The sequence below is a fragment of the Pseudorasbora parva genome, chromosome 5 (genome assembly GCF_024679245.1).
Source record: "Pseudorasbora parva isolate DD20220531a chromosome 5, ASM2467924v1, whole genome shotgun sequence".
Lineage (NCBI taxonomy): Eukaryota > Metazoa > Chordata > Actinopteri > Cypriniformes > Gobionidae > Pseudorasbora > Pseudorasbora parva.
In genome coordinates, this window is record NC_090176.1 from 26,878,626 (window position 1) to 27,166,983 (window position 288,358).

The window sequence follows — 288,358 nt, forward strand, 5'->3', positions numbered from 1 at the left end:
TGGGTCATTGTCTTGTTGAAACAACCGTTTCAAGGGCATGTCCTCTTCAGCATAGGGCAACATGACCTCTTCAAGTATTTTAACATATGCAAACTGATCCATGATCCCTGGTATGCGATAAATAGGCCCAACACCATAGTAGGAGAAACATGCCCATATCATGATGCTTGCACCTCCATGCTTCACTGTCTTCACTGTGTACTGTGGCTTGAATTCAGAGTTTGAGGGTAGTCTCACAAACTGCCTGTGGCCCTTGGACCCAAAAAGAACAATTTTACTCTCATCAGTCCACAAAATGTTCCTCCATTTCTCTTTAGGCCAGTTGATGTGTTCTTTGGCAAATTGTAACCTCTTCTGCACATGCCTTTTTTTTTAACAGAGGGACTTTGCGGGGGATTCTTGAAAATAGATTAGCTTCGCACAGACGTCTTCTAACTGTCACAGTACTTACAGGTAACTCCAGACTGTCTTTGATCATCCTGGAGGTGATCATTGGCTGAGCCTTTGCCATTCTGGTTATTCTTCTATCCATTTTGATGGTTGTCTTCCGTTTTCTTCCACGTCTCTCTGGTTTTGCTCTCCATTTTAAGGCATTGGAGATCATTTTAGCTGAACAGCCTATCATTTTTTGCACCTCTTTATAGGTTTTCCCCTCTCTAATCAACTTTTTAATCAAAGTACGCTGTTCTTCTGAACAATGTCTTGAACGACCCATTTTCCTCAGCTTTCAAATGCATGTTCAACAAGTGTTGGCTTCATCCTTAAATAGGGGCCACCTGATTCACACCTGTTTCTTCACAAAATTGATGACCTCAGTGATTGAATGCCACACTGCTATTTTTTTTAACACACCCCTTTCAACTAATTCAACTAATTGCCCAATTGCACAGCCTTAAGAGCGTGCATATCATGAATGCTGGGTCTCATTTGTTTTCTGAGAATCTACTGAACCTACTGGTAACTTGTTTGCCACGTAGCAATAAAAAATATACTAAAAACCTTGATTATTCTGGTTAGTCACATTGTACTGCTATTATTTTGAACAAGACTGTATGTATGTATGTATGTATGTATGTGTATATATATATATATATATATATATATATATATATATATATATATATATATATATATATATATATATAATATAGTTTTTCCCCCATCATATTGTGAACCTATAACACTTAAACTGTGAACTGTTCATGTTTAGCATGATAATGTGTCTTGCACACGTATTAGCTGTGCATGAACAGACCTGCAGTGCTCAACTCAGGAGTTTAAGCTTTAAGTTTCTATGCTCTGTCAAAGGGAAGGGTATGACAAGGATGACTTTATGCCCTTGTCTTTCGTCTGCATACAACAGTTCTGGTGAAGGTTGTGCATGCCCCAGGCTCTATTACAGTGACAAGGCAATCTAGTCCTTTTGTGGGCGATGATTCTACTTCATTGATTTACAATGGAAAGGATATAATTTTGCTGGTGTTGGCAAAAAGCTCAAATGTCAGGCTTTTCAGAATGCCAGCATTGCCTTGTTCGCAGATGAATAAGGAGAAAGTCACCTTTTGTCTCCTGTTAAATATTCCTGCATAAATACAAAGGAGCATAATGCCCTCCTGATAAAAGGAAGCCCTGATTTATCCTGATTTATCCTTTAGTGTATAGATAAAACCCGTAGATAAATACCAGGTTGGCCTTTTCATTTTTGTTCTCTGCGGTTCGCTTCTCTTTTTACAGCATATTGAGTTTGGAAGACGGGTGTCGCTTTCAGGGACGCTTTGGTTTAGTGGAAGACACAATTTGCGCTGCCTTGCCATTATCAGTAAAATATATCAGTTTGTCACAGAGGATGCTTCAAACATGCGTTTGCGTTAGTCTTGAGTTTAGGACATAAGGGTGTGCAGTTCAACAATCTGTTATTGTTGACAAAAAGTTTGACTCCCAGATATGAACAGCCTCTAACAGTTAAAGCACACTACCCGTCGTTGAAATGCAAAAGGGATGGCAGGACTTGGTGGACATGGAATCAATTAGCTTTTGACCAGACTATAGGCTACACACGCGCGCACACACTCGCTTGTCTAAGACCCTGTCTTTCCCTTTCTTTCTCTCCTTTTTTCTATTCAGTAGCCTGTGATCATTTAGATTTGACATGCATTGTGGCTGAGCTGGTCTCTCTCTTTTGCTCTCTCTCCCTCTCCCTCTTTTGCTACTGTCTGTCATTAATTTCCAGGCTTTACAATTTGCCAAAAAAGAAAGAGAAAAGAGTGAGTGAGTGGTGGAAGGATAAGAGCTCAGTGTCCTTTTGAAGGGGTTTGTTATTGCACAAAAACAGCCGCCCAATAATTTTTCGTCAATGTTTAACTCTAAAAGCTTTTCCCCGTCAGCTTTTGAAAAGAAGAGCAATAAAGCCCTATTCATACGGACTGAATAAAAACAGTCCTCTGGGGGCTATGACCGAAGGGCTTCTTTTCTTCTGCCTCTAATCAAATAGGAACTGAAATGAATTAGAGTTTTCTTATGAAAATAGCCTTTGTTGTCAGGCAGGCCAGTAATTCATAAACAATAAGCAACGTCATTGTGTGGCTAGTAATATATTCATGCTGTGGAAAGGCTAGAAGGCAGTGCAGGACTATGGCTCTGAATAAGGGGAGGGAAGGATTGGTCCTGGACTCTTCATTTGCAGTCTGCACAGTGGGTGGTTCTGGTAACCACCAGTTTTGCTCCGTCTCACTCTATTTACACTCCTGCTCCTGACATGGGCTCCTCATTTTTCTCATGCTCTTCCTTCAATGATTCTTTCTTTTACATCTGGCTTTCTACAATTCCTGGCTGAGTTCGACCTTTCTCAAAGGCCTCCGCTCTTCCCTGGTGTTTTGACCTGTCAGGTTTTTTGTTTCCTCTCTCATTCCCCTCCCCTCTTCTTTCCACCGAGCAAAGCTATATATTCTTGAGAACTTCAGGATGCCATTGGATTCTGCTCCCAAACTCGTCTGTCTTTGAAAAAGTAGTGGATTATCTGAAGCAGGATGGTATGCGCATGAAGAGTTGCAGTCTGAGGGCAACTGGACAAGTCGAATCTTGAACCTCAGGACTGGATTGTCACAACACAAGTGTCTACTAGTTTAAGGATTATCCCTACTCTTAATGGACCTGGAGATCTGTCATGTTCGTTTTCAACTTAATTTGTGAACATTTGCTGTCATCGTTGTTTTGAGTCCATCACTTCTTTCTTGCTCTTCTACTTTGGAACTAACAATAGAGAGAAATGTGTATGACAGACTTGTCAAACTTGTGTCCACCTTCTGCAACTTGGAGCTAAGTAACCAAGGACTTAGTACTAAGATGTCCTTGTGGCATGAAGTTTTCAACTGGCATGATCAAAATTTAGAGGAGCTCATGCAACTGGTGCTATGAAGACTCCTATCATTTTTTTCATTCATTCATCAGTGGATTTTTGATATATGAACCTCTGGTGATGCTGCTTGATGACACTCAAATAAATCGCCAGCTATCAACAGTACGTGAGTCTTTCTGCCTGTCGTGGTAGTATTGAGTTTTGTCGCGTGTGTAGGCTATACTTGAAAAGCTTTTTTTTTTTTTTTTTTTTTTAAGAGTTCGACAACTTCTTGAGAGATTATAGAACCTAATGACGGGATAAAATCTGAAAAGTTCTCTTAATTTCTAATCAAAAGCACCATTATGGCGCTGCATTGAAATACGCGCCAGCTAAACTAAAGTTATTTCTTTGATAACAGCTGTTCAAGCAAATGATAATTTCTCCGCCCACTCCTCTCGTTTTATATAGGCTACATTATACATTTTTTAAAAACACTTTTAGATAGAAACAAATTCAACCGCTTGAAAACATTCACATTGATATTTCAAATTCAATATAGACCCGAGTGCTCGTAACCGTTAACAACTAGGCTATAATTTTTCACTAAAAAGTCTCGAACGTCTTTTTTCTGTCATATCTGCCTTAACCCATCTCAGACGACCACAAATGTATATCTCATGAACCTCCCGCTCCATAATATCTTAGCTGCTGTTGATCAATCTATCAGTCTGTCGTTTTCGCGATAATCGTTAAATTGGAGTGAATGTATACGATCAAATCATTTATTCCACAGAGCAAGTCACAAACTGAGTGAGTCAGTACTGGAGCTAAACAGCAGGTGGCAGAGTTGCTCCATGAGAATTTCGAGGTTGTAAAGCGCAGCAGGTTGGAAATTGACAGTGTCGTGAGCGAGTGACCGAGTCAAACACCAACAACGAGGTGTTTTTTTGTCTTTGTTTTGTTTTACACAGGCAGTTAATGCTGTTAAGCAGGCTACCCTCTCCAAGTTCGGTGTACAGGTGCGATTTCACTAATCATTTAATATTTTATAATAATTTATTTCTGTGTGTAACTGTACAGTGGCTAGGCCCACATTTCCACATGGTCATTAAACCGCGTCCCATATTTTGAACCAATTTATAATTTGAAACAATTATTTCTTAAAAATGGTACACACACACACACACACACACACACACACACACACACACACACACACACACACACACACACACACACACACACACACACACTTATCATAAACAAAAAATTTGTATACTTTAAATCACCACTAATGAAAACTTAAAATGCTATTCAATTGCAGTCCTAAACTATTTTTTTCATAATAAAGTAACGTTAAAGTTAGTAAGCAGTTATTAGCATTATCCACCACCTTCAAATGCTATCGGAAGTTTCCTACTTCCCACTTCAGAAGTCGTGATTTCGAGCTTGTGTTCAGGCGCTTTGTTGTCGGAAAGAATGGAGGACGCCAAGTTATATGAACTTTTGTGCGTCTTTGGAAAATGTTATTTGAACACTATTACCATTTCAGTCATTTCCCGGTCCCAGAAATTTATAGAATCACTGGCAAACATAGCAGCACAACACGAAAGCATATTGTTTATAATCACATTCACAATAAAGGCATAATGTAGACAATAAAGGCTGCTTAAAGACAAAAATGGCAATAGATTTCAGCTATACATGATCCTATTGTATAGCTACTTTTGCCACACTATCTAGATAGATAGTCAGCTTGCTCACTATTCTGGAATGATGGTCAACTAGATGCGATTTTCGATGTGTTTAAAATACACAATATGCTTCAAATGATTAATTTATGTAAATGTACTACTTTAACGACAATACAATTAAACTGTTGTGAAAAAACAACAACTAATAAAACACCTGCCACAGCAGAAATTAATCTCCCATCTGCCATTTTAACGGTTATGCCACGCCCATCTCGGGAACTTGGGTATCAAAATTATTTCCGAACTCCCCAGTGGTAAATACGACATCAGTTCATGTGCAATTTTTACATCGAAAACGAAAACTCTATTTACGTTTACGATAATTCCGATAGCACGTGAAGGCAGCATAAGTATCATATCTAGAGTTAAACGGCTAACAGTTACCATGGTAACATTAAATACAAACATAGTTAACTGTTAATAAAGCAAATGGGATCCTGATTAATAAACATACCTGCATGCTAACTTGATCATTCCCAGCAACACACAAAGTAAAATTACCAGTTAAGTCATTAATTGGTACTTTTTTGGTAATTTCATCATGGCTTACTAATTGACAACATAACTATAATGAAGTGATATTCAGCATGCGGCTCAGCATTTGCGCGTGCAAGTGAAGACAGCCTACCAGCACAGTCAGTAGCCTACTTCTGACAGTGCACAGTTTGTTTTTCTGAGGTGAGACTCTTTTTTTCTTCCTTAATGTTAAAATATTGACACTGGCATATAGCCTGACAACAAGTTATCTGACAGCAGATACCGAATCAGAATAAAACGTTTTTTTTTCTCAGAACTGCCTAACAGGAGTGTCAACAGCCACCACAAAAACAGCTTGACGCACGCGTTTCAAAATAAAAGTCTTGCATCAGCGAGAGAAAGAAAAAACACCCCACAACATTTGGCATCATGTTTGTTTGTTCCTTTGACTACACTCAAAAACGGTACTGGAGCCCAATTCTGGTTGTGGGGTTAATTCAATTTACAGGTAAATAGTGTCTTTTAAATGACTATTGTAATTTTTTAATGAACGTACAGTATACACTGTGTTAACGTTACTGGGATACTGGGATGGTTCACACAGAAATTATAATTTTGTCACAATTTGCTCATTTCAAAACCTGTGAAGACACGCAAGCAATCTTATGCACCGACAGCCTCAGTCAGCGTTGGAAGATAATTTTTTGAAACAACATGATAGTGAGTAAATTGCTAGAAATCTCATTTTTGTGTGAACTATCCCTTTAACAGGTAATGTGCAGTAGCTGGCTGGATCCCGTAGAGGGCGCGCAAGACTGTTACAAAAGAGACTGTTTACATATGATCAACTGTGCTGATGAGATTGAACAGTAGCCTATTTATTTGGGCAAATGCCGATTTTGAATTGGACTACATGCAGAATACACTTCAAAGACTTTAAAGACACTTTAAAACTCAGAAAGAAAACAAGTTTCCCTATAATCAATACACAGCGTCAGGTATGAACACAGTGCTTAATTTATTTCTCTTTGTTTATACAGCAAAAATAACACAACATACATTGCAAAAAGTGAAAATGTCATTATTGTGGTTAATTAAGATTAGATTTATTTTACCATTAAACATCAAAAGCTAAATCAATAATCCCCCAAAAAATGAAATTGGAAGAGTAAACACTGTGCCTTAAAACAAATGAACAGACTATCAGGAGAAAACAGATTTAATTAAAGCACTTTGAATTCCAAACCTTCCCAAGACTCAACCATGCTTGAGCAGAGCAATAATCTTAATACATGTTTGACTCTAGATAATATTCATTCTAAAGTAAGTGTAGCGACAAGACATTCTCTCACCATTATATGTGAAATTTTCAGCTGAGGAATAGTTTCTCATCACACATTATTTAGATAAATGAATAATAAAATAAAAAAACAGAACAGGATGTGACATATAGAAATGAGTGAAAGGAAAGAATCATGTGGTTTCTTACTACCTGTTTTACATTCACAAATAGATGGGCGTAGGCATGGGAACATGCTCCTGGCCGATACCTGAACGAGGACGCAGGGCCTCTGCGAACGGCGCAGTCAAAGGAATGACCCAGCAGGCTGAACATTTTTACCTGCAGCTGTATCCATGACAACAATGTCCCATATCGGGCTCTACTATTGAATATTTGATTGACAGATGTCCAAATGTCAACTACTCCCGCTCAGGTAAACAGTCCAGGCGTTTAGCATTTTCATATATATATATATATATATATATATATATATATATATATATATATATATATATATATATATATATATATATATATATATATATATATATACACACATTTTTGTTGCAGATATCCTTTCCTTTGCTTGCACACACTATAGATGCAGCTTGACAGGGTCACAGGTCATGCACACTTTTTTGCCATGAGTGTTTGTATGTGCTTTTACTTCTTTTTAAATTGACATCAGCTCTGACTGCCTGCTCGCTGCTTTACTTAGCGAGTGTATTTTTATATGTGATGCGCATTAGCGGAGACAGATCCGTTATACAGAGCTGGGCCATCTTTCATAGCAAAGGGACTGTATTAATCCATCTCCTCGGCCTAAAAGAGGCACTGTACTTAAAGTACCACAGTCTCCTCCATATTAGAGCGTCAAAGAGGAGATTCAATCATAGTAATGGTCAGCGTCTCACGGCGCATCTCCATCGATCCAGGGGACAGTGTATTGGCTGCATTAGTGAAAAGGAAATTGAGTGCTATTTTCTAGTCGTCACAATCTATTTGTCATTCAAAATTGAGACATGTGGGTCTATGGTTTGAATATGAATGTCAAAGCTGGTCTGAGCTCTCTCTCTCTCTCTCTCTCTCTCTCTCTCTCTCTCTCTCTCTCTCTCTCTCTCTCTCTCTCTCTCTCTCTCTCGCTCTCTCTCTTGCTCTCTCGCTCTGAAATAATTCCCTGTAAAGTATCCAGTTTGTTTTATAGTATTATACTATATACTGTTATACTAATGTATATGATTATGCTCGTCTATTAAATAAAGCCTGTTAATCTTTATTAATATATTTAAATAGCAATTTAAATATAAAATAATATTAAAGTATTTTATAAACTACAGCCTATATAAATATATAATACTTTATAGCCTATTTGTGTACTAAATAATATACACACACACACAAGACTTCTATGCGTTTCAAATCAATACGGTCAAAATTGTATCTAACTGTTGCGTAATGTTGCTTCACTGTGTTTCAAAGTGTATGCATGATTTAATTTTGGACAGGTTATTTGTTTTCTTAATAAAGGCGCAGGCAGCACACTGTGCGCAAACCCTTTTGTTGTGAATCATTACGAGCTCTGTAAATTCTCTTATCTCCAGCTCTGATAACCCATTCACAATCTGGTCATAAAGAATTTGATAGGCTAATTGAATAGGGCTTCGATGCACACTTTTGTAATAGAGCATTATAAATCTGGAACGAAGGTGACAGGGGTACAAAAGGGAGCGCTTTAGGGCGAGACTCTCTCCCTTTCAGCCGCTGACTTTACAATAAGTTTTGCAGCTTTGAATGTTGGGCTGTAAAAGAGTGCTCTCTGCTTCAATCGATTGCCCCCACCTAACAAGTCCTCTGCCCTCCAACATTGAGAGAGCGAGCGATGGATTTGTTGAGGGCAATGATACAGAGACCTGGCTGCTATCTTGATCCTTCATGTGTTGCATGGCCATATGGACCATTAACCCTCACAGTTTTATCTAACACCAGTGATTAGCGTCAAGACCTTCTAGTCTTATTGACGGCATGTGGATGTAAGGGAGTTGATGTATGACTATTACTTCTCTAACATTTATCTCCTTTTGTCTGTCTTTTCACATTTAGGGAGAGAATTAGTGCAGCTCTGCTGACTTACTGATGTGATGTTGATAGCATTATTTGCCAGTTTGTGGGAATTGCTTCCCTAATTTGTCTATTCTCTTTTGGTTGAGTCAGTATTGGATGAGGTGTTCTAGTACTTTTTCTTCTTGCTAGTAGCACAATGGGTTACAGGTTTATCTGTTTTAAGCACACATTCCGTATTCCTTTTTTCCACTTCTTAGTGTTTTAAGAATTGTTCCATTGTGCTGTGTAATGTCTCCATGCAGTCAGTGATCAGTGTGCCTATATAATATATTAATTATCATGGCGTAATCTTAGACATAATATTAACTTTTTGATTTCTATCTGTCAAACAATGCTTAGTTCATTCAAATTCATTTAATTTCCTCTCTAATGAAAGTAGATATCTTTCATAAAATTGGAAAAGATATGTTTTTAATATAAATGTGGTTTATAAATATCAAAATTATTTAATTTTTACTCAGCTCTAAGAAAAAAAGAGAGAAAGCCTGGATTAGGTGCAAGTGGCAGAAGTGTGAAAAGCCAATATCAAATAACTGAAAAGAGGCAATCAATGGAAAATTGTTTATATACTAAATATATTAAAATGTGTTAAGTACATTTTATAATTATATTTAAAGTCTAACAAGTAGATATTTCTCTGGATATATTTGTGTTTGTCTTGCTTATATTTTGGTTACAAAAAAGAAGCTATCAAATATTTACACTCTTATTGAAAGCAGATTTGTCGGATACAGGATACAGGACTCTGATCTCACACACACACACACACACACACACACACACACACACACACACACACATATATATATATATATATATATATATATATATATAGAGAGAGAGAGAGAGAGAGAGAGAGAGAGAGAGAGAGAGAGAGAGAGAGAGAGATCAGAGAGTCCATTCATATGTGTTTGACATGTCAGAGTGAGAACGAGAGTGGTATGTTTCATTTTTAGTTTTAAATGGCTCTTGCCATTGCAAGAGTTTTTATTTATTTATTTATTTTTTTATTTTTCAAGGACAGTCATTTTAATAAGAGCTCACACAAAGGTGTTAATATTAATCATGTTTTCCCCACTGTCATTCATGCTATTTCTGTTTAATACCTGTTCTGCTTTGTTATTCATGTTAGAAAAATTACAGCAGTCTGACACGGTCTTCTGTTCAGCCAGTCTTCTGTTGAATCCAGTATTCAAAGTACAGTCAATTAAACATTTTGAAATCAGCCTGGAGTTCACAATCTGATCATTAGGCAAGTTTTACAGAATGCCAGCCTAGATGTCCTTTGCTTTATTTTTCTGAATTTTCCCTCTCATTAAATTAGATATATTTCAGTAAATTTGAAAAGATATGTTTTAGTACAAATGTGGTTTTATAAACAAAGTTATAAAGATTTTTTTTCTCATGTTGCCCTTTGGGTATGTGAGAAAAAAAAGAGAGCCTGGATTAGGAAACATATTTCACTGATATGCCCATATCAGATCGCTGAAAAGAGAAATTGGACTAAAATGACCTAAAATTGTTCATAAAATGTTTAGCTAAATCTCTCTTATTATTTGAAATAATATCACTATACATATCAAATACTGCCTGCTTTGTTGGCTATTGGTGCGCTGAACCCACGAAGCTCTGCTATAGAGATTGACCCCGACCTGCTTAAGGAAACTAAGCTCAGTACGACATTTAAGTGAGGCGTTTTCACTCGTGTGGACCTTCCAGTCTGCCTGTGTTTTGTTTCAGGGCGCTCATGGGCACACCACATATATTCACACTTACTGCACTAATATTTATGTGTGTTTTATCTGTAATGGTGTTTAGTGTGCTCTTGAATGCTGAGGGCTGTTGACAATGAGAGGGGAGGTGTGCGCTGCCATCACTTTACCTGTCAGAGCCAATACACACACACACACACAAACCTGTCAGAGAGGACGCTTTGAGTCAATGGTGCTACATGGAAAGGACTGTAATGGCGTCTATTTCGACACAAGTACTGTTCTCTTAAATTGAGTGACACTTACATTTCTGTCACTGCAGCACAGCCAGGGCTCTTTACAGGATTTGGTGACTTTCGCTTCATTTATTTGTTTATCTCCACTGGTTAAACAACATGGAGTTTAATTGATGTAGCGATCATTTCGCTCATATGAAGATAAATGGCTTTATGTGGTTGAAGAGGTTGGAGAACTTGTGAGTCTTTTTGGTCAAAGGGTCAATGACAAACTGTAAGAGTGTCCACGATAAAGAAAAATATCTCATTTAAATACTTCTTCGAAATTTACTTTTCATGTTGGTTTCCTATGGTTTCGCATTCTATTTTCAAGAGAAGTTATAATTTAATGACTCCACTTGCATATGGTGGTGTAACCATCAAGTGATGGTTGAAAATTTATTTTTTTATACCATGAGACACATGAACATAACTCATCTTAATCATTATTTTCAAAAGCTATATGTTTAAGCTAAGATATTTAATATAAAGTATTTTAAATTATAATTATTATGATGATAATGATATTTTACAACTGTAGGAACCCTGCCTATATAATTTCCTGTTTTATATATATATATATATATATATATATATATATATATATATATATATATATATATATATATATATATATATATATAATATATATTTTTCTTTTTTTTTTCTTGTTGTTCTTGACTTTGGTTTGGCAGACATAAGATATTATATTTATTAAGAAATTATGATAAAACAAGATTATGCCAAACTTCTTAAGAGAATAGAATATTTGTCAAATTTGCGTCTCCCTGACAATTTTTTAGTTTATGCCCTACAAAATATAAAAATATTTGTTAATACAGAAATTAGAAGTAAGTGTATTCAGGTCATTTTGTGTGAATAATAATAATAAAAAAGATTAGATCAGGATCAGGTCTAAGTGATTGGAAGAAACTTCAAGTGCAATAGTTGGAACATTCAGAGTGGTTAAAGTAGCAAGAGAAAGATGTGAAGATGATAACTCGAGGGCAATTGTGCAGTTCTCGTTTCTGTTTGTAGGTGGTGCTTTAGCTGTGCATTTGGCCTGGAAGAGAATTTGACTCCATAATGAAATATAATCTAAGCCTTAGCAAACTGAAATCAAATTTCAAGGAGGCCTTAATTTCAATTAATTTTGTCCTTACCTCAGATCACATTTTCTTCCTATTGTTTGTGCAGTCTTTGCCATATCCAGGGGTCTTCAGTTTTTGAACGTTAATCAAATTCAGTTCGACCTCCAAAGAAAATATCTTGCACTCTATTTTACCTCTCCATCCCCCTGTATCTCTCACTTTCTCCCTCTTTCCCTCCAGCCCGCTTTCTCTCTGTTTCTCTCTTTGAAGGTGTATCTCCTGGACCATGCAGATCCAGTCGACCCTTGTTTGTATGTATCGATGTGAGCGCGTGGGGTGTTGTGTGTATGTGAGACAGGGATGTGAGTGATTTTGGCAATTGCTGAAGTGGGATGCGAACTCATCTTATTTACCAGAGAATAGGCCAATTAAGGCCGAGTCGGGAATGAGCTGTGGTGCAGGAAACCAAGTGAATGTTTCATTGATTAGCAGTGTTCGCTTAATCACAGTCTCTCATAAGCTCATGTGCCGCTGTCAGCTGGGGCTTGCTCTTCACTCCTTTTCGAGGAGCAAAGGTTCGGGTGTCAGCGTGGAGGTGACACAGGCCAGTGATTACGTTTCCGTCTCCTCAAAGACATCAGGATGTCATCCAGAAAAATGAGGCGCGATTAAGCTCCAGCAACTTTTCCTGCCGCATGAAAAACAAGAATTCCCAATTTGCAGGAAATGGGAAGTTTTCATTGAGGGAAGGCTATGAATGAGCGCTAATACTGGCGTTATGTGTGTGTTTGTGGAGCGTAATGGATGGTGTAAAACATCAGTGTGTATTGATGCTCTTTCTCCTAAAGCCCTGCTTCCCCTTTTTTCTAGCCTTGCCTAAATTTGCGCAAATTGAAAAGCGATAAAGAAGCAGACTCGTCTAATAAGCATTACTTATCATATTAATTAAAAGAGGATGACACAATATGGCTGACAGCTGTGGGTTTTGATTTGTTGTGTTGCTAATGTGACACTCATTATACAGGTCATGGTGAGACAAAGCCGCAGGGGTAGCCGTGGTAACATGCAGATGCAGAGACTAAGGCCTGCTACACAAACACTGGGGTCTCGCCTAAACAGCCCATAATTACCTCAACGTGCAGACAAACAGTAACCATGGAGAGGTGAGCGGCAGTTATGACCTCAGAGCGGGACATGGATTCAATTCTGTAATTGTTTTTTTAATGGAATTAGTTTTCGCCAGATTTTTCGAGAGGATCCGTCTTTCTGCGCAAAAGCTCGCATTCAAAGGCGCCGGCCTTAATGATGGGATGAATGCTGAACTGGCTGTGCTCGGCTCTTTATCTTCCATCTCTCTTTCATTTTATGAGGTTTGTTGAATATGTAGAGTAGCGCAGAAAACATATTAGCGCTCTGACCCGTGAGGTGACTATCTTCCCGTATTGCACCTATCCTGTTTTATTACCAGCCTACCATTCATTTGGATTATTAAAGGCAAGTGTGTGAGTACAGAGGAAGCTTTTAGTCGTGTGGAGAGCTGCGAGTTGCTCTGAAGGGGTCCACGGTGGGACTCAGATGTGACAGATGCTTTTTAGGACTTCTCTTCTGAAGTTTTGAAAATGGACCTCTTAAAGGAACGTTTCAGGTTATACTTATTGATTACCACATTGATGTTTATTACCACCAAAAATAAATTTAATTTAATTTCTCCTTTTCTTTAAGAAAAAATCTGGGTTACAGTGAGGCAGGGAAGTGAGTTGGTTTTAATGTTGTTAAAAGAGAAGTGAATATTAAAATACTCATGAACAATATGCCGGATTTTAGTGCAAAAAAACAGATACTGCCCTATACTGTTAAGTTATATTCAGTTTTACAATTTCAATGACAACTTAACATCTAAAACGTTAAAAAACGAGCTTGCATCTCAAATAATAGGCCTACACACTTTTTAACAGGAAAATGAATGTACAGAAAATTGTCGCATTGTAAAAAATGCCCCCGTTCACTTCAATTTTAAATGCCTCACCTAAAAAATTTTGCGGTAATCAACATAATGCTATCAATCGAGCTTAGTAAAGAATATTAATTATTGTTCAACATATGTAAATAGTCTGAAGCAGATTGTTTTTAAAGTAAATGATAAAGAATCCTTTTCTTTGCCCTTGGAAATGTTGATATGAAACCGCATTATGCAAATCTAATCATACTATATGCTATACAAGTTAAACCTCTCTTAAAGCATTTAGAATATTTATAGCTCCAAATGTGTGTGTGGTCTGATATGTTTGAAACTGTATCTGAAATGACTGACATTTCTTCTTAATACAGTGGAGGACGACAGGACTCGGCGTGCTGATCATAAAGTCCTCTCATGCACATTGACTGTTGCGTTGGCATGCAGATGAAAATTATGTTGTTGGCTGCATACTAAGAGGAGGTGTGTGTGTGTGTGTGTGAGAGAGAGTGAGCGAGCGAGCATGTGTTTAGATGAAAGACAATATAACCACTCGTAATGACTTTTCTGTGTGTGGCCCTAGAGACGGGACGTTTTCTGCCTATTTGAGCATTTAGGAAACCGTTAGAGATGGTTCATCAGCACTGTGGTGTATTAGATGTAATCTGACAGGATCTTATGGAGATTCGAGCACAGACCAGACAGGGGAGAGAGCAAGGTGACGACGAGGGGTCAGGATTGGATGCCCTGAAACGCCAGAGGGCACACAGAGCTGGAGGTCACCATGGTTGGGTCAGCTCAGAGGTGATCCAATTCCCCTCTAGTTTCAGCATTTCTAGATTGTGCGAGATTGTGTGCGGGTCCTTTTGAACTCACTCCGCTCAGAGGTCAGCAGAAAGAGATGAAGAACCATAATGTATCATAACAACACTGTGTGTTTGTATGCCAGTGTGTGTTTGTGTAGCTGTGTTCGTCTTTAAATTGATTTCCTGCGAGTTGAGTGACAAGGGTCTGATTTCAGTGCACAGATTGAGTATATATACGTTTATATGTTTTAATGTATGTGTGTATGGCACATTAGTGTTGGCACTTGTGAATCTAAGTGACATTGACTGGGCCAGACTGTAATTAGGGATTGGATTGGATGGTCTGTGAAAGCAGTGCATAATGGGATGTTTCCTCTGACACTGAGCATTTCCCAACAGCTGCCTGTCAGTCTGATCTCGGCCCCTTTAAAAGAGGACACTTTAATTAGTCACAATCCCGAGAGGAGCCTCTCATTTACAGTCATGCCCATCTTGATGTAAATCAGCTTTCTACCCATCACTCTTTTTTTCCTTTCACTCCATTTTCTTTTCTTTTTTTTTCTCTAGAGTTTCTCGCCACCACTTCGTGGCTCCATCATTATGTCATTTTATTCTCCGCAGCACACCTGTCTCTCTTTCACTCCATATTCGAAGTTCATTTTATCGGCCCTCACCGTCCCACCTTTTCATCAACACCATTTCTCATTTCCTTCATCTCCATTTCCTTCAGTTCTCTGAGACTTCAGCTCTGCCAAAACGACTTACCACCCAGATTTACTTTGGTGAACCATACATTTTTTTAGTCCAGGGTCAGAGACATCACACTAATTGTTTTTCCCTCCATCTATTAATACATTTGTTTATTTTTAAAAAGTTTTTTAGTTTTTTTTTTGTAACTATGCATCTATGATGAGTATTGAGGTTTTTTTTAATGTTTGAATTTAAAGGGCCCCAAAATCAGTAATGTCAGGGTGAGCCGACTGTCTTATAATTATGAAGTTAAAAAAGTAGGCAAAGTAGAATTATTTTCTAATAAATAATAATACAAATTATGTAATTAATTGTAAAAAAACAAAACAAAAAAAAAACTTATTGATATTATTGACATGGCAAGGTTAGTTCAGGTTGAAATATGACATGTCTCCACAAAATTGTAATAATGAATAAAACTTTGTAATCTGAATGTAATACATTTTTACACACACACACACACACACACACACACACACACACACACACACACACACACACACACAGACACAGTTTTAAATCATATATTAATGTATATATTTTTAAATCATATTAGTCATTTAAAAATGCAATAAAAAACCCGATGCAAATACAAAGAGTAACTTTTTCCTCATTAGAGTAATGTTTTGAGCTTGCTTTTCAAAACATTTTCCTTATCTTTATCGTGGACACTTTTTCTTGTTGATCCATAAACCAACATGGAAATTCATCTTGGTGTAATCTGTTGCTTTCATACTCTACATAGTTCTTTGCTCATCTCTGTACATGTATGTTCCAATTTTCTCCCACGTGCTCAACTTTGACTGACTTTATCCCACCCTTCTCTTGTATTTTCAGTCAGACAACATGTTGGCCAGCCTGGTGTATTTTCTGCTGACCCCAAGAGTGTTTTTGTGTGGGAGGTGACATTGTTTCCTGACCCTGGGGAGATCCTGTCACGGTGCACACTCATCTGGTCTCTGATTGCTTTTTCTTTCTCCTTGTTTTTCAATAGCACGCTATATCTCCCCCTTCATCTCAACACACTTTGCCTCATGAGGAACAGTTTCACCTTGGTCGGCTCAGAGTTTGAACCGAGCGCCGCTTTGCCCTATCGTTTGAAATACAGGTTGTTCATGGGTCAGTGGACTACTAATGACTGTTATTTAAGGTTCTGCTTTTCCACGCATCTACACCTGAAAGTGTCTTCTTTATGTATAATAAACATCAGCGGTAACCTTGTTGCAACATTTAGTCACTGTCTTGTCTTTTACCTTGGTTTATATAGTACATTAGAGTTGTTTTCTGGCAATTTTGTTCTCTTTCTTTTCTGTTGGTTTCATTCCATTGTTCACACTCTATTGTGAGCTCAGTGAATGGAACAACATTGCTGCATGTTTCCTGTCAGTCATGTTGGTTTTAAAGGAGAGGGTGAACTCATCGACTGTTGACTGTTGTGGTGCCGTCAGAGCTGTCCATCTCTCAGTGTCAGCCAGTGAAGTTGTCATTTCCAATGTCATTCTGACATGGAAATAATCAAGCAGAGTCAAAAATGTTTCACCCTCCTCCTCCAGCACCCTCTTTGAAAAATGTTTGCGCTCCTACTCACGCACCTCATGTGGCTTTCAGCTTGTTGATCCTCTTTATAAGGCTTTGCGACTTTGACATTGGATCTTTTTTAAAGCTTCCTCTACTATTTCGAAGTTATGCCATATGATTACACAGTTTAGCATGTAAGCAAAAAAGTCAATTTGCTCATCCCGTGGCTTTTGACTCCAGTATGCCGAAGGTTATGTTCAAGGCTGGAAAATACTACAAAACTTTAAAATCTGAACAGGTTTTAGGCATCATACACTTGTTGACTTTGTAAATGGTTACAGAGAATAACTGAGCATCATACACTAAAGGACTGGGGATCACAGTCATTCCCAACACAATAAACTCACAGAGAAATGTGTGCCTCGTTGCTAGGAGACACATGACAAATAAAAACAATGTGCTCTAATCATCTCAAAATGTTTAAAATATCCTCCAGCTAGATGAAATTTCAGTCGAAGGCCCCGTCCACACAAAGCCAGAGCTTTCCCAATCCAATCTTTTTTTTCTCCTCATTTCAAGAAATATCTGCGTACACACGAGAGCAATGAAAACGGCACAAACGATGTAGTATACATGCCAGGCCAGTGTGTGGCGCTGTAATTCTGCCACAGAAATACACTAAAAACGGAGAAGAGTTGTGGTTGGGGGTCCAGCAGTGGTAGGAGGTGAGGCAAAATCTCACGATAAAATAACAATAAATACATTTGCTGCTTAACAGATGTTTTATTAACGCCTACACCCCAACCCTAAGCATACCCTACCTATACAGTACAAAATGTATACCTATACAGCTAAACGTGTCTCCATGTGGATTGGGCCTAAAGCTAAAAAAATCTCTGCCCATCATACACTACATAATTTTCTGTTAAATCTGTATCCTCCGGCAGCTAGCATAGACTCTTCCAGTCTGTAAGCGGATGCAAAAATCTGTGAAAAAGTTGTGGATTTTAAGCCTTAAAATTAATATTTCTATTATATTTCTAATATTTCTCCACTCTTCCCACACGAATATAGATTGAGCAGATTTGTATAATATAAAGATGAAATCTTTCCCCAAAAAATTGTGAACCAATTGTGGCCCGGTTCCTTTAATTAGGACATTTAAGTAGATTTTATAAATGAGCCTTAGAAAAAAACTAATGTTTTTGTGCATCTTGAGACAAAACATTGGCACGATCTTAGGAGATGCTCTAGCGATTGACACTAGAGGTTGCACCCTTTAGCTTCTTTGTTAGAGCGTCCAACTTTCATGCCTAGCGGACCCAGGTTCGAGTCCTGCTTAGAACGGGCAGTTCGAACAGGAGGGGTTACACTGAACTATTTAAAGATTTGCCATTGCAAGCTCAAACATCCATTTTGGTCTGGGACTAGGCTTTAACCTGGTCTGTGAAACCAGCCACCAGAATGCTAAGCATTTCTAACAGGTTTGTATAATATACTCACAAGGAAATCAGCCTCTTTAGTGTGCTGCCAGAGCTCGCAGCCTCTGGTTTGACAGTGTGTGTCCATTAGACTGGGGTCAGTTTCACTTAGAGAAGGCTGAGACGGAGCCCTTGAGGCTTTGGAGTCAGAGGTTGAAGGTAACATAGAGAGGCTTTTTAGATCTAATCCTTCTGAGGTACTGTAGACTCTTCATCTTCAGACAGATTAGGGTTGATCCAATATAGCTGCCAGAGGGATTACTGGCGGCTCTGTTTTTGTCATGCCCCCTTGATCTCTTTTTTGTTGGGAAGTGTCCCCCTGAGTCTCACGTCAGATGTCTGGGCGCACTGCGGCTATGTTCACATTACAGATCTTAATGCTGAGTTCCAGTTTTTTGCTCAGATCTGATCCTTGTGCTGCTGTTCGCACATTTGATCTGTGTAAGATAACCACTTTTGTCACCTGCCCAGCTCTCAGCATCTCTTCACTGACTACCCACACTCAGGTTCTCTCTGAATTGTTCACTGTCAGAGTGTCACAGTGGTTAGCCTATGTGCATATGACACATTAAATTGTGGCGCTCGTATGAGTGTCTTTGGATATTATTAAGGGGGAGAAACACTCAGTTTCAGTCAATCTCATGTCAATCTTGAGTACCTATAGAGCAGTATTGCATACTTCATATCTCCGAAAAGTCTTGTTTTATTATATTTGAGTATTTCTGGAAAAAAAACGAGTGCCTGGAGGCGTATCGTGTGGGCGGAGCTAAAGAATGACAAGCGCACACAAAGAGGTGACGTCCTCCAGCGTGGAGAAGAAAACGCTACCCTAAATAAACCATGGCTGTCAATCAGATTCAACTAATACAGATATGATCCAGAATCAAATCCGGAGGATGAAATAAATTGAACAGGAGAAGCAACAACAGCAGGACGTCCGTCTCTGTGGTATGTACTGTATTTAGTGGACTGTCAACATTTGTGTTTATGAGCAGTTTATGAGGACATGATTCGGTTTATGGACTATTGTATGCGACTAAACCTTAGCAGTAGCAAGCAAAACGGTTTTACACGTCAGACTAGTGTAACGTTATACATAGAAACAACAATGGAGTAACCGTTAGCACATTTGAATGACGACGCACGGTTTGTGAGAACACTAGGTTTATGTTTGGGATGGTTTTACAATAAACAAACTGACACCTATAGTGGTCAGCTAAACAAACGTATTTAAACACAACATAGATCACATGCTCCATTGATAAATTAACTAACGTTATACACGATCGTGTTGTTTACTGATGTTTACTTACGCGACGATAGCCAACAACACAGACATTTGAAGCAGTTTTACTCACCGCCTGTTTCCAAAGCAGGACCGTAAACTTTTATCGTTGGGACGGCTCCATCAAAAACACACTTCTTTGGTAACTGTTGATTTCATGATGTCCTGTGACAGCAGTGACAGTGGAGATCCACTTTTGCGACACGACCAAAGCGTATGTTGTGACGCTTTCCGTCATTTCTGCGTTCAAATCGGTTCAAATGCAGTGCTACCTTCCCGTAATGCTGTGCTGAAGCGTTGAAGTCGATTGACGTCACCCATAGGAATAAAGTGGAGCGTGTCGCGACAGACGTGTTGCACGGACGAGTGGATCTGCTGCACCTGAGAGCAGTGTTTATGGGCGGCGTGCATGCACCCTTCCGGGAGTAGAGCCCATACGGCCCATACAAGGGCCTTCCGCTCATATTAACGTCAAGCCGACCCATACTCGAAAAAAACTCTCCGAAACTTGTGAGATACCGGAAAGGAGTATTTTTGACACAGAAATACTCCATCAAACGTCCAACTTAGTTTTTGAAACTTTGTTTAGGATGGGAATCCAAGTCTTTAACAGTGTAAAAAGCTCAGTATGCATGAAACAGCATTACACCAAGTATTGAAGTATTGAAGGGTTAGTTCACTTAAAAATTAAAATTCTGTCAATAATTACTTGCCATAATGTCGTTCAACACCTGTAAGACCTCCGTTTATCTTCGGATTACAAATGAAGATATTTTTGTTGAAATCCGATGGCTCAGACAGGCCTTCATTGACACCAATGTCATTTCCTCTCTCAAGACCCATAAAAGGCACTAAAGACGTGGTTACAACGTCCATCTCACTACACGCTGGAAAAAAAAGCACATTTTGTACTGCAGTACAATCAACTTGGATGTTTAAGTTATTTCAAATTATGTTAAACTAACTTTAAAAAATGAGTTACATCTTGTATAACTAATAAAAACAAGTTTAACATTTCTTAACTTATTTTGATGAGTTAAAACAATGTAAAAACATAAGTTGTCATAACTTAATAAACATATCATTTTTTACAGTATTGGCTCTACAATAATTTTATGAAGCAACAAGAATAGTTTTTGTGCCCAAAAATAAAAACTAAATAACGACTTATATAGTGATGAGCCGATTTAAAAAAAGGGTTTCGAATGGTTATGAATCAGTGTATCTATTCACTGATACACTGATACATCAGTCCCCAATGTCATGTGATTTTCATCAGTTTGACACGCGATCCGAATCATGAATCAATACACTGATTCATAACCATTAGAAACTTTTTTTTGGGGGGGTAAACTAACCCTTTAAAATTATAATTTTTGCAACAACATCAGCAGCAATAAATTATTACTACTAACATTATCACACTTTAGTTTAAGGTCCAATACTATGAACTATGATGTTTGCCTCAAATTCTTAATTAATTAATTAATACTTAGTAAGGTAGTTACATTTTGGTATTGGGTAGGATTAAGATGTAGAATAAGGTCATGCAGAATAAGGCAATAATATGTTCTTTATAAGTACTAATAAACAGCCGATGGTCTATAGATGAATGTTAATATGCAACTAGTTAATAGTAAGAAATTATTATTATTGGGTCTTTCATATGGGTCTCTGTGTGTATTATTAATTAAATACCCCACTAAAATACCTAGAAAAAAAGTCATTATTATTATACAGTATATTACTTTTTTTTTAAATGTTTATAAAATATTAAAATTACAATATTAATAATTTATGTTTATTGCTGTTGTTGTAATATTTTTTTATTAAGATGCTTTTTTTGTTCTAAGGATGAGCTAAAGTGTCTGTTTTTAATGGGGTGTCTTGGCTCTTTTGTTGAGTGTTGATGAATGTTAGAGGAGCTCCGCCATCTGTTAGTGATGGACTGAAGGACTGAGTGACATCATGTTTGTCCTGTCATCTCCAGCTGCATGGCTCCACCTCCACCTGTTTACGCCATTGCAGGCTGACACACTTGTCACAAAAAGCCAGAAAATTTTATGTCCTTGAGTCCAAAATGTCCAATATATTTATGGGACGTCAGTTAGCACTTTTTTAATCCGTCGTCAGGGGTGTCAGTTGATTAAGAATGGAAAAAACCCACATATATATATAACTTTCTTTCTTCTGTAGGACATACAAGAAGATTTTCAGAACAGAGAAAGGAAGAGCAAGTGTAACCACTGAGCACTGAAAGGAACATGTCCATCTAATCATCTCTTATGAGCCATATGTGCTGGATTCTAATATAGCTCTGTGCTATTCAGGGCTGATGTCCCATGAGTCTCTGCGGAACCGTCAAGCTGATGAGACAGCTTTATTTTTTCTCTTCTATTAAGTGATTTTTAATCAACCCAATGTTTTCATGGTGATGGCCCATGGGACCTGACCAGAGGGGATGGGTTTTAGAAGGATGGGCCCTGGGGAGATCGGCTTTACTGGAGGTCTGGAGATGCTCAAGATGAGGATGTCCTATTGGAGACACCATAATTAAAAGGTTAAATCTCTTGCATTAAACCTCAATGGTGAGAATTATGTCAAATCTAGATGAAATTTCCTCAGTTTTCTTAATGCTGATCAGCTCGTGTGTCCTGAAGGTCTTTTGGGATGGATGTTGCCATCACACGCCAGTGGACATCAGCTCTTTTTCAGAAACAAGGTTGCTGTATTTCATTTAGGTTTATTTAATCTGCGCTTTGCAAACAGACTAGCGGCCCAGTGCTCTCCATCTCGCTTTATTGTGTTACAGCCTCAATACACTCAGCCAATTTCTGGTGTCCCCGCTTTGAGAAAAACACACACAGGCTACCATAACCCCTGTGGCTGGTTCAACAGAGAAGTTATGCTGTGCTGATGATTTCTGAGGGACATTTAGTGAGCATGAGGACACTTATTTTTCCTTCCATTCTGTAAACCAATTATTGTGTCAGCCCTGAAGAGCATAGCAAGGTAAATATCAATATGTTTTGTGATACATACCTGAATATCTCCATTTATTCACGTCAGCTGAAGTTGCACGCACACATCCTTTCACAGCACACAGAAGAGCGTGCAAGCACGCGGGCGCGTGCACACGGTCCAACAGACAGCAGTGGGGAGATAACTCCTAACTTTGTTTTGACACTTTTGATTAAGGACCATTGAAGGGACACCTGTACTGCCGAGATGAACAATAGCCGGGCCCCAGGAGAGATTGATTTTCTGCATGAGAAGAGGAGTCTTTGTCTAAAGCCACACGCTCCTTTCTTATGCTAACGAGCCATGGAAGATTTCCAATTCAATTTCACCTGAGCGCTGGTCAGCTCTCCGCTCTTTTGTGCAGCGTCCCTCGAGCCCCCGACACGCACGCACACGCCCGCCCAGCTGCAATTTGGCTTTGGTGGGTGGGGAGTCCGCAGGGAGGTGGATGGAAGATTGACAGGTGGCTTGGAGCTGTGATATCTCGGTCCTGTTGCATCACAGGAGAAGCAGTGTCAGCGTCCCAGGCCTTTACCTTAAAAGGCGGATCAGGGGCATGCTGGGATTGATCTGAAATACTCTGATGCTTAGTGTGTGCATGTTTTTACAAAGCTATTAGTGTCAATTCTAATTTATCCGCTCTGGCATGATATATACCACTGCACCGACTTATCCCGGACTGCACAGAGATATTAAGACGAAATGATGACAATAAGCTTGACTTATTTTCATTTTTATTCATAGTATTACTGTAACTGGCAAGCATTGTTGGTGATGCAACAATTATACCCAAACAATAAGAATGTTGTAATCCTCCATGATGACTCTGCCTTCATATTTACAATCACAGGACTCTTGACGATTGGCTCACTCTCTTCCAGCAGTTGTGCATTCTGCCTTTAACTCCTTAATGTTTATTTAATGTTTACTTTATAAATCTGGTTTGTTTTATTGTGCAGTAGTCTTATCTTATAAAACAAATGAGATCCCTTTAATATTTCGCTAGTTTCTCTTGGATTTTTCTACCCTCTAATTTATCTACCCTTGTGTTATTCAGTAGCCTGACGTCGTCATACTCTAGTCAGAATTATGAATCTGACACTGCTCCATTGGGTTGTGATTATGAGGTGAAAATGAATCTGCACTCAGTTGGATAGACTTACAACCAATCAGAGCAAAGGAGAAAGTGATGTTTGTTGACCGACGCATAGTTGTCAACAGAACTCAACTGCCCGCACGTTGGAAGAAGTAGATGACGATGTGTAAATGTTCTTTGCCGGTGTTGTAAAAAGATTTTAAGGATAAACGGTACTTATCAGTTTTGAGACATATATAGTTTTCCGTTTAGTAAACAAATTCAATCCAAGAGCCCTTTGGTGACGTGGATGAAGCCTGCCTGACAATATGATTGGTTTGAACAGCTCTGGTTCAAGCATAGTTGCTCCACAATGGATCGGACCGAACTTCCAGGCGCTGTGTGTGGGGCCAAGTTTGGCTGGCATTCAGACCTGTATGACATTCTTTCTACTGTGGTAAAAGAAAGATATTTTGAAGAATGTTTTTGCCCATACAATCAAAGAAAATATAGTCCTAAACAACACTCGACACTTTCATTGTATTGACAATGTTTGCATTTCCAGGAAAGAAAATATTTTCAAATCTGGTATGTCTCTTCTAAAATAAAACAAAATGTATCTCAACTATGTCGCAAACTTGAAAAGAGTTTTCCATATGAAATCAAGAATTTCTCATTACATTTATCAAGTTTTTTATAGCTATGAATGCCAAAACTTGACCCATTTTTCGGTCTCCTAAAAAAGGGTTAACATCAGAAACAACAGATTTTTTAAAAAACAAACCTGAGATGCTAAACATCAAATATTTCCATTTTCTAATACCAAATTTATCAGATAAGAAAAAAAAGATCTGCAAACTTAATTGAAAATGTCCCCTCTTAAAGATGACCTTAATTAAAGCATACATTATGGGGTAAATGGCACAACGGCTGATTAAGATTTTGTAGTGACTGAATGCATGCAAATGATAGAACGAAATGCTTATATTAACACAATGCTCACCCTAAAGCTGAAAATTAAAATGTGAAATCTAATATTCAAATAGACTTTTTCAGCTCTTGTTCTGTTTTAATGCTGCTATGGAAATTCATTAGAGATTTGCAGTGAGTTAGTCAGAAAAGCAAGTGCTCTTTAATTAATTTCCCTCAGTTGATAGAAAAGCACATACGGATGAGACGGATCCAAATAGTGCTTTGTTTTGGGTTAATGAGCACAGAGCTCTGCAAAACATGATGACCAAGTCACTCAGATAATAAATGATCTATCTTGTTCCAGATGTTGAGTTTGTGTAGGTGAATTATTAAGGTTTCACACATTGTTTTTCTTCCAGATTTTGCTTACACGATTTAGTGAAAACTATTTAAACATGTTACTGATGTGTATTTTTACTGAAGTGTTGCCAAAACTTCATGGTGGCACCTCAAATGGCTTATATAAAACAAAACATTTATGATGCAATAATCTGCAATTATGTTGTGCTATCATGCAAGAGTGACTCAGCCATTAGCGATCCCCCCCCCCCCCCACGCATAGCGAACTCTTAATTAATTTGTTGCTTATTTGAGCATATGAGTAGCTGGTTTTCGCTCTGTATCGCACGTCTTTATTAGGTAATTCGATACCTCAGCTAAACCAACATGTAATCTTTGCCTAAGGAAATGATATATTTAGTGGCAGGGGTATTGTTGGGCCTGTTACTGTGAATATGAAAAATAATTAAGGCTGTTTGATCCTGAATAGACGCATGACTGTTCTTTGAGATGTGCTTTCTTTGGACTCAGACTGTAAAATCGTTTGAGTGCTGTTTCCTGTGGCTCTTTGCACCATCCTCTGAGCGCAGTCTGAAACATGCTCACCTCCGTAGCACATGGGGCCCTACAGGCCCCTCTCAGAGCAAAAGGAAAATGACTAAAAAGAATAAAGGAAAAATTGAACAAACACCGTTCCTCCTGGGTTTAGTGTCTTGGTAAAATCCCAAATCCCCTAATTTTTAATTTTTTTTAGACTCCAATGCCGATTCTACGCTTGCCAATCTTAAGAACAGGATTTCCTTGGTCTGCTTCCCATATTCCTGTCTTTCAGTCTCCCTCCTCCTCTCTGCAGTGCTGGAGGCATGATTAGGGGTGTTCAGCTCCTGCCCCCGCATGTTGGTTACAAGATGCCCCCTTCTCCTCTTCAACTCCCTTGAACGCACAACCTACATTTCTTACCTTAAGAAGCAGTGCATGGCGCTCACACGAGCACTTGTTTTATTAATTTTGCCTGATTCACGTCTTCATCACCTTCAGTCATTGATTACTAAATTCAGATCTCAGGCTACTTTGGCATTTTTTGGATGAGAGTTGATTCAAGTCTGCCGAATCACAGGACTGTCATCATTAGAGCCGAGAGAAGAAACATGAACTGAATAATCAATCAGCTCATCCAAACATCCTTTATACTGTACACATTTGTTTCACATTTTTCTTGCCGTGCGGAAAGACATAATGTAAAATAAGTTTTAATGATAATAATTAATGTATACTTCAGTATAAAAATCAGACATTGCTACATGTGAAAAGGAGACTTATGATCCCATATTTTTATCTGATTTGTGTTTGTTGGTTTTTCATTATTATAGAATGTTATTATGAAATCTAAGAATGTCATTGTTATGAAATCTTTTTTTTCAAACAAATATTTGTTTTGATAAGATAGTAAAAGTTTATTTTTATACAACATTTAATAGAATGTGAAGTGCTTTACAATTTAAAAAAAGAAGATAAAGTAAAAACCCCAAACACAAAGGAGAAACGAAAGTAAAACGTCAAATGATCTGCGTGATTGCATTTTGCTGTTTAATATGATGCAATTAACATTTTTCATAAGTAAACATTGACCGTTTTTTTTTTGACTGAAGATTAACAGTTGTTAAAAGGGTCAAATGTTGCTTGTTTTGCCCTCGTCTTGTCCACTATGAACTGTAAATAATGCCGTAGATAAGACACATGACCTGTCCTTTGCTTTTCTTGAGTTTGAGTCCCCTAATGACCATTGGAACTGTCATTCAGTCACTCCGGCTCATACATCAAAGTCAGACACCCTTACCAGCCACTGTCCTTTCATCTATAGAAGATGAATGTAAAGCTGTTACGTGATGCCTCTCAAGTTCACGTGTAAGGTCAACAGTCACCCAAGGGTCCATTTGAGACAGGTAGAGAAGATGAGGTAAAGTTACACCTGTTAGAGGAGACAGGTGCTGTGTTAATGAGGTTTAATGACTCCTCCTCCCCTCCACCCACATTGTGGGTGAACCTACATCCTCCTTCTAGGACATAGATCCTCCTTTTCAATTCCCTTTTCTGTAACAGTACTGTAAATGATTAGATTTGTATGATTAATGGCAAGCATACTATTTCATATTATTTGTGTGAGGGTTTGTAGTAACTCACTCCGAATAGGGGCATGTCTGTGTGATGGTTAAATGGTTTATTTCAGAAGCGTCATGCACATGATATTTGAGCCAAGTGGATTTTGATTGGAACGTTCAAATAACAATAATAAAAATAATAAGATCAAAATTAATTTGCATGATTGTAGTTTGAAAATTGTTTGTCTAAAAGCCTGTGGCAGAAATATCCCGTATTCACATACATTTGCTCTGTGTAATCAGCCTCTGACATTATGTGAATAGGGTAAAAAAACAAACATGTAATGAATAGATATCACTATACTTTCCCCAGTTGATTAATCACAGTAAATTAAAACAATTGTTTTGTATTATAAGTTTTCTGAAATGTATAAATGTGCAAATGAGGTATTATCTTTGCACTAATTTGCATGCATTTCCAGAACAGAATTCTGACAATTGGATAAAACCTGATTTAAAATGTATTTTGTTGGCATATTAATAGTAAACTAAATAAATAAATAAAGTATTATTGAAAATTATTTTAAAAAAACGTAACTTTTTACGTTTTATCTCGAATTGGCCGAAGTGACCCAAAAATGCCACTGTTACATGACATTTCTGGTTTATATTAAGTGGCTCTATTTCAATGTAATGCTAGCGATGAAAAATAAAAATGTAAAATATTTAATAAAGCTATCTAACAAGTGCATGATATGCTTTCTTTGAGTGCTGTTGCGTGAACTCTGCTGTAATGGTGTGTCCTAGTGACTAGGAAGACCTCTCGTACTGTATGGGTATTACTTGACCTTTGGTGTATACTTCATAAGCATGCTGTAATTGTTGACCGGAGGGGTTGTTTATTGGATAATGGGTTAGTCCAGCAGTATTTATTGGCATAGAGTGGCGGGGGTATTGGCGTGTAGTGTGCTGTAATTGTGTAATGTGGTTGCTGTGGTTGTGTATTGGTCGGACTGTTCATTGGCGTGTAATGGGATCATCCCTCTGTGCTGCTGGATATCATAAAACACCATCAGTGGAGGGAGTGGATGATGCACCGGGAGATGAGAGGCCTAATCCTCTCCCTTTGCTTTCTGCTGGAGGGGGAACTCTCTCCCTCTCTCCCTCTCTCTCTCTCTCTCTCTCTCTCTCTCTCTCTCTCTCTCTCTCTCTCTCTCTCTCTCTCTCTCTCTCTCTCTCTCTCTCTCTCTCTCTCTCTCTCTCTCTCTCCCTGTATTATTATCCCATGCTTGGCGTCCTTCCCCTGCTTCTCCCAGTGCCAGCCAGTGGGTAGAAGAGGCAGCAGGGGAATTTAGAGTCTAAATATACTCACCATGGGTAAATATGTCCGCTCACACTGAGAGAGAGCAGAATAATCCTACAGGCCTGAGAGAGATTAGAGATTTCCATGTTTAATCCACTCTCCCCCTCCCGCAGGTTGGCTGTTAGCAAGTGGGTCCTCTCCGCTTGTCATGTTGTTCATTTTCCTGGCACATAATCAGGTCTTTTTTAAAGTTGGCCTCAACATTCAATATTTTCCAAATACAGCAAAAGCGAAAGGACAGGAGACAAAATGAAAACTGTTGTTGTCATGACTCGCTCTATTTCAGCCAACACATTGTGTACCTCGGATGAGATTTTAATCATGAACAAAGGTTGTGAATGTGTAATGTCAAATCAGTAAAGTGATTATATTATATTAAGAGTTTATATTTAAATATAAACTAAAATATAAAAAGTGGTAACACTTTACAGTTGGGTTCCATTTGTAGTTACCTACACACTGTAAGCCCTAATGTTCAAAATAATGAATTTGTTTGAGTAGAGCCAACTAAAATTAAACAAATTAGTTCAAACAAACAGTTATTTAGTATTTAGAACTTTTTCTTTTGAGGTCTCAAAACTGACACATTTGAAGTAATCTAAAATTAATTTAATTGTTTTCAGTTTTATGAACTTGTTTCTTTTAGTTTAGACTAACTTAAATGTAACCGAAACTGGGGTAGGATTTCCCAGCATGCTTTGCCATGACACTCAAAAGGGACAATAAACGCCAAAATGAAGTGTTATATTATGTTTTTTTGTGCATGCTTAAATTAAGTGGGAGTTTTAGTAGTGTTTAATGTTTTATGCTATTTTAGAAGTTTCTGTTTTTTTTTTCAGTAGGGTTACCATCATGGTGATAAGTGAAGCATGAGCTTAGTTTGAGAACAGATATACAGTATGTTAAATGTATTAGAATGATGTATTATATTGATCTTTCAGCAAGTGCTGTGCTAAGCTGATGCTACCAAAGCATTGTGTAACCTATTAGTAAGTTGGCAATTGAATTAGCTAGTTAAAGCTAGTCATTTCCTTTACACATTTTTTTACATTATATTTTTAAATTAAATGTATGAAATGGCTTACTGGAATGTTTCAAGTTCAGAGCAATTAAAATGTATGATTAGAAAATAAATTATTAAATTTTCAATTTAATAATTAAAATTTCTTATCTTAATTTTTTAGGTAACTTGTTTTTTTTAGATTTGCCAACTTTTTGTAAATTATAATTTCTACATTCACTAATACATTATTAAAATCAAAAGTTGTTTACTATTCACTGCTAACATGAACAAACAATGAACAAATTTTAACATTAGCAAAGATAAATAAATACTGTAACAGTCATTGTTAGTTAATGCATTAGGACCTTATTATAAAGATTAATAATAAGCTAATAATAAAAAAGAAAGAATAAAACTAATTAGGTAAAAGAAAAATGGAAAAGTAAAACAGAGATATACAATTCCTGGAATTTTACAACATTTATACAACATGGATATGACAGTATAAGATGCATTATAGTGAAAATTGTGCATCAGCCTGTGAAAAAAAACAAATGTGCAATGGCAGTTTAGCTTACTTTTTAAAATCATATTTTTTAATTATTTAATTAGATGTAAGAGTTTGATCACAAAAAATACTTAATATTTATTCAATTTGTCTATTTTTATTTAATTTGTATAAAGTATATTGTTTTTGTTTAGATTTTAATTATTTAGCATTATTTCATATTTCAGGTTTTGTATATTTCACATTGTTGCTAAATTTCAGATTTTTGCATTTACACTTTTGGCAGATTTAATTACTAATCTGGATTTTGAGATCCCGCAGCACCCATTAAATCCTCAGTCCTGGAGTCGTGAATGTGTCTCGTATGATACGGCTGCAGTGCTCAGTATGCTGTCAGAGTCAAGACTCTGCGGTGGCTCCTCAGTCAAAAACAGCCGCCCCTGTTTTTATGCAGACCTTGATTAGTTTACTGTCGCCTGATTAGAAATTAATTAAAATGATGAAACAGACTCCAAAGGGGAGGTGGAGGGACACTTTAAGGGGGAGGGGGTTGATGACTTTCATACAGCCATTGTGCCTCAGTCCGAAGGGATGCTGTGTGTGTGTGTGTGTGTGTGTGTGTGTGTGTGTGTGTGTGTGTGTGTGTGTGTGTGTGTGTGTGTGTGTGTGTGTGTGTGTGTGTGTGTGTGTGTGTGTGTGTGTGTGTGTGTGTGTGTGTGTGTGTGTGTGAGCACAATAATCAGAATACCACTTATGGTTGTCGAGTAAGGAAGAAGGCCGGTTATGCCGTGTGCGGTCCCTTCCCCCATAGCTTTGTGTTCTGTCTTGCTTTTCCCCACTCCTTTTCGACATTTTCTCACAGATACTTGGCTTTCGTCTCCCTATTTCTTCTCATTTTTCTATAAAGCCTCTTTCAGTTTTTTCAACTCTAATCAGTAATAGTTACATTTTAAATACCATTTCAGTAGCTGTGGCTGTGTGCAACATGCTTGCAGGCTGAACTCCTGAAGCACCAAAAAAAATGAGCAGAGATACAGCTAGACCTAGAGTTAATTATCAAAATTGCTGTAGACAAGCCCTCTAACATTATGTAATAATAAATACTGTGCCATATTAGGGCCTGATAACATCAATGTTGTGGATAGCAAGCAAATTGCCGCTCCATAAGCGGTTTATACAGCTGTTGCATTTCTGCATTTCACAGATGAATGAACCTGTAATTGGAGACTAATGAAGCCCGGAGGGGCTGTGTGGCACGGAGCGCTCACTTCGCTATTTATTTAACTGTGGACTCTTCAGATCAAAAGGCTCCTGTGTTTACCCCATGGCTCTGTGGATCATCTTTTCAATTTAGCCTGACAACCGCTGAACAGCAATCCCTCAGAGACAGACTCAATCTCAAATAGGTGAAGAGAGAGAGAGAGTGGTTAGACGGGAGTGTGTGTATGTGCGTGTGTGTAGGAGAGAGAAAGGGAAAGGTGGAGGAGACAGCCGTAGTGGGTGGAGGGAGACATGGAGAGTATTGTTTTATGACAGGAATTTATTTGATAGAAACACACAGGATTTGTCTTGAATTGTCTTGAATATTGACATGCCTGTCATGATGTCAGATTCTTTATTGGTTCACTCGAGTGCTTCTGGGATTGACAATTCTCTCATCTGTTGCATAAAGTGACACTGACGTAGAAACCACTGGTCGCAAACATAACTCTCTGTTATTGTTTATATGAGCATCATCTTAATGTGTATGGCTGTTTAAAGGGATTGCTCAATTAATTATTTAAGTTCTATCATCATTTACTCTCATGTCATTCCAAATCAGTTTGATTTCTTTCTTCTCCAGAGCAATGTTTTAGCTCAATGTGGTTGCCAGAAATCCACCATAATTTCTTTAAAAAAAAGTTTTTCTTCTTCTTCTTTACAATGTTAATATCCACCTGAAATACCAAAGTATGCTTTTTACCTTACTGATAAACGCCATATAACAGGTGGTATGACAAACAGCAAAAAGATTAATGAGTTTATAAGAGTTTATTGTCAAGACAAAATACCATCAAGGTAATACACATGAGAATAAAATAATGCAATAAATATTGAAGGTGTCATGAACTGGCTTTTTATTTTTTTAAACTGTTGTCTGAGGTCAACTAATGATGTTTGTGTGGTTTTTACATTCAAAAACATCATAACCAATAAGTAATAGGCTATTTTCTACACTGGTTTTGAGGATCTCTGCAAAACGCTGGGTTTTGATGGGTGTGCGCACTGGAGACTTTTTTGGCGCCCACGGATAGGATTGAATAAGGATAAGGATTTGCATATTTAATGAGCTTCAGCTCCCTTGTTATACCTATGCCCCTGTCAGTTCAGTTCACATGAGGGATTGTTTTGAAAGTGGCAACCGGAATTCTTTCGATCACAGGGCTCGTAAACGTCTTTATCAAACAAACACAATGATTTATTTCTCATCCACCGGTGATTGATTGGACTATTATTTTTGTATTATAGCCCGGACGATCGGTCGATATAAGCGCGAACTGCCAAGTGAGTGAATAGCGAAGATCAAGAAAGCAATATTATGAGATTCATAGGCCTGCCGACGGGCTTCCGTTTTGGTAGCCCCTCTGGAAAACACACAGCCCCGGGACAATGCGCATTGCAGGCCCAGCTGGCCCATACATGTCTGAAGCCAGCATGCTGAAGATATGTTCTACACGTATACATAAGCAAAACGATCTATAACAATGCAATACTATTTCATATAAAAACATGTTTTACTCGTTTAAGGTGCACTATGCAACTTTCTGTCCACTGGAGAGCACCTATTCTAAACAAAGGCGTAGTTTAATGACGCCAAGTGTGAGCCAAGCGGCAACCTCCCGCGATCTCTCTTGAAGCCTATAGACCCTTTTACTGTTTGTATACAATGATGACGTAGCAACGTATGCGCGCGCATTTTGGCAACAAACTGTGGCGAGAATCAGCATCATGTCAAGCTACGTGAGCGGGTTTAAGCAACACAAACCGAGAGTTATTTTAAAAAGTTGACTTTATCAAATGGTATTCGGCTACCAGATCCGTGTACTATAGTGGAGTGGATAGAAGACGTTAGCAGATGGCCAGGTGGTCGGATATATACGTATTTAGTTGAGAAACCGAGCATGTACACCCGAGACAAGCATATCCGGATGCTTATGAATACGTTGTCTGTGGGCATGTACAAAATGTCCAATACAATTTTCTACATTTATTCTTATTCTTCACACAATAGCGATTAGTGCAACCGAAAACGCAACAGCCAGACATTTTTGATGCTGGGAAACCGTTTTGATAAACTTTCGGAGTTGCTAACACGTTAGAACCACTAGGGCACAACACCACTTCAGGCTCCAGAAGGGAGCAGAATCTCATTGAGCCCCATGTTATAATTCTCAACTTTACAGCAGAAAAAAACATGTTTACAGCGTGGTACAAATTGTGGTTTTGGCTTATAAGGCTAATTTTGATCTTCATGACAACTGTGAGGGGGGTGAATTTTTTTTATAACTCATTCGTTTACGTTATATAAAGCCTTAAAGTTCTGCATAATTAAGGGCGTGGTTACAAGTGGATAGCCATTTATCTGCCGTCTATAGTTATTGCGTCACCTCAGCTCCGCGGACATCCCGCCTTTTTGCCCATTTTCTGTTATCCGGGAGTGACACGCGATGACTCGCTCACAAGATGGCAACGCCCAGCTTGCCCCTACTTTTAAGCTTCAGAACGGCTTATCGGAATCCTATGGGTGACGTCACGGACACTACGTCCATATTTTTTTACAATCTATGGTGTGAGCGCAGTATCTTGGGACATGTGGTCTTCACCTCACAGCCGGTGGAAAATAGGACTCGGGCAGAAATCATGTTCATGGATACGGTTATTAACGTTACTATAGTGTAAAGCAGAGCAGGACCGAATGTTGTGGGGCTGAGCACGGCCGCTGGAGCGATTGTTATACAAACACACGGCTCACGAGTACCAGGACTTTTATTATGACGGACGGGACACAGTTGCCGGGCGCTCGCACTTCCGCTTTTTCCGGTCAGGTAAAGCAGCTCTGTTTATCATATCAGATATATTTAAGTGTGTTTAAAATTATGTCATGACGTTCCTCCGTGACATGTTCACACTTCTAAGAGAAAAGCGCTTCTGCAGAATAAAAACGAGGGTACCGCAGATATGACGCGATTGACAGGCGACTTGCTCAAAATCTATGCTGAAACGTCTCTGTCCTTTAGTTAAAATAGCAATTTTCTCACAATTTACAAATAGTTTGAAACATTTGTAAGATTTGTATACATTACATTTGTATTGTAAGATTTTTGGGCCTGGTGTCTATAAAAGCTTTTCTTTGACTAACAATGACATTTTCAGCTCTGAAACTTTCAGCTCTGAAACCATGATGACCTTTTATATATCAAAAGCTCAAGGCAAAGTTGATTTCTCATTTCATCACCCCATAACATACAGTCAAACCAAAATTTATTCAGACACCTTCATTATTTTATCACATCATTACATTTTGTTTGCTATAATTTAGAAAATGGTAATTAAATATGAAGAGTTAAACTGTGTCAGAACAAATTCATCTGGATAATGTCAGATAACTTTCATAGAAAGGTTTGTAATGGATTACAAATCATCCAGTCAGCTGTTAAATTTAAGTAATGTAATCAATGTAATCAATGACCAAGCAATGTTCAGTATGTGATGTAAAAGGTTGCATTAGCAATAAAAAAATACACTTCAGGTCAAGTGTCTAAATAATTTTGGTCCCACATTTTGATTTTACACTAGTTCACTGTGACATATTATACCAAAATAATTCTTCCTACAGTTTACATTGTTTTGCTATCCTCACTTATAACACACATAACTATAGTGTCCTGCACGCACTAGTAAATATATATATATATATATATATATATATATATATATATATATATATATATATATATATATATATATATATATATATATATATATATATATATATATATATATATATATATATATATATGAACACAGCGAAATGTAAGTTTATGTAAAGTTATTCACTAATGTATACAGAGCCCAAATTATGGTTCTTGATTGTCATGTGACTTGATGTCATGACACAAGCATCAGTATCTTCAAGTTTGATGTTATTGACATGTCGTCATATTTGATTTAGGTTCCGTATACATGATTGATCAGTAATTTGATTTGATGTGAGAGTGAATTACAGTTAAATGTTGGATTATTATTCCAAATTTGTCCTTTTGGAAGCTTAACATTTTTGTACACCATTAACTTTCATTAAACTGACAACAACAGATGAAACGTTGTTCAAACTATGTTATTTTATCCTCCACAGAAGAAAGTAAATGATTATGTTTATTTTTGTCTCTCTCTGATTTATCTCTTTAATGATGTCACATGGTATGACATAAATTAAGGTGTTTTCCCCTTTTTTGGGCAGATTTGGGGATGAGGAAGGGTGAAAGTGTTTGGGACGTGGCCAGTGGAAGTGTATACATTCACAGCTACACACACTTGTGTAAACTCTTCCCTCTATGAGCTGTTTCTGATGCATGGTGGTCTTTTTTAATGAGTGTGTAAAGCCTAATTGGAAAATGCTTTAAATAATTTCTAATTAGATGGAGTATGGCTGTAATTGGTTTGGTAATCTCTGGATTAATTAGCAGTGATGTGTATATGTGTGTCTGTGCATGTATTTGTGAGTGTGTGTGTGTGTGTGTGTGTGTGTGTGTGTGTGTGTGTGTGTGTGTGTGTGTGTGTGTGTGTGTGTGTGTGTGTGTTTGTGTTTGTGTGAATGGACAAATGAAGGGGTCTTGAAGGTTTCTTGCAGACCTCCAGCCACTCAAGGGCTTCTGTGGGAGCAGGGGGCCCCAACAGAGGCATCTTTGTTTGGGTTGTTGTTCTGTGGGTGGCCCTGCTGCACAGAGAGAGAGAGACACATTTATTTCCCAGCATTAAACTATGCCTATCAAAATGCCCTAAACCCAATCCTCTTGTCTCTACTTCCTCCAAGCCACACTTTTGCTTTACAAAGGTCCATCTGAAATCCGCTTCAATCTGAGATGGGAAATGGAGCATTTTAAGACCAATCCTCTCATCCTCTTCGATTTCTCTTCCTGTCTTTTTTCACCACTTCCTAGCACTTACTCTCATCCCTGATTTTCTCTCTCTCTCTCTCTCTCTCTCTCTCTCTCTCTCTCTCTCTCTCTCTCTCTCTCTCTCTCTCTCTCGTTTTCCATTCCTTCTGCTCCTCCAAACTTGGTACTCTTGTACACAGTGCTAAGTGGCCACTCGTGCTATGGATGGAGGAAATGAGGTGAGCTCTAGATCTCTAGACCTCCCCCCTTCTCTCATTACTCCATTCTTACCTCACTAAGAAATTCAGGAGGAGAAGAAAAGGAACGAGAGGCCTCTGGACTCTTGTTGCCACAAGGCTCTTATTTGAAATATTGCTTCAAGAATTGATTCAAGGTTATGCTAGAGCAGAGCATCCAGAATATTTCAGGAATTAATCTCAGCTTTTTTTCGCCTGATTTTCATTTAAATTCACGTGGGCTACACTTCTATATACCTCTACATTCTTAGAAAAATAAGCTCTCACTAGGGTGGAACCCTATTTGTACTTTTTGAAAGGGTACCACCCCAGCATATACACTCACCTAAAGGATTATTAGGAACACCATACTAATACTGTGTTTGACTCCCTTTCGCCTTAATTCTACGTGGTATTGATTCAACAAGGTGCTGAAAGCATTCTTTAGAAATATTGGCCCATATTGATAGGATAGCATCTTGCAAACCACATTGGGCTGAGATCTGGTGACTGTGGTGGCCATTTAGGTACAGTAAACTCATTGTCAGTTTAAAAATGATTCAAGCTTTGTGACATGGTGCATTATCCTGCTGGAAGTAGCCATCAGAGGATGGATACATGGTGGTCATAAAGGGATGGACATGGTCCGAATCAATGCTCAGGTAGGCCGTGGCATTTAAACGATGGCCAATTGGTACTAAGGGGCCTAAAGTGTGCCAAGAAAACAACCCACACACCATTACTCCACCACCACCAGCCTCCACAGTGGTAACAAATCATAATGGATCCATGTTCTCATTCTGTTTACACCAAATTCTGACCATCTGAATGTCTTAACAGAAATCGAGACTCATCAGACCATGCAGGCAACATTTTTCCAGTCTTCAACTGTCCACTTTTTGGTAAGATTGTAAAAAAAAGATTGCAAATTGTAGCCTCTTCTTCTTATTTGTAGTGGAGATGAGTGGTACCCATCCGCCTCAAGGTTGTGCGTTATTTCAGTCAAAGTTGCTCTTCTATCAGCTTGAATCAGTCGGCCCATTCTCCTCTGACCTCTACATCAACAAGGCATTTTTGCCCACAGGACTGCTGCATGTTTTTCCCTTTTCACACCATTCTTTGTAAACCCTAGAAATCGGTTGTGTGGGAAAAACCAAGTAACTGAGCAGACTGTGAAATACTCAGGCCGGCCCATCTGGCACCAACAACCATGCCATGCTCAAAATTGCTTAAAAAAAACTTTCAAATCGACACTCAGTTTGGAGTTCAGGAGATTGTCTTGACCAGGACCACACCCCTAAATGCATTGAAGCAACTGCCATGTGATTGGTTGATTAGATAATTGCATTAATGAGAAATTGAACAGGTGTTCCTAATAATCCTTTAGGTGAGTTTTTTGTTGTTGCATTAATTCTATTTAAAGGGGATGTTTTCATACTGTTTTCTGTTTCTGTAATGTAATTCTCCCAATCATAATTTTGAACTTTACAAACACATGCACTGCCACACTGACAACGATCCTGTAATTTATCCATTTATACTTATGTAACCATAAATTAATTATAGAGTACTTAATTACACCTCTTCTGAAGTGACATAGAGATTATGTATAAATATCATGAAGTCTCATTTTTTAAGATCTTTAGCTATGAATGTGACATACAAATGCATATATTCTGCTTAATTGTATAGAATAATATACTAGAATAAAATGAAAGAAGCATTCCTTTTGCTAAGGTCTTGGGTTCGATTCTGAGGGAATTCATGTAACGTGAAAGTAAGCTATTTTCGGGGAATGTGCTTCCAATTGTAAATAACTAGAAGAGCAGTAAACTGTACAATTACATGTACTACAAGCCAGTGTGTTTGATCATGAAAATAAATGCAAATAATATGATAACATATACAAACATAACAAACTGTTTTTATACAGCTATAATAAAGCGGATGGCACCACGTCTTGTGTCTTTCACATTCATGTTAAAAAAATGGCACCTGCTCTTACGTTAAAAAAAACATTTAATGCAAAGTATGTTGCTTTAGTCTGCCAAATGCATTAATGTAATAAGAAGTTGTCCTAGAATAACTGGCATGTTCTCAACCTCTCTTCTTTGAAGCTGAAGTATGTCTTAAGGCATGTTTTTTCTCTTGCTCAACCCACCTTAATCCTGACCTGTGCTTTATTCTAGATCCTAATGCATATAGGGTACGGCTGCTCCCCTGGCCTTTTCCCTGACATTTATTGGGCCTGTGCAAGGACATGCCCTTTTCTCCATCTCCCCGGTTCCTCCCTGTTAATCGGGAGGGTGGAGGGGGGGGGGGGGGGGTATTGGGGAGGGGGGGTTGGTGGCGAAAAGCAGGCAGATAAGCCCATTGTTTGGCCTGACAATGTCCCGATGATACGGCCAGAGAGGATCGCTAGCCTGCGCCTCCCCTTTCAGAGCCCGCCTGCCACCAGAGAGAACTCATTACTACAGAGCAACCAGGTTAATTAGCTCACAGAGGAAGAAAAAACGACAGAGAATGAGAGAAGACAGACAGAAAGAAGGGGAGAGAGAGAGAGACCTCAGGGTATCTTAAAGAAAAATACACTGACATCTGTATTTATAAGTTAAGTTTTTATAAACGGATTTCCTTCCAGCTGAAGGCTACTGACCAGAATGGTTACTTGCTCCATTACAGGAAGCTGTGAATTATGGGTAATATCTAAACCTAAATGTCTGCCATAGGCTGTTAACTTCCTCATGGCTATGCATATAAAAATGTTTCAGTTCCAAAGTTATGCATGTCAGCATATTTAATGAAACTAGTGCAGTTTAAAAACTGATCAACAGGGGGAGCTCTGCAACCCCACAACTCACAGCCATGAGCAATAAATAACCCACAATCAGAGGTCATCCACATGCACTTTATTTTATATACACTGTTATATACCAATAGGCCCTGTCTTTTTGTGTCTGTACGCTTACAGCTTTCTGTGTGTTCATCAGGTGTATTTTGGGAACACCTGAACTAAAGCTCCTGTGATTCAATGACACTAAACACACCAAGGTCCAATTCAGGCAACTTAAAGAATAAGTGCCTTAAATGCACTGTAAGCCGCTTTGAATAATATGTCATTTGGTCAGTGTCTGGCAGTTGAATAACTGTAGAGGTTCAGTCAAAACATCTATGACTTTTTTTCTTCTGTGGGGCACAAAGAGAGATTTTTGAAGAATATCCTGGCCACTCTTTTCAATATAATGAAGTGAATGAGTACTGGGGCTGTCAAGGACCGAAAAAGACAAAAAAAAAAGTATTTAAAAAAGGAGCTTAAATGACTTGTGCTCTATATTCCAAGTCTACTGAAGCTGAACAGACTAAAATGTAGTTGTTACAAAGTCAGGGTTATGAATGATTTGTATTTTCATACTCTGAAACGCCAGGCTCTCATTAAAGCACGTACGACAGTTAGCGGAATACATCTCAGGATTTTTTTCCAACACAGTGTATTTCAATGGCAACCAAAATTAACAAATCAATGCAGTTTTAAAGCGCTTTTAATGGCGGCTTCAAAGGACTCTGCACGATCCTGAGGAATCGTGTCTTATCTATAGCAATACCGTCGTCATTTTTTAAAAAATATATACTTTTTAACCAAAAAATTTCTTGCGCTGCTCTGCGACACATTACGGACTGCGCAATCACGTCGAAAAGATTACGCTATAGAGGAAGGCAGAAGTAGGCCTACCGGCCCGTGTTTACAAAGCGTTCGTGCGAAGACTAATACAAACATCCTTTAGCAAAAAAAGGTTAAACAACGATGTTGGACGATTTTGAAGTTGGAGATGGATGGGTTTTTTTTCTGTAAAGGCCGTTTGTTCCGTCTACGTCTAGAGTGAGCTTTCAGACGTGATTGCGCAATCCGTGGCACGTCGCAGAGCCGCGCGATTTTCTTTTCAAATTATTGTTGTTATTGAAGTCAGCACGATGCAATTAAGTGCTAATGGAAGAGGTGTTTTCTTGAATTTTGTCACTGATTCAGCTGTCCATAAAGGTTTAGGAAATATCTGTCAGATTTAAATGTATTTCTTTCTTTAAATTTAAATGTATTTTGTGTTAATTGAAAGTAAGACATGCACTGACATGAGCGTGAGTAAATGACGACAGATTATCTCTGGTGGGCAACCTGTCTTCAACAAATGTTCAGCTGCATAGGTAAAGTGGCTTGGATGAAATTATACAAGTAGGCTAATTATACTTGTGGCTTGTCTTGCAGGTATGCAGGAGGCACATCGGTTATAAAAACCGAAAACTGCATCTGTGTCCACTTTTTGACATTTCTAATAGTCAGCTCGGCTAAATGTCTGTGTTTCTACAGCACAGTGGGCTTCGTTAGACTCTTGCCTTCATCAGTGTGCTCCGTAATTTGGATCACAGGGGGTGAGACACCTTTCAGCCCAAACACTTTGGAGCCTACATTACAGTACATTACTGAAATAGGGCACAACAACAGGCACCTGTTCAAGTCCTCTATAATCTTCGTCAGATTGACTCTTACCTCCCTCTCTCCTATACAATGCCATGAAGATGAGAGAGATCTAGAGGCGTTTTTCCCCCTTTCTATATCATTATCCAATCATTTCCCATGTGTCTGTGATCCTCCTGATGCAAACACATGCACTCTGCAGATGGAGAAATGATAGAGTTGGAGTTGCCGCTAAACTGCGCTCAGATGAGAGCTGTTCTGTCCATTTGCTAGAAGTGCTTGGTCAAAATGCTTTTAATGGGATTTTAAAAGTCAAATTTGAGGTGCTGTGAGAAATTAGACCTGACAGTTAGAGGTTCTGCCTGAAGCACAAACCAAACTAGAAATCCATGTATTTTTTTAATGTACACTTTTATGTACACTCTTAAAAAATAAAGTTTCTTAACTGGGATATTGGCTGTTTATTAGTACTTATAAAGCACATATTAATGCCTTATTGCATGAGCTTTTTCTACATCCCTTAATCCTACTCAGTACCTAAACATACCTAACAATAAGAATCTATTAATAATAGATTCTATCTATTAATAAGAAGAAAATGAAGGGCTTATGGCAAAAGTCAGTTAATGTGTGTTCCCCATACTAAAGTGTTACCTTAAATTCCATTGGATTTTACCACTGGACAAAAGGTTCTTTATAGTGAAAAATTTAAAATGGTCTATAAGGTTATTTTAAGAACTGTTCTTTGGGAAATACAAAATTGTTCTTCTATGGAATCACTCCAAAACTTTTTAAAGAATGCACAGAACCATTACATTGCTCAAAATGTTCTTTAGTATAAAAAAAGTTTTTTTTCAGATTATTTCAATATGAAAGAAAAATGGTTATTTTATGAACCTTTCACCAAAAGGCTCTTTGAGTTTTTCAATGGGATTGCTATGAAAACCACCCTTTTGGAACCTTTGTTTTTAAGAGTGTACATCGGGGTCATTTAATCTCAAAGCAATTCAGAGAATGTTTGAGAATGTCCTGCTAAATTTAGAAAGGTTTCACTGTTTTTTCAGCCGTATTTTTGTTCTGTTACAGTCTGAGACAAGCAGCATGTGTGTCAAACTGAACATTATCTGCCTAGCACAGTATCAGTGCACAATCCCACACTGTTAGCAATTTCTGTAAATTTCACAGTAATTAACTGTAAAATGAACTGTATTTTACTGTAAGACAGTTATACAGTATGTTACTGTATTTTAAAGTTGCATTGTGGGAAATTTCCCACTGGCACCACTAAAATACAGTATTTTTAATTTACTGTAAATCAAAATACAGTATAAAAAATGAGCGCGAAACCTGACCAATCACAGAACGGCTTGCTTGGCGAGAGAAAAATGAGCGCGAAACCTGACCAATCACAGAAAGGCTTTTATTTCCGCTTGGAGAAGGAAAAAAGAAGACAGGCACAGATGCAAGAACATGTCAGCTGCAAAGGTTTGTGCAAATATTCTTACTTATTCTTTGTTTATTTTATATTTGTAGTTTAACAAAAAAAGAAGAAAAAAACAACGCCACCTCACATACAACGTTACTGTGTGGAGAGACTGTGAGAGCTCAGAGAGATTTGTGGCGCCACTCATTCCAAATATTAATATTTCTTTTTTTATTTCCTTTTTATGGACGTTTCACCATCAAAATATGGACATAAGCTGGTCTCTGTCTTAGGTTTGACGAACACATTATATGAGCAGGTGAGTGTTCACGTGAAAAAACGAGCTTTTGTGGGTTTAACGTTAGTTTAAAAGTCAGTCATTTACCCCCGCTAAGTTACACAATCGTCTGCCGATAACCTATTACGTACCCCATATAAATGTTCAGCATGCATTTGTTGTTAGAATAAAACACGCAATGTTCGTATGCAAGCACTGTGGCGTCTTATTTGCCTTTATTAATTATGCCAAAGGGCACAAAAACATGGCGAACTTCAGGTTTGCGTGTGGGAGTTCGTTCCTGAATCCCCGTGCACGTGCCAAAGCCTCTCCGCACTTCAGTCACACATGCAAGTTACCGCAAACACAGAAAGGCCACGGATCACATAACGAACAGATCGGAACAGCACGATCTGATTTCTAGATTCAGCGAAGGCTGTAATGGACCAAATGGGCTAGTCTTTGTCCACACGAAGCCAGAGCTTTTCGTATCTGATCTTTTTTTCCACCCTCGTTTCTTCATATCTAAGATTGTACATTCGAGATGTATGTATATATATATATATATATATATATATATATATATATATATATATATATATATATATATATATATATATATATATATATATATAAATTAATGTCAATGTCAGATTTCTGGCTCTAAAAAGTATTTATAGTAGTTATAATTTATCATTTTCATTAAAAGAGATTAATATACTGATGTATGTATTAACTAGTAATAATAATTAAAATTAATTAAACATTTAAATGGATAGCAGCAATAATATATTTTGTCAGCACCTCTAGTAAATTTCATATTATTTATAATTGTTGTTTATAATTGTTATAATTGCATAACCATGGGAGAAATGTGAACTCTATTTGTAACAAAAAAAGTTGATTGTCAATTTATCCAGAATCATGTAGTTCTAGGATAGTTTTTTAAAAGCAAACATGTTGGTTTATTCGTAGCATGTTCATTATTCATCCATGTTTAATATTCTGCTTAACATCTCCTTAATAAGTTTTGAATAACAAGGGTAACTAAATGATGATAATCATTTTTGAATAACAAAGGTAGGCCTAAGTAAATTATGATTGTCAGTTTTGGGTAAACTATCCTTTTAAACTAATAACAAAAGCTCCATCTACATACTGTCACTGACACCAAAATAAAATGTGAAATGTTTTTCAAAAGTTAAACACTACATTTATCAATGTATTATTATTATTTTAGGGGATTCAGTTCTACACAGAAAAATGCATTGATGCTGGCAATTGAAACATCGAGTACCAAGTGGAAGCAACCAATACTTTGGAGTTTTCAGAGGTAAGTACATCTTGCATTATGCTATAATATTAAACATCAAAGGGATAGTCCAACCAAATGCAATCCAAATGAAAATGAAAGTTCTGTCATCACTTACTACTTCAGTGAAACACAAAAGAAGATATTTTGAAGATGTTTACATATAATATTTTGAAGTGATGAAAACTTTCATATTTGGGTGGGCTATCCCTTTTAAAGTCACAATATCTATGATGTATAGAATATTCAAAAACCAGTAGAACAATGTTATGCATTTTGTAGATTTGTGTACTTACTAGTGTAGTCAAAAGTACCATCTACAAAATTAAGTTGGTATTGAAATTAAAAAAATGTGACTACTAGCATTCACTCCAATCACAGATATACTACGAGCATGTGAACACTATGGTGAATCAGAGGTGTTTAAGAATCCGTTCAGAAATGCAAATATTATCACATTTTTTGAATTTCAGTACCGACTTGGTACCTCAGTTGGTACTTTTGACAACAGTAGTAATTGCATTCATTTTTTATTAAATAAAATGTATATGAACAAACTTTTACATCTTTAATAAGTTTAAGGCTTCTTTTGTGCTGTTATAAGCTGTTTGAATAGTTATCAAGGAGCTCTAAAGACCGGTTACACTCACTACGTGAATGAATCACGTTTGTGCCGAAGACTCATGGTATATGAATGTGAATCAATGCAATGTAGGAACTCAAAAAACGAAAACAAACATTCACCTTTAATCCATGAACACATCCATAACTTATTCTGCAATCTCAGTGTTTCAGTCTGTGTTTCTTATCTTAATAGAGTTAAATGAATAGTTCATCCAAAAATGAAACTTCTGTTATTAACTCACCCTCATGTTGTTCCAAACTTTAACAAATTAAGATGTTTTTAATCTCATAATTTTTGTCCATCCACTGATGTCCACTTAACCAAAATATCCCGTTTCAAAAAGTGCATATGGATTCAAATCATATGGATTACTTTAACATTGTCTTTATGCACTTGATGCTAAAAAACTTTGGTTGACTGGATAGACAAAAATAAAGAGAGAGTGAGACATTAATTTATTTTTATTCTGAAAATGAACCAGTCTAATGGGTTTGAAACAACATAAGTGTGAGTAAATGACACCAATGTTTAAAATGTTTTTACACATCAAATGATCTTACAAATTCTTTCTTTTATGTAAAGGTCCACTGTGAGGATTAACCCCGACCACAGCAAGTGCTCCTCAAAGTTCCAGGTCAGCAAAAGAAGTGGAAAGATAGTAGCCTGACAAGCCAGAGCCACATCAAGATGTTTGGTCTGGAAACTCACCATTGACGGCTCAATCCGAGGGGCGGATAAACGGTTGTCTTTCAAACTCCCTCTGCACGCAATTGTATAGCGCTACACCAACCAGAGCAACGTGAAGTGGAGCTAGTTGATATATTAAACTTTCGCCGTATCCGGACGGCTAAACTCCGAACACATCTTCCCTTTTTAAGAATGACTTCAATGCCGTTCTGTTCTTTTCTCAGAGAAAAGCTTAACTCCAAGTCTTCCAGAGTCGCGGTCAAAGCTGATTCGAAAGACCGCCGTTCTCCAGCTTCTGTGTTTACTAGTGGCACGCAAGCGCAACTCTGCCGTCATTATGTTAAGCCCGCCCACTGACTCTATACACGATGTGATTGGTATCTTTTAGGGCTGGACAATAATTCAATATCAATGTATATCGCGATATAATTTTTTTCAATAACGGTGATATGATTTTTAAACACATTTCCGATATTTCGATATACACATACATTACAGCATTCCTCACTGACTGATGTTCAGGGCGCAGCCGTCAGAAAGAGCAGAACACGATTGGCTACTTGCGCGATGACGTACACCACGGACACGCAGCCAGTGCTCAGCAGTAGTAAGGCTGATAGATCCAACGCGGCAAGTTTTAGCTACAAAAAGAGTTTCCCTGACTAATACAAATGTGACTGGACGAGCTTCCACAAGTAAGGAGAAAGACTAACTTTCTTTAGTGGCGTGGAAGTGGTTCGGCTATCTACAGCACTATTCACACGGGATTAGTAGCCTGTTATAGAGACCTCTGTGATTTAGAAATGACTCCCCCACATCTGAGTTTTGCGTGGCGCATTCGCACGGGATAAGCAAGCCTGTGATTTTACTTGAATTTACTGACTTCTCCCGGATATGATAGACTTCGTTATAGATATCTGTATGAAATCATAAACAAGCATCGATATCGTTTTGATTATTTTACAGTAGCCTAATAAATAAACATAATTTCGTTTAGTTAGCGAACAGACGCCATGAACCGAGCTCAGACCAGCGGCAGGAGTCAGATTTATTTTATCACGAGTGAGAAGCTCACAATATAGGCTACGACGGATGATTCAGTTTCAAATGCAAAAGTGGCTATTTAAACAAGCTTGTCATTGTACTGTACTGTTCTGTTCTGTTTTTCATTAAGAACAGTAGGCTATTGGTGTTAATATTAAACACCATTCAATCAGATTACTCTCAAATTGAAAATCATTCTAAAGTGAAAGTATAATCCGTGCGGGCGCGGCTGCACGGGAATTCAAAACAGTGCGCATTATGAATGCAGACTTTATTCTTCGTGAAAGATAAAGATAGAAATGCTCACAGGAAGAAAAAAAGCTTGCAAAAATTATATACAATCCGCCTAATCCTGGCCAAATCACAGAGATGCCGATTCGCACGGGACTAATGTTATCACAGGACCTCGGTGTTCGGCGAAATATGGCAGGTAATTTGCGGGGGAATTTTTACTTTACAAATTACAGACATGGCCGATTCGCACTGGATTAAGATCACAGACATTCTCTGCAATTATTAAAAATCACCAGAGGTCCCCAGATAATACTTGTCCCGTGCGAATGGGGCTTAAGATCTGATATTAAACTTCAGGTTTCAGTGTGCTGCAAAATGTGCCGGAGAGGTGCCGACTAGGGGTGTAACAATACATCGACATAGATGCATCAATCTAATGTCTAATAATACGATGCCAAGCGTTAAAAATAATCCATGTAGACTATTTGTGTAAGAGGCAAGTGGCACATTTGTTTTAATGCTTTCCACATTTGCACACAATGACATGTATTAACACCAATGCGTTCATTCTCGTTTAAATTACCTTTCAAAGCTTGTGAAAGACGGTCAGACATGGCTTCACGAAAATGTATCATTTGCTCGTGTTTAAAGCCTTGCAAAAAGCAGCGTGCAATCATCTCAAACAGAGCACAAGGCCACTGAATTGAGTCTTCTTTTATTTATTTTTTGTGCATCAGTAGATAAAGGTCTATAGTTTTGCATTAAAGGAGAATATAGCGCTATGAATCGTTCTTCAATTCTGAAATTTAAAACTTAAAAGAAAATGCTCAATAAACTGCGTCTGCGAAGTGAGTCTTGTTTATTTGACGGTGATATCGCATTTCTTGTTTGTATAAAGGCTAAATGCAAATAAAAGGTGAACATTAATTTATTTGTACCGTTTTTATTTCTAAAATATTATATAGTTTTATAGGAGGAGGTTTCATAGACTTGGCAAATTAATTTTTCAGAAGTTTGTAGGTACAGAAATCCCTTGTGGCAGTTCTTGATAGTTTTTCTAAAGCTTTTATATAGTTCATATCGATATCGAAATTATATCGTATTGACCGAAATTAAGAAATATATCGTGATATAAATTTTGGCCATATCGTCCAGCCCTAGTATCTTTTGTATTTTTTGCAATTACCTTTTTTATTTTTCACTCTGTGGCGGAAACAAGCTTCCATAACTAAGCAAAAACTTTTTTCTTAAATGTTGTTTCCTGTTTTTTTCTTCTTCTGTTATTATTAATCTTTGTCTTCTTGTTCTGGTTTATTATTATTTGTAGACTTTTTTTACTTTCTTTTTTTTACTGTACAGCCCTTCTTTGGAATTTGTAAGTTTTTATGACTGAATCTGTTCATGAATAGTCTTAAAAATGTTATGTTTAAAAGTTGCTGCAGGCTTTCAGAAAACAAAGTTTTACAACTGAATGATTAAAAACAAAATTTAAAAAAAATTAAGCATTTGTCATTGCTTCTTTTTATTGTTATTTATGAGGACCTGTTGAAATATAGTAATTGGCAATTTGTACAGTTTTACAGTAAAGGAAAAGTGGGAAATGATTTACAGTAAATTAATAAAATTACTGTAAGTTTCACAGTAAAAATATATATTACTGTAAAACAAATTACAGTAAGAAAAACTGTACTGTAAATAGTAATACAGTATTTTTACTGTAAGTTAGTTTACAGTAAGTTACTGGCAACCAGCTGCCAGTAAGTTACTGTAATTTCTACAGGAAATTTTTTACAGTGCATCAGTAGGCTGGTGTAAGGGCTTGTTTAAACAGCTGATGGGAAATAATCCTCTCAAATCCTGCCCTTTGCAGTGTTTACGAACATGCGTGCAAGTGTTTGTTGGTGCATGTGCCTGTAAATGAGGCTGCGTTTACCGGCTGCATCGCTTCTTTACCCCGGTTAAGTTACAGGTTTGATGGACTGATTTCACTTCTCCTTCCCCTCCCTACAGCCCTCCATCCATCCCACTCCCCCTCCTCCTCCCCCTCCTCTTTCTCCCCACCTCCCCTCCTGTCTCTTCATTCTCTCTTTTCTTTAGAAAGAGCGAGAGGAGATGAGTGGAGCAGAGCGAGAGAATCCACGGCCATTGTGTGTCAATCACAGTGTGTGTCATGGTCTCTCCCCTTTCTGGTGATTAGCTCTCTTAGAGCAGCTCCTCCGTATCTTCCTCAACAAATGCATCCAGTCTGCAGCCAGCCAGCGAGGCCTTGAGCATGAGCAGTACACACACACACACAATCCAATTACTCACCCTTTTTGTCACACCCAGCTAACACCACACAACACACTAACCGTACTATAAATTACTATGTTACTGTGCAGTTCTCCCACCGTGACCACAGAATGGGCGAGATGTTACGGCAAGGAATATCATGCAGTGTTACAGCTGATAATGTGCGCTTTAACACTCACGGGGTCATACAGAACTTGGTTCACAAAATGTCCATAGTAGCGCAATCCACCGAGTAGCCTAATATGTGAGAATATTTAGGCTGATGTTTGAGTAGACAACTGTTTTAATATGAGGTAAGTCTACCGCTTGATGATCAAGGGCGGTCTGACTCTAGCAGATACTCACTAAAACAGCGGGATAAAACGCTGGGGAGGTGATGGAGATGGTGAAATTGGTCTGTGGCTTCCGCCTTTGTGCGGTCTGTCAGAGAAACTTTATGGTTGTGAGCAGCTGGAACATATCCTGGTCCACAGCAGGAAATCTGGAAACGGGAGTTATCAAAAGTGTTCTGTTGTTTTGGTGTCATTCCTGTGGATGTGGCGAGTACTTTGCAAGTACTCATCTTGTCACTTTTTGTTTCAGAGTTGTGATGCAATGAGATGAAGAATGGGAGTGTGAAAAATGGGAGTGATTCTTCCAAAAGTACAAGGCTTAAAAGTGATATTGTCCTACAATCAGATCCACAGACTGGCAAATCACCTACTCAAATCATAATACTTGTGTAGACACAATAAGATTTGATGCAGTTCTGTTCAGAGTCCTCTAAACAGTACTTTGCTAATAAAAGTAAAGAAAGGTTTATTTTAACATTTGATAATACAGCTCATATTTCCTCCAGCGCCGAGGGCTGTTTGAATGAGACAACTGAAACAGAGTTCAGCTCAAGAAAGAGGTCAAGAAGAGCTATTTTCTGTCAGTTCATAACATTTCTTTGTTCTTGAACATCTACACTGCATTAATCATGGAGGGATATACAATACATAGAAAAAGGATTTTTTAAAAAGTGATTAGTGGTTTATAATATTTTTGGAGCACCACCTTTTAAATTAATTTTATTTAGAAATAAAGAAAAACTGATGTTTTCTTAGAAATATGATCCTACCCCTCCTGCCCAATAACAATAGTTTCAGGCTGTTGCAGAACTTTTTTCATTGTTTAACGCAATTAACCACCGTTGATCAATCCCTGTTTTCAGCTTTAGTGAGCATCAGCTTTGACTGCTTTTTTTTTTTTTTTTTAAGTTGGAGCTGAAATCTATACTGTAATCATGACCTGGGGCTAGAATTCCAATGCCAGCTGTGGTGCCATCTTACCAATAAGAGAACAGCAGAAAATCTTCTTTTGTTCCCAGATGATCTATATCATGCAGCAATGGGAGAAGATTATAAGTAGAACACAACATGGCATTAAAAAAATAAAAGAATTCCCATGAATATTAGCATTTTTACTGCAGTTAAACATTTTTTTTTGCCTTTGATTAAGTTGAAGTTGCCATTACATTAATTGTTGACCGCAAAAATAAAAAAAAGGTTTAGCCTATCTATTAAAAAAAATCTATAATTAAAAAAGATTAGTCTAATAGTTTGTGATATTTGCTTATTAATATGTATTCAAATTAACAACCATTTTTTGTTTAAATCAATTTATCTGTTAAAACAAATGTCATCTTGATGACTGTTGCTGATTTAATTTTTTTATGGTACTATTTTAGTGCCAAATGCATGTAAAGAAATTAGTGATTAAAAATGTGACCTTATTTTAAGCCCCCATTCGTGTTTAAAATTGTTTTGCTCTCCGATAATTATTTCTAAATCAGATCAAAATGAGCAAGTGTTAAAATATTAAATACTGAGTTTGAGCACTTCATAATTTTTTCCCCCCATTTATTATTAATGTCTGATTCATTTCTGACTCTGGTGTATATTAAACTGAACCCCATAATTTGTATTAAATGGGTTTATGATTTAAATATTTTAGAGAAATTGAACGCGAAAACCTCAAAATACTCTCATGGGTGGGCACCTGGTAGAAGTGATCGCGCGCTCGAGGTAATGACAGGCACGCGGATAAGCGGGATCACGGGGCTCGCGCTTGCAGCGGGACGCTCGTGAGGGAGCGGCGGCTGCTGCTGACATGGGAAGATTAGCGGTGAGCAGCACTTTCAGTACACGCCGGTAATTTGGGTAATTTTATTGCAGGGTTTGTCTATCCTGAAATTACGGCGCCAGTGTCTTTGTGTGCGCTGTAATTTCCCTGTTTCCCTCGCCGTGATTGAAGTGAAATGGAGGCTACCGGCGCCCGTGTTTTCTTTCAGAGAATAGCTCCTGCCTCTCACAGTTTCCCCCTTTCCTCTTCTGCCTCTCCACCTCAATTCATTCACCTCTCATCTCTTCTCAAGTGAGAAAGAGAGAGTGAGTGCAAGCGTGTTACTTCGGAGGAAACTGAGACAGAAAAGTGAACGCGAGAAAACTTAAAGCGTTTCTTTTAAATTAGCAGGCTATTAAAAACATAGTTTATTGGTGACTATTCATATTCATTTATTACCTAATTGGTTATTTCTAAAATAGTTGTCATTGTCGATAGTTTTAAGCTGAATCAATGAAACAACCTATATTTTTGATTTAGCTGTCAACAAAATGGCAGTTTCAAGGCCCTTGGCTTTTACTTTAATTTAACGTTAGTGCTTTTTGGAGAACAGAGAGCAGCCTTTAATGAAATATGGCTATTACATTAAAATCACAACCAATTAGCAATGCTGATTGCAGCAGACCGTTTTTTGTTTTAAACTAACAGGTGTCTTGTGGGGAGTGGCTAAAAATGCCACATGTCAAACTTTCCATGGAGGTAGGCCTACATTTAAAAAAAATATATATATTTCTAGACTACAGAAAATAGCATAGAATTTGAAAAAACAAATTATCGAATCTAAATCTATCTGTGCCTTAGGCTTAGATCATACAACTTGTTCTAAAACAAAAAATAAATTTCAAGCAAATTACATAGATTTAGTTACTTATGCCTTATCCAAAATGCTTCTATTTGCTACTTTTTCCCTCTACTGTTGGAACGTACTAGTATTGTGTATTCTGATCACATTTAAGATCACATTGATCATCATGTTTATAATGAAGCAGACTGAATAGCTATTTTTTATTAAGATGGTGAGGTGGGGTATGTTAGTTTTTTTTTTTTTTTTTACATTTGTGCTAATTGATTTAGTGTCATTGTCTAATCTAGTTAAATATCACATGCCCGGTGGCTGAATACTGTCGATTTGGCCATGATGTGAAGTCTGGGCCCATGAATAGTGAAAGCATATGGCAGGTTCTCCTACAACAAATAATGGTATAGGCCTACATTTTGTCCTGATTGTGGCCAAACTGTTAAAGCCTGTTCAGGGTTTGAAAAGAGGTCTGTGACAAAATGCTCTGTTCTTTACCATGGAGACCCGGGTAGCACACGCTCCGTTTCTCTGGTAACCGAGGCCTTTCTCCGTGGTGACGGCAGTTGAGCTCCCAGGGAGAGACAAAGGAGCGACCAGCACTGGTAATTTCTTATCTGGAAAAAACCCCATTAGTGCCTGAGTTTAACTGGAGCCCACTCAAATGTAAGGAGAAATTATTGGCATGCAGCCCTGCTGATGGGTAGGCGGAGGGATGGAGGGGCTTGTTAGGCCTCTCTCTCTCTCTCTGTGTGTGTGTGTGTGTGTGTGTGTGTGTGTGCATGCACGGGTGGGTGTCCTTGTCTTTTCCTTAGTTAAATCAAAAACACACATACATCCAAGATGCTGCTCTATAACAAACATACAGAAAGTTAAAAATAATAATAATAATAATTTTAATTTATTCATTCAAATTTTATTTTGTAAATATAGTTATAAATATAGTTTTTGGTACCATCTGTTTTTAGACGGATACCAATTTGATAAACGGAAACTATATTTTTCAGATGTGGATATTTTGGATGTAGCAAATGGCTTTAAGTATTTGAGGTTTTCACATTTAAAACCATAAGAAATTATTTTCTTAATTTCTAGATTTAAAAGATCATCTAAATCTGTTTTCCCCCACAAATAATCTAGATTATATAGGAATAAAGTTTCATTTATTTGTGAACATTTCCAATAGGCTTCCCATAAAGCTGTGATTAAGTTATTAGAGAGTATCAGAAAGAGGGATGAAGAGAAGTCAAGTGACCTTAGAAAAGAGTGATATTAACTTCTCTCCATATCCCCCCAGAAATCCAGTGACTCCTCTTGTTGAAATGGCACAGCCCCACCCCTCTCCCATAGCTGTGCACTGATGTGACATTTGACAGAATCGTTTGGAGAATATCTCTTTCTTGTTCCGGCTGCCATTCTCTCGTCTTTTTCTCTCCCTCTCTCTTCATCCATCTTGCAAAATACACACTTTCAGAGGCAGAGTTGTACAAACCGAGCATTTGGGATCAAGTAGCCATCATTTCTCTTAAAAGGATAGAAGGGAGGCCAGCCTGGGTGGCCAAAAAACATTTTCACTCTCTTATTGTTATTTTACTCTCACATATTAATAGAGCTTTATGAAGAGCACACGATCCTGTCTGAATGCTCAGTTGATTTCATCACTGTTTTGAAATACAGTATAACACAGTGTATAAGCGTGTGTGGTTACAGAGTAGTAAATGTAATGCATTTAGTTGAGATAAAATAGGCTTAGGATAAGGCACACAGCATGAGACTACGGGAAAGTATTTTACATGCTGTAATTGGATACTTTTTTCTTTATTATTATTATTATTATTATTATATTTTAATTGATTATTTTGCAACACTATTATTTGTCCAGTGTGAGAGCATTTGGGGCCAGTTGACAGAATCATCTGAATATAAAATGTAACATTCATTGGTTTAAATCCATTTTTTTATGCCTTGCAGACTTAAAACACTTGTTTTCAATGTTAAAAATGCTTGCTAACATAGATTAAGTTTTATTGGATCTGTAAAATAGTGTGATAGTTTTGAAAGTATCAGTTTTGCATTGTATGGCATAGTTTTCCAGCAGAAATGTTTATGAATATCATTATAGCTATATTATATAATTAAGCTATGATTTCCAGCTTGTTGCAAATTGTAACAAAAAACATATAAAAAGGATTATTCTTTTGTGGTGGAGCCAGTGAAAATGAGACAGAGCGTAGCATTTGACATTGTATTAAATGTCAATTACTCCTTTTCAGATGAGAAAGATGGTATGCACTGCAAAACAATAATTTGTTTATTTTTATGGAGTGTATATATATATATATATATATATATATATATATATATATATATATATATATATATATATATATATATATATATAGCAGGTATTGCTGGGGGTAATGGCTAAATGGTGCTGAAAACCACTCATCACCTCCCTACCCATTTCCTCCACCTCCTTGCTGCCACCCCCAAATTTCCCAAAGTGTATCATTGCCCAGTCTTATCAAAGTCTCACAACCCCTCTCATTAATATGTAGTCCAGACTGCTGACTCCAATGCATCATTGTCTAGCTGTAGAAGGCGGGCTAATCACTCAGCTCCTATCAGCAGGCGGACAGAAGGCAAGCAATCATGTCTGTCAGCCAGCAGGGAATCATGGGAGATCAGGAGAGGTTAAACAAGGCTGACAGACGTGATAATGACGACTCGGTTATAAATTAAGATGTGACGATGATAAAGAAAAGAACTGGCCAGAAAAGAAAAAGAACAACCTTGCACCATCTCAAAGCCTAAGAGCTCTGTTTTGCTTTGTGTATGAGTTTGTTGCACCATCATCATTTTTTGGTGGGGAACTGAATGAGGCCTGAATCAGGACAGGCATCTGATGATATGTCCAGCAAGTTTGCGCTATCTGACAGGAGTCTCCTCTCTGACAAGAGACGGAATTGGAATTAGCGAAGGAAGGCAGAGAAATAGACAGAGGGGTTAAGGAAAGAAAGGGTGCAGTAATATGCTGTAATGAGTCGGGGACCATTTCGATTGCCAGCAGTCCAGTCAAGCCGCTATCTTCCTCTTCGATATAGAGGCAGGCAGCTGCGACTTCTTCTTCTTCCATATGGAGGAGATGGACTCTTATCTGATGGGAAGTTTTTCCAGTATATCTGTGTAATTCCAGATAAAGCGGATACAGAACTGACATTTTCCTTCTGTAGCGTGAGAGATTAGCATTGCAGGACCTTTAGTGAAAGCTGACAGGGAATTAGGAAAAGCCGGGGAAAAGTAATCCATCCTTTATTTTCTTTTGTTGCGTGATAGTCTGTTTGATCATAGCTGTGAGTACATGTGAGCTATATGAGATGCCTCTCTGTAATTGATAAGCTTCCTGAGGTGCAGCGGATTTTGCTCTGAGGATGATTACATCACTCAAAGCGCTATAGCTCTCTATTCTCTCTCTCTCTCTCTCTGTCTCTCTGTCTCTCTCTGTCTCTCTCTCTCTTTATTTATGGAATCTCCATTGTGTTTGTGTCTCCGTTTGTCTTAGTGTGTCCGTTTATTTGTGCGTGTCAGGGGTTATTCCCATTTCCTGTACTTCAAATTCTGTCCCAACTGGGGTCAAAGGTTAAAGGGACAGCGCTGTGTTTCACGCCCCTCTCATCCTCCATTTGACAGTAAGTACTCTCAGCTCGCTCTTCCGCACCACCACACCTCTCTCTCATACACACTACTACTGACATGAGCGCTCGGGCACTCAAATGCACACACAAACAAACACACATTGTTTGACCTATCGAAGAGGCCTTCTCAGGCTCAAATCCTAATCATTTGGCAGTTTCCAGTCGTTCCCCCCTCTGCGTAGATCTGTTTCACTTCAATATTATAGCTTAAAAAGAAAGTCTTGAAGTTATGCTGTTTGAGCAGATTACAAGAAAAGTGATCTCTTGAATGTAATTTTTTTTTCACCAGAGAGACGAAAGGGCCTTCTTCTAGTTATGGGATTAATGATTTTTTTATTCTATTATGGCAATTGTGGGTGAGAGAGAAAAAGGATGGGGAGGAAGAGAGAGAGAGAGACAGAGAGACAGAGAGACAGAGAGACAGAGACAGACAGAGAGAGAGAGAGAGAGAGAGAGAGAGAGAGAGAGAGAGAGAGAGAGAGAGAGCGAGTGAGTGCTTATAGAGGCAGAGATATGCCGGTGTCGTTCATTTTTAAATCCTTGGTTAAGGCAGTAAATGTGGTCAAGATATTTAATTGCATTATTATGCAGGCCAAAAACTGCATAATGTTAAAAACATAGATAGATTCAGCAGGAAATTACAAATGGAAAGAGTCCAGAAGTCTCCCACAATAAAAGCTTTCCTTCCTGCGAGAGCTCTGAATAAAAATCATATATACACAAATGTAATTTATTGCGCACCAACTCCTCCGTCGAGCTTATTCTTGCTGTAGTTTATATATTTTGTAATAACATCACGTTTTTTTTTAATCTCCATTGATGCAACAGACTAAGAAATAGGAAATGCTTTTGGCTTGTAATGTGGGACAAGTGCCTCCCATCTATTCACAACCACTAACTGAAGGGTAAGGACAGTACAAGGCTTTGCCAACTTCGAATCAACAAATTCCACAAATTCTCTGTCTTTAATCTGTAATGTCAAAGAGTTTAGAAATGTTGTTTATTTATATTTATTTGAGCAGGAATGCATATACCCTTAGCTTTGTGCTTACCCAGAAAACGTATAGACTTTTTTTGGTGTGCCTGCTGATTATGTATTTATATAATAACTATGAATGCAACACCGAAACACTGGCTTTTTTTTTAAATTATACTTGATAAAGACCATGAAAATGAAATTTAAAATGCTCTGCTTCACATGTCAGTAATTTTATTTGAATGCAGTTTATTTTAAATAAAATTTAATGTAATTTAAATTCTTTGAAAATTTGATCATGAAGTAAATTCTTTAATTAAAACCATATTTAGTCAATCAATGGAGTAACAGTTTACTCTCATAGCCGCTGCAACCTTTTTGTTCATACAGAGAAATTAATTAGCAGTTTTAGAAACTCAAAATGTCTTTTGTGGTTCACTGCGTCGATCACCCCAGGCCTTGCTTAATGGAAGAGTTATCTAAATTGGAATGTCAACTAAGCATCTTTATTGTAGTAATGATTTTAGCACAATAGAGATTATTAATTGAATATATTTCAGCGCATAGCTTAAGTATTAACTAAGAAGTGTATATTGGTATATAAAGCAATGTGAAGTTGATTTCTCCTGCCAAGCAAATCTGTCCCGTTTTAGGTAAGGATTATTGATACCGAGTTGGCCAATGGTACTTGTGTTCTTTTTGCAAGCACTGGCTTTGCAAGCATTTAAAACCAATTTGAGCTACATCCATAGGGTCCATAGCTATTGTAGATTCAGATATAAATTGAAATGAAAGTCACATTTTAGAAGCTAATTAGTAACTTAAGTGAATAATATTTTTTATTTAACGTGGCTTTTCAGATTTTGTTTGCAGTTTCTCAACACAACAAAGCAGGGAATACGGATGTGATTGTGATTGAGGTCAAACCTAGATCTGTAGGCTTCTGCTGAGGTGAAGCCCACTAGGCATATTGGAATACTAAATGAATGAATACTAAATGAGCACATTTTGTTATTATACATCTCAGAAGTTACTTCAGAAAAGGATTATAATTTCATAAATGTCTCAGGCAGATTAATAACCCAATGTCACATCTCTGGTTTGAAATGTAAATTGTTTTGGAGACAGGTAAATGATCTCCTTGGAATATAGTGGAGGTTTTTGCTAATGCAGCAGCCTTGGCAGCGACATGCTGTTTTTTTTTAATGTTGGAGATTGGGAAGGGTCATTGAAAGGTGGATTTTGTCATTGTCAGCAATGGTTGAGGATCTCATTGATCTGAGTGTAGCATTGGGAGTTTTGATTACGCTACATTCTCTGCTCTATTTTTAAAGCCTCTTCCACATATCCAAGTGCAATATAAATGTACAGTTGGCATGTCAAGTTATTTTTACAAAGCTTAGCTGATACTAACTTCCCACCTGCTCCTCATTATATTTTATGTCCTCAATACCTGTTTAATTGAATATCAATAAACCCTGAACCTGTTAGTAACTGTTACCAGAATCATATCTGACATTGAAACGTTAGAGAGAAAAACTTGTTTACACCGTACAAATTGTGCTGGAATTTTGGTTTGACAACGGTATTAACACCCTCAACAGATGACATTTTCCAATACTTTTCCAGAGCGGAGCTTTAGACAGTCAATCTGATATGTCCTTAAAGGATGAAAGCAGTGAGAGTACAGATGAATCGGGTTAATTAAGCCTTGTGCTATCTCTGAGCGCAGTACAGTTAACCCTTGTGGCGCTATTGATGAGCAAGGTCTATTATTGACTATTGACTGGATGTTATTCCAATCAGGGGGTAATTACGACCCTAAATCCTGCACGGGGGATCAATGATCTGGGTTTCAATGCATCAAACATCACTGTCTGTGCTGGTTTAAGTCGCCGCAGTAGGAGTGACAGATGTCCTGTCCGCTCTAAGACTCCCGTAATCAAATTGATTGTTTCGGTTACATACAGTGAAACAACAAGAGGCAAAGGTGAATGTATCCAGACTCAGTGAGCAGATAGAATAAGCTGTCAGACCTAATCCTATAAACCTGGTCTCTAGACACAGTGTATCAGAGCCAGCACCTGGGGGACCGGCAGTCAATAAGTACGCTTGAGGTTAATCACTATTTGGATCCATGAGAATCTCTTGAAAATCCAAGGAATAAAAAGGATACCGTATATAACATTTATATTTCATCTTCAAATACTGTCCCTGAAACGCTAGAAAAATAAGAACTTAACACAGTAAATGCTGTATATCTGGAACACTTTCCTGTGACCTTACTGTTATGCACTTTATTTTATGCTCATATATTGGCCTACTTGTCATGTGGTTTGTGCAGAAAGAGGTAGATGTTAAACAGCTGCTAGAAAAAATGCAAACGATGAAGGGCAAAGAAAGATAAAGATAGAGGGCTGAAAATGGTGTAATGGATTGAATATGGTACATACAGTATGTTCATGTGAGAGAGGGAGGGGTGAAAGAGGGAATGAGGAGGGGTGCAAATTTGAAAGAGGTCTGACAGAGACGCCCCATCAGCAGCCCCAGGTGTCAGTTGGTGAAAAGGCGAAGATTCAAATTAGAAAAATTAATAACAGTGTGCTAGATGGGGAAAGGAAAAAAAACACATATTTTGGAATACAGCTGTGACAAGACCAGAGGAATTAGTCCAATTTAAAGTGGTAATTGCTCTGCTAATTCCTCTGCTAATTTCTTCTTCAATTTAACTAAGGATGATAGCATAAAAGCTGGAGACTCGAGTTTAACCCTTTCAGAGGACCTCTCTTTCTCTCCTTCACACAAGCTCTTTGACAAATTCCTGGTCTGTGTAAATCCTTAAAATCTATTTTCTGATCCTTAATCTTCCTTATTATTCTTCCTTGTCTATCCCAATTTGCTTGTTAAATCTGAAGTAAATTTATATGAAAAAAAAAACAGTGTGCAATATTGTGAAGATAAAACCCAGAACACAGACAGAACAATCGTACAAAGCAAAAACTGTTTGTGTCCATGAGGGACAACAACCTTTTGTTATCCTTCAACTCTCAATGTTACTCTTCTGAATATCTCAAAAAAAAAAAAGAATTCTAAATTGAATATCCTAATAACTGCTTGAACGGTATAATCTTGAATTTGTGTTAAATATTTAAAGACACGTAGGGTTTAAATGCATTTTCTCCATGACCTTTTGGCATACAGAAGTTTCCATTTTTGGTGGTAATTGATTTTTTTCTTTTTCACTGGCAAATCTTAGCATTTGAATTATGGCTATTTGTTAGTATTTTTAATCTGTTTTCTTTGGTGGAAAAACCTTACATTTGCTTTTATTCAGAACTCTAAACCTAGATTCAGTGATTTTGTTTGACCTTGTTGGGAAGTTTTCATCCTGTGACTGATGTCTTTCTGATCGGTCTTACAAAACTAATTGGTCTGAAAGGCTGATATGTATTGAATTTGTTTCTCATCAAGTGCTCATGCTGCTGGGATTTGACAAGGAAACAATCAGTAATACTACAATGGGATTCAATGGCTTGTCTTTGAGGAAACTCTAAATTTGATTAAGGGTAAGCATCGTTGGTTTATTTTCACATTCATCTCATTATATAGTCTTTAAAATTGAATCTTTAAATGATTATTAAATGCTAAAATGCATTAATGTGTTGCACACAAAATAATCTCAAGGCGATTGTACTGAACTAAGATCACTTTCTTCTATATGTCAGTCCCATTTATTCTATTGCTGTCAGAGATTGAGATAAGTGTTTGCAAGACCAGAGGAAACGACTCTTGACATGGTTCTGTGTGAGTTCAGTCAGTCACTTTAATTCCCATCTGTCATGGTTAGTTTCACAGTTGTCATCTGTTTTGCTGCTGCCCGGCAGTCTCACTGTAACCTTTAACCTGAATGCATTCTAGCTAAATCACATTAGCAGCCCCAGTTTTCTATAGCTTCCCTTTGAACCAGCTGAGTAAGACATCTGTCCTGTTGTGTTCTAGCTCGACGCCCTCACTTGTTTCCTCATGCTCCCTGTCTTATCTGATTTTATGCTTATTAGGTGTCAGTGCGAGAGGCCGGGAGCTAACGGCCAAAGTTCAGCTCTGTCTGAAAAAACGGCGAGCGAAGTAAGATTTCGGTTGTCGCATTTCAAATGAGAGCGATTTGTTCATCCCCATCAGCGTGACACGGCCTTTCTCTTCGACTTTATCAGTTACAAATGTCAGCGAGGAAACAACGGACCTGATTCCTGCATGGCTAATTGTTGGGCCTTAATTAGCCTTGCAGAACAAGGTGTGCAGCTGAAGAGCTTCCATTCAGGGAGCTTTCAGAGCCTGTGATGCAGCGAGTGCCTAACAGCAGATGCAAATCTAAAGAACATGCGATTCCTATTCAGGTGCGTCTCTCAGAGGAGTGAAGGGTGGGTTGTGGGTAATGGGACAAAAGTGTGCATAAGTGTTATAGGGGAAAAAATAATAATGTCCTCAAATGTTTTTGTCACATTGTATTCCTGTCTTAAATGAAGGTTGTTGAGGACCTATTTAAAGCCCGCTGTGCTCATAGCACTATAAATAATGTTGCATTTATAGTATATATATATATATATATATATATATATATATATATATATATATATATATATATATATATATATATATATATATATATATATATATATATATATATATATATATATAATGTTTTTTTTTGTTTTTTTGGGGGGGATATGTCTGTCATTTGCTACATAGGATCAAGTGTGTTCGTCTCCGCAGTGGGGTGATTTACAAGCACTGTCTTCAGTGCAATAAACTCTTTTCACATTTCCCTTTTCACGGTGCAGAAGTAGTCATAGTTGGGTTAACTTTAATAGCAGTGAATGAGAGTATTAAATTTATTTTTGTGTCCTCATTTGCTCAAATAGCAAAAGAAAAATTCCTCAATAGTGATTTTGAAACTTTCAAAAAGAGGGAAAAAGTGAGATTGATAATGGCAGTAAAAAGAGAGAAAGATGTTAATTTTTACTATCACTCCCATAGACGCCATATTAGAAACACCCTCACAGAACCGGTAACTTGTTTTTTTTTTATTTGATGCAAAAGTAATATAGTTTAACATAACCAGAAATGACCACTTTTATTAATTTAACTCTGTGCTATATTATGCCAGACCTTTCTGTAAAATTCATGTGGTTTGAGAGAGAAAGCCTCATCTTTTGCTCTCCAAAATCATATATGAATAGACCCCATTGAGAAAGCATTCAATTTAAGTTCTGCCTGGTTTACATTTGGAAGTGTATATACTAATATACTGTAAAATGTAAATACCTTTTCATGTGTCACCACAGATCTGTTGTCATCCAGAAAAATAACACAGGCAGCACACACATAATGTACATACACACACACACACAATGGTGCGTGAATGCACGGTTTCTGCTCTTCTGCATAGCTGGATGGCAGCTCTATTTGGTGTGGCCTGTGGTGCATGGCAATTTTGTACTGTGTTACAGTCAATACTGATGTCTCCATCTGAAATAAACATTGTCATTATCGGTATTCACAATGGATTAAATTACCTCAAGCTTCTCTATAGCAGAGCTCAGCACAGCATCTTATTGTGTAGGTAACAATGGCTGAGAGATGTGCGCGCCCAGCGTTTATCACGCCACGGCTGACCTGTAGAATAAGGCCGGGTCTCCATTCTAACGTATGGCAGAGTTTGTGCTGCTAAGCGATTATGTGCTTGCCGTAAGCAAGTTTGCTTCTCGGGCCTTGAAGACAAAGGAGCTGCTCGTGTATTCTCATTTAGATCAATAATAAGCAAAGGTACGCCATACATTGGCGTGTGCAAGCAGACTCAGGCCTCACCTGTTCGAGGACATGTCTTTGCATTACAGTAGAGCATGAGAACATAATTCTTCATTTTGGACTCTGGAGGGACCTGTGGAAGCGGACTGAAGCTGTGGCATTCTCAGCCCATCCGAGACTATATTCCCTTGCACAATGGTGCAGTGGTGCATATTCCACTCAAGGCCGGGGCACCGAACTCATTATGGGGTCACAGCGCCGTATAATGGAAGTTTAGTCAAGGCCACATGACTGAGAGAGTGTGTGGGTTGAAACCGTCAACCTGAGGACACGCACAGACGCAGCCCTTCGTTCACTCTTCATGAGACTGAACCCAAGGACAGGCGGCATTCAAACTCCGCTCTCAGAATTCACATTCAAACTGCCAGAGCTCTCAATTAGTGTTTAGCTCATGAGAGCCACCTTGAGCTAGCATGAGAAGAGAGGTGGGTTTCAATATGGCCCGGGCTGCACAATAAACGGGTGAAAGTAGGGGGTGATGGTGTTGAGGCAAAGCAGAGGTAGGCTCATTCATATCCCGCTCGTGTTTTCTTTTTCTTTGTTTACTTCTTGGTTCACTCTTTTTTTCATTCTCGGCATCAAGTCCCAACAAAGCTCTTAAAACAAAATAATTATTTGATGGCGTTTTCATATTTCAGTTGTTGTTCGTCAAAGCATTTTACAAATACGCTTAATCTGACGCTTAGTTTACTACTACTTAGTCAGTGTAGCCCAGCCATTTTTGTTACAGACCAATCAGGCAGGTTTATTAGGGGCATTTCCAAACACAATCTCTCCATATATTGGTACTCTTATTTATACTATTATGGTTCTATATAAAGTATCCTTCACTGCAGTAAAGAGTCGATCATAAGCTGCACACAATAAAGAGTGATTTCATTGCTGACAAGTTATAAAAGGCATTTGCAGGTTTTCAATGGATTGTAGGAAATATTCACATGATCTTTCACTTTTTTTCCTGACTATATTTCCCATTACTATTTTAGTGTGAGAAACTACTGCAAATGCTCCTGCCTTCAGTGCATAAATGAACAGTTTGAATCAAACTGAATCTCGAACAATTGCAGACATTTTTAAAAGGCCGATCAAGAGTGATTCATTTGATCCGGCATCACTTGTTCTTAAATGGTTGATAGAAAACACACGACATGATGAAATATTATAGAAACTCCATTTACATACTAAGTTAGAAATGGGATGAACTTCATGCAAATTCATATTATTCTGGATATTATACAGCATTAACATTAATTTCTATTAAATTAGGCATTATTACAGCTATTATAATTAATAATTTACAACTAAAAATGATTGTGCGTTACCAAGAATCATAAATTGTGGGAAAATCAAAGGAATTAACCTTAACAGATCAAACAATGAATGTTATTTATTAATAATTAATAATGTTATTTATTTATTACAAACAAAATCCATTTATTTCATAATTTCTTTCTTACAGGTACCTCTGGTTGAGGATGCTTCGTTCAGTACAGTCTTTATCTGTTTGCGCAAATATACATAGCATAATGCATAATCGAATATTTGATACATTAAATAAACAACACTTTTTTCAGAGTAAGTGCAAAATGCCAAGCCCAGTTTTAGCGCCATTTTTTAACTACTGGCAAAGCCAAGTTACAAATCACGTTATCTTGCTCTGTTAGTCTAAAAAAACAGACTGCTATGATTTCAGTCATTCAGTCATATGAAAGCGTTTACATGACATTTTAAGATATTGTTTTAGTTCAAATGAAACCAAACTGTGCATGTCAATTTACTGGATGGTGTAGTCAACTTTTTTTTGTTGTTGTTGTCAGAAACTAGTAGTGCTGCTAATAATAATGAAGAGAGATACAATTGCAAAATGTAAAATATCTTTAAAGAGTAATGCAACCGTGTAAGTGTGTAGAGATCCTTCATGTGGCTTCTTCCATTTTTATACATGTACTGTAAACTCACCAGCTACCTGCACCCTCCCTTTTTAAACTCTAAATTAAAGGTATAGGGAAAAGCCAGGCCTTTCATCTTTCATCTTGCTTGTGTGTGTACCTGTGAGCATGTTTGTGTGATTGTGTAATAGAGTGTGCGTGCATTCATTTGTGTGTGTTAAGGAACCGATAAACGGCAACTAATAAGCAGGCCTCTTGCTCCCTCCACCTCAAGCAAAAGGACCTTAGACAGCTCTTCCCTTGCTCTCTCTATAGCTCTCTCTCTCTGTCTCTCTCTCACTCGCTCTCTCTAACACCTGGCAAATATTATTCATGGCTACAAGGGCAGCATTTTTGAAAGGAGCAGTTCAAAGGCTTTGCCGCTGAGAGCAAAGTGAAGGTGTTTTTGAAAGACTGGAGTGCACTTTTACGCGTGCTGCAGAGCACAGGGCCATTTCCGCAGATGAAATGGTGGAGGGGGAAGGGCGGGCGGGCGATTGCGTCCACACGTTTGAGTGTCGCGGTATGGACTATGGCCATGTAATAATAATATGGAGCTGAGGAGACAAAAGGACGTTATAATTTGTTTTCAGGAGCTTGAGCAGTTTAACTGTAACTGCTTGGATACGCTGCAGGCAGCCCAGCTCAGCGAGAAAAGAAAAAAAGTGCATTGTTCCCCTCACCGTTCGGGATTGTGACCAGGACGGCTTGGAAGTGAAACCAATCCTGTTCAGGGTTAACGAGCCAACAGCCCGCTGCTCATCAGGCCAGCTAATGAGTTCTCTCATGCAGCCCTATCACATGACCTTTAGGGTCACATGACCCATCAAGCCCTGTCTGCCTTTCCCTGAATCAACTGAATATTTCATTTAGCTGCAGATTAACACCAATCAATTAGTCATCGGAGCATGGGCCAGAATCAGTCACCTAGAATACCACACTCATAAAGAAGTTCAGGGGTGAAACCTGCAGTCTGTTCTACAACGTGACTGTCACTGCTCTCCATGTGTGATATTAGCTACGATGATGAACCAGCAGTCTGTAAGGTCTTACATTAAGATAAGTTTGCAAAAGGGGCTTAGTAGCTACACTGTAAAACAATGCAGGTCTACAAATGAACATTTTCAAGTGACTAATCACTTCTGAATTTTTCATTTGGCCGAATTGAATTTCTGTGAATTAAATTGCATTAATTCACAGAATTTCAATTCAGACAACTGAAAAATTTTGATGTGATCAGTCACTAGAAAATGTTTAATTGGACACCTTTTTTTTTTTTTAAGTGTAGTTAGTTGGTAACTCTGTACTATGTTTAGATATCACCATTAGATTGTAAGGTAAGTTTTCCAGAAGCAAATGTGTAGTGTCACAATGAAATCTATCATATATATCTAATAAGCAGCCTTAAAACTTTTAACCTTTTTCTGAATAGCAATGGGTTTAAGTTTCTTATGGTTGTAGTCTTGCCACTTTTTGAACCGTCAATGGTAATAATTTCCATTTAAAATATAATGCATGGCTATTGATGAAATATAGTATAGCTAAATATATATACACTGTAAAAAAAATACCCGTAAAAAAACGGAAATATTCCGGCAGCTGGGGCGCCAGAAATAAACTGTAAAATAACAGAAAATAACCAACACGTAAAAAAACGGAAATATTCCGGCAGCTGGGGCGCCAGAAAAAAACTGTAAAATAACAGAAAATAACCAACACGTAAAAAAACGGAAATATTCCGGCAGCTGGGGCGCCAGAAATAAACTGTAAAATAACAGAAAATAACCAACACGTAAAAAAACGGAAATATTCCGGCAGCTGGGGCGCCAGAAATAAACTGTAAAATAACAGAAAATAACCAACACGTAAAAAAACGGAAATATTCCGGCAGCTGGGGCGCCAGAAAAAAACTGTAAAATAACAGAAAATAACCAACACGTAAAAAAACGGAAATATTCCGGCAGCTGGGGCGCCAGAAAAAAAACTGTAAAATAACAGAAAATAACCAACACGTAAAAAAACGGAAATATTCTGGCAGCTGGGGCGCCAGAAAAAAACTGTAAAATAACAGAAAATAACCAACACGTAAAAAAACGGAAATATTCCGGCAGCTGGGGCGCCAGAAAAAAACTGTAAAATAACAGAAAATAACCAACACGTAAAAAAACGGAAATATTCCGGCAGCTGGGGCGCCAGAAAAAAAACTGTAAAATAACAGAAAATAACCAACACGTAAAAAAACGGAAATATTCTGGCAGCTGGGGCGCCAGAAAAAAACTGTAAAATAACAGAAAATAACCAACACGTAAAAAAACGGAAATATTCCGGCAGCTGGGGCGCCAGAAAAAAACTGTAAAATAACCAACACGTAAAATTACAGTAATTTTCCATAGTTCAAAATACAGGTTTTATCTGTCATTTATATGAGTTTCTATATTTAAACAAGAAAATTATGTAAAAAAATAAGGATTACAAATTGTGGAAAATTATGTAAAAACCATGAAATTACCAATTAGATTGGACATTACTACAACTCAAATAACCACCCTAGAGTGCAAAAGATTGTTTTTGTAGTTTTTATTTTAAAAATTGAACTTTAAAGTTGTTTTAAAATAGTAATGTGATCACAATATAGTTTGTTCATAATGACCACATTATATACACAAAGTTATATCATAACTGCAAAAATATAAAAAAAACAAAGCAGCATACCAATAATAAAATTAGTTCATGACTTCAACACTTTAACAATATAACAATTAGTTCATAACTACAACAATACAATTTTTTTTTTATAATAACTGCAACAATGTAAGATATTGTACAATAGCAATTTGTTATACACATATATGACGAAAAAGTGGATTTGTCTCATCAACAGATGAGTTATGAAAATAAAATAATTAAATCACGAAAAAGTCTGTAACACTCAAGAATTTCTCTATGGTAATAAAGAGAGATTTGACACGCTTACGAAAGTTTTTACTCCATCCATCCATAATCCACAATTCTGCTCATCAACGAAAGAACCTTTAGACTGACTGCCAGTTCCTTTCTTGACGTGTTCTTCTATCTCGACTTTTGATCCCGTCTCAGGGTTTATCTTGAAAAGGCATCTGTGAGAGAAAAGAAACCTCAGTAATAAATCATTGAGTGTATGTGAGGATGCGCGAGTCTAAGTGAGGATGCGCATGTGAGTGTATGTGAGGATGCGTGTGAGTGTAAGTGAGGATGCGTGTGAGTGTGAGGATGCGCGTGAGTAAGTGAGGATGCGTATGAGTGTAAGTGAGGATGCGCGAGTCTAAGTGAGGATGCGCATGTGAGTGTATGTGAGGATGCGCGTGAGTGTAAGTGAGGATGCGCGTGAGTGTGTATGTGAGGATGCGCGTGAGTGTGTATGTGAGGATGCGCGTGAGTGTGTATGTGAGGATGCGCGTGAGTGTGTATGTGAGGATGCGCGTGAGTGTGTATGTGAGGATGCGCGTTTGAGTGTATGTGAGGATGCGCGTTTGAGTGTATGTGAGGATGCGCGTGAGAGTGTATGTGAGGATGCGCGTGAGAGTGTATGTGAGGATGCGCGTTTGAGTGTATGTGAGGATGCGCGTTTGAGTGTATGTGAGGATGCGCGTTTGAGTGTATGTGAGGATGCGCGTGAGAGTGTATGTGAGGATGCGCGTGAGAGTGTATGTGAGGATGCGCGTGAGTGTAAGTGAAGATGCGCGTGAGTGTAAGTGAGGATGCGCGCGTGAGTGTAAGTGAGGATGCGCGCGTGAGTGTAAGTGAGGATGCGCGCGTGAGTGTAAGTGAGGATGCGCGTGTGAGTGTATGTGAGGATGCGTATGAGAGTAAGTGAGGATGCGCGTGAGAGTGTATGTGAGGATGCGCGTGAGTGTAAGTGAGGATCCGCGCGTCAGTGTAAGTGAGGATGCATGTGAGTCTAAGTGAGGATGTGCGAGTCTAAGTGAGGATGCGCGTGAGAGTGTATGCGAGGATGCAAGAGTCTAAGTGTGGATGCGCGCGTGAGTCTAAGTGAGGATGTGCGAGTCTAAGTGAGGATGCGCGTGAGAGTGTATGCGAGGATGCAAGAGTCTAAGTGTGGATGCGCGCGTGAGTGTAAGTGAGGATGCGCGTGAGTGTAAGTGAGGATGCGCGTGAGTGTAAGTGAGGATGCGCGTGAGTGTAAGTGAGGATGCGCGTGAGTGTGTATGTGAGGATGCGCGTGAGTGTGTATGTGAGGATGCGCGTGAGTGTGTATGTGAGGATGCGCGTGAGTGTGTATGTGAGGATGCGCGTGAGTGTGTATGTGAGGATGCGCGTGAGTGTGTATGTGAGGATGCGCGTGAGTGTGTATGTGAGGATGCGCGTGAGTGTGTATGTGAGGATGCGCGTGAGTGTGTATGTGAGGATGCGCGTGAGTGTGTATGTGAGGATGCGCGTGAGTGTGTATGTGAGGATGCGCGTTTGAGTGTGTGAGGATGCGCGTTTGAGTGTATGTGAGGATGCGCGTTTGAGTGTATGTGAGGATGCGCGTGAGTGTGTATGTGAGGTCGGCGTGAGTGTGTATGTGAGGATGCGCGTTTGAGTGTATGTGAGGATGCGCGTGTGAGTGTGTATGTGAGGATGCGCGTGTGAGTGTGTATGTGAGGATGCGCGTGAGTGTGTATGTGAGGATGCGCGTGAGAGTGTATGCGAGGATGCAAGAGTCTAAGTGTGGATGCGCGCGTGAGTCTAAGTGAGGATGCGCGTGAGTGTAAGTGAGGATGCGCGTGAGTGTAAGTGAGGATGCGCGTGAGAGTGTATGCGAGGATGCAAGTGTCTAAGTGTGGATGCGCGCGTGAGTCTAAGTGAGGATGCGCGTGAGTGTAAGTGAGGATGCGCGTGAGTGTGTATGTGAGGATGCGCGTGAGAGTGTATGCGAGGATGCAAGAGTCTAAGTGTGGATGCGCGCGTGAGTCTAAGTGAGGATGCGCGTGAGTGTAAGTGAGGATGCGCGTGAGTGTGTATGTGAGGATGCGCGTGAGAGTGTATGCGAGGATGCAAGAGTCTAAGTGTGGATGCGCGCGTGAGTCTAAGTGAGGATGCGCGTGAGTGTAAGTGAGGATGCGCGTGAGTGTGTATGTGAGGATGCGCGTGAGAGTGTATGCGAGGATGCAAGAGTCTAAGTGTGGATGCGCGCGTGAGTGTAAGTGAGGATGCGCGTGAGTGTAAGTGAGGATGCGCGTGAGAGTGTATGCGAGGATGCAAGTGTCTAAGTGTGGATGCGCGCGTGAGTCTAAGTGAGGATGCGCGTGAGTGTAAGTGAGGATGCGCGTGAGTGTGTATGTGAGGATGCGCGTGAGTGTGTATGTGAGGATGCGCGTGAGTGTGTATGTGAGGATGCGCGTGAGTGTGTATGTGAGGATGCGCGTGAGTGTGTATGTGAGGATGCGCGTTTGAGTGTATGTGAGGATGCGCGTGTGAGTGTGTTTGTGCGTGTATGTGAGGATGCGCGTGTGAGTGTGTGTGAGGATGCGCGTGAGTGTGTATGTGAGGATGCGCGTGAGTGTGTATGTGAGGATGCGCGTGAGTGTGTATGTGAGGATGCGCGTTTGAGTGTATGTGAGGATGCGCTAGAGTGTGTATGTGAGGATGCGCGTGTGAGTGTAAGTGAGGATGCGCGTGTGAGTGTAAGTGAGGATGCGCGTGAGTGTGTATGTGAGGATGCGCGTGAGTGTGTATGTGAGGATGCGCGTGTGAGTGTGTATGTGAGGATGCGCGTGTGAGTGTGTATGTGAGGATGCGCGTGTGAGTGTGTATGTGAGGATGCGCGTGTGAGTGTGTATGTGAGGATGCGCGTGAGAGAGTGTATGTGAGGATGCGCGTGTGAGTGTGTATGTGAGGATGCGCGTGTGAGTGTGTATGTGAGGATGCGCGTGTGAGTGTGTATGTGAGGATGCGCGTGTGAGTGTGTATGTGAGGATGCGCGTGTGAGTGTGTATGTGAGGATGCGCGTGAGAGAGTGTATGTGAGGATGCGCGTGAGAGAGTGTATGTGAGGATGCGCGTGAGAGTGTATGTGAGGATGCGCGTGAGAGTGTATGTGAGGATGCGCGTGAGAGTGTATGTGAGGATGCGCGTGAGAGTGTAAGTGAGGATGCGCGTGAGAGTGTATGTGAGGATGCGCGTGAGAGTGTATGTGAGGATGCGCGTGTGAGTGTATGTGAGGATGCGCGTGAGAGTGTATGTGAGGATGCGCGTGAGAGTGTATGTGAGGATGCGCGTGAGAGTGTATGTGAGGATGCGAGTGTGAGGATGCGCGTGTGAGTGTATGTGAGGATGCGCGTGTGAGTGTATGTGAGGATGCGCGTGTGAGTGTATGTGAGGATGCGCGTGTGAGTGTATGTGAGGATGCGCGTGTGAGTGTATGTGAGGATGCGCGTGTGAGTGTATGTGAGGATGCGCGTGTGAGTGTATGTGAGGATACGCGTGTGAGTGTTTGTCAGGATGCACGTGTTTGTGAGGATGCGCGTGTGAGTGTGAGGATGCGGACCCTACAAATTCTTTACATATAAATGCAATGAATGTATATTGTATAAATTAATACAATAAATGTATTATGACATCATAATTTCCCAAAAATTACTATATAGTACACCATGTACTCACCAGAAAGGGACATTCTATCAAGAATGCCACAGGCTGCATTTGAGTTGCTTGAAGGGCTATCAGACATCACTTTGACCTTAATAAAGCACACAATACAAGACTCATGTTGAGTAATATATTTTTGCAAGAGTAATACACATCCGGTAAAATCATATAAACAAAGAATTGATTGCTTATTTTCTTATTAAGGGTTAGTTAATACAAAAATTCAGTCATTAATTATTCCTGAACACAAAGGAAGATATTTTAAGAATATTTGTAACCAAGCAGATCCATGCAGCCATAGTATTTTTTCAGAGACTTATTGATGAAGATGACTGCCTACGCGCTGTAATTTCTGAAGCATGACATGCAACATGCATATAAGTTAGGTAATGTGCCTCATTTCTGTGTAGTGCTTGATGTTAACGTTACATAACCTTTTAGAGTTTTCACTGAAACACTACAACTATTTACATGCTGCAACAACGATCACCTTTCTTCCTGATCTTGACTCTGGCAGCTCTCAACTTATCTGCAGGGAGAGACAAAAACAAGCGTGTAACGTTAAGTGTATGGGACATGTCGACGAAACAGCGAGATTTTTTCCGTTGACGGCTTTTTGTCAAATAATTTTTCCCTTAGGTGAAAAACTGCATTTTTGAGCTTAGACGACGTCTACAACTGACTACTTGTAAGTTATATAGTCGGATGTATGCGTCGTCTAAGCTTAAAAAATGCCGTTTTTCACCTGAGGTAAACTTATTGCCAAACAGCCGTCGACGGGGAAAAAAAATAAAAAAAATCGCCCTATTTCGTCGACGGCATTTTTGAGCTTTTAGACGACGGAAAAATAGCATTTGGTAACAAAATGCAACAGAAAGCTAAAACTAAAACTATAAAGTAAGTTAAGATACAAAAATAACGTTACACGGTACCATCACCTGAAGCCTTAACATTATTAAGTTTAAACATTATAAAGAATTTAAATCATTACGTTAACGGGCTGAGCCCAAGTTTAATATAAACACAGTCAACACGATTCAAAGCGGTAAAACATTTTTTTTTTAAAATTAAAATACATGCACTTTACCTGTTTATTTGCGCCTCACATCATCCAAGATTGACGGGCCACGGCAAAGCTGAAGGTCAAGTGAAGTGAATCCTGTCGCACGCGCAGTTGCCCCACTGTGTGCTTAGTGCTTAGAAGGGAATGTATCCTTGCGCCAAGGCGGGAATTCCTTCGGTTCGAATATTTAAAATCTTTATGACTGTCATTTAAATATCATCGTACTTAAAGTAAGAAAGTGTTATTATATTATTTTATTTTACGATATTATGAAAATAAATGTGTAATAAAACACCAAACGCAGCAGACATAGGCTTACTTTTGACAAGCGGAACAAGATGTGATCAGTTGCAGTAGTGATGGAAGTCTGTTAACTTCAAAGACTGATTTACCCGATTTACCAGCTCTTTTACGCAAACACGAAATGACGTGCATACACACATTATTATATTATTAAATAATCTTATAATTATTTAAAAAGCAAATAATTAAACTAAAAGACAAATTCCATAAACCTTTTTTTTTCATTTCTATAAAAGGTAGGCTACATATATACTCATCTATTAATTAATGCTATGTAAATATACATTATTTTTGAATGTATTAAAATGTGTTTTATTAATTATAAAATATTATACAAATATTAAACTATATAATATAAAAATATTATTTCTGAAGTGTTGATACATTTGCATATGTAGGCCAATTCCAGTGTTTATGTGAAAAACTAAATATATAATTATATATATATATATATATATATATATATATATATATATATATATATATATATATATATATATATATATACATTATAATTTCCTTTTTTCTATTTTTACAGAAAAAAATCTGTAAAATATAAATCAAACTTATGTAAAAATACAGAAATTTCCTCTTAAAAAACGGAAATTTGATGTAATACCAAAATACAAGCAATTTCCGTAAATTTAATAGTCAAAATATAAATTACAGCAAATATCTGTAAAACAACAGGCATTTCACTGTATGAAAAAACAGGAAAATTCTGTAAAAAAACAGACTATTACTGTAAAATTATGTTTTTTTACAGTATACATTAATTTCCTTTTTTCTATTTTTACAGAAAAAATCTGTAAAATATTAATCAAACTTATGTAAAAATACAGAAATTTCCTCTTAAAAAACGGAAATTTTATGTAATACCAAAATACAAGGGATTCCCGTAAATTTAATAGTCAGAATATAAATTACAGCAAATATCTGTAAAACAACAGGCATTTCACTATAAAGAAAAAACAAGAAAATTCTGTAAAAAAAATACAGACTATTACTGTAAAATTACGTTTTTTTTACAGTATACATTAATTTCCTGTTTTCTATTTTTACAGAAAAAATCTGTAAAATATTAATCAAACTTATGTAAAAATACAGAAATTTCCTCTTAAAAAACGGAAATTTGATGTAATACCAAAATACAAGGAATTCCCGTAAATTTAATAGTCAAAATATAAATTACAGCAAATATCTGTAAAACAACAGGCATTTCACTGTATAATGAAAAAACAGGAAAATTCTGTAAAAAAATACAGACTATTACCGTAAAATTACGTGTTTTTTTTACAGTGTACACTTACCTAAAGGATTATTAGGAACTGTTCAATTTCTCATTAATGCAATTATCTAATCAACCAAACACATGGCAGTTGCTTCAATGCATTTAGGTGTGTGGTTCTGGTCAAGACAATCTCCTGAACTCTAAACTGAATGTCAGAATGGGAAAGAAAGGTGATTTAAGCAACTTTGAGCTAGAATGTTTGTTGGTGCCAGACGGGCCGGTCTGAGTATTTTACAATCTGCTCAGTTACTGGGATTTTCACGCGCAAACATTTCTAGGGTTTACAAAGAATGGTGTGAAAAGGGAAAAACATCCAGTATGCGGCAGTCCTGTGGGTGAAAATGCCTTGTTGATGCTAGAGGTCAGAGGAGAATGAGCCGACTGATTCAAGCTGATAGAAGAGCAACTTTGACTGAAATAAACACTCGTTATAACCGAGGTATGCAGCAAAGCATTTGTGAAGCCAAAACACACACAACCTTGAGGCGGATGGGCTACAACAGCAGAAGACCCCACTGGGTACCACTCATCTCCACTACAAATAGGAAAAATAAGCTACAATTTGTACAAGCTCGCCAAAATTGGACAGCTGAAGAATGAAAAAATGTTGCCTGGTCTGATGAGTCTTGTTTTCTGTTAAGGCATTCAGATGGTAGAGTCAGAATTTGGTGTAAACAGAATGAGAACATGGATCCATCATGTCTTTTTACCACTGTGGAGGCTGGTGGTGGTGGTGTAATGGTGTGGGGAATGTTTTCTTGGCACACTTTAGGCCCTTTAGTGCCTGTTGGGAATCGTTTGTCACGGCCTACCTGAGCATTGTTTCTGACCATGTCCATCCCTTCATGACCACCATGTACCCATCCTCTGACGGCTACTACACTGTTAAAAAAAAAAAAGAGGCAAATTTTGAACTTTTGCAGTACAATCGACTTGGATGTTTGTTATTTTATCTTAAATTATGTGAAACTTACTTAAAAAAATTACTTACATCTTGTATAACTAATAAAAAAAGTTAAACATTTCATAACAGAGTTAAAACTATATAAAAACATATGTTGTCATAACTTATTAAACATATAATTTTTTTAAGTGTAGGATAATGCACCATGTCACAAAGCTTGAATCATTTCAAATTGGTTTCTTGAACATTACAATAAGTTAACTGTACTAAAATGGCCCCCACAGTCACCAGATCTCAACCCAATAGAGCATCTTTGGGATGTGGTGGAACGGGAGCGTTGTGCCCTGGATGTTCATCCCACAAATCTCCATCAACTGCAAGATGCTATCCTATCAATATGGGCCAACATTTCTAAAGAATGCTTTCAGCACCTTGTTAAATCAATGCCACGTAGAATTAAGGCAGTTCTGAAGTCAAAAGGGGGTCAAACACAGTAGTAGTATGGTGTTCCTAATAATCCTTTAGGTGAGTGTATATAATTTGGTAACACTTTACAGTAAGGTTTAGTTTGTATATTTAACTGCATTAACATGAACTAACAGTGATCATTACTTATATTGAATCATCTTTTTAAAGTTGTATCTTTTAACATTACTTGATGCACTATAAACAAACATGAACAATGAACCATTGTATTTTACTAACATTAACAAAGATTAATAAATGCATACATAAATACATTCATAATTGTTAGTTAATGTTAGCTAATGCATTAACTGTTAACAAATGAGACCTTATTGTAAAGTGTTACCATACATTTTATATGTCTAAATAGTGTAGAGTAATAGTGTTTTTTTTTTTTATTATTTGTTGTTATAACCCTGGTGTGAACAAATGTCACCAGTGTTGTTTCACATGGGTCACTACAAAATTATTCAAATAACATTCTTTTGAAATAGTGTAAATGTGTAAAGTATCTAACAGTAAAAAGTAGCTCATTGATGCAATCCAATTGTCTGCTATTCCAGTTGTTATTCTTTATGTAAGACTTTGTAAAGATTTATAGTTCATTCATAGATTTGAAGTATATATAATATTATGTTTCAAGTAAGTTGTCTGCAACTAAATATTTAAACGTTGCAAGTTGGTAACTTAGGCAAGCTGGTGAATTAGTAAAACAGTCCAACAAGTTGATTACTAGTGGTATCAGTGGTTAAAACGGCCCAGAAGTGGAGCTTTGGGCGAATGCATGGACAAACACAAGAGCGACGGTGGAAAAAATTGCCTCTCATTTCCAGTACTTTGCTCTTGAGTGGTTCTCTCCACTTATTTGTCAAGTTTGGTTACATAAGATGTGTGTATGCAGGCCATCATTAACTATTTATGTTGAATTAGTGAGGTGACTGCTAAGGGTCAACAGCCTGACGTCAGGATTAAGTGTCACCTTTTTGCTGCTGCACCGATCAGGTATCAGGGCTGTTTTTTTTTCTCTCCGTTGCCCACGCATTCTCAAATCTGCTGCGTCTACTGCACGTCTGTGGATAAATAAGAGAATGAAAGGACAAAGGCAGAATTAGGAGGAAAACAAATGTTTCTTCACCTCTCAGAGTGTAGTGGGGGTGTGAATATGTGATTTGATGGGATTATGTGGATTTTTAAGATGAGAGGGGGTGGACTCAAACATTCCTACAATCTTTGTGTGTGTATGTGTGCATGTTTTTTAACCTTGTCTTGTGGCATATATATCCTATGTTTTAACAAAGAATATGACATGTCTTAAACCCAGAAATAAGAGAATGTCGGCATTACAGAAATCCCCAGAGACGGGTTCTCCTTAGTAGGATCCAGAGAAATGCCTTTTCAAATGAAAGACCCTGCCAGCTATATTGATTTGTAAGTCTGTTTTCCCAAAAGCACTTTTGTAAGATGTTTGCACACTGCTAGAAATAATTTTGGCCACAAGAATATCACAGATACATGGCCAGTTGATCTTCAAACAGTTTAAATAGAGTTCACCCAACAATGAAAATGTTGTCATTATTTACTTCACCCTCATGTTGTTCCAAACCTGAATAAGTTTCTTTCTTCTGCTGATCATTTAATGAATGTTGGGTAACTTCCATAGTACAGTATTTTTTTCTTTCTTTAAGTCAGTGGCTACTGCCTGGCTACCGACATTCTTTAAATTATCTTCTTTGCACATCCAGTCTATTTAATCGGTTGAACTTTAGTAATGTTGTAACACTTTTAATGAACCCAGAACTACTGTGTATACTCTATTGCTCCTGATTTAATAGAATAGCTTATGTATACAGCCAAATGGACATTGATGCATTGTGGCTTATATCAATAAGATAATAATTGATAAATGGCAGATTATATTCTATCTATATTGAAATTTTGTCCAAAAAAATAGATAAATAGAATACTCAAATCTATAGTTTTAAATGCTACAGGTGAATTTAGACATCACAATATACTATAAAATATGGAAGAAAAAAAATTATATATATATATATATATATAAAACATTTAACAGTGGTAATAATATTTAAAGATCAACTTTAAATAAGTGTTAAAAATAGTCTAAATGAAATTAACTGCACAATCCAAAATACAATATTGTATGAAACGATACATTTGAAATATCAGCTGATAATTAAAATTATACTAATACATTGTGCATCCCTAAATATATATGTACATAATAATGACCAGTGGTACAGATACAGACAGAAATGGTCTCGCGTGCGCTTTTCTCAGTGAAAGACTGTTTGTATCTGTGATTCAGGTTGATTTATTGTGCCGAGTTTCTCAACATTTTCTCATGGATGATAGAAGTGGTGTTGAGTATCCCATTCCCAGGCTGTTCTAGGGTGGTTACTGTCTATCTGAACAATAACGTGGGAACTGACTCTGAAATCTATCAGATAATGACCCATCTCTGTCAGAGGAGAAATTGCCAAGGAGTTTGCCTGCTTTTTGTGTGCGGTTTTCTAATTTCGTGCCCTCTTCTTCTCCCTATATCCTCTCAATTTCTTTCCTATCACTACTGGAATGTTTAACAAAACTTATATACAAATAAATCATCAAATTACCCTGCACCATCACCAACATGAATTTTACCTATGCAGGTGTGCCACAACATACCTCTAAATAGTCCCTCTTCTCCGCTGAGCCCAAAGCTCCCAGGGGAGGTGATCAGGTTATTAAATATGAATGGGAGAAGGGAAGGGGCGGTATATATTCCCTTTAATTTTTGTGTATTATTAAGCAGGTGGCTGAATATGATAGTGCTGGCTGTCATGTCTTTAATTAGGGGCTATTTTCCGTCAGCTCGACTTACAGTGGAGCTCTGCTGTTCATCTGGAGTTCACACGGCCGCTGGCCACCACTTACTCATTTCATCCAGTCACTCAACCTCCCACCTGTAAAAAACAATGCATGTTTAAGTCAACTTGCATTATTTTATAGGTTGGTGTTTTAAGAAACCAGGCAAATATTGTAATTTATTTTTAAGATTGTTTTATTTGTCTCTTTTAAAATGTATTATTCATTTACTTACTTAAATGGAAGGGTAATCATTTGCCTGGTCCACCCCATCTTTCTTAGGACTGCTGGTGGTTTTAACTGTCGTAATTAATTAAATGATTATTATCGTTATGTCTCATTAAGGTCATTCTGATATTTTAGATACCCACCTGTTTTCTTTTAATCTTAGAAATAGTAGATATCACAGGACTGATTTTCCCACAGTGCCCTGGAGTGTCTCTGTTCAACACTTGCTCACAAGTTGTCACAACAGTTGAGAGTGATGGTGTTATTTTGTGGGTCTTGCTGTTGTTTATTGCTCAGTTTGGGGTATTTCTAATCATTGTTGTTATTCAGCTAAATGAGGCAGCAATAATTAGCGTGTGGCTGATAATTAGGCTCCACAGGCTGTAAAAGAGAAAAGGATGTGTAAGGATGGAGAAATACAGGTAGACTATCTGACAAAACCAATATTATTTTGTCTATTTATGTTTATTAAGCAAATCAATGATAGTGATAATGTTAAGGGGTGCATAGTATATCTATTATCATAAGTCAACTTTATTGTCATTTAGCGCAATGCATGGCAATAGTTAGGGGGTTAGTTCACCTAAAAATGAAAATTCTGTCAATAATTACTTACCCTAATGTGTTTCAACACCCATAGAGACTGCGTTCATCTTCGGAACACAAATGAAGATATTTTTGTTAAAATCCGATGGGTCAGAAAGGCTTTCATTGACACCAATGTCTTTTCCTCTCTCATGACCCATAAAGGTACTAAAGACGTTAAGAATCATAAACTGATACGCTGATTCATAACCGTGCGAAACTTTGTTTTAATTTTGTACTGATTATCTCTTCATCACAGCACCTGTTAGTAGGTGTAATATAATAGGCAGCAAGCAAACAATTTATCCTCAGAGTTGATGTTTTGGAAGCTAGAAAAATGGGCAAGGGTAAGGAGTTGAGCGAGTTTGACAAGGGCCACACTGTGATGACTAGATGTCAGGGTCAGAGAATCTCTAAAACTGCAGCTCTTGTGGGGTGTTCCCGGTCTGCAGTGGTTAGTGAGAGAATGCAGTGGTGAACCAGCAACAGGGTCATGGGCTGCCAAGGCTCATTGATGCACGTGTGGAGCGAGGGCTGACCCATGTGGTCTGAACAAACAGACGAGCTACTGCAGCTCAAATTGCTCAAGAAGTTAATGGTGGTTCTGACAGCAAGGTGTCAGAAAACACAGTGTGTCGTAGTTTGTTGCGTATGGGGCTGCATAGCCGCAGACCAGTCAGAGTGCCCATGCTGGCCCACCGTCGAAAGCCCACGTGAGCATCAAAACTGGACCACAGAACAAAGGAAAAGGGTGGCCTGGTTTGATGAATCATGTTTTCTGTTACATCAAGTGGTTAGCCGGGTGTCTGTGTGTCACTTACCTGGGGAACACATGTCACCACCATGTGGATGTTACCAGGATGCACTATGGGAAGAAGGCAAGCTGGGGGAGGCAGTGTGATGCTTTGGGCAATGTTCTCCTGGGAAACCTGGGGTCCTGCCATCCATGTGGATGTTACTTTGACACATAACATCTACCTAGGCATTGTTGCAGACCATGTACATTTATTTTACCTATGCTGTTAAAAAATTCTTAATCTTTAAATGCACTAGCGATTTAATAACTTATTCATTCATTTATGAGCACCCATTGAATGTACTTATCTCCACTTAGAGAATTTAAAACAACTCATTTTATTTATATTTTTAACACAAAATATTTTGAATCTTAGCATTGACTATTTATTGTTACTCAGTTATTGGCCATAACATGAAAATAATTACTGGTCTATTGTATCAGACAGAATTTTGATATCTATATACATTCCTTATAATAAAGTATTGGTCAATCTGTACTTGATGTCAATTTTATAATAAAACCGGATAGCCATCCGTTATATTACATCCATTACTGGTGAGTTAACAGTAAACTGTCGCTAGCAAGAAGCAGCAAAGTACAGATATTGTTGTAATGTAACATTAATGATGGCATTGATTAAGTGTTTGTCACAGCAGGAAAAATACTGTGCTAAAGTCCAAATCATAGTTTAAAGTGTAACAATCCCTGACACTTAAAGCACTGCAGGTGAGTCTTTAGCGCTCTCAGAGTCAAACAGGGTTGCTTTTGGCTTCAGTATCACATTAGAAGGGTTCAACACAGTAAAACACACAGGCTCACTTTTGATAAAATGATTTGAATCTCCTCTCCTCTCCTCTCCTCTCCTCTCCTCTCCTCTCCTCTCCTCTCCTCTCCTCTCCTCTCCTCTCCTCTCCTCTCCTCTCCTCTCCTCTCCTCTCCTCTCCTCTCCTCTCCTCTCCTCTCCTCTCCTCTCCTCTCCTCTCCTCTCCTCATTGTGTTGGTCTATCTGATCCTAGGCTCTTTTGTTGCTCTTTGAAAAGCCCGACCCGACACTCATTATTTTCTCCTTTATCTTCCTCTCTGACGCTCTGATTAGGGTGGTCGGGTTTGACAGTCGCCTCCACAGAGATCCTATCCATTACGCTGTCACCAGGGGCAGCGTGTGTGTGTGTGTGTGTGTGTGTGTGTGTGTGGATGTGTACATGCATGGGTTTGTGAGTGATAGTATCTGTTTGTGTGTGTGTTTATGTGCAAAGTCAATGAAAGCACATGCACAGAATTAAAGAGAAGGGATAGTATGTATTTATGTTCCTCTACAGTTTTTTTTTCTGCTAGCAAAGCATCTGTGAAGACAAAATAAACTAAACTAAAGGATTGAAATTTTATATTAAGCTGTGCCATGAATATGGCATTTACCAGTAAATAAATCTATGAAGGTAGAAAGGGAGGGTAGGTAGATAGAGAGGGAATTATAGCGTGTGTAAATACAAGTCTAATGCATATGTGTGTACATGAGAGGGAGTGTTTTGGAGGCTAAGTGTTCGATGTCAACAAAAAGTGTTGTGCAAGCATCAGGAGCCCATCTCCAGCTAATTATGCCAACCTCCTTGTTAATTAAATCCTTGTTAGAGGTGGAGGCAGAGAAGCTAATTAAACTGCTCTCTCCTTTCATAATTGCAGGATGATATAGAATCTGTGTGCAGGATGGGGGGGAGCACCGTGATTCTTCAGTGTTGTTGTGGATGCAGTGAACGTGTTTGCTCTGCTAATATTCTGGAGTGCAGGAGAGCAGACTGTGTGTTTTTGTTCAGGCTCTCTCACTCACTCTGCATCTCTCTATTGCTCTGTCTCTCTCTGGAGGGTTCTGCCCGCTCCATTGTGTCAGGAGGTGGAAGGGGAACAGGCAATATGAGTGCACGGCGGTTTGCTGATGCAGCTAAACTATTTTGGGCTATCCTCTTGGCTGTCATTTGTTGTCAAACGACCTAGTCCTGGATCTTTTGTGTGGCTGTAATAATAGTATGTGTGTGTGTGTGTGTGTCGGAGAGAGGCAGAGGTGGGAGTGAGAGAAGGAATAGAAGTTGAGATATTTATTAATTAGTTATACATAACAGGCAATTTACAGTTGAATTCAGTATCATTTTGTGAATTGTGAATGTGAATGTCATAAATCAAATATATATATATTAATCTCATGCCAATTTGATTTGATAGGATAGCACCTTGCAGTTGATGGAGATTTGTGGGATGCACATTCAGGGCACCAAGCTCCCGTTCCACCACATCCCAAAGATGCTCTATTGAGTTAAGATCTGGTGACTAGGGGGGCATTTTAGTACAGTGAACTCATTGTCATCTTCAAGAAACTAATTTGCAATTATTCGAGTTTTGTGACAGTGCATTATCCTACTGGAAGTAGCCATCAGAGGATGGGTACATGGTGGTCATAAAGGGACGGGTACATGGTCAGAAACAATGCTCAGGTAGGCTGTGGGATTTAAACAATGCCCAATTGGCACTAAGGATCTAAAGTGTGCCAAGAAAACATCCCCCACACCATTACACCACCACCAGCAGCCTCCACAGTGGTAACAAGACATGATGGATCCATGCTCTCATTCAGTTTACACCAAATTCTGACTCTACCATCTGAATATCTCAACAGAAATCGAGACTCATCAGACCAGGCAAGATTTTTCCAGTCTACAACTGTCCAATTTTGGTGAGCTTGCGCAAATTGTAGCTTATTTTTCCTATTTGTAGTATAGATGAGTGGTACCATAGACCGTAAAAAAATATGGACGACTGGACATCATCCGTTTCCGCTTGCCAGATTTGAAGCTTTCAGGCGGCCTGCACGCTGACATCTTGGGACCGAGTCTGCGCAGTAGCGATTTCGGGACTGGAGTTGTGCAGTAGAGAGCAGGAAGTAGAGCAGGAAGTACAGTCCTGATATCAAAATCCCGCTAAAATCCCGCAAAATCTAAACTAATTTTAAAAACGAACACTTGAAATGAAATCATTGTGATGATAACTGCCTTCAATGATATAAACTAACTTTGGGGGGAAAAATATTTGAAGTGTAATTTTATTGTTTAGTCTGCCTTGTGTCTATTAGAAAACACAGAGGGGCGACTAAACTGGGAATGGTCACTGGGGGGGCAATCGAGGCGTGAAAGCTTCAGTATCTGAGAGGGATACTGCAGGCTTGAGTGGTACCCGGTGGGGTCTTCTGCTGTTATAGTCCATCCGCCTCAAGTTTGTGCGTGTTGTGGCTTCACAAATGCTTTGCTGCATACCTTGAGTGTAAACAAGTTTATTTCAGTCAAAGTTGCTCTTCTATCAGCTTGAATCAGTCGGACAGTTTTTCACCAGGTTTGCACATAGCACAGTAGGGATTTTGGCCAACTCCTCCACACAGATCTTCTCTAGATCAGGGTTTTTGTCCTGTCGCTGAGAAACAAAGAGTTTGAGCTCCCTCCAAAAATTCTCTATTGTCCAGTTGGTAAGAGCGTCGTGTGTAAAGCAAGATTATTTTAAATTACTGCACATCTTTCCTCAAGCCGGGTGTGCCCAAATGGAAGGATAAATAAAGTTTGCATTACCTCCACAGTGGTTGCACCCGTCTTTAACCACGGAATGGCATTTTTCTTCAACCGGCCTGGCTGTGTTGTCTTTGTAAGTTAGTCAAGTGTTTGCTGCCAATTTTTACAATTCGGAAAGGCACAAACGCGAACAATTTCTTCTTCACTCGTGAGCCCGATCGGATCATCACTCTAGTACGGAAGCCCATTTCCGCCACTAAATAAAAAAAGTAATTGCTACTTATGTCCGAATTATGACTTTTTTTGTCACAATTGCGAGTTATAAAGTGAGAATTCTGAAATATAAAGTCGCAATTGCGTGATATAAAGTCAGAATTCTGAGACATAAAGTCACAATTGCGAGTTATAAAGTCATAATTCTGAGATATAAAGTCATTGATCTGCCGCGTCCCGACACGAGTTGTGTCGTGAACACATTATAATAAGTATTTTAACTGTAGTTTTAGCTGATAATGATGGAATGATTGTCTTAAGATATTAATGCCACTCAGGTAATATATATCACCTGAGTGGCATTAATATCTCTGAGCAAACGCGCTCTTGAGGGGATTTTAAATGCAAGCTTTGGCACTGAAACAGAACGGATGTGAGGTGATAACGTCACACATTCTGATGTGTTATTATGGAAATATAATCCCCAGAACATCACCACCCTCAGAATGTGCTGTAATTCACGATTTCCTTAGAGAACGAGTGTGTTGACACGTCCAGTTGGGCCTATGACATGTCGCTATAGCCTACATACAGTCACCTGAGCGTGGCGCTGCTGGGATCATATTTCATAAATAACGAATCATTAATAGCATATTTCATTAATAACGCATCAGAATGTGCTGTAAGGCAGGATTTCGTTTGAGAATGAATTGTATTGACCTCCATATGTGCTCGGTTTTGATCATATTTGAAATAATAAATTAATCGATCTTAGGCTAATCTGTTACAAATTCTAATAAAGTAATATAATCGCATATCATTAAATCTCAGCTGCAAACATTATATAATGTCATATTTCTATGTGCTTTAAAGCAGCACTAGGTAACTTTTCAACCTTCATAATATATTTTTTAAGACTCTTGTGATGATAAATCGACTTACAATAGGTTGAATGACACGTCTGCCATAGCCTGATGGGGTCTGTATCGTTTTTAATCGTACTTTTAAACTTTGGGTTTCGGGTAGTAACCCGAGAACAAAAAGAACTACAAAATTCGACTGCTTTACGGCATATACGTCACTTCCACCAACACACACACTTCCTTACATCCAGACGTGCGAGCACAACTTTGTTCGTCGGATAATATAGTCATGTCCGAAGCAGCACAGACACATAAGAAAGAAAATGTTTTGTTGGAGGAAAGCAATAAGAGGAAACGAAAAAGTGATGGGATTAAAGGCAGGACGAGGATCAAAATGTGACCAGGGTTTGCTCGTCGGCGTGAGCTGGAGGAGGCGTGCCCGACCGATGCTGTCCTGCTTGTTACGGTGAGCTACCACTCAAACATTGAACTGAAGTATCATATAGATTCTGTAAAACGGTAACCAATAGACTACTATAATGACGCTGGCTTGTAAACGTGAGCATCGTGATTATTTGGCGTTTGAAAAAAATAAAAGCCATGAAATTATATTCATATGACATGCTGAAGCATATGCCACTGACTGTAACGTTACCTGGGATGAAGACATTTCACACGCGCCGCCAGAAGAACTCGAAATCCTCTTGCAGTGTTCAGGGGAACTGTTAGTGCTGCACCATGTGCTGCACCGATCCGCAGCGCCACTTTTATGAAGTTATTTGGCCGGCACCGCACCACTGTATATATTTTTACAACCCGCCGCGCACCCGCGACCATTAAATAGACATACGGGGTCCGCGGGTTATGAGACGAGCCACGCATCACTAGTTCAGGGCTATCAGGGTTGTCATGTCAACAAATGCACGCGCGATGGCATCCCCTGTTGTAGGATTACAGCGCTTACGACAGTAGTTGAGGACATTATTTTTGTCGTAACTGTAGGGGGACCCCGAGAGCAAAAGTAGCCAAGTGGGGCTTTAAATATGTAAGACATGTTAAATGCCTCAAATGATAAATATGTATACACTGGCACTTATAGCTTACTATATTTATTTGACAAGAACCTCTTACTCCATTCCCTGACTGTTAATTCTATATTATAGCCTATTCTGTTCCATAACACACATGTACATACAAATTTGTCTATTTGTGTGTATTATGCATACGTGTATCTCACTCATAATGCAGGATTTTGAGAATAGAAAATAAATGCAGAGGGGTAGCCTACTCTGGTTGAATTTGTCACGTGGGCCTTTTATTAAAACACATAAGATTATTATTTACAGGAGTAGGCTTTTAATGAAAACTGCTCGCGTGTGTGTGTGTGTGTGTGTGCGTGTGCGAGCACATGCACCAATAACCTTGACATTGAGGTTTGAACTGAAGTGGTAACAGAGCCTTTTACAATTAATTTATTATTTCAAATATGATCAAAACCGAGCATATGGAGGTCAATAAAATTCATTCTCAAACGAAATCCTGCATTACAGCATATTCTGATGCGTTATTAATGAAATATGTTATTAATGATTCGTTATTTATAAAAATATGATCCCAGCAGCGCCACGCTCAGGTGACTGTATGTATAGCGACATGTCATAGGCCCAACTGGATGTGTCATTAATGAATGCACTCATTCTCTAAAGCCCCTTTCACACTGCACGTCGGACCCGCAATATTCCCGGAACATTGCCGGGTCGCCTTCTGTGTGAAAGCAACCACGTCCCGGGATTGATTACCGAATTCGACCCGGGTCGGGGACCTAGTAATATTGCGGGATTCGACCCGGGACGAGCGCTGTGAACAAAAGCCAAAACTAATGCCGCAACGTGTACGTAGTTATCGTGCGACTCCTAGAGCTTGTTTTTTCAATAATACAACCCTGCAGTGCCAGAAGAGCTAGTTGGTGTTTTAAACACAGAGAGTGTTCGTATACAAAAGAAACTAAAATTAAACAAGCAGAAATGTGCGCAAACTGGACACAAGTCGAGACCACGGAGCTTCTTACTATCCGTGCTGAAGCTGAGATCGCTCACCGTTATACGTCACATCTGGATGTCACGTGTTAACTCGACCCGGGACCGTTAAGCGTTGTGTGTGAAAGCGCACATATTACGGTATTACGCTGGCAGTGTGAATGGACCAAATCTAGCGGCCCGGGAACAAATGCCGGGTCGCATTATCCGTGTATTTGCCAGAATCGCAGTGTGAAAGGGGCTTAAGGAAATCGTGAATTACAGCACATTCTGAGGGTGGTGATGTTCTGGGGATTATATTTCCATAATAACACATCAGAATATGAACGTTATCACCTCACATCCGTTCTGTTTCAGTGCCAAAGCTTGCATTTAAAATCCCCTCAAGAGCGCGTTTGCTCAGAGATATTAATGCCACTCAGGTAATAAGACAATCATTCCATCATTATCAGCTAAAACTACAGTTAAAATACTTATTATAATGTGTTCACGACACAACTCATGTCGGGACGCGGCAGATCACATGAAGACACAAGATGACTTTATATCACGCAATTGTGACTTTATATCTCAGAATTCTGACTTTATATCACGCAATCGCGACTTTATATCTCAGAATTCTGACTTTATATCACGCAATTGCGACTTTATATCTCAGAATTCTGACTTTATAACTCATAACAGCAATTGTGAGAAAAAAAGTCAGAATTGTGACTTTACAACTCGCAATTGTGAGAAAAAAAGTCAGAATTGTGACTTTACAACTCGCAATTGTGAGAAAAAAAAGTCAGAATTGTGAGATAAAAAGTCGCAATTATTATTATTTATTTTTTTATTTAGTGGCGGAAACGGGCTTCCATACACAGACTGTCCGGAAACGCCACGCCCCATACCATACGGGCAGAAGTCACATCTGCGGTGACTATAGAAAGGGTTTATGATGTCACCAACCCAGAAAAGAAGCTTGTTGTAGTCCAAACCGGCCGTTTTTGTAGGCAATAAACTGCCATAGCTTTAAAAGAAAATATCTCCATTTGCATTGAACTTTCAGTGCTGTAACTTTGCAGATACTGTTTATGCTCACGCAGCAACATTACACACTAACTAAAGTTAAAAAAGTGAAATCACATGCAACCACCCCTTTAATTATGCATGAGAGTCCAGTTACCATAGGTATTAGTTTTGCCATTAGGACTTAACCTATGCTTTGGAAAAAAAACCTCTTTACTGGCAACACTAACTGTGCGTTCACACCATCGGCGACGAGAAGTCCGGAAGTCATTAATTTTCAAATGGGAGCCGGCTGCGAGCTCCGGCAATATCCCACACTCCTGTGCTTTTGATTCAGTGACAGTTGAGCTGAGGGAAAAAGACGGCGTCCAAAACTTGTGTTTGTGTGTAAATGTAAGGTTGATTTTTTTACCAATATTTTCCAATTCTAGTGTCATTTCTAGTGAGAAATTACTAATGTAGTAGTTAAATATTTGTTTAATTCTCACCAAAGCGCTCTCTATTTTGCTGTAGAACATTGAACTGTTACACTGCCTTAGAAGTCTCTCCGAAATTAGTTTTGTGAGGTACCTTTAATGCACAAGACAACGCCTTACAAGCCATTGTCTCATAAGGTCAACTTTATGGTAATGAGCTATGACTCGGTTTGGTGGCAACCAACTGGAATGTAGTTCTCCGTTTAAGAGAAATCCAGAGAACGCAGGCCTGTAAATTTAGGTTCTGACCACATTAGTTCCCAAGCAAAATGTAGAAGTTGAACATTGCTGTGCAGGTTTCCCTATATCATTTATGACGTGATCATACATAGTGATGTGTCATTTGTTAAGAAGGCGTGCAACACTATTTTATAGGCGCTAGAATGCTTGTTTTTCAGCCAGAATGCAAGTAATTCTTATTTTCACATTTAAATGATTTCATGAGGTTAACTTATTCCCTACTTGTGGTCAGTCTGCCAGTCAACATGCTTGTTTGCTTTGCGGCCCCTTTAAATACAGTTTAATAAAAGACCAAGGATTCGATCTATGTCAGAGCACCAACGCGTACACAAATCTTTAAACAACGTTGTTGGCAGGGTGGGCTATAGCAAATTTTGACGCTCTTGCGAGTGTGTCAAAAAATGTAATTATGAATGAATGTGCCATTTTTTTCCCCGTTCTCACAGGCTATTCATATAGTTGAAAAAAAGTGAAAAATGTATAAATTGTCATTTGCCGTGTCATGTTTTAAAATCCCCATTTAGTCAATTTGAACCCCTAAAACTCATCTTTGATCACCAAAACGGTATATTTTTTTCCTGTTATAAAAAAAAAAACCCTGAAAGGTGCAGTTATAAGGATCTATATTAACAGAAATGCAATTTTAATATACATAAATGTTTTCATTGGTATATAAAGACCTATAATGAACCATTTTGTTTTTATTACCGTAGAATAAGGTATTTCAACATACACCGCAGGTCCCCTTACAGTGAAATCGTCATTTTGCGCTGTGATGTCTACAGTAGACCTGAACAATCAAACTGCTCAATAGAGCACTAGCGCTATCCGGTTGTTAAGGCTGACGTCACGTGGCAGTGCTTCCGGGTCCAAACGGTCTATCTTATACCACAAGAAAAACTACAAACGGTGCTAATATACACACACAATGTGGTGTGATACTACAAAAAAAAGTTATAATCATAACCTTTTTCTCCATACACAAAAATTCTAGATGGCCAGACAGTGATTCATCTTTTTTAAATCGTTAAAATATTAATGTATGTGTTACGCTGTGAGCACAGAGACTGTTGTGTAGACTGTAAGTATTTAAAATGTTAAACTTTTTTAAACGTTTGATGTTAAAATGAATAAATCGCGCTCATAAACGGGCGTCAATGGCATTCTCAAGTGAAACGAGTTGAGGCTTGGACCCGGAAACGGCGTTCCGACTTAACAAGCGGATTGTTTCCGACAACATTTTTTGTCCTGTGTCGGCCACCGTTGCTTCTCTATTTGCTTCGAGAGAGAGAGGTGAGCAGTTGCAGTTCACAACCTTCTCGCTAGATGCCACTAAAATTTACACCTTTAAAATAGCTTGAATGTAACATTACACCCTTGCTTCATTAAATATATGCAGATTACTTTACTGTAGTAAACACTGCACCATAACAATTGGAAATGCTGGTTTAATTCATTTATATAAGTTTGAACTAGAAACTGATTCAGAAGTGGAAGAGTGGCTTATACAGATTCATCTACAAAGTTGATGTGTCAAATGGTAATGCATCTTATGTATCACTCTCTATAATGTCATAACGTAGCCTTTGGCTTGAATATGCTATCAAACAGCTAATAATGTGTTGCTAATGTAACACAAACCATGCTCTATTCATAATTTCAGAGTCAGACAGCTGCCTTCTAAAAATAAGCATACTTAAACGCTTTGAGCAACTCATCATAACATCGTAATATACACCACATATATAATTCATCCGCTATATTGCTAAATGTACACGATTTTTATTATGATCAGAAAAATGTTCCGTGATGACATGGCTTCTTTTAAGAATCCCCTGCTTCAGAGTGGTCATAGAAATGGTATGCCTACGTGCTGACGTGATTGGTTATAAGGTAGTTTGTGATCAGCGATTGTAAACCACGTTTTTGAGACTTTTTTTTTTGTCTTACTGATGACAAAACAGAAGATGTCACTCACTGAAACTTTTATTGAGATTACAGCGAATGGCTTGGATCAGAACAACAAAAGCGGCACTCTCTACATGCTTTCTTCAGTATCTGATAATCCAACACAGAAACCCCATAAATGCCGAAGCAACAGCAAATCAGCTAAATACTCAGTACATATTAAAGGATATGTTACAGACAAAGCAAAATTAGCTTATGAGAAAAAAGACTTACTTACATTTGCAGCATAACTGTCAAGTCCGATGTAGTTGGCACTGCCTCATCTTTAATTTTCAGTCTCCCAGAAAAGCCTTCAGTCTTGTTTAAAAACTAATCTGCAGTAAAATAAATGAACAAACAAACAGTGTCTTACTGATGCAATCTGTCTGGATCTACTGAGGAATCTATATTGTTGCTGGAGTAATCCTGCGTTTGCGTCGGCCTCGTATTTACTACTACATGGCATGCATAAATTGTTGGGTGGAGCTAAAGTGGCAATAATGTAGAAGTAGGTGTTGATCTTCTATAGAGGCGGACTTTTGTCGCACTGACGTAATAATGTGACACAATCTGAAATGAATCATTTTCTGAGTTTGGCTTCAATAAAAGGTGTTTTTGGACTAAGGAGAAAGTTTTGAGTTCTGTAACTTATAGGATATTTTTATAGTACAATGACCTCTTGTATGTCAAAAGATCAAGAAAGATTTTATTTCTTAATCATGACCCCTTTATCGTTTGTTATTTTCCAGTGAAGTCTTAAAAATGGGGATGGCGAGTTACTTGTCGGGGGTAGAGGACTTTTAGGGGTGCTATATCTAAAATTTCACCTGGGTTAGACAGAGCCTGGGCCGGCCTTGCTGCAGCATCCCTAAAAGCAAACCTATGCCCTTGGTCAAGATGCGGTGTGTTTTATCTTTGGTTGACAGTGAACATATTCAGTTTCACTACTGATGAATGATTGCACAGAGAGAGATGTCACTTCACACAACTGCCCCTTTGTAATAGCATATGAACTAATATAAATAAATAAAAGCTGTTCTTTCTTAACCGTTTCTTTAAAACAAATCTCTGCAGGTTAGAACCATTTTTGTGTGGGTTGTTTTCAACAGTAAGTCGATTAGAAGACTCTTCCTCATGTAATACTGTCCTAATAGATGTATTAGCCATATAAAGGGTTGGCTGCTTTGTGCTAGCATGCTTTGCTACAATATAGGATTTTTATAGTGGACACTGTAATGGGAGCATAATTTCATCCAGAGCGTCAAGTTAAAGAAAAGATTATCTGGGTATGAGGCTTAAGGAACTGAAGGACAAAAGCAAGTATTTTATAATGTTCTCCACTCATTACATTATAGACGAACTTAAATTTACATGTACCCAAAATTTACAGAATTTGTTTTGTTTTTAACATTTATTTTCTCATCAAGTGTAATGGTCTGAATGTCATTCACTCTTAAATTGCATTATCATAATCCAACAAAACAAAATAGAATAAACAATGTTCACCTGACTTAATGGAATATGCATTTTGTGGCAAAGTAATTATCTGGGTTTCCAGGAAATAAATGTGTTCTTTTACTGGATGGGACTGAAATAAATTTAAACATTAATGGGTCCCTTGATTTGCATCAAAATAGTGTGTTATTGTCCCTCGGTGTGGGCTGATATTGGATGTGCATTTCTGTCGTTCCAAACCCTCACAATTTTAAAACGCATGGCAAAGTTAAATATGCTGATTAGAGGTCTTATCTGCGACATGGCCCATCTCATCACTTCTGTCAATGCCTGCTTCATTTTAAAAAAACTGCATTTTAAAAACCCAGAGTGGGTAATCGAATAAAAGTGAATTAGCGGGTGGCTTTTTTTTCCTCCCACAATTTTAACCCCAGCCAGTTGGCAGAAAATATTGCTGTAAGCAAAATTTAGTGGGGGCTTTTTAGAGGACCAGGCATCTCAGGGCATCAGGGGGCTTCTTAGAAGCTACTAGTCAATAGGAAACTTCAAGACATAAATGAGAAGCGAGAGAAAAGAGAGAGAGCAAGGAGGGAAGAAAAGGGCAGGTGTAGGTAGGGGGCTTTGATCCACTCAGACCTCCTTTACAATGATGACCTCATTTCAAACGCTGGGAGCCAGGAGAGGGAAAAGGAGGCGCTCTGCTCTCACCCGCCGGACTGTTACGCACACACGCGAGCACACATTTGCGCACTCAAAAAGTGGTGGGGTACCACACTGACCCTTTTTCACAAAAAAGGGGGAGAAGGGACCAAAGAGCTTTAATTTGGCTCTGGGGAGGCCCCTGCTAAGGGACTGGCTGCTCCCTGCTATCCTTAGGCTAAATTTGTGCCGCCTCCCCGGGGAGGGCAGGGGTTTGGGGCAGAGCAAGGGGAAGCATGCTGGGTCATTGGCTGGTGTTGACTTTTTCGCTGAGAGGCTTTTCGGTGTGTGTTGTTAGCGTGTCAGCTCTAATTAGTGTTGTGTAGTGAGGGTTAAATGAGATTACACAGTCTTCAGACCCCGCTGCTCAGCTCATGGGCATGTTAAATAGCCATTTCACACAAACACACACACACACACACACACACACACACACACACACACACACACACACACACACACACACAGTCACAATTCCAGCCGCTAACAGTTTGGATTCTCAGAGTTCGATTGTGATTAATTAAGTGCTCTCTGAGAGACCTCTGTTGCACAAGGCTGTATGGTTTTTATTGCTACTGTTAATGGATCAGATGTTTGTTTAGAAATTATGTTTTATCCACAGTGTTTGACCAGATATTTAGAAACCGCAGTTCATTTAAAACATATTAGGTTGTGGGTCAGTTTGACCCATTTAGATCTTTGAGTTGGTTTCTGATTAACCTATGATAGGTCCATTTGAAAAAACAAAAATTTGCACATAGAAATAAAATATAGATTTACTGTATTATGTGATGTTAGTTTCTAAACTACTCTCTGAGAGCATTTACTTTTATAATTAGCTTATGCATTGTAAGCTTTCATTTTTATCAGTTCATGCATGTTCATTTGGCTAGGAATCGAACCCATGCTCTTCCTGATCTGCTGTTTGACAATCAAGTTGCTTTTACAAGATGCTGTTTAGGAAATTCAAGATTCACTCGTGGTTATGTATTAAAGGATGAAGTACCACCATTATCAGTGCAGAAAATGTTTGTCTTTTATTTTGTATTTTTTGATTAGGTGTTTCCGGGTAGTTGGGCACATGTGTAGGTGGGTATTTATCTGAGTGTTTCCTGTTTTTAGTTAGACCGTGTAGGGGGTGAGGAGCCAGGAATGCTCACTTTTTGTTGACCTTTTGTAACGTTAAGAGTTCTAGTCCATATGGACTCTTAAATTATGACAATAAAACGTTCCTGTTTCATATTTTAAATGCATGAAAACACGTCACAAATCTTTCCTGCTGCTTAGCCTCTCAGCAGCTGTAGGCTGCTGCTATAACCATCATGCCTTCTTTGTCCAACTTCAATGAATGTTATTATTTTACCAGCCTGCACTCTTTATAATGTAAATACACAATATTTCAAAGACATGTTTAACTGATGCATTTAAAAAAAAAAAAAAAAGTCATCTGAATGTAGATTTTTTGACTATTGGTCTTAAAGGGATAGTTCACTTTGAAATTAATTTGAAATTTCCTGTGGTGTACAAGAGGTAAAAACGATATAAATTCTTTTTGTTTTCTCACACAAACCACTTGTTTCGTGTCTTCGGCCATCAGTGTGTACTTACGATGGGGGATTGTTTAATTTGGACTTCTCTGTGTATGCTCTTTGAGGTGGTGACCATAGACCTGCATTATGTGAGGCACAGACAAGAACGGTTTGATCTAAAATGATCAAAATTGAAACTACTGGGGAAACAAATACTCCTACATCTCGGATGCCCATGAGGTAAGCTAAAACATATCAAAATTTAATTTCAAAGTGAACTATCCCTTTAAATGTCTTCTATAGCCTTGTTACTGACATAGAGACCCACATAGGCTTTGTTCCTATTTCTGCCAGCCAAAATTCAAAGAAAGGTTTTGGTTCATATTTAATATTTGATATTATTTAATGCCTAAATGGTTATTAAAGTTAATTAATATTTATTGACAAAGGTCAGAATCGGTTATGACTTCATCGAGGCTGTCTCGCTGTTATTTTTCATTTAGCAGGGTGCAGTAATGAATGTATTTTAAGCCGCATTAGTCTCATACTGAAAATCCTCAGATATTGAAGGATAACTTTTTCTGCCTGTGTGTATAATAAGATTAAGGTTATTAGGAGAGGTATGAGCCATGACCCCATGAGGAGATGAGATGAGGGATTATGTCCCCTCCCTAATTTGAAAATCAACTTTATTTCAGGACTTGCATAGAGTCACTTTGATCACACTTTCAAAGACTACAAATGCACTTTTGGCTGATGATACAACTCTGTATGATGATCTAATTTCCAGTGGCATGTTTCATAACACTAATCTTTTATGGTCTGTTACAAAATAACCGCACAACGTATTAAAAATGTCACATAAAAGTGATGACATTTGTCTGATGGCTAAGAATGATGGCTCAAAGACTTGATGGACTCGCATTCTTTTGTTGCAGAGCCTGAATGCGGTGGAATTTGCCATTAACAGCAAATGCAATTAGCTGATACAAAATTACTCTCAGAGAAGAACGAATAAAATTCAAATTACTCACCTTAGTACATTTACATAGATTCAGTGCACTCTAAAGAGAGTCTGGGACGGCCTAGAGAATTCCCTGACCTTAACAATAATTAATATAACAAAAATAATCTTTGAGAATTTCTAAAAAACATGCAGTTAAGTGTCTGTCATGTACTCACCTTCATGCCAAAATTGCATGCCTTACTTTTTTTCTGTTAAACAAAAAAGATATTTTGACTTTTTTTCCCCCTTACAATGGAGATGGATGATAACTGAAACAGTTTGGTCACCATCATTCTTCAAAATATCTTGTGTTTTACAGAATAAAAAGTCACAAAGGTGGAACTTTTATAAAGAAATACATAGTTTGAAAGAAGTATATGAAGTAGTATGAATGCAGACTATACTCTCAATTTGCCATATAGCATAAGAATAACAAAAGTTGGGGTACAGTTATGTCAATGTTTTTTTAATGATGTGGACCTTGACTCTCATATAGTAGTATTTCTTCAGTGCAGTGAAGGCTGCTGTGGCTTTATCCGCCAGACCGGTGTGCGCCTGTGTAATTCTCAAAAAGTCAAGCATAGCATCCGTCACCAATAATAGGTACAGCTGAGAGCTCTGGTGCTAACAAGGCCTAAGTGGGAAAGTGGTTAACAAGGAAACCATCGGAGTCTCTCTAATGCCATCCCCTTCTATTCCTTCCTTCCTCCCCCAACCATACCCCCCCCCCCAATAGCCCTCCATCCACTGCATAGCAACCATTGTGCCTTTACCTCGTACTGAAAATGACATGTTTACTCTTGACCAATAGGACTGGTGTGCTATATTAAAAGGCATAGCATTGAAATGCATTAGCGCTGTAAGATCCGTTCATCTTGCGCTCTTTTCTCCATCATGAAATTTCTCTCACAAATTCTCTTTGCTTACATTTTCTTGTCTCTCTCTCACTCTCTCGATCTCACCCCTTTCCCTGTTAACATCCCCCTCATCTTCTTTCCCGTCCTCTCTCCCGCCTTTCTCTGCCTTTTTCTAGTGTTTGGGGGTCTTGCCTGATACCCATTAGCGTTAGGGCTTATTACCTGGGTAATGAGCGACACAGTGTCTAATTAGCCAGGGCTTGGAGAAACTGACATCACTCCAGCCCTGGAGCTGCCACTGCCATTAGCAGAGCTCCTCTAAGTGATCTGTCTGTGGTCTGTTAAAACCATTACATTCATTATGGATCAATCAAAGGAAAAGGTGTTGCGGCTAATTGAGGAGTGGAACAATGCTTAAAATCTTGCCGTAATTGATGGGTAAAAAATGAAAATAAGAAAAACACCCCATCGATGTCTGGATAATGGGTATATACGCTCAGTGTGTGATGGATAGATTTTCTTGCATAATGGATGATTGGTTTCTGAGTGAACATCCTGTGTTTTTTAATGAAATTATCTTGAGCAATACCTTAACATGTCCAGTGAGAAGAGCTCTGTAGCATTATTTGAAGGTTAGCCAAGTTAACTTTTTCTTGTACATTTTTTTTCTAGAATATCCTGGGTTTTCTGTTAAATGCATTTGGTAGATGCTCAACCATAATCTTGTCACACTTGCCCTGTTTGTTTTGCAAATTTTACCTTTTTAGACTAATTTTGAAAAATCTTAACTTTTGCATCTGATAACAATAGAGTATTGTAAAAACTTTTATTTATATATTTATTATTTTTAGAATAAGCAAGTATTCAAAAGGTTTATAGTAAACATTTGGATTACACTGTGACTTACAGTTTAGTTAACCAAGATGGAAATATAAGGTAACTACATGGGTTAAGATAAGTTCAATATAAGTTCAGGGTTAGTACCATAGTTATTATTTTCCAGTTATTGTAATTTTACTATATAATGTACAACATTTGCACTGACCATTTACTGTGGTGAATTTAAAAATGTTTAATATGGAAACAGTCCAAACTGTGTCCGATAAATTACTTTTTTTAATTTGGGACAAATCCCCTCTGCCACATTTTGTTTCATTTGAGAGATTTGGAAGTTTGCACAACCAAGTCTGGTGAAGTTAATGCATTTGATGGCAAGCTTGGAGAGGAAAGGAGGAACTATTTGGACTTAAAAGCCCCAACACACTTTTAGATTTGACCCCACGATTTTGCTTTCCTTTTGGTCTCATGGCTCCTCTCTCTCTCTCTCTCTCTCTCTCTCTCTCTCTCTCTCTCTCTCTCTCTCTCTCTCTCTCTCTCTCTCTCTCTCTCTCTCTCTCTCTCTCTCTCTCTCTCTCTCTCTCTCTCTCTCTCTCTCTCTCTCTCTCTCTCTCTCTGTGTCTTAAAACATACGAGGCAGCAGACAGCTCTGGACAGAGATATGAGGAGCCTTCAAAGCCGTGTTGTGACTGCTGTTTCATCTCAGTACAAAGGGTTATGCCGAAATGTGTTCCGCCTTTCAGTATATTTTGCATTTATGCTAATGATGCATAAATCAACAGGGTGCTTTTCTCGGTACTACCATATGAATCTGTAAACAGACCGAGGAAGTTATGCCATCAAATGTGATTTCACTTTTACTATTAGCTGCATCCCTGAATCTTTTTGACAACCAGACGTTTCGATAAGTTCAAAAAAATGTATGTCTTTAAAATTGTTTTTATGCTATTCTTTTTTCTTGCTTTTTTCCTGTAATGGCTTCAGCATAACCTTGTAAAACAATTCAGGCAGCTCGAGTTTGCCCTGTGAGTTCATTTAATACTAATCAAACTTGATGAATTGAGTTACTATTTGATTAAACTAAATGATCGGCAAACATACATGACTTCACTCAAACTAATCCTCGTAATGAGAGCGTAATTGCCTAAAACAAGCAAATAATTCCACCCAGCAGAGTGATATCGACAAATACTGATGAGGCCTGCTAGTAAAGGGTTACAGTATTTGTTTACACAGGAGAGCTGTGGCAGAGGGAAAAAAGGCAGGATTATTTGTAATTACGTGTGCCAAGTGTTTAATGCAACAGATTGGACACAATAGCAGTGGCAGAATCAGCTGCATATGAGTCCTCCATTATCCTGCAGTGGTGAAGTCGGGAGACAGATTGCCGCCGTAAGCAACACAGACAGGCTTGACACCTGCTCACGGCTCTCCCGCTCATACCACCACTGGGGAGAGGAAACCTGATTAACTGCGCTGTGCTAATAGAGAGAGGAAATTAACACAGCGGTATCCTGGTGAAGGAGAGCTATACTCAGAGAGGGGTGTTTAACCAATGGCAGCCAGAAAAGCCATGGTGAGAGATTAATGAACTGTGCAGTGATGGAGCTCAGAGTCGTGCTGTTGATGGGGCTCAACAAGTCTCTGTTTGGGGCTAATGATTCTGCGAAGACACTGCACACACTATAGCTCCAGATAGCGGCATAAAATTAAGGGCAGTTAGACATGGATAAACCTAATCGCTGCCTGTTGCCATGTAATTACTTTTCATAACACTGTTCATTATATGTTAGAGCGTAATGCTATTCAAAATATTCATTCTCTTTTGTTTTGGTTGTTTGGTTAAATCTGTGTAAATGTACATAGTATACACAAGTTCTTCCCATGTTTAATATGTATGAGGGAGGGAGAGATGAATGGATGGAGTGTGCAGAATCAAACTAACTCAGTGCCTGAGTGTGATGGTTTGAATCTGCTAGAGATTGCTGCAGTGGTTGCCTTTAGGTATTAACAAGTGTCAGGCTTTCTTTTCATTGGGTATCATGAGGCATCTGATAAAGTCTAGACTGTGGAGAATATCCCCTTCAATCATTGATAATACCCCTAAAGAAGTCATTATGGCATTTAACTTGGAGCTGAGGGGGGAAATGCTATTATATATTTGCAGCTGATGGTAAGACTCTCAAAACTTCATGTTTTTGGAGTGAGTTGGTGTTTGCAGCCAGGTCAAGTGAGTTTGTGGAATAGCAATTTGTTATCTTGCACATGCAGCATCCACATACATGTCATGTGTTAACCTTACTCTTTCCCCATACTTTATCCTGCCTGAACAGGCATTGAAAAGTTTTGAATTTGTATGGTTGTAGAATGATTGAAAAGATGCCCAGAGTTTTGAGAGAGCACAGGGAGACCGAAGGTTGAATGTTTGCAATCAGATGGCAATGATGTGTCTTCTCTGTGAGTTCTTCTGAACGACAGCATAACAGTTTCCCAAAGCCTGTCAGAACCATGTGGTGGCAAGCTGCTGCTGCTGCCCAAAAACCTTCAATGACATCAGAAGGCTGGAAGAAACATGTTTGTGGCTTATATCAGAGTTATTGAATATGTACCATATTTTGACATAAGAAAGTTGTGCCCGTAGCCTTAGTGAACTTGTGTTTGGTTGAACAATTATCTTTTTTTTGTTTTTTATGTATTAGGCTATTCCACTACGGTCTTCAACAGGGCTAAATGTTTAAATGTAGTTTGCATAATACGGTTTGATTTCAAGCAATTTTTTTTAAAATAAAGAAAATATACATTAAATAATGGGAATATAAGTTACCATCAACCATTAAGCTTATTGCAAGAAAAGTTAAGTAGCTACACTTAATGTTCAAGTAGGCTATTGTAAATATTTTGGTAAAAACTCTAGTTATTCTGTAAAGCCAACAGTATAAGACTGATATGATTTTTGTGCATGAAGTGAGCTAGTTTTTTCAGTGCCAGCAAAAAGTAGCTCTTAAATGCGATTCTTTAAGATTTAAGGATAGGCTATTCTTATAAGTTTGGGAAGAGTGAGAATGACCGTATTAATTAAAGTTATTAAGCGTAATGTTCTTCAGAATCAGAGGCACGCAGCAGGGGCGACGGGGCAGACTTTTGTGGTGATGTCGGCGTGAAGGCTAGAGTACAGACCGTTTTTCGGTGATGCTGCCGCGGGGTCCGTTTTTCAAGTTCGTTTCCAAGGAGGAGAGACGCCTCGCACCAGGGCTCCGCCCCCTTCTCCTGAATACGCGAGCAGCTGCTTTCAAACCCAACTGCTCAATTCCATTCATCCTCGAGAGGGAACAAAAAAGTGGCTATTTATTAGAATACTTGTTTTGTATTGTTCCGCGTCACACAAAAGGGGCTTTATTATGTAAGAAGGAACCCTTTCGCCGGGAGAAACAATAACTTGAAATTGTCTTTAGAGTCTATAATAAATTTCATTTTCTTGTCTCTCTCCTCAGTGTGTAGTGAGTGGTGGGACTGGGAGCTGGGTATGGCTGGCCTTGGCACATTAAGTGTAGGTTTTTAGCAAGGATGGCGGTCTGGCGAGTGGCTTTGGCTGGGTTAGGACAGCGATAGCACCGGTAAGGACGATTTTACATCACTGCAAATGAGGGACAGTGGAACGTAAGTTTATATAGCTTTCAAACAAAATGTAGATTATGTATTAGCTATTTTCTGGCAAAACGCTTACATTTAGATTAATTAATTTCTTGCAAATGAATGTTCTCATGTAGAAACGTGATATTTGTAGACAGTGATGTCGTTTGGCTAACTGATTATTTAGAGGAAATGAAGTTCGGTACGTAGCCTAAGCACGAACTGCGCCATAGAGCCTGCAAACGGAAAGCTGTAATTGTCGCCAGTTATAATGAGCTATATGATCGCATGATATAGGCTACTGTGTGTCGTCTTAAGTGATTTTAACGCGATTTTCCCCCTTGTGAACAGACCGGGGACTTCTTTCAGACTACCGATCGGTCCAGTCTCGGCAAACTCGCATTTTAACGGAAGATTTTGAAATAATTGCCATAAGACTATAACATGCGTTCGTGTTTACAGCAGTAAGCGCGAACAATTATTGTGGGAAGTCAGTTTATTTCTTATCCTTTTGTTTCTTCTTTTTACATTTGCAGCTTTAAAAGACAACCCGCAATGGCAAAGCCATCTCAGTTGTCCGTGAATTAGCCAAACATTTAAATAATGTTTAAATAAAGTTTAAATGTAAAAGTTTACATTTATCAGGCTAATTATATTAAATTAATACTTATATTGAAACCTGTTAGCCATGTGTCTTGTATTTTTTCTCTGTTTACAAAATAACTTGTGAGTTGTGACTATTGTACGAAATGAACTTTTAGACTGATCAACAGATCACCATCATGTGTTTAACAGGATATCGTTTGCAAGCGTCTAAGCCATCGTCTTACCACAACCCTTGTTAGGTCAACCTGTTCACAAGAAGAGCCACACAAAGGACTTAACCAAATTAGGTTAAACAAGTCTGCAACAACAAACAAGTTTAGGACGCTTTAATTTTGCAATAAATACTTTCAGCTCAACACGCATTGAAAGCTCATAGTCAAGATATGCATGGGCTACAAATATTAAGCAATATATATATATATAATATTATTATATAATATATAATAAACTCCCATTCGATTATTTATATTTTGGCATCACACATAAGTCCTCTCGTTCCATCCCCATCCCTTGCTGCCACAAAATGTTTTGTGACACACATTTGAGACGTGTTAAACCGTCACTTCATTTTACTTTTCAGTCTTTCGTTTTTTTTAATTACCAAGGACATCTCTGTAAATAGTGTGTGTTTTGGACAACTGCTGTAACCCCAGCTCTCGCACGTGCGCTAACAGTGCCCTATTGCCCCCAGCGCGCGCAAAACAAAGACCCTGTGAAGAGCGCGACACTGGAGCAAAATGAGAACTGACAGAGTATGTAGTTTCAGGAGGGTCACAATGTGGTTTAGCCCTCTAATCCGAAGGACAATTAAATGCATGAAATAATTTTTTTTTTTTTTTTTTAAATATTTAACAGCCTAATCGTTCCCATAAAATAAATAATTTAAAATTGATTTGGAAAGTTTGTATGGCACATATTTATGTTTTGAATACAATCAAATAGCCTAACTAATATAATTTCTACTAATGTAGGATTATATTATATTATTATATATAAATATAGGTGCGTGCTTTGGTTTTGGCATATTTGAAACAAAAAAATAGGCTATCATAATTTAAAAAAACAATGAATTTGTCAAACCTTCATATTTATTAATGTGTAGTAAAATGGTTTAATAAAGTCATCCCATGTATCATTTTTTTTTTAGCAAAATCATAGGGAGAAAATAATAGAAACCTAATTTATCTATTTTATCAACATAAAATAATAGGCTAGACATTAGAGACTCTCACTATATAAATGAAAAACCTATAGCTAAACTATTGTTAAATGAAAAGCCATGTCAAAACATGCTTTTCGTTCTTGGTTTAGCCTAGCTGTGTGGGTCACATAGCCTATTCAAAAATATAGACTACCAACATCTCTAAAGAATATATATTAAAATTGTATGTCTTATGTGTTTTCAAACTTGATGGGGAAATAGTACTTTTACTGTCCAGGGAAGGTATATTTGTCTTTCATCAACGTTTTTCTCGATCGGTCGTTCAATTGGATCACATTTTGTGCAATTATCCTTGCATTAAATGAAAACCAGACTGAAAATATTATTAACCTATAGACGACGCCTTCATGTTTGCATTGTCGTCACTATATATTGCCTTTTTATTTTAAGATAACTTTAGAATTTCTGAGTTTTCCATATTTTGCAATTTTACGCGTAACAAAATCTCAGCAATGCACCACCAGACGGCAGTATCCTCGATTTAAGAACCTCTATTTAAAATCGTTGTTTAACTCTTCAAATATTATATTGTTGTGTTGTTTCAGTCAAACAATAACTAATTATTACGTGAATTGTGTGTGTTGATTATCTTTAGATAAAAAAGAAAAAAAAAAAGATGAAGGCTAATTAAATGCAAAGTGAAACGAGGGTCTCGTTTAAATCTATATTTTATAACAGTGATAAATTCGTGTCAGACAATTTTCATCCCTTAAACAGTTTTATTATCACAGATATAGCTGACAAGTGGGTGGATACCCTAGACGTTTTTTTACACAAAGATTTGGAAAAACCTCACGAGGAAGCGTAGCAGCTATTACAGTTATTATAAAGAATTAGATCCTATCTTGTAATGTCATCTAAATGGATAAAATCTACCATTTGTCCTCTTGTTCATTTATTGCAACCATTGAAGAGGCTCAAACTGCTACCTCAGTATTTACTCTACTTTAGAGGGGGCGGTGCTGACCCTTCGTGCACCCCGCCTACTAGTTCTTTCCTCGCTGTCTACGTCACTCCACCGAACTCCATGCAAATCGCATCTCGCTGGAACGCCATTGGCCGCTCGCTCATTTTAATCGCTGTCAAAACGCATCATATGGCCGCCGCTTTAACTAACTCTTCAACTCCACTAGGAAAAGTAACTCAAATGCACGTTCAATCAATGTGGATGTGAAACGGCAGTCGGAGACCACACTAACCAGGCTACAGGAGCAAAAAGAGACCCTGAAACTAATAGCAAACGGTTGGGAATAAGCTGAATTCCACATTTGACCGGAGCTCCACTGGCTCGTGAAGCACCTGCTTCAAGCGGACTACAGAGCGCCGAAAGTTCATGCTTTTTCTCTGCTAGCTGAAAACTTTTAAGCCACTTGAATGTATAGCATGATGATGGAGACGGACCTTCATTCCCCTGGACCCCAAACCAACACGAATCCGGGGCAAACGGGTCCAAATTCGGGGAGCAAAGCCAACCAAGACCGCGTAAAAAGACCCATGAACGCTTTTATGGTGTGGTCCCGGGGCCAGCGCCGAAAAATGGCTCAGGAGAACCCCAAAATGCACAACTCTGAAATTAGCAAAAGACTCGGTGCTGAGTGGAAAGTGATGTCAGAGGCTGAAAAGCGGCCCTTTATTGATGAGGCGAAGCGGTTGCGAGCCATGCACATGAAAGAGCATCCGGATTACAAATACAGACCGAGGCGCAAAACCAAGACCCTGCTTAAAAAGGACAAATACTCGTTGGCTGGCGGCTTGCTCGGCGGTGCAGGTGGCGGGGTCGGAATGAGTCCTGCAGGGGTCGGCCAGAGGTTGGAGAGTCCTGGGGGTCACGGAGGCTCGGCCAGCGCTGGCTACGCGCACATGAATGGCTGGGCGAACGGCACGTATTCCGGCCAGGTGGCCGCCGCGGCAGCAGCGGCTGCGATGATGCAGGAAGCTCAGCTCGCTTACAGCCAGCACCCAGGTAGTGGGTCTCACCATCACCACGCTCATCACCATCACCCGCACAACCCTCAGCCCATGCACCGCTACGATATGACTGCTCTTCAGTACAGCCCGATCTCGAACTCCCAGAGCTACATGAGCGCTTCTCCGTCCGGCTACGGTGGGATATCATACACGCAGCATCAAAACTCCAGCGTCACTTCTGCGGCCATCGGCACGCTGAGCTCGCTCGTGAAGTCCGAACCCAATATAAGCCCCCCGGTTACCACACACTCCCGAGGCCCCTGCCCCGGAGACTTGAGAGAGATGATAAGCATGTATTTACCGACCGGGGAGTCCGGAGATCCGTCTGTGCAGAGCAGACTGCATGCCTTACCGCAGCACTATCAGAGCACAACTACCGGAGTAAACGGAACTGTCCCATTGACGCATATTTGAAACCGCTGATGGAAAGTGATGGGTAACACTCCACCAAAAATATTTACCTCTTTTTTTAGATTGTCATTAAACTACTTTTGTACAGAATGTTTTATGATGTTCTTGTAATTTAAAGGTAAATATTGTTTCGAATGCAGTTCGGAGAGGAACTGAGATCTAATGAAATGTATCACTTTCAGCGAAACATTGTTTAAATATTACGTCTTTAAAAATGATTCTGACAGCGTTTCTGGCCACGCCAAGAAATATGCGACACACTGTTATTCTTTAAATATTTAAGTTTCTGTGCAAATTGACTTTTGAGTTGATAATAACAAAAGTCTAGCGTGAATAACACAATGAAATGTTTTTGAGAGCCCATAAAGAGTTTCCTGCTTATTACATTTACCAAAACGTTTGTATACGTGAATTAATGTACCAGATTTATGTTGTAAAATTTCTTGTAAATTGTGAATAAGTTTTAATATTTCAAAAGACTGGCACGTCACTGCTGCTGTACATAATTTATGACATGCATTCCTGCCAGTTCAAATCTTAACCTTGCGTTGATTCATGGTCTAAATAAAATTGGAGAAAAAGTTACTCTGCTCTAAATTGGTGTTAGTTTTGTTACCTATCAGACTTTGTCATTTAACATGTGTTTGATTTACCACACATAGTGGACACTTTCTCTTTCGTTGATTGAAGACAAAATATTAATCGGCAGGTGTTAAAACTTTACGTTGCTTAAAACCCTTTAGTTTTGAATGTGTGTATTTTACTTTAACTACTTGAACTGCTTTACTTTAAGCTTTAACTGCAGCTAATGAGATCTTTGAAAGTATCAAAACGGGAAAAAAGTATTTTCTAAATAGGTCACTTTTGATTTCACCCGTCATATGAACTTGAATAAAGAAAAAAAAACAAAAACAAACACACACACATACACACACACATATATATGCATTAGAGCCTTTGTTGTGAAAATCATCTTATATAGGCCCGTAGCTACCTTTTTATTTTAAATGTCATAATTTTGTTAGTTTATCATTTTTCGTGAGTCATTTTATGAATTGCCTTTTTAATTAGCCGTCTTCTTATGTAAAGTTAATTATATATGAATAATTTTAAAAACATAAAGATAAATTAAAATCTAGAGAATAAAATAAATTTTGTTTTGCATAAATACAAATATTATGATTACTCAATGTTGTTAAAGTCGCCTTTAAAATTTGAATATATCGTTTGGGCTACTAAAGATACCTCAAATCTATATGTTTATTCGTAATTTGAATAGTTTGCTTAGCCTACTTGTATAATTAGACTGCAGCTGTGTACCTACTCGGTTCGCCATTGCTTCTTCCATTGTAGACTTTGATTGTTACCTAAGGTGTATAATTTTGCGTTCTTGAAAACAAACTATCATTATACGTGTATCATGTAGGTTAAGATTGGTTTGACAACTTGCTTCACATTTCGTGCACCGAAATTGCATTAACTAACGTTGTCATTTTGACTGTCACCATAATATTTGTTTAACTATAGCAAACCGATTTATTTTAACCATAGGTAATTTGGCTATAGTGATTAATCAATTTTATGGGTAAATTGTGTTTAGGTAAAAATCCTTACTTTTGAAAATGTCACCTGTTAGTAGGCTATACATCTTGTCTCGCTTGTTTAAAAACGTAATATATGTCAAAAGTTGTTTCACTCGAGATGTGTACAATATTTTGGATAATGAAGAGCTCATGTTTTAATTTTTTTTAAATAGATGTCCTTGTTACATGTAATAACAGTAAATTATGCATAATTACATGCAACTTACCCCCAACTAAACCCTAATCCTACCCTAACCCTTTAGTATGTGTAGTTGATTAATATTACTGTATAATTACACTGTAACAATGACACTTTAAAATAAAGTGTAACCTAGATTTAAATTCGCACATGAAATCTCACGAGTCCCGTGAAGAATTATGTGAACATAATGTGATCTGAAGCAGGGGCAGAAGGGTGTTTAACAGTAACCTGGATCAGCCAGCAGAGACGCTGACCTCTGGGACAGAAAGTCAAAGGTTATTACAATGACATGCAGTCTCCCTTGGGGTTAGTTCAGCAACAAGTGTCAGAAGTGCAAAGACACACCGTAGCACCAGACGCCCCTTTTCTCGTTGGGGTGAGAATGTGAGGCCTTCAAGTCTGCAAGTGTCTCTTCACGCACTTGAAATAAATATGATGCAGAACAGAACAAGACGTGCTATTACTAAAATGTACATCATAAACTGAACGGTCTCGGTAGCAGCATTTATTTCTTTTTTGACAGACCACTTTCTATTTTTTGTGTTTCAATTCAGTCAGGTTTCTTTCATGAAAACAGGTCTTACATTAAACTGTCAATTTTTCTGAACACACACGTTACTTTCCCCTTCACTACATGAGAAGGTCCACTCAGTAGCCTTTTGTATTTATCTCCATTTATCTACACGGATTAGCGTCGAAAACAGAGAGGCGGAGAACCAAGTCACGGCACTCGCCAGGTTGAAGAGAGGCGTTCTGGTAAATTTAACCAAAATAATTTACTACCCAGCCAAAATAGGGGAATGCACGCGGGTTGGGATGGGTGAAAGGATGGGATGCAGTTCGAGGTGGGAGGGGTGGCGGTGGACTCGAACCAATAAATCGTCTCAACGTGCGATACCCTTATCTTGTAGCCACCGATATATTCTGTGCTGGGAAGCCATCAACACTGCTGGCTCGTATGAAAACTCCCGATCTCTTGCACTCGCTGTCCTAAATGGGGATAATTAGCATCACTTTATCACGCCTCTGCATATTTTCTCCCTTCTCCAAAAAACCCGGTACGCTGCTATTGGTCGCTGCTCTGTCACAGAAGATTACGGAGACAGATTGCACGGAACGAATGTGCTGAACGAGATTAGGGAGGAATAGAAATAGCAACTGGGCCAATAAATTCCTCGCGAGGGCCTTATCGTGCAATTACACGTTGACATGTTTAACAATCTTGCTGCCTCTTAATCCTGCGCCCTTCCAAGAGGCGAGATGCTGCGCCGTAATTTCTGCAGTCTGCGATTCCGGAGCAGTAATTTAAGCATGTATGCACAACGCCACGAAAAAAGCAACTTTGTTCAAACTTTTATTTAGCAAAATGTTGCAGTCTTTCAGCTAATTATGAATTATTTGTTCCGTACCGTGACCAACAGTCTCTTTTTTGTCGCATGTAAATCAGCCCCTTAAGTTTCAGTACGATTTTTGTCTGAATTGCGTCATTATTGCTCGGAAGAGCAAACAGTGGGCTAATTCAGTGGACTAATTTAGTGATGCACCCATGGGATTGCTTTTCACAGATTTTCTCATGTTGTTGTGCATCACTGAGAATCCAATTACCATTATAAAACGACTGCTGTTCAAAAAGTCTAGACTGCTTTATCTAAAAAAAATGCTAGATGACCAATGCAAGGCTATATGAATTTTTCAAGGCGCTTATGAAGCAAACTGCTTGTTTAATAAACTACTCTTCCGTACCTTAACTGTCTGTTCTCTCTCTCTCTCTCTCTCTCTCTCTCTCTCTCTCTCTCTCTCTCTCTCTCTCTCTCTCTCTCTCTCTCTCTCTCTCTCTCTCTCTCTCTCTCTTTCTCTCTCTCTCGCCCTCGTGTTCGGCAGAGAGGTCTGTGTAAGGATGATTGTGAGAGACTCTGCTGGAATTTGGCAGGCCCGCTGCTTGGAGAGGCGCCCCACGCTGTGACTCCCATTCAGCGGTCCAGCGCGCTGTGAGGTTGGGAAGTTTCACTGAGCCGTGCACTCAATGGCTCCACAAAGCTGATTACAAGCCCCAGCGAATTCCTGAAGGGACCGGGCAGCCACGCAGGTGTGCGGGAAACCGGGGCAACCCTTCAGAGTTATAGTGACAGAGCAAGACAAACCGGGAGACCACACAAAAAGCAAAGCGTCCCATGAAGCGGCCAGGGATTTGGTGGGAAAAGAACACCTTAAATGTGTCCCTTGTGCGAAAAGGGAAGAGAGGAGAAACTTTCCGAAGGCCTGTTAAAATGATGCACAGCCTTCTCAGGACCGTGTGCTGTGGGTTCAGGGTTAACAACGATTCATAAAGCGTAAAGGCCTGCACACCCTCACTGTGCCCAATTCATTCTCCCTGGTGCGAGAAATCTACATCAATGAAGCAGACAGCGTATTTAATTAGAGCGGAGTCTAACTATCAATTACTCAGGAAAAACACAGGATCCCCAAGGACCAGTAATCAGCGCGCCAACAGTCGGCCGCGCGCTCATTACAGCAAAGCGACAGGCGGGAATAATAATCAGGGCGCGGCGACGCATCTGCCTACAGTATTTCCACCGCATCCTGTTGCCTCTCAGAACTTTAATAACTCGTCGTTTTTACCCAGTTTCGCCCAGTGTTAGGAGGACATGACCCTTGTTAATGTTGTTGCTGTATAAAGTTTGACCTAACGTAAGGCCTAGGCTAGTTCATGTTCAGCTTCCTTCAGTTTAAAGGATTCGCTTAATTACCTTTTTTAAACTAAATGTATTTAGTTCAGTCCACCTTAATTAGTAAAATATAGTTTTTTTGTTCCCAGTATAGTTTTATGCAAGGACCTGAATGAAAAGAGTATATTGAAAATAATTATTTGATTGACTCGTTTTTGTTATCGTTCCGTTGATTCGTTTTTGGCAATATGAAAAAACTTTTTTGGCATTTAAGAGGATAATTGATCATACTGAAGTCTCTATTGGGAGAGGAGGTTATAGGTTCAGGAGAAGTGCAGGGAATTTGCCATGAGTTAGGCTTAGTTTACATAAAGAGAGATTGCTATATACAGATGTCATTTCAGTCAGTGTTCTTGAGATTTCTGCCAACATATAGCAAGCTAAGTTCTTAATTTTATTGGGTTTCTACTCATTCCAGATAGTCATTTCAGGTTGACTTTACATGGATAAAACATTTTTAATTTCACAAATTAAGCCGAGCCAAATGAATTATTTATTAAATATAAAGTATTTTTAAGTGCAGCATCTTTTATTCACTGGCCAACATTTCCTCAGTTTGAGCGAGGGCCCAGTCTTACTTTATGCGGCTAATTTAATCCTCCACAGAGTCAACAAGGGCTAATTGAGATCAGCGGGGAGCAAACACCCATTCACAATCAGTTTCTCCGCTGCCCTGGATTGGCCCGTTAAGTCGTTTTGCGTGGGGTTTAGAACTCGGAAGTAACAATATTGTGGACGTCTATAGATCAAGACTATGTTTGATTCCTGAATTATACACATGGCAAAGGTCTCTGAGATTTAGGCATGTTTCAGTTCCCATGCTTAGCCTTATAAATATGCTATAAATCTATTCCAGTCTTGGCCTCACCTGTGTCCTGTCACCCCTGCTGTCCTCATGTGATTAGAGGACAAAAGCACTTACCCGGCCCGGCTATGGTAGTCAATCAACCACAACGGACTATGCTAATTGAGGGGAAAGGCGAGAGGAAGACGAACAGTGATCCCAATTGTTCGGCGAATTTCACAGCTCAGCGCAGCTGCAATGCTACTATTCTTTCCAAATACACTCGTTCATCACTTCTAACACAATGCTACTGCAAACCGAAGTTTGTGCGAACAGGAAGAGGATTCGCAATACTCGCGAACGTCGCGATTTTCCCAGAGAAGTTGACATATTAGATCAGAAACAATATCAATGTGGCATAGTGTACAGCCGAAGAGATAAATGAGACGCACTGTAAAGTTGTCGAGGAGCTGTCCAGGTCCTGAAATAACATCCGGGGATGTTCTGCTGGGCTATATCACGAGCCACAAATCTTAAGATAAACAAAACATGCTACTTTTTTAAATTAGCGCTTTGCATTCTTTTCTCTCTCTCTCTCTCTCTCTCTCTCTCTCTCTCTCTCTCTCTCTCTCTCTCTCTCTCTCTCTCTCTCTCTATATATATATATATATATATATATATGTGATACTTAGATTCGCCTTGACACTCGACTTTCTTGGTCGAATTTAAAATTAGTCAAAGTTGCTTCAGGTTTTTGGACAGATGCAATAAAGCCATGATCTTAAGCATTGCTTCTTGTCATAACGAATGTCTTGTGATCTAAAGATTTGTACATACATGACGTAGCACATATGCAGATATAAAGATTTTAAGTATTTAAAAATATATAAATATTTCAAGTCTCGTAATTTAGTTCTGACCAGCCTTTGTTTCTGTTGGGCTTTCTCCCGTTTTTCAGTCTGAGATCAAATATGCACCTAGAAAACAACTTGTAGCACATATACAAAAAGAATGACAACTTTAACTGTAAATTACTTTTTCCTCGCATCTAGTTTGACCCATCTCACAAGATGCCCTTCCTCTCAGCAGGTGTCAGAAAATAGGCCTGAGAATTGTTTGTGTTATTCCGCTGCTGGAGTCCCACTGTGCTTCTGTATTTTCTGATGGGATAAACTTTGACTGTGTCTGATTGTGTTGCTTTTACATCTGAAAGGGGGAGGGAGAGACAGAAAGAAACAACAATAAAAGAAGTTGATGTTTATGGATTGGTCATTGATTTTGTTGCTCTTGGCTGTATGGGCCCCTTTTTTTAATAAAGACAGGCAAGGATATGGAAGCGTGTACAGCAGCGCAGGCTAAAGCCATAGAAGTGGATGGAGTCTGCGTGGACAGTCACTGACAGTTGAAGTACCTGCCCCGAGGACCGCGTGACGGATTGGGGTCAGCAGGGTTAGGGATGATAATGACACACCCCACTGAGTGTTATTACTTAAAGACTGTGCTGGGCTGAAATGACATTGTAATGGGATGGGGCTTTTGCCACGTTTTCACCGCACTAGTTGCTCTCGCTCGGCAACTTGCTTCCCGCTTCTGTGTCCTCTTTTGTCTGCCATGTAACTGCTTCTTTGCCATCCCCTGTCTGTTTCCCTGTCCCTCTTTCTCTCATTCTTTCCTATTCTTTCTAGGGTTTTCTTGCATGCATTACAGAGACTCACTTTTATGCATGCATAGGTTCCTGGCAGAATAAGCAGACATTTGGTGCATAACTTTTGCTTTCTTCCTCTAACACTGAAAAAGCGTACGTGTGTCTGTACTAGCTTTAGTGCACCTTTCATGCTACTGAACGCATGGCCTGTCTGGCTCAGATCATGACTGGGGCTTTACAACAAGCTTTAATGAGATCATATTTATTAAGACTCAGACACAAGCACTCATGTTTTGGGAAAGTTATCGTAAACAAAACTCAGATACCTTTTCTACTCAAAACATTTAAATTAAAACATTGTCTTTTTTGTTTAGTAGTATATTGTAAAAAAAAAAGAAAAGAAGAAAAATAAACACTGCCATCAATAACATGGTCCAAAGCATATAGATTTTATTGTTTTTGAGGTGTGTTTGTGGTTAGTTTGTGGTCTGCAGTGACAAGCCCCTGGTGTGATTAAAGGTATTGTGAGTAATAAGTAGCTTTGCCTCTAATTCTTTCAGTTCTCAGATGGATTCCCTGTGTTCATATACAAAGGTTTTTTAACCCTATAGTGGTTACTTTCTTCTAATACTTAAAAATGTATTCAAAGTAAACTAAACCCTTTGGGTATGTGTGTGTATGTATGTGTATATATATATATATATATATATATATATATATATATATATATATAACATTTTATTTGGTTTTTGTGTACTTCAATCTTTCATTTGAAAACCATGTTTCTAGCATCTAGAAATGCTTTTCTTTAAAACAAAAAGAAAAAAAAGAAGAAGAAGAAAAAAAATGAGTTTGGCAAAAGTGGATTCCAACTCTGGTCGATTGCCACACGTTTTACTTCCCTACGCCACTGCTACTGTTGTTGATGGATTTTATACTTTTGTCTGTCCCAACCTGACATTACATCTGCCAACAAGTTTGGCTATTTGCACTTAGTGTAAATAGACTCTGATTATTCTAATAGTTTCGCAGCCATTGTGGGCCCCCCAGATAAGGCGAGAGCCCCAGGCGCCTGTTGGATGGGCCGGCTCTGGTTCTGCTGTAGATTTGCTGGTGTGTTTGGGTTCTTTATCCTGTTCCATGACCCAATTTGGGCCAAGCGTTAGCTGTTGGATGGAGCTCATAATCATTAACCCTCCATCAGCGAGATGGACTGCTGGTATGAGGTGCTTGCGTTCATATACTTTTAATTTTCGCCTAACTTGGCGCTGTCCATTATGGCCAGACATCTCCATATTGGTTTGTTCTTTTCAAAGGACATTATTCCAGAAGTCTTAAGGTTTGTTCAGATGTAGCTTTGCAAACCTAATCCTTGACATCATGTTCTTTTTAGAGAGAAGAAGCTTTCTCCTGGCAACCCTTCCAAACATGTCATACTTGACCCATCTTTTTTTAATTGTACTGCCATGAACTTTAACATTTAACCTGTAGAGTCTGAGGTGTAGTTCTTGGGTGTTTTGCTATTTCTCTGAGTCTTGGGGTGAATTTTTTGGTACGTCCACTCCTGGGAAGGTTGGCAGCTGTCTTGAATGTTTTCCACTTGTGAATAATCTTTCTTACTGCAGAATAATGGACTTCAGTTTATTTGGAAATGGCCATATAAACCTTCCCAGATTGCGGATAGCAACAAATTCTCTAGGATCATTGCTAATGCAATTCCCTCTTTGGAATTGTGTTAACACACAAACCTGAATGCTCCAGACCAGCAAACTGGCAAAACTTCTGCTTTTATAGAGGTGGTCACACTTGCTGATTATCAATTAATCAAAGACATTGGATTAGCAGTGCCTTACTGTGACTTGTCATCTTAAAGGGATAGTTCACCCAAAAACAAAAATGTGATGTTTATCTAAATCTAATAAGACCCCATTGACATGCATTATATGAGCAACGGTTGGAGTTAAAAATCTTCATTTGTGTTCTACTGAAGAAACAAACACACCTACATCTTGGATGACCAGGGGATAAGCAGATAAACAAAAACAAAAAAATCATTTTTGTTTGAACTATCCCTTTAATTCCTATGGAACAGTGAGGGTGTCCTTAGTTTGTCACCCATGGCTTTTCCATTTTGGCTAGTTTTTGTTAAATAAATAATGACACAGCGTAACGTCATGTGTTGTTCATCTGTTTTTAGATCATTTTAACACCTGCCAAGGACCAGATGATTTTTTATTATGTCCAAATGTTGTAGCAGAAATCAAGATAGTTATTCTCATGTATTTAACAAAAATCAAGGTCAGTTCACTCATGATTTTAAAACATATGGAGTATAAACTATCAATTTTATATGGGCAATAAAGGACTGTTTCGACTTGAATCGTCTGCCTGCATGAACACTGTTTTCAGATTGAGTAACCCAAAACAGCTGAGATGTTTTTCAAATCATTTTTAAATAGACATTTAAAAATTTTTTGCTCATGTAGTTTTTCTTTCCTTGCATGCCTTCTTTATTAAGTACTTAATAATAATAATAATAAAAGATTGTGGCTATACTCTTAGTGAGAGCAGCATAGAGCTGTAGTGATTCATGTATATGCTGGTTTCTATTTCTGTGAGCTCCTTATGAGTATGCACATTACTCTGACCCTGCATCTCTAATGTGTTTGGGGGTAAAAAAAAAAAAACAAAAGAAGAAGAAGAGAAAAGAGTAAAACACTGATGACTTTATGGCTGATGTACTTAATAAGCTGAGGAGCAGAGCTGTTTAAAACTGCTGCTGTGGTTCCTCTTTTTCTAATGTGGCAGTATTTCTTGAGGCTGAGGAAAAGCTGTTATTTCTCTCTGAGGCGCAGAGCCAATACCTGAGACCTCTGCCAAAAAAGCCAATCCTTTTAAACTGTAGAAATCTTTTAGTGTACGCAATACACAGATGCAAACAGAAATGCACAAAAATCCATAGGCATTTTGTCTTTCTCAATCAGAAACACAGGCTAACACACACTCACTCACTCACACAGTTTGGTGATTATTAGAGGAGATTAGGTTAATGAGGGGTCAGGGGGTGACCATAAGAAACAACGACTTGGTTTCCTCTGGATGTCACTGATAGCTCTTACTGCAGCTGACCTTTGACACCATTTACAGTGAGTGATCAACATACTCCACCATTTAGATGGACTAGATTACAATATCATTGTAACGGACGCAGGATCCTTTTTACAAGGGTCACTGAAATATATCTTTCAATAAAAAAACAAAATGGCAACTAAAGAGGGTCCATTTGTAACAATGACCTTAGATACTGACACATTTGGTGCCCTTTGAAACTGCAGTCAATTGGACTAATAAAATAAAAAAAAATCTGTGATGGCAAAATTCTAGGCTTCAGTGTCCCATGATCCTTCAGAAATAATTTTTTGCTCAAGAAACATGTACTATTATAATAAATGTCGAAATATTATAAAGGTCTTCACTATAACTTTTACTGTCAATTTAATGCACCTTGCTGAATAACACTATTTGTTTTTATTTTATGAAACTCAGTTATATAAAAAAATAGTTTTGGGAAAGTCATTGAGAAGGCTGACCTGTTTTTTGCCCTTTCTTTTTTTCCCTTTCCTACAGGCACAGATGAAGTCATGGATTCTTTTATCTTTTATTCTTTTCTCACACTTCTTTCTTGCTGCCTGATGTTTTAATGATTAGAGCTGATCAAATATCTTAAGGCACAGGTAAATCTTTTCCAGACCACTTTATGAGATAGCCTTGAGTGTATCGCTAGATTAACATTACTTTAGAATATCTACCAGTGCCGTACAGCTCCAGTAATGGGACATAAATGCCAGAGCACACAAAAACAAATCTCAATTTGCCAGACGACCTGTTATAGCAGCAAAATCAACCAGTTCAAGCATTAACATAATTAACTGCATACACATTATATGACTTTTCACGTCTCTGTACTCTGACCTGCCGTTCTAAGATGACTCTCCAAATAAAGGTCGACTGTGAGCGTGAATGCGCCGTGATCGTGTCATGTCCGTACAAGTTTTCGAAGTCTTCTGGCTCCTGTGTGAGTTGAAAAGAGTAGATCAATTTCTAATAAACTTCTTCAATAGGCCAATTTTGCCTTTCACTGACTGCTTTGAAAGGCTCCAGTTAGCATTTAGAGAAAGAGATGGAGAGTGAAGGATGATTACAGAGGAGTACAGTATGCCACTGAAGGTCATCACTCAAGGATAATGAGTGCTGTATTGAAACTACACCTGTTCCCACCGTTTCCCCCCCAAACCGGTCTACATGAGTGAGAGTTCACTAAATCATATTGATCTCAAAACAACACAGCTGATTGACAGTTGCATTTCAGGGTTTGAAAAAGTCTCATGTCCTTTCAAAGAAAAGAAAAAATAATCTGGTTGCAGAAAAACGAGATTTAGACTGATATAAGGGTAAGGTTGTTAAAGTGCATTTGATCACATTAAAACCCCTCATTTTATTATCAGGAGAACATTCATTCATTTTTAAGGGTAATTGACTTCATGTTATGAGCAACAGCAGTTCGAACAACAAATATGTTGGTTAACAGCTTTTTTGTAGATGTAGCTTCTTGAGCAAACAAATATTACAGTGTCAAGCGCTGAGTTGTCAGATTACGAATCGTTTTTGTGTTTTCTGTTTTCTTTTTTTGTGTAATTGATTTCTGTGATGGTAAAGCTACATTTTCATAAGCCATTTCTCCAGTCTTAATTGTCACGTTATCTTTAAGAAATCATTCTAATATGCTGAGTGATTTGCTGCTCAAGAAACATTTCTTATTATTAACGTTGAAAACTTAGCTTAATATTTTAGTGAAAGCATGATTAATTTTTTTCCAGGATTCTTTGATAAATATAAAGTTCAAAAGAATGGCAATCATTAGAAATAAAAGTATTTTGTAATATTTATAAATGTATGTTTTAAGTAACTTTTTAATACATTTAATAAAAAGAAAAATTAATTTACAAAAAATCGTACCCTAATATAAGGATTTTCTTTACACGACATATAACCATCGTAAAAATACATGAATGTAAGGTGACGGTCATCAATGCTTGACACTTTTGGTCCACTAATGCAGAGAAACATCTTATTTCCTCCTTGCATATATTTCCTGATTTATTTTATGTAATCTGAGGTGAACGGCCATAATGGGATTAGAGGCGGTGCTGCTGAACCCAGCGCGGCCCTGCTACCAGCTCACTCAAGAGAAACACACAGTTATCACACAACAGCAGATTGTTTTGAACTACTTATGAAAAAATGGAGCATCTGAAGACAGAGGCACTCTTGCCAGCGTGAGCTGGTGTTAAGTGCATGGTTGTTCCCGTTGTTTTATTTAGCATCTGCAGAATTCCCAGCATAGTTAAGGTGCTTTGGAAAAGGATTAACTGTTGCTGGCACCGGCGAGCAAGCCTCGCAGATTTTCCCCTAGCAAGAAAGTACAAAGAAGAGGAGGAAAAGGGAGATGGAAAAGAGGGAGAAAAGGCAAAGAGAAACCACAATAACAAGTTGTATAAACATAACCTGAGAGTGAGACACGGGTAAAAGTATATCTAAACAACAATTATCCCTGAAGGAGGAAAGGAGGAGGCTTTCACTTGCCTACTTACAGTGTCCTATTACATCAGATGCTTCATTTCCGTTGCTCTCCTACCTTTTTTTCATCCTTCTCTAGCTCAGTGCCTTGTTTTTCTCTCATCACTTACTCCTTTTTTGCCCTGTAACGTCCAGTTGTTTCTTAATAGGTCTATTTAGAGAGGAGCGATATAAAAAAGCCCAAATCATGCTGAAAAGATATATACTGATGTTTCTAAAGAGTGCTTGGTAACATCTTTCCAACGCTGCATCTTTCCCAGTTTACCCATTTAGATCATTCAAGTTTTGTCTCAAGTACGTAATTTAAATCACTCAGTATTTATGCCCGAATATAAGCGAATGAAATACAATAACATCTGAGTGACTTTATTACTTTCTTTTCATATCTACACATTTTTATTTTCCCTCCCTCAGGAATGGCTGCAGATGATTAGGTATTTGAATTATTTGAAGACGCTCAGAATTCAATATGACCGTGAAGCATTCCTGACATTATTGTGTCCATGACATTGTGTTCACATCCTGATTTTGATGAACACTAGCCCCATAGACTATAAAAACAAAGCGAATTCAAATTGTGGATATTTGCCAGAACACTGATATCTTGGATCCATCCGTCATTGTCATTGCAAAGACATTTTCAATTGTGTACGGTGCAAATATAATTGAAGTCAGCTGAATCAGAAACAATCAAACTGTAATAAAGAAGGCACTGACCTTGATACATTAAAAATAGTTTATTATTATTAATATTATTTTTATCATTCAAGTTTCCAGAGAGATAGAGAGAGGTCTGTTTTTAAGTGGGAAATGATTTAGTCTGGGAAATTTGTAGTTGTATTGACAGTATTCAGATGCTCTTCTGCTGTTCCTCTGGTTAGGTTCCTTGTTTCTGGAGCAGAGAAACCAGATCCGGCCTGTTCGTAGAACTGCAAACAAAAGCACTTGACTGACGGCCAGATTTCTTCTCGTGGCTGTACTCGGGTTTCCACGCTCCCAGTATGACGCTTGAGAGACGGCAGGTAACGCAATCTCAGGTGTGCTCGGGGGCGTGGCCAGCCCTTTTCTCCTTCTTCACCTTGATCACCCGCAGCGCAGCGACAAACACGGCTCCGTTTCAACCACTTATCCTGCTCGACTGAAATAATCATCTGATCAGCTTCCTTCTCGCTCTCCCTCTCACTCCCTTCTCTGTTTCTCTCGCTTGATTCCACTCTTTATTGCATGGAAGTACGGTCTGTATTTTCACCCTCTGTCTATAGTTATTCTGAAGCAAAACATTAAGGCCCTAAATGTTAGTGGCTCTGGTTTCTTCTTTTATCTTTTTAACTCTATATGGAAATTGTGTGATAGTGAAAGGACACATATTCTGGATGGCGTATTCTCTCTTATTAGTATGGGGTGCTTTTGAAAGGTTACAGTAATCCAATATAGTATAATGGATATTAGGAAATGCTGCAGGACCTCCTGGGACTTTGAATAGAGAGTTGAAATACTACTTTCAGTAATCATTTTGTTTGTGCAAGTGTTTTTGGTAACGGCACAGTACGTATTCTTGAGCCCTGACACAAGTGTTGACAAACAAGCACATATGGTAGAAGTGAAAATTAGGGCATAAGGAGTGCTATTACGCATAATGTATAAATGTCATTTTTGTGATTAAATATGAAAGCTTTAAATCTATCCTTTCTGCTTGCTAGGTATACTGTATATTTTTGAGAGGGCCAACTCCCTGGCGTGCAGTATTTTAGAGTGCCCATTTAGCCGGGCCCCCTGCTCTCCTGACAGCTGATGGAAAAGGCAGTATAACAATGAGCCCCCACCGTGCCTCTCTGCCTGCCCCCAACCACCAGGGGAAGAGGAAGCGGCGGCAGCCGTGTGACACATTATTCTGTCCCCCCGGAACCTGCAGCCAGGCCAAGCCCCCCCTCCGGGTTCCCTTGGACCTCTAAGTGCCAAGCCAGGGACTGAGTGACATTTCCAGAGTCCTGACCTTTGTTTTTCCATTGACTGGGAAGACGTTTGAAGGAGGTACAGTGCACGCTGGTCGACTCTCTGCAAACTGCACACACTCGCAATTACACACATGGTTTTAGTACGTCTCGCACAAAAGCCGGAAAACCGAACGCTATTTTCACCAAGCTTATTTTCTCATAAACTGCGAGAGAAATGCGCTATATCTGGTTTACTATGCCGAATCTGGTTGAAAAGCCACGATAAACTTAACTAGACTACTGAAAGGTAACCTAAGTTCACTTTGACTAAACTTTAATCTTCTCAAAAATTACCACTGGAGACCAAATCATGGCACATTTTATGCTTCTGAAAAGGTCCCCTCAAAATGAAGTCAGATTATTGTACCATTTAGCTTTACATAGAAAAAGCTACCTCAAAATTAATTCAGGAGGCATGTTGGTTTGAAGTATGGGTTTTCTTGGACTACATTTAAAAGCAAAACAGGAGAAAGGAAAGCCTCATGTGGAGAAAATGGCATAAAATGGAATGTACTGCAGTGTTGATAGGTTCAGTCTTGGGCTTTATTAATGATATAAGCTGCTGGCCAGTGCTTTGGTCAAATCAGACACCTGCTATGGCTGCCACACTCCAAGAACGATGACATCACAGGGAGCAGGACAAGTCAGATCTGCTGTTAATCGCTCGCCTTAATTGAGTGCTCTGCTGAGCTCCAAATTGCTCAGTACAATCAAGACTCATTTAAGAGTCCCACCATGCGCTCTAAGGCCATGATGAGATATTGCCTTCGTTGCCTGTTGTTTCTGAATATTAGCCTACCTTTCAATACGCCCCCTACATGTTCTCCTTTTTTTACTCGTACCCTTCAGGTTGCTGTTTTTACTGGCTGCGCTTTTCGCTAATTTCCCTGAATTCAGGTGGGGGAGGAAGCTATTGTTTTCAAACATCCTGGTCCTACTCATCATTTGTTCACTAAATCCAAATAGGCAGTAAGTATGCACTAGTTATGAAACAAAATGATTCTTTCTATTTTCTTCCTGAACACAGACAAGAATTCCCTCGTAATATGTAAAGGATTATCTCTCCATTTTCGCAAAACAGATCTTGTATTACCCTGAATGGGTTTATTTTGCAGTATGAACTGTACATTATCCAGCTCATATTGCTGTTACTCATCAAATAAAGAAATATATGTAATATTGATTTGAGTTTAAATGATTTTAGAATCTGACCTGTGTACTATCAGCAAGACTAAAAAATTAAACAGTGCATTAAGGCCTGTTCACGGCAAAACTGATAAAGTTCTAAAAAAAAAAAAAAAAAAAATATATATATATATATATATATATATATATATATATATATATATATATATATATATATATATATATATATATATATATATATATATATATATATAAGAATAGGAGAGACCATACCATAACTATAATGATAACGGCACAGAGTTTGAGTCCCCTTCATAAAAAATAAAAAAATTCTAGCAGATGAATGCTAAAAATATTGACAGCCAATCTGAATCCTGCTTAAAGAGCTTGAGCATTTAAAGTGACAGACGGCCAACCTGCAGCACATTGGTGTGGACCCTAATATAGTTATCTTTATAGTTATCGTTCTCAGTGTGAACAGGCCTTTAGAATGTACAAAACAGTCAGCGTAGCAACAAGACAAACACTGCAACAATATTACAATGATATTAATAGAGTGCATTAGCGCCCCACCTTTGTCAGTGGAGCTGGTTCTGGAAGTATTTTTCCCATAGGGATTTTATAAAATTCTTAATTAAAGAGTTATAAGCAATCAACCAAGACAATCAGCTACGAGGTGAATCACAAGACTACAAAAGACTAAAAAAGCAAAAAAGTAGGCTATTTAAAAATCATACAAAAATGCAAACAAGACTGTACTCCACAGCTTTAGTGAGGGAAAGAGCTACAATCATGAAGCACTACGAACAGCATACTTAAATAGAGTTGTGCAGTTTGTTTAACATTTGTCAAATGAGACCATGAGTCCGTGCTGTGATGTGAAAGATATGAAAGTTGCGTTTTGAACGGCCTGATATATAGTGTTACTAGGGGCGACAGTGGAAATGTCTGATCTCTGTATGGTGCAATTGACCAATCAGAAATAAATATTATAGCAGAGAGCTATGTAATATTATTTACCAGACAGCTTGCTACTAATAGCACTGCAGCACTCACTGCCCCACAGTCAAGCATAAGATGAGACTTAAAGGTGCAGTAAGTGATTTTTGAATAACACTGTTGAAAAATGGATCAGACCGAGCACTAAAGCAGTCTTGTAGCCAATCAGCAGTAACATTCATGATGGGGGAGGAGAGAGAGCTCAGTGCACAAGACTGACGTTACCAGAACGACTATAGAAAGAGTGAGATGGCAGAGAAAATGCAAAAGGCCAGGGGAATATACCTTTAAAAAGAAGGATTATGATCAGCTTTCCAGCACTGGACAGACCCTCCGGACCTCGTGGGTCTTTTCTGACCCCAAAGTACGTTTGCTAAAATGCTCTGGCATGAGACTTTGTATCGTTGTCAACACTCTCTCGATCTACAAATTAAAAAAAAAATATTGGATTGATATCTGTTTTTATGTTCGTCTGACAAAAAAAGTCACACCCAGGGTAGACACCGCTTAGAAAATGGACAAAATTCATCCTCAAAAACACAGAACACGCATACAGAAATGAAGTGGCACACTTCCAGCAATGCATAAAACATCCACAATGCAAAATGATCATGCTCTCTCACACACAAACACACATACACACACACACACACAAACACATACACATACATTTGTTATTGCTGTTCAATTCATTGCATTTTGATGTTCATGTTGTATATTTTTTACTCGATATGTAATAATATAACTTAATTTCTGTTAATTTTCTGTGTCGATTAAATGTGTAGAATTATAAGAAAATGTTTAAAATAATAGATGAACTCTAAAGACTCCAACTTTTCTCTTGTTCAGGTTTGATTGTAATTATAATATAATATTATAATAATATACATCATTGAAAAATTTCAGTACAAAAAATTCGAAACTTTGGAAAAAATTATTTTAATTGTTAGAATTGTGATTTCATTACATTTAGATATGAATCCAACTGAAAAATAGTTAATTCAGTCAAATAGCACATAGCTAATAGTGGAACTCTGCAGCAATTTACTGGTAAAAGTTATTTTATTTTAATTTTAAAACTATTTTCCAAAAGATGGGCACAAATTTTACACTATATCAAATAATCCATGTTATCCCCATGAATGGAAGTTAGAAATGTGGGTGTTTTATAAAGTGATTTTTACATTTAAAAAAAAAATATATATATATATATTGTGTGAAAATTCATTTAAAAAATATATATAATTTATTTAATATAAATGTAAAAAATATTATAAATACTCCCCAAAAAAATTGTTTTTTTTTGGGATGGAAGGGATGACTTTGTAGCCTGGTTAAAACCAGACAATTCTCAGCAGTAACTGAGTTATGGTCTGGCAAAGCTTCATAGACAAATCATTTCCAATGGGGCCTCACCAACGGACATGGCTCAAATACCTCTGGGCGCAATTGGATGGACCTAAAACCAATAAGAGCGATGAAAGAGATGACGTATGCAGAGCGACAGAGAAACATCTGAGACTTTAAAGAAAAGAAAAAGTTTAAATCACTTAAAACAAACGCAATAGCTGATTCGAACGAGTGATGTTCCACGGCAACATCCACCTTTGTAATGTACAAAATCTGCTTCACCTTCATTGTGCTGTCGTCATCGTGTAAAGCCCACCCCAGCGTTTCTGATTTATGCCGCGATTTTGACGGATTAGAAATGGGCTTGAATGTGCTCTTTGCCAGACTACATGCAGAGCAAATCTAAATTTGACGGAAGTTGTCTGGGTTTTCCCAGGCTAATGACTTTGCTGAGCATAGAGGAGCTAAATAACAATTAGACATTCAACTTAATTTAGTAACACAAATTGCTTTCACTTATTGATGACATCATACCATTGGTCGGCAGACACATCGGCAGATTTTGCCATAGTCGTTGGCTGTGTTGCATTGTGTGTACATGAATGTGAGGGCAGAGGCATTGAGATATGGGTCTGATCCTTTTGAGTAAGGGGATGTTTGTTTTGGTGATTTTCAAATATCAACAGTGTTTACCAAAAATCGCTTTCTGCACCTTTAAAGCCCTGATATAAATCAGGCCAAAACAAAGTTCATGTGGAGATTGTTTCAAGTTCAGGAGTAAAGTTCTTAACACATTGAAGAGCCACTTTAGAAACAGAAGTTGTAATTCTAGAAAGCAGTTTTCATGTTTAATACTGCAAGTTAATTGCTTTAAAGCTATCTAGTTTGTAAAGTTTTATATAGATAAACATGACATGACTTGATCGCCAAATTGCTATGCCGCTATAATAAGATACTTTCTTTCTCGTTGTCATTTTAAAAAAAAAGTGTTATTAAGAGGAAAGTGCACAACATTCATCTATTCATCTCTCAGCAGCATGGATGCCCCTCGTCATGATATTCACTAACAGTATATCACTGAAAAGGTATATCAAACTTCTTTTTACCCCAAAGTGAAGAACGAAACAGATCTTAACTGTGTAAAGATGCCTTAGAGGTCTTCATGGCAAAGTTAGGCTGCTCTGTGCCTGCTCAAAATTCAGTGTAAAGACGTATGACACATGTAAAATCATTAACAAAGACTCAGCCCTTAACAGCAGTGTTGGGTAAGTTACTCTAAAAAGTAATTAATTGCTAGAAACAAATTATATATTCAACAGTGTAATTATATTTCTGTACTAATTACTCTTTCTAAAGAGTATTCTTTATTACTTTTTCCTTATTACTTATTATTCTAAATCCCATATCAACCTCGAACAGTTGAACAATACAAGATAGATATGAAACTGCCCTATTAATTCTTTCAAATAATTAATATAAAATTGCATAAATTATTCTTGAAATTACCAAAGTATTTAAATGGAGTTACATTAAAAACAAATATTTAACTCTAATTTTACAATTTTGAATGTTAAATCCACTGTTGTGTTTAGTATAGAATTGTTCTATAGTCTATCCATATTTAATGCAATTACATCAGAAGTAACTGTAATTAAATTATTACAAATTAAGAGTAATCCTTTATATTACTTTTTCAAAGGAAAATTCATTAAATTACAGTAATAAATTACCTGAAATTACTTTGTAAATGCCACCTCTGAGCAGCATTAAACAGTCTGTGCCATATTTGGCATTAATATGGTAAAATGTATATAGGCAAAGGAGAAGCAGTAATATGTCAGCTGAATATTTCATGAGCAGTATGGCATGAAGGCATATGTAGAAGAAAAAAAAACCATCTTGCAGTTAAATCTGACACACCAGCCATAAAGTTATCATGCTGACTGAAGTGTATTTCTCATTGCTGAGTGCTGTGCCTCTGGCATCTGGAAAAAACAGGCACCACAGGTGCTCACATTGCGTGTGGAGGCATATCAAATATAGCTGTTAAGTTTTAAATGCATGGATTTGTAAACATACTATAGTAAAACTTCCACCAAATCAAAAATCATTTTAAGAATAAGCTCAAAACAAATATTTTAGTGCCCCCAATAGGCCAGTCATTGTAATTTTCAGATTTTATAATTCCTGTTTGGTGTCACAGTAAATAGGTTTGGTGAGATAACATCAATACCGTCTGTATAACTCTCCAAATGCAAATCCATCTCAGGAATACAGAACGACTGTAGTGAGACGGAAGGAGAGTAGAGGAAGAAGAGTCTTGTTTTGAAAGAGGACTCCTGGTCGTTTCACGATGCCTGGCTATCACAGTGTCACCTAGTTAGTCTTGTGTTCAACTCAGCATGTCACAGATCACACGAAGACTCAGACACACAGACACAGACACAGAGTGTATTAAATGTGACCACTCCCAACATAGTGAAACTGCTCAGGCAATCCACACCACTGAGAAGCAAATGTCTTAATCATATAATTTAATACTGTCTGACCACACAGTCAGACGCAGTTTTATACGACTGTTCAACCTTATTCAAGAGCCTCACCTGAGTCAAACTCAAGCTGAATGGAACAGACTGTGCTTGCCTTGCCTCAATGTGATGTTCCACAGTGTTATTAAATGGAAGACAATTATAAAATGTGCATACTCAAACCACCCCCATCCAAATGCTTCAGGGACTTTAGTGAAATGACTCTAGGTTCAATACAAGTTGAGCTCTGTTGACAGCATTTGTCTAATAACGTTTTGATTCTTATCTCCGGTTCCAATTATTTATTTATTTTTAGATTTAAAAGAAAAAAAGTTAAATGTATATGAATTCTTCTGTAAAATCGTGATTATTTGAGCTGTAAAATTGTTCTCATAATTATTTGGGTGTACACAGAACAAATTTCATGTTGAAACAGTGAGTAATTTAACTTTCACGGATTGATCCCATTCACTCCCGTAATGTATGAAGCACAGCTCACACAGAAGTCCCTTTAAAAAACATAGCTTTCTCTTGGTCAGTATGGTTAATCGCCAATTTGAATGTGTTTCTAAATCTAAGTGGGGAAATCTTTCTTCGTCATGCAAAATCCTAGCCTAGAAATCTAGACGCACCCTAGCAGCAGCAAATTTAATTTCTTGATGTGGGTCTGGCTTGTCAGGCTATCAAAATCCCTGGTCACATGAATTCCTATTGAAATGAGTGGATTTCACCAAACAGTAAACGTGACCTTAACAGACCTAGACAATGTGATTGTAGCTTCCTCCAGCATGTTTACATTAACTGGACTACAACCTGGCCTCTGAGTTTCGTGCTTCCTCAAGAGAGAGGTGACGTAATATTTATTTCAAATATTCGATTAGGAATTACGTCATATATACGGGCAGACAGATAAAGACTGTAAAAAATTTGACTTCATAAAAACATTCTACATACATCACTTTAGCTTGATTTATAACCACACATGTAAATGTACTCACTAAACTATCTGAGGCCACACAAGCATTAATAGCCCATTAGGACGGGTCGCTCAGGGTGAACAGTCATGTAGGTACAACGTTGATCACAGCCATTGTGTGTTGTCATGGTGGGACGGCAGAAGTGGAAACCTAGTACCTGAGACCTCACCTGATCTAAGCTGGTCTGATCCGTTCCCTGCTTGCTGAGGCCGTGACTGTGCTATTGAGAGAGTGCTGAACGCTGACCTTAATTGCTTGACGGACAGCTCAGATAAACTCATATCAAACATGCCCGCTGAAACTGTAGACGCTGTGTAATTAGTGAACTCCAGGAAAACAGATAAGGCTCCAAATCAAAAAGGGAAGGGGCCTGTGCATGCTAGTTATTCATTTATAAGGCCGTTGAAACCGATTAGGCTACACGTACTTCAGCGTGCTCGACTGCTAATATTCAACTGTGTGACTTCGGGTGCTAATCAAATCGTTTTTGTTTCACTTTTTCCTGTATCCACACATCTAGAGGTGCACGACTCAAGTATGTCACATGCTTTTCCTGTCCAGTTATTCTGGTGGTGCAACTACCTGGGGAGCGGGCCAACCCTGTCATTTAGCAGTAAGTTTATCCTGTGGTGGGATAGAGAAACTGTGGGGATAAAGGTAGCAGACCTATCCCATGACTAGACTGGCGGAGGGGGGTGGAAAGCCTACCCCACAGCTGGGACAGGCCAGGTAAGGATCACTTACAGGCTGCAGGGTTGGGAGCATCATTGTGGCACCAAACTGCCCACAGTATTTACAGCCCCCCATACACACTTCAACAGTCTCAGGTTCAGCCTGCTGTGATGGAGCAGATAATATGCCTCCAGAGGAACCATCTGGAAAACCGAGCCACCGCTCTGCTGTTGCCGCCCCAACGTAAATTCTCATGCACCTGTCTGCGCGCCAGACACCATTCCCCTTTCTCAATGTTTTTTTATTTTATTTATTTTCAATAATGGGGTAAGTTGTGACAATGTAACATCCCATTAATCAGTCCACTAGAGGCTGCTTTCAGCAAAAGGAAACATTTTTTTTTTTTTTTAATAAACTACAAAAATATTTTGTCCAAAAAACATTTAATTTACCAAGTTGAACTGAAATGTATAATATAAACACATATCCCAGTGTCAATTTGTTTTATATATAAGAGCGTTTTGAACTACATGTTTGAAAACAACATAAAAAAACACTGTTACATAAACACTTTTTGATGTGACTCAAAATCTTATGTAATTCAGAAATAGCCATTTTGACACAAATATTCTAAATAGTGACACATTAGTACTGACAAAACAGTATAGCTATAATACTGTAATATACACAGTGCAAATGAATCTCTTTTTTTGTCTGTCTCCACAGTTGCATCCCCTCTCTCACACAAACACAAAAACACTACCATTGATACCCACACGTTCAAAAAAAAAAAAAAAAGAGTGTTCTCGGCATTTGCTGATCATAGCTCAGCAGACCATCTTCTTGGTCTGTGTAGAAAAGTCAACCTCTCATCATCACGCTATATGGACACAGCAGGTGTCAGTGATGATAGTTTCACTGTGACAGCTTTGTGTAAAGGGTCCAGAGCTTAGACATCGTAATTATAGGCATTGAGACTCACAGAGTCAGCCTATACCTTTCACTCATTCCCAATACAGAAATCACCTAATTATCTTATTCTTGCATTGATGTGTGATTGTATTAATGAGACGTAGACATAGCAGATCAAGGTACGTGACTCTTTTAACATATGTTTTGATGGAATGAACTACTCAACCGATGAAGCATTGCAAAAGATGTAATTGAACCAACAACAGTACAATATAAAAGGGACTGTTTGTTATGGGTAATATAAGTATAAAATACAATATATTTAGTGTTTATTGTAAAATATGTGCAGTACAAACTCCAATACATTTCAAAAGTTTGGGGTTGAAAGTATTAAAAATGTTTTTGAAAGAAGCCTCATGCTCACTAAGGCTTAATTTATTTGATCAAAAATATTGTGAAACTATATTATTCCAAAATATTAAGTTGGTCATTAAAAAAATATTTTCTTTGTACTTGTTTTACCAGTTAAATAAATGTTAAAGAGAATTAACAATGTCCTGACTTTTAATATATTAAAATAGACATTTTGATTTTATGAAATTGAATGGTATTACAGTTTTTCTCATTCGCTTTGGTACATTTATCACTTCACTATTTACATTTGTTAATGCAGTTCTCAAAAGAATTAGTACAAACTGTAAAACCCAGAGGATAACCTGCAAAAGCGTGTCATTTGTTCAAAATGGATAGCTCATTCCTCAAAAGCAAATATTAATTTCAATGAAAGTGTCAGTGCCATTAAGATGAAAAGTCCTGACACCATTGTTTATGAACAAGATAATCAAATGGCTGTCATGTTTTCATCATGACAGTTTACTCTGTAAATGTTTTCCAATGCAAAAAAAATCAGATCTTGGTGACTACCTGAAAATGCTCAAGAGAAGACTGCACTATATACTATTTGCACAGCCATTTGAAAAATACAGTAAAGTTACACATTACTGTATTCAGTGAGGTAACTGAGTACAAGACACTGAATATATGTTTCACATTTTTACTGCACATGCTCTTTGCAATTTCAGTTGTAAACACCATTGTGCAAAAGAAAAAATACACCCTTTTTTACAACAAATATAACCTCCCTTTGGGTAGAGCTGTGCACAACTGTAAAAAATATTGTAGTTAGTACATATTGCAACTGAACATACAACATACATAGAACTAATGCTTCACACACCCCTTCTCATCAGTAAAAGTTGAGATTCACCTGAGATAAATTTTTTTCAATTTAGGTGACATTTTCAAGAAAAAGAAAAGAATTGGCTCGACAGCTAGTTCAACATTTTTATATGTAATGATTCAAGCAATGAAATGAGGACTATTAGTTTTATATGGAATGACTATTCAGCATTCACAAGTAGGCTATAGTTAATTTTGACTGACATGAAGTAAGCAAATAATAATGTTATAAAACAGCAGAGAGTTGTATGAAAGCAATTGATGCATGTCCAAAAGCATTTGCAGTTTGTTGGAAGGAATGAGAAACTGCTAATATGATGTGCACAAATGACTAAATGTTGTGAAGGTTGAACTAACTGTTGTGCAAATGTAAATAGTGATGTGAGAAATGCACCAAAGCGACTGAGAAAAACTGTAAGTTATACTCTTTTGAACAAGTAGTTGAATTGGTAATAGTTTTGGGTATCGTGATTGAGTATAAAAGGAGCATCTCAGTTTTTGCAAGCAAAGGTGGGTCGTGGCTCATCACTTTGTGCCAAATATCAGGAGATAATTGTCAAACAATCCAAAAATCACATTTCTAAATGTGAATTTGTACCAAACATGATATTGTGGGATAAAGATGAGAATCCAGAGAAATCTCAATGCATGCAGGGCAAGGCAGGAGACCTCTGTTAAATGAGCTTGACCTTTGATCCCCAGACGGCACTGCATGAGAAACTCATGCTAATCTGTTAAATACAGCCACATGGGCTTTGAAGGTCTTTAGTAAATCATGTCTCTTAACATATTTTGCTGCTGCATCAAGGAATACCACTTGAATCTATGTTTGCAATGAGAAAGCTATACATCAGATCTATGAAGAGATGCCGGCTACTTCTGTGGGCCTGAGCTCATTTCTGATGATCTAAAACACAGTGGAAATGTGTGCTGTGGTCAGATGAGTCACGGTTAGGAAAAACAGACATCGGGTTCTCAGTCCCAAAGACATAAGGGACCATCCAGACTTTCATGTGTGATAGGTGCAAAAGCAAACATCTGTCACGGAATGGGGGTGCATCAATGCAAATGGCATGGATGGCTTTGGCCCTGTCCCAATTGGCAACCTAAACCTTTACGGTCTTCCTCAGCACTTTCTGCACTTTTACAATGTAATGCCGCTTGGACTGACGGGTGGAAGTCCTCTGTGTAGCTCGCAAACTTGCGGGCTCAGCTGACGTGCGCATAGAAGGCGCATGGCAGCCCCAAAAGGGCCGCTCACGAGCACCCTTCTTTAAGCTAAAATTACGAATGGGACACCCTGCGGTCTTCAGGACTTAGCGAACATGCGTACGCAATGGCCATTGTAAGTTCACAAGACCGAAAGTGCACATGAAGTGTGACAATTCGGACAGGGCCTTATATAAATATAATTATATAAATAAATATAAATAGAACTCTGATTTTATTCTTCTGGAAGAACAATTTCATATACACCCAGGATGACTTGACGGTAAGTAACGCATGGGCAAGTAAAGCATCCATTATTTTTAGATGCTTTGTTCATAGAAGTGTGTTATTCAGTGCTGTAATTGGGAGCAACTGGTGGAAGTTTCATGTGCACAGAAGGCAGACCTGACTAATCGATCATTGTTGATGATTTTAATTATACATTATTATCGATTAGTTGTTGCAGCCCTAAATGCAAAGAATTGCAAACTTGAATAGGTATACATGTAAACTTCAAACTAATACAGGAGCTCTGCTGTGAATTCTACCTTTACAAGGTTATAATTTTTTCAGTTTTTAAGTTGAAACTTGCTAAATTAAGTAGAAACTGCTACTATGTGTTTATGATTATTAGATAATAGTGGGTGCTGGAGTGTTATTAAAGTGCATTATATTATAAGATTATTATAATTTATTTGGCCACCATGAATGAGGTGGCTAAAACATTAGAACCATCTTAGACTATAATGCACTGCAATAAAACAAACATGCATGTGCAGTTTTCTGATGCAGCTTATTTTTGTGGCATTTCATTAATTTAAATAATCATTCATTTAAATATTTAGTAAGGGTTTTGTAAATTAGGCCCCAAAAGTGCTCAACCGATATGAATAAAATATTAATTGGTTTAGAACTTTGTCATGATGTACCATCAGTTTCCTATAAATTAACAATTTGTCCAGCTCAGTTATTTGACAAAGTAATGTGTTTTCTCTCATGTCACATGTATGATAAACATGACCCAAGTACAGATTCAATGGGCTTTTGAAACTGTATTTTGCTATTTTCTCATCAACTCACCAGTTTTTCAGGGTCTTTATTCAACTAGGTGCACAGCGATTTGATAACACAACACAGGGATGTATACACGTCACTGAAAGAGAAAGAAAAGGAAGGTTCAGTAATCAAGGACAGTTACATGTGGTTATGTTACTGTATGTGAGTGTTAAAGGGTTACTTCAGCGATTAGCACATTGCTTTGTATCAGTAGAAACCCTGGAGTATATTCAAATGATTGTGCTTTCCCCCCTTATATTCCCCTGAGACTAGAGATTTATGCATTTTATTTCTGGAATACATTTTCTGATATTTGCATCATAGGAGGAATGTTTGGCCAAAGGCTAAAGACTACAGCCAGCAGAGGGAGCCATTTCCGCATGTTTTGAACCCGCACATGGGGGATGGAGATTACACTCAGAGCTCAGCTCACAGCTGCAGTCACTCATTTAAACGAAGCTATAGTGGAGCAATGTAAGTCTTTTAACTTCTCAAATTAATTTCTATGAAAATTAAGCTTGCAAAGGCACTAACTGAAATGCGCCAGACTGAATTCGCGTTGTGAATGTATGTCGCGAGTGTAGTCGCGATTACCTCAGCTCTCATCACCAGAGCTCAGCTCATTTATCTCACTCCTGCAGTTAGTGCTCAGTGCTGTGATACTCGCGCAGTGACTCACTCATTATATTGAACAGACACGTTCAGTTTTTAATTGTAGTGTCTTCTCCAACTCAATCACAGTAATCAAGTAGCGGTGGCTTTGGGAATGGCCTCACAGGGCAGCGAAGCATTCTGGGAATTTTAGTCTTTCATCCCCATGAGTCAAGAAGGCACCAAATTCAAAAATAATTTCAGATTTCTACTACATTGATGACCCAGTTTAAATACAGATTCAACTTCCCAGCGCTGAAGTACCCCTTTAAGAAAAACTACTTACCATGTCATAAAGGTGAGGTTCACACCTGAAGAGCATGGGGACAGCTTTATATTGTGATGCATTTCTTTATTTTTACTTAGAAAAGAAATATTTCTGCTGTGGAAGACAAAAAAAGTCTATAATAGTTAACCTTCAAAACTGTAACAATTACTCTTATGTGTATGTTAAGGCCAGAAAACACAAAAAACACACAACAAGCAGCATTCTCCTAATTTGAAAGACTGACTAAAAACTGAGTCGAAGAAAAAAACACTACTGGCAGCTGTTACTAAATATAACCCCGCATATAAAATATAAACGGATCGATATGCCAATGTAAACACCCCGGGTACGTTATATCGTGTAAATGGCACATTAAGCTAGCTAACGTTACAAACGTTCAAACAGAAAAAACGGGGGCATGGTGTGTTCGACTCTGCACATAATTCATCTCCCGTTTTCCTATGGTTTTCCCCAGTTTAACGTAGATTATGTAGTTGATAGGTATGCATAGCTAGCATTGAATTGTGACATAAATGTGACAATTGTAGCGGATATAAACGAAGGTGAAACGCGCTTCGAGTCTGGGAATATAAACTTGCATAGAAATATCACCACAGTGTCTAATCATTTATATTTAATCTATAATCCCACAGTACTAATTACAGACAAGTACATATCAAGAATTTACCCCATCAATATCAAGGATGTAGACCTCTCCGCCGCTCATAAAACTAACTTCCAGCCGTCTAGACTCTGGACCGACCGTGTGTCCCGAAATTCCCGCCGCACTTCTGAGCATGCGCAGTGACTTCTTGATATGAAGCGCATCAGTCTCATTGAATCAACAAGTATTGAGCTAATCCATTGAATTATTATTTGTTAATGTAGTTTTAAATAACACGAATAAATCATTTAACAGAAGCAAACTCATTATATTTGTATGAATCAGACATTTGTATTTTGTTAAAGGTCCACAAATCAAAATTTAAGTTTTTTAGCTTTTAGTATGACTGTGTTAGCCTAAAGTTATGAATAAGCTGGTATTTTCCAAAGCTATGACAAAATTTGCATTTAGGAGATATAAGCATTCAAATTGTACAGTCTCCCGAATCTCAGATTTTGGTGACATCATCGCAGACTTCACTTTCTCGTCAAATCTTCTGTCCAATCAAAATGCTCTCTAGAATCTAAAGCCCGCCTCCTACACTGCTGAAGCTAAGGCTGAAATCGGTCAGGAGTTAACACATATTTACTCATTTCTACATGGTGAAAGGCACATAGCACACTATATATGTGATAGGAAACCATTCAGTGTAAATATGCTTTCATTTGAGGCGAATAAAGCCTGTTTTCACGTTAGTTTCACACCCCGCAGCAACGCACACACCCCAACGGTTTGCACTTTGAGATTCTTCGGAATGAAAAGTGCATTATAAATAAAATCTATTATTATTATTATTATAACGGTTCTGGTCTGACGTTAATTAGACTACAGACACGAGCGCAGCGCGGATCATATGCGCGAGTCCGCGCAGACAACAAACATATCGACCAATTTGAATTCTGCACAGAATGCTGCATTTCAAAGCGATATGGAGGAGATTATGATGGTAAACAGTGTTAGAGGAAACTGGCTTTACCAAACAGAAAAAGGTCCGCTCTTTCGCTCTAGTCAAACTGTACATTAAAGGTGCACTATGCAACTTTCCGTCTAATAGAGGTCGCCTATTCAAAACAAATGCGTAGTTTAATGACGCAAAGTGTGAGCACAGCATCTTGGGAGATGTGGTCTTCTCATCACAGCCGGTGGAAAATAGGACTCGGGCAGAAATCACGTTCATGCATGCGGTTATTAACGTTACTGTAGTGTAAAGCAGAGCAGGACCGAGTGTTATGGACCTGATCACAGCTGCTGGAGCGATTGTTAAACAAATACCTGCCTTGTGAATACCGGGACTTTTATTATGACGGGACGGGACACAGTCGCCGGGTGCCTGCACTGATCCGCTCTTCCGGTTATGATTTTGAGGTAATGCTGCTCTGTTTATCATATTAGATACATTTAAGTGTGTTTAAAACGATGTTATGACGTTACTCTGTGCGTTCACTTGTTCACACTGCTAAGAGTAAAGCACTCCTGCCAAATAAAAGCCGAAACCCAGGGTAGCTACGCAGGGTAGCTACGGGTAGATATGACGCAATTGACAGGAGCCTCCCTCAAATGCAATGCTGAAACATCCGTCCTTAGTTAAAATAGCAATTTTCTCACAATTTACAAATAGTTGGAAACATCTGGGATATTGTAGGTACTCAACTGAACAAAATATATAACACTGGCCTAGTGGTTTTTGGATATTTTACTGCAAAAATACTACATAGTGTACCTTTAAAGAAACGCTTCAAAAAAGGGGAGGAGCTGCTAACAGCTGAAGCCGTTTCAGGGGAAATTACGTCAACACATTGAATAATGCGGCGCGTTTCAAGCAAGGGGGTAATCTAGCGCTCGGAAAGCGTTCCACCCATAGGGGCTGCCATTGCTAACCAAGCCATCACCTGCTGTTAGCATCCCATTGACTCCCATTCATTTTTGAGTCACTTTGACAGTGAATAACTTTACATCAGAGGCGTTTAAAGACTCCATTTGTCCATTGTATATTTCTAAAGAAACACGACAATGTATAAAAGGCTCCATTACCTTGTATCTTACACTATCGCCCCGCAGAAGCTGTTTTTGTAAAAATAGGCTAACGATTGCGTCATAACCAACGCGACCCTGTCGCGCAGTAGAGAAATTACCGTATAGACCTGAGGAGACGCTCGCAGGCAATCTTTTACTGTCTATGAGACAGTCGGGGGGACGTGGAGACATGTCCTGGAGACTAGTCTGATAAAGTCAAGGGGGAAGAATGGGTAGAAGCCCATAGTGAGCCAAAAGCAACGGGAGAAAATATTTAAACAACGTGATTCAGCTTTCGCTTTCCACATCTACTAGAAGACTCACAGCTGTCAGACAGGAAGCTCACGTCACATCTACGTCCTCAAGCTCAGTCTGAGCCTGCGCAGTTCGCTCAGCCATCAGGAAGTGAGTGCCCCTAGGTTGACTTCATTATTTCGCCGTAGACGTCAATGGGGTCGCTGTGTCCATTTCTTTTACTGTCTATGGTTTCAAGGCACTTCAGTGGGCCTTTAATCAAGCAAGTGACTAATTGACTTTTTGAGTTTAGAATCCTCATTAGTTCCTGCGCAGATCGGTCAAATGAGGAATCTATTCACACAAGGTAATGAAAACATCATCAAAGTAGTCCATATGTGACATCAGTTGGTTAGTTAGACTCTTTTGAAGCGTCGACATTCATTACATTTTGGTTCAGCATTGTCTTCTCTTCCGTGTCCCTCAAATAAAGAATAAAGAATCAAACGGTCATGATTCAAGATTCAAACTGCGTGTCAAACTGGCAAACTGCTGAAATCACGTGACATTGGCAGTATGAATCACGAATCAATCTGCTGATTCGCGACCGTTTGATTCTTTCTTTGAGATTTGAAAACAAACGTGGATGAGAAGACGATGCTGAATAAAGTCGTATTTTTTGTTATTTTTGGACCAAAATGTATTGTCAACGCTTCAAAAGAGTCTAACCAACTGATGTCACATATGGACTACTTTGATGATGTTTTCATTACCTTCTGGACATGGACAGCATGTGTGCATACACTTACATTCAAAGGACAGAAAGGCCTCGGACTAAATCTAAAATATCTTAAACTGTGTTCCGAGGATGAACGGAGGTTTTATGGGTGTGGAACGACATTCGGGTGAGTCATTAATGAAAGAAATTTCATTTTTGGGTGAACGAACCCTTCATGACATCAATGTGTCACCACGAGCCACAGGGCTTAATATGGATTCCTATGTCTGTGTTTTTTACTCTCATAGTTACTGTCATAGAAATATACCCCATTAACATGCATTATACGAGCAACAGTTAGAGTTAAAATTCTTAATTTGTGTTCTACTGAAGAAACAAACACACCTACATCTTGGATGCCCTGGGGGTAAGCACATAAACATCACAATTTCATTTTTTGGTGAACTAACCCTTTAAAAGAACAGCATTAATTTGATTTTTTTAATTAAACAATGTAAAATTTATAAATTTGCTTATTTGATTAATTGTGCAGTTTACTTGAGTTTTAGTATTATACTTTTGCCACAAAACAGTGACTTCTCTGAGTGGTAGATTCAACTAGAATCATTGGTTGAGTAATTCTTTACAGAAAAACATTTTTCACAACTTTTTTAAAGTCGAAATTACATTTACACATTTATCTTCATTTAACTTCAGAGCTCATTGAAAAGTTGCACATTATTGGAAAAAAATACATTTCTCCGTGAAGAAAATAAATGGGATTTTTACTTCCTGGAACCACACTGGATTCTATTGTTGGTTCTTGAGGAACTGAAGTCTCAAGGTATGAAATAAAGACTTTCCTCTCTGTATACATGACTCCATGTGAGCACATTTGTGTCCATCAGCACGTGCGACACGGGGAGGGTCCGATTTTGCCTTGTAAATGAGAGCGTGTCATTCTTGCAGTATCTTTGTGGGTGTGGGCGTTTTGTAACTTAACCTCTTGCTCCTCCTAATCACTAGCTGTCCATCACACCGGCCTAGAAGTGCTTTCCTTCCTCGTGCTCATCAGAGTCCTCGAGCACACTTTCATCCCGGATCAGGTGACCTCAGAGGTTTATGGACAGTGGAGCCAGCAGGATGGATGCGGTTTATCCAGGTACGGGACATGAATGTCCTACTGATGTCGACGCACGTCTCACCTCTCCCCCCATGGCGACTGTCCTTCCTGCTACAGACAGAGGCTTCCTGCTCTATTGGTTTGAACCATTTGTTCAGGGTTTGCATCACTTGTCGCCTTGGGGAATTAGAATGTTATATGAACGAGTTCGGGGACAGAGAACATCAGATGCACTTTCTTTCTTAGTGTCATCTTCTTCATCCCCTGCTAGAGATATCTGATCTCCACAAACACGCATACATGCTTAGTGGAATAGTTCGTCCAAAATTAAGCATGTTGCCAAAAACATTTTGTCATGATTTACTCTCCTTCATGTTGTTCCAAACCTGCCTGACTTACTTTCTTCTGTGGAACGCAAAAGAAGATATTGTAAAGAACTGTCCACAAAATGAAAGTCAATGGGCTCCAAAAATAATTTCTCATTATAATGACAAAAAAATGACAATTTTATATTAGGGTGAACTATCCATTTAAATTTTCAAAGTTTGTCAACCACTTTGTGGCAGGCTTGCTGTGTGTTCCATCCTAATATCTGCTGTGAGATTATAAAAGAGACACAATTTCATGGCTTTAGAAATTGTAATTAAACGTATTTTCTAGACACAAGACTGGCTCTCTCACAAAATGTATTGCGGTTTCACGCCAACTCGTTTGAGGGAATGAAATCAATGTAAAAAAAATCTTTGTTTTTCTCATTAGAAGTTGATTGTGGAGTTAATTGATTTCGAAGCTGTGAAAAGATGCTGGTTTAACAGCCTTCCTCGTTGATCCTGATAACAGTGTGGCCCGATACCTAACGAGGTGCTGCATTAATTGTCACCCTCTTTTGACGTATTCATTTGGTGTTTAACTGGGAGATTAATGTATTGATTGAATGAGTGGAGCAGCCTGGGAATGGAGCTGAGCTGGTGTTCTCAGTCCCGGCTCTGATGGACTTCAGCGATGAGAGCGTCCCCAGTGCTGACACTGAGGATGCTGGGACTGTCAACTTGCACGAGGGAGGTCTGTTCCGAATCTGACTGCTAATAAAGCTCTTTCATTCAAGAAGTCATCGGCTGTCGTTGGAATTCTTGGCTGCTTTTCTTATGTGGAAAGCTGTGCTTCTCTGTTCTGCCAGGGTTGGGAGTGGGGGGGGGGGGGGGTGTTGGACGAGGTGGTTGGAGAGTTGTAAACCGTGAGCAATAGGGGGTCGATCTCCCCAATAGATGTCACAGATTTTAACGAGCAGTTTCAGCCCATCTCAAAAGACACGGAGCACAGCGGGGTGAACAAAGATGGTCTTTGTCTGGGTGTATGGATGGGTGGGTGGGTGAGATGTGCGTGTGTGTGCACACTTATGGGAAAGTGGAGGGGTGTGTGTTCCACGACAGTTGCCTTCCAGGGGCTCTTAACAGTGGGGTATCTTGGATTTTAGGGATGAGAAGGGTCACAGCAAGATTTGTGCAGAAATTTTTTCTTACTTTGCACCCTGTATTTTTTACCAGGCTATATTTCCTGCATCTTCATGCATGTTCTCAGCCAATCATGTCATGTGTGCTGCTGCTTAGCCAGTGTGTGGGTATTACAGAAAAATCCTCATAAGGTCATCATGACACCATGAAAACAAGCAAACAAAACAAGTCAATAAGCATATAAACAATTAAACAAAATCGTGGACATTTAATAGCTTTTTACCACCTATGCTGTTTATATTCAGGTTTATATTAAATTAAAGAACACAAAAACAACCTCTGTGCACTTCAGCTTGTTGAAAAAAACTTCTACAGCAAAAAATATTGTCACGATTTTTATATTTTGTATTTTACATAAAATATTGAATATATGTACACTACTGTTGAAAATGTTGAGAGCAATCAGATGATTTTATATTTTTGAAAGAAGTCTCTTATTCTCTAATGCAAAGCTGAATTACAGTGTCACATGATCCTTCAGAAATCAATCAAATACACTGGTTTGGAGCTCAATAAACATTTCTCTCCTATCATTGTTGAAAACATTTGGGCTGCCTTTGCTATTTTTTGTAGACACTGTGATACATTTGTTCAACATTCTTTGATTAACAGAAATTTCTAAAGAAACAGCATTTTTTTGAAGTTTGAATTTTTTTGTTTGTAACAATGTAAAAGTCTTGTGAGTTCATGCCGCTTCAGTGATGCTGTCATTAAAGCAAAAGGGCAACATACTATATTATGTAATTTCAATTAAACTTTTTACTCAAATTGATATCATTTGTAATGAAAAAATGCAAAATGGAAGAATTTTCACTAGTGGTGTCAGACTTTCGAACACCACCAAGTGTGCATTTTAAAATATCACTTAAAGGCAGCAGAATTTATTTTTACACTGACATAGTAATATCTGGCTTTGTCCATGTCCCCTGAGTTCAGTATGAATGGACGTGTTAAATGTATTTGTTTTTTTAATCATTCTTTGAATCCCATATGCAAGCCTTTGAGAAATGCATGTTGGCAAGGTTTTCATTTCTTTAATAGCTGTATTTTTTTTTTTTTAGCTTTTATGCACAGTTTTTAACAGCTCTATAGAAGCTGGAATAATACAGACCTCTGTTCAGTCGGTAAAAGAATTGGGTGGTTAATACTGAGGCTGAACAGAAGCATATGTGTATTTCATTCATTCAAGGGCCCTATCAGACCAAAGACCTGAACCTCATGATCAATGAGTGGATACTGAACATACTGCCCAAGGTTTAGCCTGATCAATGGCCGTGCATTTGCCTGCATGGAGGACAATTGGAGAGACAGGGAGGCTGACAAGTGTGTGCATGTGTATGCAGCTTTGAGACTTACAAGCAAAAAGAAATGCTTTACTCTTTCAAGTGCTCTGATTGGGCCTTGGGCAGGCAATCTTTTGTTTTGGGAGGATGTGGGGGTTGGATTCAGTGCCCTCCTTTATCTAATGGTCCAGGTTAGGATGAAATGGCCTTTGCATAGAACAAAAGGTCCACTAATAAAAATTAAATAATGAAGGTAGACAAGCAAGGTCAGTGAGCAGAGCGGTAGAGGACTGAGTGTTTTCTACTCTTCTGTCTATTTATCAAATATTATCAACATCATTGGTTTTACAGTGCCATGAGTGAGGAAAAAGGATGGAATGTACACTGCTTTGTAGGAAACCATAAAGAGAAATATTCAGGGTTACCAGCCTGAAAATTTGAAATTTGTGCAGAGGAATGACAACAGTTTGAAAACTTTTCAATGAATCCCTCCAAAGGTTTAGAGAAAAGGCCTCTAATATACTGCAGTATTTTTCATTTAACGGGAAAAGTTAAGCAAATATATATATATATATATATATATATATATATATATATATATATATATATATATATATATATATATATATATATATATATATATATTTTTTTTTTTCTCCTCCATATGAGTTTTTAAAAGTCTAGACAGAAAAACAAACAAACATGGAATTCAATTTTTTTCTAATCTAATTCAAACCACATTTGAAGAAATGTGATTCCAATCAGATTTTTACAGATGTGTCTCAGAATGAAAAGAATCAAAATGTACTTTGCACACACACACACACACACACACACACACACACACACACACACACACACACACACACACACACACACACACACACACACACACACACACACACACACACACACACACACACACACACACACACACACCTGCAGAGTATTAAAGGGGTGATTGCATGCGATTTCACTTTTTTTAACTTTACTTATTGCTAATGTTGCTGCTTGAGCATAAACAGTATCTGCAAAGTTACAGCGCTGAAAGTTCAATGCAAATGGAGATATTGTCTTTTAAAGTTATGACAGTTTATTGCCTACAAAAATGGCCGGTTTGGACTTTGTGTGTTTTGGTTGCATCAAGACAGACGTGGTTTGGCTATGCTAGGCAGATAATTACATTTTTTCAAACTTCGCCTACAAACACCAACGAACTTATATGTAATCACACCCGCGAACATCTTTTATTTATTTATTTTTGACGTTTCTGTTATTAGTGTAGGCCTTCAACGTTTATTGTGTTTGACCACATGCTATTTCAGCTACAGTCATGCAAAACGCGTCTGTGTTTCATTTGGCCAATGCAGTAGACTAGTAGAGGCATGGCTAGTTTTTGTAATGGACTCATAATTTGTTATTTTTTGCGAAACATTTTTGGTTATATTCATTCTACAATAACAAAAATATTGATGCCATTATGTACACCACAGATGTAACTTCTGCCCGTAATGGTAAGGGGCGTGGCATTTCCGAACAACCTGTGCTTGGCACTTCAGCCAATAAAAATACATGAAACTACATTTGGCCATCTAACCAATTAAAATATCATTGTGTTTTTCCGAAGGGATGGGCTTCATAGAAGCAGGAAACAATGAGCCGTTCAAATGACAGTGGAGACAGCGGTGTGGAATAAAGGTCAAATATAAGAGTTGTTGAGATGTTGTTTTAAAAATAAAAGAAGTATTAAGACATGTTATATTGCACCCCATAAACACAACCAAGCCTAAAAAAACACCACGGAACCACCGCTTTAATACTGTGGCTCTGACTATGTCCACTTATTTACACTAGAGGGGGCAGAAATTACACATTTCAGAGGGCTATACTCACATGGCATTCATGTGGCCCCATTTTCCCATTTTCAATCAATCAAATAACATTTATTTCTATAGCACTTTAAAAAAAAATAAAAATACAATAACACGCTGACCGAAGTACTTTACACTCCCAAAATTACAAAATGCTGATACACATAACACTGATACACATAACATTATGTCCTGATATTTTGTTGGTCCCGTATTGCTGCCAAAAAAGCCCTGAAACCTCGAGGCATGGACTCCACTAGACCCCTGAAGGTGTGCTGTGGTAACTGGCAAGAATATGTTAGCAGCAGATCCTTTAAGTTCTGTAAATTATGAGGTGGGGCCTCCGTGGATCAGGATTGTTTGTTCAGCACATCCCACAGATGCTCGATTAGATTGAGATCTGGGGAATTTAGAGGCAAAGTCAACACCTTAAACGTCTTGTGCTCCTCAAACCATTCCTGAATCATTTTTGTTGTGTGGCACAGTGCATTATCCTGCTGAAAGAGGCCCCAGAACCTTAAAGGTTAGCAGAACCTTAGCAGAACATTTCCCAAAGAATCACACTTCCTCAGAAAGCCAGCTTGCCTTCTTCCCACAGTGCCTCCTGGTGTCATGTGTTCCCCAGGTAAGAAATGCACACACACATGGCCATCCACGTCACGTGATGTAAAAGAAAATGTGATTCATCAGGCCAGGGCACCTTCTTACATTGCACCGTTGCCCACTGTTGACGCTTTCAGGCAGGGGTCAGCATAGGCCCCCTAACTGGTTTACGGCTATCGCTTCCTGCCTAATATATCAGTAAAACACAACTATTCAGTCTCCAAGTTTAAAGGTTTACTTGAGTGATTTAGCATTATGCTTTGTATTTAAACTTGTACTGCGTCAACTGTTGTGTTAATTTTCCTAATAATAAAATCATTTAGTTCAGTTATAGAACAGACACTACCATTAAAAATGTAACGTGTCTGTTCAATATAATGTGAGAGAGCCGATCGAGCATCACGGCACAAATGCCGCAGAAGTCAGATTACGATCACGAGAGCTGATAGCTGAGAGCACGGCTCATTTTCAGTTCATGCCTTTGGAAGCTTAAGTTTCATAGGAATTCATTTGAAAAGTTGAAACACTCACTTAGCTTTGTGCCACTCTGTTTACATAGATGCAGGAACGAGTGTTTTTGTAAGAAAAACATCTGTATTATTATTAAATTATTAAATATCGTTGGGTCAGAGGTCACTCTTCCACTGAAACTCAACTCACATACGGCCATTACCAAAAGTCAGTGATTATAGTTTATAAAGTTATAAATATGTATAGTTTTCTACATCTGCCGAAACCAGGAACACTTCCCTTAACACCTGATGTACTCGTTACATCATAAAAAGAATGACATCTAAGCTAATGTTAGTCTCTCTGTTTATCCAGAGGTTTACTTATCCAGATCAGATGATGAACCTGCGCTAGACGTGACCAACGCAGCCCTGAAGTGTCTGCAGAGACCGTGTCAAGACTCTCCAAAGACATCCAGTGGCACTGATCCTCAACAAACCCGTCTCCTGCGTGATTACTTCGATCTTTAACCAGATGGAACTGGACATATATTGGGAATATTCCGATCTAATATGACTTCTGAATTGTAATGTTGCCTGAATCCTAATCACACACTGTTTGTTCGTTGGCCAGAGTTTAACTGGCACCACGACTGAGCCCTATTTCTCCCAAGTTATTTTCTCCATTCTTTTGGTTCCTTGCCACCGTCACCTCTGTTGCCTTTGGCTTTTGGCTTACTTAGTTGGAGACACTAAATATTAATGATCTGCCTGCATTGGCACTATATGATAATTGAACTTAGCTGGATGACATCACAGTTTTTTCCATATTCAAATCAAACTTTCAAATCAAATTCTGTTGCATTATTTTCCTGTTAACACTGTGAAACCTGTTCGCATTGTAAAAAGTGCTAAATGAATAAAGATGACTTGACAAAGACGCATCACTTCACTTCAGAAGGCCTTTATCAACACCCTGGAGCTGTATGGATTACTTTTATGATGAATGGATGTGCTTTTTTGGGCTCCAAAATCTAAGGTGCCATTCAATCCTATTATAAAGCTATTATAATTTTTTTTTTTTTTTTTAAGATACTTAAAAAAAAATTAATTCCGATGGCTGAAAGAAGAAAGTCATTGACACCGGTTTGAAGGTGGCTATAACAGGTTGGAAGTATATTCTCAAGCAATTTTCAGATCAATGCTTGGTTATGGAGTCTAATATAAACATTTCCCCATCATGATGGGCAGAGCAGGTTAAGTAATGACAGCATTTTCATTAGAAAGCAGTTCCGTAACCATTAATCTCAGGACACACTGAAAAAACCTCAGGACACACAGAAATTGCTATTACATTTCAAAAAGAATTACAACGAAAAGTTACACATTGATTTAGACATGAGATTTTGTATTAGAAAGCCTGATTTATTAAAAAACTTTTTTAAAAAAAACTTAAAAAAATGTTTTACAGTGCAGAAAACCTGCGCTGGTGGAACAGCTTTAGTGATGTGGCGACTCACAGTTGATCACTTGTTAGTTTCTAGGTAAATCAGGTTTGGCTATGTAAATAAACTATAGCCAATATTTAATATATAATTCAGTATATTAAACTAACAGAGTAAATGAGAAATGCCAGAAAATCTCACACCAATGTTTGTTAACCAATGAACATGTCATCGCTGACTTACTTGTTTGTACATTCTAATCCTGATTTCGAATCACAGTGGAAAAAGAAACCGTAACTGTGTCAACAGGGTCAGATTCAGCAACAATAACGGTTCGACTGGATGGTGGCATTATGTTTATATTTGTGTGTGTGAGACAGAGAGAGCAATAACAATAAACATTAATTGTGTTGTGATCCTGTGTCAAGGAGTTTCTCTCTCTGAATTCTCAGTGATGTGTTGCGTTGCACATACACATGGGAATGTGCTCTACTCTCATGCTGTATGTTGAAGTGGTTGTACTGCCGTAGATATGCAGAAACCATGAATGCAAATGAACCCCCTGCACCTGTACCTTCCAATTACCTCCCAAGAATTGCATTAAGCCTCTGGATCCAAGGCGCACTGGAATAACAGAATAACAGATGAGATGGCAAAATTACTAACGTGCCTGGCAGGAAATTGGAAAATGGGAAATGTGTCTGGTGAAAGTATTCAATTACTGCGCTCCTTTTCCACACGTTCGGCCACGTTTCTGAAACATGGTAATTTCCGCTTTTCTCACCGCCTCTTGTGCTGAGAACAGAGCCTACACCAATCACAGATTATTATTACACAGATATGAATACGACACACTCAAGTTCATGGCTGTACTCTTAAAGATTTTCCTAGCTTTTCCAAGATCTGCTGTTATGCTTTAGAATAATGATGAGTTTAAGATAAAGAAGGGTGGAATTTGGGAGCATAAAGGACGACATCAGGCTCGCCCGCACCTTTAATGTCAAATAAGAAATCTTTAATCTAATCGCACACTTAGGCTCAGCACAGGCACGCATAAACAGACACCCTCCATCTACCCTTCCAAGTCAGTTCTGCTGTACCCGATCCCCCAGTTCCTCTCTTTTCAGCTGGGAGATGCTATGTGTCTAATTCCACGTTGTTATTGATGCTGGCTGCTCCCCTCGATAAGAGCAGGCGGAAAAATCAATCACTCCCATTAGACGCTGAGAGAGTGACAAGAGGGCAAACCCTGGCAAGGGCCCCCACACACCCCCTCACTGCATTTGCCTTGCTCTTTTACTGTATCTTCCATTTAAGTTCCTCCTTTACATATCGGTTTGTCTACCTTTGTCATGTCTTTCCCCATTTCACACTTTTAAAAGCTCGGCTTTCTGTGTTTGTGTGTGTGTGTGTGTGTGTGTGTGTGTGTGTGTGTGTGTGTTTTGTTATGCTGGTTTATGATTTTACACAATGAAATAAATGAAAATATATAATAATCACAATAATAATAATAATAATAATAATGAAATAAACAACTAATAATTGCTAATAATAATTTGTACTTTTAAATTGTGCATATGTGTTGTTTCATAAAGAGTTTATGAAACCTATTTTCAGATGTCATTATATTTAATGATAAATCATAAAAAGAAGACATGCGCTCTCACCTGATGGAATTTCTGCACAATTTGCTCAATCATCACAAAGGTTAATAATGTTAAAGTTCTCCATTCACCCAAAACTCCAGCTTCTGTCCACAAGAGAGGGTCATGATCTGTGCCATAATGGGAATGATCACCACCCACTGCTGCAAGTTTAAGGCAGATCATCTGTCTACCGATATATTTTCATTTCATTGTAGGCATCAGCCATCGTCAATAAACAGTTTTCAGGAAACAAAGACACCTGGATCCATGATGTACTGTAATCATGCTGCACCACATGCACTAATAAGCATTTGGATGTTTGTTCTTTAAAGTATAGGCTGATTGTCCTATAAACGGGACTGTGAATCTACGGTTTTATGATGTTGCATTTAAAAAGCGTAAAACAATTGATTGCAAAATTCAAAAAGTTCTATCAGCACGCACGCTATTTACAGTCTAAAGTCCAAGAGCAAAAAGTCTCTACAGAGGAAGTAATGACATTCTAAAACCTCTAAGAAAATCGTGAACTGATCCGTAAAGACACACCTGAAGTCAATAATGAGCGAGGGAAACAGCACAAAAGAATAAAAGAACGAAACTGTGATTCATCAAAACAATTTTAGCAAATAAATAACGGAGCAATCTTCGAGCTAATGGAGCCCTTTCACAGTCGAATAACTCAGCACACACACTCCATTAACTAAACTCAATACCAAGATCATTATTATCTGATAGACATACAAAAGAAGCACCCCATAGCCAAGCCTTTCAGTCCACATGGCGATTAATTACTTTAATTCACCCTAATGGTAAATAACAATATATGTGAGTGTATGTCCTGCAGAGACATACTCACAATAAAGCAGCATCTCTAAATTGTCTCCATGGCCATCTCTGCTCAGATTGATTATCTCATCTGCATTCACTTGCTTTACAAGTTCAATTATTTTTCTTAGGTCAAGTCCACATTTAAATCTTATTCTGTAAAGGGCACCTTCTAAAGTAATGTGCTTTTTCTTTCTTGAAAAAAACAAAGGCACAAAAGTTTGTCTGATTTCCTTGCAAGCCCCACTAAAGCATGTGTTTGTGCATGCATGTGTGTATTATGATGAGTACAGCATCCACCTGTTTGGGTCAGCATTACTATCAATGGCCAGCGCTGCATTGAACTCATTTCATATTTCATATTTGAAATGATCTTAACACAAATGTTGGATGGAACTGAATCAACCCTGAACTGATCTAATCTGAACAATGGCACTTTTCTTTTTAGAGCTTCTTTACAGCAAAATTTAAACTTGTTTAAACCATTCGTTAAACCATTATTTTCCTGTTTATTCTGTGTAAATAAAGGTGACTTGACTTGAATGACACAGAAAGCCATCCATCGTTCTTATTCTCTTCCCATCTCTGTATTTCCCCTGTTTTTCGATCCTGAGCTGCTTGGGGGTAAATCCTGCTTAGCATTGCCATTCAGTCCTGAAATCATGAAATCCTGAAATCCATTTCTTGGCTCTCCACACTCTTAAGGGTGAATCTGTTCTAAAAAGCGCTTAAGTATTGCTTTTCTCTCTTCTCATTCATATACCTGCTGTCAGTGAAACAACACCTTTAGTTCAGGGTCACACTAGAACCTTTTTATCGAGGCACGACCCCCTGTAAAATATTACTGATAAATCCTTATCTGACCATGGAGATTGTCATAGACCGACCTGCAAATAATTCCCCCTGATAATATTTCAACAATCACGTTGTGTGTTTTCTATCAGATGTTAAGAATCAGAACCAGAATGTGAATGAATCACTCTTTTGATCTAATCCGTAAAACGGATGGACAAAAGGGTCTATAACTATTCTCAGTTCAGTTTGATTCATCTCAATTCAGTTCGCTTATGCAGTGAATCGTTTGCAGCGGTTTCTCACACCAAAATAGTTCAAGGATATTTCATTAGAAAGAAAAAAGCGTTGAATGAGCGTTTAGCATTTTAGAGAAGAAGCAGCTTTTTATTGCTCATACAGATCTGTATGAGCAATAAAAAGCTGCTTCTTCTCTAAAACTCTGAACTGCATGAAAAGGCAATTTGTCCATATATCCATAACCATATAAATAAAAAGTATCAAAATTGGGGACATTTTTTAAAAGGCTAAAGACATCCCCTGCTTTGCAATAATCGAAAATCAAGGCTTTTAAAACACTTCTGTACATACAATTTGTAAAACACAAATGAAAAAAACTTCTACAATGATAGTGTTTTAATTTTGTACTTAAATTTTTATTTTAAATTAAATGTATTTAGCTTATATCTTATCTTTATTTTTGTTGATTTCATAAATACTGCTTATATTTTGTTACATAAAAATATAAATGACAAAATAATAAAAAGAGAAGGAGCTCTGATCTTAATAACATCAGCCTCTTTCAATTTACATGAGCACCTCCATAAGAAGTCTGTTATAGAACAATACTGCCATCTTTTGGAAATATGTCTGAATCGCCTCTATTTTAATACGGTTTATCTAGTAGCTAAATTTAAGTTACATAATAATTATTACAGTTAAGTTACAAATAAGTTAAAAAATAAATAAAATATTGAAAAAATATTGAGCCCTCTCAGTTTTTATTGGTAACTGGGACTGTCAAATGTGATGAAACAATATTCATTTCAAAAGGGAATCCTTTGCATGCATTGTGTGATTAATTAGACCATACATTAGTATTTGGAATATAGCCTAAAACTGACAACCCTAAATAATCTATGGTTCCGTTTGAAGATGCTTTTCTGAATTATACATACCAAGAGCAAATTGGAAAATAAAACCTACATTTATTTAGGTAAGCTGAACAAAATAAAACCAGAGTTTCTTCATAAAACAAGTTGAAACTAAATGTAATAAACCTGTAATGAAAATTGTGGTCTAGATTACAGGGCGTCTTTTGAGGGATTAACCTTGAAGTGCAGTGCTAAACCAAAGGGATGTCAATACTGTTACAGTGAGTTGTTTATCATCAGACAGCCAATCAAAAACCTACCTCATTAAATATGCATGTGAGTTGTTGAGTTTAGTTGCAGGAACATTCACATAGATCTCAGATGTTGTTGTTTAGATTCAGCATCTATGGGGAAAAAATAAAAATGTACAATGACAAACTGTGTTTAAAGAGGTGATTAACTGACTACCCACAAATTATTACTAACCCATGGCATAGCATAGTGCCTTGCAATCATGGTCCTGAAGTATCCCAACAGGCTGCACATTTTGGATGTTTCCATTATGAACTCATCAGCTCCTAGAGACCCATTTGAAATCTGTCAGTTAAGGGAAACGATATGTGGCATGATGGGATACTCCAGAACTAGGATGGGAAAACACTAGCAGTGTTGGGTGTAATTAATTACTAAGTAATTACCAATGGTGTGACAACGTACACATATTAAGTACAGATATAATCAAATATTACTCCAATAAAACGTATTAAAAGTAAAAAGTAATGGTAAATTAATGTTTATTTTTAACATCAGCACTCTAGCTGATGAAACTTGATTTATGGACACTGTTTATTACTTTGGCATAGAAGCATTTCCACCCCACCCCCCACCACCACCCCAAAAAAATCATGATTTGCTCAATCATAATAATGATGGACCTATAAAAATTTATAATTATGACTTAAAAAGTAAAAATGATGATATAAAATGGTGGTAATTAGAAATGAGGACATAAAAACTCACAATTTGTCACGGTTCATGGATTCCCTGTCTCACTCTTGGGTGCGTGTTGAATGTAGGTGAGGGCGGAGCCTGGGATTGGCTCATCACGCACCTGTGGCTGATCACCTGCACCAGCTGCAACTCATCACCTTCACCCTATTTAGTCTCTCAGTTTCTCTCTTGTCTTTTTCAGAGCGTTGTTGGATGTTTCCCCTTGTGTCTCCGTGTTGGTTGTCGTTTCCCCCTTCCGTGAAACGCTGGATCCCTTCCCGGATTACCTCAACCGCGCTCCCGAGTCACTGCTGCTCACAGCCTGCCCGTGTCGCCAACAGAGTCTCTCTCACTGCTCCGTCTTATCCGGACTTCTTCTGTGTTCTGAGTTTTGGCTTCTGTGACACTTCTGTCAATAAACTAGTTACTTGCAATTGAATCCTGCCTCTGTGAATCCGTTACAGAACGCTCTGACCAACCATGGATTCAGCGAGTATCAACGCCCTACTGACCAGCAGCAACGAGAGACTGGACCAGCAGGAGGCGAACTTAACTGCCACAGGACAGGCAGTACACACCTTGGTGGCACGGGTGGCCGAGCTGACCCAACAGATGCAACAACTCGTCGGTCCCACTGTGCCCGACCCACCGCCGATTCCCCACACACCATCTGCATCACGGCAACCAGAACCACGTCTGCCTACCCCCGAGAGTTATGCCGGTGAGAGCAATTATTGCAGAGCCTTCCTTACCAAGTGTTCCTTGTTTTTCGCTCTTCAACCGCAGACTTTCAACACGGGAAGATCCAAGGTGGCATTCGTCCTCACCCTGCTCTCCGGACGAGCCGCACTTTGGGGAACGGCGGTGTGGGAGAACCAACATCCTTGCTGCTCCTCGTTCCAGACGCTGGCGGCAGAGATGAGAAGGGTGTTTGACCGAGCGGTGACCGGAAGAGAAGCGGCACGTCAACTCGCAGAGCTCCGCCAAGATAACCGCTCGGTCTCGGATTATTCCATCGAGTTCCGCACCCTGGCCGCCGAGTGCAAGTGGAACGAGGAGGCACAGTGGGACATGTTCCTGCATGGGCTGGCTGACCGCATCCAGAAGGAGATATTCGCCATCGACCTTCCGGAGAAGATTGACGGTCTCATTGACCTTGCTTTGAGGGTGGACGCTCGTCTGAGTCGGCTGAGGTCCAGGATGGAGCCTCAGCATGGGAGTGTCGAATGCCCTCAGGCCAGCGCTACGGATGCGGTCAGCTACACCTTCGACCCGGAGCCCATGCAGGTGGGTCGAGCTCGGCTCTCCCGGGAGGAGAAGGCGAGACGGAGATCCCGTGGTCTTTGCCTGTACTGCGGCGGGAACGGACACCTGCTAGACTCCTGCCCGGTAAAAGACCACGCCCGGCGGTAAAAGGAAGGCTACTGTCGGGCGGGATCTCCGTGGAAAAGACCTCATCCTCCACTCTCCTCCCGGTGAGATTGCTGTGGGCAGCTCAGGATTTTTCCAGCCTCGCCCTCCTCGACTCGGGAGCGGAAGGTAACTTCATTGACTCTGCCCTTGCTCACAAACTTAACATACCCACCATTGCACTCAAGAACACCATTTCTGTCAACGCACTCAACGGACAAGTTCTCCCTGACATTTCATTCACCACTGAACCACTTACACTGATCACTTCCGGCAACCACACAGAACGCATTTCATTTTTCATCCTGGACTCCCCTTTGGCTCCCGTTGTCCTCGGTCACCCTTGGCTGGAGTTACACAATCCAAGGGTTGACTGGGGACAAAACTCTGTGTCTGCGTGGAGTGATAGATGTTATGAGTCTTGTTTGGTGTCTGCTTGTTCGTCTGTTTCTCGTTCTGTTTTTCAGAGTGAGACGGTGAATCTGTCTAACGTGCCTCCGGAGTACCTCGACCTGAAGGAAGTGTTCAGTAAGTCCCGAGCTGCTTCTCTCCCTCCGCATCGTCCCTATGACTGTGCTATAGATTTACTCCCAGGTAAGTCTCCGCCTAAGGGCAAACTATACTCTCTTTCTATTCCAGAGAGGGAGGCCATGGAGAAATATATTTCTGATTCTCTAGCCTCCAAATTCATCCGCCCTTCCTCTTCTCCAGCGGGGGCGGGGTTCTTCTTCGTGGGGAAGAAGGATGGTTCTCTGCGACCTTGCATTGATTACCGAGGGCTGAATAACATCACGGTAAAGAATACCTATCCTTTGCCGTTGATGTCTTCAGCTTTCGAGAGGTTACAGGGAGCATCCGTCTTCACGAAGTTGGACTTACGTAACGCTTATCATTTGGTTCGCATCAGGGAGGGGGATGAATGGAAAACCGCATTTAATACCCCCAGGGGGCATTTTGAATACTTGGTCATGCCTTTCGGCCTTTCCAACTCCCCAGCGGTTTTCCAGGCACTCGTCAATGATGTGTTGAGAGACATGGTCGACCAATTCATATATGTCTACCTGGATGACATTTTGATTTTTTCTTCGTCTCTCCAGGAACATGTTCGACACGTCAGACGAGTGCTTCAGAGGTTGCTAGAGAATGGGCTTTTTGTCAAGGCGGAGAAATGCGCTTTTCATGCACAGTCTGTTCCTTTTTTAGGGTACATCGTGTCATCGGAGGGAATGCGCATGGATCCCGACAAGGTTAAGGCTGTGATGGATTGGCCAAGTCCAGATTCCCGTAAGGCCCTACAGAGGTTTCTGGGGTTCGCCAATTTCTATCGGCGTTTTATTCGCAATTTCAGCCAACTAGCCGCACCTCTGACTGCCTTGACCTCTCCCCGAATGACGTTCAGGTTGTCCGATACAGCCGAGGCTGTATTCGCCAAACTGAAAAGCCGCTTTGTTTCGGCTCCCATCTTAGTCGCCCCTGATCCCACACGTCAGTTCGTGGTAGAGGTCGACGCGTCAGAGGTGGGGGTAGGAGCGGTTCTTTCACAGCGCTCTCCCTCAGATGACAAGATGCACCCGTGCGCGTTTTTCTCCCATCGTCTTTCTCCTGCCGAACGCAATTATGACATTGGTAACAGAGAGTTGTTGGCCGTCAAGTTAGCGTTGGAGGAGTGGCGTCATTGGCTTGAAGGGTCGGGGGTACCTTTTATTGTATGGACGGATCATAAGAACCTTGAATATATTAGATCTGCTAAAAGACTCAACTCCAGGCAGGCTCGGTGGGCACTTTTTTTCGGACGTTTTGACTTTGTTCTCTCGTACCGCCCCGGGTCTAAAAACATCAAACCCGACTCTTTATCTCGTATTTTTGATGCTTCCGAACGCCCGGTTACTCCCGAGTGTATTTTGCCAGAGAAGATAGTTATCTCTACACTCACATGGGAGATCGAATCGAAGGTCAAAGTGGCCTTAGAAGGGGTAACGCCCCCGCCCGGCGGCCCACCGAGTTGTTTGTTCGTTCCGGAGGGGTTAAGATCCGAGGTCCTCAAATGGGGTCACTGCTCCAATATTGCCTGTCATCCAGGGGTAAACCGCACTTGCAGTTTAATAAAGCAACGATTTTGGTGGCCACTTATGGCTCGTGACGTTCGCAGTTTTGTTTTGGCTTGCTCGGTCTGTGCGGTTGGTAAGACATCTAACCAACCTCCCCAGGGGTTACTTCAGCCGCTGTCTGTTCCTTCGAGACCCTGGTCCCACATCGCTCTAGATTTTGTTACCGCCCTCCCGCCCTCCCAGGGCAAGACGGTCGTTTTGACCGTCGTGGACCGATTCTCGAAGGCAGCACATTTCATTTCCTTGCCCAAATTACCCTCAGCCAAGGAGACAGCGGTATCTGTAGTAGATCACGTCTTTCGGTTACATGGCCTCCCGATGGACGTGGTCTCCGACAGAGGTTCCCAATTTGTGTCCAAATTTTGGCAGGAGTTTTGTAAATTACTAGGAGCCACGGTTAGTCTGTCTTCGGGTTATCACCCCCAAAGCAACGGTCAGACCGAGAGAGCCAATCAGGATCTGGAGAGAGTGTTGCGATGTTTGGTATCCAAGAATCCTTCATCCTGGAGCCAGCAACTCTCTATGGTTGAGTACGCTCATAACTCGTTACCAGTGTCATCTACGGGCCTTTCGCCATTTGAGTGTAGTGTAGGTTACCAGCCACCTATTTTTCCTAGTCTGGATTCCGAGGTCGCGGTCCCCTCTGTTCACGCCTTTATCCAGAGGTGTCATCGCACATGGACCAGAGCCCGTGAGACTCTGCTCCAGGTGGGAGCGCGCACCAAGGCTAAAGCCGATCGCCACCGGTCTAAGCCTCCCGTTTACGTCGTCGGTCAAAAAGTGTGGCTTTCTACCAAGAACATTCCTCTCCGCTCCGTATCTAATAAACTTGCTCCCAAATTTATCGGCCCGTTCACTGTCACCAAGATCATTAGTCCGGTGACAGTCCGCCTCAAACTCCCTCCGGCGTACAGGAGGATTCATCCCGCCTTCCATGTATCCAAAATCAAACCTGTTTTTCACTCCCACCTTAATCCGCCAGTCCCGGTTCCCCCACCGCCGCGACTCGTAGATGGGGAACCAACTTATTCGGTTAATCGCATTCTGGATTCTAGACGGAGGGGACGCGGTTTCCAGTACTTGGTGGACTGGGAAGGTTACGGTCCGGAGGAGAGAAGTTGGGTTCCTGCTAGGGACATTCTGGATCACTCCCTTATTGATGATTACAATCAACAGGTAAGGTCGGCTGGGAGCGTCAGGGGACGCTCCTAGGGGGAGGGGTACTGTCACGGTTCATGGATTCCCTGTCTCACTCTTGGGTGCGTGTTGAATGTAGGTGAGGGCGGAGCCTGGGATTGGCTCATCACGCACCTGTGGCTGATCACCTGCACCAGCTGCAACTCATCACCTTCACCCTATTTAGTCTCTCTGTTTCTCTCTTGTCTTTGTCAGAGCGTTGTTGGATGTTTCCCCTTGTGTCTCCGTGTTGGTTGTCGTTTCCCCCTTCCGTGAAACGCTGGATCCCTTCCCGGATTACCTCAACCGCGCTCCCGAGTCACTGCTGCTCACAGCCTGCCCGTGTCGCCAACAGAGTCTCTCTCACTGCTCCGTCTTATCCGGACTTCTTCTGTGTTCTGAGTTTTGGCTTCTGTGACACTTCTGTCAATAAACTAGTTACTTGCAATTGAATCCTGCCTCTGTGAATCCGTTACACAATTATGGCAAAAAATAGACATTGAGGAAAAGTAGTATTATTATTGGATACAAATACATAATTATGACCTAAAATGTTAAGTTATATGATTAAAAAGATAATTTTATATATATATATACCTGTTATATTCATTATTTCTCATTATTCTTGTGTCATAATTATTACTTTTATGCCATAAATTATATGACATTATTTACCATTTATTCTAATTACCTATTATTTACCAAATCAAGATTTTTATTTTCTTAAAAGGTGGAATTGATCTTCCATAATTGTTTTCCTAAACAGTGTGCATCATAAACAATCGGTCAATTCATAAAAGCCGTCCTATAAATACATACTCTTACAATTTGTATCAAGTGACAGAAATAATACTAGTACTATACTACTACTACTACAGGTCCTTCTCAAAAAATTAGCATATTGTGATAAAGTTAATTATTTTCCATAAAGTAATGATACAAATTTAACTTTCATATATTTTAGATTCATTGCCAACTGAAATATTTCAGGTCTTTTATTGTTTTAATACTGATGATTTTGGCATACAGCTCATGAAAACCCAAAATTAGCATATTTCATCCGACCAATAAAAGAAAAGTGTTTGTAATACAATAAAGTCAACCTTCAAATAATTATGTTCAGTTTATGCACTCAATACTTGGTCGGGAATCCTTTTGCAGAAATGACTGCTTCAATGCGGCGTGGCATGGAGGCGATCAGCCTGTGGCACTGCTGAGGTGTTATGGAGGCCCAGGATGCTTCGATAGCGGCCTTAAGCTCATCCAGAGTGTTGGATCTTGCGTCTCTCAACTTTCTCTTCACAATATCCCACAGATTCTCTATGGGGTTCAGGTCCGGAGAGTTGGCAGGCCAATTGAGCACAGTAATACCATGGTCAGTAAACCATTTACCAGTGGTTTTGGCACTGTGAGCAGGTGCTAGGTCGTGCTGAAAAACAAAATCTTCATCTCCATAAAGCTTTTCAGCAGATGGAAGCATGAAGTGCTCCAAAATCTCCTGATAGCTAGCTGCATTGACCCTGCCCTTGATAAAACACAGTGGACCAACACCAGCAGCTGACATGGCACCCCAGACCATCACTGACTGTGGGTACTTGACACTGGACTTCAGGCATTTTGGCATTTCCTTCTCCCCAGTATTCCTCCAGACTCTGGCATTTTGATTTCCGAATGACATGCAACATTTGCTTTCATCCGAAAAGAGTACTTCGGACCACTGAGCAACAGTCCAGTGCTGCTTCTCTGTAGCCCAAAAGCGGCTTGACCTGGGGAATGCGGCACCTGTAGCCCATTTCCTGCCCACACCTGTACACGGTGGCTCTGGATTTTTCTACTCCAGACTCAGTCCACTGCTTCCGCAGGTCCACCAAGGTCTGGAATCGGTCCTTCTCCACAATCTTCCTCAGGGTCCGGTCACCTCTTCTCGTTGTGCAGCATTTTTTGCCACACTTTTTCCTCCCCACAGACTTCCTACTGAGGTGCCTTGATACAGCACTCTGGGAACAGCCTATTCGTTCAGAAATTTCTTTCTGTGTCTTACCCTCTCGCTTGAGGGTGTCAATGATGGCCTTCTGGACAGCAGTCAGGTCGGCAGTCTTACCCATGATTGCGGTTTTGAATGAACCAGGCTGGGAGTTTTTTAATGCCTCAGGAATCTTTTGCAGGTGTTTAGAGTTAATTAGTTGATTCAGATGATTAGGTTAATAGCTCGTTTAGAGAACCTTTTCATGATATGCTAATTTTTTGAGACAGGAATTTGGGGTTTTCATGAGCTGTATGCCAAAATCATCTGTATTAAAACAATAAAAGACCTGACATATTTCAGTTGGAGTGCAATGAATCTAAAATATATGAAAGTTTAATTTTTATGATTACATTATGGAAAATAATGAACTTTATCACAATATGCTAATTTTTTGAGAAGGCCCTTTTATATGCTTGCTTCTGTTTAACCACCTGTTTATTGAACAAAACCTGTACGCATTTAATTAATAATGCGCAACAAAATATGCCATGATGTAACTCTATTGTAAATATAGCCGTAAATTCCCACAGCTATAAATAGATGTTTCATGAGGCAGATTCTCAGTCTGAACTCCACGGGTTACCTGGGGGTTCCGAGTATGTGGCAGACTAGCATAGACGGTTCTCAGACTAGCAGCAACGAAAATGTGTATTCTCACTACATTATGGTTGACCTTTGGGGTGTAAAAATGACTACCTTCTCACATCCTCCCTGAAAGCTTGTCATTTAGCTCGACCACAATGGCATGTTAAATTCAACATTATCAATACCAATTCGTGAATCATAAATCCTGCTAAAGCGAATTGCCTCTGTTCTTAATATTCATGAGCCAGGCCTTCGCCATTGGAAAAGTGCCGGCGACAACGTCATGACCTAATTAATATACATGAGCAAAGCTTTGCCATTGGAACATGCTGAAGAGACGTCAGCAGAACGTGATTAAAATTCAAACGCTAAACTCTGCGTCAAGTGTAGGGTGACAAACGGACCGCTTGAGGGTGCTGTGAGATACAGACAGTACTAACGCTGTCACTGTGCGACCCCGTCTGAGAGGAGGAGGAGGCGGAGGAGGAGGAGGGTCTTAAGCGAAAACAAGCAGAAAATCTGGCAGAACAAGCGGCTACTAGTAATATATACGAGTGAATGGTAAAAGGGGTGAATCGTGCAGTTACGGGAGCATGTTGAAATGGATAGAGCCCAGCATGCACAAAGTCTCTGTTAGTAATCTTTCAAAATTGACGCAAAGGGGGTGGACGCAACCCAAGAGCGGAAACAAAGGCGCTTTGGTTTGAACAAAATACATCTGTAAAGAAGGATAATTGGTGAGCAACCATTTCAGTTTTTAGAGGTTTCGTTTTAAAAAGAAACCTTACATCACACACACAGAGTGACGCTACAGTTGTGTTCTGTGTTGAACTAATCGATCTGCTGTGTGTTGCTCTGTTGCACTTCTGCCACATTGTTCAAAACGCTGATGAGAATCCACTTTATAATGCACGAAATGTCACTTGCCTTTTTAGTTTCCTACGTGTCTGATCACTGTCTCTATCAGCTGCCCCACCAACTTATCGGCTGTATCGCATTTCTGTTTCCCAATTTTTCTGCAAAGTTTTTTTCTTCATGCAGAGACAGTTCAGTGGTCATTCACATGGCCAGGCATGTCCCATGTGATGGCTGATGTGTTAAACTAAATGTAACATAAACCCGGTATGGAGTATAATTCGTGTTAGCAAGCTGTCTGGTTTTGTAGCTGTCTTTTCGTAACCAGGCAGTATTTATCTGTGATGCATATAATAAATATAGTTGCTTATTGACAGTTCACTAAACGTGAATATTTCCATTTGTCAACTCTTTGTAATCCTTCAAAACACATCCCTGGTGAAAAAAAACTAAACGACTAAACTAGTTTGGTTTTAGCTTTTCAGTAAAACCAACTGGACACAATATTGGTAACGTTGTGAGAACAGACAATGTGTTTTTCAGCTGTAAAAGTAATAATTTTATGTTTGGCATTAACTGTTGGCAAATTTGATGGCTTAAAGAAATTTTATGGCTTGCATATTTCTTGCGTAAATTACAGTAAGTGAATCCAAAATCTGAATTGTTATTGCCCAGCTCTAGTTAGCTAAATGTGATTTTAAAGCACGAAGATATAAGATAATGCTTTTTTTGTAAAGCATTATACAAACTGTCTTATTTCGCGTTCAGAGTTTAGCATTTTAGATGCATTTCATTTTCTTTAAAAGAAGTCACTCATCTGCCAGCTAATTAAAGAGGTAGCGCATTATTTTTTTATTTTTTTTATTATCTTTTAGCTCATTCCCTTTCTTTGAGTCTGTAAACGCACGCAAGTGTGATGAAGAGAACAGATGTGCATATTTTTGTCCTCATTTTTATCTTTATTTTACATCGCTCACTTTAAATTTTTGACTCATTCTGTTGAATTGTTGTGTTTCAGGTCCCTCAGTATGAGTCGAGATGGATGGAGAAAGAAAGCCAGTGAAGATGATGGGTGGGGAGGAAGGGTGAGAGTCTTTGTTATTAAATGTTTTTGTTGTTGTTGTTGTCACATTTTTGTCCTCTGACATACTTTGTTGCTTTTCCTGGTTGTCCCTGTAAAGATTTTTATTATTATTTATTTTGTAAATAGTTTTTTTACTATTTATTTTAACTTGTTTTTTGATTTCCACAACCATGCCTTTCTGCCAGGAGAACGTCCCGCCTTATGTGAGAGCTGGTGTGTGTGTGTGTGTGTGTGTGTGTGTGTTACTGCTGGAGTCTAGACAGTTTTTCATTTGTGTTACACCAGAGAGTAATCTCAATTTTCCTCACTGGTGACCAGCACCTCTGCTCTGCCGCCACAGTCCGAGCCGGCGAGAGATTTGATAGGCTTCAGCATTCTGATGTTCCTCGGGCATTAGCAAAACCACACTAGGATAAGCTTTTGTCTTCACTATTATTATTATTATTATTATTACTATTACAATATGTCCTAATAATATGGCAACTATGTGCCTCCAAATTTGAGAACCAATAGGGTGCAATTTGTTGATTTTTAGTTATTGATTTAGTAATTTGCAGCTGTAATGGCAGACCTGGATCCGTGAAAGCGAATTTTGCTTGTGCATGTACATTATGGCAATTATTTTCTTACAGGATCTTAAGTTTAATTAAATAGAGAACAGTCATTGCCTTGTGAGTTTTCATATCTCAGGTTATATTAATTAGGTTCAGGGAATTTCCTGTCAGTACAGGTGGAGCGAGTGAGTATTGTGGAGTATTTTTGTATGTGTGTGAGTCTGTTTATTGGTTCAGGCTCAACTCCTGAATCCCAGCGTTCCATCCGTTGCCATGGAGACAGAGAGTCGCCGTGCCAGCAGGGCAGACTTGCACCTCCAGTCTCATTGAATGTCTGAGGCGTAATCAAACGCTTGTCAGCCAGACGCTGCACGTTTTTCTTTGTGTGTGTGCCTATATTGCAATCTGTTAATTTTTCCAGGGGTTAGAAATGTTTTTTTTGTTTACTGTTTAAATGTGTGTGATCAGTCAGTGCTCTCTGGTTTGCCTTATTACTTGATCTTGTCAATGGGATTTAAAAAAAAATCACTAAAAGATTACTCTTGTGTTTGTTATTCTTACTTAGGGCGGTTACATGGCTGCAAAAATCTCTAAGCTTGAGGAGCAGTTTCAGAAGGAGAAGCAGAAAGATGGAGCGTCCTCCTGTATTTTCAGTGGTGTGGCCATCTACGTCAATGGATATACAGGTCAGACTTCTCCCACATGTGCTGTGATAACAAATATCAAAATCAAAACCAACTTCATTATTATTAGTATTAATTATTTTGATTAAATACTTTTATAATCATTATTAATAATACTAATAATTAACAACAATATTTTATTTATACAGTATTTTTTGTATTGAGAGCTGCTTTACTGCAGAATTGAATTCTGTTTGCATCATTAATCATTATTTTCCTATTTATCACTGTAAAGCTGCTTTGAAACAATTTGTATTTTAAATTGTAAGAATATAATTAACTCTGATTAATAACATAAGTTAAGGCTTATAAATAGCAGTCCCAGACTTGGTTTTGTTAATACAATAAAGTTAGTAAGTGAGCCATTACAGCCATTTAAAAACATAAAATAAAGTGGTATTTTGGAAACTACAGTTACTGTGGTAAATACACAATATTAACATGAACTGTTAATAAAACATAGAGTGCATTCGGAAAGTATTCACAGCGATGTTACAGCCTTATTCCAAAATGGATTAAATCCATATTTTTTCCTTCAATTCTACAAAAAAACAAAAATGACAACATGAAAGAAGTTTGTTTGAAATCTTTGCAAATTTATTACAAATAAACAATGCCAAAAATCACATGTACTTAAGGCCACGTTTACACATAGCTGGGTATTTAGAGAAACAAATATTTCCTCCCCTCCGTTTTTAAAAATAACATTGTGCACACAACATTGTTTTCAAAAAAGTTGTCATTTACATCAACCCACATAAATACGCCATCAGGTGCCATTATAACTATGCCAAACCTATGGGTGGCAGTGTAGGGAGAATGATAAATCCATGCAAGCCAATCAGAATCCTCAAAATCGACAACTATGAATAGCACGAGTGACTTTCTGTTCCTTTCAAAACAACAGACATGACGCGAGGTTCGTTTGTGTGTTTAGACAGCGAAGTGGAGTCAAAAGTGTGTACACAAAAGTATAAATGACTACCACCTCAACAGCATCCATGATCAAACAAACTCTAAACATAGGGTGCTCACATGACATAGGCATTTTCAGGCTCATAATGTGACGTTTGAGAACCTAAAACCCTGTTTCTCCTAGTTCACATGGCAACACATACCCAGCGTTTTCAGAAATCTCCACTTTGACCGGTGTTTTTAGAAATAACCGTTTTCTGGGATAAAAATGGCGTTTTTGTGTAAATGACAGGCCAAAACGCAGGGAAATATCTGCGTTTTCCCATCGTGTAAACTGGGCCCAAGTATTCACAGTCTTTGCCATGCCGCTCAGAATTGAGCGCAAGTACATCCTATTCCTTCCGATCACCAACTTGATTGGAGTCCATCTGTAGTAAATTCAGTTGATTGGACATGATTTGGAAAGGTAGCTCCACGTTTCTCTGTGGTGAGAGGAGAACTTTCCAGAAGAACTACCATCTCTGTAGCACTCCACCAATCAGACCTGTATGGTAGAGTGGCCAGACGGAAGCCACTCCTTAGTGAAAGGCTACCTGAGGTTTTCCAAAAGGCACCTCAATGACTCTCAGACCACGAGAAATAAAATTCCCTGGTCTGAAGAAACAAAGATTGAACTCTTTGTCCTGAATGGCAAGCATCATGTCTGGAGGAAACCAGTCACCAATCATTACCTGGCCTATACCATCTCTACAGTTAAGCATAGTGGTGGCAGCATCATACTGTGGAGATGTTTTTCAGCTGCAGGAACTGGGAGACTAGTAAGGATCGATGAAAAGATAAATGCAGTTATTTACAGAGACATCCTTGATTAAAAAAAACCCTGCTCCAGAGCGCTCTGGATCTCAGACTGGGGCAAAGGTTCATCTTCTACCAGGTCAATGACCCCAAGCACACAGCCAAGATAACAAAAGAGTGGCTTCAGGACATCTCTGTGAATGTCAGAGCCAGCCAGAGCCAAGACTTGAACCCGATTGAACATCTCCATAGTAGTGTTCGAATGATGTATCGGATTCCCTGTATTTTTCCTGATATTTAAAGGGTTACTTCAGCGATTAGCATATGGCTTTGTATCTGTAGAAACCCTGGAGTATATTCAAATGATTGTGCTTTCCCCCCTCATATCCCCCTGAGACAAGAGATTTATGCATTTTATTTCTAGAAAAATTCCTCCTATGATGCAAATTGACGATATTTGCATCGTAGGAGGAATGTTTGCCCAAAGGCTAAAGACTACAGCCAGCAGAGGGAGCCATTTCCGCATGTTTAGAATCTGCGCATGGGGGATGGAGATTACACTCAGCTTGAAGGGAGAGCTCAGCTGGCAGGCACTCATTTAAACGGAGATATGGTGAGAAATGTAAGTCTTTTAACTTCTCAAATTAATTTCTATGAAATTTAAGCTTGCAAAGGCATAAACTGAAACGCGCCAGACTGAACTCGCGTTGTGAATGTATGCCGCGAGTGTAGTCGCAATTACCTCAGCTCTCATCACTCGTGCAGTTAGTGCTCAGTGCTGTGATAGCCTACTCGCGCGGTGACTCACTCATTATATTGAACAGACACGTTCAGTTTTTAATTGTAGTGTCTTCTCTAACTCCGTCACAATAATCAAGTTGGTGGCTTTGGGAATGGCCTAACAGGGCAGCGAAGCATTCTGGGAATTGTAGTCTTTCATCCCCGTGGGACAAAAATACATTTTCTGTCTTTTCTCGGTCTAGAAGGCACCAAATTCAAAAATAATTTCACATTTCTACTGCATTGATGATCCAGTTTAAATACAGATTCATCTTCCCAGCGCTGAAGTACCCCTTTAAGCATTTTTCCATAATCGGGTATCGGTTTTGCAATATCGGATTTTCCGATAAATGGCGCCATCTTGTGGACGTTTTGAGAATTGGACAAGCACGCCATTAACGGATGAGGGGAGGGGAGGGGAGATGAGTCAACAATGGTGTTCAAAGTTAAAATAACCTCCATCCCTTAATTAATAAACTTTGTTTAACATAACATTAATGCACAATTGAGATATGCACTAATAAGATGTTATGAGATGATATTATGTAGTTTAAACTTGGCGCTGTAGAGACGAACTCACTGACGGAGACGTCAGGTAATCCGTCATGCCACAATAAAGACGTAACTTCACATGAATGAAACAAAACAGCCATGAATGAGGGCCGACTCGTTTCATCTTCATCAATACCGACTTGTTTCATTTGTTAAATTATATTAACATCTGCTATATAACATTTATATAATAAACATCTTATTAATTACAGCTCCGTGAAAATGTATTATTATTATATCTCCGCGAGACGTGTAAGTTAAATGCAGAGATGAAAACAGCGCTGTCGTCAGCATTTCATAGACATACACAAACATTAAAGGGGGGTGAAACACTCAGTTTCAGTCAATCTTGAGTACCTGGAGAGTAGTATTGCATCCTTCATATCTCCGAAAAGTCTTTAGTTTTATTATATTTATAAAAGAAATATAGGCTGTACCGAGTCTTTCCGGAAAAAAAAACGAGCAACTGGAGGCGTATCGTGTGGGTGGAGCTAAAGAATGACGAGCGCGCACAAAGCGGTGACGTCCTCAAGCGTGGAGAAAAAAACATTACCCTTAATAAACCATGGTTATCAATCAGATTCAACTAATACAGATATGATCCAGAATCAAATTCGGAGGATGAAATAAATTGAACAGGAGAAACAGCAACAGCAGGACGATTAGTAGAATTAATTTATGTGCAATCCCGCGCGAAATTCAGACCGATCACACACTAACACTAACACACTGTCATGAGGAAAAAGTCCAGCAGAATGCGCGTTCGCCGTGCTCAGCGGTTAACCGGGCTGAGTGAGAATATGCCGGTGTGTGTCAACTCGCTTTCGGTCGGAGAGGAGAGCGCAGCTGATATCGATACTGTAAAAACTGAGAATCGTAACGTTTCAGATATTCCAGTATCGATACATATCGAAATATCTATATTTTTGACAACACTAAAACAGAAACACTAAAGTGTAGGCTACTGTACTGACTGAAGAGATATCTCATACTGTACTGACTGAAGAGATATCTCATACTGTACTGACTGAAGAGATATCTCATACTGTACTGACTGAAGAGATATCTCATACTGTACTGACTGAAGAGATAAAGGATAAATGCACTGCTTCCACTGGTGTGATTATTTACCATGTCAAGGAAAAAGTTCCATGTTTAGCACAGCACAGCTCGCTCGGAGCGCTCAATATGCTGTAAAACTTCAGTTAATATTAATAATATTTGTTTCAATCACTGAATGAAGCCTGCTATATTTGGGACAAGAGTCGCGAGTCTCGCGACCTTAAATTGCTTGCACAAAACTCTTGATCAGCACTCAAAGTTTGTTCATTTAAACCATTATCCGCAGTGAGAGAGGGAGAGAGAGGTCTGCGCTCTGCGGTCTTGGCCATTAGTTAATTTATATATAATAATTATATATAATAATAATTAGATAATTTAAAATAACAATCTACTTGTTTTTGTGTAAGTAATACGTTGTCAAATATGTATAAACTTAAATAGACTACCCATACAAGTAGTTAATGTCTCTTTGTATTAAAGGTCCCGTTCTTCGCGTGTTTTCGAAGCTTTGATTATGTTTACAGTGTGCAATATAACATGAGTTCATGTTTTGCGTGTAAAAAACACAGTATTTTTCACACAATTTACTTATCTGTACAGCGCTGTTTTTCTCTGTCCTAAATACGGCCTGATGATTTCCTTGTTCTATGAAGTCCCTCCTGCAGAAACACCTAACGAGTTCTGATTGGACCAGCGCTTCCCGTGTTGTGATTGGACAGCAGCTTAGCGCACTTTGCCCGGAAAGGTCCCGCCTCTTACCATAACGGGGAGATGCTCTTCTCCAGTGAGAGAGCAACAAGACCACACCCCCTATTTTGCATGTACTTGTGGGCGGAGGGTTAGTCCATGGGTTAGTCAACAAACAGTTCTAGTGATGTCATTCCTGCCAGGAAGTGCAGGGGTGTAGTTTAAACCGGCCGTTCACTGTAGGCTTTAAGGGGAACTTCTGTTAAATAAAATATCACAGCTTTATAATTTTACAGGTATTATTTATGCTCCAACAGCAACATTTCACACTAACTAAAGTTTGCAAGATGGAATCGCGAAGAATTGTCCTGTTATTGACGTAATGCGCGTCATTGACAAAATGCGCGCCCAAATGTTCGAATAGTTTGAATATTCGTGTCTGTTTTAGAGGGAATATTCGATCGTCATTTATGAGCAATTTTGACAGCCCTAGTGGCGCCACAGAAGTGTTGCTCAAACGAGTGGATCTGCACCTGAGAGAGTGTTTATGGGCGTGCATTTTCTCTCTCGCTCTAGCCCATACGGCCAATACAAGGACCTTCCGCTCTATCGACGTCAAGCGGACCCATACTCGAAAAAAACTCTCCGAAACTTGTGAGAAACCGGAAGGAGTATTTTTGACACAGAAATACTCAATCAAACGCCCAACATTAGTTTTTGAAACTTTGTCTATGTTTAGGATGGGAATCCAAGTCTTTAACAGTGTAAAAAGATCAGTATGCATGAAACAGCATTTCACACCCCCCCCCCCCTTTAATTTTGATACCGTACTAGATGAGATTGACTCTGTAAGAAAAAACAAACAAACCCGTGAATACATCATAGCTATTACAATTCCAGAATATTCAATCTTTAGTCTATTAAACACATAAACCTTTTAAAACTGTAGTTTAAAATGAATGCTTATATTTATGCTCATAGTTATGGGGATTTAATAGACTAAACTCTCATTTATGTTCTCCATTTGAAAATATTAGACTTTATAAATGTATTTTGCCTGTTGTTAATATGGCTGTATTTATAACTAAAAAGGTGAAACGGCATTAATGTTAAAAAGACTGCACTGTATTTTAAAAAATGCAAATTTTTTCAGACTTTTTATTGTTGTAAATGTCTTTTGTTCTGTATGAAAGGGAGTTCAACTGCAAAAATTTGAGTGTTTAAAATGCTTAGTTCAATGCTGTTGCTTTAATTGTAAAAAACAGAAATGACACAATAAATAAATATCGGTTCTATACATCGGGTTATCGGCACAAATATCCAAATAATCAGTATCGTTTATAAAAAAATCAATATTGGTCGATCACTACTCCAGAGTAATCTGAAAATGACTTCACACCAGTGCTCTCCATCCAACCTGATGGAGCATGAGAGTTCCTGCAGAGGAGAATGGGAGAAACTGCTGTGTTTATCTTGAGGGGAATCTTGAGGTGTGCCAAGCTTGTAGCATCATTCTCTAAAAGATTTGAGGCTAATTGGTGCCAAAGGTGCTTCAACAAAGTATTGATCAAAGGCTGTGAATACTTATGTACATGTGTAAATTTGCAAAGATTTCTAACAAACTTCTTTCCTGTTGTCATTATGGGGTATTGTTGGTAGAATTAAGGGAAAAAAATGAATTTAATCCATTTTGGAATAAGGCTGTAACATAACAAAATGTGAAAAAAAGTGAAGCGCTGTGACTACTTTCCAGATGCACTATATGTCTACTAATCCTGGTTAATAGAATGAACATCATACTTGCATCCTTCCCAGCTAACACACAATGTTCCCGTTACCTAATTTTTTTAGCTTGACAAGCCAGACCCACATCAAGATGTTGGGTCTGGGAACTCACCATTGGCAGGGCTCAATCCGAGGGGCGGAATAAATGTTTGTCTATCAAACTCCCTCTGCACGCAATTGGATAGCGCTACCACCAACCAGAACAATGAAAAAGATGGTGAAGCGGAGCTAGTTGATCGATTAAACTTTCGCCGTATCAGGTCGCCAAAACTTCAAACACATCTTCCTTCCTTTCCTTTTCGCTGTTCTTTGTTCTTTTCTCAAAGAAAAGCTTAACAAGTCTTTCAGAGTCGTGGCCAAAGCAGATTTGAAAGACCGCTATTTGCCAGCTTAGTCCTCTGTGGGAATAACTCTGCCGTCATTATGTTAAGCCCACCCACCGACTCTATACATGATGTGATGTGTGATATGATACATGATAGACAACACTCGCTCCAAATTAGATTTGTGCATTACAGTGCATCTAGATTTCTAGGCTAATACGTTTTAGTAATATCATGAAATACTAATTGACAATGTAACTACGATGTTACATTCTCGCAATTTTATTGCTCTTTATACAGTGTGCCAAAGCACAGTATATAAGTCTGACAGGACAGGACAGTTTGTTTTTCTGAGGTGAAAGACTTTATATTTCATAGCTAGGTGTGAAAATAACATTAGAATTATAATACTGACATGCAGATACTGAATCAGGATAGCAAGTTTTTCTCAGGCACTCTTTGCTTAAACTACATCTGACAAAAGAGCAGCTTTCATGCTTGCCTTTTAAAATAAAAGCCTCGCACCAGAAAAACATTTAGAATTACATTTCGTTGTTGTTGTTCTTTCTTTGATTACACACCCACTCAAAATGTAATAATACAATTATTATATTATATTTTATTAATTAAGTATATTCATTAGATTAGATTAGATTAGATTAGATTAGATTAGATTAGATTAGATTTATTTATATAGAAGAAAATGCTAAATTTTCTGAAATGGTGAAGTGGGTTTCTGGGAAACTTTGCAGGCTGGACTTGTGTTTGCCAATTGAGCACCATAGTTGAACGTGTCAAAAGGATGAGTGCTGTACCTCTGCTCTGCTGTTTTGAGAATCTTGTATTGTGTGTTTTTGTATGCAGTTCCCAGTGCAGATGAGCTGCGCAGGCTGATGATGCTGCATGGTGGGCAGTTCCATCTTTATTACACTCGCTCCAAAACCACACACATCGTTGCCACCAACCTACCCAACAGCAAAATACAAGAACTCAGAGGAGAGAAAGTAGTGCGGCCAGAGTGGGTCACAGACAGGTGTGTGTCCTTTGTGCACTTTGCAAGATATAGAAGCACAGTATTATAGGAATACTAATATTTTTGTGTTTTGTGTAGTATAAAGGCAGGTCGCCAACTTTCATACATCCAGTATCAACTCTATACGAAGCAGAAATGCTTGAGCTTTACCAGTGTTTGTGCACAAGAAGGGCAGGATCCGTCATTCAGCCATGAACCACCCAAACCCAGTCCAAGCCACCCCCAGTCAGACAGCATCAAGCCCAGCCACACTCCAACCCTCTCTAAAGAAGTTCTCAAATCCATTCATGCTAACCACACGGCTAACTTTACTGAACGAACCAATCACCAGTTAGACGGCAGACTGTGAGTATTCTTTATAGCAGGGTTGCACTAGCACACATGAGTGTCAAATGCAGCATTTTGTTGAAAGAGAAAAACATTCCAAGCCATATAATGCAACACAACAAATTATTATATTAATTATTTATATAGTTTGTGTTTGGATGTATATTTTGGATATTTAATTGCATGTCTTCACTCACTCACTTTTTACATTTAGATAACCTTTGACATGTAGCTCTCACTTAGTTTTTAGGTGTATAAATACTGAAATCTAATAACAACGTTAAATATAATCTTTAGGTAATTTTAAAAAATGTATATCTTTTTTTTTATTAGTTTATTTTGTTAAAACTGCTCCACGACCATGAGCAATGTTTTTACACCAGTCATGAAAATTATTGCATTTGGATATTTTTTTTTAATTATTTAATATTCTAACCTCTCCTTTTGTCTGGCAGAAATGGATCATATAGAATCATCTCTAAGGAGGATGCAGAGAGGCCTAAAGTTAATGGGATTCATGATGGAGATGAGGATTTCAATGCCTGTGCCCTTTTGCCAAGAGGCTCACAAGACACTTTGTTAACTAACGGTTATTTACATCCTCTGAATGGTGCCTTAAAGCCTCAGGAATCGGTTTCTTTTGCAGAAAATCACCCTCATGCTGTTGACACAGGGTTCCTTCAGTCCCACCTCCCACAGGCTGGATGCAGGGACAGGGAGGAGCCCAGCTGCTCTTCTGCTGGATCAAAAGCAAATTCCCATCAGATGTCCTTAATATCCACAGCCAGCCCTGCAAAGAAGCCTGATCCTTGCAATATGCAAAAGGACCTCCATACAGAATCAGCATCTAATCCAGGGACTTCAGCTTCCCTTCAGAAGGGTAATCTTCAAGATCAGACAAGAGTTCGACTAAATGGGAGTTATCACATGACCCCTAACTCCTCCATCCTTGCAAACTCTAGTAACCAGTCAGGAAAGTCAACTGCGCAGGGAGCAGAGGCTGAAATAATATCAGAGTTCTTTTCTCACTCAAGGCTGCATCATATTTCTACGTGGCGGAACGAGTTCTCTGAGTATGTGAACACCCTGCAGAGCAGGCGGCGAGCAGCAGGAGGAGCTGTGTTCTCTGGAAAAGAGAAACTAAAGAAGCTCAAAGCTAATTGCAGTTCAGGTAGCTTGTCTTTGTGGTTTATGTTTGTGTTGTGATGAAAATTTTTAAGGAAAAAATACAAAACAAGTTTCTTTTTTTCTCTTTGGCCCAGGTTCCTTAATGGCTGCTCCTCAGGTACGTCAATCCTGTATTCTTCATGTGGATATGGACTGCTTTTTTGTATCCGTTGGGATCAGACACCGACCAAATCTCATAGGTATGTTTCAGTCAATTAGAGGCAAGTGCTCAAGTTTCTTATTGCAGCTTTCTGACTTTGATAGCACCTGATAAACTGAACTTTACTGATGGTCAATCTGTACTCCAGGGAAACCAGTTGCGGTGACAAGTAACCGCGGTCCAGGCCGTGTTGCACAGCGTCCTGGGGCAAATCCTCAGCTTGAGTTTCAGTACTACCAGAGGAAACAGAAACAGTACAGAAAAGGTACACCCAGATTTTAGAAAAAAAGTTGGTTAAATAGTTCTTGAAATCAGAATGAATTTATTAAAGATTTTGAAGTTTAAATTTAGGTGACCATTGTTCTTTTTGCTTTAGAGAAGACAGATGATGATTTTGAGATGACCCCATCTCCAAAGTGTGATGAAGGTCCCAGTAATGGAGTGGATCTGGACCTGGCCGCCCTCTCTATGGCAGAGATTGCCTCTTGCAGTTATGAGGCCAGGTATTCATTGTAAACCTGCCAAACTACTTTTTTCAACATGAGTCGAAAATACATTTTAAATGTGTACATCTGCTATTCAGTAAATTAGCACAGAATAGGGATGTCCCGATCAAGTTTTTTGTACCAAAGTCCTGGTCCAATACAGGTATTTTCCTAGTGCTATGTGCATACTTCAAGTACATTTAAAGTTATAAAATCAATCCAATGTATACAGGAATGTACAGATACAGTCGTTCCTCAGGGGAGGGGCTCAAATGTAAAATATGGGCATCTGTTACTAAGGAGTAATTCCAATATTTAAAATACTTTGTAAACTAAAATACAGTCGAATGATTGTATATTCGAACAATCATTCGAATATACTCCAGGTTTTCTACTGATACAAAGCCATATGCTAATCGCTGAAGTAACCCTTTAAAAATTTGAGTTGATACAATGAAGGAAACTGGTTTAATAAATAGAAACTCAAAATATTAAACCCCTTTCAAACTGCGATTCCGGCAAATACACGGATAATGCGACCCGGCATTTGTTCCCGGGCCACTAGATTTGGTCCATTCACACTGCCAGCGAAATACCGTAATATGTGCGCTTTCACACACAACGCTTAACGGTCCCGGGTCGAGTTGACAAGTGACATCCTGATGTGACGTATAATGGCGAGCGATCTTAGCTTCAGCGCGGATAGTAAGAAGCTCCGTGGTCTCGACTTGTGTCCAGCTTGCGCACATTTCTGCTTGTTTAATTTGAGTTTCTTTTGTATACGAACACTCTGCGTTTAAAACACCGACTAGCTCTTCTGGCACTGCAGGGTTGTATTATTGAAAAAAACAAGCTCTAGGAGCTCTAGGCTCTTGCGCCATTAGTTTCGGATTTTGTTCACACAGCGCTCGTCCCGGGTCGAATACCGCAATATTACTAGGTCCCCGACCCGGGTCGAATTCGGTAATCAATCCCGGGACGTGGTTGCTTTCACACAGAAGGCGACCCGGCAATGTTCCAGGAATATTGCGGGTCCGACGTGCAGTGTGAAAGGGGCTTTATTGTATCTGAACCACATAAAAAAATTGATATATCATGAAAAAAGCAAATAGAATGTTTCAATGTGTCATCACAAAATCTTTTAATAATATTTGAATAAAGGTTGTCGATTCTCAAAAATGTTCATTGTATTAACTAAAATTTTTAATTTCAATGAACTCTAAATTTGAAGGCAACCAGGTAACTTATTTTTAAATATTTTTTTACAGTGCTTCTTGATTTTTATATGTACAATAAGACGAATAATTCCAACAAGAAAAGAAAAAATAGGGGACATAAGGTTAGAAAGCAAGATTGTTGTGTTAGAAATAGGGATGCTCATTTCGGTTAATTTTCCTGACCGAACACCGATACTCATTAATCGATTATTAACCGTTAACTGATAAGATTACAATACTGAATTGGCATTACATAGAAAAACAATTGACGAGTGTCTGTGACCTGTTAAAAACACTTTTTTCACGTGTTTATTTTATTGTGCAAACAGCAGAACATGCAGAACAGGTCAACAACAGAACCTAGATTCACACCAGAGCCCTGCATTTATGCCCAACAGGACCCGACTTTTTTACACCCCTAGGGCCGGGCCAATTATCACATCATAACTAAACGCGGGCCAGGCTTTGTACATTTTTTAGGCTTCTCCTTCGTTTAATATTTATTTTTTTTAATTAAAAAGAAACAATGAGAAGTCCTGCGCTAGTGGAAATAACATGAGACCATGATAGCTTAAGTGACTGTAAAGACATGGCTCGCACAGGGTTATAGAGTCCAGCAGCAGCAGCGTGCGTTTCTTCAGCAGCTGCTAGAGTTATGGCCAGTGTTGGGTGTATCTAGTTACTAAAAAATTACTGTGTTACTGTAATTTAATTACTTTTCCCTTGAACAAGTAAAGTAAGGGATTACTCTTAATTTTTGTGTAATTTAATTACGTTTACTTCACAAGTAATTGAACTAAATACCATGTATATACTGTAGAAAAATGATTTTATATATATATTAGTGGAATTAACATTCAAATTTAAAGTCTAACTTTAAAATGCATATTTTTATGTATCCTTCATTTGTAATACTTTGGTCAGTTAATAAGTAAGTCTGATTTATATTCATTTTGCGGAGGTGTAAGGTATAAGACAAACTGCATGTTCTCTTATTTTTTTTATTTGTTTAGATTGTTTAGCTCATTTTGTTTGCGAGCGCCGTTGCGAGCAGCATCATATTATTATAGGTAGCCTAATATTATAGTAGGCTAAATTAACTAACATTGTGATGCTTGAAGTGTTCTGTCTATGGATTTTGTTATAGGCAAGAAGTCAAGAATTGATTTGAGAGGCTATTGATTAAACATGTGGTTAACTCACTGTCGGCCGCTGGTCGCTTGGCCTTCACTTAAAAAATATAAAACTAACAAACAAAAAATGCTCTAAACATTTTTCTAAATTACCTTAATAAAGAAACAAAACGAAATATAACTAATTTGACATTAAAAACAAAACTGAACTTTTTTAATGGCTGCAACAATGTAAGCCAACCCCCCCCCCCCCCCCCCCCCCCCCAAAAAAAAAAAAAAAAACACAGGCTCTAGTTGGACTCGGGCTGAGATTTTTGATAAGCTGTCGGATAAAAGCACACTATGAAAAGCATTAAACAAGGCTTCATATGGCACTGCCTGGTGCCCAGGGAATAGACGCCTCGCTAGAGCGGCCAGCCTCGGGAAGCAACTTTCATTTGCTTTCCTCCACCAGTCAGGAGCTTGTACTACTGCTATATTGTAATACGGTGTAGCTTATTTTGCACATAGCCTAACTTCGTCACCCTTTCTGTCAAAATAGTCCCACACAGTATGCTTCTTATTTCCCATTGCTTAATTTTGCAAAATATGTCTGTGTCGACGCGCCCCGTGAGTATAAAAAAAAAAAACACCCTTTAAACACACTTTAAACCGTTTAACTGATAGTGTTAATCGGTCAAAATTCAGTTAACGGTTAAACTGTCAATATGAGCGTCCCTAGTTAGAATGCTAGTGTGTCAGTCAAGCAAGCCATATCAACATGTTAGGGTAAATAAATGGTAACGGTAAATAAATTACTTTTGAAGAGTGAAAAAAGCGAAAAACATATGGTTTAATTTATATGAGTTACCGGTATTCAGATTTTGAAGTTACTCTTGTAAATTAGGCTTCCCCATTATTATAATCCGATTTTCTAAAACCGTGGGAACCCTGGATATTTAAAGAAAAGACAAAAAAGTTATTGAGTAGTGAATTAAAATTAGAACTAATATAAAATTTAAATTAATAAAATCTTGATTTTTAGTTGTTTTAGTTTATTTTAATGCTTATGTCTTATTTTATATAATTGAAGTCATCTTGAGGTCCTTTGGTTGAGAACCACTGATATTGATGTGAATAGATTAAAATAATATAAAAGCCACAAAACTTGTCAACTTATAATACAGTATGATCTTTAGCGGTACCTGCTACTCTGATGCTTTCCTCTTTTACAGACGGGCTGGTGTGAGAAACGGCATGTTCTTTGGCCGGGCTAAGCAGCTCTGTCCTGAACTGCAGTCTGTCCCATATGACTTCCAGGCGTATAAAGAGGTGGCACTAACTATGTATGAGACCCTGGCCAGGTAACAGATATGTTTGTTACAATTTTCTTTGGATTGCTGTTATTCCTAAGCCCAGCAGACAAATGCAACAATTCTCTTGCTTTACCATTGCATGTTTTATAGTTACACTCATAACATTGAGGCACTAAGTTGTGACGAAGCCCTGGTGGATGCCACGGATCTTTTGGTTGAGCTGGGGGTTACTCCTGATGATCTGGCACAAGCTATTCGCGAAGATGTAAAGGAGAAGACTGGTTGCTGTGCCTCAGTTGGAATGGGTAAGAGACATTGTAAATGAAAAAATGTAAATTCTGTCATTTATTTACTCGGCCTTATGTGGTTCCAAACATGTATGACTTTCTTTCTTCCATGAGCACAAAAGAGACATTTTTAAGAATGTGTCCGATAGCATAGCTTTCTAATGCACTCTTGTGAGCATACCAAAGAGAGATACAGCTGATGTCAAGATTATAAGTGAATAACTACTTTGGTCTGTTACTCACACAAAGCTAATTTATTGCTTCAGTAAAATTAGCACATTATTTGGAAAAATAATGAAAATAGTTGCCTTGATATTCTTTAAAATTCATGTTCCACAGAAGTAATATAGCTTTGTGACCACATGAGGGTCAGTAAATGATGACAGAATTTTCATTGTTGGGTGAACTATTCCATTAATAACTTCCCATATATTTGTTATCAGGTTCCAACATCCTTCTTGCTCGGATGGCGACCCGTAAGGCCAAACCAAATGGACAGTATTTCCTCAGGCCAGAGGAAGTGGATGAATTTATCAGGGATCAACCTGTCTCCAGTTTGCCTGGTGAGAACAGAGCATCTGATATACTCTACCGTTCAAAGGGTTTGAAAGAATGTCTGTTTGGTGTTTGTAAGATTTTTTTAAAGAAAGAAGTATCTTATGCTTACCAAAGCTGCATTTATTTGATAAAAAATATTACTACAATTTGAAATAGCTGTTTTTGTATTTAATACATTTTAAAAAGTAATTGATTTATGCGATGGCAAAGCTGCATTTTCAGCATCATTACTCCAGTCTTTAGTGTCACATGATCCTTCAGAAATCATTCTAATATGCTGATTTGAAGCTCAAAACATTTATTATAATCATCAATCTTGCAAAAAAGTTATGCTATATATTTTTTTCTTTAAGCTGTCATACATGCATTTTCTTCTGGATTATCAAACTTTTGAATGGCAGTGTATTTATGTCTGAATACAGAGGTTTACAGTAAAATGTATTGCTGTGTTTGTGTGCATGTGGACCTGTGCTTATGCGTGCTTGTGTGCAGGTGTGGGTCGCTCAATGAACTCCAAGCTGACCTCCTTGGGAGTGAGTACATGCAGTGAGCTGCAGCAGTTGTCTATGTCTCGACTGCAAAAGGAGTTTGGGCCACGGACGGGACAGACGCTCTTTCGTTTTTGCAGGGGACTGGATGACAGGCCAGTGCGCAGTGAGAAGGAGAGAAAGTCTGTGTCTGCAGAAATGAACTACAACATTCGATTCACACAGGTTTTGAAGTATAAAAGTTACAGTAATCATTGCTAATCATCCTATATCTGTCATTGTCCGCAATATGTTGACCTCCCTCATTAGCTTCCATCCACTCTAATGTTCTGCTAGGTTGAAGAGGCAGAGTCTTTTCTTACTAACCTATCTATGGAGGTGCAGAAGAGGTTGCAGGGCGCGGGGCTTAGAGGTCGCCGAGTTACACTGAAGGTCATGATGCGAAAAGCAGGAGCTCCTATAGAGCCGGCCAAATATGGTGGTCATGGGATATGTGACAACTTTGCCAGGTGATTTGCAACAGTATACATTTTCCACTTCTAGTCTTCTCGAATAACCACAGCATTTGTTTATGGGGAATGATACTCTGACATTAAAGTTGTGATGAAACAGGAGTAGCAACAAATATTTTTTTCTGTATTGTGATGTAAATTTGAGTGACAAAAAAGAAGGATAGAGAGTAAATGATTGGAGATTCAAGTTATGATGTTTGGATGTTTTTGATTAAAAATCCAGTATCAACCAATACTGATTTAAAATCATTCGAAGAATTTGTAATATTGACTGAAAACTGAGCTCTGTTTTGATATATATTTGAAAGTTTCTCAATACTGTCACATTGCAGGTCTGTTTTACTAGCTCAGCCCACAGACAATGGTCAACTGATTGCAACAGAGGCCATAAAGCTATTCCATGCGATGAAGTTGCATGTGAAGGATATGAGGGGTGTGGGGCTGCAGGTGCAGCAGTTGGAGGGACCACATGCAGACCCATCAGGACAAGGGCCCTCTCGTGGTCGCTCGATCAAAGACCTCCTGCTGGCCAAACAGCCTGTCCACAGCCCCAGGAAAGACCCTACAGCACAAGGTCATAGCAGGTTGATCAGTACAGGGTTCTTTAAATCCAGATTTGAAAACCCTGATTTGATGTGTATAGGATTTATGTTATTGTCTGGCTCTTAATAAACATTCCTTGTTGCTTATATTCTAGATGGTTTAACCAGCCCTTCCTCATCCAGAGCTTTCTCCTCCAGTCAGGAGAGAGTTACTCCTCCATCATCACCCCCCTCCAATATCTCAGATCCAATGCCTGGAACCAGTAAAGGAGAATTTCACTATCCACGCACCCCCAACCATGTTAGGGCATGCCTAAACATCAGCATTGAGGTGCCATCTCCCTCTCAGGTTAGATTCTTGAATGCACTTTATGATCTAAAAAAAAAAAACATTGTTGTATTTCAACATTATAACTGTATTTCCCACAGGCACAAATTTTAACAAATCTTTTCTGTCTGTAACTTTTTAAAATAAAATAAATAGTTTATATTATACATTAAATATAAATATATTATAAAATATAAAATAATATAACAACATAAAAATATAATACATAATTAGCATAATACTGACTAAAATAAAGTTATAATTTGATTCAGCAAATATCAGATATGCATGATATTTATCAAAAGTGAGCGTAAAGACCTTTACAGTGGTGCAAAAAAAGTATTTAGTCAGCCACCAGTTGTGCAAGTTATTCCACTTAAAAAGATTAGAGAGGCCTATACCTATATATATATATATATATATATATATATTTTTTTTTTTTAATCATAGGTACACTTTAGCTATGAGAGACTGAATGAGATTTTTTTTTTTTAAATCACATTGTCTGATTTTTAAAGATTTTATTAGCAAATGTAACTTCCTGTAAAAACCTGTAACTTCTTTAAAGGGGGGGTGAAATGCTGTTTCATGCATACTGATCTTTTTACACTGTTAAAGACTTGGAATCCCATACTAAACATAGACAAAGTTTCAAAAGTTAAGGTGGACGTTTGATGGGAGTATTTCTTTGTCAAAAATACTACTTCCGGTTAGTCATAAGTTTCGGCAAGTTTTTTGCGATCATGCGTCCCCTTTGACGTTAATGGGGGCGGAATTTCCTTGTATGGGCCTTACGGACAATTCTACCGGAAGCGTGTGAGAGAGAGAGAGGGAGAGAGAGAGAGGGAGAGAGCGAAAGCAACAGGCTATGCCCATCAAAGCGCTCGTAGGCTGCTGCACAGGTAATGTGCACAATTAACAATGACATCAAAAAGTGCATTTTTGGTTGCCAGACCAAGACAGTCCTGCACAGATTCCCCCAAAACCCCGCGGTAAGGCAACAGTGGATGTAATTTGCTTTTCCGGATCAGCAACTGAGTTGCGCGAATGTTTATATCTGTTCGCTGCATTTCGGTGCCGCCTGTTTCATAAACAAGGCCCAGCTTGACGCCGGATTTTCCAATCGCCTAATGCTGAAGGATGGAGCAGTCCCAACGTTAGAACCGCGGGCGGTGAGTTAGACTGCTTCAAATGTCTGTGTCTATGCTCATCAAGTAGCCCAAACATGATCACGTATAGTTACTATATATATTACTATATATAGAAATTGATCAATGGAGCATGCGATGTGTAGTGCGTGTACATTTGTTTAGCTGGCCACTATATGTGTAACTTTATGTTTGTGTATTGTAAAAGCACTCAACAATACACAAAGAGGGGGGAAATATGTTGAACTAAATAAGCACGCTTCTTCATTCAAATGTGCTACTATTCCGTGTCTTTCTATGTAAACACTAACTTAACCTGTCTACACAAACCACGCGTAAACACACAAACACACGTGCACAACTGCACTTCCCACATGTACACCTTCAAAGACAAAAATACAACGATATAATTCAAGTATAAATATGTAAATAACACAAGCCGCTAAGCATATTATATAGTTAGTGTATATCGTACCACACAGAGACGTCCTGCTCTAGTCGTTTTTGCTGCTGCTCCTGTTCAACTGCAGCCTCTGGGTCTGATTCCGGATCATAGATGTATGGCTGTATCTGATTAAAAGCCATATTTTTATTTTGAATAAAGTTTTTTTCCCGCTGTTAGGGATGACAGCTTTACGACGCACTCGACTCAACTCAACACAATAGCAGCGCGCTGCTGCACACGTCATTATTTAGCTCCGCTCACACGACACGCCCCCACCCGCTCTGCTTTTTTCGGAAAGACTCGGAACAGCGCATCTTTCTTATATAATTATAAAAAAAATAAAGACTTTTCGGAGATATGCAGGATGCAATGCTACTCTATAGGTACTCAAGATTGACATGACACTGACTGAAACTGAGTGTTTCACCCCCCTTTAAGAGGCTTCTCTGTCCTCTACTGGTTAGCTGTATTAATGGCACCTGTTTGAACTCGTTATCAGTATAAAAGACCCCTGTCCACAACCTCAAACAGTCAGACAACTCCACTATTGCCAAGACCAAAGAACTGTTAAAGGACACCAGAAACAAAATTGTAGACCTTCACCAGGCTGGAAAGACTGAATCAGCAATAGGTAAGCAGTTTGGTGTGAAGAAATCAACTGTGGAAGCAATTATTAGAAAATGGAAGACATGCAATACCACTGATAATCTCCCTAAATCTGGGGCTACACGCAACATCTCACCCTGTGAGGTCAAAATGATCACAAGAATGGTGAGCAAAAATCCCAGAACCACACAGGGGGATCTAGTTAATGACCTGCAGAGGGGTTCAAAGTAACAAAGGCTACCAACAGTAACACACTATGCCGCCAAGGACTCAAATCCTGCAGTGCCTGACATGTCCCCCTGCTTAAGTCAGTACATTTCGGGCCCATCTTAAATTTGCTAGAGAGCATTTCTATGATCCAGAAAAGGATTGGGAGAATGTCAGATGGTCAAATGAAAGCAAAATAGAACTTTTTGGTAAAAACTCAACTTGTTGTGTTTGGAGGAGAAAGAATGCTGAGTTGCACCTACTGTGGAGCATCATGCTTTGGGGCTGTTTTTCTACAAAGGAACCAGGACAATTGATCCGTGTAAACGAAAGAATGAATGGGACCATGTATCGTGAGATATTGAGTAAAAACCTCCTTCCATTAGCAAGGGCTTTGAAGATGAAACATGGCTAGGTCTTTCAGCATTACAATGATCCCAAACACCACCCGGGCAACGAAGGAGTGGCTTCATAACAAGCATTTAAAGGTCCTGGAGTGGCCTAGCTAGTCTCCAGATATCAACCCTATAGACAATCTTTGGAGGGAGTGGAAATTTTTTTGTTGCCCAACGACAGCCCCAAAACATCACTGCTCTAGAGGAGATCTGCTTGTAGGAATGGGCCAAACTACAGCAACAGTGTGTAAAAACCTTGTGGAGACTTTAAAGAAAATGTTTGACCTCTGTCATTGCCAACAAAGGGTATATAACAAAGTATTAAGATTAAATTTTGTTATGCTTGCTTACAAATACTTATTTTCCTTTAAAATTTGCAAATAAATTCTTTAAAAATCACACAATGTGATTTTCTGGATTTTTTTTCTCATTCTGTCTCTCATAGTTGAAGTGTACCTATGATAAAAATTACAGGCCTCTCTCATCTTTTTAAAGGACAACTCTGGTAAGAAATGAACCTAGGGGTAATTAACAGGTGGTTACCGAGTAGATCGTTCTCTGGGATGCGTTTTCATGAAAATCGGATGTAAAGAGTTGTATCTCTAAAAACAGATTCGCTTATAACGCTTGTTTATTGGGCACAGGGTAGTAAAATTAAATCGCTAGTTAATACCACTAACAAGGCTCAAAATAGCCTCACACTAACACAGTAGCATAATGAGGGTCCCTACATGCAAACCGAAGGATTGAGAACTTTGTAAGCGTACTAACAATTTAATAAGAACACAGTACATTACGCATTCACAGACAGGCACCATCTTGAAAAACTGTCTCGATGAGTCAAGTCATGAGCTTTTTATTTTCAATGAAAGCTTTTCTTTGACCGAGAAGGAAGTTTTCAGCTTGCAGGATATTCTTATATTACGATGACCTTTTATATATCAAAAGCTCAACCACTTTAAGCAACACAGGTTTTTTTCAGCATTGATGATAATAAGAAATGTTTCTTGAGCAGCAAATCAGCATATTAGAATTGTTTCTGAAGGATCTCAGTATTACTGAAATAAATGCAGCTTTAAAAAAACGTTAATCTTGCTGAACCCAAACTTTTTCAAATGTACATTTCAAATGTAAGCCCCTGATTCCCCTTCTCATTTCAGGTGGACCAGTCTGTTTTAGAAGCTTTACCTGTAGACATAAGGAAACAGGTGGAGCAGTCCTGGAGACACAGAGAGGAGCAGCCAAGCACCTCATCTTATCTCGCAACCCCACCTCGAACCTCCTCTCCACCTCCTGCCCCATCGCTTGTACTGCAGATCCCAAACCAGCCAGGTCAACCTTGCACAACGGGCATTATACTAGAGCTCCCTGACTTCTCCCAGGTACATGCTGTTAACATGCAGACTACTGGTGAAATTATATTACATCGACCATCAGAACAAATTATTTTATAGATCCTAAAAATGTACTTTTAACAGGTTGACCCAGAGGTGTTTGCAGCACTTCCCAGAGAGCTTCAGGAAGAGCTGTGCTCTGCTTATAGAAACAAGGGAAACGCTCAAGCTCAAGGAACCACTGGTGAGTAAAAATAAGTTGGGATGCGCAACAATATAAACACCTCACTTATCTGAGTGAGGCTTCTGTGTAGGCTTAAATTCATATTGTGTTATAATTGACTTTTATTAACTATAGTATAGATGTATAATATTTGCCAGTTATTGCCTTTAACATAACATGACAGAAATTATCAGCTTATTATATTGGCCAAAGTTTTGATATCCATGTCTCCGTTAGAATCTAGTAATCAACTGCTACTACAATCCATACAGTGTCTTTAACCATTCTCTCTCATTTTTTTAGTGGAACTAAAAAATCAATTTCCTCAACTAAAGCAGCCTGCAGTGGGGAAATTAAAGCGCCGCTACAAAAAGAAAAATGCTAGTCCTGCCAAAAAGGGTCCAGGTCCAAGTCCACAAAAAAAACTATTTCCTGGAAACAGCCCTGCCAAATCCAGCCCCTCCAAAATTCTTCCTCTGCCACTCAAACAACAAGGCCTCAAAGTAAGCCTGTAATCAAGTGACAGTACTCTTCTTTTCATCTGTAATTTTTTCTCTCTTTATACTTTAGTCTATTAATGCCTTAGCCACCATGCTTCTGTTCAAGCTTTTGTCAATATTGGGGGAAAAAATATTAATCTGAGATGTTTTTCATTGGTAGACTGAAAATGTACAGTGCCCATCCTCTCCGAGCACAGATGTCCCAGAGACGCTGTCCAAATTAAATCCCCGCCCACTCCCGACCCTAGGCGGAGCTTATGAATTCAGTGACATCAGAACTCTGCTTCGTGAATGGGTCACTACCATCTCAGGTATGGCAGAACAGCAAAACTTTTTAAAATGCTAGTATATATTTGCATATTTGCTAGTTAAATTTTACGGCACTGCATCTTCACAGAACCAATGGAAGAGGATATTCTGCAGGTTGTGAAATACTGCACAGAACTTGTGGATGAGAAAGACCTGGAGAAACTTGACCTTGTCATCAAGTACATGAAGAGGTATTGTTCTCAATTTTTCATCACTGATTCCTGCAATAAATACATAATAAATCTCACAAGCAGTAATATATGCTACCATTAAAAAGTTGGGTGCAGAAAGATGGATTTTTAAATAAATTAATGTTTTTATTATACAAGGATCCATTACATTGATCAAAAGGGACATCCGATCTGAGGTTTTGCATCTGATCTGTGCCACTTCCAAAAATGTGGTTTTAAATTAGATACATATCCGATATCTGGACATCCGACCTACATCTAAACACGAATATCCAATTTCCCCTTTGAATTCTAAGCTACCACAAGGCGATGGATACACATTTGCCCACAAAGATAGCTTTTTAAATTTGTTTTATGAAGCAGATGTGCCTCTATATGCTCACTCCCAGCTGTTTTTTTTTGAGGTGGGAACACTTATGTGAGTTAAACATGTTTTTTTTAAATATGTGATAGTATTGCATTGTTACAGATCATACTGATCATGTGTATGTGTCTAACAGAATATACTGTAGCACGCTGTCACAGGCTGAAGAATCCCTTATTTGTTGGTTCATTGCGTTTCGGGATCAAAACAGATCAGATCGGACATGTAATGTTATGGGCCAGGGGGCTCACAAAGCCACTATAGCCCCTTTCACACTGCGATTCCGGCAAATACACGGATAATGCGACCCAGCATTTGTTCCCGGGCCGCTAAATTTGGTCCATTCACACTGCCAGCGAAATGCCGTAATATGTGCGCTTTCACACACAACGCTTAACGGTCCCGGGTCGAGTTGACACGTGACATCCTAATGTGGCGTATAATGGCGAGCGATCTCAGCTTCAGCGTGGATAGTAAGGAGCTCTGTGGTCTCGACTTGTGTCCAGTTTGCGCACGTTTCTGCTTGTTTAATTTTAGTTTATTTTGTATACGAACACTCTCTGCGTTTAAAACACAGACTAGCTCTTCTGGCACTGCAGGGTTGTATTATTGAAAAAACAAGGTCTAGGAGTCGCACAATAACTACGTACACGTTGCGGCATTAGTTTCGGCTTTTGTTCACACAGCGCTCGTCCCGGGTCGAATACCGCAATATTACTAGGTCCCCGATTTGAATTCGGTAATCAATCCCGGGACGTGGTTGCTTTCACACAGAAGGCGACCCGGCAATGTTCCGGGAATATTGCGGGTCCGACGTGCAGTGTGAAAGGGGCTTATGTTAGACTGTGTTTTTCATGCGGGCTACCAAAATGTATGTCGTCAGGCCGGTACATTTTTAATAGTGAAATAGCATTCAATTATTTAATCTGTTGTTCACTCTCTTGACTTATTTCACTCTCTTGAGTATTTCAAGAGCGTGTCCAAAACATGCTAGTCTGTGTGTTCAGTTCGCGCTTATATCCACTGACCAGGTGGGCCAAGTAATAAAAAAATTAATAAATTGCGGGTGGATGAGAGATAAATCATTGTGCTTGTTTGATAAATACTTTTTAAGAGCCCTGCCATAATTATTCCAGTTGCCGCTTTACAAAACAATCCCTCCCGTGAACTTACAAGGGAGTTAAAACACATTAGATATGCAGATCTTCTCCAATAGTACTCCAACATGACACCTTTAAGGCTTGGTGTAAACTTAGAATCCTGAAAAAACATCATGGTTTATATAAAAATATTCAGAAGCACAAATGATTTCAAAGCTGATGATAATAATAATAAGAAATATTTCTTGAGCTCCAGATCAGCAAGCATATTAAAATGGAAGACGGCAGTAATGATGTTGAAAATGCAGAACAGATTACATATTAAAATATACTAAAATAGAAGTTAATTGAAATTGTAATACTATTATTATTGTAATATTATTTCCTAGTACTTCTATTTCTACTGTATTTGTATCACATAAATACAGGCTTAGGGAGCATAAAAAAAAACTTCTTTCAAAAACATTTAAAAAATCTTACCAGACCCAAACTTTTGAACAGTACTTGATTGCGCCTTTCTGATGATTTCAACTGTTCATTTCAGACTTATGCAGCAGTCCTCAGAGTCAGTGTGGAGCATGGCCTTTGACTTCATCCTTGATAATGTGCAGTTGGTGGTGCAGCAAACCTATGGTAGTACTCTGAAGATCACATAGGAGGACCGTCCTAACCTCAGTCACTGTGACGTCAGCCCAGTCCTGCCACCTCATCATGATGTATGAGAGAGACAACAAACCCGCTCGAGTCTGACAATCGTAGCATTGCTGTCCTTTCGTGAAATCACCCAATAGTGCTTCTCTGAGAACATAGAGGACCAAGCCAATGATGAGGATCCGATGAGCATACCAGCTTCATTCAGAAGCAGCTGAACTCTTGACTATTTCTGTCATCATGATGTCAACTTTGATAACACTTTTCAGTCAGGTTGTATTTGTGAACATTAGTTAATGCAATAAGTATCATGAACTAACAGGGAATACTTTTTGACAGTATTTGCTAATCTTGGTTAATGTTAATTCATAATTATACTATTTTGCTATTTTTTTACATCTTCGTTTATAATACATTAACTAATATTAACATTTGTAACATTTAAATGTTTGTATGTAGAAATTAACTTTTTAAAGCACTTGAATAAAGCACCATTGATTTCTAGTTTATGTTAACTATTGTGATTAACTGATATTAACGTGTACAACCTGAGTGTAAAATGTTACCAGAACTTTTTTGAATGTTTTAAATGCACTGACTGTCCTAAACTAAGCAAAGCAATCCTCTTTGCTTCTTATTTGGATTTATTTTTTTGTCTTTATTGTCAGAATTTCATCCTCTTGTACCCCAGAACCTGTTTATTTTGAATGTCTGGCCTATATAACAGACTATAAAGCAGAATGGAGTGGCATGCCATTTGACTTTTATGGGTCAGACCGAGATGTTTAAAGCGGAAATGGGGAAAACTATCTTCTATCAAAGTCTTTTGGCAGTTTAGCATGTGGATACTAACATTTTATGTAAAGCTAACATTTATGTTTTCCTAGATTTTTTAAAAAAGAAAGAAAATCTATATATATATTCCTGCTCATTGATTGTTTCTTGTATGTGTGGAAGAGCTTAAAGAGAGATGCATATTTATGGAGAAAAAGATTAAAACATTGGCCAGGTTAATTTTACTAAATTGAGTTTCAACTGTCCTGTCATGCTTCTTAGTCTTGTTTTCTAAATATATGGATATGGTGCTAGAAAGAAAGGAAGGGTTTGTAAGTCAGATGGATGTGAACCTCATAAGTCAAAGATGGATAATTCTGTCTACATTCCTAACGAAGCATTGTCCTCTCAATCCCTTTTCACTGTAGGTTTGACCTCATGTATGAACAGAATGTACCTGACTTCTCAAATGTTAATATTATAATTGATTGGTTTTAAGAAGCTGCTCATGAGATCTGTTATTATCTTACATTATCGTGACATAACAGAGAGGAAGGCCTGAAAATCCATATTTGGTCAAAAACCTGTTGTGACAGAATGACCTGTGCCTGAAGACCAGAAGCTGTGACATCATTTGTATGTTTTTTAAATTTGCAAATAAATTTGGATAAATGATACTGTCTTGTTTTTGTTTTTATTAAAGGCCCGCCCCTGCCGAATCAGAAGCTGGTGCCACACCAAATAACCCATTTCAATATCAGTCCCAGACTTTTCGGCAGCTTAGCATTAAAAATTCTCTTGTTTATAAACTAGTTTAAATATATATATATATATATATATATATATATATATATATATATATATATACACACACTGTGTTATATTTTCCCCTATCTAGTGGTTAAAGGTATATGACCATCCAGTGAATAATAGTTTCTGCTCCTCTCAATTCTGATTTCATTTTATCTCCTACGGTGGCCGATTTAGTCCAAGATTGACATGGCAATCCCCCTCTTCACATTCGACACGGTGCCATCGAGTGTTAAAACGCGAAAGGCAAAGCTTGAATTTACGGGTATGTCCCTCTTTGGCTAATGTACTTTCAAGATGGAGGAGCAACATGGCGACCAGCGTTCGAACCCCTCACCTGTATGTATTTTCAATGGCATATTATAAACTTACGAGAATACTTTATTACTTGAAAGAAGTAAATATACATTAATGGGCACATATATTTTTGAAAGAACTACGTGTTTTTAGCTAAGAATAAACTAAAAAAGTTTCCGGGTGTATAGCTTTAAAGGGAGAAAGTTATATTACATTGTAACATTAGATTTAGCCTACATTTTTTTATGTTAAAGAGACATAAGATGACACAGATATGATAAGACATTTAAAAATAGGCCTATATTGTCCATCTCTGGTTTTATTGCTCAGTGTTATTTCAAGGTTTTGATCTTCTCTCAACTCAAAGCACATCTTTTATTTTATTTTATTATTATATGTATTTAATACCTCTAAACTTTGACTAGGTTAGGTGTGTTGCATATTAATTGTTCTAGGAACGTTCAAAGCATATTTTAATTTTTGTGATACCATAAGCCTAGTTTCTTGTCTTTATATTTATTAAAATACTAAAAGTACTTTCTTTCTTTTTTTTTTTTTTTTGGTGGTTGGCCAGTGAAATGTTTGCAGGGCAAGTAAAAATCGGACCCCTGAACATATAGATATTCTCTCTCAATTTTTTTTTTTATTCAAAAGAAATTTCACAAAGAAAAAAAAAAGCAACAACCCGATCTAAGGTTAAAAAAAAAAAAAACGTTAGAGCATATAGGCTACTTTCCATATATTTTATTGTACTATTTAGATTGTCATACACATACTTTTAAATTGTATTTGCAGTAGATTTTGTGTAGTGTAGCAAAATACTACAATTATTAATTATTATAACTTTTAGGCCAAACCAATGGTTGCCATCAATGGTGCCAATACGTGTAGGCGAAGCCAGAAAATAAATCACGTGCGAATTTTGGCACTTGGATTTAACTATGAGTGTAAAATATTTTACATCTGCAAGGAGCTTTCAAAAGCGATACAATTGCACGACGGTGACGTAATCAGTCGACGCCTCTACGTAAAACCCTGCGTCAGCCAGCCCGACTGTGTGTGTGTCGCCTTCCAGAAACGGTGTTGGTAAGTGCTGTTTTGTTATACATTCGTAAAAAATCTACATTTTTAAATCACATGTCAGTTACATTATCCCTAGCTTGTTGTTGCTTTGGAGAGTGTGTCGCGTGTCGATTAACTACGCTACAGTCTTTGTTAGCGATCAAAGCTGCCGCGTTACCACGGAGCTTTGAAGCCAAAGAAATACGTTACGTTAGCACTAGCGCGATCTGGTACAAAGCCCCACCACATATCCGTTTTAAAGTCAACAGTCATTATTTACAAGAGCTTATTGTATTTTAAAATCAGCAATTGTTGGTGAGAGGAGATGGAAAGCAAAGTCGGAATGATTGTCTTTACGCGGTTTTAGTGAGGCGCTGGCCGACTACCAACAACTCCGTTGTTGTGAACGAACAGAGTAACGTTAACTTACCCATAAAAACCCAGACGACTATTGATTAAGGTGTGCCACACCTTTCACACATCAGTAGCGTTTGCTTTGTTAAATTGTAGCCTATTCTTTATGCACGTCAGAATTCTGCTTTACTTCTTCAGGAACCTTAATACTATTCACTTTCATAGAAAATGCTACATTGCTGTTGAGACTTGTTAGATGTGATTAACAGTTATTTAACCGAGTTCGAAAAGTAGCTTGGTTTTTAATCACATTTTTACAACGTTCATTATTTAATTGTTTTTTTAAGTAAATGCATACAACAATGTGCTGTTTTTCAGGAAATGGCCAGTCAGTCAATGGAGGTTGTAGCTAAAGCTCTGGAGCAGCAAGTGTTGCAGTCAGCACGGGTGGTGGAAGAGCAGCTGGATGCAGAACTAGGGAAGTTGCAGAGCATGGATGAAGATGACCTGGAGCGACTCAAGGAGAGAAGGCTCGAGGCACTTAAGAAAGCTCAGAAACAGAAGCAGGTGAGTGTTATAAACATTTAAACAACCAAAAGTTACCCTGTGTATCATCACCTTTAAGTAAGGGAAACTGTTAATTGTTTCATGACGGCAACACATTTGCCGTTATACAATTCTGTGTCTCTTCTATTGTTATACAGGTAGTGGAATGTTTTCACAGAAATAAATATAACCTGGATAAGGAGGGGAAAAAAGGAAGAAAATCAAATATGAAAGGCTATTGTGGAACTATAGATAGTTCATTAAAAAATATAAAATGCTGTCATCATTTACTCACCTTCATATTGTTCCAAAACCTTTCATCTTTAGAAAAAAAAACTTTTTTTATAAAATATTTTTTGTTCTCTCATTTGTTCTTTGATTCATTGAAAGACATACGTTATCCACAAGGCACAGATTTCCCCCATTAATATAATAAACCTTTGTAAACCGGTATATGTGTCCCCTCAGGAGTGGATATCTAAAGGACATGGTGAATACAGAGAGATCCCAAGTGAGAGAGATTTTTTTGCTGAGGTGAAGGAAAGCAAAAGTGTTGTCTGCCATTTCTACAGAGACTCTACCTTCAGGTATTTGAGGATATATTTTTCTTTTTGCTTCCTTGTATTCTTTTATTATAAATCAATTCTGCATACAGCTATTTTCAGTGTTAGTATGTTTTTTCTTTCTTCAAAGATGCAAAATTTTGGACAAGCACCTAGCTGTTTTGGCTAAGAAACATCTGGAAACAAAGTTCATCAAGCTGAATGTTGAGAAGGCTCCATTTTTAACAGAGAGGCTGAAGATTAAAGTCATTCCAACACTGGCTCTGGTGAAGGATGGGAAGACCAAGGATTATATTGTGGGCTTCACCGATCTGGGCAACACAGACGAGTTTCCTACCGAAATGCTGGAGTGGAGACTGGGCTGCTCAAGTATCATCAACTACAGGTGAGTGTAGACTGTGTAAGTATATATCTATGTGTGTGTCTATATTAGGGGTATAATGGTTCAAATTACTCATGGTTCAGTTCGATAAATCAAATGTGTGATCAGTGCGTCGAGAGCACCCATACACGGTTTGTTTGCACATCAATGTAATGGACTCATGACTCCTGTATGACACCGCAATTGCTATTACCTTGATTACAATCCACCCGACTCATCACCGCCAAAGCTGCCTGCTACTGTGCCAGGTGACACCCGACAGTCAGTTAAAGCTGGCATCGCAAGTGGCAGCTGCCACTGACATGTCGCCACTATATTCGCTTACCTGGCGAAATGCACCATCCTCACACGCCATTGGTGTTACATGCACCTATATAAATGTCCCTGTCACCACTATGTGCCTTTCACTGTTAAATGTCCCTGTCAGTGCTACATGTGCCTGACTCTTTTATATTTGCTTACCTGGTTATCCGTTACCAGTAAACGTGTCATCCTTGCGCTGCCTGGTGATGGCAGTTCGTTACTGTTAAAATGCACCATCCTTGCCAGTAACCTCCATTTAATTGTACTTGCACTTTCACTCGACCTGGCACCGACAGTGGAACATGAGGGGGGACATTTATTTACATACTTATTTACATAGTTATAATTCCACAATACTATAATATTTGTGTTTTAAATACAATATTTTGAACGGGAATATACAATGGTTTAAAAAATAAATGGTATATTAAATATGAAAGTTACTGCCAGTAGGTGGCGGCAAGGTGCTATTTTAAGGAGTGAGACATTAAATCCTTCATTTAAACAGCTGATTCCTTAACGAATGAGGGGGTGTCGAATATTGTTGACAACGAGTCAAAAAGCTTGATCCACTGCTTTAAGTTCTATATTTATATACACACTATCACTTTTCTTTTTGTATTAACTGCTTTTATGTTTGTATCCTTTCTCTTTTTAGTGGGAATATTTTGGAGCCACCAACAATTGGGCAGAAGTCAGGGTCAAAGTTCACCAAGGTGGAGAAAAAAACCATCAGAGGCAAAGGTTATGACTCCGATTCTGAATCTGATGAGGATTAGAAGAACTTAAACATCAAGCTCCGTCTTCCAACATAGACCTAAGTCTTGTAACACACCTTTGTGATCACTTTTTTTCGCAGTCTATTTAATTTCGTCTCTCACCTTTCTCATATGTGCGATCATTTTAAGACCACCTGAGAGGATATTAGTACTTTAATTTATATCCATTTACCTACATTTTAGAAGTGCAACATTTCTATGAAGCATCATAACGTTGAAGGTTCTTTTCTTTTTAGCTCTTAAGGAAGATTGAGTTTCTGCAAGACATGACAACCGGAAACTTACATTTAAACAAACACCAAATCAATATTTCTGCCTCTGATGGACTGATGCTTATTTGAGTGAGCATCAAACAAGTGCCAAGGAAGCAAGCTTCTGTATTCCACTAGGAATTGTCACCTCTTTCTCCCATTGATGTGAAGGAAGTGGAGGCTTTTTTTCTTTTGTAGTTGTACATGACCCATTAAAAAACTTTTTTTATATGTCTGTTCGGTTTATATAAATGGAAAAAACATCACCAGAGTGAGTAATGTTTGAGATGCATGCTTTTATAATAATTTAAAGATCATCTATTTATTTAAACCTTTATTAAACAAATAGTAAATACACAACACATGACAAGCATGAACATTTCTATGACTCAATGGCCTTCTGCTCAAGTGGTTTAAGGAGACGTTTCACTACCAGCTCCCCTTTGCTGTTCAGATATGTGTTGGCCATGTCCTCCTCTGCAGGTAGTCCATATGGAAGCTTGAGTGGCTCAATCCTGCAGATACAAATATTAGAATGTGTACGGTTATTGTAAAAAATCAGCAATCATCAACTGATTTTAAAATGTTATGAAATGCAAATCCAACATACCTAACCAGATGCTTAATAGTTTTAAGTAGATTGTTTACTGAAGGGGTGTTCTTGTGGACACGAGGCTCATGTGCCTGGTCATAGAAGAACAAGATGTATTATTTATTCAACTGTGATACTACTTCACAAAATATATATTTTTTAAATTGGAGACCACACCCCACCTTCATGAGCCCCAAGCTCTTTATGACCTTCTTTTCCCAATATGGTCTTCTCATTGTGCTTTTAACCCGTGTCACTATGTGTAATTTATGTGGATGTTCTGGATCACCACCGTACTTGTCGTGTTCTTTTGCTCGTTCCTCAAATACCTGGAGGACGAGAAGATGGTGCGATGTCTTTACATTCAATAAACTGAATCAGATAAAACCATGTATGCATGTACATTTGAACGGTCACGTACCTGTGGAGGGATGCGACTCTTCGTGAATTTAGTGCGACATGGTGTGGCTTGTGTCAGAGTCTGCAAAAATAAAATATATATACATATTTTTGTACAATTATAAAACCATCACGATTTATCCGACGAGGCTGATGTGAAATAATCTCACCTTTGTGACAGTAGAGGCAGATGTTAGAAGAACTCGATACAAGCCTGCCATTATCCAGATGACTGACTTGCGCTAACGTTACCTAGAAAGGTTATTAGCTAGCAAGCTAGCTATAATGAATTAAACATGACCAGCACTCAGTAAGATAACTAACTTATGTGATAACCGCGAAAGCATCAAGGTATTATATATTATTTGCACAAACACCCACGATATCTCGAAATGTTACTGGATTAAACTACCATAACAACTAACTATTATATATTTCATGCATTTACGGCAACTGATTTGAAAGGAAACGGAAACGACTCTTATTAGTAAAAAGAGTAATTTCAAAATAAAAGTTCCCCGATGCCAGTAATTTCCGTAATTTCGCTTGTAGTGATGAGTGGTCTGATTCATTTTCCCTAATCGGTTCTTCAGAACAGTTCATTATGAAGAGCCTGAAAAACATTCAGCGATTCGGTTACCCAGTTCGTTCAGCTCAGTGAGTTGTTTATTCAGAACGAACGGTTCAACAGATTCACTAAAAAGATCCTACTCAAAAGAACGATTCGTTTATGCTGCAGCTGCAACACTACGCTCATTCATGAACCCCAAGAGTTCGTAACCTTTCAAGTTCACTGCTATCTTCACTGAATTCGTGACTTCGTTTCGTTTAATGACATGGGAAAGCGTGTTGCTGTAGTGTTGGCAGGCTGCGGTGTGTTCGATGGAAGTGAAATCCACGAGGCGTCTGCGGTTCTGGTTCACTTAAGCCGTCAGCAAGCTACTGTAAGTTTATGCGAACCTTCGATTATCAGCTCTAGTGTTCTCCACTGCATATAATGCAGTAATCCAGCCATCAAAACATAATATAGGAGCAATAAAACGAAAAGTTATTTATATGTCTAGTCAAGATGGTGCTTTTTTTTTTTTTTTTTAATAATTGCACTTCTATTTAGATTTCTAGGCTAGGGCTGCAACAACAACTTTTAAATGACAATATCCTGGCCGGACTACTGTTATCAGTGATATGTATTTGAAATGAACATGATTTCTTAATGTCTAGTGAAGTATCAGGGTCATTTTATGATTAATTGAAAAACATTTCTTACAGTTCCTTTAACTAATGGAGCCTATTGTAAAGTTTTACCAAAAAATTATAAAGAATCAGAACATTTCAATCAATAGCTACGGCTCTTAGTCCAGATTAAAACTTAAACAACTTGAAATATAAATATATTATAATATATTTTTATTAAATATGTTGTATTGCCGTATGTTGGCTCATGCAGTGGCAACACTGCAATGTCCTTACGTAGTGCATCTAAACTATTAAAACATACGTTTATTGATAACATTTGTGTTTCTGGTTTCAAATAATTTCCAGCCTACTTTGTAAAATATCATGCAATGCTTTGTTCATGTTGTCTAGGATTTGTGTTAACAGGATTAACCTTCCCACAGGTCAAGATATTTGCACCCAACACTGATCAGATGCATGTTGTCGATCACTTGAAAGGCTCCCCAACAGAGGAAAAGAGAAATGTGCTCGTGGAGAGTGCCAGACTTGCCCGGGGGGATATCCAGGACCTCTCGCAGCTGGAAGTAAAGGATCTGGATGCCATCATCTTCCCTGGTTAGCACACTGCCTTATTAAGGCTAATTTTGGATGCATTTCCACACACTCTTCAGCTCAGCATTTCATTTAGAATTATTTTGCAGGTGGCTTTGGAGCAGCCAAGAACCTGTGTAGCTGGGCTGTCCAGGGCAAAGACTGCTCGGTGAATGAGCAGGTTAAAACAGTCCTGCAGGCCTTCCATGCCGAGAAGAAGCCCATTGGCTTGTGCTGCATCTCACCTGTGCTGGCTGCGAAGGTTTTCCCTGGCTGTGAAGTCACTGTTGGCCATGACAAAGATGATAGGTAAAAAATTATTTATGAGTTGAAATTGTGACTTAATATGTTTGTAAGACATCTAAAACTAGTAAACCAAACTAACTGCAGTTTAGAACAATACACTACTGTTCTTAAATTTGGGGTCAGAATTAAAATTAAAAAAAAGAGAGAGAAATGAATACTTTATTCAGCAAGGCTGTATTATGCTGATTAAATGTGACAGTAAAGATATTTACAATGTTTTAAAATATAAAATATTTATATTTCAAATAAATGTTATTCTATTCAGTGCTGTATTACTGTCATTGAAAAATTCAATTTTAATGTTAGTCAATTTCATAGCAATTTAGTTGTTTATATAATTTGTATTAGTTATTTTAATGTCTATAGTTTTTTATTCAACATTTTTATCTTAGTTAAAGGTGCACTATGTAGTATTTTTGCAGTAAAATATCCAAAAACCTGTACGCCAGTGTTGTATATTTTGTTCAGTACTTACACTATCCCAAATGTTTCCGACTATTTGTAAATTGTGAGAAAAGGACCCGGGACGTCTGAGCATGGCGTCTGAGGGAGTCGTATGGAAGCAAAAAAGAGACATACATATTTGAAATTTAACAGCCCCTGAGTTTTGAAATATTTTATTTTGAAAAACATTTATCTGAATTTATTTGCTTTGAATTCACCCCTTTGAAATTATTTTACTTTGGAAACCATTTGAATTTAACTCTCAACCTGAATTTTGATGAATATTTTTCAATGTTTACAAATTTAGATACAAAAAAAAAATCAACTTACAGAATTCCAGATAAAATAGATTCTTGTTGATCACATTTGATTGCTCAAATTCAGATCTCAAATTTCATATTGTATATAGTTAATATTTTTCAAAGAAAACATTAGTCTAATTCAACTGCTCAAATTCAGATCGAAGAATTCAAATTAAATTCGATTCACATCAGTAACATCCGGGCTACCCCTTTAAATAGGAAAAAAATGAGTGCCTATCTGAGCACGACGACCTGTCTGTCGTGATCCAAGAAGTCGATCAGCACGGAGGATATATTAAACCTGTAAAGATGACTTTCAGGGAAAATGAAGGCGCCCGGTAAGTTTGCTGTTTATGTACAATTGGACTCGGGGCTCGACAGAAGAGAATTTTGTTGCTAATTATGTTTGGAAGACATAGATATGGTTTGTGTGAATCATCTTTCTATGTAGGTAAATTAAATCAGCTAGGCAACACGTCATAACTTTCATACTTTCATTCATAAATTCACCCCGTCTGTATTTGCCCGGATGTTACTACTTCTTCTTCTTTCGGCTTTTCCCTTCAGGGGTCGCCACAGCGAATCACCTGCCTCCATCCTGTCCTATCCTCTGTATCCTCTTCTCTCAGACCAACTACCTTCATGTCCTCCTTCACTACATCCATAAACCTCCTCTTTGGTCTTCCTCTTGACCTCCTGCCTGGCAGCTCTAACCTCAGCATCCTTTTACCAATATAAAAATATGCAGTAGCCCAGATGTTACTGATGCGAATATTTAATTTGAATTCTTCAATCTGAATTTGAGCAGTAGAATCAGACTAATGTTTTCTTTAAAAAATATTAAAAAATATATATATATTAACTTGAAATTTGTGATCTGAATTTGAGCAATCAAATGTGATCAACCAGAATCTATTTTATCTGGAATTCTGTAAGTTGATTTGTATCTGAATTTGTGAGCATTGAAAAGTATTCATCGAAATTCAGGTTTTTAGAGTTAAATTCGAATGGTTTCCAAAGTAAAATAATTTCAAAGGGGTGAATTCAGAGCAAATAAATTCAGATAAATGTTTTTCAAAATAAAATATTTCAAAACTAAGTATTCAGTGGCTGTTAAATTTCAAATATTTATGTCTCTTTTTTTGCTTCCATAGAGTCGCCTGTCGATTGCATCATATCTGCGTTACCCTCGGTATTCAGTTTTATTTGGCAGAAACGCTTTCCTCTTAGCAGTGTGAACAAGTGTCACAGCAGCTGCTGAGCTGCTGCACAGTGTAACATAACATCATTTTCAATTTCAACACACTCAAATGTATAATATATGATAAACTGAGCTGTGTTAACTCCTACTTGTGACCGGAAAAGCGGAAATAGGGTCGGCGCCTGGTGACTGTGTCCCGTTGTAATAAAAGTCCTGCTGCTCGCGAGCAAGTGTTGTTTATCTCATTAACAATCGCTTCAGCAGCCTTGCTCTGATTCCTTAACACTCGGTCCTGCTTTGCTTCATACTACAGTTAACTAACGTTAATAACTTAATCCATGAACATGATTTCTGCCCGAGTCCTAGCCCGATTCTTTTCCACGGGCTGTGAGGTAAAGAACAATTTCTAGTAATGGAAATAGTTTTTTTAATGGTATATTTAGGTTATTTTAACTATAATTAACTTATACTGAAAAAGTATGATTTCCACAAAAATATGAAGCTTTCTAGCCTGACAAGCCAGACCCACATCAAGATGTTTGGTCTGGAAACTCACCATAGACAGGGCTCAATCCGAGGGGCGGGATGAACGGTTGTCTTTCAAACTCCCTCTGCACGCGATAGGATAGTGCTACACCAACCAGAGCAACGAAGGTGAAACAGAGCTTGTTGATAGATTAAACATTCACCGTATCCGGTCGGCTAAACTCTGAACACATCTTCCCTTTTTAAGAATGACTTCAGTGCCGTTCTTTTCTCAGAGAAAAGCTAACGAAAAGGCCGCCGCCGTTTTCTGTGTTTACTAGAAGCACGCAAACGCAACTCAGCCACCGTCATTATGGCCCCGCCCGCCGGCTCTATACACGATGTGATTGGCCTGTCCAGATTGTAGAGGAATACAGCTCAGAAGGGTATTGAGAGTTCCTAGACGACACTTGCGGGCAGATTAAATTTGCTGCCGCTAGGGTGCGTCTAGATTTCTAGGCTAGAAGCTTTCAGTATAATAATAAGAAATTATTATTACATACATGAGATTGTTATATAGAAATTATTTTTGATGCAACAAAAGAATACAATATAAGAGACTGCTTACGAAAATATTTCAAAGATCTTACTGACCCCAAACTTCGAATGAGTGTGTATCATTCTTTAGCATTAGAATAATGTGCCCTCATTTAGCAAAATATAATGGAAATGTGATTTGTTGGGAAACAACATTGAAACCACAGAAAAAGCTCATCTCTTTTGATACAAAACCATGTATTTTTTAAATGTATTTTTCTCTTTTACTGTTGCCATATTGTTCATGAAAAGTTGATATTGGTATAAAAGTCATCATGTCTGAATCTTTGGCTTTCAGGTATCCAGATGTTCCAGGCACTGCGGAAGCCATTTCTCAGCTTGGCTGCAAGCACATTTGTAAGCATGTGAATGAGGCTCATGTTGATGAGAAAAATAAGATCGTAACCACCTGTGCTTTCATGTGCAAAGCACCAATACATGAAATATTTGATGGAATTGGAGTGATGGTACAGGAAGTGCTGAAACTTGCTTGAATTCTTGCAAAGTGAGCTGACTGACATTGTCTTTCTAGTGTTTGTATATATTAAACGATTCCACCTACAAGTGTCTGAATAAACATAAGTATCTAATTGTCTCATTGTTAAGATTTGTTACAGATGAATAATGAGTCGAAGCATTCTTTTACTGATTAGATTAATACTTCCTGATGGCATCTGAACATCTACATAGCTGGTGTTTTACTGAATGGGCTTATATTGTCTTCTGACCCTGCTGCTCAGACAGGCACAGAGATGCTAGACAACTTTAATTTGTCTCCATTTTCTAAAAATAGACAGTCAAACTGCCATTCAAAAGTTTGGGATCAATCCTTTTTGGGGAAAATATATGTATAATTGTATGCAGCAACAATGCAATAAGTTGAAAAGTGAGAATTGAAACTGCTACATTGGTACAAAAAATATATGGCTTTCTTTTGAACTTTATGTTCATGAAAGTATTCTGAAAAATGTGTCACGGTTTCCTTTTGTGATTTTTCACAAAATTCCTTTTGTGATTTTTACCAAATTATATAAATTACAATGTATATTAAAATAGAAACATTTATTTTAAATTGTAATATTCACAACATTGCTGTTTTTACAGTATTTTTTATCAAATACATGCATCCTTGGTCAAAAGAGAGAAAAATAAAGGTATTGGTATTGATGGTTCCATGAAGAACCTTTAACATATATGTAACCTTTCAATTGCATAAAAAATTCTTTGTTATGGGAAAAAAATATTAATGTTTAGCATTTTAAGAAAGAAAAAAATATTTTAACAACTGTTGACTGAAAGGTTTTTAGAGAACTTTTATTTTGGCAACTCTGCAAGACCCTGTTTTGGAACAATGTTCTTTCAAAAACAAAATCTTACTAACACCAAAATAGGTGTGACGTTATTGCATAAATTAATATACAACAAACTGCTATTTTCAGCAACAAAAATACAAATACAGAACAGAAAACCTTGTGACAAAATCCTAAGAAGGAAATTATGTGAAACGCTTTCATTCAGAAAGTGTAAAAATCAACAAAGCTGTATTGGTTCTCTCCACTTTAATTTTGACAAAATGAACACTTGATTATCTCTAAATAAAAACTTGTAACAATTTGGTTGAAATACAATATCAAACACAGTGGTTATCATAGTTTTAACTTTGACCTCATCAGAATTTACACAACCATCAAAAGTTTGCTAGAAACTACTTGGTGACAAATATACAAGAACATTAGCAACAAAAGTCACGGCAGGTTTCTATAAGAAACTTGTTCTATAAGACAAGTGGATAACCAAGATACTTTCTAATAGCCTCAATAATGCAAGTGACATTACACAATAATTCAAGCCAAAGCTGAGTAGCGGCACTCATTTCTATGCATCATGTGCTTATTAAAGTGCATGTATGACCAAAGCATTGAGCAATCTTGGTTTGTGTCCAGACGGTCTACAGTGTAAATAATACCCTCCATAACATCAGCGGTCAGCACAGTTGAAGCATTAGCTTTGAACTTCTTCACCAGATCCTCATGACTTAGTGGTTTTCTCCAGTGACCGTAAAAAGTGTTGCAGCGTGCTGTGAACACTTCCCCCTGTGTTGTTTCCACAGCAATTTCACAATACATCTTTTCAAAGCTTGAATGATTGTCTTGTGGATTTTCCAACTTTACTTTCAGAAGCATCTCCTTTAGGGCACTTCTGTTCATCTGGCTTATGCTGAAGGATTCAACTGTGACCTGTCCATCAAGCAGTGCGGTACAGCAGTTGAACTGGAAGGAGTGTCTGGCTTGGTGTTCGCTAACCGGAAAAGGGCAGTCTACATATCTGGATGACGGCACTCTGAGTGTGATCTTCTTAATTTGACTGAGATTTGCATTTGGGTATTTAGCCAAAAATTTCGCCCTTGCTTCTATTGCTGCATCTGCCACCCAATGCATGCCGAGGTGTGCGGGAAAGCGCTTCTGTGCAATGTTCTGCTCTTCTAACACCCACTTGTACTGAGAAGTTGGGGTGACCTCAGCCAGTGGGTGAGGGACATAATCTGGATAGAAGGCCCCGAAGCCTGATTCCAGATCCAGAATCTGTGTATTACCCTCAAGGCCGAGGAGAGCGAGCTGGGAGGCCTCCAGACCCCCGCGGGCAGCATTGCCCATGTGGAGAGGTTTGGTCTGAGTAGCAGCATTTGCCATGGGAGCTCCAGCGGATGAGCAGGCTATTGCTAAAGCTGCTATGCTCTGGGCTGCTGGGAGACCCAAAAGTTTAGCCGAAGCAGCCGCGCTGCCCATAACCCCAACAACTGCAGGCGGGTGAAATCTGAGAGGGACACATTAATCAGAATAAATATCTAAAAAAAAAAAAAAAAAAAACATATATAGTTGCAATTGATAAATAAAGCGCATTAAAGTATTTAATTAAAATAGACCAGATTGATCATTGATCATATTCAGATCATTTGAAATGTACACTAATTTTCAAGTTTGGAGTCATATGTAAAAAAAAAAAAAAAAAAAAGAGACAAAATAAATTGAGAAAAGATGCACTAAATTGGTCAAATGTGATATTCATGTTACCTATTTTGAATATATGGTGTTCCTGAGAAATAAAAGTGTCAACATTGATAATAATAAGAATTGTTTCTTGAGCAGCAAATAAGTATATATAGAACGATGAATATTAGAATGATTTCTGAACGATCATGTGACTGAAGACTGGAGTAATAATGCATTGCTAAAAATTCAGCTTTGAACGCAAGTGCATTTGCAGATTTCTCTCTCTCTCTCTCTCTCTCTCTCTCTCTCTCTCTCTCTCTCTCTATATATATATATATATATATATTATAAAATACCTATCTGTCAAGCATTACTGAATATTTTTTTATTTTGTGATTATTTCATGAATATTATTAAATTATTTATGTGACTCATAATAAATGAAAGTTATACAGTGCTAACATTTTTCTTTCTTGTATATACGCTATAGATTGCCACTTACATGCTACATTCAGTACTTCTAATTACTTTAATATTCCAGAAATATCATAAAGTTTCAGTTTCAGTCATTTGCTCAAAATTAAAATGACTACTGTTATAAAATGGAGGCCAGCATTTATTTAATCTATTTTGATTTCATTTAAATAGCAGATAATTTAAAGGTAATTAAAATGCACACACACACACACACACACACACACACACACACACACACACACACACACACACACACACACACACACACACACACACACACACACACACACACACACACACACACACACACACACACACACACACACACACACACACACACACACACACACACACACACACACACACACACACACACACACACACACACACACACACACACACACACACACACACACACACACACACACACACACACACACACACACACACACACACACACACACACACACACACACACACACACACACACACACACACACACACAATTTTTTTTTTTTTTTACCTTTTGGGAATGTTGTAAGCCTCTTTAGAAAATCTCAGGAGTCTCCCCTGCACCTCCATGCCTACATTGAAAGCCAGCAAGAGCTCCAGGCCAGAGGGTTTAGCAGGCAGTGTTTCAGCCAGTGCCAGCAGAGCCGGCAACACAGCGCCAGAGGGGTGAGTGGCTGGATGCCAGGTGTCATCAAAGTCCATAGAGTGCACCTAATAGCACAGGAATAGATTCCATTATCAAACACCCATCTGAGAGAATACATACATGCTGTAGTGGGACCTCCTTGATTATGCAGATTTTTTTCACAAGTATTTCATGCATTTATTAGAGTATATGAAGGTGAGTATTTAAAATGACCTACCGCAACACCATTAACAAAGGCAGCATACTGAGGTGGAAGAGATATTCCTGGTCTCCCCCAGACCTTGCTGTTTTCCAGTGCATGCTGCCCCTAATTTATAAATGATCAAACAAATGTGCATAAGAGTCGGACATAAAGGGAAGTTAACTGAACAATATCCCTCTATTCAAACAGCATCTTACTTGGCTGCTCTGAAGGACCATGTTAAAGACTGGAGTACCGCTTCCCAGAAGTCCCACTCCCAGCGTGTCCAGTATCATTCGCTTACTCCTCCTAATCACTTCATCTGTCAGATGAGATGTGCTCAGACAGGATACTGCTGCCCCAAAACTCTCAGTAACCCCCTGAGAAAAGGAAAGACAAAAACTATCATACATAGCCCATCAACAGCATGAATACTTTTGAACACTGAAATAGAAATGAACGCTGGATGAATTATCCAACATTGTATCTACAAAGCAGTACCGAATTAAATAAATGATTAGAAGTCAGTACCTTTCTGATCATTGTGTGAGAAATGAATCCTACTGTGAGTTTAGTGTGGTGACATTCACCCTTATATACCACTGTTCCTACCAACCACCAACTTCCCAGAGTTACTTAACCACAATAGTGTGAATAGTGCATTGTTTCACAATTTGTGACTACCTTAAAGTATTAAATCACAGTTCAAAGTGTAATTTTCAGTCAATTTTTGAATGTACAATATATTTCTACAAAATATTTAGTTATACAAAAAAAAACCACATAAATAAATAAATACAAACAAAATAATAGGACTAATAATAACAAGAAAAATATATTATTGTTATTATTATTATAAAAAAGTATCACAATACTGATTGGAGGTTGTAAACTTCAGAAATTGCCTTATTAACAGTAATTTGATGTGGCCACAAATTAGAAAAATACATGCTTTTTACAGGTTGAAAATAAAATAATTTGACGGAATCTGGGTGCTTTCATGAATAGAATTTGAAAATAGAAGACAATCATAAAACCACATGATATGACTCCATATTTCATGATCTTTAGAATTCACAGTAAGTGTATCTCCAGAATTTGTGAAATCCGGAATTTCTTTTTGCAGTTGTGTCGTAGTGACAGAGACTGAGTTCTGTCAGTCGCTGGTTCCTCATACCCCCCACATGAGTGTGACCCTTGCAAAGGGAAAAAAAATATAGCTTATCATATTGGCTAATGTATTCTATAGACGGTATTACATTATAGGCTTTCCAGCGATTAATGTCGTTAATGTTAATGGTACAGATTTCAATGACAAGATTTAAGTTTTGGATTTATTTTGAGTGCCATATGAATGTTTTATAAAATCGTTTAAAGGCAGTCTTGACGCTTTAGCATCATTCTGGTTCAGTAAGTGTTTATTTCCCATTGTTGTTCATGAATTGTGCTCATTACCTCATCACTAAATTACTTATGATTTGAACTGGGTGTCAAATAAAAGACCTGTGCAAAATGTGCTCTGGGATTGAGAATCACTGAAACCCATAGCATTATTTCTGCTTTAAAAGCTTTCAGTACTTGGAGCAAGATGTGGAATATATATTTTTTCTATGAAAATATAGAAAATATATATTTTTATTTTTTATTAGATTATGTAAATAAATAATCGGCATAGACATTTTCATGAAGTATTATGAGTCTTTAACTAAGCCAATAAGACCGTAATGCAGACAGTATATATTGAATTAAACAGAGGTGGACACAGTACACAACTCTATTACTGTAAAAGTACTACTGGTCAAATATTACTCGGTTACAAGTGAAAGTTGTAAAAACAGATTTTTACTCAAGTAAAAGTACAGAAGTATTTGTTTTCAAAAGTACTTAAGTATCAAAAGTAAATTTCCTTTTTTATACCAATGCATTATTGTATTATTGTTGTATCAATGCACACTATGCCATCATGGTTTAAGCCATTCAGTGATGCTCCATCCGACATACTCACATACGACTAACTTAAACTCATTTAAATACTTGTATATAATTTACAAAGCTCTTTACGAAGCTGCTGTCACTTTAAGGCCGAATGCACGGATCCAATACACTAATACACATCTGATATTCTCCCAACTTTACTCTTCTCTTTCTCCCAGACGTTTATATTTTTAATATTTTATAAGACAAGCACCAAGTGTATGCCAACTACACTAATCTTGATTTTTGAAATAAATGAAACATACTTTTAAAGTATGGCTATGGGTGCACACACTTGTGCCTAAGAACCGTCTTCTTGCTATGAACTGATCAGTGTTCAAAAAAAGTTGGGGAAATGTATAAGACCCTATAAGAGTGATTTCTGTTAGACTGTCTGCAACAACAACAACAAAAAAACTTTTAAAGAAGGAAAAAATCATCCACCGACTTTCAGAGCTGCTACAGAAAAGACTTTCGACCTTGATAGAAATGTAGTGGAGTAAAAAGTGTGATATTTGTCTTTCAAATGTAGTGAAGTAAAAGTCATAAGTTTCCAGAAAAAATAATACTCAGGTAAAGTACAGATACTCAAAAAGTGTACTTAAGTACAGTACTCAAGTAAATGATCCTTCGGATGAGACGTTAAACCGAGGTTCCGACTCTCTGTGGTTGTTAAAAATCCCAGGGAAAAAGAGTAGGGGTGTGACCACGGCATCCTGGCCAAATTTGCCCATTGGCCTCTGTCCATCATGGCCTCCTAATAATCCCCATACACTGATTGGCTTAATCACTCTGTCTCCTCTCCACCAATCAGCTGGTGTGTGGTGAGCGGTCTGGCGCAATATTGCTGCCGTCGCATCATCCAGGTGGATGCTGCATATTGGTGGTGGTTGAGGAGATTCTCCCCTTCAATGTAAAGTGCTTTGAGTGCCTTGAAAAGTGCTATAAAAAACAAATGCATTATTATTATTATTATTATTATTATTATTATTATTATTATTATTATTATTATTATTAGTATTATAGTTACTGTCCACCTCTGGAATTAAACAAAGCAAATACTTGCATGCCTTAAAACAAATAAATAACAATGAATTGTTGATTTCCTTTTATGATAGGAGAATCTAAAAGTGAGTAGTCAAGTAGTAATTAATGACTGAAGATGACTAGCCTATATAAATCTTGGTAAATCAAAGTGTGTCTTCACTTTATTCTTCTCAGCTATACAAAGTGTTTTGTTCCCAGCCTTAAGTTTATTTTTGTCCTTGGTGTCAAAATCAAGATACTGGTTAAAAACAGAACTAATTACATAACATGAGCAAATCTCAAGGAAGTGAATGAAACCGACATATGTTAGGTCACATGCTGTCTAAGTTCCATTGTGAGTTCATTTTAGACTAGGAAATACTTATAAATTCAATTAAAAAAAATTTTTTTTACATTCAAATTTGTTTGCTGAAGTTTTTGGTCATTTTTAATTCACATCTCATAAAATCAGTAACTCAAAGACCAAATAAATCTGTGTGTTATGCATAAATGACTAAGTCCTTTAAGGGCATACATATTTTCTGTGTAGGTGACATTATACTGGCAGGCAATATCATAGCCTTTTTCTCTGTGTTTTAGGTTGATGTTAGTAAGTTTATAAAAGACAGAAAGGAAAAGCTGTACCTTCAGAAATTCCAGAAAGTCTTGATGATTGTGCTGGCAGGTCATCAGAAAATAAGGTTGTAAAAAAGTTGAAGACCAAGAAGGTAAGAAGCAGTCATTGAGGGTGATGGCAGAAATGAAGAATAGAAGTCATAGATTGTTGTGGAATTCAGACATTTTGATACGTTACCATATGCCAGTTTGGATATGATCCATATTAAAACCAGAGGTCAGGAAAGTTGTCCCTGCCTATTGGCCTCACTACACTGACTAGCAGGGATATTCCAGAAAAGATGACTAAACATCAATCAAGTAACGTGTGGAAAGTGTGGGCTACACTGAAAAAGAAGAGACGTGTTGATTTTTACTTCTGCTTTGATAATTGATCTGGAATTTCAAGAAATGGATAGTTAAAGAATTATTTTGTTTTTGAAAAATTAAGACGTGGTTTCACTGCATTCCATGCAGCGAAGTTGCATCTGAATTTGTGACTTCCAAATGAAATATAGTAGCACAAGATGAAATGGATTTATAAAGATTTTTAAATGTTTTTTTGAAACTCACACTTTTCTGAGAGTGAAATAATTTACTCTAATAGGAAAAAGTCAGTTATAAATGATGGCAGCCTAAAAATTGTCAAAGCTCTGATGTAGACAACTAATTTTATATTTAAGGCTAAAATAATTTTCCAAAATTAAAGTCATTTTTAACCGTTTGGTCAATTTATATATTGCAATCCATTGTAAATAACTTGTGCTTAAGTCAGTCTGTGGAGGCAGAAAAAAACCACCAAAGCACTTCAAAAAGAAAAAACTTTAGTGAACAAGAAACGACCAGTCAGTGAAAGAATTATTTGTTCACTTAAAAGATGCATTCAACACAGAAATACAGTCACGAACCACAAATAGTGCAGTTTCTAACAGTGATGCTGGTCTGCACTGATCAGGCATAACATTATGATCTAATATTGTGTTGGCTCCCATTTTGCTGACAAAACAACCCTGACCGTCGAGGCATGGTCTCCACTAGACCCCTGAAGGTGTGCTGTGGTATCTGGCACCAAGTTGTTAGCAGCAGATCCTTTAAGTCCTGTAAGTTGCGAGGAGTGGCCACCATGGATCGGACTTGTTTGTTAAGCACATTCCTCGATTGGACTAAAATCGTTTTGGCGGCCAAGTCAACACCTCAAATTTGTTGTTGTGCTCCTCAAACCATTCCTGAACCATTTTTGCTTTGAAGCAGGGCGCAATATCCTGCGAAAATAGGTCACAGCCACCTGGGAATACCGTTTCCATTAAACGGTGTACATGATCTGCAACAATGCTTAAGTAAGTGGTACGTGCCAAAGTAACATCCACATGGATGGCAGGACCCAAGGTTTCCCAGCAGAACATTACCCAAAGAATAACACTGCCTTTGACAGCTTGCCTTCTTCCCATAGTACATCCTAGTGTAATGTGTTCCCAGGTAAGCGACACACACACACACTCTTCCATCCATGTGATGTAAAAGAAAACATGATTTATCAGACCAGGCCGCATTCTTTCATTGCTGAGTGGTCCCGTTCTGATGCTCTAATATATCTTATGTGTGTGTTCAATGAATCTTTGAATGAACGTGAACAAATCATTCTTCCACAGACCCATATGTTTTGTATATTCTTTTTGAAGTGTGTTGGTGGCTTTTTCTGTCTCCACAGAATATAGCACAATCAATTTGCATTGGAGTGCACAACATTTCATTGGTTGTGAATTTACTTAACAAATCTGTGTTTGGATTCTGAATGAATCTTGTTTGTGTCTTCAGTCCAGAGGTTTGGTTATATTACCAACTAAATGTTTATAGCTGGTGGGATGTTGCATTAATTAATTGTAAGACCATTTTTAATCTCACATTGTTCTTTTATTTAAACATGTTTTTTTTTTATTACCTTTTCCTAAGAAGATTTTAATTATAAACTGATAAGCCAAAACATGACCAGTCACAGATGAAGTGAATATCGTTGATCTTTTTATAACAAGGCAACATATTAAGGACTGGGAAGAAATAAAGATCGGAGCGAATTTGACAAGGGTCAAATTGTTATTGCAAGGTGACTGGGTCAGAGTATTTCTGAAATGGCAAGACTTGTGGGTTGCTCCCGGTCAGCAGTGATGTTGAGAATTGACCAACAGTGGTGGTGAGAAGGGACAAACCGCATACCGAAACCGCAAAGACTTAATGATGCACAAGGTCAACAAAGGCTATCCCGACTGGTCCGAGACAACAGATGGTCCGCTGTGGCAGAAAATATAATGATGGTTATGGGAGGAATGTGTCACAATACACAGCCTAGCTAGAAATTCTATGTTCCCCGAACGTTCCAGTTGGTGTCAAGACCATCACAGAGTCACGTTCCCAGAACGTTTCGAGATGTTGAGTTCTTTAAAGGGTTGGGGGATGCTATTTGGTGGTCCTTCACGAAACATTCAGGATGTTCTCAGAATGTTAAACGAACCATATTTTTGGGGAAATTTCATGTTCACAGAACATTCCTGCTGGTGTCAAGGCCATTACCTAGTTGGAGGATGTGCGGACCTTCAGGGAACATTCAGAACATTCTAGAAATGTTTATAGGACCACTACTATAGGATGTTTTTTCTACACTACATTCCCATAACATTTGCAAGACCTTTATAGGGGACCAACATATAATGTTATTTTTTGGTTCTATTTAGGTCCTTCCATCACATTTTCAGAACATGTTTGTGTGAATCTATGTACACTGGGCTGCTTTGCAAATGAGGGTCAGTAAAAATGCTTCTAAACGATTGATCAATTGAAACCCTTTATTATCAAACTTCATATCCAACATGCAAGTAATGCACTTTATAATGTGATTGCTGAAGCTACAATCTCTTACTGTATTCACAGAGACTAGAGCTTGTTATTTTTAGCCCGAAAATGATCACCGCCAGTACAATTCAGAAGCGCACATGTATTACTTCTTAAAACTAAAATAAATGGAATACCTCTGATCTGATCTGAACACAGTCAGAGGCAATGGTAACTATAGGGCCGCCAGGGCAATGTGGAAACACTGTTAATGTCCCAAATGTCCTCTTTGTAGCGTTGCTATGCGACCATAGAATAACCAAAATAGAACATCCCCCTAAAGTCATATAAGGAATGATATTATATGACTAACAGAGGGCCATGTGGGAAATGTTCTGTTTGCATCCCAAATGTCCTCTTTTTAATGTTGCTATGTGACCATAAAATAACGCAAATAGCATGTCCCACTATAAGGATCCTTGAACTGTAGCCCTTTCAATACCAAAAGAGTATGTTTTAGGAACATCCCTAATGTAAAGATTCTGGATTTTCATAACCTTTCGAGAACTTTTAACAACAAGTTAGATCCACGGCTCATATCTCACCCTACAGGACTTACAGCGAGCCAGATTCCACAGGGCACCTTCAGGGGACTTGTATATAGAGTCCATACAGGCAGAGGAATCGGACCAACAGAATATTAGGCATAATGTTTTGACTAATTGGTTTATACATTTACAAGCATTTAATTTAATTTAAATTATACTTAAATTAAAATACAATGCTGTGTAAAGTCCTACCTCAGTTCATATCAGGATTTTAAAAGGTCTTGCTGATAAGACTAGACTGAACTGTCATACATCAGATTTTGACATATGTTTTTTTTCAGCACTTCATGAGTTGACACATACAGATAAGTCAAGATAGAAAAAAAGGTATGTGTATTTGGCGTGCTGTCCAAGGAGAGGGCTCAGAGCTCTGTATTTGGCCCAAACTCAGAGTACTCCTCCCGTATTCCTGGCTGTGGGGAACAAGTCAGGGTGGTGGAGGGATGCTGAAAACTGTCTGCAGGCTCTGCTAATAGGATAGATGTGTTAATTGTTGAAGACGAGTTGATTGGTTTAATTATTTGAACATGCTCCTCCCAAACTTTGTTAATGAAACATCATATGTTGTATTTGATTAGATCACAGGGTCAGATTTAAAAGTTTTGATAACCCAGTGGAAACAGTAACTTATCTGTCCATTTTCTTCTACAATTTCAACTGAGTGCTTGTGGAGAGTCCCATTTCGACTTTCTACCACTAGATGCCACTACCACTCCTTTGTCTGGAGAAACATGCAAGAAAATCTAAGTTACACTAACTTATTATAATACCATTTTAGCCGTTGTGTGCGAGAAGATTCGTTTATCCACATTCCTTTGCTTTTTACCATTTTATTGTCTACATTAAAGTGTACGTTTATATCTATTAAACATTTTGTTGCCATTTGATAAGATACATCAAGGTAGCATCTCCATCAGCATGAGGCAGACACCAGTTGGTCCCATTTTGCCAGTAAAGCGTTAACATGAGCCGTCTTCTCTCCCCTCCCACAACCTATTTAAACAAACATCTGCCGTTATCTTGAGTCTTTGGGACACCCGTTGCCCACAATCGCAAATAACTGGCACATTTAGCTGAAGAGACGTGATGGCTTTGGCAGATCCCGAGTGTGGAATATCAAACGGCGCGGATTCCGCGTCCCCGTTTTCTGATATTATTGAACTAAATGTAGGGGGACAAGTGTATGTGACACGGCATACGACTTTAATAGCCGTACCGGATTCTCTCCTGTGGAACATGTTTAGTAAGAAAACACCGCCAGAACTGGCACGGGACAGCAAAGGTCGTTTTTTTCTGGACAGGGACGGCTTTCTTTTTCGATATATTTTAGACTACCTCCGGGATCTACATCTTGTTTTGCCTGACTATTTTCCGGAAAAGAGCAGATTACAGCGAGAGGCTGAGTTTTTTCAGCTGCGGGACCTGTCCAAGCTCTTAAATCCCAAAATGAGTAAAGACAACTCCATCACCGATGAGATCTGCCAGAGTGACTCGGAGGAGCTGAGCGCGAGCGCGACTCCGTTGGTCGGACCGGACACCTCGCGCATGCTGTCCGTCGCCAGCGCCGCTCATTCTCCTTCCATGGAGTCCAAAAAGTCGGGCTTCATCACAGTCGGTTACCGGGGCTCGTATACAATCGGAAGAGATATACAAACAGACGCCAAATTCAGGCGGGTCGCGAGGATCACGGTGTGCGGGAAAACTTCTCTGGCTAAGGAGGTGTTCGGAGACACTTTGAACGAGAGCAGAGACCCGGACCGACCTCCGGAGAGGTACACATCACGCTATTATCTGAAATACAATTTTCTCGAGCAGGCGTTTGACAAACTGTCAGAGTCTGGCTTCCATATGGTTGCGTGCAGCTCCACTGGCACGTGCGCTTATTCCAGCAGTGACCCAAACGAGGACAAAATCTGGACAAGCTACACAGAGTATGTTTTCTGTCGAGAATGAGCCAAAATCTGCTGCATTTATGTGTGTGTTACTGGCATTACACTACAATAGTAAAGTTTCAAACGTCTTTTAAAAGGTGTACAGTTGGAGTTCACAACAGGCAATTGTCTAGTTGTTTGCTTCATAGTCTGACTGTTTACTCCAAGACGAGTCTTTTGAAGCCTATTAATTGTATTTATAGAATTAACGAACGCAGAATAACTAGCTATCATTACATTTCCCTTCGTAGCTTATTTTGTTTGCAGATTTATTTATTTTTTATTTGAGGGCATGTTTGTAAAAAGTCCCAGATGTGTTTTGTACTTGCTATCTTTATGCATGTATTTTAAATGAACACGTAAAATATTGCGCCATTCAACATGGCACAGAGACCACATTTCTAAGTTATATTTTGATGAATGTTCATAATGGTGGTATTATTCTTCCTGTGTGAATGATTTACCGGATACTTCCACTTACAGGAAAAGTCACTAAATCATTAAGCAACAATCCGGAAAGACTATACAGACAGCTTTCTTTGTGTTCATCAGACTGGTAGCTCAGTAACACTTTCCCTTAATACGTTCAGCTTTATCTTTTCACTGTGAATAAATAACCTTTTAAAACGGAAAACGTAAGTTTAATGGCTGCCTTAATTATTATTATTATTAGTTTGTAAAATTATAAAGTGGTGCCAAAGTTACCTGCAGTGATTAATAGCACTTTTTGGACCAGTAAATTTCATTACAGATCAAGAAAATCGATTGTAACGTCTGAAAAAATAAATTAAAATAAATAAATACATGGATGGATGGAAACAAATATATTACAACATTTTCTTAAAAGTGAGGCATAACATTTTATAGCATACAACTGTATTGTATTAAATTTTGCACACCTTTAATGTTTGGCCGAAGAGTGGGAATCATTTCTGTGTTTTTTATGTCTAATGTATAAGGTTTATATGTCTATATTACTACAGAGTGTTCCCTTTTATTCCAACATTGTAAACTTCCTCTATTGTTGTCTGTTCAAAGATTCAATCATTTAATAAATTATAATCTGTCATAATCTTTCAGACTAAGTTTGTTTCCCGTGTGTATTTTGCAGCTAAAGACTGTAAACAAGAACATGTTTAAGCAGCTGCTGAACAACCCAGATGTACTCTTCTTTTTGGTGCACTTTAAGTGCATTCTTGAAAATCGAAATGGGATCACTGAAAAAAAAACCCTGCATGGTTGAATTTAAATATGTTGAAATTGTTTTAGCAATAGCACAAAACATGAATCATTAAATTTTAGCAGAAATATAAACACTTCATGCAATGATAGAGATTCAGGGAGTAAATAAATTGGAAATAACTGGGATGAATACATCGGTCCTTGAGCTTGCTTTCTAGATGGAGTATTATTAACTGTGCTCTCAAGAGGTTTGGGGGTCAGCCAGATTATGTCAGTGGCCTGATCATGGATCATTGCCAGTTCTAATGAATACAATAATTGTACCGATGTACAATAGTTTCCTTTCCGTTTTTTGTGACAAAATGCAGATGGCGCAGCTGTGCACAAATATAGGTGGCATTATCATTTTGAGTGTAAATAATGAAAGGATCCAGCTGCAAGGTTAGGGTTACAGGACAGGTCTATCTGTTATCACCCCCCCCCCCCCCCCCAAAAAAAAAATAAAAAATAAAATAAAATAAGTTTCCTTACATATATAAATGGGGGTAAGAATGATCTAAAAAGTGGGGTGGACAGTATGGAAAAGTGATCACTCATGATAAGTAGCCACATCATTTTTTTAACACAAAAGTAAAAACTTGTGTGTAAAACATATTCTTTAGCCACCATAGCATATCTAGAAGAATAACAATGTGTGAAGTTGTTAAACTGTGTTAGAAACCAGAGTGTGTATGTTTACGGAAAAAACCCATTATATATAAAACAAATACCAGTTTGCAATATCAAGCAACATATTTTCTGCATTGCAGTGAAAAGCTATGTGCCAAGTCCAAGGGACTTAAAAGCCAAGGGACCAAGAACTGAACCATGGTTATTTGGACGCCCTTCCTCTCTGGGGAAGTTATAATGTTGCTTCTGAGGTAAGACTCAAACTAACAAATTACAGTTGTTGTGAGGCTCAGGTCAAGGAAGGATGTGGTGGTTTACTGTCTCAAAGATAGACAGGTACATCAAGTTATATAAAACCTTGGAGTCTGGAGAAGCTTTGGATGATAATAGTTGGAATAACTAGAAGAAAAGATATTGTATTAATTTAATATACATAATCTCAGAATCAGTGTCATGCATTGCAGCAGACAGATGACCATTTCAGAATATTCCAGCTTTGAGCATACTCTTTGTTCTCCTAGAAAACCTTTCTTTTCTGGGAAAATCAGATCAAAGCATTGCGTAACAAAACATACCACAAGGCTGACTTCACCGTGATTATTCAAGTTAAATTCTTAGCTCAAAATAACCAATACTCTCAGCTGAGAAATGTATTAATGGTCTATTGCACAAATCAGTTCTTTCTCAAGGAGAGTGTTAAGTGAAGTGCAAATTTAATATATTTGACTGAGTACAAGTTTCATTTATACAATCTTCAAAAATGGTAGCCTATAATACGATTATAATACGAATTCCATATTAATCAAGGTAGAATTTAAAGGGGTACTTCAGCGCTGGGAAGATGAATCTGGGTCATTAATGTAGTAGAAATGTGAAATTATTTTTGAATTTGGTGCTTTCTAGACTGAGAAAAGACAGAAAATTTATTTTTGTCTCATGGGGATAAAAGATTCATTGTCATAAAATCAGTTAGAGAACAGACACTACAATAAAAAACTGAACGTGTCTGTTCAATATAATGTGATTTAGCCGCTGAGGGAGTGTCACAGCACAAACGCTGCAGGAGTCAGATTACATTCATCGTGATGAATGAGCTGAATGAGCTCTCATGATGGGAGCTGAGGTAAACGCGAGCACGCTTGCGGCATACATTCACAGCACGTGTTCAGTCTGGCGCGTTTTCAGTTCATGCCTTTGCAAGCTTAAAGGGGGGGTGAAACACTCAGTTTCTGTCAATCTCATGTCAATCTTGAGTACCTATAGAGTAGTATTGCATCCTTCATATCTCCGAAAAGTCTTTAGTTTTATCATATTTATAAAAGAAATATAGGCTGTACCGAGTCTTTCCGGAAAAAAACGAGCGCCTGGAGGCGTATCGTGTGGGCGGAGCTAAAGAATGACGTCCTCAAGCGTGGAGAAACCCATCGCTATCTCAGCTAATACAGATGATGATCCACAATCAAATCTGAGGCAGAAATAAATTGAACAGGAGAAACTGCAACTTCAGGACGTCCGTCTCTGTGGTATGTACTGTATTTAGGGGCATGTCAACATTTCTGTGTCTTTACAAGCAGTTTATGAGGACATGATTCAGTTTATGGACTATTGTATGCTACTAGACCTTAGAAGTAGCAAGCTAAACGGTTTTGCACGTCAGAGTCAGACTAGTGTAACGTTATACAGAACAACAATGAAGTAACCGTTAGCGCATTTGAATGACGAAGCACGCGATCGTGTCATTTACTGTTGTGAACTCACGCGACGAGCCAACAGCATAGACATTTGAAGCAGATTTACTCACCGTCTGCTTCCAAAGCAGGACCGAACCTTTATCGCTGGGACTGCTCCGTCAAAAATACACTTCTTTGGTATGATTTGTTGAAGTCCTGTGACAGCAGTGGCGTGGAAATCCACTTTGAGACGTGACTGAAGCGATGCTTTGAAGCTTCGCGTAATTTCTGCGTTCAAATCGGCATGTAGCGCTGCCTTCACGGAATACTGTGCTGAAGTGTTGAAGTCGCTCAACGTCACCCATAGGAATAAAGTGGAGCGCGGCGCGCGACGTAAGTCTTCACGGAGGACTGGATCTGCAGTTGAGAGACTGTTTACGGCGTGCATTTCCTCTCTCTGGCTCTAGTGACGCGCGCGCGCACCCTACCGGGAGAAGAGCCCGTACGGCCCATACAAGGACCTTCCGTTCTATTAACGTCAAGTGGACCCATACTCGAAAAAAACTCGCCGAAACTTGTGAGAAACCGGAAGGAGTATTTTTAACACAGAAATACTCCATCAAACGTCCAACATTAGTTTTTGAAACTTTGTCTATGTTTAGGATGGGAATCCAAGTCTTTAACAGTGTAAAAAGCTCAGTATGCATGAAACAGCATTTCACCCTCCCTTTAACTTTCATAGGAATTCATTTGAGAAGTTGAAACACTTACATTGCTCAGCATAGCTCCGTTCACATGAATGCCTGCAGCTGCGAGCTGAGCTGCGAGATGACGCAAATATCGTCAATTTATTTAGGGAGAAGCACACTCATTTAAATATATACTCCAGGGTTTCTACTGATACAAAGCCATATGCTAATTGCTGAAGTAACCCTTTAAGTGCAACATCCTTATCAGCCATTGCGCACACATACGCACACTCAATATTAGTTGCACTCATAATGTTTGCCAATCCATGTGTGTGACTAAAAGGGCTAATGAAGTTATAATCACGTGCCACTCATTGTCTCCAAAGAATTTAATTTGAGTGTATGATCAACATTCCCTGAGCTGGTGCTAACAGACTGCCTATGAGGCATTTATAGTTTACCTGTGGAAATGCTGTGGCATTTCTTTTGAATTTTTGACATCCAGGCATTTTGAAATAAACCTCTGACAACTCCATTACCTAACAACTATGGAATGCAGTCCCATGGGAACAGACATTAATGGTTCATCGCCTTGAACATTCAGCCCCCTCACGAGGCATGAAAACTGGTTTATGATGTAGTTCTTTTAATAGAAGTAGATTTTGGTGTTTTGTCAGGAAATTGAGTTGAGCAGTAACCATTTTTATTGTTAAATTTATTCTACCCCTACAACACAATGTATTGTTGGAAAATATCCTAAAATACGCATGAATAGAACACAACAATGTAATGTACAAAATGCATATAGTGACGATATTGATTTCACTTTTTTTTCTTTCAGCGATGTCACTACAATGTGCTGTGGTATGTCTATCCAACTTTTAAAAAGATCCAACATAAAGTATTTTAAATGATTGTAGTCTTGACAGAATGACAGTCTTTTCAATAAGCAGAAATTATGTAGGTCTAAAATGTTCTTAAATTGAAAGCTCATGAGAGATTCTACATGTTTAAGAGAAAAAGCAACACAGTGTAAAAAAATTTCAGGTCTCCAATTGAACATTTTCCAGTGACTGTCAAGACTGGTAATTTCAAAATAGTTGTCATTGGCTTTCTTAGATACTTTCTAGAAACTCATCCAGGCACACACAACTTTTTTTCACTTGGGATTTGATTTTTGTTTATGTGTATTGATAGGCCAATCTGTTGGTGATTTGATTTCACCCTGCCACTCAGGCTAGGCTAGGCTAGACTAGGCTATAGGCAAGGCAAGGCAAGGCAAGTTTATTTATATAGCACATTTCATACACAATGGCAATTCAAAGTGCTTTACATAGAAAGGAATTAAAATAGGGATAAAAAATGCATAAGAAAAAGAATACAATGTAAAGAGAATTAAAAATAATAAAATGACGATAACCAAAGAAAAGAACAAAGGTAAACTAAAACCGTTATAAAAAGAATTAAAAAAAGATGCATAGATAAGGTGCAATCAGTCGGACGTACAGTGGCACAGTGCTCATTCAGTAAATGCACAGCTAAACAGATGTGTTTTGAATCTGGATATGAATGTGGATACTGTTGGAGCACATCTGATCTGTTCAGAAAGCTGGTTCTAACTGCGGCTGGCATAATAGCTAAAAGCAGACTCTTCTTGCTTTGAGTAAACTCTTGGTATTTCTAACTGATTTGATTCTGCTGATCTGAGTGATCTGTTGGGTTTGTATTTAATCAGCATATCTGCAGTGCGTTGAGGTCCTAGGTCATTGAGAGATTTATAAACAAGAAGTAGTACTTTAAAATCGATTCTAGATGTAACTAGAAGCCAGTGTAAAGACCTGAGGACTGGTGTGATATGGTCATATTTTCTGGTTCTGCTCAGAATCCTGGCAGCAGCGTTCTGTATGAGCTGCAGCTGTCTAATGGTCTTTTTAGGAAGGCCAGTGAAAAGGCCATTACAATAGTCCACCCTACTGGTGATGAAAGCATGAACAAGTTTCTCTAAGTCTTGATCAGGTCTAGATTAGAAACCTAGAAACAAATTTGCAGGAACCAATCACAAACCGACTTATCCACCTGCCGCACTATTGGCGGGTTTAACACAATGACAGATGGAGAAGCGACAGATCCGATTCTGCCGGATCCAATTGCTTACAGAATCACTTGAACTATGTCCGTTGATCACACCTCTGTGCAGTAGAAAATACAGAGCAGACTCCCCAGACCAATGTTCAATCTTAAAAGATGATAACCAGACAAGTGCTTTCAGCTTCTAGACACAAACTAATGTGTCCTTTACATGACATTTTTGCAATGGTTAAACAGTAAAGCACATTATAGTGTCTTGAATTAGTAATTATTTTACATAATTCAATAAAATAGAAATAAAATGTGACACAGTGTGTTATACTAGGACTGTGCTTAAATGAGAGTGGGCCATGTTAAACCTGCAATGATAAAAGCATTTGCAATTATGCAGTGACGAAATCTAATGCAATTCCAATGTTCTCTCATTGAAGTAAGCTCAAAGGAAGTAACAATTATCAAATTAAAAATAGATTTTTATGAAGATGAGGGTTTATCGTTTTGTAAAAAAATGCATACTGAAAACTATTATGATGAGTTCACAAAAAAAGAGGTCTGCACTTTAGAAATGAAAATCCAAAACAAGGTACAGTGCAGTGACCTTTACAAATATAAGAACATGCAATTTTAGTTTGACTGGCCTCGCATAATACATTCAGCTCACTGAAATGTATTTTATGGAAGGACACTCATTTAATATTAAAAAGCTTTGAATGTCACTTTTCTAGTTATCTGCTTTCTTTCCACATCCACAGCTCCTTTTAAAAAACATTGGGTTGAAATGACCCTAGCGTCATCTTTAATCAACTGCTTAAAATAAACACTTCACACAGGCTATGCAAAACATTTGGAGGCTGTTTGGCCTAAAACATTAATAGGCAATTGGAGTCTTTTGGCCTTAAGCCCTGCCAAATCCAATGAATAATTTGCCGAAGAAACGGGTGACATAAAGGTCTGTATGAACAACAATATCACTCAGTGAATCTGTATGAGTCAGTATGGCCAAGTAACAGACCAACACAAATTACACAACAGATGGTCCATCTTCAAACACTTTCTGCATGTGCATCTCTCACAAATAGATACATAATATATATTTTATCTACTACCATTCAACATTTTAAGTCAAATTCTTTTTTTGAAAGATATTAATACTTTTTCAACAAGGACACATTAAATTGATCAAAAATGAAGACATTTACTGTTTAATGTTACAAAAGATTTATATTATATTCTATTCATCAAAGAATACTATTAAGCTCACCAAAGTCTACATTGAGACATTTTAGTACACAGGGTATTGGTTTCAGTACAATATTTTATTTTATTTTAAATTACACTGTAAAAAAAATTGGTTGATTTTTGTTGGTTTAACTTAAAAAAGTAACGTGGTTGCCTTAAAATTTTGAGTTTATTGAAATTAAAAATATTAGGGTTGATACAATGAAGGAAATTTGTATAATAAATAGAAACTCAAAATATTATTGTATCTGAACCACATAAAACATTTGATAAATTATGAAAATAGCATTTGGCATGTTTCACTGCATCATCATAAATAAAACACACAATTACCCAATATGTTTACAAAATCTTTTAATAATATTTTAATAAAGGTTGTCGAATCTCAAACAATTTCAGAATATTTTTTTACAGTGTACAAAAGCATTTCTATTTAGATATACATTAAATGCAAAAAGTCTGGCTGTGCTTAAGTGGTAGATGTTTGTACCATTTAAGAACACCCCTGTTGCCATTAAGCAACAATTGTTTATTTTAAACAACATTTTTTAAGATTAATAAGTGAAAACCAATTAGTATATATTAGTATTAACCAGTAATATATTAGTGTAGCACCCAGTCTTATACAGCTAGAAAGCTAACAATATTCTGCAGCATCTGTGCTGTGTTGCTAAAACTATCTTTTACTATCTATAACATTAATCTATTAATTTTACTGTAAGAAGTTATACGTATCCAAAATAAAGGCTTAAACATAAATAAAAAAATAAAAAAGCACATTTAAGTTTTTAGCCATCAGCTTTCAAAATGGCCACCAGGCAGTGTGAACCATGGTGTGAACACATTGATACCGATATCTCACTGAGCAATGGTCTGATTAGTCTGATTACTTGAGCTTAATAGGTTTACCATATATACAGTAAAATATATTAAAATAGAAAACATTGTAATAATATTTCACATTAAATAAATCATTTTACTGTATTTTTGATCAAATAAATGCAGCCTTGGTGAACATAGATTTCTTTCAAGAACGTTTAACAAATCTTTCCAACCCAAAACTTTGAACGGTAGTGAATGTTTGTTTTTGTTTTTTGTTTTTTGGTTACTCATTGGAGAGCAAGCACTACAAAATGTGCAGCAATGTAATCTTGGTGAAGACACATCTGTTCATTATTGTACAATCACCAGATGGCTGTTTCTACCTTCTCATGTTATTAAGAGGGAACAGCTTCAGTATATCAGAAGAGTAAAAAGATTGCTTCCATATTAAAAGAAGAAGAAGAAAAAAACCCCAAAACAAACAAATACAGTTCAGCTGTTTTATGCTAGCACAGTCTGTCTTTGGAGCGTGAAATATTTCACAGCAGTGACCTGGACTGTGATTTCCTGGTTGGCTTGCTCCAAAAATAAAAATCACATTAAAGTCCCTATTTAATGAGATAAAATTCAGTGAAACAGCAAGAGTGCTGCATTTTGTGAGGCTACCGTGGAAGATTTCTATAATCAGAATAAAAAATAAACGTATAATCCATATGAATAGCCATTTACTTCAACAAGTTATTCTACAATTATAGTCAACTGTGTGTGTGCTCACATATGATGAGTAGCCATAAAGAAAAGACATTTGATCATCTTGTGCTCAGCTATATAATAATTTGCCATGTGATAATGCTCATAAGATGAACTGCAGGCTATTTGTGCTACCATCAAATGATAGAGTGTGATGAAGAACTCCTGATGTACTTGGGATATACAATAATTATATGAAAAGCATTGACTGTACCTTGAATTGTAGTGTGTGGAAACGTCTTGGTTACCGATGAGACCTGATGTAGGGAACAGAGAGACTATCTTTAAGTGGAAATTTGAAATAAACCTCTGACAACTACATTACCTAACAACTACGGAATGCAGTCCAAGTGGAATTTGCATGGCGATCCACTTCTCTGTACATACGGGTAAATAAGATGGTGGCATGCATTCCACTCATTCAGGCTTATGCTGAGGAGTCGATTCAGTGGAAGGTCAGGGTTGTGGCAAGGGTAGGCAGGCGTATATAGACCATATTTTCCAGAACCAGTAATTCAATAAAAAACATGCATTTCTATTCCGCTCATCAGTTTCTATGTGCACATTTTAATGTGATTTTAAAACATTCAACCTCAAAAGACTCACATGCTGTTTTCTGTGCTCTGCACACATCCAAAACGTGCACACAGAAAAGGGGTCCCCGGGGTCTTCCAGCACCACTCAGCACACAGACTTCACTTCAAAGCATAAGCTTGTCTAGTAGAGGGAGCTCTGGCTTGAGTGATAATGTCTAACACTACTGGCGGTGGGCTACTTAAGTCGTCCGTGTCCCTTCCAAAAGCCACACATGGAGGTCTGGACGTGGGTGCCATATGGTGTCCCACCAGGGAGGGACTGTTGCAAGAAGCATCAGGTCAGAAAACCAGGTCCAGGTGGGCCAACATCATGACCTGCTACTCGTCCTCCCTGACCTTGCACAGTACCCATATCAGGACTCGGCTGTGTAGCCAGTGCTGACGCGGCCTCATATGAATCAATCAGAGTGCCGTGACCACAGCTGCGGATGCCATATGCCCCAGGAGCCTCTGAAAAGTTTTCAGTTGAACCTCTGTTTTGCCCCTAAACATTTCAGGCAGTTCAGAACATTTGTTGGTCCAACCCCATACTGGGAAAAGAGAAGCTTTGCACAGGGGAAAGCTTGCTCTTTCCCCAGTTGACCCAAAGCCCCAGATTGCTGAGGTGCCTAAGGCAGCAGGTCCCCGTGTTTGCACAACAGACCTCGAGAGAGAGCTAGAATGAGCCAGTCATCCAGATAGTTGAGAATGCGAATGGCCACTTCCATTACTAGGGGCAAGGGCAGCCTCCACGATTTTGTAAAGACACAGGAAGACAGGGAAAGCCCAGAGGGCTTGTATTGATTGTACTGACCTTGTATACTGAAATGCCCGACTCTCAAAGGTGAACCAAAAAAACGGTGTCGAGGTGTGGAAGTGCGACCTTTAGGTTGATTACTGCAAACCAATCTTGGGGACGGACACACATGAGGATGCCTTTCTGCATCAGCATTGTGAATGGGAGCTTGTGAAGGGCCCAGTTAAAAATGTGCAGATCCAAGATTGGCTGTAAACTACCTCCTTTCTTGGGTAAAATGAAGGAAGGTCTGTAAAACCCTGTCTTCATCTCGGTTGTTGGCGAATGTGTGGCGGTGGGGGCTTTGGTTGGGAATGAGGAAGCATAGCATTGCTCACTGGCAGAGCACACCCTGTATGACCCAGAGATTGTGGAAACTGCTCTCCACCCGGCCCTCCTCCTGGTCGAAAGCAGTTCCCAACATCTATGGGCTGCCCGTATCTGATTCGTTCAGCATTTGGAGGGTCTAGGGACCTAAGGGACGGGCTGTGTTGTTGTCCTGCGGGAAACTTGATGGGGCAGCCGGGGTGTTGTCTCCATTCGCACCGGAGCAGATTTAGATGCCACAGGGGGATGCTGCAGAGGGATGCTCTCGGCAACAAACAGATTTTGGGTCGGCCTGGTGGCAGAGGTTTCACACTGGGGCAGGATGTGCTTTATCATGTAAGCTTATGGCCAATGTATGTTTTCTGTTCTGGAAATGTGTGCATATTTAATTACATAATGCCTCATTGGCATAACCATAACTTTGGAAAACTTGTAATGCAACCAATTATTGTCTTACTTAATCAATGGGGGAAGTATAGCAATATCTTTTAGATACATTTTTAACCTTATTCACCTGCACTGTAAAAAAAAAAAAGTCTCCAATTGAAAAGGTTCTAGTGACTGATCACATCTAAAATTTCAGTTGGCCGAATTGAAATTCTGTGAATTGATGCAATTTAATTCACAGAATTTCAATTCAGCTAACTGAAAAATGTAGATGTGGTCAGTCACTAGAAAATGTTCAATTGGAGACCTGAATTTTTTTACATTGTGTGGTGTCTTCATGTTTCTGTCTATCCTCATTTATTTTTGCAAAACAAATGATAAAAATCACTGTTACTCGTATACTTCTAGAATAACTAGCCATTGGTAAAGAAATACATGGACCACTATAATCAATACAGATCTTAAAAAGCCAATAAGCAACTAAGTGGAAAAGGAAACAGCCCAAGCACAGCATCAAACAACCCTGTAATCATTTTACCCACAAAACTGTTTATCTGCATTAAGAAGTAGTCGATAGACTGTTTCCTAAGAGGGAAGGGGTTTGTTTCATAACTAACTGCATTCTGTTTATACCTAATAATACATTTTGCTTTTTTCTGTCAGTAATCCTTGCTCAATAATCATCAGCTCTCTGAGGGTTTCAGAAAGGCAATGAAAAGAGTAAGAGTGTTAATTTAATGTCAGGCAATCTAAACTTATAGCAACTTTCTCAAAGAACATGGACATATTCACCATCTGTTCCTATACATGCTCCCTGCAAAAGATCATGCCTTTTCACATCTAATGAAATTCAGTGCATGTTTCTGAGCTGAGCATAAAACCAGCCAAGAATAGATTTCCAATACATATTGCCATTCTAGAAAAGGTCCTTCATAGTATCCCTGGATATGGTTTGGTGCATGCTACAAACCTTCAACGTTGTAAAGTTCAATGCATTTAAAATAAGCCTGTCTGTGTTCATCAGAAAGTAAATGTCCTTGCAAGGTCATCAGAAACAACGACCCAACGAATCAGCCACTTCTGACCCAGCGAACGCAAAAGCTCAACCAAGACTGAAAAAGCTGCCTTTTCAGCTCAAAGAAATATCTTTATATTTTCAAATATAAAAGAGTATCAAATTATTTCATCATATGAAAGACAACCTGGGTAGAGTTATGCATTTGTGTGTTTGTTTGTAAATGTGCACATGGATTTATAGGTGTGCGTGAGTGTATGCTAGATTTCGCAGGGCTCTATAAGTATGAAGTATAGCTGTTATCCATCACCTCAATGTCAGTTTACAGCTCACTAAGAGATATAGCTATTGTTTATATAGATACAGACAAGATTTTGATCATTTTGATTCATAATCATTATTCCTAGCAAGTTGATTGATGTTTGTTTTTCCCATTGTTTTAAACAAATGCTCATTTTTCTGCATCAGGAGTCAATTAAATCTGGAAAAAAGACAATTACCGGTCCTTGTTGTGTTGAACAGTATAATCCTTCCTTTTTCAAGCAGTATTACTCTTGGTAATTCTATTTAAAAGAAAAGGATAGTGTTCAGTGATCTTGCATTATGGTCACATGAATGTAATGCAATACATGTGGTGTCATGATACTGTAATGGCCATTAAAAAATAACATTATGATAACATTAATTTATCTTATAGTGATTATATATTTCTTGCAAAAAGATTATTCCTCTTTATGTAAATTGATAACTTGGCCTAATGCTTGATGATATTATACTATATTAGTTTACTGAACATTGATTATTATCTGATTAACAGACTGTCAGATTATCTGTTTTGATGGAATCAAACCTATAAACTCCACAGATGTTCATACATTGTATTATGCCACTGCTGGAACCAAGTATGTCTCTTCACACTAGGTTTAATTGTATACGACATCTATTGTGTCATGACAAAATTTAATTCAAATGGATAATCTTTTTGGACAGAATCTTGGCAAATGATAGTAATCTGAAACAGATCTTATCACATTTAAGCATGAAATAGCCTGTGCCTATTGATTGCAGTCTGAGAACAGGTGACTCAACTTCTCTTTGAAATGCAATGATTCACATTTATTTTAGGGGTTCATAATTACACCAAGCCCAAGTTTGCTTCAGATGGCTCTGAGCTATAAAGTATTTTAATGATGACATAGAAGCTCAGAGAATTCTTCATTCACTCATTTTCATTCATTCACTCATATTGAGATATATTTGTATTGTGATCTTACTCTACCATAAAGGGAATTTAAAAGATGTGTTCCAGTATCTTTCCACATGAACTTACAGAGAAGCTCAGTTTAGCATCTTTAACAAATTAAGAAAGCAATCGTGTCTTCTGTTTGTTTCTCAAAAGGAAGTCTGGTTTAATCAGTAAACATGCTCACAAGACACACTTCCACAGGATGGACCTGCCAAGTGCCCCATCATCCTCGATCTCATCAGCTTATCTCGCTTAAGCAGCATGGGTTTCCCCATGCTGGGGTCTGTAAATGGCAGCACGAGGGAAGTGTTCCTGGACCAGCACAGGCAAGTTTATTGATCTGGTTTGGCCACCGGACTTGGTAGGGGGTGGTATTGTCAATAAGGTGCAACCTGTACAGCTGTGTAAGCAGTCGGTAGCCATTTAATTGAGGATTGCATGCTGATGACCTATCCTCCTCACTGGAAATGCATCATGAGATTTATATTTATAACAGACAGTAACATCTGTCACTAGCACCAGTGATCTCGAAGGAGGTCTATAATTCTAAAGCTATACTCCCATTCATCCCAATGGAAGTTGCTCAGCTGGTGATGGACCCCTCAGAAGTGTGCAATTTTAAATCTGCCACCCAAAATTGAGAACAGCTTTATACAACAGAATATATACAAATCAATAGGCTTTCACAACAGTGGATTTTAATGCTGGGATTGTTTCAGATCTCTGGCATGGCTTATTTTTTTATGTTTGTCCTTTGAAACTTTGAACCCTAGATATATAAAAAAAGACATATAAAAGATAATATAAAACTAGTTTTATATTTTATTACAGGTAGTCCTCAGATATCATATTAATGGATCTTATACAGCAATACAAGTTACAAAAAAGTCATTAACAGCATCTGCAGTGGTGTGATTGGAGCAAATGCTTCATATAACAGAGTTCAGAGTAAAGCAAATGCAAGTTGATTTTATGAGAACAATAACCATGAAATTCATTAAGCGCTGTGTAATCAAAAGACTCTTCCACTGCAGCTGTCCGATTCATCCCTTAAACGTCTACCTGCCTCTTGCTTTCATCATCAGAAAAGGATTATTGTTGTGGGCCTTTCAGTAACTGAGAGACGCTTATACACAAACATACTTACAGATCCTTTAAAGATGAATGGGTCACTGGAGATTACTTTCTAAGGAACATTTAAGTCTTTTCATGTTTATTAGTGTAATCCATTAATTTTATTAAAGAGCAATGGTAGGTTTTCAGGGAGCCTTAAGTCTTTATTGCTGTTTGACAATTTTAAATGAAACAGGTGTGATACTACTTCATTTAAAATTACTTTTCTAATTGAATAGATTAAAATTAATTCCTGTGACGCGAAGCTGAATTATTAACATCATTACTATTTGCTGCTCAAGATAATTTTTGTATTATTATCAATGTTGAAAACAGTTTTGCTGCTTAATATTTTTCTGTGATAGTAATCATTTAATTTTTTTTGATGAATATAAAGTTATGTTAAAGTATATATCAGAGTATCAGCACAACGCAATATCACGTGAAAACAAAAGAAAAGGTTAATACCTATCTTCCTATAAGAGTCGGTGTCATTCCCTCTCTGGGATCTTTCTTTGGTGCAGATACTACTCGATTTCCTCAAACTCATCAGTCAAGGAGGCAAGAGGAAGATAGCAGCTCATCCTGAGGACCAACAAGATACTCTTCAAAAAAGTTTTCTATGTCTCAGTAAATCTCCAAATATTATAAAATTAAAGCATTCTCATTGTATCCAAAGACTATAACTAGTATTTAAATATTATTTTAAACATTTAATGTATTTCTGTTTACTTTGTCTTGAAGAGAGCACTGTATTATACTTGAGTATTCAAGAAAACTTTGTATAAAACTTTTTTTTATCAGTCTGCTGCTGGCAATTTATCACCTTCATGGATCTGCACATTGTGAATACATTTTTAGATTACCGTGTTATTTGTCCTAATTACTCAAACGCTACATAAAGGGATATGAAATTGGATAGCTAGGCTTCGCACAAAGAGGGTCTACATATTATAGAAGCTCTGTCGAGGGGAAAATGGCACATTCATTCTTACAATGACTATAATAACGTTTTTAAAAAGCAAAACCATTACAAGTACATTTTCTGTGTGGGACGTGTCACATGAATGAGGAAGAAGGTTATGAAAATGTTGATGAAAAGTTGATACTGCATACTGCTTGACTAGAAAGAGATCAGAGAGGAATCAGTGTACTGCTGTGAGGAGAATTCAGAGCAACCAATGAGAAACAATATAGAGTGAATGGACACAGAAGAGGCGCATGGATGTCATTAAAGGGTTTGTTCTCCCAAAAATGAAAATTCAGTCATTAATTACTCACCCTCAGATCCTTTGTTCATCTTCAGAATACAAATGAAGATGTTTTCCGAGAGCTTTCTGAACCAGGCAGCAATGTCATCGCAAATTTCAAGGTCCAGAAAGATAGTAAAGACATTGTTAAAATAGTAGTCAATACAATGCTATGAAGCGACGAGAATACTTTTTTACACAAAAAACAAAACAACAAACAAAACTTGTTGCTTTATAACATTAAGGCTGAACCACTGTCACATAGACTATTTTAAGTCTTTATACCTTTCTGGACCTAAAAAGTTGCAATGACGTTGCTGACTATGGACGGTTCAAAAACCTCTTGGATTATATTCCAAAAACACCTGAGGTTCTAACTAATAGATGAATTGATTGAGATGGGCTTTGATCTTGCAGCTATATATGCAAGAAATAAAACCATTTTTATATCATAAAACAGTTAACATCTTAAGGAAGGGAACACTATTATATGTGGTCTAAATAAGCACCATTTACCATAAGACACGGTTCATGTAGCACAAATAGTATGCAGCATTCAGGTAATTAAAAGTAGCTTGACATATTCACAGCACTGAATAAGGATGAACCACCTGAGGAGGAGGATTTGTGCCGCACTGTTGCCCGTCTTGCCAGCTCGCAGCTGTAGCAGTGTTCGAATACAAGGAAACTATGTAAAATTCATACATTTAAATCCATTGGGCAAATCAGTATTCATGGATTCCCTGTTCTAATCAGAGGTGTAAGAACATAAGCGTGTTCTCCAAAGTTGAACAAAAAAAAGTGTAAAGCACTGCAAAAAAGAATAATACAGCATCAAACCGCACTTTAAGTTTTGATTTGGGCTTCAATCGTTTCCGTAATTCCACAGCGGTTTATGGAGCACGGGAAGCCTCTGTCTTTTAATCCAGTTACAAATAATACCTTGGCTCACCTCCATTCTAAGCCCAGGCATTTGTTTCCATGACAACAGCTGCGTCACCGACCCCAGAGAACACTTGATCAACGTACTGCCATCTTTAGAAGATCTGAGGTCACTACTTTGATAAAAATAAGCATTCCAATGTATGCATTGAGTTTCTCAATCAAAGTGGTTCAGTTACAGAATCTGTCGAGTCCATCATACAAACAATGCAGCAGTTGGGTTGTTGTTCACACTGGACCTGGACTCACACTGGTGATTATAATTGGATTTTGGCAACACATTATGATTAAATAATATGAAAGACTTGATCTCCAATCTTTGATCTTATGTCGTATTCCACAATCTTTGAACAAACTGAACCAAAAACTCTCAACCTGGGATCTCATGAAAGCCATATGGTTTATCCCAGTCATAAAAATGCAGAATTGGCCTTGTCTTTGTGCTTGCATTTGTCCCTGAGACCATGTTGTAGTATTGCAGCTTAGACTGGCTTGTTAATTCATAGAATATAGCTCTGACTCCCTATAGATTACATTTGTTCTGGCTGTTCCCTGCTCCATATTAGATGTCATTCAGGCACAATGGCAAAAACATCAGATGCGAGGTCATGCACCACCTCATTGCCCTTCTCACAAAGCTGTTAACATCTGTCTAGTTTAACTCATGGACCACTGCTTCTCTTTTATAAATTTCATTCTAATAATGAAAGCATATTCTTTATTTGCTACGCCTTGTTGTATGGTTGTCAACAGAGTAGAACAGGAACAAATTTTTTTTTTTATCAGCCTGTTGACAAAATGCACACAGAAGTACATGGTAGCATGGCAGTAACCTTATCTGAGCAAAAGTCAAACTATTCACACATGGTAACTCTCCCAGGATACATGCAAGCATACAGAAAGGAACATGATGCCCTGTAATCTGCAGTAGGTTACTGTTTACATATACCACCCACATGCATGATGTCAAAGCAGAGCAAGGAATTTATTCACCTATAAAATGATTAGAAAAACTAGAGCGAACAAAAATAAAATAAAAACTTTTGTAGAGAATAATTCACATAGCTCTAATAAAAATACAAGATTCACATTTCATCCTTTATAAACACTCAAGGAACATTAGTGATTCCATACCCTGCTGAAAAACCCAGCATAAAACAGCATGAATTCCATGTTAGTCCAGGTTAGTTTATGCTGGTATGAGCTGGTGAAAGGATTTTCTTGCTAGCTGGTGGACCAGTTATACTTTTCTCAAACAAATTTGAGTTGGTGCGGCTGATTCACCAAATCCTGCTTCCCATGCAAATTATGCTGTTGACCAGCACATTTTTTGTACAAAAACATGAACCTAAATTATCTTCAGAGGTAACAAAGGACAACAGTTGGATTCTGGAAAAAAAAGAAAGAAAAAAATTCCAAAGAATTGTGCTCAAAAAACGAACTTGCATCACTTGCAATAATGAAAATGATTGCCGTGTGTGTGTATATATATATCCATCCTCATCACTCCCAAAGATAACCTCAACATCTTCAGCTCTGCTACCTCTAGCTCTTGCTCCTGTCTTTTCCTCAGTGCAACAGTCTCCAAACCATACAACATTGCTGATCTCACTACTGTCATGTACACCTTTCCTTTCATTCTTGCTGGTACACTTTTATCACACAACAGACCTGACACTTTTCTCCACCTATTCCAACCTGCCTGCACACGCTTCTTCACCTCTTTTCCACACTCCCCATTGCTCTGGACTCTTAAAATCCTGCACCTTCTTTAGCTCTTCTCCCTGTAACCTCACTTTTCCACTTGGTTCCCTCTCATTCACACACATGTATTCTATCTTGCTGCGACTAACCGTCATTCCTCCACTTTTCTCCAGAGCAAACGTCCACCTCTCTAGACTTCCCTCCACCTGCTCCCTGCTCTCACTACAGATCATAATGTCAACCGCAAACATCATAGTCCATGGAGATTCCTGTCTGACCTCATCTGTCAGCCTGTCCATCACCACCGCAAACAAGAAGGGGCTCAGAGCCGATCCTTGATTCAGTCCCACCTTCACCATGAAGTCATTTGTCTCACCTACAGCACACCTTACCACTGTCCTATGGCTCTCATACATATCCTGCACCACTCTAACATACTTCTGCCACAGCTCCTCTCTTGGCACTCTGTCATATGCTTTCTCTAAATCTACAAAGACACAATGCAGCTCTTTCGGACCCTCTCTGTACTTCTCCATTAACATTCTCAAAGAAAATAATGCATCTGTAGTGCTCTTTCTTGGCACACAGCCAAGTAATGAATGAAAATGATAATATTGGCAGTCAAGTTTTGCAATCATCTGACACACTTAATTGAGTATGAAGCTCTCTTCTAACAAGCTGATGATCTGAATGAGGTTTTAAAAAGGGGAAACATACAAAATGTGCAGGGACACCAGGACCAGGATTAAGAACCACTACATTAGAATAAATGCATTTGATCAACTGATATCTATCTATCTATCTATCTATCTATCTATCTATCTATCTATCTATCTATCTATCTATCTATCTATCTATCTATCTATCTATCTATCTATCTATCTATCTATCTATCTATCTATCTATCTATCTATCTATCTATCTATCTATCTATCTATCTATCTATCTATCTATCTATCTATCTATCTATCATATATATATATACACAAACACACTCACCTAAATAATTATTAGGAACACCTGTTCAATTTCTCATTAATGCAATTAACTAATCAACCAATTGCTTCAATGCATTTAGGGGTGTGGTTCTGGTCAAGAAAATTTCCTGAACTCCAAAATGAATGTCAGAATGGGAAAGAAAGGGGATTTAAAGGGGGGGTGAAATGCTGTTTCATGCATACTGAGCTTTTTACACCTTTAAAGACTTGGATTCCCATCCTAAACATAGACAAAGTTTCAAAAACTAATGTTGGACGTTTGATGGAGTATTTCTGTGTTAAAAATACTCCTTCCGGTTTCTCACAAGTTTCGGCGAGTTTTTTTCGAGTATGGGTCTACTTGACGTTAAATAGAGCGGAAGGTCCTTGTATGGGCTGTACGGGCTCTTCTCCCGGAAGGATGCGCGCGCGCGTGACTAGAGGGAGAGAGAGGAAATGCACGCTGTAAACAGTCTCTCAGGTGCAGATCCAGTCGTCCGTGAACACTTATGTCGCGCCGCGCTCCACTTTATTCCTATGGGTGACGTCGAGCGACTTCAACGCTTCAGCACAGAATTCCGGGAAGGCAGCGCTGCATTTGAACCGATTTGAACGCAGAAATGACGGGAAGCTTCAAGGCATCGCTTCAGTCGCATCACAAAGTGGATTTCCACGGTCACTGCTGTCACAGGACTTCACCAAATCATACCAAAGAAGTGTGTTTTTGACAGAGCGGTCCTGCTTTGGAAGATGCCGGTGAGTAAATCAACTTCAAATGTCTCTGCTATTGGCTACCGTCGCATGAGTAAACATCAGTAAACGATACGATCGCGTGCTTCGTCATTCAAATGCGCTAACGGTTAATCCATTGTTGTTCTGTATAACGTTACACTATTCTGACTCTGACGTGCAAAACCGTTTTGCTTGCTACCTCTAAGGTCTAGTCACATACAATAGTCCATAAACCGAATCATGTCCTCATAAACTGCACACAAAGGCCCCTAAATACAGTACATACCACAGAGACGGACATCCTGATGTTGCCGTTTCTCCTGTTCAATTTATTTCAGCCTCAGATTTGATTGTGGATCATTATCTGTATTAGCTGAGATAGATGGGTTTCTCCACGCTTGAGGACGTCACCGCTTTGCGCGCTTGTCATTCTTTAGCTCCGCCCACACGATACGCCTCCAGGCGCTCGTTTTTTTCCGGAAAGACTCGGTACAGCCCGTATTTCTTTTATAAATATGATAAAACTAAAGACTTTTCGGAGATATGAAGGATGCAATACTACTCTATAGGTACTCAAGATTGACATGAGATTGACTGAAACTGAGTGTTTCACCCCCCCTTTAAGAAATTGAGCGTGGCATGATTGTTGGTGACAGACGGGCCTGTGTGAATATTTCACAATCTGCTCAGTTACTTGGATTTTCACGCACAATCATTTCTAGGGTTTACAAAAAATGGTGTGAAAAGGGAAAAACATCCAGTATGCGGCAGTCCTGTGGGCGAAAATGCCTTGTTGATGCTAGAGGTCAGAGGAGAATGGGCCGACTGATTCAAGCTGATAGAAGAGCAACTTTGACTGAAATAACCACTCGTTACAACTGAGATATGCAGCAAAAAATTTGTGAAGCCATAACACACACGACCTTGAGGCGGATGTGCTACAACAGCAGAAGACCCTACCGGGTACCACTCATCTCCACTCCAAATAGGAAAAAAAGGCTACCATTTTTGCGCAAGCTCACCAAAATTGGACAGCTGAAGACTGAAAAAATGTTGCCTGGTCTGATGAGTCTCGATTTTTGTTGAAGGTGGAGTCAGAATTTGGCGTAAACAGAATGAGAACATGGATCCATCATGTCTTGTTACCACTGTGCAGGCTGGTGGAGGTGGTGTAATGGTGTGGGGGATGTTTTCTTGGCACACTTTAGGCCCCTTAGTGCCAATTGTTATTGTTTAAATGCCACGGCCTACCTGAGCATTGTTTCTGACCATGCCCATTCCTTTCTGACCACCATGTACTAGGGGTTGAACGACTTCCATTTTTTTAAAAGTCGACATTTATGTGATGAAAGTCGAGTCGACATTTATGTGATGAAAGTCGAGTCGACGTCGACTAGTCCCTGATGACGTCATTAGTTAACAAATAAACCTGAACCTTGAGCTGAGAAGCGAACACGCGGTCTTCTTGTGCACAGGACACCTATGGTATATGACACAGCACTGCCCATAAGGTTATTAGGTCCTACATAACAGCTTTTGTATCAGTTATTTTGTCTTATGGTCGTTATATTTCTCACAGATTTTTGCTCGTTCTGAATAAGATAACGATAAAGTAGCACAATAAAGATTACATGTATATGAATGCATTAGTGAGTGATTGTGTGTGAATTAATTCTACCTGGCAGCGTCTACTAATAGTGAAGCTGTAAGTTTTAGTTATCAAGAAATATATGCTAGAACTTTTCAGTTTCTAAGCTATTTTATTGATAAATCCCAGAACTGTGTTGACAATACATTTCTGCGCTACTGAATGGTTTTGTGTGAAGCGTGCGATGATTAACTTACGTGTACAATAAGCGTGCATTCTCCAGATCAATTTTGAGCATCCAGATGGTAATCCAACATGTCTTGTGGAGAGATCTTGGAGTTTGCATTTATTTGTCATTTTTAACTGTTCAAAACAGAGCCTGCCAGTCAGGAAATTGCATATCCTGTTGCGCCCTCTATAGGCCAGCAAATAGTCGATGTCAAGCTTAAAGCGTCATGACAGCATTATGGTCGAGTCGATTAGTCTACCATGTACCCATCCTCTGATGGCTACTTCCAGCAGGATAATGCACCATGTCAAAAAGCTTGAATCATTTCAAATTGGTTTCTTGAACATCACAATGAGTTCACTGTACTAAAATGGCCCCCACAGTCACCAGATCTCAACCCAATAGAGCATCTTTGGGATGTGGTGGAACGGGAGCTTCGTGCCCTGGATGTGCATCCCACAAATCTCCATCAACTGCAAGATGCTATCCTATCAATATGGGCCAACATTTCTAAAGAATGCTTTCAGCACCTTGTTAAATCAATGCCACGTAGAATAAAGGCAGTTCTGAAGGCCAAAGGGAGTCAAACACAGTATTAGTATGGTGCGTATATTATATATATATATATATATATATATATATATATATATATATATATATATATATATATATATATATATATATATATATTTTTTTTTTTTTTTCCTTCTTTTCTTTTTTCTGTAGGTATGAAGCTGAGGAGTTCGTAATGGTCCAGGAATAAATACTTTTCACCCGGATGCATTCAAGGTTTTATCTTAACCTTCAAAAAACAACAACAACAACATGATTTGTGATATGTTCTGAGTTGCTCTACAGTAGAAATGTTTGATAATGTAATTTTAAATATATAGAGCACCACATAAAATCAGCTGATTTTAGGGTTTCTTTGTTTGGTCAGGTACAGGTGGTTTGAAAGTGAATTTTGCATACTACCTCATTATTTGGCCCACTTGAATCTTTAAAGAAATTAATAAATAGGGCCGAATTTTTACCCATTGTGGTCCTAAAAATAAACAAACAATAAACATAATGGGACCATTTGTGGGCCCCATGCAGGGTCCAGGTGACAGCCAGTCAAAAAACCACATGGAAATGTTGGCTGGGTCTTTTCACGCTCAGACTGAAACCCTGTTTTAGTTCCTGTCACTTTAAAACCCAGCTTTCTGAAAAGCCCAGTCTGCTCTGATTGGTCACCTGGCCCAAGCTATTGTGACTGGTCAACTACTTAAAGCCGTGCTTCTCAAACCTGTGATGGGGACCTTTTTTAAAGCTTTTACATGTCTTGAAAAAGTGTCTAAATAGGACTACAGAAGTTGTCGGGAACATTAAACATCATCACAACAGAAAAACCAGGGTGACGCTAACTTCAGTGTTGGCCTACAAAAATATGTCATCACTGTAGCACTAGCAGGACTGCAAATGAGGCGTTTTTCAGACAAGTGTTTTCTGCAGAAGAGATTCATTCGCTTTGTTGTGGACTTTGCAACTCTGTGCTTTGTAACAACACTCCTGGAATATTTTCTGCCAGTCAGATTTGAAGTCCAGAACTTAATGTTAGTATTACTTAATCCAAAACATTCCTGTACGTCATTTTTGTTAACAAATTCTAAAAAAGTGCTTTCCATGTACATTTTAAAAGAGGGACATTCTGTACTTTTAGTGTTTATTATAACACGTAGCATGTAAAAGAACAATTTAAAATGAGCTCTCATAATTAATTCCAAAAAATAGTGGATAAAAAAATAGCATGTGGTGACTGGAATATGTGGATGAGTTTTTTTCATAAGCCCAGCTGTGACATGAGTCCAGAAATGACACACAATTACAGGTATATGGTAGCTTGGATGCCAGCCGAATGTAGCCCCATTCACAACATTTGAGGTCGGGAAGTTCGGTCTGGAATTGATCTGTTGTGGAGCAACTATGGTTAAACCAGAGCTTTTCAAACCAATGAAATTGTCAGGGCGGGCTTTATATGACGATGGACAGATGATCAACAGTAATGTTATCATCCATGACACCAAAGGGTGCTTGGGTTGAATTTGTTTACTAAACTGAGAACTTGTCAGTATGTGCATTCATCTTTACTAGTTCTCTCAAAAATGATGATCGTGTTGGTAAGTTCTCCGGTTATTAGGGATGCCACAATACTCAATATAATATTGAACCGTTCGATACGGCATTCACGGTTCAGTACGCGCTTTTGAATTGTGTTTTTTTCAGTTTTGCATTTAATTATTTATTTCTATTTCTATTCGTTTGAAATATTTATCTCTGTTTGAGTGTGTCTGTGTGTCTACGCACTGATATGAGCAAATATCAGATCATAGGGGGTGTTTAGCCACGTTTTAAAGCCCTGCCGGGTAAACATTTAATTTGCGTTTTAAATGCGCTGAGCGCGCGCCTGTCAAGACACATGATTACTGGACTAAGTAGTCTTACTGCGCTAATACTGTCAAAAATACACACACGGTTAACATATATAAACAGTCGGTTATGTCTAAAGTGAAAGTAAAATCGCATGCGTCTGTATATGAGATGCAAGCAGGTCGTGGACACTTGTCCTTAAAGGGACAGTTCACCTCTAAAATGATAGAGGTATTAGAGGTAATAAAACAGACAAAGAAAAAATTCTCATTTCTCATTTCAAAAAAGTGAGTAGGACACTCCAAATGCGACCTTTGAAATCGTCCTTCTTTTACAGAATTCGGAGTGTGTATGAGGTGTATTCTTCACGGCTGGAGATAACTCACAATTCTTTGCGTCGTCGTTAACAACCATCATATTATTTTTTTTATATCATATGAAAAAATGGCACCACCGCTAGATATACATGCGGTGTGGTGTTTAAAGACCCACTGAAGTGCTTTGGAACGCACCGCATTATTCAATGTGTTGACGTGATTTCCCCTGCTCCAGCTGTTAGCACCTCCTCCCCTTTTTTGAAACAGCCAATAGCGTTTAACTTTGGTTAATAAACAGTTTGACTTGAGCGGCTTTCTGTTTGGTAAAGTCAGTTTCCTCTAACCGTTTATCACAATAATTCTCTTCATATCATCTTGAAATCCTGCATTGATTCTGTGCAGAATTCAAATGGGTCGATATGTTTGTTGTTTGTGCTGACTCGCGCATATGATCCGCGCTGCGCTCTCTCAAGTCTGAAGTCTAAATTTAGACCAGAGCCTAGTCTGTGGGTGTGTTCGCACTGCCGCGGTGTGTGAAACTAATGTAAAACCAGACTTAATTCACCTCAACTGAAAGCACTGAATCGTTTCCTATCGCATATATACTATGCTATGTGCCTTTCACCATGTAGAAATGAGTAAATGTGTAACTGACCGATTTCAGCCACAGTTTTAGCAGCGTAGGAGGCGGGCTTTAGATTTTAGAGAGCATTTTGATTGGACAGAAGAAGGTGAAGTCGTCGACGTCATCGACGTCATCGAAATCTGAGATTTGTTTTAACGGAAGTGAGAGACTGTACATTTTGAATGCTTATATCTCTTAAATGCAAATTTTGTCATAGTTTTTGAACACACCAGCTTATTCATAACTTTAAGGCTAACACAGTCATACTTAAATCTAAACTAATTCAATTTTGATTTCAGTGGGCCTTTAAATGTAAGTAGTTTAAGCTTGTTTTTGTTTTTTAAGCTCTATTACCTCAAACAGATAGTTGTGGTAAACAGGATTACAACTGTTTAGTGCTTTTTAAATGTTTAGAACAGAACATTGCTGTCAAGACAAGAAACATAATAAAACATAAACATAAAGAAACATAAATAATTTTCATTCATATAACTGGTGTGAGAGCGCAACGAGGCTGAACGTGTTGGCATAGCAACGTGATACTTCCTGCCTGTGTGTCCTACGAAGGACGTCTCGTTTAATTCTGATTGAGGACACTCCCTATACTGCATCCTACACAGGACGTGTCCTCCGGAGGACGCAGCCTTCGAAATTTAACGAAATGAGACACAGCTCGAGTATGACGACATAAGCCTAGGTATATAGGTGATACACTAAAAGATGTGTGACAATAAGTGTTTTAAAGTATGAATCAATAAGACTAAAACATAATTGGAATAATCAAGGGCACGTGCCCTTTTAGGGTTTTAACCATGTGATTATGTCTGTTTTAAAATCTGCCTGCAGCTGTAACTTGCCTATATGGCCTAAACTTCACATCATACTTGATCTCCTGAGATCATCAAAATCATTTAGCATGAAAACAGAAGAATAACTTGTGACTTAATATTCATCTCCATGCCCAACTCAGCACAATGGTGGCTGAAATCACAGGGGGCTAGAAAAACATCCTCTTGCCATAATAACTTCAAGCCTATCTGCTTTCTCCAGCTGTGGCTGCCTTTGCATTCATGAGCAGTGAAACATTTTCCATGTCACTGAAAATGAAGGGCCAGCACATTTCATTGGAGGCCAAGCATTAGACAGAGCAGTACAGTAAGAAAGAAGACAAGTATGGATTGGATCTTTGAAGTATGCCATCAAGGGAAATTAGAAATCAGTGCCTGCAGTGATAGGACTCGGCTTAGGTCCTGACATAAAAAATGAATCACTTTCTACCCCCACACCAAATCTCCATTTTACTGAAGACTGAAGAGTGGGTACTCTGCCTCTCTTTAAAAAAATTCCTTTGATTCTCACACCTGCAAGAATCCATTCCTCATGCACTTCAGTTAGTTAGCCACTCACTTCTCATGTGTGTGTTTGGCTCTAAAGAGCAAAGGAGAAACAATGTGGCATCTGAAAACTATGATTGAGGGTTGTGCTACATGTCACTGCCAGGTTACTAAGTGCTTGTTTAATGGCCACTTTACTCAATAAGCATATTACCCACCTCCACGAAACAACAGAAGCCTTGCACAGAAAGGCTGATAATAACATGCCATGACAAAACACTAGAAAATGGGGATAAAATCCAACTACCTGTACGATTTACCAAAACAAGACCACTATAATATCTAAACAAACCTCTGCATTAATTGAATACTTTCAGGAAACTCTGTGTTGTAAAACAAAATGTGAGCTGTATAAGAAAAGAAAAAAAGAAAGGCAAGTGCTCATTTGCCTCCACAGAGCTAGCCTAGAACAAAACGAGAACATTAATCTTAATCCAAAGTATTGCCTAGAGCTACAGTCCGGGACACATCAGGATATAACTTGATTTCCTTTCACTTCATCAAAAGGTCCTAGAACAATCCTTTTCAAAGCGCCGGAAGAAGTTTCTGCTTATCATGACACAAGAAGAAGAAAAATCACTGATAAGAAGTAAAAGTTGTTCGCTAAAAACACATTAAACTCGAAAAAAGCAGGGATGAGATACCACACAAGTTTGATATCATGTGCAAAAAAAAGAAAAAGAAAAAAAGACAGTGTATGTTAATCTTAATTTTTTATGAACAATTATTTTAAAAAAGTAATCTTAAATCAAAGTAACTTCCCTTTCCTCTTACAGTGACATCTCTTCTCTTTGATGATGTGTTTACTGGCAAGAGAGCGGGACAACCTGTCACTCAGATGACATCACAGCAATAGCAAACCACAACCATCCAATCATTTCCCCATGGACAATGGACAAAATTGTCCATCAAGTTTTTTCTTTTTTCGCTCAGCTATGCATTACAATTGTGACTTTAAACCCTCTTAATTACTACAATGTATAGGCTACTAATTTGCTGGTCTAATTGGTTAAAGTTAATATAATTCTTGAAGAATACAGACAAGAATAGCGCACAGGTCAACTTAAATGCTACTACCAGACCAATGGTGCTTCGGCAAGGCAACTAAATAAAAAGTAAGATGAGATATTCTAAAAAAACTAATAAAAAAAGCATAGGCCTATAAAAATGTCTTTTTTATGTATATTAATAAATTCCATAATAGTATATAAATAACACTACATTGGCAGTCTTTTATCAAACACGGCAGACAATTATAACTAAATTAGAAAAAAAAATTAAGAATATAAAAACAAGCGGAAAAAGTATATTTCTTAATTCAAATTTTTTAGATAAGGATATAGAGTGGTACAGGTATGAATGCTTTTCCCTTTACTTTGTCAATGTTACCTAGCAAATGTGAGCTTAAATGTAGTAGCCTACCTTGCAGCCAGGTGATGTTCAGTGAGAAAATAAAACCATGGCAACTAGACATGGCTGACGACATCAATAAAGCGGACTAAAATTAGCTTCAGTCCAGATAGCAGGTGGGAGAGCTTGGGGGTGGAGGAAACCCTCTATCTTTCCAACCAGCAAACTGAAGACACACAGACAATGAGATCGGACATCTGTAGCACCTCTTTAACTGAATTTCAAAGATCTCTTTATGCATGGTGGTCCACAGGTCAAACTGTTAATCTAGGCTAACAGCGCCTCCTGTAGCTTACTACGCTGGCTTCAATTACAAACCGGAATTACGATAGTGAGGGAAATTAGAAACAGCATTCTTTGGAGGATAGTTTTGGTGAGAGGACGTGTAGGCCTGTATAAAGTTTGAAAAATATTTAAATCAATTATATAGCCAATAAAGTGCATAATACCTGGAGAAAGCTAAACGTTAGCGTTCCTGGGGCGCAGAAGCAGCTTTTTTGAGTCAATCACCCGCGCCGTAAAAACCATGTGACTACGATCGCCGTAGAGCTGCAGGCAAGATAAAATTAAATTAAACAAAACGTGTTGATTGATTCCCCATGGTTAACCATAATTTATTAACGACGAAAAAGAAAATTGCATTTAAAATAAAATAATAATATTTAACCATATCAACCCAAATATTTTTTGTATTATAATTTTTCGTGCATGGTTTACAAATCGCTGTTTAGTGAAGAAAATCTTAGCATTTGACGTCATCTGTCGTTCTCCAGGGCTGAATCCAAAATCGCCCCCTAAACCCTCATTCACTATTACCTACTTTAGTCCACTAATAGGTTACAGTTAACTTGAACGAGGGAATGAAAACGAGTGTGTGAAGTCGGGACAGCCGCTGAGTGTAGCCCTACATCGGCTGTAGAGCTACACTCGTTATTGCAGTGTGTGGGGTTGAATGAGTGCACTCAAACATGTTTCGGACAATGGCTATAGAGGGGTATAGAGGGCGATCTCGGATTCACAGGTCTGATCAACAAAATATAGTCTTAGCAGTAGTAGGCTATACCGCTTCTTAAACTGTACAGGACAGGTCCTAGATCGGGCTTTCTTCTGTGCAACTTAACGCATTTCACAGAAAAAATGTGTATGCGATATGAAATATTAATCAGCACCCGGCCTATTTTATTTAATTGTGCGAAGTAAAATCTGTGTGGTGAGGGTGTGCTGGACATAGAAGAGCAGGCTAAAGCACAGACCAATGTTCAGTTCCACTTCAGAATAATAGGACTATTACTAAATTAGAAAATATTTCAGAAGATCACAAGTGTGACAGTTTGTCTGACAGAACCGTTTTTAACTGCTTTTATGACGAAGCTCATGGGTGTGGACCATAGGTGTGGACACAGCTCAATTGTCCTGTATGCAACATTTTACTATCCATAAAGTTATATATATACAGTGCCTTGTGAAAGTATTCAGCCCCCTTGAACTTTGCGACCTTTTTCCACATTTTAGGCTTCAAACAATGATATGAAACTGTAATTTTTTGTGAAGAATCAACAACAAGTGGGACATAATCATGAAGTGGAACAAAATGTATTGGATATTTCATAACTTTTTTAACAAATCAAAAACTGAAAAATTGGGCGTGCAAAATTATTCGGCCCCTTTAAGATAATACTTTGTAGCGCCACCTTTTACAGCTGTAAGTGGCTTGGGGTATGTCTCTATCAGTTTTGCACATCGAGAGACTGACATTTTTGCCCATTCCTCCTTGCAGAATAGCTCGAGCTCAGTGAGGTTGGATGGAGAGTATTTGTGAACAGCAGTTTTCATTTCTTTCCACAGATTCTCGATTGGATTCAGGTCTGGACTTTGACTTGGCCATTCTAACACCTGGATATGTTTATTTTTGAACCATTCCATTGTATATTTTGCTTTATGTTTTGGATCATTCTCTTGTTGGAACACAATTCTCCGTCCCAGTCTCAGGTCTTTTGTAGACTCCATCAAGTTTTCTTCCAGAATGGTCCTGTATTTGGCTCCATCCATCTTCCCATCAATTTTAACCATCTTCCCTGTCCCAGCTGAAGAAAAGCAGGCCCAAACCATGATGCTGCCACCACCATGTTTGACAGTGGGGATGGTGTGTTCAGGGGGATGAGCTGTGTTGCTTTTATGCCAAGCATAAAGTTTTGCATTGTTGCCAAAAAGTTCAATTTTGGTTTCATCTGACCAGAGCACCTTCTTCTACATGTTTGGTGTGTCTCCTAGGTGGCTTGTGGCAAACTTTAAACAACCCTTTTTATGGATATCTTTAAGAGATGGCTTTCTTCTTGTCACTCTTCCATAAAGACCAGATTTGTGCTGTATACGACTGATTGTTGTCCTATAGACAGAGTCTCCCACCTCAGCTGTAGATCTTTGCAGTTCATCCAGAGTGATCATGGGCCTCTTGGCTGCATCTCTGATCAGTCTTCTCCTTGTATGAGCTGAAAGTTTAGAGGGACGGCCAGGTCTTGGTAGATTTGCAGTGATCTAATACTCCTTCCATTTTAATATTATCGCTTGCACAGTGCTCCTTGGGATGTTTTAAGCTTGGGAAATCTTTTTGTATCCAAATCCGGTTTTAAACTTCTCCACAACATTATCTCGGACCTGCCTGGTGTGTTCCTTGTTCTTCATGATGCTCTCTGCGCTTTAAACGGACCTCTGAGACTATCACAGTGCAGGTGCATTTATACGAAGACTTGATTACACACAAGTGGATTCTATTTATCTTCATCAGTCATTTAGGTCAACATTGGATCATTCAGAGATCCTCACTGAACTTCTGGAGAGAGTTTGCTTCACTGAAAGGAAAGGGGCCGAATCATTTTGCACGCCCAATTTTTCAGTTTTTGATTTGTTAAAAAAATTATGAAATATCCAATACATTTTGTTCCACTTCATGATTGTGTCCCACTTGTTGTTGATTCTTCACAAAAAATTACAGTTTCATATCATTATGTTTGAAGCTTGAAATGTGGCAAAAGGTCGCAAAGTCACTGTATATATATATATATATATATATATATCCTTCTCAAAAAATTAGCATATGTGATCAAAGTAATGATACAAATTTAACTTTCATATATTTTAGATTCATTGCACACCAACTGAAATATGTCAGGTCTTTTATTGTTTTAATACTGATGATTTTGGCATAGAGCTCATGAAAACCCAAAATTCCTATCTCAAGAAATTAGCATTTCATGAAAAGGTTATCTAAACGAGCTATTAACCTAATCATCTGAATCAACTAATTAACTCTAAACACCTGCAAAAGATTCCTGAGGCTTTTAAAAACTCCTAGCCTGGTTCATTACTCAAAACCACAATCATGGGTAAGACTGCCGACCCGACCCTGTCCAGAAGGCCATCATTGACACCCTGAAGCGAGAGGGTAAGACACAGAAAGAAATTTCTGAACGAATAGGCTGTGCCCAGAGTGCTGTATCAAGGCACCTCAGTGGGAAGTCTGTGGGAAGGAAAAAGTGTGGCAAAAAACACTGCACAACAAGAAGAGGTGACCGGACCCTGAGGAAGATTGTGGAGAAGGGCCGAATCCAGACCTTGGGGGACCTGCGGAAGCAGTGGACTGAGTCTGGAGTAGAAACATCCAGAGCCACCGTGCACAGGTGTGTGCAGGAAATGGGCTACAGGTGCCGCATTCCCCAGGTCAAGCCACTTTGGGCTACAGAGAAGCAGCACTGGACTGTTGCTCAGTGGTCCAAAGTACTTTTTTCGGATGAAAGCAAATTTTGCATGTCATTCGGAAATCAAGGTGCCAGAGTCTGGAGGAAGACTGGGGAGAAGGAAATGCCAAAAGGCCTGAAGTCCAGTGTCAAGTACCCACAGTCAGTGATGGTCTGGGGTGCCATGTCAGCTGCTGGAATTGGTCTGCTGTGTTTTATCAAGGGCAGGGTCAATGCAGCTAGCTATCAGGAGATTTTGGAGCACTTCATGCTTCCATCTGCTGAAAAGCTCAACCCAGGCTCATTGGAAATACATGACTCTGCCTACATTTTTGCAACACCCAAAATATGTACCTCCAGGTACTTTTACCTGCACTTTTTGGGTGAAACGTCCACCGGAGGGGTAAAGTGGTATTTTTTTTTTTCCAATCCCAGAGTGATCTCATAAAATGATGTATGTATGACACGCCAATTCGTATGCCATTTTGGTGTGCTATCAAGATGCATAATAGCTTTTTAGCGTGTTTATCAACGGCGTTACATTCTATCCCCCTACACTTCCCCTATCCCTAAACCTACCCATCACACACACACACACACGCACACGCACACACACAGCCCCTAAACCTACCCATCACAAGAAACATTCCTCATTTTTACATTTTCAAAAAAACAATTTAATGTGTTTATAAATCCATTTACCTTGTGGACACACACACATATTCATTTTGAACGCATTTTGAACGCGTAATTCAATCCCTTCCCTAAACCTACCCATTTGTGTATTATAAAAAACAGGATAAAACAGGCAGATACGACTGCATGCATAATTTAGTGTTCCGAGGCCAAACGATTGATTTGTGTGAAGAAAATCCCCAAAAGCGGTCAGTAACGTTGAGTCCATCCGTCAGATTAATAATAAATTTCAAATATTGCCGCCGGAAGAAACATCACGTCAGCTTTGACAGCATTGGCTGTCGTGTGTCTCGTGACCAATTGAGTCATTACGTCAGCTTTGATTGTAAAATGCCATTGGCTCTCGTGTGTCTCGTGACCGATCGCGTCACTTGCCTTGTGTATCATTTGAATTAGAAATATGAATGAACAAGTGCGTGTGTGTTCTGTTCGCAAAGGAGTGCGATCATCATTTCAACGACTAAAACATTAAGATCAACTCTGTTCTTCACATGAAGATATCGGAAGACTTCAGAAGACTTGGAATGCAACATGAGTTAATACTTTTATACAGTTTTTTGGTCAGTTTTTGCAATAAATACCTGTGACTGTACATTTATTTGCTTGTTACATGCTTTATATTGTTGAGAGTGGGTAGGTTTAGGGTAGGAGTGGAGTTAGTTGCTCTAAAATATAAAATTAGGCTATAAATATTCATTTTGTGAGATCAGGTTGGCGGAATCATATGGTGCAGACATACACGTGGAGATGATGGTTTTATATTTTATATTTAAAAATATTACCACTTAGCGCCTCCAGTGGACGTTAAACCCAAAAAGTGCAGGTAAACATACCTGGCGGTACATATTTTGGGTGTTGCAAAAATGTCGGCAGAGTCACGTATTTCCAATGAGCCTGGGTTGGAAAAGCTTTATGGAGATGAAGATTTGGTTTTTCAGCACGACCTGGCACCTGCTCACAGTGCCAAAACCACTGGTAAATGGTTTACTGACCATGGTATTACTGTGCTCAATTGGCCTTCCAACTCTCCTGACCTGAACCCCATAGAGAATCTGTGGGATATTGTGAAGAGAAAGTTGAGAGACGCAAGACCTAACACTCTGGATGAGCTTAAGGCCCCAATCGAAGCATCCTGGACCTCCACATTTTTTATTTACCTTTATTTTACCAGGAAGTCTCATTGAGATTAAAATCTCTTTTACAAGAGAGACCTGGCCATACAGTCTGACAACATATTAAAATACAACAAGTACAATAATAAAGAAATAGTAATACATAGGATTCTCTCAACAAAAACAATCACATGCCTTCATTACCACTTTCTTTATGATGCCTTTAAATTCACAGATAGACACCAATTTCTCCAATCTTAACCATAACACCTCAGCAGTGCCACAGGCTGATTGCCTCCATGCCACGCCGCATTGAAACAGTCATTTCTGCAAAAGGATTCCCGACCAAGTATTGAGTACATAACTGAACATAATTATTTGAAGGTTGAATTTTTTTGTATTAAAAACACTTTTCTTTTATTGGTCGGATGAAATATGCTAATGTTTTGAGAGGAATTTTGGGTTTTCATGAGCTGTATGCCAAAATCATCAGTATTAAAACAATAAAAGACCTGAAATATTTCAGTTGGTGTGCAATGAATCTAAAATATATGAAAGTTTAATTTTTATCATTACATTATGAAAGAGAATGAACTTGTATCACATATGCACATTTTTTGTATATATATATATATATATATATATATATATATATATATATATATATATATATATATATATATATATATATATATATATATATATATATATATAATCTCAGAGACATATGCAGCTGTAAACTAAATGTTTTATTTGTGTAGCCTATATTTAGTCAAACTTTTTTTATTTCCTTGCATTAATCTAAACAAAAAAGTATAAAAGGGCTGTTTGATCTTTGCTCTTTATTCCATTACAAAAAGGAAATGAAACGATCAGATGGTGCTCCGTTTGACTTTTCTGACATCCTTTACTCTTCCCTGATGATGACCTCTGGGCTTTCTGTAAGATCTGAATTTTTGCGGTTTGAATTTTAGAATATTGAATTTGATGTTCTGAATTTCTTCTTCATTTAACATCTTGAATCTGTATTTTCAAAAACTGAATTTTTCCAGTCTATTATTCAGAACAAAATATCTGCTGTTATGTCTAATACATGTCTTTACAATTTTGAGATAAAAACATTTCAGATGTGTTCAATTTCAAATGTTCTATATACAACATTTAAAAATTCTAATTCCGAACTATGTAAAATGCAACATAATATATAATTTTTTCGATTACACTTGTCAATAATTCAGATTTATAATATTCAAATGCAGTTTATTTTGTCATATTTCTAGCTCCATAGAAGCACATGACTAATAAAGCTTTTAAACGCATCTTAAACACTACTTTTTCACACCTTTGACCGTTCACTGAAAATGCATTTGAATGTGTGTGTGAAGTTTCAGATCCTTTACCAAAAATAATTTACCATAATAAGACAAAGGTCAGGTGTAGAAACCAATTTTGGAAAATGATTTTAGCCTTAAACATATGTAAAATATAAAGTAATTTATTTGTTTTCTATAGCTATTCAGGAATTAATCCTTACGAGGGTTAAACTCAACTCAAGCAATGCCAGCTGGGGCTAATGTGCCTGTAAACTTGTTCACAGAGCGTAAGTATCAATGAAAATCTAATCCCAAGAAATATGCAGGTTTATAAAGCAAATATAAATAAATAAGAGACAAAGTTAATAAATAAATAAATAGCTAAGAAGGCTAAGTAGTCAATTAGTTTTACATGGATGAAATCTAAAAGTAATAAAGAGTGGAAAACTGCCAGAAGGAGACTCCATCAAAATGCTCCATATCTAGAAAAAAAAATTCCACTCAGTTTTTAGCTTCAGGTGATCATTTTTTTTATTTTTAAAACTGATAAGTGCCATTGTAGCCTAATGTTCCCTACAGGGTAAGAAAGACAAATACACATGGGGAGACTTGGGGCTTAAGGCAATCTTAAATTCTTTAAATGGTTACAATGGTTATATTAATAAGTATTTTATCTGGCAATACTTAGCTGATATCGGAATCAGCCGATGCTCTCTGTTAGAAGAAAACTGTTCTGTTTTCATAAACAGAGTTATCATGAAATAAATATGCATAAATGATCATGGGAATGCTCCTGAGGCCCTAATACATCTGATTCCCCTTTAGAGAACCAGCAGTAAATTCCCAACAATTGTGATTGTACAATTGTATGTCATTAATAAATACACACTAATTGAAAATATATTATCATGGGAAATGCAGTGCTGTATAATAAAAATACATGAACAATTGAAAAGGGTATTGGATGAAAACTCTGATGAGGTTATGAACAGTATGAAAAATTAGTCTTACTTAGGGACAGTCTTCAGTGCAGAAATCTGATTAATGAGCGATTAGTCAATAAATGACACCCAGGTAAGTCATAGTTTGGTCATTTTATTTACAATTATTACTGAGAATGCTGCTTTTGTTTTAGATTCATGTTCTCCCCCTGCAGAGAAATTGCTCCGATGCATAAAACAGATGCTACCAATATATAACTCACGAGTGCTGCTTACTAACCATGCCATTTTAAATAAATTCTTTATGCATTTATCCTTAATTATCTTTCCCCATCAAAACACAAAAAGGCACACAGATGAAGTGGAATATTAACAGGATATTTTAGTCAGCAAACCCTTATATAGCACATACTGCAGTAGAAACCTAGATAAGCAATAACAATAAAATAGCATATTTCTATTAATTACTATAAACACTTTTAGGACCATACAAATATCAGTTAACCAGCCAGGAATCAGCGATGATGAAAAAGACAGTGTATGATTTATCTTTTCAAATGCATAGTTCATTTTCAGGTACATGCACATCCCTTTTGTACAAACAATTACTAATACTTTCAAATAAACATAACCTTAGGAATCTCACCCTCTCATAAGAAAAAAAAGGAAGAATAGAAGCTCATTGAATAATAAAGGCTGACTGAATCACTCAATGTTCATCACATCTCCAACACACTCTTAGTGTTTACAGTTGCTTGTCTGTGATTGGTTCTTCCTCAATCTGCTGCAGTACAGCATGATCACATGGCTGTGGGCTGTCCAGCTGGAAAGAGAAACATATTGTCATCATAAAGAAGATCAGAAATCACTCAGTGAACTATATTGCACATATTGCAGATGTCTGGCCTACTTTTGAGTCGTATATAGCAGGAGTTACAATAGAGCTGTTGGCTTCGTATTCTGACTTCTGCTCCTGCTTCCGAGCCTCCCAAATCAGACCTGCAGTCAGAGCACTGCAAACACAAGATGAAAGAACATATTGTTAGAAAGATAATGCTCCATGTAACGCCGTATCATACACTCACCTCAATCTAAGAGTGAAAGAGAGAATCCTAGCTTGAAGTCAATGGCGGCAAGCAGCATAAGAGGATAGGAAATTGAGAAAGTAACACCCGCCCAAAGGACCAGAAATATCCCAACAACAAGATTAAAAAGAACAGTGTGAATGAAAGAACGAGCAGAAATACAAATGATGTATGTGAAACGAATGATTAAGCTCTAGATGAGCCACATGGCTGCTTTGAAGGTAAGACAGTGGAATAAATTCGGATGGGAATTAAATAAGAATGAATCCACCCATTTGATAGCGCTGTTTATTTACATGCACTTGCCTGTGCTGTTTTAGCATCCAATTCTCTACAGAAATATGCTGAACGGTCTACACGCAGTGCAATTTACCGTCTTAAAGTTCAATTCTTAGTGCTAAATTATGTAACGCGCAGCAGATCATAAAAAACATTTTTGGATATATATCCCATCATAATGCTGTTCACCATCATGAATTACCCTTGCAAATTGTACACATACACAAACATGCCTTTTGAATACAACTTTATAATAGCACAATGTTTATTGCACCAATCAAATAAGTACTTATAAATTAGTGAACACGGTGCAATTTATCATACTATTCTAATTTGCATATATGTACATGAGGTGTGTTTTATTTTTATTTTTTGGAATATGCTATGATGCAGAGCAAAACCAGCACATGGGTAACTGGTAAAGTTAACTATGGGTGGGTAGTGAATAAGACGTGTTGGAATTGTGTTGGTACAGATGCAATCAAAATCTTCTTAGTACATCACACTTATTCCATTCTTGACAGAAATAGAGTTGTGTAGTCCAACCTTTAAAAATGCACACGGTTTGTTCTCGATGGTTTGTTTGCATTTAAGAGAAACAAATGACAGTCTTTTAGCAAAGAAAGAAAAGTCAAAGAGCAGAGCTGTCAGTGTCGTTATCCATGAATCAGCAAGAAGGTTAGATTTGGCATTTTGATTCTCTGGGTTGACATTTTATATGTGTTAAATGTGTTAAACAGAACAACTGATTAGAATAATCAGAAAAGCAGGCAGGGGAGATTAGCCAGGTTAGTCACTGATGAAGCCAGAGTGGACCTGACCTCTGAGTAGCTGAAAGCTCACCTTGAAACAATTCAAATGAAAACAGAGCCCCAGGGACTCGATGATCATTGCTGCTCCTTTGCCCAGTGGTTTACTACAGAACGAACAGATTTTCCTGCCACTCACTGACCTAGATTATACAAAACATGACTAAGCAACAGATTTGCACACAGCCCATGGCTTATGTGGGGTCCAAACACATTTAGAAGACAACAAGAATATGGGAGACACATGGGGATGGATGGAATCGTTTAGATCAGTGGTTCTCAAATGGTTTTGCCCAACACAGTACCTAAACTGTTTATCATATAAATTGTCAACAAAAAGGTCTTATGGTGCAACTATAAAGTTGAGTGCATCTTTAGCATATTCATTTATCATCACATAGAACAAGCACTGGGCCAAATTATAAATAAATAAAATTTTCCAACCGTTGCTCGTATAATGTGTGTTAATGGGGTGTTTTCTATGAGAGCCACTATGAGAGTAAAAAGCACATCTATATTAAACCTGTGGCTCGTGGCGACACATTGATGAGTGATAAATAACAAAAAACGATCAGTTTTTGTTATTTATTTTTTTACCTCATATCAGACGAATCTCATCTAGTATATTCCCAATGCCATTACTTTCATAGAGTAAGGCCAAAAACCTGACACAATCATATATATATATATATATATATATATATATATATATATATATATATATATATATATATATATATGTGTTGATTCCTCATTAGTGCCTGCACAGATGGCGTGGATCGGTCGAATAAGGCATCTATGTAAATATATAATTATAAAAACAAACAAATTATGTTCGGTTTCTCGCAGAAACCCATCGTTTTGTGTCTTAAGACATCAGTGTGTCGCGAGCCGCAGGGTTTAAAATGGATTCGTATGTCTATGTGTTTTTTACTCTCATTGAATGACACCTCATTAACATGCATTTGACGAGCAACGGTTGATTTGACACTGCATAACATATTGTCAAAGAATAGATAATATCTTGAATTGTATCTTTGTATTAATGCAATGGAATGTTTTTCTTAATTGAACTATAAAACTGCAGTTTACAAAATATTATGGATGTTTGTTTTCTCCTACTTTTAAAAGTCCTTTGTTTTTCCTATCTATAATTACATTGTATTATTCTGCTTTCATCAAACCACCAATTGAGAACCACTGTTTTAGAGTGTTCAGAAGCTAATAACAATTTCTTTTAGAGAGGAATACCTGTTTCGTGGTAGCGCTTGAGGCTCTTGCTCTGGTGTAGTCGCAGATGGAGACCAAGACTGCCTGAGGGAGCTCATGGACTGAGAAGCCTCCAAAGTGGCAGACCCTGGACGTCCACTATGACATGACGAGGAGCCAGAGAGGGCCGAATGAGGACGGCTGTAGTCTGGTATGGACGAGGTGCTGTTAGATGTGCTCCATGATGATCTCCAGGAGGAACGAGGCATATCGAGGTTGTCAAGAGACTCACCCCTGCAAGCAAAGTGAGTTTGTCAATGTTTAAAATTCACAAGTAACATCAGTTGCATCTTTCAAGGAGCATTCAGTCATTTTTTCTTTATTGTTTGCTTACAAAGTTGGAAAACTGGCAAATACTAACCTTCTAATGGGAAGATCGACTGGTTCTTTGGCAGGGACACTGGCAGAGCTCTCTTGGCGAATCCAGCTGTTATCGGTGTTCAAGGATGTCTTCTTCTTCATTTCCTGAAGGATCTGCTGCCTCTCCACTTCAGCCCGGGACAGAGGGTCTTTCTTATAGTCCCTGTTGACCTCACCCAGACCACTGCTTGCTGCTCAGACAAAAATTATCATTAATAACAAAGTGACCAGTTGTAAATAGAGTTGATAAACAAGCATCATGTAATTTCACATCGAAAGCAACTGATTTCTGATAATCTTCATATGATTATATATAGTGGGGTCTGAATGTTTAAGACCACAGTGAAAATCTGGGATCCAAAATATAATGTAAGCCTGGCAATATACAGTCACAGATGGCCAGATGTTTCTGCTTCCACTACAGCTCAAGATGAAGCTCTTTGGATCATCTTGAATCGTGCTGAACATCATGATCATGCAGCTCGAGTGTTGCTGTTTATTAAAGCAAAACAAGGACAACTAAGACATCCAAATGTAACTTACTGTTGTATTTTTTTTTTAAACCTTTCAAAAGTTTGGGGATTGGTAAGATTGTTTTTTGAAAGAAAGGATGCATTTATTTGACCAAAACATTAAAAAAATTGTAATCTTGGGAAATATTATTACAATTAAAAATAACGGTTCTCTATTTTAATGTTTTAAAATGTGATGACAAAGCTGAATTTTCAGCATCATTACTCTGGTCTTCAGTTTCATGATCCTTCAAATATCATTCTAATACTCAAATTCTTTTATTTATTATTAGCAATGGTGAAAACAGCTGTGCTGCTTAATATTTTTGTGGAAACTGGGCATTTTTTAATGATTAAAGAAAGTTAAAGGGTTAGTTCACCCAAAAATGAAACTGATGTCATTAATGACTCCCCCTAATGCCGTTCCACACCCGTAAGACCTCCGTTCATCTTCAACACACTTAAGATATTTTATATTTAGTCCAAGAGCATATCCAAGTGTATGCACACTATACTGTCCATGTCCAGAAAGATAATACAAACTCTTCTCTTCCGCTTTTGTTTCTTAAACCTCAAATAAAGATTCAAAAACGGTCATGACTCAACATATTGATTTATGATTTGGATCACGTGTCAAACTGCTGAAATCACGTGACACTGGCGATCCGAATCATGAATCAATAAGCTGATTCACAACCATTTAAATCTTTATTTGACGAAAACAAAAGCGGAAGAGAAGACAATGATGAATAAAGTCATAGTTTTTGTTATTTTTGGACCAAAATGTATTTTCGATGCTTCAAGAGATTTTAATTAACCCACTGATGTCACATATGGACTACTTTGATGATGTTTTTATGACCTTCCTGGACATGGACAGTTAAGTGTGGATACACTTAAATACGCTCTCGGACTAAATATAAAATATCTTAAATTGGGTTCTGAAGATGAATGAAGGTCTTATGGGTGTGGAACAACATTAGGGTGAGTCATTAATGACATCAATTTCATTTTTGGGTGAACTAAAACTGGGAAAAAAAGGGTTTAAAAAAATGTACCTTCAATTTCTTTACTATCACTTTTGATGAATTGAATGCATTCTTGCAGAATATAAGTATTCATTATTAAATTATGATTAAATAATAATGAAAATGTTTACTGACCCCAAACTTTTAAATGGTAGTGTAATGTATATTAGATAATTTTAGCAATTCAAAAATAGAAACATTGGACCCCACTGTTTTTATATTACAGTTTTTAATCAAATGCACACTGATCACGTGGACACAGACTCGATTACATCTGATTTTGATTTGCAGAATATAAGGCCAAGGTGATTGGTTGAGCTGATTGATTGGCATGGATCCGAGCCGAGCCGAGCCCACCTCTCTCTGGATCTCTGTATTTCATGGCATTGAGGATGCTCCTCCTCTCAAGCTCTAGCTCACTTGCTGCCTGCTTTTTTTGGATCTGAGGGTTTTTCTTTCTCCTCAGTTCCTCCTCCAGCAGCCATCCTGCCAAACCTCTGTGTCTGCTGTACACACCTGCAGAAAGCCGCAGACTATACAGCACCGTACTGTTTGTGTGTGTGCGTGTGATTTAACGGCAGCCCTTACAGCATGTGGAACACTGAAAACACGCTCATGAGGAATGCTGTCTCAGCGGCTCCTTATTTGTCAAACCAACAATAGACACACATAAAAGGGTTAGAGGAAAAATAAAACTTGCACTGACCTTTAATATCTGGTTTTGCCACCTCATCAAGTTCTGGAGTAGATTTGGAAATGGACCTGCAAACCAAAATGAAAGAGATAAGATTACACCAATAAACTTACAGATGAAAGACCTAATCAATGGATAACTCATCTATGGATGCACAGCCTGAAAGCATTGCATTCATTAACAACTTTGTTAAATAAAAATGGTAGTGCAAACACCAGAGTCTAATTTACCTGTGTGAGTAGGATAATTCAGGGTAAACATTGGTATAGCCAAAGGAGTCCACCTTACTGTGGCCAAACAGCAGAATCAGCACAGATAAGCAGATGTTCACACAGTCATGATTGAAGAACATTAATGGAAGACAAATTAGTGTGATTATTAATGCATGAGTAAAACACAGACTAGGGCTGGGTAGTAGGACCAAAATCTTAAATCATGCCATGAGTATAACGATAACAGCATACATCACTATACAGTTATTTTTACTGTAAAAATAAATGTATTTTATACTACTGATTTATTATGCAATAGTGTTGGGGTCAGTACGTTGGCAGTAAAATGTTACAAAAAGATTTCAGTTTCATAAAGGTTTAAATCTTTGTTATACCAATGTACAGAACGTATAACAAATGTATCGTGTCATACCGCCCAGCCCTAACACAGACAATGTTAGTTTCGTCAGGTTATTAATTTAAAGCAGGACTAATACATGTATTTGTCAAACATGCTATTCAATGCCATTCATTGGTGTTAAACAAATTAAAAACTGACATGCATGCTTGACAAAAGGATACATTAATATCAGTTTGAAACAGATAATGAGAGATGGGGCATAATATAATAAACGGGGGTAAAAACGCTAAAGGCTGTTGAAACGCAGAGACTCACTCTGGATTCTGAAACCTCTTCTGCTCTTCCAGTTGTCTCCTCTCCTCCTCTCTTCTATTCCTTTCTTTTTCCTGAAGGAGGCGCTCTTCCTCTTCTCTCTTCCTCCGCTGTTCCTCAAGGCGCTCTTGTTCTTCCTTCTTCCTCCTTTCTTCTTCTAAATGCTGCCTCTCCTCTTCTCTTCTCTTCCTCTCTTGTTCTCTCTTGTTCTCTTCCTCAAGACGCTCCTGTTCCACTCGTTTTCTCCTCTCTTCCTCTAACCGCAGCCTCTCTTCCTCTCTTTTTATCCTCTCTTTCTCCAAGCGCAGCCTCTCTTCCTCTCTTTTTCTCTTCTCTTCCTCTAAATGTAGATTCTCCTCCTCTTTTTTCTTCCTTTCTTCGTCTTGCTGGGCCAATCTGGAGGCCTCTTGTTCTTCCCATGAAACAGTAGGTTGTCTTATGGAGGGAAGAGAGGAGTAGAGGTTGTGTCTGTCCAGCTCCATCTCCTGTTAAACAGCAAACAAAGAATTGTTTGACAGTGACAATCACATTAAATTAAAGGCATTTACATAAATTCCACAAGATAAAATAATAGTTTAGGTTTTGCTGAAAACAATCAGAGAAATTATCAAACTTTATATGAAATTATATGTATAACTTTTGAAAAGTGTAATTTGTGTAAATATTTTTTTTAATATCAATTCTGTTATATATCATTTGGAATATACTTTCTCCTGTGAATAAGGTCTAGTTATTGCTCAGGCGTCCATAAAATACTGACCTGCATACAACAATAGTTTAAATAAATAAATACATAACATAGCATAACATAACATGACACAACATGACAACATAACATAAAATACTTTTTCATAATCTTTGGAGGTCTCCTTCACAAGCTCTTGCTGTGCCTTTTTCCACTCCTCATCAAGTTTTTCTTGGTCTTTTTTGTACTTCTCCTGCAGCAAAGAGGACAAGAGGAATAAATCTCAAAGTTTGCATGCATTGATCAGCAGCACAAAACATATCCTCTTTAAAACTAGTTTCTACAGCCGTAGTAAAAATCTCACACTATTCATTTAAATGCTATATTTTCTCTTTTACCAAATCTACACTCACCTAAAGGATTATTAGGATAATAATAACAATAATGTGTTTGACCCCCCTTTTGCCTTCAGAACTGCCTTAATTCTACGTGGCATTGATTCAACAAGGGGCTGAAAGCATTCTTTGGAAATGTTGGCCCATATTGATAGGATAGCATCTTGCAGTTGATGGAGATTTGTGGGATGCACATCCAGGGCACGAAGCTCCAATTCCACCACATCCCAAAGATGCTCTATTGGGTGGAGATCTGGTGACTGTGGGGGCCATTTTAGTACAATGAACTCATTGTCATGTTCATTTTTTCTATTTGTAGTGGAGATGTGTGGTACCCGGTGGGGTCTTCTGCTGTTGTAGCCCATCCGCCTCAAGGTTGTGTGTGTTGTGGCTTCACAAATGCTTTGCTGTATACCTCGGTTGTAACGAGTGGTTATTTCAGTCAAAGTTGGTCTTCTATCAGCTTGAATCAGCCGGCTCATTCTTCTCGGACCTCTAGCATCAACAAGGCATTTTCGCCCACAGGACTGCTGCATACTGGATGTTTTTCCCTTTTCACACCATTCTTTGTAAACCCTAGAAAAGGTTGTGCGTGAAAATCCCAGTAACTGAGCAGATTGTGAAATACTCAGACCGGCCCGTCTGGCACCAATAACCATGCCACGCTCAAAATTGCTTAAATCACCTTTCTTTCCCATTCTGACATTCAGTTTGGAGTTCAGGAGATTGTCTTGACCAGGACCACACCCCTAAATGCATTGAAGCAACTGCCATGTGTTTGGTTGATTAGATAATTGCATTAATGACAAATTGAACAGGTGTTCCTAATAATACTTTAGGTAAGTGTATTTTGGCCATATCTCTAAAAAAGTCCAACTGATCAGCACATAATATTCACCTGCAGCAAACGCTCCTGCTCTTTCTGCCACTTCTCCTGACGTCTGCGCTCTTCTTCTGGGTCCCAGGACCAGCGTGCAGTGGATGGAGTGATGGAGGGCACAGGAAGCTACACACACAGAAAATGCTTTGAATTATTGGAGCCAACCCCTGATCAAATAAAATATCCTTGAATTATCTATAAAATTATCTTTCATAATATCTTTTTATTAAAATGTTTTACACCCAAGCACTGAAGCACACAATTGAACAACATGCACTATATTGCCAAAAGTTTATACTTAATCCATTCCATAGGGTTTAATATGGAGTTGGCTTCAACTCTTCTGGGAAAGCTTTACACAAGGATTTGGAGTGTGTTTATGGGATTTTTTTGACCATTCTTCTAGAAGCATATTTGTGAGGTAAGGCACTGATGTTGGACAAGAAGGCCTGGCTCGTCTCTGCTCTAATTCATCCCAAAGGTGTTCTATAAGGTTGAGGTCAGGACTCTGCGCAGGCCAGTCAAGTTCCTCCACACCAAACACGCTCATCTATGTCTTTAATGACCTTGATTTGTGCACTGGTATGCAGTCATGCTGGAACAGGAAGGGCCCCATCCCCAAAATGTTCCCACAAAGTTGGGAGCATGAAATTGTCTAAAAAATCTTGGTATGCTGGAGCATTAAGAGTTCCTTTTACTAAAACTAAGGGACCAAGCGCAACACCTGAGAAACAACCCCATACTATAAATCCCCCCTCCATCAAACTTTACACTTGGCACAATGTAGTCAGGCAAATACCGTTTTCCTGGCAAATGTCAAACCCAGACTAACCATTGGATTGCAGTCCAGAGAACACGTCCCCACGGATCTAGAGTCCAGTGGCAGTGTACTTTACACCACTGCATCTGATGCTTTGCATTGTACTTGGTGATGTAAGGCTTGGATGCAAATGTTTGGCCTTGCAAAACCATTAGTTGAAGCTCTCTACGCACCGTTCTTGAGCTGAACTGAAGACCACACAAAGTTTGGAAGTCTGTAGCTATTAACTGTAGAAAGTTGGTGACTTCTGCACATTGTGCGCTATATTACCGTGGAATATTTAGTTGTGAGGAAATTTCACAAATGGACTTATTGCACAGGTGGCAACCTATCACAGTACCACACTTGAATTTACTGAGCTTCTGAGAGCAACCCGTTCTTTCACACATTTTTGTAGAAGCAGTCTAGGTGCTTGATTTTATACAACTGTGTCCATGGAAGTGATTGCAACACCTGAATTCAATGATTTTAAGGGGTGTTCACATACTTTTGGCAATATAGTGTAATTCACTTATTAATTAATCAGATCATAGTGTGTAAGCAACAGTGGTTGGATTAAAATAGAACATCCGAATATCAGCTTACATTTGGTATTGCTGTATCAGATCCACCTGTAAAAAAAAGCTACAATTAGATGCTTTATAGACAGTGTAGGCTATATTTTGAATGAAACCCTTCATCATAGCACATGAACAGCATTCCATCCCAAAATCTATTAAAATTAGAAACCCATAACCCAACAGTATCATAAATAAATGTTAAAGTAGAACCACATGCAAAGACTCGGATAAACAAACACATGCAAAGACTTCAATAAACAAACCAAATGAATAATGCAAAAACTCATCCCGTAGATAAACACCTTTGGCCAGTACCCAAATGCAATGCCACATGCAGAAGCACAGGCTATTAGTAAAACCAAACTCCATATCCATGCCCAGCACAGCATGCACTGTTTGCATTTGCAAGACAATACCAACACACTCCACACTAATTACTGATTTCATTCCCTGAGCTGCTCCTAAAATCAAGGATATACAGCAAGAATGACTTGAGTGTGAAGGTAGAACAGTCTCGGTCATATCATCTTATTATCATATCGGTCTTATTGTAAATTCTCTCATTTACACCTGGTGGGAAAATCTCTGATATCATATTAATACGGTACTGTAAGTAAGGTATCAGCAAGATGAACTTGTAAAGTAATGAACTTCCTTCTAAAGTATTTTCCTACTATTATTTAAAGTGCTTAGTATGTTGGTATGTTCCTGACATGCTGTCTTTTAGAGGCCTCAGAGAATGACTAATGAAGATATATTTTGAAAAAAAAAGTTGACAAACTATTGAGGTATGCTTGCAGTGACAAAGCAACCAGAAGTCATTAATATTTCTATTAGTTTATTATTGTAACTTTTATTTTATTTTTCATTTTCTTCAGTTTAGCTTTAATTTATATTTATATCAGTTTTAGTTAAGTAATTTTAGCATTTTGACGTGAACATATGAAGTTATTCACTGAAAATCTTGACAGCTACTCTAAGGCTTCTTGTGTGAAGTGTTACAGTATCTGATTCATGAAGAAATAATAATTCTGAGTAGAATCTTTTTGATGAATCACTGGCTCTGGTTCACAAGTTTAATTCCTGAATCAGCCAGATTTACAAACGATCCATTTAAACTTACTGACTCTAATCTGTCAGTGGTTCATAGCCAATTAGAGGGAAGATTATCAGTGATTAACAGCTTAAACTTTGGTATGTTGCTTGCAGAGAACCATTGTATGACTTCAGAAGGCTGAAGCATGTTCATGATATTTTAGGGTGCTTTCTTTGGAATCTTTTTTGACACCCTAAACTTCAGGTCACATTACGATTATAATCAAAAGAGCATGGGAAACAAATGTCTTTAAATGTTCTCCCTTTGTGCTCCATGGAAGTCATAATGGCTTTGGAACAATGTGAGGGTGAAAATGATGGCAGAATTGTCATTTTTAGATGAACTATTACGTTTTTTTGTTTCTTTGCACTATTTACTCTGCAATTTTCCTCTACTTTTTAAAGTACTCTGGCTCCTGCAGACAGCATGTCAGCGCTTGAGATGGAAGTGGACACTGCACACTCAACCCCCTTTTACCACAGAGGTAGACCAGAGAACTGACTGTGAGCCCTGCAGAGCCTGAGGGAAGAGCAAAGAGGTTATGAGGGGCTTCTGCTAGAGAGAGGAGGACGATGGCAGGATGAAGACTTAGCGGTTTACCCACAGCCCCCGAAACACATAGCCTGAACGCATCAGCACTGAACTGATGCTGTTCTGTTACCTTGTTCAAAAAACTCTGATCTCCTTTTTAAGTTTTTCATAGAAATGGATTCAGATTCTACATGGGAGATAAAAATGTTAGAAGAAGATGAATTTGTTAGATTCATAAACACTCCAGGTGCCCCGGGGAAGCAAATCATTCTTAATCCACACTGCTTTCTTGTAAAAAGTTTGGTAGAAAAATATATAAATATGTGCATAATGTTTGGATAATGCTTATCGCGTTCTCAACTTTAGTTTTCACACTGTTTTAAGTCAATCAAAAACAAGCATTCGTCAAGCTATTAAACAATCTCAGAACAAGATTCACAAATTTTCTGCAAACATGCATTTAATAAAATGAGCATACAACACAAAAACTTTACAGAATATTTCCAAGCAATTAGATGAAAGAAGTAATTTACCTTTATTATTCACATTCTCTGAATCCTGACGCAAACTACCATTTATCCCATTCGAGCCATGATTCTGTGGAAAAAATGTCATCTGTTTAGTGTTATGAAAGAAGCATCAAAATGCATTCAAATACCAATCAAAAAAATTGTCATATATATATAGGTAATTAATTATAGTCTGCTCACATTGCCTGGCTGTGAGCTGGCGTTCACGGGTTTTATAACGTTGTTCTTGGATTGTTGGGATGTGAAATCCAGGTTGGTGCTGAGGTATGACTCAGTGGGACCTAGAGGATCCAGACTGGTCAGATTGATGGTCTTATGGCTTTTAAATGGAAGGGAAGGTAGGTCTCTGCCCCAGTCTGATTGTGGCATGTCAACAAAACCATTCATTTCAAAAACACAGAATTAGCAAACTGTGTAAACAGACAGATGCTAAAAACTGAATAATACTTCTAAACAGTGGGGATAAAAAAGACAGACCAGACCACCTTCCCCTGCAATGCAGTCAGAATGAGCTTCACACACACCAGGTTTACCAACAAGCTTACAGATGCCCTCTGATCTGCCTTCAGTCACAAACTATAAGCCTGTTAGTAAACACTGAAAATATGAACCACTGAAAATATAAAGAACCACATACTTTAGAAACTAAGATAATGCAATATAATGCACTGTTAATGCAAGAAATACAAACATACTACATTAACTGAAGACACCATACCAGGGGAATGTAGGCAAAGGAATAGTTCACCCAAATATGGGCATTCATATAATGAAAAACTGGTTATTTATATGACTAAAATATGTGCTCCATATACAATAAAATAAACTTAAATTCATTTCAATAAATAGTCAGAAGTTGGAATAGAGTGCACAAAAGTCATGAACTATTTTATTAATAGTTTATTGTAGTTTTGTCCTTTTTGGAGCTTGGCGGTCCTCTAAAACAGCAGCATACAAGTTTGGGAAATATTGATGGAAATATTTTTTATTTTTTGAGTGAACTTTTCCTTCCAATTTGAAAGAAGTGGGGAAAAAAGTATATTAGCAAAAAGAAAGCCAAACACACAATACGAGATGAACATCACTGATCACATGATTCACACTATGGCACATTACTCCCACAGTCGATATTTAGACTTTTAACTACAGGGTCAACCAAGAACAAAGGATCTTAGTCTGCTGTATATGTAGCAAAGGGCAACTATAAAGAGTTTGGCGATGTTATTTCTGTTGAAAGCTTTACCAAGGCCTCCTGTGGTCAGTGCTGCACTCGATGAGATGGTTGGGACTTACTATTCTTGCCTTGTCTCCGGATGTCCATAAGCAGACTTCCCTGCTGCAAGGCCTCCTCCATTCTGCTCTTCCACTCATTATAGCTCATGTCTGCCACCTGGTGCCCGTTCACTGCGAGGATCTCATCTCCAACCTTAACCTGACCGAGCTCCGCTGTGCTGCCTTTACACACGCACATCCCACATACACAAACAAACACATTAAACATGAATACACTATATAAAAGGTTGAAAAAAGGTTTATGCAAATAATGACAATGATGCCCGAACTGTGATTTACATAACTAAACATCTCAGACAATTATTTTTTTTCTATGTACATTTTGTTCCATTGCTATCTTGGGCAACTACAGGCTCATCAGATTCAACCTAGAAAAAAACTGCCCTATATACTGTAGCAGTGTTTTTTATGAGTAGCAGATGCTCGCTGAAGCTGCAGGTAGAGCCTGTACTTTGTGCTTCATTAATTACAGGGCGGCACGAGATCACTTTTGACAACACTTTTATTTCAGAGGACTTTAACAGTTTCTTTTACCTGGAACTACACATTTGACACGGACCCCAGTGGAGTCCCAGTCGTTCTGGAAGCCAAAGTCCCGGCTACTATTGGGTTTCTGGTTCAGGCTGATCCTCATCTCACTGTAGTCAACCTGGAAGACAGAGACAGGTCAGCTACACAAAGAAAGCACATTTCACATGAAGTGATTTCTGGTTTTCGGGAGTGTGCCATTGAAATTTATTGCAATAAAATAAATTACTTGAGGATCAGGAACATTAATTATTAATCTAAACAGAAGGCAACCCAGACCACAAAGTATAGCTAAAAACTGTTAGAAATATAAAGAAATATACTAAATTATTTAGATTTAGTCAGATTTAATGAATATATAAGCGTTTATGTGTCTGTCACTGTGTGTGGAACTGAATTGAAAATGTAATGTTATTTCAATGTATAGTTGAACTTGTAGGTGTAGCTTGCCTCATTGGGAGGGATGATTGGGAATGAAGGTTTAGACAGGGGTGATACCTTGTTGACCGTAGGGAAAGGAGACAGGGTTTTCTCCTCTGATCTCTCCTCTTCGTCACTGCTGTGCTTAGGGCTTTCCTGGGAGATATCTTCATCCTCTTTCATATACTGCGCATAGCGGTTGTAAGCTGTAGTTTTCTTGAGGCTGTCTGTCTCTCCATTGGTGCGCTTAAGAGAGTCGTCCATCTAAAAGGTTTTTGATGCCATGTAAGTATTTTCACAACCAATCTGAACTTCTCACTGTTTGAGATGTATTCATTACTTACTTTTATAGTGAATAAAGCAGAATAGATCATGATTGATCATTTTAACCATAGGACATATCTGGGCTCATTTCTAATCAGCTCAAACAGAGGAATAAAGTGCAACAGAGCCTGTCCTGGAAGTATTTTACAAATAAAATTTCTCTCATATAGGATTTTAAAAAAAGAAGCCTATTTTAAAGAGTTATAAAAATCACAATTTAAAACATGACAATACAGTTTTTATTTTTTACTTGATTATGCCATTTGCAGCAAATGAATGTGGAGTGAATGAGAACTAAAGAGTTATTTTGGTGAAATTTGCTTGTTTCAATTCTATGATTAGTGAAGATTTATTTTCATAATTATAGGTAATATAGTTTTTTTTCACCAGAATTCCACTGTTACACATGATAATTAAAAAAAAACACTCTGAAATAGCATGGGCTGATGGCTTCAACAAAAGCATATACCATGAATTAACAACCTTGTCGCACACAATAGGTACCAGTTTTTAAGTTATCATTAAAAATCTATGGAGAAAATTCATTTTTACTCCCAGAACCACTGCACTCACACTGTATGCTTTCCCCCAAAAAATCTGACTTCCATATTACAGTTTTTTGCTAAATTAGATTAGATTAGATACAGTTCATAGGAGCTGTAATCAGAACGTCATTGTAAATCGATCACACACTCTGGCAGGTAGCATAATGTTCTCAAAGAACTTCATTCGTCAAAAAAGAAAAACGGCATCATGATTTTTGAGACCAAACAGGGCCACTCACCGTGAATGCTCTGGGAAGAGAAGTTATTCGATTGGCCTGTGTGCCGAATGGTCTGGGCGTGACTACAGAGGTGAGTCTTGCGCTATCTGATCTCTGGTAGCTCCTGGGGAGGGAGGCAGAAACTTGATCCAGCCCAGACTGCTTTGTATCCATTGAATTGGGCTTATACAATGAGCTAATAGTGCTGCTGGAGTTCTCAACTGGCTTAGTTTTGCTAATAGAGTCCGAGCTGTTGAGAACGCTACTGGGTTTACTGATGCTGATGGGCTTGATCATGCTGGTGGGCTTAATCAGGCTGGTGTTGCTGTTAGAGAAAGCAGGAACTGGATCATCCAGAAGGTTCTGGGTTGCCGTTTTGCTCTCCTGAATGCTGTTTGTTTTAAGTGGGATATCTGGGCTAGAGCGACCAGGTTTGGTAGGAAAATCTTTCTGATCTGATGCAAGGGTGCCAGCCGCAGGTTCCTTTTCTCTCAGATATGGTATGGAGGGCAGTGAAGGTTTGTCCCTAGGGGCATAAGGGGTGTCAACGGTGTAGCTACGTGCCGGCAGAGTTCTGGTTCGGGGCACAGGTTCTTCAAAGACATCATCAACGCTGGAGTTAAATCTACCCCTGTAGTTGCCTTGATCACGGCTATCTCTGAAAAGGAGCAGGGACGAAGGAGGCAGGACAAGAGGAGCGATTAGATTACACTTTTACAATGCGCAAACAACGGATCAGAGAAAGTAGAACACGCTACACTCTCTGCACTAACAGCAGACAACAGAGTGACCAAAACTACAGTGACAGCCACATTTCAATCCAGTACACCACTAATAATAACAAAAATAAAATAAAATTAGGACAATACAAATAAATTATGTATTAATGAAATATACGGTTTTGTCCTGTTTAATCTTTAAAGAGACACACAGCTACACCTTGATTTGAAGAAATGCTCACCTCTCATCCTGCATTTCCTTCAAGGTCTTTGATTTCCTGGTGTCACTTGAAGTGATCTGCTCAATCTGTTCTCTCTCCTCTTTCTTCTTCACAATGTCAGAATTCACACTCCTGCGCTTATTCTTCCACCTTGTAAGATCCTGGAGGGACAAGGAGAAAGACGCTCAGCCTCCATAACTGGAGCACAGGTGCTTATTCATAAGCAGTAACGGTAGGAGGAACAGTGCATGGGAAGGGTGGAGAGACATGAGGACAGATTGAAGAGTGAGGGAGGACTAGATTTTGCCGGTGTCCTATTTTGTCTGTTTGGCTCCACCCGACTTTTTTTCCCATGTGAATTAGAGGCCCGTATGACCTAAATGCTGTACCGAAGCTCAATCCAACCACATTCACACTACAAAGTATCACTGTACCGTTACAGGCTACTTATTATTGATGCGACTCAAAGTAGTCAAGGTCCTTATGAGGACATCTTACTAGTATCCACTTTCATTTTACCACAGGTCAAACATCTGCAGCTATGAATATTATCAATAACACCAGGTGATCCGATACTTACATCTTGCCACTTATCGTCACTCTCCTTAATCCGAACACGCATCTTCTGCAGCTCTTCGAAGCGTAACTCCATTGTCGGGGTTATGAGGTCAGTCTCACCAGCAGTGATGTCACTCACTGATTTGCTCCTATAAACAAGTTTTTCAAAAAACGTTAGTAATCCAGTTAGTTAGTAGTTCCTTAATCCTTAAGGAAAAAGGTCATGCATTAGGATGAAAAAAAGATTTCATGGATTTTAGCCATTCAGCATCTTGATATGGGTAAAAGTGTTACAGCACATCAAGCAATCCTAAATATTGAAGGGTTAGTAAAACAGCATGTCCTGAATATTCTTCAAGCCACAATTAGTTATCATGATAGACAAATAACACATATTATGTGGCAACTCAATTGGTTCATTTTCCACGAGTTGCTTAATCAATCACTTCCACTCATGTGACTTACCTGTGAGAGCACAATACGTCTGCATTGCAAAAGTACATCTGTGCTTCTCATACTCTGGATCTTTCCAGAAGGACACGTTTGAACAGAGATTGAATTAGCCATCAGTGTACAATGTGCATATCTATAGCCGGCACGTTTTTTTTTGCAGAGAAGAAATTTAGACAGCAGCCCATGGGGATCATAGCATTGAGTACATTGTGAGTGTCAGTGCTTAATATAGGGGAGGAGAGCAGAGAAAGCAAAGGCCTACGCAGCAGCCGTGACCACACACACAAAAACATGCCGTTCCTGCACAAGGCCACTCACCCTTTACTATCAGAGCTTTTCTGGAGCAGTCTAGGAGCCAAAGAGAACCACAGCAACAACATAGTCATATTTTGGTGTGATGACTAACAGCTTTTATTGAATGACCGATTAAGTAACATTCACTCTTGTTCAAAAGTTTTGGGTCAGTAAGATGTTTTCATGTTTTTATTTGTATGTAAAGTACAGTACAATTGTGTGTGTGTGTGTGTGTGTGTGTGTGTGTGTGTGTGTGTGTGTGTGTGTGTGTGTGTGTGTGAGAGAGAGATAAATATTATTATAATTTAAAATAAATAATGTTATGTCTTGTGATTGCAAAGATTGATAACATTTTCCGCAGCCAGTCTTCAGTGTCACATGATCCTCCAGAAATCATTCTAATATGCTGATATGCTGCTTAAGAAACATTTCTTATTACTATCAATGTTGAAATGTTGTTGTGCTGCTTCATATTATTGTAGAAACTGATACTTTTTTTTCAGGATTATTTGATGAATAGAAAGTTAAAAAGATCAGCATCTATTTGGAATAGAAAATGTTTGTAACATTATACATGTCTTTAATGCATCCTTGCAAAAAAACAAAAAAAAATCTTAAAAAAACAAAACAAAACAAAAATCATACTGACCCCAAACTTTCAAACAGAATTGTACATGTCAATAGCTTAGCCACACTGCTCTAGCTATGATCATGTGCATGATGATTTTTTCCCCCATTTCCAGTATAGCCATGCTTCAGCATTCAGTTAATTTGCTGATTACCGACCTGGCTGTCTGACATTCAAAATGTGCAATTATAACATAATTTTAGCTGTCAGTTGTAACTTTAGTTAGAATGACTTCATTGTAAACTTGCAGAATTCCCCACCAGTCCCAGTGCGGTTGCTCTTTTTAATACCCCGACATTACATGGACTCTGATCAAATGCGATGTTGTACTTGGGGTTCAAGTGCTAGGTGTGTTTCCATGGTCACATAAGTGTAAGTTCCAGCTTTCACAGGATCACAAGGGTGTGGGGAATTTGGAGCTAGAGCGCATTGTAAGTTACTTCGTAAAGAGTGAATGTGTCTGACCGGATTATTTATAGACATTGCTCAGGTTTTAAAATTCCACCACAGCTTAGCTGGACACACTCACACCTTATAAAGTCTGCACGACTTTAGGACTTAACCGAAAGTCAAAGTAGTTGAGTCTGTACTTGATGTATCCATTTCTTAGATGCTTTCATGACCAAAACTTTCAGTCTTTTATTAAACACAAGCAAAATGCATTTCACAGGCCATTTCTCAGTCTCTCCAAAGACAAACAAAGTGCATCTGTAATGTCAAATTCTTTGGTGTTCCAGTAATCCATAAAAATGTTTTCAATTTGATATAATTCAATAAAGTAAACTAAAATAAAATATGTAAAAATTACCAAATAAATAAACCATTTATCCACCTATTTTCAATCCACCTATTTTCTTGTGAATATCCAAGACTTTTAATTAAAAATAAGAAAGTGAAAACTATATGTGCTACAAACCATTGGGTTTATTATTATGATCATAAATTAAAATAATATGATAAATAGGCATACCCGTTTTTAATATCAAGCAGCATGTTTTTGTACAGCTAAAATAATTAAAGGGCTGACACCGGCAGCCTTGCACATTCAAGAAAAAAAGGTTGCGCCCACCTTTATGTTAAAAATAAAGTGGATAAAAAAACCAGCTTGTATCAAATTTCAATGTTGAAAACCATTTTGACATCATCACTTCATGCTCAAACGGGTGCACATTTTGAAGCTGGTCCAACAAAATTTAAAAGAACAATACTAAGAAAACCAAATATCTACCTGTTACAATCATTCTCATGCAATCAAAGTCAAACCCGTGTCAGACTTGCAAACATTCTCATTGCCAGTGTAAGATCACCGTTAACATGAGAATGAGAAAAGTACACCACAGATGAGATCATGATGACAAGCGCACACAGGAATTTCTGCAGGCTCAGAAACCTAACCTCTCCACCATCAGCCTCTTCCTGTATCGCACTCGGCTGGCCTCTCTGATGGCTTGCCATTTCTGCATATCTTCTTCATTGCAAGACAAAGAAACACTGGGAGATCCCTTTTCCTCCATCCCTTGGGTATTTAAAGCTTTTAGCTTCCTAAGTAGCATATCATCTGTCTTCAGGTGCTGCTCTGCTCCGTGTTTAATCTCTGACTTGGGTTTGTTCTGTCTGGGTTCAAATGGGCCACACATCAGCTTGGCCTGCAGTTTTGGTGGCAAAGCCCAATTCTCTGGAATAGGAACAGGGTGGTAGTTATCAGGGGCCCCAGACAGAGGGCAGTGACTTATTTGCTGTTGATCCCTTCGAAAAACCACATCGTCTTTTTCAATGTCAGGATAAATGGGTTCACCCTCACGGCAGGGCTGAATTACCACCATGATTTCAGCCTCCGATCTGCGGCGAGGCACCAGGAAGTTACCGTACTTCAACTTGGCCAGATCATCACTTGAGTGGAAGGTTTTCGTACGACGTGTAAACATATCGTCATTTTCCAAATCAGGCTGGATGTCGGCAGAAACGTTGTATGGGTCGTTAGGGTGTTCACGCCCAAGGAGGGGGCGCTTTTCGCATTTTATGAGTCTGGGGCCAGAGGCGGGATCTGGTCTGGGCCAAAAATCAGGGGGGTTTAACTTAGAGAGCTCAGCACTCTGCTGAGCAACCATGAGGGGTTGTGTTTGAGAACTGTGGGCGAATGAAAGGAGAAAAGAGTAAAGAAAGGATTCAGAACATGCAAGGGGACAGTAAAAATCAGTTAAGACCAGTTAACAAGTGAAGTGCATGTAGAAGGATGCATGATTGTGAGCGCCCTGCCTCAAAATACTAAAATTCACACCACAACTATAACAAATAACAACAAAGATTAACAATATTGTTGGAATCACTTTCAGATAAATTTTTTTCCAGCTCATGAATAATAAAAACAGTAATCAGAATTGATCTTGCTTTAAAGAGCTTTATCATTTAAAGCGGTATATGACATAACTGCAGCGCGAACTTGTAATAAACAGGGCATTATTGTTGTTGGTGTGGGTGCTATTATATTTATTCTTATAATTCTCTTTATAGTTATCATTCTTGATGTGAGCGGGCCTTTAAGCTCCAAAAATGCACCAAAAAATATATCTGTACAAGTGGTCCATACAAACTTGTCTACAATATTCCACATTTTCTGAAGCCCTATGATAGCTTTGTGTGAGAAAAAGAACAAAATTTAAGTCATTATTCACTGATTGGGCACATTCATTCGAGTCCAATGAAATCTGTGTGTATTCATTGAAAAGATCAGACTCAAAAGAATGATTTGTTCAATGATCTGGTTCTCACTGACTTATTGGATGACTTTGTCTCCTTACACAAATCAAATGGCTTCAGAAGACTTGTAATGTTAGGCATAAGTCATATGGACCGCTTCTATGGTGTCATTTTTTGGAGATATGAACAATGGCGTAGAGAAAAGAGCAGCGTGAAGATTCAACTTTTTTGTTGAACATCTGAATTATGTGAAGATTGATATTATACTAACAGTATAAACCTTCTCACATTTCTAATATCATTAACATTCACAAAGATGATTATGAATAAAAACATTACTTATTAGTAAGCATCAGTTGATACATTTATAGTATGTGTAGCATGTGGAGAAGCTGATCAGGGGAAGTGAGTAGATGGCCAGTCCTACTGCATATGGGGCTGTGATAAGGACCTGGGTGTGGAAATGAGGCTGGACTGAGCGAGGCCTTCAGGTGCATGGGAGTGAGAGGGAGGGGGTTCAGACTGAGTGCGAGAGAAAGAAGGTGGAGAGAGCCAGGGATTGACGTCACCATCTGATTCTTCAGAGGAAGAACCTGACTTCTTGCGGCTGGAAAATTTGAGGTGAAAGAGCACAGAAAAAGAAAAGGAAGAAAAGTTAGTAACCATCACCAGATAGAAGATAGAAGGAGGCAGCAGAGAAACCTTAGCAATAAAGTGAATTTAAAGGAAAAAAAGGACCCTCAAGGGTTTACAGTGGCATCAAATGTATTTTTACATTTAAGCCATCAAATATATGAACGTATGAGCAAAATAGATGTACTGCATATTATTTAAAAAAAAACAGGATACAAAATGTGGGCATGTAGTGGTTGTCAAATTTTATAAAACATGTCCTTTCAATAGGTCTAAGACCACTGGTTTGCAGATCCTGATTAATTTTATAATATATTATATTATGTTATGTACTTTACAGTGTGCCACTGGATAGCCAAACATTTCAGAGAATTAGAAATGAATATTTGAACAACAACTGATGGACTGATCAATAGGGCCCAGAATTGAAAACAGTCAGATTTCATTATTTACAAATGACATTCATGGACAGTTGCTGATTATAATGATTATGGGACAGTTGGTTTATTTAGCTACTATTGTTTTTTGTTTTTTGTTTTTTTTTGTCTTCTAATGATAGTGAGTGCAGTAAGAATTTAGAACCAAATGAATTCATTAAATTTCCTCCCCTTCTGCTCATCTGAAATATCAAGCATGTCGTGAAAAATGTAGTATTCCAGGAGTATTCCATAATTATTTATGTTTTTTTCTTAATTTATGTTCTTTTTATTTATTTTTTGCTTCAGTACTGGACAGACCTGAAACCTTGGATCTTCCTGTACCAAGGGCGGTGCTGGGAGCCCAGTTTGATCTTCTTCACATGTGCATCCTCCTCAGGTGTCCAGAACTTGGGCAGAAATTTATCAAAAGGCGGTGTGGCAGATGTTTGGGGCACCAGGCCTACTTTACGGGCATAAAGGTCATCTTGAACAGGATCAGCATAGCCAAACTCATCATCCTCTTCTTCAGAGTCATCGTAAATGCAGGCATCAGCGGACACAGGCCTCCTGTAAGTCCTCTGAAGAGGCTGTGACTGACTGCTGCTCAAAAGACAGCCATTTTTGTTACATACCACCAATGATCAATGCACATCAAACCATCCATGGTTAACAAGCACACCAAACCAAATGAAAATCAAACATTGAAAGCAAAATGTTGTTTCAAAGTGTCCACGCTATGGGTTGAAAATCAAGCCAAATAATTAAAACACAGCAACTCAAAACCAAACTTCAAAGGTTTCTGAAGAAGACCCAAAGTTAAAAAAAACAAAAACAAAAACAAAAAAACAGATGCGTGTCAAACAAGCCAGTTTCTGACCTGAGATGGGTCAGTGACTGCCGGAACACATTACTGAGAGCCACCTGTGGCCTGGTGGTACATGAGATAGTAGCTGCCTCCAGCGGGCTCATGGGTAAGGCAAAGTTGGTAGGAGCGACAGGGGATGGGCTGTGAAATCTACGGCTAGCGAGGTCATCTAGAACCACGTCGGGATCCGGTCGATCTGCATCTGAATCACTGCTCTCATATTCATAGGCCAAAGACTGGTGGGCAGTTGTCTGGGATTTCAACTCGGTGATAGGTGCAGGGTCTGAACCTGCCCTCTCATGACTGGGATGCATCACCAATGCACGAAAGCACAAAATGCCAAGAAATAGTGGGGAAAATAAGCATCGGCATTCAAACAGAGAACGTTTCATAGCTACTGTAACATCTCAACCAACAAAGAAGGGACATAATGATAAACATTTCTATCAAGCAAAGCGAATGATCAAGAGACAAATTCTGAGAATTGTTTTGAGAAAAGTTCACATTCAGATCTTTTGATGGCAGGTATCAGAGCACAATGTGAGACATTGTTTAAGATGTTTTATAAATCTCTAGAAAAGACAGATTTAAGATTACTATGGTCTTTTGTCTGGAGAAAATCTGGAAAGCTGAAGACTAAAAAAGGCTAAAAATGTTGCTCTCTTTTTAAGTTTATTGCAGTCTAGGAAAAACTATTAAAGACTATTCTATTCTGTGGGTATTTTTCTTCCCCAGAGAAAGAAAAACACAATTTTCTGCAAGCATGGGCTATATTGGATCATAAATCAATGATCAGATTGTTACCTTTCACAAGAGTAGGTGAATATACCATCCAATGAAAACCCCCACTGAATCTCTAGAGTTTAGACTTGCATTACCTAGTAAAAGTCCCGTCATCTTCTGTGAACATAGGGCTAGCCCAGCTTCTTCTGTTGTCTTCATTTCGCTCTGTGCGTTTCTTGCGTAATGGTGCTGGAACATAGCCCGACTGCTTGTCCTTTGTTGGCAGGAACTGATTGAACGGAGTGGTGGTCTTAGGTGTTAAGACCATCGAACGGCGGTATTCCTTATTATCTGACATCATGAAGCTCAGATCTGCTTCAGGGTCACTACCACAACCTAGAGAAACAGCACAGAGAACCAGGAGTGTGAGCGTATAACCACGCACATACACACATGATTGTTTTTCTTTTCTGGTGGGGACTTACCATTGACTTTTATTGTTTTTATACTGAGCTAATAATGTTTTCTAACCCATAACTGTAAAGCTAACCCTTATAGAATGTAATAGCCTATTTATTATTTTTATGAAGCCACTTTTGTTACAGGGACTGATGGATGATCCTTATAGGTGAATTCACGGTTTAATTACACGGTGCTAACATTTATTTTCTTTATCAGATTTAAAAATGCTCTTATTTTGAAAAACTCTTTGCCAAAAGGTTAAGAAAATAAAATTTAAGTCATATAATTTAATATATAATACTGTTCAAAAGTTTGGAGGCAGTAAGATTTTCCCCCCAAAGAAATTAATACTTTAACAAAACTGCATTAAATTGATAAAAAGTGTCAGTAAAGACATTTTACTTATTTTATTTCAAATAAAAAACACAATTTACACAAAAAAAAAATTAAGCAGTACTATTGTAATAAAAAATGTAATTAATTTCTGAAGGATCATGTGACTGAAGAAGACTGGTGTAATGATTTTTGCCATTTCAGGAATAAACTTACATTTTATATTTATTTAAAGGGATCCCATGGTGTTGAGACTTGTATGGCTTAATATAACATAAATGATGTCTCTTACTGAATTATGTGGTAGAAAACCCATGAAAGATCTACGTTATTTAAAAAATCGATTTTATATTTGGACCATGGGCGGCGCCATTTTGTTTGCGTTCTAGGTTGATGACGTAGAGTGGTTGAACTCCTCAATCAGCTGGCGTTACCCGTTGCTATTTTTACCACAACGCAACTCGAAAATTGTTTCAGAGTTAAACAAAACCAATGAATTGCTTTGTAATTGTACTTAAAACACACTCAAACATACATGTGCACACAAACTCACCTACACAAGTCACAAACAGATCGGCGGGCGCGCACACACACACCTGACTGCTCTGTCTCAATCGCATGCATCATCACCAAAACATCCTGCCTCTCTTCCTCACGTTACTTTATCCCATCGTCCTACCTAGATATTTCCCTCTGCTGGTCACATTAGGCATTATAGTTAATCTACTATCAACAGTCTATCTAGGGAACAGGATGTGTTGAACAGGATATCAACACAGGGAATAGATTGAGGGTTATGTATGCGCGCGCAGTGCGTGCGTGTGTGTGTGTGTGTGTGTTCGCGCCGATCTGTTGGGGTGTGTGTGTGTTCGCGCCGATCTGTTGGGGTGTGTGTGTGTGTGTTCGCGCCGATCTGTTGGGGTGTGTGTGAGTCTGTGTGAGAGAGAGAGTTTGTGTGCACATGTATGTTTGAGTGCGTGAAGTCGGACAGCTGTTTGTAAATCGGCTTTACTCGTTATTGCGGTGGAACGTGAGACTGAATGACTGCACTCGAACATGTCCACTATGGTGTCGGACAACACTACAAATGTCCGTCCCTTCAAATAATGCCCTATTTAAGGGTATAGGGTCGATTTCGGATTCAGCCCCTGTCGTGGAGACTGAGCAGCCCAACATCTCGATTGAGACAGAGCAGCCTGTCGTGTCCGCCGATCTGTTTGTGACTTGTGTAGGTGAGTTTGTGTGCACATGTATGTTTGAATGTGTTTTAAGTATAATTACAAAGGAATTCATTGGTTTTGTTTAACTCTGAAACAATTTTCGAGTTGCGTTGTGGTAAAAATAGCTACGGGTAACGCCAGCTGATTGAGGAGTTCAACCACTCTACGTCATCAACCTAGAACGCAAACAAAATGGCGCCGCCCATGGTCCAAATATAAAATCGATTTTTAAAATAACGTAGATCTTTCATGGGTTGTCTACTACATAATTCAGTAAGAGACATCATTTATGTTATATTAAGCCATACAAGTCTCAACACCAGGGGATCCCTTTAAAAAAAAAACAGTTATTTTAAATTATAATCACATTTCACAATATCACTGTTTTTACAGTATTTTTGACCAAATAAATGCAGCCTGTGTGAGCATTAGGAATTTCATTTAAAAGCTTTAAAAAATCTGACCAACCCCACATTTTTGGCATTCTCTGAAAATGCCTTAATCTTCCTAATATACAATAATGCATGGATGCATCACAATGCATGGAACAAAGACAACATTTTTTAACACATACTTCTCTGTAGTAAACATGATAGTGGCAAGTGTCTGGCTCATTGGCAGGTCAATGGGGAATAAGAAAAAATGTCTCACTGGGGTGAACGTGTAGACAGTCCAGAAGACTAATTATATCAGCAGCTAATTACATCAGCAACTTCCTCATGAGCTGCAATTGAGCCCCTGGGACCATGACGGAGTAAAAAGATGCTAATGTCATTGAAATGCAGACATGTAGAACAGTATGAATTGATGGGAGTTTGCACTTTCCATCAAAACAGTGTGTGCTGAAAATCACAGACAGCATAATATAGCTCAGGACAAATTCATATAAAAGGTACAGTTTGCATACCACTAGAGGGCACCAGGCATTTGTTTTGACAAGCAAGAGTTAATTATTTAACTACATGTCAGCCAAATCTATGTGTAGTCAGGTCTATAAACATGGCTGCATATTTTTCTTCCACTAGTTGAGTGTTTTGTTTTAAAAAAAACACACACACAAAAAGAGATATTCACCTTTCGTAGAACTACTCATCTTTGACTCTCAAAGTCAAGCTAGAACGCACAAAAGTGACTTCTGAGATTGAAGAGTCTTACCCTCGCTGCTTCCTTTGAGTGTAGCGTCTGAGGATGTGCTGTAAGTTCTGGAGCCCAGCGAGTCGAGGCTGTCTAGAGAGTCTTCTCTCCTGTGTCTGGCCCGCAGCGGAAAGAGCTCTTCTTTCTCTGAGTACCAGCTATCTCTACAAGTGCTGTTTCGTGCACTGCCCCGCAGTGATGTGCAGTCCTCTAGTGCCTGTCGAGCACAAGGGTGTGAGTGTGAGGGAGACAGTCCGACACACAGCATGCTCAAGGGAAAAACACAATCAACAAACACAGCATACAGCCTCCATCAGTGCATAAACACAGTCTTGCTCATGAGAATATGCTGTCTCTTCCAGTGGAAGTCATGCCATTGAAGCCAATCGGGTACACAGAAGTATTCAAACTCATGTCTTGTTATCGGTGTGTACTTAACAAAAACATTTGAACAGCTGATTCCGATTACATTAACTGAAATGTGAACAATGGCGAAAATGTTGAACTCAAAAGGATACAATAAGCACAGATTCCATTAATTTTTTATTTATTTACAATGTGTAATAGTCAACAGTACCAAAGCAATCCGGTAAATTAATTGCTATTGGCTGACTGTGTTCCATAATATTTTATTATAGTATAGTACAGTAAACCATGAGACTAGTATGCTGCATTCTTAGCAAGATATTTAAAATGCCAGAATGGATGTAAAATAAGACTGGTTAGCTAGTCTAGAAGAATCTACAGTAATTCACACACTTCAATATACTGTTAGAAATATCTAAGAGTAAATGCTACTGCATAATCTTACCTTATATAGTGTTGTGCCAAGTAATCCCTCGAAAGCCTTTAGTTTTAGGTAAGGTCCATTGTAAAATGGATCAGCATGTGCCTTTCTGCCTAACCAATATATAGTGATCAGAACCTAAAACACAAATCAACAATTGTATTACATATTGTAACAATTACAATTCAATGACAATGCCTCCTTGACTGCATAAAACATCACTAGGGACTAGATAAATCACAGTGTGCAATATTTCGATTATTAAATATACTGGCCCAATTTACTGTGTGTGCGCATGTGCATATTATATATATATATATATATATATATAATTTAAGACAGTAAAGACTTTTACAGACAATTGTTCTTTTTAACTTTATGTTCAAATCCTAAATAAAAAAAAGTATCATGATTTCCACAAAAATAGAGAAAAAAAGTTTGAGTGAGCAGCAAATTGGCATATTTGAATGATTGCTGAATGATCATGAGACACTGAAGACTGGAGTAATGATGCTGAAAAATCAGCTTTATCATCACAGCAAAAAATTACATTTTAAAACATAGTATAATAGAAAACAATTGTTTTAAATTTTCTTTTTATAATAATTCAAAAAATTATTATAAAATTAAATAAAAATATAAAACATTACTGTTTTATTGTATCCACTAACTACATATGCATAAGAAACTTCTTCCAAAAACATTTAAAAAAAAACTCATACTAAGTCTGACCCCAAAATGTTTAACGGTAGTGTACTTTATCTATTGTTTTATAACTTGAAATCTAACAAAATTAGTTGTGAGTTGTTTTTTTTTTTACATTCACACTTGTCCAGGAACTCTTTGGACCAATGCATTTGTTCTCTCTGTCAGGTATGTCTTGTTCAGTGTACTTCTTAAAATGTTACAATGACATACTGTCTGTTTCTGTGTTACTTTAAGAGATAAACAGACAAACACAAACCACAATGTGGGAGCTGTAAAGTGAGCATACCACAAGAATGAAGCAAAGACGTCTGAAGCTCACAGCACAAATTAAAATGAGCAAATTAGGGGATAAACATAATTTCACATCACCTCAAGTAATTTAGCATTAGTACTTACATTTTTGAGCCTCCTGCTGCTCTCTTGGCGTCTGTAGGGGATAAGAGGTGTTTGGTTAATCACGCACAGTCTGGGGAAAGGACAATAAAAGAACAGTGGGTACGTTTTGGGTTTCTGTGTGCCCTAGTGAATGAGCTAGAAGGTGAGAGCACAATTCCATCAGGCAGGCTCCCAGCAGTTCTATACAAAAGGATACACACCGGATACAAACACGGCGGCATAGGGATGGCTGACATCAGTTATAAAGACCTGATAAACAACAGGTAAACAGTCCTAAACAACACTAAAGCTCCACTCTAAACAGACAATATATTAAGACAAAAGAAAAATTAAGCAGTAGTACTGTTTATGCTCTACTTGTATGTCTTCTAGTCCTTGACTGGTTATTTATGTCACCTAAGGTTAAGACCAAATAGGATCACTATAAAAATTCCACATTTATCAATGGCATTTTGAACTTAAGATTCCTGTCATCCTTTTGTTGTGTCTACTGCATTCCTTTCTGATGTGTGTGTGTGTGTATGTATATATTATATATATATATATATATATATATATATATAATGATCCATTAGTAATCTGAACTGGATAAACATGTATACAATATAATAAAATAGTTTATTGATATATGATATGACATATGGAATTAGTATGTATATATGCATGGAACTACAACAACATCAATAAATAATCATCATTATAACTATTATAATATATTACTTGCAAAAATAGATGCACCGCTTTTAAATGGATGTATATGGAGAAACTGTTGCTTACAGTACTAACAATACACTTTCAGAGTGAATATGAATACATTTTTAGCCATGATGCAAGATTTATGACATTAGCTATAGAGTTCAACAGCTGAGAGGTTGAAGAGTGATTAGGCTAGTCAGCGACCAGTGTCTTTAAGCTGGTGAACCTGTATGACATGTTCAACTAGCTAAATAAAGGCGGTCCCTGCTCACGATAACAACTATTTATTGCTCCAATAAAAGTCGTAAGAGGAAAAATGTCTGCCATCATGAACAAAGTCCACATTTATAAAGCTGCGTGAAAAAGAAGAAGAAGAACATTCTCATGCTTGTTACCTAATGATAATTTATGAACCCTGAAAAAAACGAAAGGACTCTTTGTTGGGGTGAGAAGAGATGAAAGGAATGTATTTTATGTTGGGTACCTCAAGGGTGTGTAGGGTACCTCAAGGGTGTATTCTGGTTTCATGTGATAAGCTGTTCACTCACATGAATATGAGGCATTTATTTATCAGCAAATCCTTTTTGGAAAAAATATATCGAGATATTATCTGTATAATCTACTGATCTTGCAAAGGAAGGCCAAATCAGCAAAATCAACATTTATGAACTAATCTGATTAAAGAGAAAGTTCATCTAAAAATTTGTTTAAAAAAAAGAAGAAAAAAAAGTTGCTTACTGGCCCTATTTTCCTGGCAAGGAACTTAAACTTTCAAACAACCAAATGGACACAAACACACTATAAAATAATACAATCATAAAAGTACTCAGTAACATAGATTTAGGTGTTGTTCCTCACAAAAAGCAATATTATGTCTTGCAAGAGTAGAAACACCCTTTTTAAATACTTTTTTTGGTGTTTTTTTTCAATCATTTTGGAGCTTGTCCTCATTCATTATATTAAAAACAGAAGCCCAGTATATTTTACTGTTCCATATGAGTAATAAACATTGATGGGATTATCATTTTACTATTCCTTTTTTAATGATCCATTTAAATTATTAACATTTGGTTATGTAGAAAAAGAATTGCATTTATTTAACTGCCGCTCTTGCTACTCTTAACTCTTCATTCCTTTAGTTAGAGAACTGTGGAACATTCCAATTACAACAGCAAATTTTTTTCTACTCAAAACACTGTCAGATATAATCAGAGCACAAATGCTTTTCAATTGGGGTCTCCATTCACACAACAGGCTTTAAATGTGTCTAAACATGTACAAGACTGCGTTAAATTGCTTATAAATCACCCCTCTGTTCCCAAGGCAAAAAAAGTAAAAAGTTTACGCTAATGACCATTGGCTAGAATATAATGTTTGCACTGTTACATTTTCACAAAAGGCGACATCAGCCTGCTGCATTTTTAAATATTCATGTGTAATAAACGTCGAAACTAAGACACATTCCCAAAAAAACTGTATTCTGACCGTTTTAGATACTGAAGATACTGCCTGAGCAGGGTAAAGTCATAAACAAGTACTGTATCAGTCCGTGGGAAAGTCACAATGACAAATAGGATGTGTCTCTCTCTCTAGAAACCAAACCATTTCTGTATGTGATTATGTGTTAGAACATTTCAAAGTAAAACATAATGGAAGTTTCTAAATGGCACTGTGCTGTCATCCTCCAAACAATGTCCAAACCACAGCACTCACAAAGACGTTGTGAGTGAAAAAGTAGGATAGTTCATAATAGAGATAGAATATCGCCTACAAATAATGTAAAACACTTACACACAGGCTATTACATAATAGTCACGGGCCTATTTCTGGAACATTCAAGCTGTACATCTGTCCTAAATTTCGAAATAATTTGAGTCCATAAAAGACCTGCCAATCCCTTTTGGGCAATGCAATAAAATGACACCGTGACAATGGATGGGCAGGTTCATGACACATCAACACCCCTCATTTATAAAGTGGGTGTGTGTGCATAGCTGGGATATTAAAACCTCACAGCCCAGTTCAGTAACATTCAGCAGGTAAAGAAAGTTCCTGGTTTTATGAGTGAATTCCATTAATTAGTCATGCCAACTGGCATCGAACATTCTTTGTGTTTTAACTTAGAGCTGTGATACAACAAATACATTTCAATAGACACATTTATTTAATGTCCCAAAATGTACTGCTTGTTACAGTACATTCTTATCTGACTTATTCACCAGTTATAATCCACAAGTAAACACTGTAAGGAATCATTTTCCCTATAGTCTGATGAGCGAGTGTTGCACAAATGCAGCTCTTATTTGTCTGCTTATGGCATGGACAATTGAGCAGTTCACAATGTACGAGCGTTGCAGTCATAGAGACCACTGATGCCATCCAGTGCCATGCACCATTGAGTGAATGACATATTCATTCTCCCACAGAAATTATAATGAAACCATTCTATTACAATTCACAACACTGCAGATCTAAAAATACCTTTTACTATTTAAACATAAACAGTTATGTTGTCACCAATAGTACTTTTTACTGACCTAAACAGACTTACACAATTGTTCAAAAGTTCAGGGTTGATGAGCACAAATTAAGATATTTTTTTATGAAATCCAAGGTTTCTGACCCCACATAGAATGCAACGTTATTACCATTTTAAAGGCCCAGAAAGGTAGTAAAGACAAGAATACTTTTTGTGTGCAAAATAATAATAATATTTAGTAAACACAATGCCATGCTCCAAGGTTCCAGATCAGAACACTGGCTCTTGTGAACAGCGTCGGCCATAGTGAGCCGGTGATGTAGAACCTGAAAAAGCTGCTCTGTGTTTACTACTTAAGAAACATAGGAGACTGACAAGGAAGAGAAGGAATTGTTGCACACAAAAAATATTCTTGTCGCTTCATAACATTAGGATTAAACCAGTGTAGTCATGTAGAGCATTTTTTGACAATGTTTTTACTACCTTTCTGGGTTTTGAAATGACTTAATATTTCAATTTGGTAATAACTTTGCAGTCTATCGGGGGTCAGAAAGCTTTTGGATTTCATCATAAATATCTTAATTTATGCTCTGAAGATGAACAAAGGTCTTGGGGTTTGGAACGACATGAGGGTGAGTGATTAATGACAGAATTTTCACTTTTGGGTGAACGAACCCTTTAATATGAACAATATTATTACTGCACCACTCTACCACACTGTATTACAGAAAATAATTAAAAACACTGTCACAGATACAGAATGATGTAAAGAGCATTTTGATCACATTTCTTTTATGATTCATTTGGCTCTCATATTTTGGGACAATGTATGGCTCCTCTTGAAGTCCATACCAATCAATGATTGTCCATAATTATTTCTACTGTTTGAAATTAAAAAGTGAGAGGTTTTCAAGACTCTTAATAAGTTGAAATGTTGACAACTCTATAAACTACTGGAATGCAGGAAGAGATAAAATTCTTTATCATTAACATTTTGTAATCGTTAGTAACACTGCATTATGTTGACTGGACGAGGCAATAATAAAACGCAGAGACAAAGTTCACACATCTACCTAGATTTCACCATCTACAATGACAAGAAATGAAACCCTCTAAGCTATGAATCACCGCTAGTCATAGTTTTCATCTACCAACAAATGTCCATTCCAATTTTCAATCCGGTAAATATCTTTTTATGATGAAGATGGATAGCGATCTGTCTGATATATCCCACATTTACTCAGCACTAATAAGCACTAATCTACTACCAGTACCTGGACAAAACTGTAGTCATTTAAATCTCAATTATGTTATCTTCATTATTTTATTTTAGCTAGTTGCCAGGGCAGCGTTTCTCATTTTAATTTAGTTTAACTTAATAAACTAAATTTACTCAAACTGAAATAAGAAATAATACTGGTATTGGTATCAGGCCCGACACTGTGCTCGTGTCACAAACTCATTCAAATCATCTGATACCGAAAACCAATACCACACATTGCGTGTATAGTGTTTGTGTACAGAAAAAGAAACACAGACAAAACAAACAGGGACATGGAGATGTCTATAACTGTATCTAACTTAAAATAAAGAATAATAATTAAGCTTTAATTTAATATTTATGTATAGCTGCAGTGATATACTAGCCTGGATGCAAGCCGAACTTAGCCCCGCCCACATATTTTTGAGGTCGGGCAGTTCGGTCTGGCCTTGCTCCATAGAAGAGTAATTATCCCCGAACAGAAACAGTTCGGACCAATGAAATCATCAGGGCGGGCTTTAGACGATGACGGACAGATGATCAACAGTAACGTAATCATGCACGTCATCAAAGGGGCTTGGATTATATTTGTTCGAATCCTAAACGGAGAGCTTGTTTGTATATGCATTCACATTCACAATTTCTCTCAGAAATGATGATCATGTTGGGTAAGTACTCTGTGTATCATTAAATTCTTTTATTTTTTTACAACACCGGCAAAGATCGTGTATTCCAGCCTGATTACAGCGCGCGTGCAGACGGGGTTGCCAAGTTTTTACAACAAAACCCGCCAACTACTAGCCCTAAACAATAGATTCTCAGGGGGTTCTCCGGGGGGAAAATGGCATTGTGGGGGATAAAATATGTGTTATTTTGGCAAGGTTGCCTGCTAAAATTCGCACTCATGGGTCTATATATCACATAATAGTCGCTTCAACCCGCGGACATAAAAAAACGCGGACTTGGCAACACAGTGCAGTTGAACTCTATTGACATTTGACAATGCGTCGCTTCGTTGCTCTGATTGGTTGTAGGTCTATCCAATTGATGTCTTTCCTGGTTCGGTTGAAACACGCCCCATAATCACAGCCCAATGGAGCAGTTTCAGATTCATATTGTGAATAGAATTGAGTATGACCACATCAGGCTAGTGATATACAGAACCATATACAAAATACAATATACAAATTACAAGCAATAGAATGAATAGTTAACAGAACAGAGAAGTAACAGAAGCTTGTACAATACATTAAATAAATCTAGATAAATAAATTAAGCCAACTAATAAATTATTGGACCCACTTTATATTAGTTTGCCTTAACTACTATGTACTAACATTTTAATTAATAATTTGATACAATGCACTTATTGTGTACACACGTTTTTACATTGAACTTACATTTGGAAAAAAAATGCCTGCATGTAATTACGTCTGTAATTAATTTCTGTAGTTACATTTGTAATTACAGAGTTGGCACTTCCCTTACACCTAACCCTACGCTTAAACTTACCCACACCACCACACCTGTCCCTAACTCTACCCGTATCCCACCTCAATATCAGCAAAGGTGTTTTGCAATAGAATTTGAACACAGGAAGTACATTGTACTTATTTTTTGATGTAAGTACATAGTACTTAAGGCAACCTAATATAAAGTGGGGCCATATATATATATATATATATATATATATATATATATATATATATATATATATATATATATATATATGATACACACACACACACACACAGTATACAAACTATAATTAATGAATTATTATTTATTTATTTTTATATATATATAACTATAATTAATGAATTATTATTTATTTATTTTTATATATATATATATATATATATATATATATATAATAATTCATTAATTATAGTTTGTATACTGTGTGTGTGTGTGTGTGTGTGTATCATATATATATAAAATTACAAATGCAACGAAAACATAAGTATCGGTACTTTGTATCAGTGAATACCAAAACTGCAAGTATACTCATTCTGGAAAAAGTGGTATCACTGTATCCCTAATAAACGTATTATTAAAATTGTTTTATTAATTATTAATAAAAAACTAATAACAGTATCTCAATGATATTTCAATAAGATTGGAACGAAATTAATGGATGTTAAAGGTGCACTATGTAGTATTTTTGCAGTAAAATATCCAAAAACCACTAGGCAAGTGTTATCTATTTTGTGAGTTTTACAATATCCCAAATTTTTCCGACCATTTGTAAATTGTGAGTCTGAGGGAGTTGCCTGTCAATTACATATCTGCATTATCCTCAGATTTATTTGTCAGAAACACTTTGCTCTTCCTGCAGTGTTAACAAGTGTCACAACAGCCGCCGAGTGACATCATTACATCATTTTCAACACACTCTATTATGTATCTAATATGATACATATAGTTACCTATACTCCTGCGTTACCTCATACTCATGACCCGGAAAAGCGGAAATAGCACCAGCAACTGTGTCCCTTCATAATAAAAGTCCCGCTGCTTGCGAACCATATGTTTGCGTAACAATCGCTCCAACCGTCTTGCTCAGCTCCACAGCACTCTGTCCTGCTCTGCTTCATACTAAAGTTATGTTAATAATCACATTCATGAACTTGACTTCTGCCCGATTCCTAGCCTGATTCTTTTCCACCAGCTGTAAAGTGAAGACCACATGTCCCAAGATTCTAAGCTCAAACCTGGCGTCATCAAACTATGCCTTTGTTCTGAATAGGCGGCCTTTAGTGGACGGAAAAATTACATAGTGTAGCTTCAACATTTAAAAAAAAAATATATATATTAAAATGATTACTACAAACGGAAAAAGATAGATAGATGTGTGTGTGTGTGTGTGTGTGTTTGTGTGTGTGTGTGTGTGCCCTTGTTTATATTACATTGTGGGGACCAAATGTCCCCATAAGGATAGTAAAACCTAAGATCACCTACATTGTGGGGACCAGCCAGCGGTCCCCACTTTTCAAAAGGCTTATAAATCATTCAGGATGAGTTTTTTTAAGAATGTAAAAATGCAGAATGTTTCCTCAGATGGGTTGGTTTAGGGGCAGTTTAGGGAGATAGAATGTACAGTTTGTACGGTATAAAAACCATTACGTATGGAGAGTCCCCACAAAGATAGTGAACCAGACGTGTGTGTGTGTGTGTGTGTGTGTGTGTGTGTGTGTGTGTAAGTAAGTAAAAGTTAAGTAATGTTGATTGTGTTTTATCAGGCCATGAAACGTAGCAGCTGTCATGCTGGAAGAGGCTGCCTGTGTGACAGATGACCTGGAGTTGTTTCCCTCTCTGAGACACTTGCTTTTCATGGACTGATGAGTAATAATGAATGTAGGTCCTGGTTATCTCAAGCCTACCGGCAATAGGCTGCAATATCTGCTCACGTTGCCTTCTGTGTGACTGAGAACAGTTGCCATCAAACTCCACAAGGGCTATAAACCTCAGATCAGTATGAGAGATCTGAAAATTTTAATGTGGCGTGCAAACTCTGCCCTTACACTGCAAATGGTTTACTGCCATGCATCGTTTACTGCTTGTATGTATTGCTTCAGAACACAAAAACTGTATAGTATTTGCCAAAATAATTTGGCAAGGGTCGGGTGTAAAAAAACCTTTAAAAATAAGCCCTACCGTATATTTGTGTTAAACAGTGCTGATTGGCTGTAGTCTAGTTCTTAGCCAGCTTACAGTTGGTATATGCAAATTACGTGGTCTACACAATCCCGGAACAGAAAATACACGCCAAAATGGTAGCATATTTGTTGTGTTCTTGATGTAAACACAAACATGTGTCTGAAGTATGTAAAGTTACACTAGGAGAACGATCGAGAAAACAAGCTAAAAAAAGAAACAGTCAGGAATCATATCACTGCTGCACTTCATCTAGTGTCAAAAAGTGACCTTTCAATTCTAAAATTAGGAACCCTGGAACTCTTCCGGCAAATGCCTGACAGTGGACACAGATAAACCCTCACTCCATGCTCACAGACACACACCCTCAGACATATACAAGTGGCGTAAGTGATTATAATTATAGCCTATAGGGACTGGATGAGTCCTGTTTAATCAGAGCCTCTGTACTGTTTCCATGGCAGTGAGGGTGTGGCATGGTAACCGTCATGCAGCAAGGCTTGCTTTGTTTAATCTCGGCCCACAGGTTAGTGTTTGACAGCACTGTCACTTCTACTGAGGTAACAATGACAGGACAAGCAGAAACATAAAGCCCTCCCTTGCCCTTTTCAAAGCACTCTTATCAATATGGGCAGGTTGATTTCACATATTTGAATCATTACTCATTTTTATGTGACGTGATACAGCTATGATATGTCACAATGCTCCAAAACACACAAATATTTTGTTCTGGCTGGACTAGTTCAAACCAGAGCTTAACACACCTAGTCAAATGAGTGAAATGAAAGCCATTCACAAATAGGATCAACTATCAGAAAACACAGGAACAGAACAAAAGTGGTTTGCAGAAAGTCCACTAAATGATTAGGTCCGCCACAAATTGTATGCATTATTTTGTTCCAAACTCATAAATATGAGTTGTTTAAACACATGAAGAATATCAAAAATGAGAACTGATGCTGCCTAGCTCCAAAACGACAAAAAGGCACCATTAAGCTATGATTAATGTGGTTTTTATGACGTATGCTCTATATGTCATAAGTTCTAAGAGGTCATATGATTTGTGTGTGGAATAGACCAACTTTAAGCCATTATGCACTGAAAATCTTGACATTCACCCTAATTCTCCTTGGCAAGTTCATGAGAATTTAAGAGCGCTTATGAGAGTAGTAGTAATTCAGTGAATCTGATTAAAGTGATCATCTGAATGATTTATTTGCAAACTGAACTGATCCAAATCAAGTTCAAATCACTACTCAATGATCTGGTTAGCAATCCACTGACAGCAAATATTGTCAATAATTAATCAATCTTTTTAATTACAGATATTGAATGACTTCAGAAGACTTGGAAAATAGCACAGACGTTAAACAAACTATTTTAATTATACATTTATGGCGCTTTTGTTTAGTTGTTTTAAGCTTGACAGCTTCAGTCCCCATTACAACTTCATTGTAACAACTTTGCAACTTCATGGCAAAAAAACAACCAGTAGCTACATTTATCAAAATTTCTCCTTTTGTGCTTCATAGATGTCAAAGTCAAGTTTGGAATGACATGAGGGTAGGTAAAAGATGACAGAATAATTATTTTTCTGCAAACTGTTGCAATTAAGTATGGTATGTTCTAGTTCATCTAAGTGACTTAGAAAACATAATAGCCTAGTAGTGTTTTGGTTCACAAATATGTGAAACGTGAGTAAAAAGTGATTTTGCAGTGATGAACATGTTAGAGCTGGACTGACAGATCTCACAACGTCACTGCCTCCCAAAGACACACCTGTGAGAATACTGAACAGGTTGATCAACATGCCATGTTTTTCCACCCTGGTCACAGTTAAGGGCTTATCCGAAACACTGAAACTACAACAATATAGCATGATTACAGCATGCGCAGGACATAAACACCTGCAAGTGGCAAATTCACCAACAGCGCAAACAGAAAGTCTTTAATCTCTCTTCATCTCCAATTTACACATACACAGATAAATGTCAGCTTGTGTTTCAGTGATAGTGAGAGTTTATGCTTTACTCATGAGGGTGGCTCTGCTATTTTTTAAGATCAGATTATAGTTTCATTGCAACTCACCTCTGCCCTTCTTCATTTATCGGCTCTTGTCTACAAAACGGGCAAAGCTAATTCATGATTTTAATTTAATATTCATATGTATTTTCACAAACAAAACAAGTTCATACAAGTCAGGCATGATTGCAAGATAAATGTTATTATGCTATTGTAAACAATCACGACATCCCATAAATCTTTTAAAAATAGCCATTCACATTGAGTTTCATACTAGCACAGCTGAATGTAAATCACTGGCTCAGTAATACAAGCCTGTTTTACAAAAATATGTGGATATGAGACCAGAAGACAATAAGATCTGCCAAAATCACCATCCAGTGAGCCATAAACAGTGGTTGGACATATTCTGCTACAGCTAAACCACAGCTATTTTCACATTGGCGGAAGGTCAAGCATATTACCGAACATTGTAAGTTGAGAAAACCAAAACTTACTTGACAGTCACACGTGTGGATAAGTCTTGCAGGTCTCCTGGATGGAAAAGTTGGGCCTCTTTTAGTCCAAGCTTTGCACAGGCTTTTAGAAAGAGGTTGATGTTGTCCTGTCGAAAGAGAGAGAAAATGTGTCCACCTTGTGAGTTAGACAGCACTCACACAGGAGTTCTTTGGCACACAGAGTCCAGAAATCATTGCATCCAAAGTTCAGTCCAGTGAGCTAAAGCAGTGGGAGGAGACGAAAGAGGGCAGGTGGCAAATAAATAAAAAATGACACCACAAGAGCAAAGAATAAAGGCAGGAGATCACTGATTGACTCGTGACTGTACCTGTGAGAGCAGGAGTTTGGCCTCTGGGCGGTGCAAAAGCACGACAGACTGTCAAAGCCACTAGTCCCCTCCCCCGTGCATGTACGGCAGTCACACAAACGCACTCTCTTTTCACTCGCTCTAGACTAACCCAGACACATACCTACATGTGCACTAACATATAAACTCAAGCATACTCTCCCTTTTCACACCCAGAAACTGCCACACACATCTTGCTGCAGAATATTTGAGGAATCTTCAGGGCGGTGGATTATTTTGGAGACGGGGTTGCCATGAAACACAGGTGACTGACACGACAAAGTATTTCCCCCCAAGCAACTGTTAAAATTGCATGGTGGGTGGGTAAGGAAATGCTTTTAATATTAAGGAAACTCGAGATTGTATGTGTTCATTCACATACACATCCGGTATGTTGATGTATCTAGACTATATTGGCACTGAAGTCGTGTTATGACATTATTTCAATTAGACTTGATCAACCATCTGGATGATAGTTCAGAGCGTGTAGCCCACCCTTTCCTGCTTTCCCGCTAACTCTGAAATAATCACAGGGTGCTTTGGCCTATATTTAAACAGCAAACATGCTTATTAGCAGATGGCAATGAGGAGCTGCAATTCTGAATCACCTCCTCGCTGTTGTTAAATCCTTTCCCGAGGTCAAAGGTCTCACCCTGACCCTGTGTGTGAGAGTCAAAGTGTCTGTTGAAGTACGTTTCATCTGTGTTTGAAGGTGACAAATGAGATAGACTACACAGGAGATGGATGTCAACAGCAAGGTGTCTCTTCTTGTTCTGTTCCTCGACCAAATTCTCATACTTCAACAGCTGGATCAGTGTCCTTAACCTTTAACCTAGACTTATGCAACATATCTGAGATATGAAAATGTCCAGCTAGTCACCCGTTTACCTGAATAACTGACTGCTAAATGTCTTGAAGCAGGTGGTGTGAATCAAACAGACTATTACATGTTTAACCTTTACTTGGAATTTTAAATGACCTATTACTAATACAAAAACAGGACATTAAAGCATTAATATATTGTAATAATTTTTGCACAGATAGCTTTGGGACAGTGGCAATCATTGGCTAGAGTTTGTCAAAGACCTCTACCAATCCCAACTATATGTGACACTAGAACCATAACTTGTGTTCTTAAACAAGGCAAACAGCATGACAATTGGATGTTTCTGTAAACAGCTTGCTGTACATCAATTTGAGTTAAAAGGGTCTGCTTACAGTACTGAACACTAACATGTGACTAATTACTGTATGTACAGTAAAACATGTATGTGATAATTAATTTAGCAAATAAATATCATCTGAACATTGCATAGGTGAACCTCTGTAGGTCAAACCAGCTGCGTCGTAAAAAATCCCTTTAATATATTCATTTTCTATCATTTCAGAATTCACTTAAGAACCAAATCATGCATACACAATGATGCAGAAAGAATCTCTTACTTTAGAATCAGTGTGCATACACTAATACTGTCAGAAATACTCAGAAGTCTTCTGGAAAAAGCTATCAAGCCTTCCACTGCTGGTTGTTGGTTTGTTGCACAGGCATTACTGGTGATATGTATATAATCTGGTATGCTAATGTTAAATTCTTGTGATAAACCGGGTCAGCATATAGTTCTCATATGAACCATGTTGTTTTCAGTAAACCATTACAGTGAAAAGGCAATAATGAGCCATTTCATTGTAACATTACAATTTAACACTGAGACATTATGGGTTTAATTAAAGTAAATAATAAAATATAAATGCTCAAATGCCCACTTTTAAGAGCAAACAAGCCTGGTGGCCTGTGGAAAATTCTATTCAAATAATCAGTTCTGCCAATTTTTTCACAGTGGTGGGAGTCGTTGCAAATATATCCATCCAGCTCAATTATAGGGGGTTTATGAAGGGCTGCGCTCTACAGACTCATCTCTCTGCTTAACCTCAGGCCGAAGCCCTGCCAGAATGACTTTTCTAATGTGGCCGACCAGCATGCCACAGAAGTGTAGGCTTCCTCTCTTCAAATTGTTAAAAGGAGGATCAGCTATCCGGGGAAACACAAGGGTAAAGCAAGGCTCCGGATTTGATGGAACTATGGGAAAGTGATCCAGAAATCAACCGAAGCCAAACCCTGAGTAGAGTTTAGCGATCCAAAGCCAGAGTTGCTACACAGTCCACAAAACCAGAGATTTCCACTCTTGCACCAATGAGCCTTGATTTAACAAAATATAAAACCTCAGTATTAGAATAAAAAGTGTCTAACGAAAGCCAAGCAGCCAGAAGGAACAATAATGGAGCTGGGAAGATTTCGGGGGCTTGAATGAGCCTTTCATTCTGTGGAAAAAATCTCTTTCATCAGTCATAAACATAGATGGATAAGTGCATTGTGCTCTTTTGCATGTTATGGTTTGCTGGTAGCTCAGAAACAGCTCTCTTATGGATGAACTTTACAGGCTCAGTAGTATTTAGCAAAACAAAAATATACTCCAAAGTATGTGTTTTTCTTTGCATGCCTTTGCTTAGCCCTTGCCATGCAAGCCCTCAATTGTGAGTTTAGGCTGTGCTCGATAGGTTTGGGGTTGGAAGCATTTTATGGCAATACCGCTGTGATGGTGTTGGAGATGCTTATCTAAGATTATCTGGGTCAAAAGTTTTAAAGGGCATTGGAAATAAATGAGCATATTTTGCAAAGATTAGACCAAAAAGTTTAAATTAAAAACAGCTTAATTCAGGTCCATATGTCACTTTCACTTTCTATGCTCTATGTATGCTGTTTAGTTTTGTCAAAATTTACACATAAATATGTTTAACTCCAGTATTTTATATAATAGTAAAAACTAAGAAGGGTGTAGGTTTCTGTACAGTGACAGTCCAAGTAATATATCATATGATTTCAAAATATAATTCAAGGATGCTCCCCTTCTCAACATGCATGGTGTATGGATCGTTCATAGAAAAATTGATGAAAAATGATTTATATTAAATGCCAGGCATAAATAAATCAACTCATTGCACTTTACACTAAATAGTATGTCAACCATTTAGTAAATCATTTAAACTTCCCTTTTAAGACATACATTTTTTAGTTGAGATGGAAAAGTACAGCTCAAATCATGTATGCGTGTCAAAAAAAACGAAAAAACCTTACCAGGCCAGCAATAGGTGTGGATAATCTGTTTAATTTCTTGATGATGCCAGGCTTGATCTTGTTGATCAGTCTAGAAAAAGAAAACCAGGAACAAACAATTACATCGCGTGCAGCTTGCCAATTTATGGCTTCTTATAATTCTGACCATCTGGCTTCAGTTTAAAAAGCCATCTAATGCCCTGAAAAAATACAAACAACTCTCTGTGGAAACAGGCATCAGTCAATAGCCTCCAAGTAAGTCTAGTTTAGTGTGTTAAACTGGTTTGGGGAAATACATTAAAGTGCAAAAGCAAGGCATGTGGAGTAATGAGCATGAAATATAATAATGTATGGTATGCGAAATGTGACAAATGTCTGACTTTTTTTGCTTAAGTGTAATAAGGGAGAGGCAGTCATTAATATTTTTATGTTTTGTCTTATATGGTGCATTTTCTCTCAGTGATGTGCAATAACTATATGTGCATGTGCAATTTGATGTGCAATTACTAAATTGCATTGTACACTCTTTAAGCTAAAGACTTTGCTGTGCCCCAGCAGTAATTTCACAGGACTCTTTGTTTAGACATGAAATCCAGAGTGACAATGTCCTCAGGTAATGTAGGCTTTTGTTTGTGCGTGTGGAAATAGCAAAGCTAATGCCTT

At 38.3% G+C, this 288,358-nt stretch overlaps 8 protein-coding genes and 5 long non-coding RNA genes across 22 annotated transcripts in view; 8 read left to right on the forward strand and 5 right to left on the reverse strand.

The window, feature by feature from the left end:
• The first annotated feature begins 2,660 nt into the window (after positions 1-2,660).
• LOC137075286 (uncharacterized) lies at positions 2,661-119,656 on the forward strand. 3 transcript variants are annotated; one of them, XR_010905021.1, is made up of 4 exons: positions 4,223-4,356; positions 7,082-7,283; positions 114,554-114,660; positions 117,445-119,656. It is a non-coding gene; the product is annotated as an uncharacterized lncRNA (long non-coding RNA). The 3 variants fall into 3 exon arrangements; XR_010905022.1 differs by lacking the exons at positions 4,223-4,356; positions 114,554-114,660 and adding an exon at positions 2,661-3,517; XR_010905020.1 differs by lacking the exon at positions 114,554-114,660.
• LOC137076049 (uncharacterized) lies at positions 42,260-45,673 on the forward strand. Of its 2 annotated transcripts, XR_010905168.1 has the most exons (4): positions 42,260-42,489; positions 42,705-42,746; positions 43,945-44,037; positions 45,224-45,673. It is a non-coding gene; the product is annotated as an uncharacterized lncRNA (long non-coding RNA). The 2 variants fall into 2 exon arrangements; XR_010905167.1 differs by having other exon boundaries at positions 42,260-42,746.
• Positions 67,174-72,397, reverse strand: LOC137076050 (uncharacterized). The gene is made up of 4 exons (XR_010905169.1): positions 72,020-72,397; positions 71,423-71,461; positions 70,948-71,023; positions 67,174-67,419 (listed from the first exon to the last, which is right to left on the reverse strand). It is a non-coding gene; the product is annotated as an uncharacterized lncRNA (long non-coding RNA).
• Positions 101,504-104,571, forward strand: sox1a (SRY-box transcription factor 1a). Its single transcript, XM_067443665.1, has one exon. The coding sequence runs from the start codon at positions 102,982-102,984 to the stop codon at positions 103,987-103,989; it is 1,008 nt and encodes a 335-aa protein (XP_067299766.1). The 5' UTR covers positions 101,504-102,981; the 3' UTR covers positions 103,990-104,571.
• Positions 114,557-132,347, reverse strand: LOC137075287 (uncharacterized). The gene is made up of 4 exons (XR_010905023.1): positions 132,253-132,347; positions 131,583-131,678; positions 130,670-130,742; positions 114,557-114,997 (listed from the first exon to the last, which is right to left on the reverse strand). It is a non-coding gene; the product is annotated as an uncharacterized lncRNA (long non-coding RNA).
• A 2,379-nt stretch (positions 132,348-134,726) lies between these two features.
• LOC137075285 (uncharacterized) lies at positions 134,727-142,855 on the forward strand. 2 transcript variants are annotated; one of them, XR_010905019.1, is made up of 4 exons: positions 134,727-134,842; positions 136,220-136,355; positions 140,738-140,808; positions 141,467-142,855. It is a non-coding gene; the product is annotated as an uncharacterized lncRNA (long non-coding RNA). The 2 variants fall into 2 exon arrangements; XR_010905018.1 differs by having other exon boundaries at positions 140,738-142,855.
• A 13,775-nt stretch (positions 142,856-156,630) lies between these two features.
• On the forward strand, positions 156,631-184,635 carry rev1 (REV1 DNA directed polymerase). Its single transcript, XM_067443667.1, has 22 exons — positions 156,631-156,867; positions 158,004-158,070; positions 159,189-159,309; positions 167,070-167,238; positions 167,317-167,583; positions 168,021-168,736; positions 168,828-168,932; positions 169,041-169,157; positions 169,269-169,395; positions 172,942-173,070; positions 173,173-173,327; positions 173,753-173,872; positions 174,360-174,580; positions 174,692-174,864; positions 175,200-175,441; positions 175,565-175,758; positions 179,699-179,920; positions 180,017-180,116; positions 180,399-180,598; positions 180,756-180,906; positions 180,993-181,095; positions 183,104-184,635. Exons 2-22 carry the CDS (start codon positions 158,014-158,016, stop codon positions 183,213-183,215), a joined length of 3,801 nt encoding a protein of 1,266 aa, XP_067299768.1. The 5' UTR covers positions 156,631-156,867; positions 158,004-158,013; the 3' UTR covers positions 183,216-184,635.
• A 1,452-nt stretch (positions 184,636-186,087) lies between these two features.
• Positions 186,088-189,562, forward strand: txndc9 (thioredoxin domain containing 9). The gene is made up of 5 exons (XM_067444992.1): positions 186,088-186,177; positions 186,886-187,074; positions 187,522-187,640; positions 187,747-188,001; positions 188,960-189,562. The coding sequence occupies exons 2-5, from the start codon at positions 186,889-186,891 to the stop codon at positions 189,078-189,080; spliced, it is 681 nt and encodes a 226-aa protein (XP_067301093.1). The 5' UTR covers positions 186,088-186,177; positions 186,886-186,888; the 3' UTR covers positions 189,081-189,562.
• Positions 189,563-189,650: 88 nt separating this feature from the next.
• mrpl30 (mitochondrial ribosomal protein L30) lies at positions 189,651-190,808 on the reverse strand. Its single transcript, XM_067444993.1, has 5 exons — positions 190,493-190,808; positions 190,345-190,404; positions 190,106-190,252; positions 189,942-190,015; positions 189,651-189,846 (listed from the first exon to the last, which is right to left on the reverse strand). The coding sequence occupies exons 1-5, from the start codon at positions 190,541-190,543 to the stop codon at positions 189,714-189,716; spliced, it is 465 nt and encodes a 154-aa protein (XP_067301094.1). The 5' UTR covers positions 190,544-190,808; the 3' UTR covers positions 189,651-189,713.
• Positions 190,809-190,955: 147 nt separating this feature from the next.
• Positions 190,956-195,997, forward strand: zgc:162944 (uncharacterized protein LOC569993 homolog). Of its 2 annotated transcripts, none has more exons than XM_067443672.1 (4): positions 190,956-191,266; positions 191,925-192,113; positions 192,200-192,398; positions 195,703-195,997. In XM_067443672.1, the coding sequence occupies exons 2-4, from the start codon at positions 191,972-191,974 to the stop codon at positions 195,896-195,898; spliced, it is 537 nt and encodes a 178-aa protein (XP_067299773.1). In that variant the 5' UTR covers positions 190,956-191,266; positions 191,925-191,971; the 3' UTR covers positions 195,899-195,997. The 2 variants fall into 2 exon arrangements, with proteins under 2 accessions (XP_067299773.1, XP_067299772.1); XM_067443671.1 differs by having other exon boundaries at positions 190,970-191,266; positions 191,942-192,113.
• Positions 195,998-196,532: 535 nt separating this feature from the next.
• Positions 196,533-237,091, reverse strand: acod1 (aconitate decarboxylase 1). 3 transcript variants are annotated; one of them, XM_067443670.1, is made up of 5 exons: positions 236,845-237,091; positions 199,929-200,090; positions 199,747-199,836; positions 199,395-199,594; positions 196,533-198,218 (listed from the first exon to the last, which is right to left on the reverse strand). In XM_067443670.1, exons 2-5 carry the CDS (start codon positions 200,004-200,006, stop codon positions 197,249-197,251), a joined length of 1,338 nt encoding a protein of 445 aa, XP_067299771.1. In that variant the 5' UTR covers positions 200,007-200,090; positions 236,845-237,091; the 3' UTR covers positions 196,533-197,248. The 3 variants fall into 3 exon arrangements, with proteins under 3 accessions (XP_067299771.1, XP_067299770.1, XP_067299769.1); XM_067443669.1 differs by lacking the exon at positions 236,845-237,091 and adding an exon at positions 218,011-218,103; XM_067443668.1 differs by lacking the exon at positions 236,845-237,091 and adding an exon at positions 200,242-200,255.
• Positions 207,738-209,750, forward strand: kctd12.1 (potassium channel tetramerisation domain containing 12.1). Its single transcript, XM_067444994.1, has one exon. It carries the CDS (start codon positions 207,843-207,845, stop codon positions 208,707-208,709), a length of 867 nt encoding a protein of 288 aa, XP_067301095.1. The 5' UTR covers positions 207,738-207,842; the 3' UTR covers positions 208,710-209,750.
• Positions 237,092-244,762: 7,671 nt separating the features above from the next.
• The window catches only part of lmo7a (LIM domain 7a), a 54,238-nt gene continuing 10,642 nt past the window's right edge, over positions 244,763-288,358 (reverse strand). The window contains exons 3-35 of one of the 3 annotated variants that reach the window (XM_067443673.1): positions 287,717-287,786; positions 284,237-284,343; positions 273,625-273,694; positions 272,545-272,658; positions 271,755-271,950; positions 268,740-268,980; positions 267,874-268,164; positions 267,315-267,596; positions 266,396-266,551; positions 264,643-265,374; positions 262,644-262,673; positions 261,895-262,021; positions 261,336-261,475; positions 260,396-261,032; positions 259,366-259,551; positions 258,874-258,988; positions 258,340-258,501; positions 257,227-257,402; positions 257,050-257,113; positions 256,647-256,703; positions 256,463-256,504; positions 254,915-254,940; positions 253,528-253,635; positions 252,395-252,487; positions 251,553-252,034; positions 250,895-250,951; positions 250,677-250,732; positions 250,328-250,486; positions 248,432-248,621; positions 248,053-248,304; positions 246,836-246,944; positions 245,539-245,641; positions 244,763-245,451 (exon numbers count right to left, since the gene is read on the reverse strand). In XM_067443673.1, the coding sequence (XP_067299774.1) occupies positions 245,429-245,451; positions 245,539-245,641; positions 246,836-246,944; positions 248,053-248,304; positions 248,432-248,621; positions 250,328-250,486; positions 250,677-250,732; positions 250,895-250,951; positions 251,553-252,034; positions 252,395-252,487; positions 253,528-253,635; positions 254,915-254,940; positions 256,463-256,504; positions 256,647-256,703; positions 257,050-257,113; positions 257,227-257,402; positions 258,340-258,501; positions 258,874-258,988; positions 259,366-259,551; positions 260,396-261,032; positions 261,336-261,475; positions 261,895-262,021; positions 262,644-262,673; positions 264,643-265,374; positions 266,396-266,551; positions 267,315-267,596; positions 267,874-268,164; positions 268,740-268,980; positions 271,755-271,950; positions 272,545-272,658; positions 273,625-273,694; positions 284,237-284,343; positions 287,717-287,786 (5,653 nt within the window). In that variant the 3' untranslated portion in view covers positions 244,763-245,428. The remainder of the gene's footprint in view (positions 245,452-245,538; positions 245,642-246,835; positions 246,945-248,052; positions 248,305-248,431; positions 248,622-250,327; positions 250,487-250,676; positions 250,733-250,894; positions 250,952-251,552; positions 252,035-252,394; positions 252,488-253,527; positions 253,636-254,914; positions 254,941-256,462; positions 256,505-256,646; positions 256,704-257,049; positions 257,114-257,226; positions 257,403-258,339; positions 258,502-258,873; positions 258,989-259,365; positions 259,552-260,395; positions 261,033-261,335; positions 261,476-261,894; positions 262,022-262,643; positions 262,674-264,642; positions 265,375-266,395; positions 266,552-267,314; positions 267,597-267,873; positions 268,165-268,739; positions 268,981-271,754; positions 271,951-272,544; positions 272,659-273,624; positions 273,695-284,236; positions 284,344-287,716; positions 287,787-288,358) is intronic. The other 2 variants (XM_067443674.1, XM_067443675.1) reach the window with 2 other exon arrangements.

Excerpts from the sequence above, each read along its gene's own strand:
- sox1a (XM_067443665.1), top strand. The coding sequence starts at position 102,982 with ATGTATAGCATGATGATGGAGACGGACCTTCATTCCCCTGGACCCCAA.
- rev1 (XM_067443667.1), top strand. The coding sequence starts at position 158,014 with ATGAGTCGAGATGGATGGAGAAAGAAAGCCAGTGAAGATGATGGGTGG. Across the intron at positions 174,865-175,199 it reads ATATGTGACAACTTTGCCAG|GTCTGTTTTACTAGCTCAGC; the intron begins GTGATTTGCAAC and ends GTCACATTGCAG. Across the intron at positions 175,442-175,564 it reads GAAAGACCCTACAGCACAAG|ATGGTTTAACCAGCCCTTCC; the intron begins GTCATAGCAGGT and ends CTTATATTCTAG.
- txndc9 (XM_067444992.1), top strand. The coding sequence starts at position 186,889 with ATGGCCAGTCAGTCAATGGAGGTTGTAGCTAAAGCTCTGGAGCAGCAA. Across the intron at positions 187,075-187,521 it reads AAGCTCAGAAACAGAAGCAG|GAGTGGATATCTAAAGGACA; the intron begins GTGAGTGTTATA and ends GTGTCCCCTCAG. Across the intron at positions 188,002-188,959 it reads TCAAGTATCATCAACTACAG|TGGGAATATTTTGGAGCCAC; the intron begins GTGAGTGTAGAC and ends TTCTCTTTTTAG.
- mrpl30 (XM_067444993.1), bottom strand. The coding sequence starts at position 190,543 with ATGGCAGGCTTGTATCGAGTTCTTCTAACATCTGCCTCTACTGTCACA. Across the intron at positions 190,253-190,344 it reads AGAGTCGCATCCCTCCACAG|GTATTTGAGGAACGAGCAAA; the intron begins GTACGTGACCGT and ends CTCGTCCTCCAG. Across the intron at positions 190,016-190,105 it reads AGAGCTTGGGGCTCATGAAG|GCACATGAGCCTCGTGTCCA; the intron begins GTGGGGTGTGGT and ends TTCTATGACCAG.
- zgc:162944 (XM_067443671.1), top strand. The coding sequence starts at position 191,159 with ATGGGAAAGCGTGTTGCTGTAGTGTTGGCAGGCTGCGGTGTGTTCGAT. Across the intron at positions 191,267-191,941 it reads TAAGCCGTCAGCAAGCTACT|GTCAAGATATTTGCACCCAA; the intron begins GTAAGTTTATGC and ends ACCTTCCCACAG. Across the intron at positions 192,114-192,199 it reads GGATGCCATCATCTTCCCTG|GTGGCTTTGGAGCAGCCAAG; the intron begins GTTAGCACACTG and ends ATTATTTTGCAG.
- acod1 (XM_067443668.1), bottom strand. Across the intron at positions 199,837-199,928 it reads TGGTCCTTCAGAGCAGCCAA|GGGCAGCATGCACTGGAAAA; the intron begins GTAAGATGCTGT and ends TTTATAAATTAG. Across the intron at positions 198,219-199,394 it reads GCTTACAACATTCCCAAAAG|ATTTCACCCGCCTGCAGTTG; the intron begins GTAAAAAAAAAA and ends TGTCCCTCTCAG.
- kctd12.1 (XM_067444994.1), top strand. The coding sequence starts at position 207,843 with ATGGCTTTGGCAGATCCCGAGTGTGGAATATCAAACGGCGCGGATTCC.